Genomic DNA, 283,877 nt, shown 5'->3' with positions numbered 1-283,877 from the left:
CTCTGTAAGTCTGCTTCTTTTTTGTTATATTCACCAGTTTGTTGAATTTTTTAGATTCCACATGTAAGTGATAACATACAGTATTTGTCTTTCTGTGTCTGATTTATTTCACTTAGCATAATGCCCCCCAAGTGTATCCATGTTGCTCCAAATGGCAAATTTTCATCCTTTTTATGGCTGAGTAGTATTCCGTCTTCTTTATCCACTCATCTGTCCATGGACATTTAGGTTGCTTCCATATCTTGGCAATTATAAATAATGCTATGAACGTCAAGGTTCATGTACTTTTTGAATTAGTGTTTTGGGGTTTTTTTTTTTTTTTTTCAGATATATACCCAGGGGTGGAATTGCTGGGTCATATGATAGTTCTATTTTCAGTTTTTTTGAGAAACCTCCATACTGTTTTCCAGTTGGCCTCTTTCTTGACTCTACAAGCAGCATTGGACACTGGATCACTCCCACCTTCTAGAACGCTTCTGTTTACCTCTCTCCTGGCCTATATGATGCCTTTGTGTGGATTTTAAAAAGCCACTGCTCAGGGCAGATGCAACTCCATGGGCATCCAGCCCATCAGCAGAGTGAAGGTGGCCCCCTTCACCTGGAGCCTTTATGCAGTACACAGACTGTACAACTGTACAGGGCAGTTCTGCAGGACTACAGGCTGAGGATGGGCCATCTGAGAGTAAGATGTCAGAGGCACAGAACAGGGCACTCGAGCAGATGCCAGAAAAGGTAGGTGGGGGTAGGACAAGGTTTCTGGAAGAAAGGCAGGATGGAGAAGGAGAGGGCATGTCTTCCAGTGGGATAAGAGCTTCCCAGCGAACTCTCACTGAGAATCTGACCCGGTGCTTACATGAGGGCATATTCTGACTATTCTGGAGTAAGGCTCGTGATGCATGTAACTTACTCTCACATGACTTGGCTCCATATCTGTGTATGTATGTAAAGGGGGAGAGCAAAGGCTCAAGCAAACAGGGTCAAAGGTAGATGGACATTCTTTGTACTCTTCCCATACTTGCAATTTTCTGTAAATTTCAAGTGATTTCCAGCTAAAGTGCTCTTTTAAAAAGAGATCAGAGGGCTTCCCTAGTGACGCAGTGGTTGAGAGTCCGCCTGCCGATGCAGGGGACACGGGTTCGTGCCCCGGTCCGGGAGGATCCCACATGCCGCGGAGCGGCTGGGCCCGTGAGCCATGGCCGCTGAGCCTGCGCGTCGGGAACCTGTGCTCCACAATGGGAGAGGCCACAGCAGTGAGAGGCCGGTGTACCGCAAAAAAAGAAAAAGAAGAAAGAGATCAGAAGTTGCCAGGGGCTGGGGAGGAGAGAGGGATGAGCAGCGGGAGCTCAGAGGATGTGCAGGGTGGTGAAACTACTCAGTACGACTCTGTGAGAGCAGATACGTGTCATCCCACACGTGTCCTCCCCCATAGAATGTACAATGCTGAGGGACCCCTAACGTAAACCATGGACTTCGGATGATAATGATGTGTCAATACAGGCTCATCAGTGGTGACAAATGTACTATCTGGTGGAGGGTGGCAGTAATGGAGGAGGCAGTGCCTGTGTGGGGAAAGAGGGTATATGGGAAATCTCTCAATATCGCTGTGAGCTTAAAACCATTCCAGAAAAATCTCTTAATTAATTATTTATTTATTTATTTTTGGCCATGCCACGTGGCTCGTGGGACCTCAGTTCCCTAACCAGGGATTGAACCCGAGCCCTCATCAATGAAAGCACGGAGCCCTAACCACTGGGTCACCAGGGAATTCCCCAAATGTCTTAAAAAAATTTTTTTTAAAGTAGCAGCGGCTGAACCCGTAGGACACCCAGTTGACAACTGGAGAGCCCACCTTCATGCAACCCCGGATGGACCGTGGCCTAGGACCGTGTGCTCTCAAGGACCTGCAGCAGCAGATCAGCTTCTCAGAGGCCCAGGTCTCCCCTACAAACTCTCCATCTCAGGCCTCCCCCAGCATGGGGCCCTCGGGGCGAGGCCGTGGGCTATGGAGGGGCTGTGTGCACAGGAACCCGGGAACGCCCACAGAGGCGGGAACTGTGCACAAGGAACAGTGGCCAGATGCCACGTATCACTGTATCTGCATCCAGGAAAGGCGCCACTGGCTTGGGTCCCCACGTGCAGGCGTCTGGAGAAAGCTGGTCCAGAGGCCACAGCTGAGGTCTGGAGGCCGGGCTGAGACCTGCCACTTCTGCCCAGACTCGGCTTGCTCAAGCCCTCAGAGAGAAGGGGACGACCAGCCCCAGGACAGCATCTCCTGACCTGACCCAGGAGGACAGACTGGCTGCACCTCCCAAGGAAAAATCCCAAAGGTGGCAGGAGCGGGGTCTGGGCCAGTACAGGGGGGCAGGCCCACAACCTGAGCTTCACCAAGAACAGGCCCGAGGCTCCCAGGCTGACCTTCAGGGCCCGCTGCTTGGCCCGCTCGTAAGCCGTGCTGGGGAACCAAGGGATGGGCAGCTCTTCCCGTGTGCGGCCAGCCTGGGGCAGACAGAAGCGAGTGGACAAGGGCTGGGCGGAGGAAGGCAGAGCCCCGCCCATCACAATCACCACCATCTCGCTTTCCCTATTCTCAGGTTCAGGGTTGAACGTGGACTCCCAACAGATGCAGTTTTCCAGCTCATGTTTCCCTTCAAGGTATATAAACATTATAGCATTGGTTTTGACTCTTCGGTTCAAAAATATTCGCCCAAATGAGTGATCTCACCATTCACATTTCTGTGTATAGAAATGTCCAAAGAGCACAAGTCTCCCGAAGCAATGTTTGCCAAAAATATCCATTCCTAACATCCTTGTTTATGGAAAAATTAAGTGTCTGTGCTGAAGGTTCAGCAAAGAGTCGGAGGAAGAATCATTGCATGACAGACGCCAGCACAGTCCCAGAAAACCTTCCTACGTCTTATGTTTAAACAGATCAGGGGGCTCATGCCCCAAACCTAAAACCCAGAAACGAAAAGAGCTAGGAGGGATTGCTCTGAAACTCTGTCTTCCTCTGGGCTTCTCAGGGGAGTATAGTCCAGGGCAAGAAAGTTTTCCCTCCTGCCCTTCTAGGTTCTTTGGCTGGTCTGATCATTAAATCCATATAAGAGAGATTCACAGGGGAAACAAACAAAGAAAATGACTTACGTATGGGAGCCCCAGAAAGATATGAAGACTCAAAAGGCAGCCAGGTAACTGAAGCTTGTATAACATCTTGAGCTAAGGAAAGGGGTGGGGTCTGGGGACACCAAGGGGAAGAGGGCCCTTCACAGGAAGGCAGAGGAGATGTTTGGAAAACAAAGGCTGCCCTGTTATGCAGGTAAGTTTCTCAGGTAAAAAGGCATCCCTGGTGAGAGCTCTCTTCCTGGTACATTCCCCCTCTGCAATGTAAGCAGGCAGAGGGGGAGGTATAGAAATTTTCCTGAATCTGCTGGGGGTTTGATTGCATTTAGCCCAAAATAACCACGAGAAAGTGGCATATTTTGGGGTGGCAAAACCTGCCCCCCCTCAACGGCACGATTTCAAAAGATTCCAGGACCCTGTGAACTTGAGTCTTCACACTTTTTGAAGGAGAGCTTGTTTTGCATTCTTTATGTTTTTCTCTTTAAGATGGATTTATCGAGGTAAAATGTACATATGATAAAATTTACTCATTTAGTGATATATACCTATATCAAATCATTATGTGGTACACCTGAAACTAATACGATGTTATATATCAATTATATGTCAATAAAAGCGTTCATCATTTTCAGGTGTACAGCTCTTATCCGTCAAGATATAGAGATTTCCCATCACCCCAAGAAGTTCCCTCCTGTCCCGTCCCTGTCAATCACCTCCCCGCCTCAGCACTCCTGATTTACGTTCCTATGTTTTTGCCTTTTCCAGAATGTCACATAAATAGAACCATACAGTACGTAGCTTTTAGTGTCTGGCTTCTTTCATGTAGCATAATGTTTTTGAGGTCGTCGTGTTCCTGTCTTGGTAACTGTTTACTGCTGAGGAGTGTTCCATTGTATGGATGTGACACTACTTCTTTATCCAAGTGCCAGCTGATGGCCATGTGGGTTGTTTCCAGTTTGGGTGATAAAGCTGCTAGATGTTTTCTCCTCTAGTGGGTAAACACCTGGGAGTGACACTGATGACTCACTGAGGACAGCATATGTTTAACTGCAGAAGAAACTGCCAAACTGTCTTCCAAAGGGGCTGTAACATTGCACATTCCCACCCTCTGTGTGGGAGTCCCAGTCCCCCCACAGCCTTGCTGACACCTGATATTGTCATCCTTTAAAATGTTATCCATTCCCTTTTAATTGAAATATTGCTATTTTAAAGTTCTCTCTTATTCTTCTCTTCTCCATGCTCTCCAGCTCCAACTTCTTTCATCTTTCCTATTTTCATTCTGAAATCAGATTTTTTTTAACTTTATTGGAGTATAATTGCTTTACAATGGTGTGTTAGTTTCTGCTTTATAACAAAGTGAATCAGTTATACGTATACATCTGTTCCCACATCCCTTCCCTCATGCATCTCCCTCCCTCCCACCTTCCCTATCCCACCCCTCCAGGCGGTCACAAAGCACCGAGCTGATCTCCCTGTGCTATGCGGCTGCTTCCCACTAGCTATCTACCTTACGTTTGGTAGTGTATATATGTTCATGCCACTCTCTCGCTTTGTCACAGCTTACCCTTTCCCCTCCCCATATCCTCAAGTCCATTCTCAAGTAGGTCTGTGTCTTTATTCCTGTTTTACCCCTAGGTTCTTCATGACATTTTTTTTTCTTAAATTCCATATATATGTGTTAGCATATGGTATTTGTCTTTCTCTTTCTGACTTACTTCACTCTGTATGACAGACTCTAGGTCTATCCACCTCATTACAAATAGCTCAATTTTGTTCCTTTTTATGGCTGAGTAATAAAAGTAGTACATATTTATTTTAGAAAACAGGTATTATCAAAAAGAAGAAAATCTAAAATATGCACAATCCCACTATTCTCACACAACAAACAAGTTTGTACCAGTTGATTATCCTACTGTAAATACAGGTTTGAGCATACTGGGCATTTTCATTTTAAAAAATATTTGCCAATTTTACATCTGAAATGGCCTCTCATTGCTGTTTTGATTTAAATTGCTTCTTTGAATAATAAATTACTTCTTTCTCATTAAAAAAAATATTACCCATTCCAATAGGTGTGTAGGGTGTCTCATTATGATGTTAATGTTCGTTTCCCTAATGCCTAATGATGTTGAGCACCTCTTCACGTGTTTATTTGGGGTCTGTATCTCTTGACTGGAGTCTGCTCAGCCCATTTTTAGAAATGGAAGCTGCATTTTCTTATTCTGGCTGCTAATGAGTGGTGGGGTGGGAGGCATCTCAACCTGTCAGTTCTAATCATTTTCCTTCAGGTCACCTTTAGGATGCCCTGAGCATCCTTGAGGTTCTGTAGGACACATGCAACCACTCTGGGAAGGCTCCTCGGGGTAAAGATCCCAGTGCCTGGGCACGTGGATCACTTGTGAGTACATGAAGTCCTCTCATGGATGCTGTAGGGATGGTTCAGTAAAGTGTCTCTCTAATTCTGTGTTCACATGCTCTCCTGAGTGGGAAAGAAAGTGTGGACCATGCAGCTGTTGCATTTAGAATCCCCTGAACCTGAAGCCTGCCTGGTGCTGGGCCCTCAGGGGTGGCCAATTTCAGCTGGTCTGAACCAAGTTCTTCTGGCAGTGAAGGCCACAGGAGCCCTGTAGCAAGGCCACCTTAAGGCTCTAGCGGGAAGGGCATGGCTGGACCCAGAATGGACTGCCCCAGACCTCTGGAACCGCATACACATATGCTAAGAAGGGGTTAGTCATCTGTTGATGGTGCTTTTGAAACCCATTCTGGAGGCACGAGCCCTGCCATGGTCTGGGTGGGCAGCTTCCCAGAGAACACAGAAGTCCAGGAGATGCACTTTGAACGCACGAATCAGCAACTCATGGGAAATGTGACTTTTTAAAATGGAGAGCGACTGCATGAAGTCGTGTGCATGCTGGGAAATCAAGGTAGATTTCCTCACGTGGTAGATACAGGCCTTCACCTGACAATGTCAGTGGATGCACCCACTTGCGTTTGAGGAAAGATGCAGTCGGAGAACCAGAGAACCAAGCCAGGGCCTGCAAAAGGGGTGCAGCAGAGTGGGCTGGCAACCAGGCAGATGGATTTAGGGCCCTGGGGATAAGCAGGCAGGAGTCAGGCTCTAGCACCCTGGGATTGGGAGCTGGTTCCTCCAGGGATGGAGAAGTCCCTCCAGGGTCATCAGCCATCGCAGGGAAGGGGCTCCAGGGATAGGGCAGGGTGAAGCCTCCACACCAGCATCACACACAGGACGGCTTACGATGACAAAGTGCAGCCACCCTGGAGGTGGTCGGAGGAAAGTTATGTCACAGTAGGTACCACCAGGTCTGGCTGGGTTGGGGAAGGGCGGGGTGTGGTTGCCAGGCAACGGGTCTCTGTGTCCTCTGCCTCCCCATCCCCAAGCTGGGTCCCACGCATTGACACATGCCCAGCACTGCATGAAAGTGTCAAGCCCTGGAGCTCCTGGGCTCCTGCCCAGGTCATTGTCCTCCGTGTGCACAGTCTGTGGGGCCTCTTAGCTTCAGCCTGCAGTGACCCACCTCCCAGGCTTCTCCCACCCCACCCCCACAGCCTGGCTCCTGCTGCCCACGCCTGATGCTCTGGGGCCCCTTCCAGCTGGAGGACATTGGGCAAATTCTGGAGATGCTTTCGGTTGTCAAAACTAAGAGGGTTGCTACTGACATCTCATGGGTGCGGGGCCAGGGATGCTGCTCAACCTTTCACAATTCACAGGATGCCTCCCGCGCCCAGGAATGATTCAACGGCCCCCAGCACTTCCTGATTCACATCCGTCAGGCATCCATCCAGCCTGTGACAGATGTGTCCAGTGTGCCGGCCCGTCATTGACACTTGTGGTACTCTAGGCCATTGCGATGCTTATGAATTGCCATGTTATCCTTAACTATCATTAATTCCATTGTGTTTTCAGCCTCATCAGGGAAAAAAGCAATAACGGAAAACGCAAAGGTAAGTGAAGAGGGCATGAGTGGCATATATGCCTGATCATTTGTACATAGGAGGGAATGAAGCCGGAGTGTCTGTTGATGACGCACAGTTACGGCCGCGCATCCGTCCTGCACAGACATCGCGTCCAAGGTCTGAGAAACCCATGTGTCATTCTCTTCAATGGTGAGGCTTCTCTATTCTCATTCTTGCATTGTTCATTTTAACTGGGATGTTTACAAAAACTTAACTCATTTTCAAAAATAAAACTAAATTAAAAACTAGATTAGTCATATGTGATGGTTAATATTATGTGTCAACTTGGCTAGGCTGCAGTCCCCAGATTTTGGTCAAACATGATTTTAGATGTTTCTGTGAAGGAAACTTTTTAGGTGAGATTAATATTGAATCAGTAGACTTTGACTAAAACAGGTTGCCCTCTGTATTGGGGGGGTGGTCCCATCCAATCAGCTGAAGACAAAACAGACCGACGTCCCCCAAAGAAGAAGGAATTCTGCCAAAAATGGACTTTGGGCTCAAACTGCAACTCTTCCCTGAGTCCCCAGTCTGCCCGCCCTACAGATTTTGGATTTACCAGCCCCCATAATTCCTTAAAATAAATATTTCCCTCTCTCTCAATATACAATAGATATATAGATACACAGACACACACACACATCCTGTTACCCTACTGATTATTGGTTATGCTTCTGTGGAGAACCCTAACACACTACATTTATTATTTTTCTTGTAAAACGGCACTTGTTTGAGATTTTTAAATGGCTGACACTTCATTATTCACATGACGTTGGCTATTCTTCCCTTCACAAAGATTTTTTTTTCTTTTTTTCTGGATATTGAATATATTTCCCTGTGCTATACAGTAGGTCCTTGTTGTTTATCTGTTTTTTATATAGTAGTTTGGGTCTGCTAATCCCAAACTCCTAATTTATCCCTCCTCCTACCCTTCCCCTTTGGCAACCATAACTTTGTTTTCTATGTCTGTCTGTTTCTGTTTCATAGGTAAGTTCACTTGTGTCATATTTTAGATTCCACGTATAAGTGGTATCATATGATATTTGTCTCTCTCTGACTTACTTGTATGATAATCTTTATGTCCATCCATGTTGCTGCAAATGGCATTATTTCATTCTTTTTTATGGCTAATATTTCAGTGTGTGTGTGTGTGTGTGTGTGTGTGTGTGTGTATACACACACACACACATATATATATACCACACCTTCTTTATCCATTCATCTGTTGATGGACATTTAGGTTGCTTCCATGTCTTGGCTAATGTGAATAGTGCTGCTGTGAACACTGGGGTGCATGTATCTTTTCAAATTAGAGATTTCTGTGGATATATGCCCAGCAGTGAGATTGCTGGATCATATGGTAACTCTATTTTTAGTTTTTTAAGGAACCTCCATACTGTTTTCCACAGTGACTGCACCAATTTACATTCCCACCAATGGTACACAAGGGTTCCCTTTTCTCCACGCCCTCTCTGGCATTTATTACTTGTAGACTTTTTGATGATGGCCTTTCTGACCGGTGTGAGGTGATACCTCATTGTAGTTTTGATTTGCATTTCTCTGACAATTAGTGATGCTGAGCATCTTTTCATGTGCCTCGTGGCCATCTGTATGACTCCTTTGGAGAAAGGTCTATTTAGGTCTTCTGCCCATTTTTCGATTGGGTTTTTTTTTTTTTTTAAATTATTGAGTTGTAAGAGCTGTTTGTATATTTTGGAAATTAAGCCCTTGATGGTCGCATCGTTCGCAAATATTTTCTCCCAGTCTGTAGGTTGTCATTTCATTTTGTTTACGGTTTCCTTTGCTGTGCAAAACTTCTAAGTTTCCCTTCACGAAGATTCTGAATTCCACCAATACCTGGGTCACCGTGCGCATGTGTAGCTTGTATAATCACAGTGGTGAGTACATCTGAAGAACAATGTTGAAAGTGGCTGTCCTGTCCACCCACAGCAGGGATCCATAGGCACAGAGTCTCTGTCAGATCCAGCTGCAAACAAGACACAAACAGAAGCTCAGATCACGTGTGTCTCCCTCCTGGGTACAGGGAGAAGGGTGTGGGAAACCAGCTCGATTCGGAATGGAAAATGGGACGTTTAGAGGAGGAGAAGGAAGCTCAGGACAAGTTGAAGCCGGAAAAAGCTGGACCAGAGTTAGAGGAACTGTGCAGTGAGACACAGGGGAAAGGGCTCCCCACTGCTTGAAGCTGACCGGCAATTCCCAGGAGATGGTGGTGGTGAGGACCAGGGCCTCATATCCCGTTTTACCTTTCATAGACGCTAGAATGCAAAGGAATGCAATAAATATTCATTGAATGAACAAATGAATGAGTAAATCCCGTAAAGTCAAAATATAAGAAGTTTCTGTGCACACACAGGTGGGTTAATTCCTGTACTCTCCCCAACTGTTAATGAAACCTCACACAGGAGCAGCCAGCGCCTGCTCTAACACATACTTCAGTGGTTACCCAACGCTCGTTTGTGAAATCCATTTTAAAAATCTGCCATTTCAAGTGTCTGGCGTGAAAATAGTGTCCCCACCATTTTTAGAAGTTTTCACAAGAGGCAGTGTGGTGGGGTGAATCGTGTCCCCCAGAAGATGTGCTGAAGTCCTGACCCCAATACCCGTGTCTGTGACCTTCTTTGGAAACAGGGTCTTTGCAGATGTCATCAAGTTAAAATGTGGTCACTGTGGATGAGCTGGTCTGTAATCTAATGACTGGGGTCATAAGGAGAGAGAGAGAAAGACACAGAGGGCACACAGGGAGGCCGTGCGACAACGGGGCAGAGATTGGAGTGCTGTGTCTACAAGCCAAGGAGGGCCACGGAGTGAGGCACCCACAGAAGCTGGGAGAGGCGGGAAGGACCCTCCCGTAGAGTCCGCAGAGGAAGCATGGCCCTGCCAACTCCTTGATTTGGGACTTGTGGCCCCCAGAACTGTGAGAGCACAAAGTTCTCTTGTTTAAGCCCCCCGGTCTGTGGTGTATAGAATGAGTACACGTAAAATGGCACAGAACAAGGCTATGCCCTGAGAGCCAGTACTAGCAGTGAGCTGAACAGGAAACAAATTCTGAAACAAGTAACTCATACTCTCAGACGTTGACATCATGCTGGGCACCTGTCCACTGTCTAACACTTGAGACTCGCTAACTCGACCCTTCAACAGCCTAGGGGGAGACCAAGGCACAGAGAGGTTAAGTGACTCACCCAAGGTCACACAGCTCATCCCTGGCAGGGTGGGGATGTGACTCAGCTTGGACCCAGAGCCTCCTTCTTCAGCACTAAGTGGTCCAGCCTGTATCCTTGCCCTGGGGCTGATGTCACAAAGTATCCCAAGCTTGGTGGCTTAAAACAACAGGAATTTATTTTCTCACAGTTCAAGAGGCCAGAAGTCCAAGGTCCAGGTGTCGTCAGGACTGTGCTCTCTCTCTGAAGACTCTGGGGAAGAATCCCTCCGTCCCTCTGCCAGCTTCTGGGGGCTGCCAGCAATCCTCTGCTTTCCTTGGCTTGTGGCTGCCTTACTCTAATCTCTGCCTGGGTCTTCACACGGGCTTCTCCCTGGGCACCTGTGTGTTGCCACATCGCTCTCTCCTGGTAAGGACACCAGTCCTGGGATTCAGGGCGCACCCACTCCAGGATGACCTCGTCTTAACTCGATTACACCTGCAAAGGCCCCATTTCCCAGTGAGCTCACGGTCACAAGTTCGGGGCTGAGGAAGTGGACATATTTGGGCACACGGCTCCACCCACTACCTGCTCAAACCTGCCCCGGGGATGCAGTGTTCCCAGGGATGCTAAGACCGCATGGAGGAGGAGGGAAGCAGGCCAGGGCCCCAGGGCTCCCCCAGGGCCAAGCCTCCTGCTCTCCGGGGACCTGAGGAAACTTCCTGAATGCACATGCGATCGCAGGTCTCGGGGAACAGGGCACTCGCCTCTGCGCTGCCCTGGACGGGCCTCTTCTGTCGCCGCAGCTGAGCCTCTGGATCTGGAAGCACCCTCTCTGCAGTACCGTGGTCTCCGTACGAAGCTCCAGGGTTATTCCCAATGAGACACTGCGGACAGCACAACGCCTAGACTTGAAAGTGAGTCGGCCGTGTCAGGAGAGACGTGAGTGCCTTCACTGGACAACTATTCAGTGAACAGCTACTATGTGCCGTCACCACCAGAACCATCAAAAACTCTGGGTCAGACCTGACCGCACACATTCAGCCCTTCCCCTCCGCCTCGCGCCCCAGCCCCACCTCTCCCAGCCCCTCCCTCCCACCTTCAACTCCGCCTCCACCCCACAGCTTCCTACTCCGTCCCATCCCTGCTCCAGGCCTCCCGCTCTCAGCTGCCTTGTGCGTGTGACCAGGCCCCACCCCTACATCTCTGACGGCGCGACCCGGCCCGACCTGGCCCTGCCCACCGCCATCAGAGCTTATGACTACCTCCCAGGTCTGCTCCGCCCACGTCAATCCAATTGTGCCGCCCCCACCCCCTGGCCCCATCTTCCTTTCCACCCTCATCCCCCACTACTCCTCCTTGATCTTCTTCATGCCTCATCTGGTCTCCAAGAGCATGAAGCTCCTCTACGTGCCAGGCAGGATGCTAAACCCTGGGGCTGCAAGCTGGAAGAAAAGGTGCGGGGACAGGTGAGAAGATACCTGCGAATGCCTCCAAGTGATACGTGCTGGGCCCCGAATGCACCTGGATCCCAATGGAACAGCGAGGAAAAACTCCTTAGCTCTGTGCAGAGGTCAAGGAGGGCTCCCCAGAGGAGGTGACACCAGGCTGAGGCTGGGAGGATGGCAAGGATCTGGCTAAGCATGAGGTGGGAGAAGGATATTCCAGGGAGGAGGAGGGTGCAGAGAGGAGCTGTGTGAGCTCCCTGAGCTGAAGTTAGCTCTATCTGATGGCATCTTGGCCCGCCTGCAGGCTTCAAAGGGCTGGAGAGACAGGCTGAGCTGCATCAGCCCAGCCTCGTGTGCCTTGCTAAGGTCCAGAGATGGTAGGACATCCCTAACTGCCACTGTTGAGTTCCCCCCCGCTTTAGGTTCTATTCATACATAGGCTTCCTTGTTCCTGGTTCTCTTTCCAGATGCTTCCTCACCTCCTCTGGACCCAGAGAGCCAAATAGCTTGGGGCCGCTCTGCTGGGGGCAGCCTCTCAAAGTCCTTGTGGGGTCACTGCAAGTGGGACTGTGCTCTTAGGCCCGCTGTGGCAGTCCCATGCAGTGCTGGGCATGTGTCAATGCGTGGGACCCAGCTTGGGGATGGGGAGGCAGAGGACACAGAGACCCGTTGCCTGGCAACAACACCCCTCCCTTCCCCAACCCAGCCACACCTGGTGGTACCTACTGTGACATAACTTTCCTCCGACCACCTGCAGGGCGGCCGCACTGTGTAGGCTTCACCCTGCCCTGTCCCTGGAGCCCCTTCCCCGCAGTGGCTGATGACCCTGGAGGGACTTCTCCATCCCTGGAGGAACCAGCTCCCAATCCCAGGGTGCTAGAGCCTGACTCCTGTCTGCTTATCCCCAGGGCCCTAAATCCATCTGCCTGGTTGCCAGCCCGCTCTGCTGCACCCCTTTTGCAGGCCCTGGCTTGGTTCTCTGGTTCTCCGACTGCATCTTTTCTCAAACCCAAGTGGGTGCATCCACTGACATTGTCAGGTGAGGGCCTGTATCTACCATGCGAGGAAATCTACCTTGATTTCCCAGCATGCACACGACCTCATGTAGTCGCTCTCCATTTTAAAAAGTCACATTTCCCATGAGTTGCTGATTCGTGCGTTCAAAGTGCATCTCCTGGACTTCTGCATGCTCTGGGAAGCTGCCCACCCAGACCATGGCAGGGCTCGTGCCTCCAGAATGGGTTTCAAAAGCACCATCAACAGATGACTAACCTCTTCTTAGCATATGTGTAATACAGTTGAATCCCTTCCCATCCGAGACAAAAGCTACTTACTGGATACACTCTGCCATGTTTGGGAGTGTTAGTTAATTAATCCAGGATTGATTAATGCAGCCAGAGCAAAGATTCAACAGGCAGGGGTGGCGGGCTGTGGGGCAGTGGCCAGAGTAGAGCTCATAGCATGCACGAGGGCATGAGAAGGAAGTGGCAAAGGGGGAGCAGCGGTCGCGGACTGGGCCCTAGGGAGCACCTCCCTCCCTCTCCGCCCGGCAAACCCAGGGAGTCACAGTGCCCTAGCGTCTCCCCGCTGGATGTCTGCATCAGTGACCATGCTTGCTGTCTCCTTCCAGGCCCTTTCCATGTCCCATCGCAAACATCGCAGAAGACCCGCAGCTCCCAGGCTCCTCCCTCTCCTCCCCTCCAGCCCTCTGCAGCACAGCCAGGCTCACCAGCTGGACATGTCTCTCCCGATGGTAAAATCTCTCACTCTCTCCTTGTCACCCAAGGGAAGGCAGGGGCTCCCAGAGCCCGCACCTGTCCACGCTCAGCCCTCAGCCCCGTGGGCACCAGCTGGGCCCACATTAGTGCAGTGTGGACTCCGTGAGGGCAGGAGCTTTGCTTTACCTATTGGTCTGTCCTAAGGGCTAGAAGAGTGCCCAGCACGAAGTAGGTGCAGAAGAAAGAGAGAGAGAGAGAAAGAAAGACAGAAAGAAAGAAAGAAAGAAAGAAAGAAAGAAAGAAAGAAAGGAAGGAAGGAAGGAAGGAAGGAAGGAAAGGGAGGGAAGGAGGGAAAGGGAGGGAAGGAGGGAAAGAGGGAAGGAAGGAAAGAGAAAGGGAGAGAGAGAGAAAGAAAGAAAGGAAAGAAAGGAAGGAAGAAAGGAAGGAAGGAAGGAAGAGAGAGAAAGAAAGACAGAAAGAAAGAAAGGAAGAAAGGAAGGAAGGAAGGAAGAGAGAGAGAAAGAAAGGAAAGAAAGGAAGGAAGGAAGGAAGAGAGAGAGAGAAAGAAAGACAGAAAGAAAGAAAGAAAAGAAGAAAGGAAGGAAGGAAGAGAGAAAGAAAGAAAGAAAAGGAAGAAGGAAAGAAGGAAAGGGAGGGAGGGAAAGAGGGAAGGAAGGAAGGAAAGAAAAAGAAAGAAAGGGAGAGAGAGAGAGGGAGGGAGGGAGGGAGGGAGGAAGAAAGAAGACAAATAAGTGACCATTGGGTTTGGTCCCACGGAGGTTACCGGTGACCTTGGCAAGTGATGGAGACTCAGGAAGACTGGAGTGAACTGAGAAGCACCCGGGGGGGAGGAGTGTGAACAGAAATGGGGACACCGACACCTTCCACGTGTCCTGATCAAGCTGTATTTCATGTTGATGGCGTCATGTATGCCACTGGCCAGTTGAGCTCCTTCAAGACGGGGCCTGAGCCTTGTGCATCTCTGCACCCCGCCAGCAGCACAAGCACCCCCGCCCCTTGGCCCACGCTCAGTAAACTTACTCACTGAACACCTGGATAAAGCTGTTGGTGAGGGCTTCCCTGGTGGTGGCACAGTGGTTCAGAATCCGCCTGCCAATGCAGGGGACACGGGTTCGAGCCCTGGTCCGGGAAGATCCCACGTGCCGCGGAGCAACTAAGCCCGTGCGCCACAACTCCTGAGCCTGCGCTCTAGAGCCCGCGAGCCACAACTCCTGAGCCCGTGCGCCACAACTACTGACGCCCGCGTACCTAGAGCCTGTGCTTGGCAACAAGAGAAGCCACCGCAATGAGAAGCCTGCGCACCGCAAAGAAGAGTAGCCCCCACTCACTGCGACTAAAAAGAAAGCCCGCGCGCAGCAATGAAGACCCAACGCAGCGAAAAATAAATAAATAAAAGCTGTTGGTGAGAAACGTCCCTTTTGCTCATAACCCATCAGCCATAACTGATGCCCCCTAATGGCAGGGGGCAGGACATGTAATTATCATGAATGCCCTGGGGTGGTCGGAAGGAGACCCCCCTATGGCAGGGGGCAGGACATGTAATTATCATGAGTGCCCTGGGGTGGTCGGAAGGAGACCCCCCTATGGCAGGGGGCAGGACATGTAATTATCATGAGTGCCCTGGGGTGGTCGGAAGGAGACTCAGAGAGAAGCCCAGAAAGTCTCTGCTGCTCCGTAAAAGGGAACCCCATTCCATCCACTGTCAATGGAGCCCCGCTGGGGCCGGCGCCCACCTGCCCCGCGTCTTCACACTGAGAAACAAGCGTGCTGGGGAAGACGTGGGCTCTGCCCTTGCAGAGCTCAGAACCTCAGCCTGGTGACAGGCATGTAAACCCACATTTCTTCACGAGAGGAGTGTCCCAGGCCCCCAGGTGTTGGGAGGGTCAGAGAAGCAACACCCAGAGGTGGCCTTTGAGAGATGGACAGGAGTTTGCCCGCTCGCTTTCTCTGGAGTGAGGCAACGCAGCACTCACACACCGTGTGCCCCAGACCAAGGGCGACGGAAGGTCTGTCGCAGGCACTGTCAGCTCCTTCCCAGAGTTCCAGTTACTCTGCGCGAAACCATGTGGGTCATTAGTGTACCGCAGAACCCTGAAAGTTAATTTAGAATTTCCTGATTGTCAACGAATGTCTATTCCCCCTGTCATTACAGCTCCGTGGTCAAGTTTATAATTACTATAATTCAGTAACGAATGTCACTACCAAAAATAATTTTGAGCTGGCTCGGTGAGCGTGCAGCAGGGTTCCCTTGGTAAAGCATCAGAGGAGCGAAGCATCCCAGGGTCACGGATCAGACCCGCCCCGCCTGCCATGGGTCGCTTCACACTCCAAGCCGTACCGCAGGGGCCAGGCACTGCTGCGGTGGTGACCTCCTCTTCAGATCCTGCCCCCGGCGTCCCTAACAGGGCTTCGCTCAGAGCACATCCGGGAACTTCCCATCTCGCCCAAACTTAATACTTCTTTACTTAGCAACATCTCCTAAGGTCCTACTTTTAAAATATTATAGATTTGTATGGAATTTCCCCGCATTTTTCTGTACGTACCAATTTATAGGTTCCCCTGGCTTTTGTATTGCCATTATTATTTTCAGATGGGAATACGTGCGATTTTGAGCACCTTACTTCTATCAATTTATTATGACATCGGTCGTATCACATGAGGGATTCTGTCTTTATTTCATGACCTTTTTGTTAATCTGCATCATTGTTTTCTTTTTTTAATCTATTTTTTATGGAAGTATAGTTGATTTATAATGTGTAAGTTTCTGGCAAAGTGATTCAGTTATACATACATATATATATTCTTTTTCATATTCTTTTCCATTATGGTTTGTCACAGGATATTGAATATAGTTCCCTGTGCTCTACAGTGGGACCTTGTTGTTTATCCATTCTGTGTATAATAATTTGCATCTGCTAATCCCAAATTCCCACTCCATCCCTCCCCCACCCCACCCCACCCCACCCCACCCTCCTCCACCCCACCCCACCCCACCCTCCTCCACCCCACCCCACCCTCCTCCTTGTCTGTTCTCTATGTCTCTGTTTCGTAGATAAGTTCATTTGTGTCGTATTTTAGATTCCACATTCAAGTGATATCATTGCATCATTTCTTTTTTAATAAATTTATTTATTTATTTATATTTTTATTTTTGGCTCCGTTGGGTCTTCGTTGCTGCGTGCGGGCTTTCTCTAGTTGCCGCGAGCGGGGGCTACTCTTCATTGCAGTGCGCGGGCTTCTCATTGCGGTGGCTTCTCTTGTTGCGGAGCACGGGTTCTAGCCACATGGGCTTCAGTAGTTGCGGCACACGGGGCTTAGTTGCTCCGTGACATGTGGGATATTCCCGGACCAGGGATCGAACCCGTGTCCCCTGCATAGGCAGGCGGCCTCTTCACCACTGCACCACCAGGGAAGTCCCTGTGCATCATTGTTTTTTAATCTCATATTCAGGTTCATCCCAGGCTGATCTGTTTCACCCTATGCATCTTGCTAGTCATTCTCACCATCTCCTCCAGGAACAGGTTTATCTGCACTTATTCTAGATCTAGCTATTTTTCCCTGGAATAGCTTTAAGTAGCTCTTTAAGGAAGGAGTAGAAATTGCAACAGTAATACCTAATTCTTGTCGAATGCTTACTATATGCTAGGCAGTGCTAAGGAGGACCTTTATCATCTCATTTAATCCCCATACATGACCTGCGGAGGTGTTGATTATCAGTGCTCCTGTTTGAAGGATGAGGAGACTGCAGGTTGCAGGGGTTACGTATTAATAACTTGCCCAGGGCCATGCAATTATTCAGTTGAAGAGCTGGCACTTGAACCCAGGACTGATCAATCCCACCACCACACTCTCAGCACCGCCTATTCTGCCTCTTGGTGCCCTCCTTAATAAAAAGAAAAAAAAATCAACACCCTGCATTTCTTGTGGTTGCGTCTGAGCCAGACCAGCCATGCCTATTAAAATCACTGCAGCTCAAGTTTTCTCTCACTGTGATCAGTGACACTAGGTTCATCTTCCTAATTGCAGAATTAAACCCTAGTTTCTCAGCTGAGGGAAGCTTCTTCACTTATTGTGCAGTTGATACCAAGTTGCAGACTTGCAGGCCTGTCAGTTTCAGTAACATCTCCACAACAGCTCAGCTATGCTTGGTGACATTTTGTTTTTATAATATGTCTGGTGAGGCATCACTGGTATAATTTTTGCTTATTATCTCTTTACCTTTTTATACAGATTTGACCCCGCTAAAGACATTATCTGAGCAATGCTCTCCTGAAAGTTAGCTTAGATCTGCTAAAACAACTGATGGCTTATAGTAAACTATAGTATGATTATCTTGGTGGCCACTTAGATTTTTTGGTACCTGAGCCCAAGATAGGCCACTGACTCTAGCAGGCACTAAAAGACAATGAAAACAGTGGGGTCCCCTTTCTTGCAGCACTGGGAGGGGAGTTTAGTTTTAATTCAGAATTCTGATGAGCTAACTTCAAGCCCAGGAGAAAGATCACAGCACTTAATTTTAGAATAATTATTATACTGCTGATGATACAGTGGTGAGAGTATCTCAGTAAGCATGCCATCATGACGAAATCAATCACTCCAGCCCATTGAGTGCAAGGGGGAGACTAAATCTGAAACGGAAATCAGATTTCAGAGGGATGCCCAAACTTTTTGCACGCTTACCTCCCTATCACATACTCTGAATACTTTATTTTTTAATTTAGTCAATTTTTATAAGTCAAAACTTCTTGGGAATGTTTCCAAGCATCCTTTGAGAACCCTAGACTTATCATAGCCAGTGATACATCAAGTGAATTAAATACGCAGGCTTGGTAAAACCTCAGATGACATCATTGTGGTTCTCGGTCATGGGTCAGCCTCACCTATCAACTTTCGAAGTGTGAAAACATTGGCAATGATTTGCCTACCTTGTTAAGAAAGCAAGCAAGCATAAAAGGGGCAGGGTATCTATTTTCAGGAGTAGTCATTTCACAGATATCAGGGAACCAGACAGGGTACCAAATCAATAGAGTCACATACTGAGGGGGGGATTCTCTCTAACAGAGAAAGCAGATGAAATCATTTGACCCAGTTTTTACGAGTGCTTCGTAAGCAAACTCCAAGTTCTATAATGTTTTATCAAGTCTAGTTCTATAGTTGCTATCTTAATATTAATTGGGGGGGACCTATTAAAGACGCTTAAATGTGTCAAATGTATAGCATAAAACATGACAAATATCAAAAGGCATCTTGGAGGTGATTAAGTACAGTAAGTACTTTAAAAATCAAATTTAAATGAACGTTCATATTTCTTTTTTCAATAGGGTGACTCATGTTCTGGACCAGGGTCAACGACGCTGACTCTTACTAAAAGAAAAGGGGCAAAGCTTTAAAGTCTCCAAGATTTTTTTTAAGAAGGAAAAAAGAAAGAAACAAAAAGCAGGAGCATCTCGGATCTTTTAAAAATGGCTTCAGGGTCAGATCAATTTAGTCAGCGTTTTTACCCCTCTGTTCACTCTGTGCACGGAAACACACAAAGCTTGAGGTCCAAATGGGACAAAGTCAGCCATTTGGAATGTCCTGGTGAGAGACACCCCCATTCCGCTCATAGATACCCAGAACAAACTGCTGTTTGGGAAGGGCCGCCCCACCAATACCCTTTGCTGAGTTCGTTTTTCTCCCACAATCTGGTGTCTTGATCTAGAGATCCAGAACGCCTGTCAGCTCCCTCGTGCCTGTCCTGGACCCAGCACAGCCTGTGTCAGGGATGAAGCTGGAACGCCTTGTTTCGTGGCCATTTACGGGAAGCGGGTGGCTGATTGATTCCAGAGTTCTCACTGTGGCACAGAGAGGACAAATGCTGGCAGGGCCACCTCCTGCCTCAGGCCCACCCTGCATCTGGGTCCCCGGGAGAGGCGGAACTGCCTGCCTCGGGCTCCACAGCTCTGAGCACACACGGCTCTCACAGCGTTTACACCTGGACGGACAGTTCACATCTATTTCCCCAGAGAGGATGCCAGTTCCTTGAGAGCAGGGACCACCTGGTATTCTTCTTTGCAGTCCAAGAGCCTGGGGCACGGCAGGCACGTAAATCACAATGCTGCAGGCAGGGAGGGCAAAAAGGAGAGACGGCCGAGGGGTGGATCCAATCCGCATCCCCACAGGGCTCACTCTTCACAGACAAAGTAGCTCATCAAGCACAGGCCGTGGGCTGCAGGTCCCTCAGCTTCCTGCTTCCTTCTGGGTCTCCCGACTGCACACACATTTCTCCCTGCCCCGACCACCTAACCTCAGCTCTGGGCCCTGGGTTACCCCTCCCCATTAGAAGAGAAAGAAGATAAGGGCTGACCAGTTACCAATGCCTCCACAGATCTGAAATATTTCCAGAGCAGCTTATCTGCAGGTCTCAGCCTCTGCTGTCTGTCCCGGTTCTGACCTCTATTGCTCCACGGCCTGGCCTTTACGAGCCTCACTTTCCTGGGGTGTAGACGGCAGTGGTCATTCTAAAGGGCAGGGGAGCCGTGTGTGTCTGATCACGATTGAGGGAAGACACTTGTTCAGCAGGGGCTGCCATTTGTCACCCCGTTCCACGGCCTGGGGACATGGATCCACCTTCCTTTACCAAAGGAATCCCACGGTGCAGCTCTTAAAAGAATTGCAGGGATTCCCTGGGGGCGCAGTGGTTGAGAATCTGCCTGCCAATGCAGTGGACACGGGTTTGAGCCCTGGTCTGGGAAGATCCCACATGCCGCGGAGCAACTGGGCCTGTGAGCCACAACTACTGAGCCTGCGCGTCTGGAGCCTGTGCTCCGCAACAAGAGAGGACGTGACAGTGAGAGGCCCGCGCACCGCAATGAAGAGTGGACCCCGCTTGCCACAACTAGAGAAAGCCCCCGCACAGAAGCGAAGACCCAACACAGCCAAAAATAAGTAAATAAAAAAAAAAAAAGAATTACATTCCTCCCCATCTTTCATGAGAGCAGCTTATGGAAGGGCACACAAGAAAACCCGTCTAAATCCATGTTCTTATTGCACGGTTCATAATCAAGTACCCAGAATTACAACTGCTATTGAAAACACACACACACACACACACACACACACACACACAGTCCTCTCCCAATCTTGCTGAAGGCAAAAGGGCTGCTAGGAACTGGCGTTGAGGTGCTGATGCGATTCAGTTACTATCAGTGGCAACTGTCAGCCGAATTGGAGGACCTGGAGGTGTCTAGGTCTTTAAGGACCAGGGTGGTGGGAAGCGAGAGGAGGGGTGAGCAGGTCCTGCCTCGAAAGAAAAGAGCACGGCGGGCTGAAGCCTCTACCCGGGGGGTTCTTCAGTTTGGTACCCTTCCTTTTCTTACCAGGATGTGCAAAGACCAGGCTTCTCAACAGTGAGGACACAGTGGAATTGACACTCAACCCAGCCCAGTTTCAACCATGCTCAAGAGAGAGCTGGGGCCCACCCATTTCTGAGGCTCACGGGGCATCTCATAGGGCATACACCATGAGGGTGGTTGTCATAACCCATTCACACAGAGTCTAACATTTCACCACTTCTCATTTCCTCTTTTTTTCTACATCATCATGTGCTTTTCAAAGACCTTCCCCCATGGCTGGCATGGAAACAGGAACACTGTCTTCACGTGTAGTAGGTTAAATAGTAGCCTCCAAAAACATCTGGTCCTAATCTCTGGAACCTGTGATATGACCTTATTATGGAAAAGGGGTCTTTGCAGATGTGATTAAGTTAAAGGTCTTGAGATTGGAAGATGATCCCTGATTAGTTGGGTGAGGCCTAAATGCCATCCCAAGTGTCCTTATAAGAGAAAGGCCACAAGCCAAGGAATGCCAGCAGCCACCAAAAGCTCAGAGGCCACCAAGAGGTTCTCCCCTGTTTCCTCCAGAGGGAGCACGTTCCCGCTGGCACCTTGATTTCAGCCCAGTGATGCTGATTTCAGATTTCTGGCCTCCAGAACCATGAAAGAATAAATTTCTGCTGGTTTAAGTCACCAAGATGGGGGTAATTTGTTAAAGAAACCACGGAAAATGAACCCACCTCTCTCTACCTTAACGTGACTGTTTAAAGGGACAACCCCTCAACTTACAGGTTGGGCAAATTTGGACGTCTAGACACAAGTTCAAAATGAAACAGAGAATCACAGCCAGTTAAAACTTCCCACTTCCAGGGAATTCCCTGGCGGTCCAGTGGTTAGGACTCTGCGTTTCCACTGCCGAGGGTGCAGGTTCAATCCCTGGTCAGGGGTCTAGATTCCGTAAGCCACATGGCCCAAAATAATAATAATAATAAATAAAAACTTCCCACTTCCAAATATGTAGAGGCTTATGTTTTTAAACTCCAATTTACAAAAGAGCTGTTTGGTACAAGAAATACAAACAGGTCGAGTTATGGTATTACTGACACAGACTCAGACATCACTGTGACACAATCTCTGAGGGAAAACTGGCCATTGAGGGCAGATGGCCCAGGACACAGTGCTAGCGACAGGCCCAAAGCTCTGGGACACACAGGTTCACAGGCACAGTCTCTGCCCCAAGAGCCCACAAGTGAAGCAGCTGACCTGCTAGCAGCCGGTAACCGATGAAGAGATGTCACAGCAAAGCAACCGCCACACAGGGGCAGGAGGCCTGGGGCTGAAGCTTGGAGGAGAAATGGGATCTGCCAGCAGGCTGAATAGGAAAAGGGCATCTGGGCAGTGCCGGTCCCAGCCATGCGTGGCTGGAGCAGTTGGTGCAGGGGGGACGCCCAGAGCCATCTCCACTCCACTTTGTAGGTCGTGCCAGCACTGAGGCTACAGGCAACATCCAATTTGCACGTAGAGAGATAAATCGGACTAAAAACGTTCTGAGTTGGGACGGGAAGGCGCAAACCTGAAGCAGGAACGTGGATGAGTGGCTACAATGACTGGCCAGGGGCCCTGGAGCCAGGCAGCAGAAGCCGGAGGGCAGGTGAGGACAGATCAGGGGTGTTTAGAGGTAGATTGATAAGACTGAGTGACGGCTGAATGCAGACACTGAGAGAGAAGAGGCTAAAATTACCATCAGGCTTCTGGCTGGGGTGACAGGGCAGCCCCACTAAGTAGGACAGGGATAGGGGAGGAAGGACAGGTTCAAGGGACGACAGAAAGAACATAGGATGTTGAGCTATGTGAGCGCAGAGCTGTAGGTTATCCAAACGGTGAGATCTAACAAGAAGCTGGCCAGATAAATGACGTGAACTGTGTCTAAATAAATATACATGTATATGGAGCTAGAAATCCTGCCGGGATGCATCCGTGTATGGATGACACACAATAAAAATATGGACTCAAGGTCAGGCACCAGGCTGGGCACCGGGCAGGCAGAGGGGGACAGGAAGCCCACTGAGGGGGAGAGGTTGCTGGCAGGCAAATCCAATAGCAAGTGCACAAGTGTATAACAAGCTACACAAGCTGCTATGGGAGCACAGAGGTGGGGGGGCCCAAATGCATAATGAGGCTGAGTGATAACAGGGGAGGGGGCTGGGGGAGTCCTGGAGGGAGGAACGTGAACCAGCAAGATAAAATTATCAAGGGGAGACTGAGTGTGCACAGGGCAGGGGGAGGAAGAGCTCAGGGGAGAAGACAACACACAAGGACACTCAGAGGTGAGAGGCAGAGTGTGACTTGTTCAGAGAGTACGTGTGTCCATGTGGGTGCCGGGGGACACGGGATTAGAGGCGGGCTGTCACCAGTCTGGTCAGTCACATTACGAAATTTGAATGTCATCCTAAAGCAATAGAGAGCCATCAGCAACTTAAGCAAGGGAGTGGCATGACACCTTTGGCTTTTTAAGAGGATCACTTGAACTGCAGCACGAGGGTGGATTGAAGAGGAACATCCTGGAGGCTGGGGAGCAGTTAGGAAGTTGGGGACTGGCCCGTGGTTGCATTATCAGAGGTACAGCCAGGAGGTGGATGGCCCCGACTTGGTGACAGGCCGAATACTGGTGATGAGGGAGGGGCTCTGGCTCAGGCAGCTGGGCTCACGTCCCAGGGATGGACGGGACTGGATGGGGTGACTGAAACAGGAGGGCCACGGTCAGAACGTCAGGAGACCCAAAGTGTGAGGACGGTCTGGGCAGAGGAGCTGACACAGGAGGATGAGAACCAGAGGTCAGATAACGGGTAGAAGATCCAGGGGAGGGAATTCCCTGGAAGTCCAGTGGTTAGGACTCTGCGCTCTCACTGTCGAGGGTGCAGGTTCAATCCCTGGTCGGGGAACTAAGGTCCCGCAAGCCGTGTGCTGTGAGGCCAAAAAAGAAAAAAGAAAAAGAAAAGAAAATCCAGGGGAATGAAGCATCACTGAAACAAGTAGGTTTGAAGGAGGAACTGGTAGGGTCACAAACCCAAGAGCCAACTGAACAAACTGCTGGATTTAGCAGTCAGGTCTCTTTTAGTGAAATCGCCTGATCACATGCCTTAAAGAGGAGACACCAACGTGTATCTTCCCGAGGCAGCTGGAAGGGATGCAGGCAGAAGGCGATTGCTTTTGGCATACGGTACAGTACACTGAAAACTAGAAAACCCAGCTTCTAGCTCTGGCTACGCAGCTGGTGCACGTTTTCTCACCCGTAACGTGGGGACAACTATGTGGGCTCGCCCAGCCTAACCACGGGGGACCCTAAAACTCAAGGCCCTTTGAAAGACTTATAATCACTGTTCTTTTAGTTCAAAGCCACTTTGTGCTCCACCACCATTCAGTTCAAAATACAAAGACACATTTTCAAGTTTTTAAAGAGTTGCAGGAGAAAACTTTTAGGTGCAAGATTCTTCCTTTGAGACTGAGTCCTCTTAAAATCAGTGGAACGAAAACAATTGACAATAGAGCTGTTCATTTTGCAACACGTTTTTAATTTTAATCAACCTAATGCAAGATTATTTCTTGCACACGTTCCTCAGATGTTTCATAATTTTTTTTTTTTTTACCTAGGGTCGTATGTATAAACTCAACTTTAAAAAATTAAATTTATCTGAAAACTGACATTTGGAAAATATTAAACAACGTGGATTTAAAAGCCAGGAATTTAAGCATTGGTCCTAAAAATTATCACTTTAAAAGGCAGTCTCGGGAATTCCCTAGCGGTCCAGTGGTTAGGACTCAGCGCTTCCACTGCAGGGGGCACCGGTTCCATCCCTGGTCAGGGGACTAAGATCCTGCATGCACTCCGGCCAAAAAACAAAAAAACACGCAACCTCCTCTCCATTCCAATCTGATTTGTTTTGTTTACCTTGCCTAACAGAACCTTTCTGTAGAGTTAGTGTTTACAGTTTGGCATTTCTGTTACACTAATTTTCTGGTTTTGAATGAGAGGGAAGTGAGTTCTAAATAATGGGTTTGTAATACTCATGCAAGAAAATGACAGTCTAGGAGACAGCAATTGAGAATTGATATTAGAGAAAAATAAGTTAGTTGCCCAGCGATCGCTTAAGCCAATGCCTATTAAAAGTGGAGGTTTCTGTCTGTGAACACGCAGCTGACAAGCGGATGTCACGCGAGGCTGAAGAGCAGAGCTGCCACCCCCATCTGCTCAGGCGGGGTGAACCTGGAGGCCCGTCCACCCCAAGTCAGCACCGAGCGGTCCCCAGCGATAGGACCGCCCAGCTGGGAGGAAGCGTTAGCGCCCAGGTCGGTTCTCGGCAGGTCGGACGCCGCACGCTGCGCGCCTCCACGCCCGCCGAGAGGCGTCCGCGCCGCCGAGATGCACCTGGGCCCGGGCACCAAGGGGCTGCCGTCGGAAAACAGTCCTCCGAGGGCCGAGCGGAGGCGCCGCCGCAGTGCGCCGGGCCGGGAAGGGGCACCACCCGTAGAGCCCACCGGCGCGTGTCCCCGCCGCGCCAAGCCCACCGGGACCGCCGGGCAGAGCGCGGTCCGCGCCTCCGCGATACGCGCCCCTCCAGCCGCCGCCGCCTCCCCTCAGGGCGGCCCACGGGGGACGCGCGCCCCGCCTCGGGCCGGGGGAGGACGCGGGCGCGTGCGGCTCAGGAGGAGGAACACCGGGCGGAAGGCGCGCGCGGGAGGACGCGGCGCCGGTGGCGGCAAGTCGCCCGCCATCGGGCCCGCCCTCGCCCGGCCCCCCGCGCCGCGCACCACCCTCGCCCCGCCCCCAGGCGCCTGGCGGCCAATCACAGAGCCGCGCACGTGACGAGCGCTGCCTGCGATGACCTCATCCCTGGTGTGGGATGACGTCAAATTCAAGATGGATGGAATCACAGCGGCAGCGGTGGCTGCGGCGCGCGCGAGCCGAGTGTGAGCGGGAAGGGGCCTGGCGTCTGCCTCGGGGCTGAAGACCGGTGAGTAACTGTCAGGCCCCTGGCCCTAGGAGAACTGCGGAGCCCGTGGGAGGCCACAGCCTCCCCGCAAAACGCGGCCTTTCCTGACGTAACTCTGAGGTGATTTCTCTCCTCCTTTTTCTCTCCGCCGGCGGGTTGCGGGCTCGGAGCGCTTCTGCGCGTGCGCCGGGCCCGGCTCTCACCGAGCATGCCCCGGGCTCCCACGTAGCCCGCTGTGCCTTCACACTGCGCATGCTCCTTGCCCGCACTTGGCCTCGCCCTCGCTACTGCGCACGCTCCGTCCCTCACTGGGCTTCCCTCGCCGGGCCCGGCTCCCCTGCGCCGGGCGGTTGGAGCGCCTTCCGGCCGCGGGCGCGTGCTCCATCCCGGGCAGGCGTGGAGGCCGGCCGGTGTCTGCTGGGGCGCGCGGGCGTACGCGGAAGCTGCGGGGCTGGGGGACCCCCGCACCTGCCGCGGCCCGCGCCCCCGTCCCACCGACCCTTGAGCCCCGCCTGGCGGCCGCCGGCGCATCCAACCGTTGACCCGAGTGGACTGCTTGCCCCGCCTTGCCTCGCCTCCTGGCCGGCCCCCCGCAGACCCCCGGGAGGACCGGTCTCCCCGACTCACCAGCGCTGGCCCCGAGCGCCTCTCCTGTAATGCGGAGGGCCTCGCCCGCCGCTCGGGAAAGCCCCCGTCCGAAACCTGCGGCCGGAGGCGTAGGTTGCCGACCGGCCGCGCTGGAGACCCCCGCCCAGAGACCTCCGCTGGCCGGACTCCCCGAGATCTTTTCTCGCCCAGACCGCTTACCTGGCGCGCGTTCACTGGCCCCCGTACGGGAGAGCATGGCTGTGACCGCGGGAGCGCCCCTCGGTCCTGGCCCTCCACCCCGGTTGCTGCGCGCTCCGACCGCAGCGCCGCGCGGTTCTGGAGGACGCCGCTTCGGCAGCACGGTTTAGAGGGGTGACCGTAGAGACAGGTTCTCCAGCGGGGCGGCCTGGCAGTGGGGGGTGGGGGAAGGGGTGACCGGAGCCCGCGCAGTGCACAGCGCTCTGGGGGTCTTAGGGCGGGAGTCACCAGCCCCGCTCACGCCCGGCATCTGAGGGCGCCAGGTATTGCGCAGCGGCCAGGACTGTTGACAGCGGTGACCCTGCGTCATCCATGGGGATCCTGCGTTGTGGTCTGATTCCTTGTTCGGAAGAAAGAGGGTTAATCCGTGTCAGAAAGGCTTCTCGTAGACTTACTTTTGAAAACTTTTACCCGCTGGTGCTTGGAGTAAATCCTTCATCCACCTTAATGACTAATAGTCATGACGTTTAAATATGAGTACCAGTAAATATCGATGGTGAAAAGAAAGTAGACATGGGGGACATTGGTTCACTTAAAAATAACGTTGCATCTAATGTATTCTTCCTTTTCACACTGTTCGGTGTAGAGTGTGCTTCATTCTCTGGAAATAAAAGTTGGAAAGGATATGACCCCCGCCCTTGAGGAACCTGACCGTGTTCATGGCAGGGCGTTAGGTGTGTAACAGGAGAGGGGCCAGGGTATTGAGAGGGTCTCTGGGTGAGGGGAGATGGCCAGAGGGACCAAAGCCAGCGGGGGTGAGGGGAGCAGACGCCAGAGCTGATCACGAGCAAGGCTTGATGGGATGGGGGTGGGGGTCACTGGCTAGAAAGGAAAGAGAAGAGGTTTCCAGTTGGGGAGACCTGCTGGCTGGCAGCACACCGAACTAAACAGGAAATACGTGGGGACCGGCAGATGTGGCAGGGTAGGGGCCTAGGTACCATCCTGGACAAAAGGGCTGTCCTGTGATGGACGAGTCCCGAGAAGCCTCAGCAGGGATACAGACTTGGGAGTCATAGGCCGGTGGGAATTAAGGCCACAGTCACTCACACACAAAGCGAAGGCCACTGCCACGCGCTCCTGTCTGTGCCGGATGCTGGAGCAGCAGAGATGAGCCAGCCCAGGCCTCGAGCCTTAGTGATGGTTTCTCTCTTTGGCCAGTAGGCGCCTGCTGGGCCTGCACTAAGCATTAGGAATACACAGCTGCAACAAGCGTTCTTCCTTTTTTTTTTTTTTTTTTTTTTTTTTTGCGGTACGCGGGCCTCTCACTGTTGTGGCCTCTCCCGTTGCGGAGCACAGGCTCCGGACGCACAGGCTCAGCGGCCATGGCTCACGGGCCCAGCCGCTCCCTGGCATGTGGGATCTTCCCGGACCGGGGCACGAACCCGCGTCCCCTGCATCGGCAGGCGGACTCTCAACCACTGCGCCACCAGGGAAGCCCGGGTTCTTCCTTTTAAGGACTCTCATGAGAGGGTAGATATAAAGGCAGATCATTCAAAATAGTTGTGTTATTGCAGAGGGGACGAAGTACTGTGGTAGCTTAGATGGCTGAGCTACTGGCCAGGAGCACATCACTAGAGCTTTGTAGAGATGGTGACGTTTGAGCTGGATCTTTCTGTAGAGGTTAGCCAAGTGAAGGAAAGGTAAGAAAGATAGTCGGTGGAAATTGGGTGTGCAAGTTTGTAGGGTAGATGCTCACCCTCATGCTGTCCAGTAAGGGTGGAGAGGTGAATTGTGATCAGAATATGAAGACTCTTGGCGTGCCAGTCTGTAGAGTTTGCATTTTATCTAGGGAGGAATAGAAAAATCAATATAGTATTCTAAAGGGCACTGGTGGGACCAGCTCTGCTTTAGGAAAACAAATAAGAGGCACGGTTTCCACTCCTGCATCTAATTAGAGTGTCAGAGTACAGAAAAATCAACAGATATTTATTGTTGTATGAGATACCACGTTGGGCGTTGTGAAGAGTGTCAAAAGACATTAAATAGATCCCTAGTCCTTAAATAGCTGACATTTCTGCTGGGGAGACAGACAACTTACAGTATACGGCACTGAATAAACACTGCGTAAATGGTGTCCCTCCGTAATACTGCCGTTGAAAGGCGTTTGCTCGTTATAAACTGCAGTGGTCAAGGAAGGTGTGTATATTAGTTAGCTAGGGCTGCCCTAACAGAGCGCCACAGATGGGAGGCCCTGAACGCCAGAAATGTATTTCCCACAATTCTGGAGCCTAGAAGTCCGAGATGAAGGCTCTGGCAGGCTTGCTTTCTCCCGAGCCCTCAGCTTTTGGACGGTTGTCTTCTCTGTCTTCACATGGTTTCTCTCTGTGTCTGTGTCCTTATCTCCACCTCTTACAGGAACACCAGTCACGTTGGATTAGGGCCCACCCTTAAGGCCTCATTACAACCTACGGTCTCTTAGAAGACCCTGTCTCCACATACGCTTACATTCTGAGGTGCTGGGGGTTAGGACTTCGACCTAGGAATCGCAGGGGACAGTCCAGCCCATGACTGAAGGCTTAATGGAGGAAATGGCCTTGAGCTGAGCTTTGAAGGGTGAGTAACGTTCAGCTGAGTGGTGTCGGGGGCGGGGTTGGGGGCGTCTGGGACATTGCAGATCTGGTGACAGAAGAAGCAAGACCTGCGGGTGGTGTCTCAGAGACAAAGTATCTGAAGTAGGAAGTTATCGCGAGGCGATAACTAAAGGAAAGAAAATTTAAAAAGTAGTTTGAAACCAGATTTCCAGAGCCTTGAAGTCCATGTTTTTAAAGTTTTGCATTTTAACCTAATGGAGAACCATCGTTTTTATCATTTTATTTCTTTTTACTCAGGTCTTAGGTCTCAGCTAAACTGTCACATCGAGGCATTTCCCGACCATCCCCTCCAAACTCTGGTTACCTCCCCCCGTCATAGCTCCCTATTGATTTCCATTGTAGCTCTTAGCACAGTCAACAGTTATCTTTGTTTACTTGTTTCCCTGTTCATCGTCTGATTTACCCCACTGGAAAGTGGGGGCCTTGTCTGTTCTGTGCGACCCTGTATTTCACGTGTGTCTAATTATGCCTTGCCCGTAATAGGAGCTCAGTAAAGAAGGTGAATTCATAATAGTAATACTTCACGTGTGCGTCTAGTGAATGATCAACATTTTGTTTTCGGAAGCTCAGTCAAGATGGATTTGGAGGGCATGACAGGAAGGACGAATACCACTTGGAAACCGATCAGTCAGGGTCCTTGAATGACAAGGGCAGAAACTGCCGGGCCAGCTTGAATAGAAAAAGGAATTTAAAGGTAGAGAGAGGGCTGCTCTTGACATTGAAGGAAAGACAAAGAATTGGGCCGGGAAGGACAGAAACCAAGGTAACTGCAGGAGCCTCTGTCGCGGGCACTGCAGGCTGCACTTTCAGGCCAGGGCTGAGATAAATCAGCTCCGCTAGCTGCTGCCTTTGCTCTTCTCAGCCCATATTCCAAAGGAGCAAGTTTCTAATGGGTTGGGCATTGGTTGTGTGCCCAGTCCTGAGCGAGGGGAGCACAGCGCCTCAGACTCCTTGGGACGGGGGTGCTCCAGCGGGAGGGGCACGACAGGAGGCTGCTCTGTTAACCGGGGTGCGTTCTGCTGGGTGAGGCGGCGCGCACCCCCTAAGACCAAATCAGCCCTCCTCGGGGGACACGAAACCTGTGGTGAGATGGGGTCCAAGGGGGTGACATCGCTGCTCTTGAAGGGTCAGATCAGCGAGGCTGGCTTTGAAATCCCAGGCGCTCTCGAGGATGTCTGGACATCTGCATTGTCTCCAAGTGAGCCACGATGAGATATAAGATGTAAGATGAGATGCAGAGCTGACTGCCTGCCACCATCTCATAGTAAAATCAAATGGAGAGAGTCAGGTTAGACCCAGAGGTGAGGGTTTGGGGGTGAGCGGGGTGTGTGTTTATATTCCGAAGCCAAATGTAGATGCTTTGTTTTTCTAACTACATGTTTGCTTTGTGTTATACGCATTCCTTCCTTCTCCCAGTGTCATGGTTAGGGCTATATAAGCAATCTCCAGCATTCCAAAGGATTGTGTGCCCAGAGTTCAGTTTCACATTAATGTTTTGGATTAAAGAGAGATTCTCCTATAGAACTGGAGGTAAGGGTTTTGTGGGCTGGTCTTGGAGCAAGTTTGATTTACAGTGTACCTTAGCTCTGATACCAGCCTGAGTGTTCATCTCCAAGACTCGAAAGCTGCTGTGAGGTTATTTGGTCCCTTCTCATCTCCCTTTCTGCGCCCACTGTTCACCTCCTGATGTCCTTTTATCCGAGTGTCTAGCTCTGCTTTGCTTCTGTTTATATCCCTGGAATGTTCTATAGTCCAGAATTGCCTACCTTTCCTCCATCTCCTTAAAAATCTTAACTTCCTACAGTTGGTGTAAAGAGGGAATTATTTGCATTGAATTACGTTATATTAAGATAGGAATTCGCTGCCCCTCTTAGCACTCGGTACCTGAGGACTTTGAGGTGGTGGTATGAAATAGTTTTCTGGAATCCAGTTATGAAGTGCTTCGTAGCCATTCTAGGGAATTGGAACTTCATTCAGGCCAGGCGCTTCTGGAGTTTTTAAGCCCTGGCACTATTAGATGCATGTTTCTGGAAAGTATCTACAGTAGAATGGTGAAGAGTGGAACCTGTAGTGTTGATACCATTATAATTGTCCGGTAAGCAATGAGTCCCCCATCTTCCCTCAGGTCCCCACTGTTCACTCATCGACCCTCCCACCCCTCGGCCAGATTAACTGCTTCCTGTAAACAGCATTCTCAGCACTTTTTGTGTGCTTCGTTATATTTAGTCTTACACGTCTGTCCTACCATGGGAACGTTCAGGAAAGGAAGAAAAGGAAGTAAAGTGCCTGCACGCAGACGGGAAACACTATATGTACCAGGAGCTTGCACACGTACGGCATCTTTTGTTCTTCGTAAGAATCCTATGTGGTGGGCAGTGTTAGCCCCATTGAACAGGCTGAGGAAACGTGTACTCAGCTTGAGTGATCTTTACAAGGTTACCTACCTAATAGGTGGCAAAGCCAGGATTTGAGACAAGTAGACTAATTTGAAAGTCCTTCCCATGGAGCTATAGTGATGGCCATGAATTGTTAACTGTAAAGATTCTCTCATTTTGAAATAGCAGGAAACAACATGAAATAGAAACAATTTAGGCAGAGTTTGGGAAGATACTTGTGTGCAGGGATCCAAGTGGTAAGCAAGCCCGCCCCGCTTCAGGAGCTGGTTTTCCTGGGGGATTTCCTCCCAGCCTTTTCTATGGTAGAGGGACCTTTTCTTCCCATGTTTCACCCACTTTTCTTGTAAGAGCACCAAGGTTTCCACCGTGACTGAAGTGGTGGCGGGAGCTCAGGCGCTGGAGACCCATGCAGATGAGCAGTGGGCAGGAGGGGCCAGGGACGCAGCGACAGCGCACATGTCCACGTCAGAGCCTTCAGACCTGGGATGCGCCGTCCTCTGTGAGTCAGAGGTCCTGAGTGTCCACGAGAGATTGGAGTTTGATGACCCAGCAGATTTCTGGAGGAGAAGCTACCTCCAGCACCAAAGCTGGCCTCACCTGAGGCTGCAGAGCAGAAAAGCACGCGGCTTTGAGCGTTCAGTCTGCACGTGCACCAGCTGCAAAGGGTTTCTGGATTATCTCATGACACGCAGCAGTCCTGATTCTCACCCCCGTTTTTGCCTGCGTTCTTAGTGTAGCATTTTATATTTTTAATGAAGTTGTGAAGCTCAATAAATATACCTACCGTGTCATTAAAACACAGAAGTCCAAAATGTTAATTGTTTGCAGCTAGACCAGGAAAGGGGCCATTGTTAAGCTTTGATGATTGAATTAAAAGGTAAAAGCAAGGGCCTCTGCGTGAAGGTGAGGAGTCTGCACTGTGTGCTCCTGTCACCCCAGACACCTAGAGCCCTTGTCCTGGGCTCCTGAAGAGGATGGGAGAGGTCACTGTCCTCCGATGACCCTTGGGGGGCCTTAAGTTTGCTCCCAGGGCCTCATGCCTCCACCCCCTCCCCAGCCTCGTGACCCGCCCTCCCCCACGTGTCTTTTGCTCCAGCCAGGCACTTGGTCTTGGCTGTGTGTACTGGACACACTGCTCCTGTCCTTGAAATGTCCTTCTCCCTTCCTTCCTGATTCCCATATTTTCTGACTCCTGCCTGTTCAGGAAACTTCTTTTGTAGAATCCCTTCCCTGACCTTCCTCTCATGGACCCAGTGCCATCACCTGTACTCCATCTGTACCCCTGCACCCTGCCGCCTGGTGCTTAGCACACCGGGGTGTGTGGTGGATTGACTTGTCCTGTTGCCACGCAAGACCGGGAGCTGTAAGGCAGGACCATGCTTGTCAGACTGCCACCCTCCCTGTCTGGCCTGACCTAACACATACTAGACCGGTGCCCAACCATGAGAAGTGTGTAACGTGATGACCAAGAATCCAGGCTCTGGGGCCCGACTCCCAGCCCCACAGTGAACTGACTGGGTGACCTTAGGCACACTACCTGACCCCTCGATGCCTCGGTTTCCTAATTCGTAAAACAGGGATGATGGCAGTGCCTAGCTCAGATGTTCACGTGGGAGTTAAAAGAGGAAAGTAGAGGTTGGTGTGTGCAGGTGAAGAGCGTGGCCTCTAGAGCCAAGTCACCTGGTGTGGATTCTGCTCCGCTCCTTACTGTCTGTGCAGACTTGAGCCTCAGGCAGGCACACAGCCTGAACCCTGTGTGCCTCAGTCTTCTCAGCTGTAAAATGGGGATAATGGTGGTACTGCCTCCTAGGGTTGGTGTAAATATTGAGTTAAAGCCTGAAAACTGTTCACAGTGCTACGTGGCAGAGTAAGCACTCAGATGTCGGCTGCTGTTCATGCCCGATCAGTGTCTAGGGAATGGTATGGACAAATCAATACCCGGAGCTTCTCTGCACTGGTTATCAGGAATTTGGACATGCTTAGCCACTTTTCAAGCAGGCGCTCTCGTTGATGACTATAAATTAAGGCTAGAGTCAAATGCATAGTTTTAAATTCCAAGTACTTTTCAGGGACAGTGACTATTCCTCTTACAACTCAACTCTCAGTGACTTATTTTTCCCTAATTTCCTGTTTCGTTCAAAAAGTATGGAAGCCTGTGGTTTAGGGATTAGAAGCAGTTACTTAGAACAAAAATAGAGGTCACGATAATTGGAAGGAAGAAAGAGAAGGAAACTTTTTCCGAACAATGAACAGTGAGAAAATGCGGGGTTTTTGGCCTGTAGGAATCGGGAGCAGATGATACGTGCATTAGCGTTGCTTCATATCCAGGGATGTAGAAAACCTCATTTGGTTTAGTCCTCACAGAGTCCCTTGGTTTCTTAGTTGGAGTTTCCCCAAAAGCAGACCCTGAGACAAGGATTTGAGTGTAGATGTTTATTTGGGAAGTGATCCCAGGAAGCATAAGAAAGGTTGCAGGGGAAGTGAAGCAGGAAAGGGTGCCCGTGAAGGGTACGTTAATGACCAGGTTCCTGCTCACATTTAGAAGATCTAAACTGAATTCCTGACAAAATTCTGAACCCGTTTTTCAAGCTTCATCTCAAGGAAGGACATCCTTCCAGTTCTGGCAGAAACCCTGGAGACACCCTTACCTCCTCATCTTCTTACCCTCTGCAGTCAGTCCATTAGAAATCCTAATGACTGTCTTTCCGCCCACCGCTGCCCTGCTGGTCCGGGCACTGTCCTGTCTCGCCTGCATCAATGCGGTGGACTCCTAGCTGACTTCCCAGCTTACACGCTCTCCCGTGGTCCATTCTTTGCAGCATAGCCAGAGGAATCTTTCTGAAACAAAATTCAGGTTGTTGTCATTCCTCTTCTCAGACTCTTCCAACAGCTGCCCTGGTAAAAAGTGCAGTCCTTCCAGTGGTCCCCCCGGCCCTGCACAGTGTCTCCCCAAGCTCCTTCAGTGTTGTCACCCACGGCTTCTTCAGCTGTGCTCCAGCCCAGCTGTTACCTTGTCTCTTCCCTCAGTGATCCTCGTGGCTCAGCCTTGCGTCCTTCACGCCTTCTGAAATGTCACTTTGTTGAGTGAGTGAATAGGTGAATGACGTGAAGTTCTGGTAAAATTTGTAATGTGTTATAGGTGCTGAATAAATGGTAGCGATTATGGTTTTCTTTCCAGATTCTCACAGTAACATTATTATCCCTACTTTACAGTGGGGAAAACTGAGGCTCAGAGAGGTTGATTAGCTTAGAGCACTGACCTTCAAACTGTCTTAACTCTGACCCACAGGTAATCTAGAGATGATTTAAAGTATATGGGAGGATGTGCATAGGTTATACGCAGATACTACACCATTTTATATAAGGGACTTGAGCATCTGTGGATTTTGGTATCCGCAGGCTTCCTGGAACCAATCCCCCGCAGATACCGAGGGACCACTGTACATCTCACCCCAGTGCCGGCTTACATGTGTGGAAATGTATGCATATAACTTGTGAAAGTTTCACAAGATCGTAGTCAGCCTTACTACATTTAAGACATTTGGACTTTTCTACTCTGCCCTGGTCATTTTTTTCAGTTGTTCACTTCAGACCACTAAATTGATTTTAAGAAACCCTCTTGAAAAGTACTCGTCCAAGCTTTTGATTCTGCATCTGCTGCTTTTCCCTGTGGCAATATCTGAACTAGCTGTCTCAAAAATTAATTGCACTAAAAATAGTGTTCACAGCACGGCTGAGTTATGAGTGTGGCATTGTAAGCTTATTTTTTTCTCTGCTGACCTCTGTAAATGATGACAGGGGTTTCTTTGCACATAAATAGATGTGTGATTACAAAGACAGTATAGTAGGATTAAGGGAGAAATTTAAATGGCTAATCAAAAAAAAGGAAGGGAAAATCTCCTTCTCAAGCACTCACCATCGAGGTGAAACAATGCCAGACAAGAATGAACCACAGCTCGGTGCAAGCTGACCATGGCAGTTGTCTGGACGGGCTCCAGGCGTCGTCTCTGGAAGCAAAGTCACGTCTCCAGGTCAGTCAAGTGGAGTCAGTACCTCAACAGGAGCCAGATCAGTGGTGAAGAAGACCGGGGATCACGCTTGGTCACTCCAGGTGGTGGCCTGGGAAACTCTTCCCTGCAGATTCTCCTGGAGAGCGCAGAGGCTGGTTGACCAGCAAAGCCTGGTCCTTTGAAGCCCGAGGAGAACCTGCAAACGTGCGGGTACCGTGTTTGGTGTATCTCTAGCTCACCCTCTAGGGAATGATAAAACTGTCCAAATAGTCTTAGTTACTCTGAATCCATTTTACATTAAAAAATAAATGTCATAACTATTTTAAAGAACAATATGGCATTATAGAACCAACCCAGAGAGACGAGACATTACCGTAGCAGCAGCCTGAGGGAAGTGTCATATTTGGAGAGTCAGGCGTCCTCTCTGTGTGAAATGGCTTCATCTTCGTCAGGGGTTAATCTGGACCCTTTTATGCTGAATTAAATATCTATTAACCCTGCAGTTTCTGAAAATTAATTGCACATTTGTCAAGTCCTTACTAGGTATGACATACAGGCTCATGTAATTTTCACAGCAGCCCTAAAGGAGGGCACAGTTGTTACCCGTCTCACGTGAGGGACCTGCTAATCTGAGACGCTAGTGGACCACAGGGAGGATCTCAGCCCCAGCCTCTCGGCACCAGCACCCCCCCACTAGGCCTTTAGATCTCACCTTTAGATTTGAAGAGAGTCTCATCGAAATCTCAAGTCAAACCCCTTAGTTTAGAATTTGTATAATTAAGTTTAGATCCAGGCTAAAGCTTCTACTGTGCTATTGTTGAAAGTGTCATTTGGTAAGAAAATAGTGTTCGGATTGCAAGGTGTTTAGCATAAGAAAGAAAACAAACTTTTTTATTCTTTAATATTTCTAACCTTTGCTAAACACTTTGATGCAATCGTAATTAGCAAATGATTTCCCTCTTTCCAAATTCTTACGTATTTTTTAAATTTATTTTATTTTATTTTTTTGCGGTACGCAGGCCTCTCACTGTTGTGGCCACTCCCATTGCGGAGCACAGGCTCCGGATGCGCAGGCTCAGCGGCCATGGCTCACGGGCCCAGTCGCTCCGCGGCATGTGGGATCTTCCCAGACCGGGGCACGAACCCGTGTCCCCTGCGTCGGCAGGCGGACTCTCAACCACTGCACCACCAGGGAAGCCCTCTTACCTATTTTTGAGACCTCTACTTTACAGCCTATTGTTAATTCACATTGTGTTTAATCATATCCAGTAATAAAACTGCTTTCCTTTCAGAATTACGGACTTTATGGGGTTCGGTACTCCATACTTACTCTCTGAGCCAATAAGGAATAGAATTAAGCCTCAAACGGATATGGGCCCTAAATATGGATAATAAACCTTGTTTTCAAATATTGCTTCTCTACGTACCTGCCAAGTTCTAGCTGCCTTTTTGCTGGTATGGAGTTGCCTGTTACAGACCTTAGTGCTTAAAATTCTTCAGTTGTAATGATTGATGACCTACTTAAGCCATGAGACTTGTTTCTGTATATTTTCCTTGTTATTTAAGATCATTCATCCAGAAACCTCTTGTTGGGCCACAGTCTGCTAAGCATTGGCACCTGTGAGAAGACAGCTGACGTTCCCGGCCCTTGAGGAGCCCTCATCTGGGGGAGCTTCTCACCACCATGTTCACGGCGATTGCACGTTTGTCTTTCAGGTAAGCCCGAGCATGGAGGGGCTGCTGCATTACATCAACCCCGCCCACGCCATCTCTCTCCTGAGCGCCCTCAACGAGGAGCGCCTCAAAGGGCAGCTGTGCGACGTGCTCCTGATCGTGGGGGACCAGAAGTTCCGCGCGCATAAGAATGTCCTGGCTGCCAGCAGTGAGTACTTCCAGAGCTTATTCACAAATCAGGAGAACGAGTCACAAACTGTGTTCCAGCTGGACTTTTGTGAGCCAGATGCTTTCGACAATGTGCTGAACTACATCTATTCTTCGTCTTTATTTGTGGAGAAAGGCAGCCTTGCTGCTGTGCAGGAATTAGGCTACAGCCTGGGCATCTCCTTTCTGACCAACATCGCTTCTAAGACGCCCCAGGCCCCCTTTCCAACGTGTCCCAACAGAAAGAAGCCCTTCGCGGAAGACGATGAGAACAGTTCTCAGAAGAGAAGCGTCATCGTTTGTCAAAGTAGAAACGAGGCCCAGGGGAAAACCGTGAGTCAGAATCCAGCCGACCTCAGCCACCCTCCCCGGCCCTCGCCCGGCATCGCCGTCCAGGCCAACGCCAGTAAGGCCCCCGGTCCCAAGCCCACGGAGCCAGCGCACCACGTGGCGGCAGCTGAGAAGAGTCGGCCGAAAGATGGCCCCGCGGGCCTCGCGAGGCCCCCCGAGCTCGCCGGGCCGTCGGAGGAGCCGAGCCGAGGCGGCCCGGCCAAGCGGGGCGCGGCGCCGCCTGCGAAGCCCCCACAGGACCGGGCGGCCGCGGACGAGAGGCCGGGCGCCAGCGCTCCGCTCCCCCGAGGCGTGGCCGTGGAGCTGGCGCTGCGGAGCCCGCGGCCGCCCGTGCTGTCTCTGCGCGGCGCCCCGGAGACGCCCTTCCTGCTGAAGGAGGCGGGCCGGGGCGGCGGGCCGGGCGAGGACAGGAACCTGCTCTACTACTCCAGGCTGGGGCTGGTGATCCCGGCTGGGGGGCCGGTGCCCGGGGGCCAGGGCGTGGACAGGAGCGGCCCGCTCGTCAAGAGCCTCCTCCGCCGCTCGCTGTCCATGGACAGCCAGGTCCCCGTCTTCGCGCCCGCCGCAGACCCGCAGCCCCCGCAGGGCTCCTGCTCGGGCTCAGGCGACGCGGCGGGGAGCTCGCTCGTCGCCTTCTCTCAGGGGCCGTCCTCCAGGGACGCGAGCGAGGCGGCGGCCCCCGACGCCCGGGCCCCGGCCCCGCAGCCGCACCGCCTCCGGTCCTTCAGCGCCTCTCAGCCGGCGGAGCGGCCGGGGGCGGCCCCCGGGCCCGAGGTGCGGGTCAAGGCCGAGCCGCGCAGCCCCCCGGAGCCCGGCGACATCATCCGCGTCACCGTGGGGGACGCCGCGGCCGCCTCGAGGGACCTGGTCCCACAGGCGGACGACGACCGGCAAGACGCGAGCCGCCTCCCGGCCAAGAGGCGGTTCCAGGCGGACAGGAGGCTGCCGGCCAAGCAGCCGAAGGCCGAGGGCCAGAGCTCGCCGGGCGCGGGAGACCCCCGTGCGGAGCGCTCGAGCCCGCCTCTCCTCGAGGCCGACTTCCCGGGTTCGGACTTGAGCAAGGACGAATTCGGCGAGCTGGAGGGAGCGAGACCAAACAAAAAATTTAAATGCAAACATTGCCTTAAGATCTTTAGATCCACGGCCGGCCTCCACCGGCACGTGAACATGTACCACAACCCCGAGAAGCCCTACGCCTGCGACATCTGTCACAAGCGCTTTCACACCAACTTCAAGGTGTGGACGCACTGCCAGACGCAGCACGGCATCGTGAAGAACCCGTCCCCGGCCGCCAGCGCGCACGCCGTTCTGGACGAGAAATTCCAGAGGAAGCTGATCGACATCGTGAGGGAGCGGGAGATTAAGAAGGCCCTGATCCTGAAGCTGCGGCGCGGCCGGCCCGGCTTCCAGGGCCCCGGCGGCTCCCCCGCGCAAGCCATCAAGAGGAGCCTGAGGTCCCGGGCCAAAGGCGCGTACGTGTGCACGGCCTGCGGGAAGGCCTACCGCTTCCTCTCCCAGCTCAAGCAGCACGTGAAGATGCACCCGGGAGAGAAGGCCCTCGGGGCCGGCAGGGCCGCCAGGCCCAGGGAGCGCGCGGCGCCCGGGGGCCCGGCGGGCGGCGGCTCGGAGCTCTACCTGTGTCGCCTCTGTAACGCCAAGCTCTCCTCTCTGCTCGAGCAGGGGAGCCACGAGCGCCTGTGCCGCACGGCCACCGTGTGCCCCTACTGCAGTCTCAGGTTCTTCTCGCCCGAGCTCAAGCGCGAGCACGAGGGCGAGTGCGAGTACCGCAAGCTGACCTGCCTGGAGTGCATGCGCACCTTCAAGTCGGCCTTCAGCATCTGGCGGCACCAGGTGGAGGTGCACAACCAGAACAGCATGGCCCCGGCCGCGGGCGCCTCCCCACCCCGGCCCGACCTCAACGGCGAGGCCAGCGGCCCGGCCCGGCCGCCGGCCCTGCCCGAACCCGGCCGGGCCGACCCCGCCGCGGCCGCCACCGCCGAAGACGACCCCGCGGGCGGCCGCGGCCCCGAGCCCGTGAACTTCGACCCGGAAGACGCACCCTGCCTCCCCGAAGACCTCAGCCTCTCCAGGCCGCTGAAGGTCCAGGTCAAAGAGGAGCCGGCGGAGGGGGCCGAGGAGGAGGCGCCCGAGCCCGGCGCGGCCCCCAAGGACCTGTGGCCGTGCGAGAAGTGCGGCAAGACCTTCCCGGCGCCCAAGCAGCTGGAGCGGCACCAGGAGCTGCTGTGCTCCGTGAAGCCCTTCATCTGCCACGTCTGCAACAAGGCTTTCCGCACCAACTTCCGGCTCTGGAGTCACTTCCAGTCCCACATGGCCCAGGCCGCCGAGGACCCGGCGCACAGGGAGCCCGAGGTGGGCCCGCGCCCCACCGGCTCCCCGTCGCCGCCCCCTCTGCCCCCGCCACTGCCCAAGATCCAGCCCCTGGAGCCGGACAGCCCCACGGGCTTGCCCGAGAACCCGGCTCCCAGCGCCGACAAGCTCTTCGCGGCCCGGGAGTCAGACACGCTGTTCTACCACGCGCCCCCCCTCTCTGCTATCACGTTTAAAAGACAGTTTATGTGCAAGCTCTGCCATAGGACATTCAAGACTGCGTTCAGTCTCTGGAGCCACGAGCAAACCCACAGCTAAAAGGCCACCCGCCTTGCTCCTAGGAGACCGGAGCCCCTCGCCGGATTCCAGCCTGTGTTGTGAACTGTGTCATAAGGAACGAAATATCTTTCCGAAAGGAGTAATAAAGATTGCGAACTGTCATGCTTGAATATAAGTTTGAGGGAGACTGATGTTAATCAGCAATGTCCTTACTCAACCTAGAAAAACTCCAAAAACCCTTGTGCTTCTGGACCTTACAGTCACAGGATGACTTGACTTCGTTACTGTTGAAATTTGTTCTTGGTTGTTTGCATGGTTCCTCATTCCATGGTATCAGTATAATCTTTTACTTGAGGTGGTTTGGGTTTTTTTGTTTTTACTGATTTGCAATTAGTGAAACACTGTTCAAGAATTTCTTCTTTTGATTCTCTTAAGACGCCTAAGTTCTGGTTAAAGCTCAGCCGTGTTTGTAAGTCCAAAACGTATCGGAACGAAGTGGAGTAGTTTGCAGTATTAAGATCTTAGAATACTTCAGCAATAAAAAATGATAAACCTCAACTTTAATAAGTTATCCTGACACTTGATAAAAATAAATACTTGGTATTTTGTGGTCATTGAGAACTTTTTTTTGTATGAAAATTGTGAGAAATATAAATCAGCAATAGTAATACTTAGATTTTTATAAAATAACAAAAACTTGCTCTTGGGTCATTTCATATAATTAGTGATGGAAGACTTGGGAAATGAAAACATTAAGATTTCTGGAAGCCCTCCACATCGGTTTCCAAAGCTTCGGTGGTGGCGGGCATGGTAATCAAAAGTGCTCTGTCACGGCTCTGAATTCAGACCAGCATCGAGGGGCTGTGCGTGTTTGCTTTCCTCTGGTTTGTGCTCTCACAAATTGAAACTCTCAGTGTATTGGGGACAGAGAACAAAGATAGCATATGGCACAGATTTTGAATTTAACAACATTGGTATAACAAGTAAGGTCAGGACATATATTTACATAGATCCCAAGCCCCCGGAGTGAGTACAGCTGCTCTAAATCCCAAATTACCGTTTACTTTCAGAGACTTGAAGCAGAGGGAGAAGCCACACTGCAGTCTCCACATGCTTTTCAAGAACAATATATACAATAATCAGTTTTCCTGCCTCTCTGTCTTGTGATTTGTTAGAATATTTTGGAGTTTATGGTGGTAAAATGTCCACAGTGAAACTATTCTGCTTTAAGTCACTGCTTAATATTCCATAAGTATGTATTAAAGTACTATCAAGGGTCCAAAATTAGTGTTTGCTACTTATTTTGGCCCATAGGGCTTGGGCTTCTTTTCTTTATTATTATTTTGTGTAAATTGTAATTCAAAGCCTTTCGGTATGTGTAATCCAAAGTTCAGTGGGGTGTTTCAAAAGGAAAAGAAGTTTATTTCATTGGCAGGAGTGGGGAAGTGAGATATATAAAAGTAGAAATATTGTTGAAATCCCTAAATTCTTTCAAGGTAATGATGGATTAAGCCTCCAAGTTTATTAATTTTTTTGCAAGCTATTCTTTCAAATAAGAAAGTCAACTACTGTGACTAAGAAGTAATCTGCTGAGTGCTCAAATTGGCGCTCTAGCAGAAGTCTACTCATCAGTCTCATAACCCGCATTCCATACCAACGGTAGGAAGGAGATTCTTATTTTTTATTGAAACACAAGCATTTTTATAAAATTCTAACTGACTTTGTACATTGTAGAAATCACATGTGAAATTTTGCCTTTTATTCTTTCATTTGGAAACTACCAAAAGTCCCCAAGTATGGTTACTTCCTATTTTTATTCTTAAATTTGATGGAGAAAGTAAAATAAAATCAAGTTGCAGTTATTGATTATTGCCATCTTTATGTTTTCTTGAAGAAATCTATGCATTTTAAAGACAAAATGAAAACATGTGATTTTATGTGGTGGATTACTGTTCTTTGAATTCACTGCCTGTATAATGCGATATTTCTTACTCTGAACGTCCTGGTAGCTCACTTCAGAAAAAGCCAGTTTCCTTCAGAGTGATCATTACTTATGGCTGTGGAAGGATGGGTTAGTAATTCCATGATACATGGGATCTTGGCATTGTAAATTCACGATCCCAGGACTTGAACCTTTATGCTACATTTTTGAAGATTTTTTAATAACGTTAATGAATAAAAAATATTTTTGATCTAAATATAGGCTCTGCATATCTGTTAGATTTTAAAAATTGCCAGTGTTTGGTCTTGTTCACATTTTTGTCTAGGCAAGGAACATAAGATTTCAAAGAAAATTTTGAACCAAAAACATTTGTAATGCAGTTCTGGTTTTTCTATTACTTTTTATACTGTACCTTAAAAGCATCAGGCTGAAAGAGTTTATTTTGGTGGTCAAAAAATAGGCTTCCACTCATTTAACTATTTTAAACGTTAAGATGTAAAATAATGAAAGACACATAAATTGCTTTATTCAGCAAAGTTTTGTTTAAGAATGTTTATCTCAGCCAGTAGGCAAATACTTGGTATAAGACAAGTTGGCCTTTTCTTGCTGAAACATGTTAGCTAGTAAAGATATTCTTGAAAATTTTTTTTTCTGATTGTAATTAATTTTTGAGAAGGTAGAAAGCTCATTATTCCTTGTAAGTATTCAGGATGCCTGCTTTTTTATGCAATTGTGGAAAGAATGTCAGATGTTTTAATATATTCTTTGTTAATCTGAAAACTTGTTATTGAATCGTTTTCTTCATTTGGGGGAGGGAGGAACACCACAGAAAGTGTGTTTTTATCCAAGTAAGCAATGGAGGTAACAAATCGTGTGCATTTTTTACAGTAAAAATGTCTAAAGAGTAATAGAATATTCACCTTTAAAACTAGTTGTGGTTAGTATGCGTTTATAATTTTGTCAAAATATACAGCTAACAGTTCGACAGTGATGTCTGCATTTGTAGGGAGATGGATGTGGTTCCTGATTTTCTGTTTGAGAACAGATCATCATGGCCTTCTCTTTAAAAACATGCCCCAGCCCTTAATCTCTGTGATAGTCTGATCGACACACAGCACCCATTGGTGCTAAGAGTAGAAACTGAGACAAGAATAAAATGTGCCCTTTGGTGGAGAAAAGAGGTGTAATCAGGCCAGCCGGACGGTCGGATGAGGGAGGGACAGGAATGGACTGATCCAAGCCGGCCTTTGTTCCTTCAAACTGTGTGTGTGTGTGTGTGTGTGTGTGTGTGTGTGTGTGTAGGGATGTGTGTGTGTACAGCCAAAATCTGGAACTTTAGGAAGTAAAGTTATTTTCATTTCCTTACTGCAAAAATAATGTCATTCATAACAGGTTTCTTTATAAATTGCACTAATTAATATTGGAATGTTACGAGTCAGTTTATCAATTTCTGATGTGTCTGATTTTTTTTGCAATAATTGTGAAAAGCATTATTGATTTAAATAATGCTAGCACATATTCTTTAATAAGTTCTTTAACACTGGCTTTTTTTTTTAAGTTTTACAAATAGGTTTTTCTCTTGTGGCTTTAGCACTTTAAGGAACTTGACGTCTGCATAGTTTTCGGTGCGCCCACTCAGCGCTTCCCGGCGTGTGCGCTAGGGCGCCCCGTTGCCACGTGACTGCGGAGAAAACTCACTGTCCGTGTTTAGGTTCTGGAAGAGAAAAAATGAGTCAATGTCAGGTTTTTAAAAAATTCCATTTAGAGACAGTCGTTTGGGAACCAAAGTATTTTACTGTAAATCTTTAAAACAGTTGAATTCAGTGCTCTTTAGTCATTTATTAGTGCTGTCCAGGTTTTCCACAAAGTTATACTTGGTTAATACTAATTCTCAAAAGGTGATAATTTCTTATCGACATTAATCCAAGGCAGTTTCAAAATTTTCATTGAATGAATGCTTATTGCTAAAAGAAAAACAGATGTGGCTGCTTTATAACTGTGTGTATTTTGTTGTCATAACGCCTCAGCAGAGAAATCATTGTTCAGTTTTATTTAGGAATAAGCTTTTTTGGACTGAAAACTCATAGTAAAATAGGACTTCTACCTAATGTTAAGCCATTGCTTATTTGTATCCAATTATCTGTTTACTTTGCTTAAATCTTGACTAAGGTTGATTGGAGTCAATAAATTTGTACTGTATTTTGTTTTGAATCATGGTCTCATTGGGATGTTTTGGACTTTAATTATATAATTAATAGAGTTTAAATTTATGAAACTTTAATTTATGAGATAAAGACCTCCTCTTTGGCTAGTATGAATAGCCACTTGAGTCGTGAGAGAGATTTAATTCCCCTACTGCTCCAGGTGGCTTGTAGAATGAAATTTGCACTGAAGCTTAAGTTACTTGGACACCACAAATACATGATAATTAAAATCCCATCGGGGACTTCCCTGGTGGTCCAGTGGTTAAGACTCTGCACTTCCCCTGCAGGGGGCGTGGCGTGGGTTCGATCCCTGGTGGGGAAACTAAGATCCCACATGCCATGTGTAGAGGCCAGAAAAAAAAAAAAAAAAAACCATAAGCGGCAGTCTTTATCCACCTTTTTTTTTTTTTTAACTGTTCAGATGAGTAGTTTTTAAGCTGATTGTGGGGTAAATGCATGAAAGGAATGTGTTTAGCCCCCTGCGTTGACATTTCAGCATAGCAATCGATAAACTAGTTTTGTTTCATATTTTAAGTGTTTCCACTCAGCAGCATCTTTTATCATTCTAATCTGGCTCTTCCAAAACACCAAGACGTGTTCACTCCTTTGCTGTTAGCTTTCCCTGTAAGTGAAGAGCTGGGGTGACCAATGCCGAGTCCGTCCATCTGGGCTTGCCCTCGCCTCTTCCCGTGGTTTTGTTTTCCCCGCCTGATATCCTAAACTAGCCTCTCCTGGGAGCCTCTGGTTAAAAGTTTCTTGAACACACTGCACCAGGAATAAGTGGTTTAATCTTTATTTTAATCTGCTTTAGCCCTGCTATTCAATTTGCCACCAAATTTTGTTTTGTTTAAAAAACTTAGCTTTGCCTTTTGTTCTTTAGTAATCACGGCTTTTTGAGGTTGGGATTGTGGCAGTCCTGTTGCATCCTCGGTCTTAGGCACACACCCAAACCGGCAAACGCTTGTGGTGACAAAACCGTGTTTCCAACATGGAATACTTCCCCAGCCAGAGGCCGGGTCTTGGCTCTGTGAACCGTGGAAGTTGAGTGGCAGGTATTCCTCCTACACGGCATTTGTCTGGGGAAAATGTTCCCCATGTTGTCACAGAAGCACTTTAAAAATAAAGCCTGGTGTAGCCCTGCTGTAGCGTGAACTTGGCTATCGTGATGGGCCATCAGCCCCTACCCTCTGCATTAGGGTCCCTGGGTCCGTTTGTTGACCTCACAGTAATGCAAACCTGCTTTTCAGCCAGCTGAATGTCTTAGATCCCACTTAACTGTGGTTGGCATCATTTCTTCCAGAAAATACTTCCTCCCCCTATCCACCCACTCCTCACTCCAGCCCAAAGTAGTCGTCCTCCTAAGTGTTCCCATAAGACCCTGACATGGTCCTGCCATTCCCCTTGCCACCTCCGTCTAACTATATATGGTTTATGCCACGAAGCTGGGAGGGGCCCGAGGGCAGGGGCTGTTATTATCCATCCTCATCTCCAGGGCCAGGCAAGGGAAGGGATCTATTAAGTATTTGATAAATAAATGCAGTAAAAAAATCTTGTCTGAGATGAACGACAACCAGACTGATGATTTTCAGCTAATATTAGGAGACTTCCTGAATACCTCTGCATATATTCCCCAGAATATTTTGATTCAGCTACTCAATAAGAGACCCAGAGTGTATTTTAATTTTTACATGGTTCTCAGTAAGCCCAAGGAGGAATGGAAATGTTCAATTAGCAGGTCTTAGGTTGACGAGCCCCTTGAACTGTGTACATGCATCACCCTTGTGCTGCTCTCGCAGTTCTGGGTGTGTGGCCCATCACTGCTAAGGTGCCCGTTAGGTCACGCCAGTGTGGCCAGTTGCCTGGTAAGTTCATCAGTAAACCTAGGAGTAGCAGTAGCTAATTGATAGCTCTTCCTAGTATTGTAGGAATAACTGATGCTGGTGCTCACTTCATGTGAAGCACGGCACACGTGTGTCTGAGAGTTTGTAAAATAGCAACAGGCTCGTTTTCCTCCCATATTATTTATAATTTTTTTTTTTTTTTTTTTTGCGGTACGCGCGCCTCTCACTGCTGCGGCCCCTCCCGCTGTGGAGCACAGGCTCCGGACACGCAGGCCCAGGGGCCACGGCCCACGGGCCCAGCCACTCTGTGGCACGTGGGATCCTCCGGGACCGGGGCACGAACGCGTGTCCCCTGCACTGGCAGTCCGACTCCCAACCACTGCGCCACCAGGGAAGCCCTCCCATATTATTTTTGACTTTCCCTTCCTGCCCCCTGCTCCCCCGCCCCCTTCTCAGATACCCCAGTACTCTCTAGTCTCCCTCACTGTGGAATATTCCTCAGTCTGTCTTTGACTGTTATGGCCTTGATCATTTTGAAGATTGTGGACCAGTCATCCTGTAGATTCCCTCAACTGGAGTTTGTCTGGTGTTTTCTCATGATGAGAACGTGTCATGCATTTTTGTACCGGAATGTCACAGAGCCGTGTTTTTCCATGTCAGCCTACGGGTGGCATGCGACGCCTGTTTGTCCTGTTACTGGTGGTATTAATTTTAATCATTCGACTGAGATCTTTTCTACCAGGTTTCTTCATTATGTTTTTGCCCTTTGTTGTTAATATTTTGCAGGGAGACGTTCTGAGACTATGTAAAATCCCATTATTCATCTCAGTTTTACCCACTAACTTTAGCATCTGTTGATGTTTCTGTGTCTTGCCTGAATTTTTTTTTTTTTTTTTTTTTTTTTTTTGTGGTACACGGGCCTCTCACTGTTGTGGCCTCTCCCGTTGTGGAGCACAGGCTCCGGACGCACAGGCTCAGTGGCCATGGCTCACGGGCCCAGCCGCTCCACGGCATATGGGATCTTCCCGGACCGGGGCACGAACCCGCATCCCCTGCATCGTCAGGCGGACTCTCAACCACTGTGCCACCAGGGAAGCCCCTGAATTATTTTTATAATTGTTTCCAAAGGGAGATTTTCTCAAACCTGCATTCTTTCTTCATTTATCTGTGGGCTTTCTACTGCAAGAAATTAATTTGTTCATTTACTTGTTTATGTGTTGTGGATTCATGGATTCCTGTTCTATTCAATGGGTTATAATCAGTTGCCACCTTTTTTTTTTTTTTCATTTTCATGCTCAGATTATCCTAGATTTATCCAGTGGGAGCGTTACACTGGCTTCTCTGACCTTTGGCATGTTCCCTTCATTCCTTGAGTATCTTCTCACTTCCTGACACATCAAGATGTTCCAGACCCTTCTCATTCGTTCTCTGCCGGAGCCTGAAGAGTCTGATTCCTTTTAGTGGAGAATGGTGTTTGAAGACCAGGGTCTGGGCATTAAGCATGCTGATTCTAACTAACGTGGGGATGCTCCCAGGCCTTTCTGTGGACAGGCTTAAAGGGGAAAAACACACACACACATCTGAATTTATCTGTGAATCCTGTAGACCTATTGACATATTCAGAAATCTATGAGTTCACATCCATAGCTTCAATTCCAATCCAATACCACATGATGTATTCTTTGGCTGCCTCTCTCCAGGTTTGTATCTCTCCTCTGTGACGGTGAGAAACTCAGCTCCCATTACCTCAGTTTCCCTGCCATGTAGCCAATCTCCAGCCCCCCTTGGGCCTGCTTTCCACACTCAGGCTGACTGCCATCCACGTGGGGATCTACCTTATGGCTTTTAACAGAGGAGAGAAGGATGGAAGGAAGGAAGGAGGGAAGGAAAGGAGGAAGGAGGGAGGGAGGGAGGGAGGACTATAATTGTTTCTTTTTCCTTTCAGTTCTATCAGTTTTTATATCATGTAGTTTAACACTATGATATTAGGTGCATAAATGTACGGGGTTGATTAATTGACCCCTTTAACATTTTTAAAATGACCTTCTTTATCTACTGTGAAACCTACTTCATTTGTATTAATATAACTACTCCAGCTTTCTTTTGACTAATTTTAGCGTGGTATTTTTTTTCCCATCCTTCTACTTGTAACCTATTTGTGTCATTATATTTAAAGTATATTTCCTGTAGGCATGTATTTGGGTACTGATTTTTTAAATCCAGTCTGACATCCTCTGTCTTTTAATCAGGGTATTTAGATCATTTACATTTAAGGTGATTACTGATATGGTTGCATTTAAATCTACCATCTTATTATTCATTTTCTAATTATTTCACCTATTCTGTGTTCCCTGTTTTCTTTTTTTGGATTAGCTGAGTTTTTATGATTTCGTTAATGATTTTTTAATTACCTTACCTTATGGGTAATGTAAGAATTGACAGTATATGCTTCTCAGTCTTTGTGCTTGGTTGTCATACATTTCATGTCTGTGTATGTCATTAGCCCCACAATACATTGTCATTATTTTGCTTTTACTAGTCAATTAAATTTTTAAAGGAATTTAATTAATAAGAAACAAAGTCTTTATATTTGCCCATATAAGTTTCCATTCCTTGAGCCCTTCATTTCACCTTCAGATCCAAGTTTCCATATGATATCATTGTCCTTCTGCTTGAAGGACATTAACATTAATATTTCTTGTAGAAAAGGTCTACTGGTACTAAGTTATTTCAGTTTGCGTATGTCTAGAAAAATCTTTATTTTGCCAATTTTGTTTATTTTTTATTGAAATATATTTGATTTACAATATTGTGTTACTTTCAGGTGTACAGCAAAGTGATTCTGTTAGACATATATATGTATGTATTCCTTTTTTAAAATTCTTTTCCATTATAAGTTTTATTTTGCCAATTTTGAAAGATAGTTTTGCTGGGTATAGAATTCTAGAATGGATAAGGTTTTTTTTCCAGTACTTTAAAGATATTGCTTCACTGTTTCTACCTTGAATTATTTCCAGTGAGAAATCTGCTCTCCTTATCTTTGTTCCCATATACATAATATACCAATTTTGCTTTTAAGTTTTTCTCTTTGTTACCAAATTTTTTGTGTGTGAGAAGAGTGGCATTTTTTTAAATTAAATTCTTTTTATGTAAATTTACATCACATTTTTAAAATTCAAACAGAAACTCACAAAAATTATAATCATCCTCATCACTTCACTCAGTCCCATGTAATTAATTTTTTTTCATCTTGATCTTTTGTTAGCAATTTTATGAATTCATCAGTTTTCCATTAAAGTTCTGAAAAGGCTTATTCATTCAGTTCAGCAGTATAGTCAGTTACCAGAAACCTGTACTTGTCAGTCTTTTCCATGAATTCTTTGAAGATGAAACCCTTTTATAGGAACATTTTTGCAAAAGCATCAGAGTACACCCAGAACTGTCTGTAAATGACAAAATACTTAAAAATGACTATGGTTAAAGATTTGAAGAAAGTTCATAATAATGCAATTGACAAGGAAATTTAGTTATTTCTGAGATATACATTTTAAAGTAATAACTAGAATTATGACTTATAATGTTATACCAGAACATATAAGATTTTTAGGAATTTTATGTAATGTCTGAAACATTTATATTAACATATTTCCATACAAATACCCCAAAGAAAGTTTAGTATTAGTTTTTTTGTTTTTTTCTAATTTTTGAATTTTATTTTATTTTTTTATACAGCAGGTTCTTATTAGTCATCAATTTTATGTATAAAACACATCATCATACACATCAGTGTATACATGTCAATCCCAATCACCCAGTTCAGCACACCACCATCCCCACCCCGCCGTGGCTTTCCCCCCTTGGAGTCCATACGTTTGTTCTCTACATCTGTGTCTCAACTTCTGCCCTGAAAACAGTTTCATCTGTACCATTTTTCTAAGTTCCACATACATGTGTTAATACACGATATTTTTCTCTTTCTGACTTACTTCACTCTGTATGACAGTCTCTAGATCCATCCACGTCTCAACAAATGAGTCAATTTCATTCCTTTTTATGGCTGAGTAATATTCCATTGTATATATGTACCACATCTTGTTTATCCATTCATCTGCCAGTGGGCATTTAGGTTGCTTCCATGACCTGGCTATTGTAAAGAGTGCTGCAATGAACATTGGGGTGCATGTGTCTTTTTGAATTATGGTTTTCTCTGGGTATATGCCCAGTAGTGGGATTGCTGGATCATATGGTAATTCTATTTTTAGTTTTTTAAGGAACCTCCATACTGCTCTCCATAGTGGCTGTATCAATTTACATTCCCACCAACAGTGCAAGAGGGTTCCCTTTTCTCCACACCCTCTCCAGCATTTGTTGTTTGTAGATTTTCTGATGATGCCCATTCTAACTGGTGTGAGATGATACCTCATTGTAGTTTTGATTTGCATTTCTCTAGTAATTAGTGATGTTGAGCAGCTTTTCATGTGCTTCTTGGCCATCTGTATGCCTTCTTTGGAGAAATGTCTATTTAGGTCTTCTGCCCATTTTTGGATTGGGTTGTTTGTTTCTTTAATATTGAGCTGCATGAACTGTTTATATATTTTAGAGATTAATCCTTTGTCCGCTGATTCGTTTGCAAATATTTTCTCCCATTCTGAGGGTTGTCTTTTCATCTTGTTTACAGTTTCCTTTGCTGTGCAAAAGCTTTGAAGTTTCATTAGGTCTCATTTGTTTATTTTTCTTTTTATTTCCATTACTCTAGGAGGTGGATCAAAAAAGATCTTGCTGTGATTTATGTGAAAGAGTGTTCTTCCTATGTTTTCCTCTAAGAGTTTTATAGTGTCCGGTCTTACATTTAGGTCTTGAATCCATTTTGAGTTTATTTTTGTGTATAGTGTTAGGGAGTGTTCTAATTTCATTCTTTTACATGTAGCTGTCCAGTTTTCCCAGAACCACTTATTGAAGAGACTGTCTTTTCTCCATTGTATATCCTTGCCTCCTTTGTCATAGATTAGTTGACCATAGGTGTGTCGGTTTATCTCTGGGCTTTCTATCTTCTTCCATTGATCTATGTTTCTGTTTTTGTGCCAGTACGATATTGTCTTGATTACTGTAGCTTTGTAGTATACTCTGAAGTCAGGGAGTCTGATTCCTCCAGCTCCGTTTTTTTCCCTCAAGACTGCTTTGGCTATTCGGGGTCTTTTTTGTCTCCATAAAAATTTTAAGATATTTTGTTCTAGTTCCGTAAAAAATGCCATGGGTAATTTGATAAGGATTGCATTGAGTCTGTAGATTGCTTTGGGTAGTATAGTCATTTTCACAATATTGATTCTTCCAATCCAAGAACATGGCATATCTCTCCATCTGTTGGTATCATCTTTAATTTCTTTCATCAGTGTCTTATAGTTTTCTGCATACAGGTCTTTTGTCTCCCTAGGTGGGTTCATTCCTAGGTATTTTATTCTTTTTGTTGCAGTGGTAAATGGGAGTATTTCTTTAATTTCTCTTTAGATCAGATTTTTCATCATTAGCATATAGGAATGCAAGAGATTTCTGTGCATTAATTTTGTATCCTGCAACTTTACCAAATTCATTGATGAGCTCTAGTAGTTTTCTGGTGGCATTTTTAGGATTCTCTATGTATAGTATCATGTCATCTGCAAACAGTGACAGTTTTACTTCTTGTTTTCCAATTTGTATTACTTTTATTTCTTTTTCTTCTCTGATTGCTGTGGCTAGGACTTCCAAAACTATGTTGAATAATAGTGGTGAAAGAGGACGTCCTTGTCTTGTTCCTGATCTTAGAGGAAATGCTTTCAGTTTTTCACCATTGAGAATGATGTTGGCTGTGGGTTTGTCGTATATGCCCTTTATTATGTTGAGGTAGGTTCCCTCTATGCCCACTTTCTGGAGAGATTTTATCATAAATGGGTGTTGAATTTTGTCAAAAGCTTTTTCTGCATCTATTGAGATGATCATAAGGATTTTATTCTTCAATTTGTTAATATGGTGTATCACATTGATTGATTTGTATATACTGAAGAATCGTTGCATCCCTGGGATAAATCCCACTTGATCATGGTGTATGATCCTTTTAATGTGTTGTTGGATTCTGTTTGCTAGTATTTTGTTGAGGATTTTTGCATCTATATTCATCAGTGATACTCGTCTGTAATTTTCTTTTTTTGTAGTATCTTTGTCTGGTTTTGGTATCAGGGTGATGGTGGCCTCATAGAAAGAGTTTGGGAGTGTTCCTCCCTCTGCAATTTTTTGGAAGAGTTTGAGAAGGATGGGTGTTAGCTCTTCTCTAAATGTTTGATAGAATTCACCCGTGAAGCCACCTGATCCTGGACTTTTGTTTGTTGGAAGATTTTTTTTTTTTTTTTTTTGGAAAGCTCACTAGATTATCATCAACTGATTTTAATTAATTTATTTATTTTTGCTGTGTTGGGTCTTCATTTCTGTGCAAGGACTTTCTCCAGTTGTGGCAAGTGGTGGCCACTCTTCATCGCGGTGCGCGGGCCTCTCACTGTCGCGGCCTCTCTTGTTGCCGAGCACAGGCTCCAGACGCGCAGGCTCAGTAACTGTGGCTCACGGGCCCAGCCGCTCCGCGGCATGTGGGATCTTCCCAGACCAGGGCTCGAACCCGTGTCCCCTGCATCAGCAGGCGGACTCGCAACCACTGCGCCACCAGGGAAGCCCTGTTGGAAGATTTTTAATCACAGTTTCAATTTCATTACTTGTGATTGGTTTGTTCATATTTTCTGTTTCTTCCTGGTTCCATCTTGGAAGGTTATACCTCCCTAAGAATTTGTCCATTTCTTCCAGGTTGTCCATTTTGTTGGCAGAGTTGCTTGTAGTAGTCTCTTAGGATGCTTTGTATTTCTGTGGTGTCTGTTGTAACTTCTCCTTTTTCATTTTTAATTTTATTGATTTGAGTCCTCTCCCTCTTTTTCTTGATTAGTCTGGCTAATGGTTTATCAATGTTGTTTATCTTCTCAAAGAACCAGCTTTTAGTTTTATTGATCTTTGCTATTGTTTTCTTTGTTTCTATTTCATTTATTTCTGCTCTGATCTTTATGATTTCTTTCCTTCTGCTAACTTTTGGTTTTGTTGGTTCTTCTTTCTCTGGTTCCTTTAGGTGTAAGGTTAGATTGTTTATTTGAGATTTTTCTTGTTTCTTGAGGTAGGCTTGTATAGCTATAAACTTCCCTCTTAGAACTGCTTTTGCTGCATCCCATAGGTTTTGGATTGTCGTGTTTTCATTGTCATTTGTCTCTAGGTATTTTTTGATTTCCTCTTTGATTTCTTCAGTGATCTCTTGGTTATTTAGTAATGTATTATTTAGCTTCCATGTGTTTGTGGGGGCTTTTCTAGGTTTTTTTCCCCTGTAATTCACTCCTAATCTCATAGCATTGTGGTCACAAAAGATGCTTGATATGAGTTCAATTTTCTTAAATTTACTGAGGCTTGATTTGTGACCGAAGATGTGATCTATCCTGGAGAATGTTCCGTGCGCACTTGAGAAGAAAGTGTAATCTGCTATTTTTGTGTGTAATGTCCTATAAATATCAATTAAATCTATCTTGTCTAGTGTGTCATTTAAAGCTTCTGTTTCCTTATTTATTTTCATTTTTGATGATCTGTCCATTGGTGTCAGTGAGGTGTTAAAGTCCCCCACTATTATTGTGTTACTGTCAATTTCCTCTTTTATAGCTGTTAGCAGTTACCTTTTGTATTGAGGTGCTCCTATGTTGGGTGCATATATATTTATAATTGTTATATCTTCTTCTTGGATTCATCCCTTGATCATTATGTAGTGTCCTTCCTTGTCTCTTGTAACATTCTTTATTTTAAAGTCTATTTTATCTGATATGAGAATTGCTACTCCAGCTTTCTTTTGATTTCCATTTGCATGGAATATCTTTTTCCATCCCCTCACTTTCAGTCTGTATGTGTCCCTAGGTCTGAAGTGGGTCTCTTGTAGACAGCATATAGATGGGTCTTGTTTTTGTATCCATTCAGCAAGCCTGTGTCTTTTGGTTAGAGCATTTAATCCATTCATGTTTAAGGTAATTATCTATATGTATGTTCCTATGACCATTTTCTTAATTGTTTTGGGTTTGTTTTTGTAGGTCCTTTTCTTCTCTTGTGTTTCCCACTTAGAGAAGTTCCTTTAGCATTTGTTGTAGAGCTGATCTGGTGGTGCTGAATTCTCTTAGCTTTTGCTTGTCTGTAAAGCTTTTGATTTCTCCATCGAATCTGAATGAGATCCTTGCTGGGCAGAGTAATCTTGGTTGTAGGTTCGTCCCTTTCATCACTTTAAGTATATCATGCCACTCCCTTCTCGCTTGTAGAGTTTCTGCTGAGAAATCAGCTGTTAACCTTATGGGAGTTCCCTTGTATGTTATTTGTCATTTTTCCATTGCTGCTTTCAATAATTTTTCTTTGTCTTTAATTTTTGCCAGTTTGATTACTATGTGTTTGTCCTTGGGTTTATCCTGTATGGGACTCGCTGCGCTTCCTGGACTTGGGTGGCTATTTCTTTTCCCATGTTAGGGAAGTTTTCGACTATAATCTCTTCAAATATTTTCTCTAGTCCTTTCTCTCTCTCTTCTCCTTCTGGGACCCCTATAATGCGAATGTTGTTGCATTTAATGTTGTCCCTGAGGTATCTTAGGCTGTCTGCATTTCTTTTCATTCTTTTTTCTTTATTCTGTTCTGTGGCAGTGAATTCCACCATTCTGTCTTCCAGGTCACGTATCCGTTCTTCTCCCTCAGTTATTCTGCTATTGATTCCTTCTAGTGTAGTTTTCATTTCAGTTATTGTATTGTTCATCTCTGTTTGTTTGTTCTTTAATTCTTCTAGATCTTTGTTAAACATTTCTTGCATCTTCTCGATATTTGCCTCCATTCTTTTTCCAAGGTCCTGGATCATCTTCACTATCATTATTCTGAATTCTTTTTCTGGAAGGTTGCCTATCTTCACGTCATTTAGTTGTTTTTCTGGGGTTTTATCTTGTTCCTTCATCTGGTACATAGCCCTCTGCCTTTTCATCTTGTCTATGTTTCTGTGAATGTGGTTTTTGTTCCACAGGCTGCAGGACTGTAGTTCTTCTTGCTTCTGCTGTCTGCCCTCTGGTGGATGAGGGTATCTAAGAGGCTTGCATAAGTTTCCTGATGGGAGGGACTGGTGGTGGGTAGAGCTGACTGTTGCTCTGTTGGGCAGAGCTCAGTAAAACTTTAATCTGCTTGACTGTTGATGGGTGGGGCTGGGTTCCCTCCCAGTTGGTTGTTTGGCCTGAGGCAACCCAACACTGGAGCCTACCTGGGCTCTTTGGTGGGGCTAATGACAGACTCTGGGAGGGCTCACGCCAAGGAGTACGTCCCAGAACTTCTGCTGCCAGTGTCCTTGTCCCCACGGTGAGCCGCAGCCACCCCCCGCCTCTACAGGAGACCCTCCAACACTAGCAGGTAGGTCTGGTTCAGTCTCCCCTGGGGTCACTGCTCCTTCCCCTGGGTCCCGATGCACACACTACTTTGTGTGTGCCCTCCAAGAGTGGAGTCTCTGTTTCCCCCAGTCCTGTCGAAGTCTTGCAATCACATCCCACTAGGCTTCAAAGTCTGATTCTCTAGGAATTCCTCCTCCCATTGCCGGACCCCCAGGTTGGGAAGCCTGACGTGGGGCTCAGAACCTTCACTCCAGTGGGTGGACTTCTGTGGTATAAGTGTTCTCCAGTCTGTGAGTGACCCACCCAGCAGTTACAGGATTTGATTTTACTGTGATTACGCCCATTCTACCGTCTCATTGTGGCTTCTCCTTTGTCTTTGGATGTAGGGTATCTTTTTTGGTGAGTTCCAGTGTCTTCCTGTCAATGATTGTCCAGCAGCTAGTTGTGATTCTGGTGTTCTCACAAGAGGGTGTGAGAGCACGTCCTTCTACTCTGCCATCTTGGTTCCTCTTCTCTTTGCTACCAATTTTATGCAATCTGATTATAACACACCATGGTGTACTTTTATCGTGTGTGTGTGTGTGTGTGTGTGTGCACCCATGCACACTTGGGCTCGTTTAATTTCTTAGGTGTTTGAGTTTACAGTTCTTATCAGATTTGGAAAGTTTTCAGCCATTATTTCTTTAAATATTTTTTCCTTTCCTGCCCTCTCTCCTCTCTCCTTCCACAACTCCAATTACACATTTATTAGACCACTTGAAATTGTTCCAGAGTTCACTGTTGCTTTATTAAAAATTTCCCTTTTGTTCTTTCTGTTTCATATTGGATGGTTTCTATTGCTGTGCTTCTAGTTTACTAATCTTTTTTTTCTGCAATGTCTAATCTGCCATTAACCATCTGGTATAGTTTTCATCTCTAGAAATTTGATTTGGCTCTTACATTTATCTTATATGTCTCTACTTAACATTTTCAATCTTTCCTCCAGCTTCTTGAACATATGGAATACAGTTATAACAACTTTTTAATGTCCTTGTATACTAATTCTATCATCTGTTCCATTTCTGGTTTGGTTTCAATTTACTTCTTTTTCTTCTCATTCTGGGTAACAGTTTTCTGCCTCTTGGCATATCTGGTAATTTTTTGTTGGATGGAAGCCTTTGTGAATTTTACCTTGTTGGGTGCTGGGTATTTTTGTATTCCTATAAATATTCTAGAACTTTGTTTGGGGGACATAATTAGCTTACTTGGAAACAGCTCTATCCATTTAGGTTTTGTTTTTAAACCATGTTAAGTGGGATCCAAGTGGCATTTAATCTAGGGCTAATTTTGCTCCACTGCTGAGGCAAATACACCCCTTCTACCCAATGTCCCATGAATTATTTAAAGCAGCATGAGTTCTGGGATTGTCCCCTCTAATATGTTTGGGTGACTCTTTTCTGACGTCAGAAGTTTCCTTATGTGTGTTGATCAGTACACGCTGAAGAGTCAAGCGGCCTCTCTGGGCAGCCTTCTCCTCTCTGGTCGTCTCCCCTTGAACCCCAGCCACCATGTCTTCCCTGGACTTGTGGCCCCAGCTCCTCAGTCAGAGAGATGCTGCTTTGCCTCATTTTTTTCTCTTCCCTCAGTGGTCACTGTTCTTCCTTGCCTGATGGTCAATGTTTGGAAAATCATTCTTTTATATGTTTTGTCTGGAATTCAGTTGTTTCAAGCAGGATGGTAAATGCAGTCCTGTTACTCCATCTTGGTCAGAAGGGGAACTGAGACTAGTTATTTTATTATTAATAGCTTAGCTAACATGTCCTAAAGTGTCTGGCACTGTGTGTCTGAAAAATTCTTCCAAATTCCAAGCAGCTCATAAATGAAATTTTCTCCAATTTGACCGAAAAATCACGTATACATCTCACTAAATTCAAACTAAACTTGTCCCCTCCTCAGCTTACCTTTCAGTCAGGTCTCAAAAAGCCTATGTTCACCTCAACACCAACCATCGCAAAAGAAATGATGGCGGAGGGGATGTCAGGATGGAAACAGACAGACCTCTCCCTTGTGATCAGTATGTGCCTGGTCGCACTTTTATACAATTTGCCACAATAGGATAATTTATGAGGTGGCCTGCACAAGTGAGGGGCCCTGGAGCCTAGCTTCATTAGCCGCACAGTAAATCTGCCTCTGTTTTATTCATTTATAGTGAAAAACCTAGGTCACAACCCGTTATGTGAATTTCCTAATCTGGTAATGGGTCACAACCCACCATTAGATGCTTTGTCCTGCCCAGGTCATTGGATAACTGGGTGGCAAGGTGTCCTCTATAGGAGGAGGCCAGGGGGCCTGGAACTTGCTGGCTGAGGGAAGGCCGTCCTTTTAATCCTCAGCGTTTTTGGTGGCAGAGATTATAAGTAATTAAAATGGCAGGCACACCAGACCTATCCTTCTCCCTCATGTGATAAACACATCAGGATGACACCTTAATTTGTTCCCCTCGAAACAGAAATTTGGTGTGTAAGGAAGCAGAGATTTGGTTCTAATGGTCTCAGTGATGAAAAGTAGGTGTTCACAGGCATTCAAGTTGGGTCTCCAAGTTCAGTTCAAAGAGCTTATCGAGAAACCATTTCTGTGTGCTCCCTGGTGGTCCAGTGGTTAAAACACATGCTTCCACTGCAGGGGGCGCAGGTTCGATCCCTGGTCAGGAAATGGAGAACTGAGATCCCACATGCCACGTGGCACGCCCACCACCCCCCTCAAAAAAAGAACCTGTTTCTGTTCACAAAATCAAAGACCAAAGATGGATTACTGAATAGTTTGTAACACTTGATGTTATTTTTGTCTGTTTTTTTGTCATGTGAAAGAACGTAAAGTACAAACTAGCCTTGACTAGCCCTCTCGTTTAAACTAAAATCCTTTTCATCAAGTGCTCTTGGGTCTCTAAGAAGAGGTGAGCTCTGTTTCTAGCCACCTACACACCCATAGAATGTTAGAAACATCCAGGGGACGTTTCCTGATTTGTTGCACTGAAGAGTTGGAAGTGGCTGTAGCCAACCACCTAGGAAGAGTTTACACAATTCAGGAGCTGAAGCTCTTTCCCTGCAAACTTACTTCGATTGGTCCAAATAGTTACAGTTGAAAGAGTTGCCAGAGCTCTGGAACAGTCTTACAATGTATACAACTTGGAAATTTTTTTTTGAAATAACCATATTTCCAGTGTCAATACTAGGAATATAGTATGTTCCCAATAAGTGATTTTCTTCATACATTGAAGACAGGGCCACATTATAACTTTTGTTGACCCTAGACACTTCGGGAGAACCTTTCTTCCATAGAAACATAAAGATTAAAATTTATATTTTATATTTAAAATATAATATCATTTTCATTAAAAAAGAAAAATACAACTGGCTGAAGTGAGTTAAAACATTTTCTTCAGTGCTAAAACCTCATTTTTTTTCCTTCTGCTTTTCAAAGAAATTAAAATATTTTTGTGGTCCCCATAAAAATACTTCTGTGCTTCTCTAAAACTACCATGGACCCTAAACCCTGTGCCTAGTGGATAAATCGACCCTGATTACAGGAAGAGCAAGGCCAGCAACCATGAAAGCTGCCAAGAGAGCCAGATTCCCCAGATAGAGAGATGGAAATTGGGCTTCCAAACTTTCTGTTAGAGAAGTTATTACTCAGTGGATGATCACCTCTCAACTTTATGTTTATTTTTTAGCCTGATACCTGAGATCAGGAATTCTTATTGGGTTTTTTTTTAATTCTTTAAAAAAATAATTATGAAACACTTTTATTTCTGATGCATGATGAATTAGATGCTCTGAGATTTCCTGCTTGGAAGCACTTGGATTCTTGATAGGACACACTATCTGATGAATTACCAGACCCATAAGAAATAGGGGGATTTTCCAAGCTCCCTCTCCAGCTCACCCGCAAGAAGCAAAAAATCTCGTGAGCTGGAGAGAGTTGGCTTGCCTGAGGGTGGGCGCCCCTGGCATCACTCTCGGGGATGCTGAGCCTTGGGCAGTGACAAGGTGGGGGAGCTGGGACTGTGGGGCGGGGCAGCCGGGCTGTGCAGAAAAGTGTGACCGCAGCCAGCCTGCCCTCCTTAGGAAATGTGCAGGGCCAGAGCGGTTCACTGTGCCTCAGCTGTTTGTACAAACAATACGGTTTATGCTGAATACCTGCTGTCCTTCGGAGAGTCTGGAATTTTGGTATGCCGGGCAGAAGGTGCCACATGACCAGCTCCCAGTAGAACAACGGGCAGCAAGCCACTAATGAGCATCCCTGGTAGGTGTGACGTGTGATGTGCCGTCACACTCAGGGCTGAAGGAACATGGCTCCACCAGGAAGCTTGCTCCTGCTTCCTCTGGGTCTCACCTCATGCACATTTCCCCTCTGCTGCATTTGCTTTGTATCCTTTCACTGCAGTGTATCATGTCCATGCGTCCTGTGAGTCCTAGCAAACCACCCAACCTGGGGGTGGTCTTGGGCCCCCAATACGCAGTTTCAAGTCCATGTCACCCAAGGCTCACAATTGAATCAGACAATAGTCCCCTCTGTTTGAAAGCACCTCAGATATAGGTGCTCATGATTCCAGCAGATCAAGCCAAGAGCTCACAGTGAACACGTGAGGAGGCAGGCCCCCTGGGTGAGCTTTGGCGGTGACAACCAGCAACAGAATCAGGCCACCAGAAACTGCCGGTGTGACACCGTCATAGGACAGGCACACAATAGATACTTATGAAACATTTTAAAATAATAAAGTGAAATAATAAAGATGACAAATAACTGGACAGTATAGGGACGGATAAGGTATATTTGAGAAAGAAACAAATGGAACGTCTAGGGAAAAAATAATAATTTGAAATAAAAAAAAAACACCTCAATGAATGGTGCTGTGGGCTGAATATTTGTGTCCCCCATGCCTTACATAAGAATGTGTAATGGTGTTTGGAGGTGGTGCCCCTAGAAGGTGACTAGGTCACGGGGGTGGAGCCCTCATGAATGGGATTAGTGCCCTTATTAAAGAGGCCCCAGAGAGCTCTCTCAACCCTTCTGCCGGGTGAGGACACAGTGAGAAGACGCCATCTGTGGACCAGGAAAAGAGCCCCCACCAGGCACCGAATCTGCTGGTGCCTTGATCTTGGACTTCCAGCCTAAATAAATTTCTGTTGTTTATAAGCCACCCGGTCTGTGGTTTTCTGTTATAGCAGATCAAATGGACAAAGGCAACTGGGTCAAAGAACAGATTTCATATGGCCAAAGAGAATTAATGAACTAGCAGATACATCAGAAGAAAACTACACAGAATCTACAGAATGGCCATCATCAAAATGTCTACAAATTATAAGTGCTGGAGGGAGTGTGGAGAAAAGGAAACCCTCCTACACTGTTGGTGGGAATGTAAATTGGTGCAGCCACTTTGGAAGACAGTATGGAAGTTCCTTAAAAACCTAAAAATGGAATTACCATATGACCCAGGAATCCCACCCCTGGGCATATATCCCCAAAAAATGAAAACTGTAATTCGAAAAAATACGTATACCCCAGTGTTCAGAGCAGCACTATTTACAATAGCCAAGATGTGGAAGCAACCTAAATGTCCGTTGACAGATGAAAGAAGATGTCATATATGTATATGTGTATATATATAATGGAATATTACTCACCCATAAAAAAGAATGAAATAACGCCATTTGCAGCAACATGGATGGGCCTAGAGATTATCATACTAAGTGAAGTAAGTCAGACAGACAAAGACAAATATCATATGGTATCACTTATGTGTGGAATCTAAAATATGACACAAATGAACTTATCTACAAAACAGAAATAGACTCACAGACATAGAGAACAAACTTATGGTTACCAAAGGGGAAAAGGGTGGGAGGATAAATTAGGAGTTTGGGATTAACAGATACACACTACTATATATTTATAAAATAGATAACCAACAAGGACCTACTGTGTAGCACAGGGAACTATATTTAATATCTTATAATAACCTAAAGTGGAAATAATCTGAAAAAGAATATATATATGTATGTATATATATGTGTGTATATATATATGTGTGTGTACGTGTTCATATAACTGAATCACTTTGCTCTACACCTGAAAAGTTGTAAATCAACTATACTTCAATTAAAAAAAAAACTAACAAAAGTTACACAGAATCAGCACAAAGAGACAAGAAGTTTGAAAATATGGAGGAAAACTTCAAAGTTATAGAGGATTTCCACTCTGGTCAAGATGGAATAATAGGGACTGGATTTGCCTCCCCACCTAAAACAACTAAAACACTGGATAAAATATAACTACAGCCCTCAAGGCATTGGATCCTCAGCAACAGACAACTCTTAACTATTTTAATGGTACTAAAACATTAAATGTTTAATGCTATTTAACATTAATATTCTATAATAATGATATTTAATGTTAATGAGAGCATTGCCATGCATAGTAATTTCTCTTGATCAAGTGACAATTTTAGATAATTTTTATATCATTAAAGTATTTGATATTTAATGTTATTTGATACATAAAATAGGGCTTCCCTGGTGGCGCAGTGGTTGAGAGTCCGCCTGCCGATGCAGGGGACATGGGTTCGTGCCCCGGTCTGGGAGGATCCCACGTGCCGCGGAGCGGCTGGGCCCGTGAGCCATGGCCGCTGAGCCTGCGCGTTCGGAGCCTGTGCTCCGCAACGGGAGAGGCCACAACAGTGAGAGGCCCGCCTACCCCCCCCACAAAAAACAAAAACATAAAATAATATTTAATATTAATTTTAAATTATTTTAGATCATCACTTGGTCTAGATAGATTGTCAGACATAGCATTTACTGAATTAAAAATGAGATAAGCAAAGAAGTAGATTTCGAAAATACTGTTGATGAGGTTTTTTTCCATTAAAACCAGGAAAGGAAACGTATAAATTCTGTTTATGGTGTTAGTAAAATACTTAAAATAATGTCATGCGTTTCAGTATACATAGTTTCCATTCTTCAATATTTTTCAATTATCTTAATATTCTGGAAAAAACCCAAGCTATTAAAAAAAAGTAAGACCTTTGATTTGCATTTCTCTAATGATTAGTGATGTTGAGCATCCTTTCATGTGTTTGTTAGCAATCTGTATATCTTCTTTGGAGAAAAGTCTGTTTAGGTCTTCTGCCCATTTTTGGATTGGGTTGTTTGTTTTCTTGATATTGAGCTGCATGAGCTCCTTGTAAATTTTGGAATAAATCCTTTGTCAATTGCTTCGTTTGCAAATATTTTCTCCTATTCTGAGGGTTGTCTTTTCATCTTGTTTATGGTTTCCTTTGCTGCGCAAAAGCTTTTGTTTCATTAGGTCCCATTTGTTTATTTTTGTTTTTATTTCCATTTCTCTAGGAGGTGGGTCAAAAAGGATCTTGCTGAAAATCTACAAACAGTAAATGCTGGAGAGGGTGTGGAGAAAAGGGAACCCTCTTGCACTGTTGGTGGGAATGTAAATTGATACAGCCACTATGGAGAACAGTATGGAGGTCCTTAAAAAACTAAAAATAGAACTACCATATGACCCAGCAATCCCACTACTGGGCATATACCCAGAGAAAACCATAATTCAAAAAGACACATGCACCCCAATGTTCATTGCAGTTCTATTTACAATAGCCAGGACATGGAAGCAGCTAAGTGTCCATTGACAGATGAATGGAGAAAGAAGATGTGGCACATATATACAATGGAATGTTACACTCAGCCATAAAAAGAAAGGAAATTGAGTTGTTTGTAGTGAGGTGGATGGACCTAGAGTCTGTCATACAGAGTGAAGTAAGTCAGAAAGAGAAAAACAAATACCATATGCTAACACATATATGTGGAATCCAAAAAAAAAAAAATGGTTCTGAAGAACCTAGGGTCAGGACAGGAATAAAGACACAGAAGTAGAGAATGGACTTGAGGACACGGGGAGGGGGAAGGGTAAGCTGGGAGGAAGTGAGAGAGTGGCATGGACTTATATATACACTACCAAAGAGATAGATAGCTAGTGGGAAGCAGCCACATAGCACAGGGAGATCAGCTCGGTGCTTTGTGACCACCTAGAGGGGTGGGATGGGGAGGGTGGGAGGGAGACACAAGAGGGAGGAGATATGAGGATATATGTATATGTATAGCTGATTCACTTTGTTATACAGCAGAAACTAACACACCATTGTAAAGCAATTATACTCCAATAAAGATGTTAAAAAAAAAAGTAAGACCATGTATAGTGCACATTTTTTTTCTTTTGCCTGTGGTCCAATATGGCTCAGGTCAGAAATGGCCTTTGTTTAAAATGTTGATATTCTATTCATCATGGACTTTTTGCATTAATTTTGAGTTTTTTCTAAATATTGTATTAAAACTGTGTTTATACTTGATTACTGAGTGTTTGGCGTCCTCTTAAATTTTGCATCCAGACAAGTGCCTTCCTCACCTTACCCTCACCCTGGCGCTGGGACCCAACCTCCATCCTGAGCCGTCCACCTGCCAGGAGCAGGGAAAGCGGGCAGAGATGGCGCTGCAGCCTTTTGCCCCGGCCAGACGCTTGAAACCTTTTGGTTGAGGGTACAAGCTCACATCGTTTTTCGTCAGAGCTCTTGACTTAAAGAAAATGAGGTTGGACTTGAAAATGTATCACAGCTCCTGCTGTCCTGCAGGAACACAGAGGCTTCTGGAAATGGCCATTTGTTATCCTTGGGCAGCTGGATGCAAGACTGGAAGAAAGGGCTGCTGCCAGCGCCACTCAGTGGGCTCCGAAGGTGGAGCGGATGGCAATGGGGTGGGGACGGCGTGCCAGGAGGGGACGAAGCATCGTGCAGGCCAGTGGCTCTGACCTAGCTCTACGTTAAAATCAGCTCGGGAACTGTTAAGAAACAGGTGCACACGCACAATAGTCCAAACGGGAAGCGACCCGTCGTCCCCCAAGGGTAGCCTGATGTGTCCCTACGATGGACTTGTGCACTGCGGTGTGGAAGGGGCAGCTCAGCCCCACTGTGTGGAAGGGGAAGCACAGCAGCTTCTAGAAGAACCAAAGCCGCCGACCCTGGACTGTCTGCCGTCATCACCTGGTTACCTCTGGAGAAGGCGACGGGGCGTGACCGAGAGGGAGTCCGTTGCGGGGCCCCAGGTGCTGTTCCTGTTTATGTTCCTGATCTGGGTTACGTGGGGGCCGCCCACTGGTGACAGCTCACGGAGCTGAACACAAGATGCGTACACCTTTTCGGGTACATTATACTGCAGCAAACGTTCACAACATAACTATAAAGTACACAAGGCTGGGCCCACCTCGGGCCGATCAGAGTTTTGGGGGCGAGCCCCACGTCTGAGGCAGCTGGCCAGCTCTCCGGGCGCCCCGATAGGTTCTGACGTGGGAACCGAGCGCAGTGCCTCTCAGACATCAGTGTGGATCAACTCGCCTGGCATCTCGTTAACTGCAGCCCCTGTCTCCCAGGCCCAGGCGGGCCCAGGACTCTGCATTCCTGACTGCGTTAGAACAAGCCCAGTGGCACCGATGCTGCTGACACAGCACCACCTGGGGGCAACCAGGCAGTGACCGTTCACTCTCCATGCCCGGGGCACCCGGGGACCTGCATTTTAAACAAGCACGTGGTTCTTAGGCAGGTTTGAAAGACACCGATCAAGTTCCCAACTGCTTCATCAGGTGGTGAGAATTTCCTTAGAATTCACTTTTTCTTCAGATGAGAAAGTTGGCTAAAGGGATTTTAGAAACTACCTTTAAATTTTTATTTATTTATTATTTTTGGCTGTGTTGGGTCTTCGTTTCTGTGTGAGGGCTTTCTCTAGTTGCGGCGAGCGGGGGCCACTCTTCATTGTGGTACACGGGCCTCTCACTATCGCGGCCTCTCTTGTTGCGGAGCACAGGCTCCAGACGCGCAGGCTCAGTAGTTGTGGCTCACGGGCCCAGTTGCTCCGCGGCACGTGGGATCTTCCCAGACCAGGGCTCGAACCCGTGTCCCCTGCATTGGCAGGCGGATTCTCAACCACTGCGCCACCAGGGAAGCCCAGAAGCTACTTTTAAAAGTGATTTTTAAAAGGAGGAGAAACCAGCCAAGGGCAGGAGGCACGTTCCAAGCGGGCAGGCAGCTTGGGGTGGGCTGTCGGCAGTGCGCAGGTGGGGAAGGAAAACAGGGACCCCAGGGACACCCCTTCATCTCAAGGGAGGTTCCACAGGGCTCCCACGATGATGGCACCCTGGCCGGCCAGCTAGAAGCAGAGCTGGGCCCTCCTGGGCGTCCCTGAGCGAGGCTGGCAGCCTGGGAGAGTGCCCGCCCCTCCACTCTAGGGGCCCCGCTCTGTTCTGATTGGCTTCTCATCCCTCACCATCGACAGCGGTCCCCAGACTAAACACATTCAGCCAGACTGGGTTGCAGCCGGAGAAGGAGACTATTCGGGTCAGGTCCTCAGGCCCAGGTGGGTCAACACAAAGATGCCGCCGAGCTGGCAGATGTGACAACAGGATCCCTGTCCTTGGAGCTGGGCGAGCAGAGACAGGTGTGTAAGGGGAGATCTCCCAACCCCGGGCCTCCTTCCTGTGAGCCCCGGCCTCCTGTGGCCCTTGGGCCGCTGCCCCGGCAAGAAGAGGGCCGGCTGCCTGCAGGAAGCAGGTGTGTCCCAGCCCTGCCTGTGCTCGGGCGCCTGGACCTACCTGATCTGGGGGCTCGGCTAAGAGACCCGGGCCAAGTGGTCCACTTGGCTCACCAGCACTAACGCTGCCAGTCTGCCCCCTTGTTTACTGGTTACTTCACTCCCAGCTTATTCAGAACCGCAGTGAGGAAGAGGGGTGCTAATGGAGGGAGGGGGCCCCGCTCAGAGATTCTAATATAAGGTGCAATGAAAGGGGAAATGGAAACGTCCCGACTGTCCACAAGGTGGCTCCCAGAGAGTTCGATCTGCCACTGACTCCTGACAGCACGTCAGACGGATCGTTACGCAGGTGGTTTGCAAGGATTTAGAAAACAGCAGAGACTCAAAGCCTCCCGGGTCACCACCATCCACTCCCACTGCACGTCTCTGGTTTCCAAGTTCTAGAGCCATCACTACAGACACCTAAGATGTAGTGTCCCCCACATGGAGCCCACCATCCTCCAACTTGCTCTCAGCCCTGCGGCTCGATGAAGGATTTCACTCCCAGCCGCAGAGGAGGCCCGGCGGTCGCCTTGTCCCTGCCTCCGCCTCCCCCTCCCCAGATTCCTCCCCAAGTGCCTCTGACCCCTCGCCCACCTCCTCATCCCTGCCCGCAGAGCCCCACGGGCCGCAGTGCCCACCCGGCCAGGAGCATCCGCTTCAAAGTGTCCTGGGACGGGACTTCTCAAATTTTAATGTGCATTGAAATTCTCCAGGCTCTTCTTAAAGTGCAGGCTTGGCTTCCACAGGGCCTGAGAGTCTGCATTTCCTACAGGCTCCGAGGTGATGCTGCAGCAGCTGGTCCCAGGCTGCACTCTGCCTAGCGAGGCTCTGGGTGACGTACCGTACAAACTTCCTTGCTCAGCCCTCGGCTAGGGGTTAATTCAGGGTGGGGGCTGGCGTGAAGTTGGGGCATTTTAGCAGGTGCATAGCTGGGTATAGCAAAGAGCATCTGGGGTGTCACAGACAAGAAAGCAGTATTCACTCAAAAGGGCGACGTTTTACAGCTGCTGAACCAGCTTGGGGAACTGCGTTGCCTCCTAACTTCCCCTGCAGCTTTGCTGCTGTTTACCGCCCAGTCTGAAAGCATCAGAGCTGGTCTCCCTGCTCTTTCTTTTTCTGTCAAATTACTTTTCTTTCTTTCAATTTTGAACAGGTCTTCAATCATGAAAAATTTTCACTATAGATTCACAAGAATTTCACCGCAGGGCAGTAGGGTACCCCATCCCTTTAGGGCTAAGAGCCGACTCTCAGCAGCGCCCCTGCCGGCCAGGCCCTGCCTGCATCTCCAGACTCCTCTCCATCGGGTCCACCAGACATGTCAAACGTCGGCTGCAGGAGCCAGAAGCCCAGCGTCTGCCCTCACTTCCTGGCCTCTGAACTCCCTGCTGGGCCCGCCCCCCTCTGTGCCTGGCCTTCCCGCCCCACTTCCTCTTCAGGCTTGTTGACTTCTGCTGCCACTCAAGACCCTGTTCAGACTTTCCTGGATGCACAGCCACCCCTAACAGTCGGGCTGTCCTTCCTCTGTGGCCCCCATGCACACTGTTCGGTAACTAATGGTTCGGGGGTAACTTTGTCCATCCCTCTGGACCGGGAGCCCTCGTGCAGCTTCGCCAGGTCTCCCCAAGGGACAAGAGCCTGCCCCCTGGCGTTTCACTTTTGGAAGCTATTCTGGGGAGCAGGTGGAGGCTGGGAAGAAGGCACCCCCTCCCCCCCGCCCAGAAGGTACGGTATCAAGCTAGTTATGCTGTAGGCCCAGGGACCCCTCCTGCTGGAACGCCTCTGAGGACAGGCAGACGGGGCCTCTGAGAAGGAAGACGCGAAGAGGGGAGTGTTTGTCCTGCATCTCCTGTCACCACCGGTCAGGGCTGGCCCGGAGCATATCGATGTTCTGTCATCTCAAGACTTATGTGTGTTCAGAACGGTTGTGCCATCCATAGGAGGTAACAGAGGGTGACTGTGCCCACCGAGAACAGTGGGCACCGGGCAAGGCTGAGGCGAGAGGGAGGAGGGTGGGAGGGTGAGGCCCAAAGCACCTGACACTGGGAGGATTGCAGCTCCCCTCGGGCGTAGCTCAGAGTGGGGACCGCTGCACCAGGCTCGGGGCCAGCTGCTGGCTGTGAGCGCGAGGATGCTGGACGGATTGGACGGATGATGGATGGACAGATGGATGAGAACAAACGGCTTCGTTTTCTTTGTGGATCCAGTTGTCAGGTTGACAACCAGGAACTGATCAAGGCCTCTCCTGAAGGGCTCGCAGGGAGGATGGAGAAGTGGGTCCGAGTGTGCAGCCCACACCCACCGCCATCCGGAGAACCAGCCTCAGGACAGAGGCTGAGGACTAGGCCATTCTTGGCGGAGTCTCCATCTTTCTCAGGCCTCAGCCCGTGCTGGCCCCCATTTCTCTGCCCAAAGACGTTGAAGTCAGACTGATGTTGATCAAATTTGCAGATAAAATAAAAGCTGGAAGAATATCAAGTAGATCAGGGGCAAGGCCAAAATGAAAAAGAAAAAACAAAAAAAACAACTTCGTGGGAGCAGGAAAAAACAAGGACTCTGCAGAACCACTTCATGCACTGGAAGAAAGAGTTGGTTCACCGAGATCCTAGCATCCATTTGACCCCAGTAGGCGTCAGGGCATCAGAAACACCTTCAAAAGTGTGTGAGAAACAACATTTTGGCAGTGCGGGGTTTGGAGCGGGCAGGTCTGGGGGACAGTTTGAACAGAATAGGAAGATAATAACGCGGAGGGTTTGCTGGTGCTCAGATGCTGATGTAAACATAGGAGAGAAAACACTGGCTTTTTAAACTGGAAATATGAACATGTGAAATGAAAAACAAATTATAATTAATAGTTGCTTCCACACGCGTTTATTTTGGAGCTCATCATCACAGCTTCCTCCTCTGACCCCTGCCGGCATCCACCTTCCTCCGTCCTCAACACCGAGCCCCCATGTGACCCCCAGAAAAGCTGGAAGGGTCCCCAGCACTGCCTGTATCAGCAAGCACCCGCTCCTACCAGAATTTTGTTTTCCATAATAATCCAAATGCGTCGGTCTAGAGGTTGGCTCCTCTTTCCGCACCTTGTAGTGTAGTTCCCTGCTTCTAAGGGACTTTAACAAAGTAAACTGAATGTAAACCAGAACAACGAAAAACCCGAGACCTGATGCAGAACGCATGGGGATCAAGTCCGTGAAAGGGGGCCGTTGTTGAATTTCCCTCTGAGCCAGGAGGCAGCTGGGGAGCCGCTCGCGGCTGCCTCTACAGTCATGTCTCATGTTCAACTGGGGGACGACCCCGGGCTGGTGGTAAATGAAGAATTTATTACTTAACTGAAGGGTCCTTGGTGAAATAACCGAGTCTTCTGTGTTTTTAAAAGACCAGAAGTGTTCTTCAAACAAATCGTCTTTAGATTAGACCCTATTAACCCCATTAACGTTAACTCAGGGAGATTCTTCTCATGGGGGGCGAGAGCGAGGTACTTTTTTTTCTCACAATTTAACTTAAAACAAGACGGAGCTTCAGAATCCCAGAGGAAAGGCTGCTCAAGGTATAGGTAAGCGCCTGATTCTCTGTGAGTCGTCTTTCCGATCCTGGATGTCGAGGTGGCCCCGGCACCCGCGGGTCTCCCTGCATCCCTGGTGACTTTCATGGACCAGGGCCTGATGGACCAAGTTCTGTGTGACATTTGCTACCAATATTTTGCTGTGACAGTTCAAGACCCTGACTTGTGTTCTCACACAGACAAAAGTCCATCTGTCCTCAAAGAGGGGGCCCGCAGGGGCGTTCTCAAGTGCATCTCTAATCTGGTCCACAATTATTTACAGCAAGTCCCCTACATACAAACCTTCAAGTTGCGAACTTTCAAAGATGTGAACGTGCGTTCGCGTGTCCAATCACCTAAGTTTGTTCACATGTCAGGCGTACATCGTCACATGCATGCATCCTCCAGTGGCTGTGCTTTTGTGCACTTTACTGTACGGTACTGTTGCCGTGCCACACGAGGAGCTTACTAATGAAGACCTGATGGAATCGGAGGCCCAGAGAAAGGACGAAGAGAGACAAGAGGGAGAAGAAGTAACTGAAGAACCGACGAGGTTCACAACGCAGGAAATTGCAAGGGGGTTTTCTTTATTTGAGGAGGCGCTGTTAGCGTTTGAGGCACAGGACCTGAACGTAGACGGTACATGAAGGTTGCAGCAGGCATTCGGAATGCAACCCAGTGCCACCGTGTCATCTATGATGAGAAAAAAAGAGCTACTACCCAGACGTCGCTGGATCGCTTTTTCAAGAAGGTAGATAGAATTGAACCCAGCGAGGAACCAGAACCTGTGCCGTCAGCGTCAGGCGTGAATGACATTGCAGTTGCCCTCCGTCTCCTGTTGCTGACGACCCTTCAGCTCTACCGTCTCCCACCTCCCCTCCCTCCTCCAGCCAGTAACTCTTCTTGCCTGTTCACGTGATGCCAGCCCCTGTGTGCCAGCTGCTGTACTGGACTACTGTACTTTTCAAGGTACTGTACTGTAAGACTGAAAATGTTTTCTTTATTTTTTGTGTTTGTTTTTACATATTATTTGTGTGAAAAGTATCATAAACCTATTACAGTGCAGTACTATATAGCTGATTGTGTTAGTTGAGTACCTAGGCTAACTTTGTTGGACTTAACGAACAAATTGGACTTACGAACGCACTCTTGGAACTGAACTCGTTCGTATGTAGGGGACGGACTGTATAGGTCTGTAATGGGGGCCCAGGCTCCTATGATGGGTGATTGACAGCTCAGACACAGACGCTGCCTGGTGTGGCTCTCCCACCACAGGAAAGACACCCGCACAAATTACAAGTGCGGAGAGGATTTCAAAGGGGACGGGCAGGTGACCGTGGAGTGAGCCCGACCAAAGGGCCAAAGGATCGACCCAGCGAGGCCGGCGTGCCAGAAGGAGGCCTCTTGAGGGACCGATTTAGAAACCATAATGTTGCCGGGAGAAGAGGGTGGGAAAGAGCATCTCAGGCCTGAGGATACCGACCCTGCGCGCACAGCAGGAAGAGAAAGCGGGAGAGGGGCGCAGAGAGCGTGGCGGGCTGCTGGCAGCACCACCCCGAGGAGACGGCCTGCTTTTCCAAAACAAATATACGAACTCTCACCTGCAAGGAGGAGCCGTGTTCCCAGGGGTCGTGGGTGAGCCGTGGGCCATGAGGGGGAGGCCGTGTGAGACGTGGGACCAGGTGTCCGGGCCTCCACAAAGGCACCTGTTGACACCCAGTGCACCTGACGTCCATGAGTGCCTAGAAGCTGAGGCGCCCAGCAGTGCCCCCGGGGAGAAAGCCAGCAAGCCGCCCAACCCCACCCTGTCTGTCTCACAGCTTCACCTGTGGAACACACCCAGCTTTCTCCCCTCGTGCCCAGCACGAAATAGAGCATAGCTTTTCTCTCCTTAAAATAAGAACATTCTCCCTGCCCCGAGGCTGCTAACAGAATGTACAGCCTTAGTTTCTGAGGGTCTCTACCACCCGGGCCAGCGTGGCTGCCTTTGTGAGGCCCTGAGCCCTGTGCAGCCCAGAGAGAGAGCAGGGGCTGCTGCCGGCCCACATGGACATTCTGTGTGTGTTAGAAAAAGATGCCCCTTCCTCCAGGCAGGATGCACGGCAGCCCCAGGCGCCTCTCCACCCGATGTCCTTGTGCAGTGAGCAGCCTGAGCAACTGAACAGGAAGTCAGGGGTAGTCATAGGAACCCACTAAGGGGTCTCAGCCTCCAAGGCTGCTGCCAGGGCCTCCTCTGTGCAATGCAAAAAGGCACAAAGGGGGTGTCCAGTGGAGCGGACCTTGTGGCCCCTGGGGTACTCAGAACCCCTGGAAGTGAGAAAGAGGGCAGCTCCTACTGAGTGTGTGTGCGTCTGCGGCAAACAAACATCCAGACACAGCAGAGAAGCCACAGGCTGGCTCCTTCACTTAAAGTTCCCAGGCTTTATGGATGTAAAATAAATGTAGCATGGAGATCTTTGATTTTTAAATCTGTTTATTGTCCATACTACATCAAGATGAATAACCTCAAACTTCCCCTGATGAGCTAGGATAACGGCACGACCCTCGATTTTGAGGCCAAAATCACACTTATTTTAAGCAGAAGCTTTCGAATCAGGGAAAGCATTCAAACATCCCAACTCAGGACTTGGGGCTGTAAACAGCTCACTAAGGCTGCCTTGCATTTGAGTCCCTGTTCAGGAAGCCCCAAGAATGCTTGTAAGGAGAGGACATGGACACGGAGTCCCCTGTAGTGACCGGAAATAACAAGTGACAACACTCGGCCTGTCATTCACCATCCACCTCTGGGGAGCAAATCCTGGGTGCCTGTGGGCACTGGTGTGTATTCAGACTCTGGGATCTTGGCTTTGGTTCTGTTTGAACGTTCCGGCACCTGCTCTTCACCTGAGGCCCTGCAGGAGACAGAGGACTCTCCTCCACCCACCCCTGTGGTGTCCTGCGCCCAGCGCACCCTCCCTGAAGGAGACACAGGCGACGTCCCTGTCCTGCACCAACAGGGTAACTTTATATTCTGGGCCAACGACCCAAATTTCCCTTGAAAGCTTGCTTGTTGATTTTTATTGCTTGCATTCATTCATTCATTCATTCATTTGTGAATGAAAACTCTTGCCTGCCATATCAGTAAATAAAGATGTTGCAGCCATCAAGCCATCACATTACAGCCACCCAGATGGGGAGCCCTGAGGGAACTCAGAATGGAAACAGGATACCCGTCATCAAATTATCAGACACTGCAGCCACTACCAGCCCCAGTCCCCAGATGGTGCACCCTGAGGAAACTCAGGATGAGAAAGCACAGGATGCTGGCCCCAGGTAGCTGAGGTGCACATCAAAGAAATGATTTCAGTGAGCCCGGACTCTTGCATCTCCCCATACATAGAAAAGCACTAAATTCCTTAACTTGAGATGTCTGGTTTTCTTTAATTAACAGTAAACTTTTGATGGTCCAACTACCTGGTCTTTGCTGTAAAAACTCCTGTATATCCCGGCTCCACCCTGACCTCTTCAGAGCGGTCCCTCAGAGCCATTTGAGATGCTGTGTCCCGGGCTTAAGTCCTCAGTTTTCCCCACAGAATAAAACATAACTCTCAACTTGTAGGTCATGCATTTTTTTCAGTCGACACATGCAATCATACAACAAACATCCATTGAGCCTGCGCCCTCTGACCTGTATCTTATTCCGTGCTGGGGTACGACACTGCAGAGGACAGGAATTCTGTGTCCTTCCTGAGGGAAGGAGACACAGAAAATGAGAGGCCCACTTTTTTTTTTTTTTTTTGCGGTACGTGGGCCTCTCACTGTTGCGGCCTCTCCTGTTGCGGAGCACAGGCTCTGGACGCGCAGGCTCAGCGGCCATGGCTCATGGACCCAGCCGCTCCGCGGCATGTGGGATCTTCCCGGACCGGGGCATGAACCCGTGTCCCCTGCATCGGCAGGCAGACTCTCAACCACTGCGCCACGAGGGAAGCCCGAGATGCCCACTTTTGCACATCACAAGAGAGGTGCTGAGAGGGCTGGACGGAGCCAACAGTGAGGCTCTGGGAGCTGGGCTGCCGCCAGCCCTGTGCTTTTACATGCGTGTGTTAGCTTGTCCAGTCCTCTTGGAGATAAGAATAATAACCCCTTTGTACAGATGAGGAAACTGAGGCACGGAGAGATGAAATTACTTGCCTAAGATCACAGGGGCCCAAATTTGAACCCAGTTGGTCTGACCTGGAGCTTGAGGTCTTAACCCCCATGTGACAGTTCCTGTTACGGGGCGACTTTGACCTGATCCTGGAAGAAGGAGAGATGGTTGCGGGCGGAGAGGGGACGGGGGGAGCTGCAGGCAGAGAACGGCCTGGGTTATGCAGACCATCGGACGGGGCTAGGGTCTGTGGAGGCCTCGCAGGAGGCTGGACATGGCTGGGGAGGGCCCAGAGTGATCATGAGAAAGGGGCAGTTTGGTATTGTTTCGAGGCTGAGGGGAGGCAGCTCTCCCTGCCCGTCGGCATCACAGAAAGACAACCCTGGCCACAGTGGGGAGGACCAAGCCCAAGAACGGGGGCAGAGCCTCTGGTCCCCGAAAGCAGACCCAGCCCAGCCCTGGAGAACTCGGCTGGAGCAGGACCTGTGCACACCTGGGTTCAGGTGCAGACGGCAGCCCTAAATCCAACTTAACTCTGGGGCTCGAGCTACAAACCTCTAATCCAAATCAAGAGATGTTTCCAGAATACCTGCAGATTCTTGCAAAGAGAATTCAGAGGACTCTGGTCTCAATCCTAAAAGAACTTGAAGTCTAGCAGGGCCACACGTGCACACACACACACAGATACATCTGTGAAGATCCCCATGACAGTCCAGCATGGTAGAGGAGGTGTGACAGTGGAGGGCATGCAGGCTCGGGTCCCAGGCAGGACACAGCACGTGGGAGAGACGCCGTGCGGGGAGCACAGGCCGAGGGCTATAACCTGGAGGAGGACCGGTCGGGGGAATGGGCAGTGGAGGTGGACTGAGCATGTGCCTGGAGGGAACAGGGTGCCCTCAGTGCCAGGAAGTAATCCTGGGGGCACTGGGCAGCCATGGACAACACCTGACTCTCTCACCTGCGCCCAGCACTGTACAGGAGCTCTACCCCTGCTGGGGTCTCCAGGCCCCCCAGTGGCCCGGTGAGCTAGGCATCCATGTGTCCGCTTTGCGAAGGGAGGTGAGCTCAAGGAAGGTCAGGAAAAGTGTCAAGGTCACCCAGCCTGGAAAGTGCATGAGGTGGGGAGCAGGTCGCCACAGCAGGTGGTCAGAAAGTAGGAGCAGGGTGGCCTGGAGGAGAACACGACACAGCTGTGGGAGGACCGGCTAGAGAGCCCTGTAGACAGGTTCCAGGAGGAGGGAAGCAAGAAGCTGCATTTAGACTGAAAAGGATGGGATTCTGGTTCTGACCCATCGGATGGGATGGGATCAGGGTTGGAGAAACGAGGCTGGTAAAGATGCTTCTGGTGTGTTTGTGGGAGAAAATGATGCCACTGGGGCACAAATCGAGAAGTCGGAGGGCGGGAATATTTCTGTTGTTGCATAAACGTTTTAAATTGTGTTTGTATGTTACCTCTCCAACCAAGTAAGTGCTCAGTAAGCATGAGTTGCCTGAATGAATGAGCGACTTTTCCCTTTGCACTTTCTTCGATCGTGTTTAACAAAGAGAACCATCACTGACCATGGGTAGGTTACTGTGTTCTCCTTTTAATTCACTATAAGTCACCATTTTACAGTGGACAATTTGGTGGCATTTAGCACCTTCACAATGTTATGCAACCATCACCCTAATTTCAGGACGTCTTGATCATTCCAAATTCCAAAACCCTAACCCTAACCCTAACCATTAGAAGTCAGCCTGCATTCCTCCCCACTCCCAGCCCCTGGCATCCACTGAGATCTGTTTTCTGTCTCTATGCATTTGCCCGTTCTGGACATTTCATATAAAGGGAGTCACGCTCTATGTGGCCTTTCGTGTCTGGCTTCCTTCACTTAGCATCACGAGTTAAGGTTCATCCATGTGGTAGCATGTGTCACTACTTCATTCCTTTTCGTGGCTGAGTGCTATTCCATGGTATGGGTAGACCCCTTTGTTGATCCATTCATCTATCAATGGACATTTGGGTCTCCCCTGTCATTTCAGCTGATTGGAGTCCTTGCCTTCTTGTGGCTGGTCCCAGAGCTACAGGATGAAGGACAGGTTCCCTCCAGGCTCACCTGGCATCATCTCTCCCACCTGCTCCCTCTTTCCTTGGTCTTCTCGGGACAGAGCTCATTCAATACAATGGATGGACCAGCCCTGTCTCTTGGCCTCGTGCACGAGGACAATTCCTCTAATGGCCTCCTTGGTTGTCCCCCTGGTCCAGGACTCTCACTTACCACATTCAGTGATGGCCAGTCTAGCTCTCCCCAGCAAAAAAGAATGTTCTTTTTGTCACCACCTCTAACCAGAATCTTTCAATCTCATAAACCCAGCGTCAGGAAGCATCTCCCATGGTGTACTCGCTACCTCGTCCTGGGAGGGAGGGGTAACTTAGGTGAGGAGACAGCGTCTGTGTCACTCTCATCCATCATTTCTGGACCTCAGAGCAGGACACAGAGCAGGATAGCTCCCCATCAGACCGCCCCTCAGAGGGGCACATTTCCACACTAAACATGCCCCTAGCAGCGACAGAACTTCGCGTAGACCACACCTCTTTCCCGTTCTTTCAATTTTGCATAACTTCTTAGATCAACTTTAAAAATAAAAAGGCAAAATAATCCCCGGTCGAGGTGGATACTGCATTTGAACAGTGATGCATAAACAACTCCGTCATCTGGAATGCGCCCGACGATGCCTGTGCACTTTTTCACTTGAGAGCACCTTTGATGATATTTTTTGAATGAATATGCGGGGGTTTATCATTGGAGCAAATAACGTCAACCAGCCCATTACGACAGCTCGGGCTAAAGACCGAGGCGTCCCAAGGGTGCATCCGGGGGAGGCTGGTGTGTAGGCGTCCCAAGGGGACATCCAGGGGAGCCGATGTGTGAGGTTCTCTGCTCCTGGTCACGTCTCTTCCCCAAGGCTGTTCTCAGTGAGCAGGGGGGAGTGTGGGAGCAGCAGGGCCCTGGACACACCCATGACTGCTCAGCTGTGTCCGTAGTAAACGCAGGGCCCTCTGGACTGGAGGCCCCTACCCCAAAATGCGGGTAATCGTGCACCTCATAGCATTGTGAGGGCTAAAATCAAAACGCGTCTTCTTCCTTCTTCATGGTCTCAATTCCCTTTAAACAGTCTCCGGTCATTTTTACCCTGGGTTAGTCTATGCTCAATCGTATTGGCTAAGATTCTGGGTGGTTTCAGCTGACAACTTTCTCAAAGATTCTGTTCACTTGGAATCTATGTTCCATGAAGAAGTCCAGCCTAGGGTCTTTGGCGTAATCATGAATGACACCACCGTGTGACTGCCCTGGGCGTCACAGGTGACAACCTTTTATAGAAATGTTTGCGTGGATTTGTGAGATCATGCACTTAACATAAATGTAGACTAGCTTCCTTGTCATCATCCTTTACCCCCAGAACATTCTTTTTCTGGTTCTCCTTCACAGGGGAGAGGGGCCTCATTTCCACCTGCTCCCCTGTGGCCTTAAACCCCCAGCTCCTTGGTGACAAAGACCTCAGAGCCTGCCCTGCCCTGTCCTGGTGCCTGCATGGAAAATCACCCTGGGCTTCTTCCTATTCCTCTGGGGAAGGCTTGGACTCTGGCTGTTTTCCAGTCAAGCTGAGCCGTGCATTTGAAAGGCAGCAGGTGTCACTCCCCACAGCATTCTTCCATGTGTGGAGGCAGGATGGTTCTCGGTGTATTTTTCCCCCCATCTTACTGGACACAGAAGCATGGAGTTAAAACAATATATGTATGAAGGTGGCCAACAGGCACATGAAAAGATGCTCAACATTGCTAATTATTAGAGAAATGCAAATCAAAACTACAATAAGGTGTCACCTCACACCAGTCAGAATGGCCATCATCAAAAGTCTACAAACAATAAACACTGGAAGAGGTGTGGAGAAAAGGGAACCCTCTTGCACTGTTGGTGGGAATGTAGATTGATACAGCCACTATGGAGAACAGTATGGAGGTTCCTCAAAAAACTAGAAACAGAACTACCGTACGATCCAGCAATCCCACTACTGGGCATATACCCTGAGAAAACCATAATTCAAAAAGACACATGCACCCCAGTGTTCACTGCAGCACTATTTACAATAGCCAGGACATGGAATCAACCTATATGCCCATCGACAGATGAATGGATAAAGAAGATGTGAGATATATACATATATATATATGTAAAATGGAATATTAGCCATAAAAAAGAATGAAATAATGCCATATGCAGCAACATGGATGGACCTAGAGATTATCATACTAAGCGAAATAAGTCAGAGAAAGACAAATATCATGTATCACTTATATGTGGAATCTAAAAAAAGGATACAAATGAACTCATTTGCAAAACAGATACAGACTCAGAGACATAGAAAACAAACTTATGGTTACCAAAGGGGAAAGCGGGGAGGGATACAGTAGGAGTTTGGGATTAACAGATACACACTACAGTACTATATATAAAATAGATAAACAACAAGGACCTACTGTATAGCACAGGGAACTATAGTCAATATCTTGTAATAATCTGTAATGAAAAAGAACATGAAAAAGAATATATATATATACATATATATAACTGAATCACTTGCTGTACACCTGAAACACTGTAAATCAACAATACTTCAATAAAGAAGAAATAATAAAAAAACAGTATATGTATGAATAATCAGGAATTGCAGTGCCGCAAACACCCTCGAGGCAGGATTATTGTGTGTTTGCACAAACAGAAAGGGTGGGGCTGAGGCGGGACTGTTTCTCCTGCTGGGACCCATCTTCCTGTCACCTGGGGAAGAGCCTGAAGGGTAAGGGCTCAGTTGCTTCCCTCCGTAGAGTTCTTGCTTCATCCTTGTGACCACCCCCCCCCACTCCCCCACCCCGCCTTAACTCAAGGAGAGTCAAGCCGATTGGAGTGGACGTGGAGGGAAGCTGGAATCGCAGGGTTGTCTCCCTCCCCACCCCAGCTCTGCTGGCTCCCCGGTCCCTGGGCTTAGCGGGGCCCCCGGAGAGGTAGCTGGCAGAGCTTCTGGAAGGTGACTCTGCAGGAAATGATGCAACAAGAGATGCGTGTGATGATCGCAGGTGTTCACAGGTACAGTTACACCTCCCACCCCGAGTGGCAAGGGAAGATGACGACTCCATCAGAATCGGTGAAAAATGAGACATTGCAATAAATCTGTGTGAAGGATCGCTCTTTAATTGCACAGGGACGGCCCACAGGTGTAGCAGGAAGGACCACACAGAGAACACCTGGATTCCAGGTCTAGCTTTGCTCAAGCCAAGCGGTCCTGCCTGAGTTACTTGTTAGAGGAATCATCGCAGAGAGCTAGGCAAACAGAAGGCATTTGTGTTTTCCTCTTTTAATCCCTAGATCAATTGTTTCCAGGCTTCAGTATTTTCCAGACCAGCAAAATCGTTCACTTTATCTTACTGGACTGCTCGGTGAGCCGCTGGAATAGATAATAATCATCTGTAATTAGAACATCAATTCTTTGTAGGTAAGTAGGTGTCTTTGGGTTGTTTTAAAAGCCCTTTAGTAGCAGTTTCCTTTAACTCCCAAAGAGACTAAATATTCCTCCTGTTATTTTCTTGCCTCTGTCCTTGTGCCAGTAAGGCTTTTTCAAAAAAAATACATAGCACAAAGGAAAACTTGGGGCCAGAATGAAGGCAAAATATTAATTATATGGCACGTGCCTTGATGGGGGACGGGAGAAGCTTTCCCAGGTCTCACATGGGCTGGCTGAGCCATGGCCCTCCCTCCAGCTTGCTGGGCTTGGGAGCAGCCATGAGAGCGCCCGTGCGTGGCTGCACCATCCCGTACATCAAGTCCGCGTTTTTCTGAAGTCAGCACCAGGAATGCCAGGTCAGGGGGACCCAGAGGCAGATCCGAAGGGTTCTGAGAAGGATGGAGCAGTGCCCCTTGGTGCCCAGGAGCCTGTACCCAGCAAGAAGACCGCACGGCGCCCACCCCCAGGTGGAGTCTCAGATGCAGCCCCAGCAGAGTCCCAACGAGGTTGGGGGAGGGGTCGATGTCTGTCTTCAGTGACTTCATCTCTCTCTTCCTTGGCACATCCTCCGGCCAGGCCGCCCCCCCAACCCCCCATGAACTTGACCTCTATACTGTGGACACATCTGACTCTCCGACAGCGTGACTTCAGACTTCAGTGGACGGGTGTAGGGCAGCATTCTTTCGAGTCACGGAAAACATACCCTGTAGGTGACTGCCTCCTCAGAAGGACTTTTTCAGTGTATAAAAAAACACGAGGTCAAATATTTTCATTCATAATGTAGGTCCTCGCCTTGGGTGCAAGCAAACTTGCCAAATCCGCTTGCTGTTGGGCAGTCACACTGAGCCACCTGGCTGCGATGGAGCTGCCATCTGGATCACATTCCTCCATCCACCCCGTGTGGACAGAGAGTCACAGGGGCTGCGTCATCAGGGTGGCCCAGGGCAGGCTCTAGGCTGCCAGGCCATGCCTCTGCCCCAACCACGCCGCCCCCCCGAACCACCAGTGACTCAGGCTCCTCGGTGGCCATCATCACCAGGGGGCATGAGGGCACATCCTGTTGACTGCTCACTCTCCGGGTGAGAGGTGGACAGCCTGGAAGGCCCTGCGGGGCTGGGGGCCGGGGGGTCGGGCCCTCCTCGGTGGGCACCGCGGGGTGGCTGGCTGACTTCCCTGCCATCTTCCCCAGAAAGGGCTTGGGACACAGCAGAAGCGCCATACAACTCCCTCTTGTATGCATGACCCCTGAATGAACTTCCTTCCCCTCTGAGTTTGAAAGAATCCGTGTCTCCTGGACTTCAGAACACAAAAGGCAATTCATCTTCTTTAGACAGATCTTTGCCGGAGCACATGAGAAATGGGACGCCTTCATTTCCAGCTTTTAACATGTTTCTGTTTTTAGCAGAATTTGCTTTATAATAGTTGATGGAAGGAACACGGGCTTTGGGGTCGACACCACCTGGGGGCCGCCTCTGGCGCTGCCATGTTCTCGCTGTGTGGCCTTGAGCAAGTGACTCAGCCTCTCTGAACTCAGCTTCCTCACCTTTAACACGGGATGATGCCGTCCTTCACGTTGCCATGAAAATTAAGTGAGCCCCTCGAGTGGACGGCTCCCCAGTGTGAGTGCCTGCAGCCACCCAGCCACACCAGGTGCGTGTATGGGGACCCACCCCCGGGTGCAGTTATGACCTCGCGGATGGGGCACGCAGGACAGACCACATCTCCATCTCACGCAGCTGGGGCGACTTGCATGTGGTCTGATCTTCAGACTCAGAAACTTTCTCACAGCCCTCCTGATGCTGTGATTTGGGGTTAAGACAGTTATGCAGAGGTGCTGCCTTTCTCCCAGGGAAGGCATCACAAAACCTTGAAAATTACCAGCAGGAGGATCCAAGGCCTCTAATGCCTGGAGCAGGCTCCCTGCATTGCCCCCACCCCTGCCCCGTCCACCCACCCCCCTCGACCCCCAGGCACAACAGGAAATGTCTCCCAGCCCCCGAGCCTCGGACTGTGGAAATGACTAAGTCCTGCCAATGCAGCCTAGGAGATTGGGTCAAATGTCCCAAGGGACCCCACTGCTGAGGGCGTGGGAGCACAGCCAAATCTTAAAAGCGTTTTGCTAAGAAGGAATTCGCGGAATGTCTTCCATCAACCGCTGCCAGGGGAAGCTGCACGTTTGTCTTCCCAGGTCGCCCATCACAGCCCCGCTGGGGCCCAGGCTCCAGTCCATCAGTCCATTGCGGCAGTGCGGGCACAAGTTGATAGTTCAAGCAATCCTCCTCCTCACCATCATGCAAATGGCTGCAGCGTGAGGGAGAAGCATCCCCACCAAGTCAGAGACAAACTAGATCCGCCCTTTTCCTCTTCTAGAAATGTAAGATTGGAACTGGAAACTCAATGACACTTGTGGTAAGTATTTAAGTATCTATCCCAATTTTTTGTTAAGTATTTTTAAAAGCCCCTAAGAATATCTGGTTCAATGATAATGGATATTTTCTAGTATTGACAAGTATAACTTTGTTTGTAGTTATGAAACATATATGACACTAGACATATTTGTTAATTTTAAAAAATGTAACATCATCATAGAGCCTCCTGGGCTTGGTAGAGGGAAACATTAAAATACTTCCACAGAATATTACTCAGCCATAAAAAGGAAAGAAATTGTGCCATTGGCAGAGACGTAGATAGACCTAGAGCCTGTCATACAGAGTGAAGTGAGTCAGAAAGAGAAAAACAAATAACGTATATTAAATGCCTATATGTGGAATCTAGAAAAACGGTACAGATGAGCCTGTCTGCAAAGCAGAAATAGAGACACAGATGTAGAGAACAAACGAATGGATACCAAGGGGGAAGGGGGTGGGTGGGAGGAACTGGGAGATGGGGATTGATACTATGTATAAAATAGATAACTAATGAGAACCTACTGTAGAGCACAGGGAACTCTACTCAGTGCTCTGTGGTGACCTAAATGGGAAGGAAATCCAAAAAAGAGGGGATATATGTGTACGTATAGATGATTCACTTTGCTGTACAGGAGAAACTAACACAACATTGTAAAGCAACTGTACTCCAATAATAATAATAATAATAATAAAAAAGAAGAAGGTTAAAAAAAAAAACTTCCACGGAAGACGCAGAGATGAGCCACCAAGGGAACAAGGAGCCTTTGCTCCTGTTTCCTGTGTGCCAGGCTCACAACCAGTTACTGTGGAACATTCCAAAGAGGAATTTGGAAACATAGTTTCTGTTGTCTCCTCATGCAGTAATGGGACCCACCTGGTCCCAGGTTCAGAGTCACGCCTTCCAGAGAATTCCAGGCAGGTGGCTGCCTCTGGGGGATCCAGTAGGTTGATGTGAAGACGTTTCCCTTGGGCCACAGTATGAGTGACTGGCTTGGGAACAATGGCCAGCACCCATGGGCCCCTCCCCTGCATGCAGACCCCTAGACCCCAGCCCCACCTGCTCACAGAAGCTCAGTGCGAGTGCTTGGAGGATTCAAAGCATGGTAGTCTCCTTTGAGGAGTGGTTAAAAGCAGCAAACCGCTGGTGTAGAGTGTGATGGACCCCGATCCATTGGAAGGTCTGGTGGGTGACAACGAGTGTCCTTCCTGGGCAGAGCTGCAGTCTGGCTCCTTGGGTTGAAGGGACACGGGGTGGAGGAGAGGGCAACATACTAGGAGCAGAGACTGTCACCATGTGTGACAGTGGTGAAATGCTACTCTTTCTGGAGACTGAGCTGTCCAGTATCCACTCCAGGCAGTGGATGAATGGGATCGGGCACCGGAGCAGAAGTAAAGGGAATCTGTTCTTTTCTGTAGGTTTACAAGGTGTTTTAGCTCCTTCCTATTGCACATTTTGGCCAACTGCATTTTCCTGTAAGCCCATGATGTTCCTCATTTCCCCTCACTTTGTTTCTACACAGAAGTAGTTCAATATTTATATGTTTACCTTCCCTTTGGAAAAACTTACAGCAGTGTGACAAATTCTAAACCCGGGGTGGTTGTTAGTTTACAGTGTGTGACAAAGCCCCTAAATGTGCCAGTGGGGTGAGACACAGCCGCAGAGGAATGAGACTGGTTCCACCAGTCACACGGGATGGGGAAGGCTGTCTCCTACCTGCCACACAGCCGGGGCACATGCGCACACCTGTACTCACCGAACACGGAGACGCGGAGCCCTGGGTATCCAGTTATCCAGGTTGTTCTGGCAACGGGGCCGGCATGACTTGGATCATTCAACTGCATAGATCTGGCTACAGGTCAGAAAATAGTAAGATGTTTCTTCCAAATAAGAAGAGATTTCTGAGAAAAGCAGAGCAACTCCTCCCAAATCCTTTACAGCCTGGGGGCTGAAGGGCGACTTACAGTTTAAAAGGATAGATAACTCGCAGGAAGTTGATAGGATCATTCTATTTCCACTTTCTAATATCAGACCTGCCTCGTAAGGGCCGGTTCTCCCCGGCTGCAGCTCACCTGGGCAACCTGATGAATTCCCCTCCCTGCCAGCTTCTGGTCCTGCTCCCCACTAGGGCTCTCAGCCCACCTACCTCCCAATTCCTGCCTCCTTCTCAAAGAAAATTGGGCCCTCGGGTGTAAACTCCTTCACCCTCCCACTGCTGTAGACTCACCCACCCTATAAACAACAAGGTCCTGCTGTAGAGCACAGGGAACTATATTCAATCTCCTGGGATAAACCGTAATGGGAAAGAATGTAAAAAAGAATGTATATAACAGAATCACCCTGTTGTACAGCAGAAATTAACAGAACATTGTAAATCAACTATGCTTCAATAAAATAAATTAAAAAAACAAACAAACCCTCACCCACCTTCATCTCCTGGCCTCCAGTCTCTAAGCCAGAAATACCCTCTCCTGTGAGGGCCCACACTCTAGGGCTTAGGGTACTGAGCTACATGCAGGCCTCAGGGCCTTTGCACACACACACTTCTTCAAATGCCATTACATCCAACCTCCACCTTTCCAGCCTGGCACCTCACCCTCCTCTTTAATACTTGGTATCCAGGGCAGATTCGTCACAGCATCTGTGGTTTCCTTTGTTCTACTGCTCCCAGGGTTTTCACAAAATAGGTGTCAATAAATGCCATTAGTCTCTGAACCAGATCCAGATCCTAACCTCCATCAGCTAAACTGGTCTGTCTTCTTAGCAATCTCCCCTCTGAGCCAGGTTGGAAGGCTTCTCTTTACCCAGTGCCGTGGCAGGGAGGGGCTGGGGAGGAGCCAGTGAGGACCCTCTGCTGCAGTGTCGGGGCCACAAGTGTCATGGGCACAAATGTCGGGGCCAGAATCCTCACTGATGTTACCAACCAGACAGGCAGACCCTGGCTAGGTAAGAGAAGGCTAAGTGCTCAGGTCTAACCAACCCAATTCAAGGTCAAATTCCCTTCATACAGCCGCAGAACTACAAGCAAATCACTATTTTGTGATTCAGGCTTTGCATTAGGCCTTGGAGAATCTCAGGCTAGTATCTGAGGCATTGCCTAATGATGGGGGCTGACTGCAAGGTGAGGGGCACAGGGAGCGCGCCACACACATGCGCACACACAAACTTCTTAATGGGCATTTTCCTGAGACCCTCCCGGGAGTCATCATGGCAGCTCTTTAAGCGAGGTTCCAGTCTTTAGGGTGCGAGTGGTGGATTTCTAGGGGCTTTCCAAGTATGTTAAAACCAGACAACTGTCTTTTGCTGGTGGGCATTTGGCGATCCTAGAAATCACCCTTTCACACGCACAGGCGCGCGCACACACGTGCACACACACGCGTGCACACACGCGCACACAGGCTCACGGAAGCCCCGCCAGCCCGCCCCACTGTAGCCCTGGGGTTGGGCTGACTAATTGGAAAGTCCCGCGCTTTCGCGTCTCCACGCCGGAGACAGGTCGGCGCAGGAGGATGCAGCTCCGGGCGCACACGCGGCCACCGCGCAGCCATGGCCCGGGCGAAGGCGCCGGAGGGGGCTGGCGGCGCGCGCACACGGCCGGCGGGGGCCGCCGCAGCGGGGGCGGGGTCGGCAGGCGAGCTGGGCGCCGGGCCTTTCAAGGGGCGGGAGGGGCGGGCCGCGGGGAGCGGGGAGCGGCGGGGACGACCCTGGCGCAGGGAAGGCCCAGGCCCCGCCCCGGCCCCGCCCCTCAGGCCGCGCCCCTTCCCCCGCCCCGCGGCCCAGCCCCTTCTCCGGCCGCCGCTGGGCCGCGGGCGGGACGCCTGGGGCGGCGCGCTGGAGGAAGGGCTCCCGGCCACAGCCCCGGGAACTACCAGACGCCCGAGTCGGGAACGCGGGACACCGCGTCCGCATTTGCCAGGGGTGCGGGGTGAGAGGCGCAGTCCCGGGCCGTGGCCGTCGTGAGCCGGCCGGGCTTTTCCTCCCGCTCACCCCGCCCGCCGGCCTCTCGGCGCCCGGGGCCCGCGCCGCCAGCCGCCCGGATCCGCCCGCCGCGCCCCCTCCCCGCCCCCCGCGAGCCCCGGCCGGCCGCGAGCCGATGTCCTGAGCTCGCCGCCCGCGGGCTGTGCGCCCGGCCAGGGGCTGCCTGGGAAGTTGGGGCGAGGCGCGCCGGGTATGCGCCATCACCATGTCCCGCCTGGACTCGTGGCTCGGTGAGGTCCAGTGGCTGGGCTTGGTGGCGCTCTTCGTCGTGGCCTTGGGCACTGTGGGCCTGTACCTGGCGCAGTGGGCGCTGGCCAGGGCGCGACCCCGCTCCCCGAGGCGGGCGGCGGAGCCCGGCGAGGGCCAGCGCCCCGAGCCGGATGCGCTGCTCGCCTGGACCCTGACGCTGAGCATCTGGAGGAAGCAGTGGCAGGCCGCCTGGGTGGCCGCCCTGAACGATGAGGCCAAACGGAGAGCGGTGAGTTTCCGCGAGGGCCGGTCGTGCTGCGGGGTCGGGCGCGGCGACCTCGGGGCGCGGGTTCAGAGCAGAGCTCTTCTTCCCCGGAGCCTCGCCACAGCCCTTGACTGATTCAGGGGCAGAGCATCCTTGAAAGTTTGGAGAAAGACCCTGAAGACTGGAGGACCCTTGATGGGGAATCAAGACAAAACGATTCGACTTTATTAACCAGACATGAGGTGTGCCAGGCCCTAGGCTCCACTGGAGGGACAGACTGGCTGTTGGAGAGACTTTTCGGGGTTCCCCTTCCCCTTCAGGCTCATACGTGCCCTTCCTGGCGTCCCAGGTGGATTCCCGTATTCAGGCGGACACTGAACTGCTTTTGCACCTGAATAACTGTGAACCAAATATGCTTCCACGTACAGAGCCGAATTTTGCCCAGCATATTATTTCCAAAAGGTTTGCATTCCTTGGCATTTAGAATTAGTGATCGTTGAGGGCTAGCCACTCGCCAGACATGTACTGGGGGCTTCAGGTACGTCTGTCATCTCTGAATCCTCACAACTCCTGCGACAAAGGCGTTGTCAACATTTTACAGGTGGGGAAACTGAGGCCTGGAAAGGTTAAGTAATCCGCCCAGGGTCACACAGCCTGTGGGTGGCAGAACTGGGATTTGAACCCACGTATCTCCTACCTCACAGCTCAGGGGCTGATGACTGAGCTCGGCTGCCCCATGCTCCTGTGGTTATGTTCCTTGTCTGGTTAATGACTGGGTGACTTATTTTTGCTGCTAAGACATCTTGGCTTAATGACAAGCTCCTGGCGCCTGCTATTTCTAGGTGTTCCATAGGAGGAACGGGGGCCTGGGGGGGTTGGGGTACCTCCCAGTCTTCGCCTGTCCTGATGGCTCCCAGGTGTACCCCATTCCGCCACCTGCTTGGGAGCTCAGTGGAGAAGCCTGTGGCACTTTGCTTTGGAAATAGTGAATGCTGTGTGTCTGGACCATCAACCTGCAAAATATTCCACGGTGGGCCTCTGTCTGGTCTTTGCGCATGGCCTTGACTGACTCACATAGCCACGGATTTAAAAAACAAAATAGCTTTGAGTGTGAATGAGCATAAATCCAACAAAAGGCCGTGTTCTGAACTCTGGGGAAAAAAATAAATAAATAACCGTAACCTTTGGATGAAAAAAGCCTTCAAGGTCATTTGACTGCAATCTGCCTCGGTGCCTGGAGTCCGTGTCGCGGCCACCAGAACCGGACAGCTCTTCAGGGGGGCCACCCCACCTCTTGTGGGAGCCCCTAAAGCCATGTGACCTCACCTATGTGAGCAAACACAGATTTGTTTCCCCATGCAGCTGCTGTCATTGACCCCTGGTTGACCTGGTGTCCAGGGCCTGGGTTCTGGGGCTGAGTACACTGCAGGCTGGAGTTGTGAGCGGGTGAAAGTCTTGTCCCAGCTGGATGAGACAGGGGGCGTGACGTGGGCCACTGATTCTGCTTCTCAGCCTTTCGTGAGCTGTAACATGCATCTTGGTGTTGGGTGAATGATCTGTAGGCTCCTGGTCATCCCCCTGGGACTCCTGAGAGGGTCAGGCAGAGGCACGAGCCTCCCTCCTGTAAGTCTGGGACAGTCCTGCTTAAAGCATTCTGCCGTGTTCCCTGACATTTCCTGATTGGCTTAGAAACTATGATTCCCTTCGATATAATGCTTCCAGATTACCCTCGTGCCTGGAGCACTCAGAGAGAAAGGAGGATATCCCTGCTCTGGAATTTGTCTGCAGCCGGTCGGGTAAGGCTGAGAACTGAAGCAAATACCTGAAGGTTTCGGAAGCAAACCTTTCTCCCTACTCACTTGAATCTCTGTGTGGGAGGAGAGAGGGCCCTTGGCGCAGGGGGCGGGGAGGGATCTGGCTCCTTTGCACCTTCTCCGTTCTCTGCTATTCGCCGTGCACTGCAGAGTCTTAGACACCAGTTTTTCCAGAACTCCTGCCTGGAAGGGGCAATAATGTACTGGGTTTAAGCTCAAGGCAGCCCTGAGTCTTGTCTGACTGTAGATTGGGTCTGACCGTGGTGTCAGGTGTGTGTGTGTGTGTGTGTGTGTGTGTGTGTTTGTGTGTTATGGGGGGAGGGAATTGGTGGCGTCACTTTGCTCTCCCTGGTGCCTGGAAATGTTGCTTGATTTGAATTCAGATGGAACGTTCTGCAGGCTGATAGGATCTGGGTAACTCCTGCCCTGGCCTTGGCATACCTCTCCCCTGTCCTGGGCCATCCCGACTGCGACGCTCATGACAGCGTGGGTGAGCAGGCCCTGGTGTTCCGTTAGCGTTAGCGGCTGTCCTGACCTGGCAGCCAGCCCTGCGGAGTCTCCCTCTGCCCTACCTCCAACACGATTTCCACTAATCCCCGATTAGGGTTGACACTCCAAGCCCGCACTCAGCCCAGCGAGCCTCAGCTTAGCGTCCCCCATCTGGCCCCACCCCGTCCTGTTATCTGTCTGCCCTGGCCGGGGAGGAGACCACGTCTCTGCCTGTCTCTGCCTGTCGCTGGGGGGTTGGCAGGAACTCAGGCATCCCAGCGTCTTCCGTGCGAGGTGGGATTCTCTCCTGAATGGAGCGACTCCTCCCACTCTGTTTTACCCCAGCTTGTGTTTTAGGGCTGCAAGGAACCCTGAACCCTTCTCGCAGCGCTTCTTGCTTCTCCAAAAGGCGAGACTGAGGCCCATGGGCTAGAGAGACTTGCCAGGGTTGACCTAGACCCTGGGCTGGGGGGTCTTCATGGTCCATCCACATCTGCAGTCACGGTCCCCTGTGGGCAGCAAACTTGACTTTGAGACCCAAATGTTTCCTTTAGTTGAGGTCCAGCAAGAAAGGATAAAAGGGTGCGATTGTTTAATGCATCACCCCTAACAAAGGGGCTCCTGTCTCGTAGGAGCTGAGGGTGGGTCAGTAGCTTGTGGGGTCTCCTTTGGCCCCGGATGACCAGTGACTGTGGTACTGCAGGTTCCCTGTGTCAGAGGGCCCCTGGGATCGCGACCCTCGCTCTGAATAATTAGGATGGTGAATTGGAGAGACAGGTGAGGAAACCGTGGCTGCTCTGCCAGCTGGTCGGGCTGGTGCCAGGTGTTTGGGGAACGCTGGCGAATTGCCTAGAGAGCTTTGAAAAAATGCACGTGCCGGCTCCCTCCCCCACTTCAGATTTAGGAAATTGTCGGGGGCGCAGGGAGCTTACTATATTTTTCACAAGTTCCCCGAGCTAGCCCCTCACTAGTGAGATGCTGCTGGATACACACAGTGTCCGAAAGCCAGCCACCAGTCAGTCACTCAGGTCCCCCTCACCCCACAACGTCTCTCCACTCTGGCATTGCAAACACCTAATTCCAGCTGATCTGATGGCAGTTCGGTCCCAGAGAACAGAAAGATCCCAGAACTGGCTCAGTCACCAGACTGGGAGCAAATGCTGTATGATTTAAAGGCAACAGCTGAGGTTTTCCCTTTGGTTCCCCTGCATTTACTTGAACATTTACAAAGTGGTTTGGGGTGACAGTCACCCCAGCAGTGGTCCACACCTTCGACACCCACCTGGTGGCTCCAGGGTTGCCGTTTCCACAGCAGGTCACCAGCTATGGAAGCCAGTGTCTCCGTGGTCCCGTGCCCCCTACCGGTGGGCTGGACAGCACCTTGCTCCCAAGGCGAATGCTGTTGGGACCACGTGCGGGAAGCAGCGGTCTGAGAGCGAGGGCCACGTTCTGGACTTGTCCAGAAATGGGCCAGGCCACTCCAGCAGGCCCAGGCCCCGGCTGCGGAGGGTTAACAGAGCTGTTTGTCTCTTCAGTCTTTTGCCCCAGGATTTTTTTCAGAGGAATGTTCTAAATGCAAATGACCGAGACTGTAGGACAATTTGTGGTCTTTGTGGGGAAAAAAAAAAAAAAAGATGTCCTGTGAACTTAGAACATGTTATTAATAGCTCTGACTTGTACAGGAGGTGTGGCAATTTGAAAAGTAAACAAAGTGACAAGACTTGGGAGTTTCCTTATTCTATAATGAGCTTCTTGTGAGTGCTGCTCACAAAAATTCAAGCTCCTTGACCACCCATGGTGGCCACAGTAGAAGTCAGCTGGTAAGAACGGGAAGGCCCTCTCTACCTGACCCCCAAACCGGTCTCCCTTCCATTGCTCAAACACTCAGTGCTCTTTCCGGTCTGGGATCTTCCCGCAAGGCATTTCTTGCGTCTCCAACATTATTTAACCTTTCTCCTTATATAACTCCTGTCAGTATTTCAGGTCTCAGCACAGGGGTCCCTGACCTCCTCATTTTTTGGAGGATGCTGCCCCACCCTCTCCCCAGCAGGACCCTGTGGTCACTGGTACCCTCATCAGCTCCTGGGATTTGTGAGGAAGGCAGAGCCCTGTCCGTGCAGGCACAGCGCGCCCGGTGCCCAGCGCACGGCTGGCTTGGGCCAGGTGGCGATTGGAGCCTGAATACCAGGCCCTGTTAGAAACTTGTCCCTGGAGGGGGACAAACGGTGGAGATGCGCATCACCCCGTCTGGACACAGGCCTCCCCTGCTTGGGAGCTGGCCAAGCCTGGGCCCAACAAGCTGTTTAATGTGCTTTGTTTTTCACTTCTAAAGAATCAACGTTAAAGGAGGCTGACGGATGACTTTGCAAACTGTCAATAGAAACGAGGAGTAGATGCCAGTTCAGGCTGTTCTTTGCATTCACCCATGCTCTCAGCAAGACGGGAATCCAGGGGAAGGAAGAGTGGGTGTAGTGTTAGTGTCAACTAAAACGCAGCCAAAGCTAACATCCACTCCTGTCAGCCCCTCGTGGGTGGCTGAGGAGGGAAGGGACCCCTTGAGCCACTCGGAAGAGCTGTGTGGCCACTGCTTAGGCTGGAAGGCAGCTCTGGGGCTGTGTGACCTTGGGCAAAGCCCTGACCTCTCTGTGCTTCATCTGGGGAAGAGGATAAGTTTGGGTTCAGTCTGGAAAACAGCCTCCACTCCGGATGCGATGAGATCTGTGCGAGGCCTTTAGTCAATAGAGTCAATAAAGACGGGCTGCTTTCTTGTAACATCTTCCTTAAAAAAAAAAAAGCTTTAAATGTTTTACTGCTTTTAGATTTAGAATGAAGTTTCAAAAATAATTCAGTTTCCACACTTTCCTCAGCCAGCCTTACGTAACCAGAGCACAAGAGCAGAACCGAGAAATTAACATTGGTACAATGTCACTACAATGTAGTATAACGATACTAAGCATTGTAAAAGTATGAGAAATTAACATTGGTATAATGTTACTATATTTCATAGTACAATCATGTTATTGTAACCTATAAGAAGTTAATATTGGCACAATGTTACTATATTTTATAATAAAATGATATTAACATTGTAACAGTATGAGAAATTAACAAGAGTTTTTAACTAAACTGAAGACCCTACTTTTTTTTCTTTTTTAACATCTTTGTTGGACTATAATTGCTTTACAATGTTGTGTTAGTTTCTGCTGTATAACAGAGTGAATCAGCTATATGTACACATATATCCCCATGTCCCCTCCCTCTTGCGTCTCTCTCCCACCCGCTCTATTCCACCCCTCTAAGTGGTCACAAAGCACCAAGCTGATCTCCGTGTGCCATGCGGCTGCTTCCCACTAGCCATCTATTTTACATTTGGTAGTGTATATATAAGTCCATGCCACTCTCTCACTTCATCGCAGATTCCCCTTCCCCATCCCCATGTCCTCAAGGCCATTCTCTACGTCTGTGTCTTTATTCCTGTCCTGCCCCTAGGTTCATCAGAACCATTTTTTCTTTTTTTTTTTTTTTTTTAGACTCCATATATATGTGTTCGCATACGGTATTTGTTTTTCTCTTTCTGACTTACTTCACTCTGTTTGACACACTCTAGGTCCATCCACCTCACTACAAACAACTCAATTTCCTTTCTTTTTATGGCTGAGTAATATTGCATTGTATATATGTACCACATCTTCTTTCTCCATTCATCTGTCGATGGACACTTAGGTTGCTTCCATGTCCTGGCCATTGTAAATAGTGCTGCAGTGAACATTTTGGTACATGACTCTTTTTGAATTATGGTTTTCTCAGGGTATATGCGCAGTAGTGGGATTGCTGGGTCATATGGTAGTTCTATTTTTAGTTTTTTAAGGACCTTCATACTGTTCTCCATAGTGGCTGTATCAATTTACATTCCCACCAACGGTGCAAGAGGGTTCCCTTTTCTCCACACCCTCTCCAGCATTTAATGTTTGTAGATTTTTTGATGATGGCCATTCTGAATGGTGTGAGGTGATACCTCACTGTAGTTTTGATTTGCATTTCTCTAATGATTAGTGATGTTTCATGTGTTTGTTGGCAGTCTGTATATCTTCTTTGGAGAAATGTCTGTTCAGGTCTTCTGCTCATTTGATTGGGTTGTTTGTTTTCTTGATATTGAGCTGCATGAGCTGCTTGTATATTTTGGAGATTAATCCTTTGTCAGTTGTTTGGTTGCAAATATTTTCTCCCATTTGAGGGTCATCTTTTCGTCTTGTTTATGGTTTCCTTTGCTGTGCAAAAGCTTTTAAGTTTCATTAGGTCCCATTTGTTTATTTTTGTTTTTATTTCCATTTCTCTAGGTGCTGGGTCAAAAAGGATCTTGCTATGATTTATCTCAAAGAGTGTTCTTCCTGTGTTTTCCTCTAAGAGTTGTATAGTGTCTGGCCTTACATTTAGGTCTTTAGTCCATTTTGAGTTTATTTTTGTGTATGATGTTAGGGAGTGTTCTAATTTCATTCCTTTACATGTAGCTGTCCAGTTTTCCCAGCACCACTTATTGATGAGGCTGTCTTTTCCCCATTGTATATTCTTGCCTCCTTTATCAAAAATAAGGTGACCGTATGTGTGTGGGTTTATCTCTGGGCTTTCTATCCTGTTCCATTGATCTGTATTTCTGTTTTTGTGCTAGTACCATACTGTCTTGATTACTGTAGCTTTGTAGTATAGTCTGAAGTCAGGGAGCCTGATTCCTCTAGCTCCGTTTTTCTTTCTCAAGATTGCTTTGGCAATTCAGGGTCTTTTGTGTTTCCATTACAAATTGTGAAAGTTCTTGCTCTAATTCTGTGAAAAATGCCATTGGTAGTTTGATAGGGATTGCATTGATACTACCCAAAGATTGCTTTGGGTAGTATAGTCATTTTCACAATGTTGATTCTTCCAATCCAAGGACATGATATATCTCTCTGTCTGTTTGTATCATTTTTAATTTCTTTCATCAGTGTCTTATAGTTTTCTTCATACAGGTCTTTTGTCTCTTTAGGTAGGTTTATTCCCAGGTATTTTATTCTTTTTGTTGCAGTGGTAAGTGGGAGTGTTTCCTTAATTTCTCTTTCAGATTTTTCATCATTAGTGTATAGGTATGCAAGAGATTTCTGTGCATTAATTTTGTATCCTGCTACTTTACCAAATTCATTGATTAGCTCTAGTAGTTTTCTGGTAGCATCTTTAGGATTCCCTATGTATAGTATCATGTCATCTGCAAACAGTGACAGCTTTACTTCTTCTTTTCCAATTTGGATTCCTTTTATTTCTCTTTCTTCTCTGATTGCTGTGGCTAAAACTTCTAAAATGGTGTTGAATAGTAGTGGTGAGAGTGGGCATCCTTTTCTTGTTCCCGATTTTAGAGGAAATGGTTTCTGTTTTTTACCATTGAGAATGATGTTGGCTGTGGGTTTGTCATATATGGCCTATATTATGTTGAGGTAAGTTCCCTCTATGCCTACTTTCTGGAGAGTTTTTATCATAAATGGGTGTTGAATTTTGTCAAAAGCTTTTTCTGCATCTATTGAGATGATCGTATGGTTTTTCTCCTTCAGTTTGTTAACATGGTTTATCACATTGATTGATTTGCGTATATTGAAGAATCCTTGCATTCCTGGAATAACCCCCACTTGATCACGGTGTATGATCCTTTTAATGTGCTGTTGGATTCTGTTTGCTAGTATTTTGTTGAGGATTTTTACATCTATGTTCATCAGTGATATTGGTCTGTAGTTTTCTTTTTTTGTGACATCTTTGTCTGGTTTTGGTATCAGGGTGATGGTGGTCTCATAGAATGAGTTTGGGAATGTTCCTCCCTCTGCTATATTTTGGAAGAGTTTGAGAAGGATAGGTGTTAGCTCTTCTCTAAAGATTTGATAGAATTCACCTGTGAAGCCATCTGGTCCTGGGCTTTTGTTGGAAGATTTTTTTTTTTTTTTTTTTTTTGTGGTACGTGGGCCTCTCACTGTTGTGGCCTCTCCCATTGTGGAGCCCAGGCTCTGGACGCACAGGCTCAGCAGCCATGGCTCATGGGCCCAGCTGCTCCACAGCATGTGGGATCTTTCCAGACTGGGGCATGAACCCGTGTCCCCTGCATTGGCAGGCAGACTCTCAACTACTGTGCCACCAGGGAAGCCCTGTTGGAAGATTTTTAATCACAGTTTCAGTGTCAGTGCTTGTGATTGGTCTGTTCATATTTTCTATTTCTTCCTGGTTCAGTCTTGGAAGACTGTGCTTTTCTAAGAATTTATCCATTTCTTCCAGGCTGTCCATTTTATTGGTATATAGCTGCTTGTAGTAATCTCTCATGATCCTTTGTATTTCTGCAGTGTCAGTTGTTACTTCTCCTTTTTCATTTCTAATTCTACTGATTTGAGTCTTCTCCGTTTTTTTCTTGATGAGTCTGGCTAATGGTTTATCAATTTTGTTTATCTTCTCAAAGAACCAGCTTTCAGCTTTACTGATCTTTGCTATTGTTTCCTTCATTTCTTTTTTATTTATTTCTGATCTGATCTTTATGATTTCTTTCCTTCTGCTAACTTTGGGGTTTTTTTGTCCTTCTTTCTCTAATTGCTTTAAGTGTAAGGTTAGGTTGCTTATTTGAGGTGTTTCTTGCTTCTTGAGGTAGGATTTTATTGCTATAAACTTCCCTCTTAGAACTGCTTTTGCTGCATCCCATAGGTTTTGGGTCATTGTGTTTTCATTGTCATTTGTTTCTAGGTATTTTTTGATTTCCTCTTTGGTTTCTCCAGCGATCTCTTGGTTATTTAGTAACATATTGTTTATCCTCCACGTGTTTGTATTTTTTACACTTTTTTTTCCTGTAATTGATATCTAGTCTCATAGCATTGTCGTCAGAAAAGATACTTGATAGAATTTCAATTTTCTTAAATTTACCAAGGCTTGATTTGTGACCCAAGATATGCTCTATCCTGGAGAATGTTCCATGAGCACTTGAGAAGAAAATGTTTTCTGTTGTTTTTGGATGGAATGTCCTATAAATATCAGTTAAGTCCATCTTGTCTAATGGGTCATTTAAAGCTTGAATTTCCTTATTTATTTTCTGTTTGGATGATCTGTCCATTGGTGAAAGTGAGGTGTTAAAGTCCCCTACTATTATTGTGTTACTGTCGATTTCAGCTTTTATGGCTGTTAGCATTTGCCTTATGTATTGAGGTGCTCCTATGTTGGGTGCATAAATATTTACAATTGTTATATCTTCTTCTTGGATTGATCCCTTGATCATTATGTAGTGTCCTTCTTTGTCTCTTGTAATAGTCTTTATTTTAAAGTCTATTTTATCTGATATGCAAATTGCTACTCCAGCTTTCTTTTGATTTCCATTTACATTGAATATCTTTTTCCATCCCCTCACTTTCAGTCTGTATGTGTCCCTAGGTCTGAAGACAGTCTCTTGTAGACAGCATATATACGGGTCTTATTTTTGTATCCATTCAGCCAGTCTGTGTCTTTTGGTTGTAGCATTTAGTCCATTTACATTTAAGGTAGTCATCGATATGTATGCTCCTATTACCATTTTCTCAGTTGTTTTGGGTTCGTTATTGTAGATCTTTTCCTTCTCCTGTGTTTCCTGCCTAGAGAAGTTACTTTAGCATTTGTTGTAAAGCTGGTTTGGTGGTGCTGAATTCTCTTAACTTTTGCTTGTCTGTAAAGATTTTAATTTCTCTGTCGAATCTGAAAGAGATTCTTGCTGGGTAGAGAAATCTTGGTTGTAGGTTTTTCCCTTTCATCACTTTAAATATGTCCTGCCACTCCCTTCTGGCTTTCAGAGTTTCTGCTGAAAAATCAGCTGTTAACCTGATGGGGATTCCCTTGTAGGTTATTTGTTGCTTTTCCCCTGCTGCTTTTAATATTTTTTCTTTGTATTTAATTTTTGAGAGTTTCTTTAGTATGTGTCTTGGTGTGTTTCTCATTGGATTTATACTGTATGGGACTCCCTGCACTTCCTGGACTGGATTGACTATTTCCTTTTCCATGTTAAGGAAGTTTTCAACTATAACCTCTTCAAATATTTTCTCAGACACTTTCTTTTTGTCTTCTTCTTCTGGGACACCTGTAATTCAAATGTTGCTGTGATTAATATTGTCCCAGAGGTCTCTGAGACTGTCCTCAATTCTTTTTTTTTTTTTTGCAATACGCGGGCCTCTCACTGTTGTGGTCTCTCCCATTGCGGAGCACAGGCTCCAGACGCGCAGGCTCAACGGCCATGGCTCATGGGCCCAGCCGCTCCGCGGCATGTGGGATATTCCTGGAATGGGGCACGAACCTGTGTCCCCTGCATTGGCAGGCAGACTCCCAACCACTGCGCCACCAGGGAAGCCCTGTCCTCAATTCTTTTCATTCTTTTTTCTTTATTCTGCTCTGGGTTAGTTATTTCCACTATTTTATCTTCCAGGTCACTTATCCATTCTTCTGCATCAGTTGTTCTGCTATTGATTCATCTTCCAGAGAATTTTTAATTTCATTTATTGTGCTGTTCATTATTATTTGTTTGCTCTTTAGTTCTTCGAGGTTCTTGTTAAACGTTTCTTGTATTTTCTCCAATGTGTTTCCAAGATTTTAGATTATCTTTACTGTCATTACTCTGAATTGTTTTTCAGGTAGACTGCCTATTTCCTCTTCATTTGTTTGGTCTTGTGGAGTTTTACCTTGCTACTTCATCTGCTGTGTATTTCTCTGTCTTCTTATTTTGCTTAATTTATTGTGTTTGGGGTCTCCTTTTCGCAGGCTGCATGTTCGTAGTTCCCGTTGTTTATTGGTGGGTAAGGTTGGTTCAGTGGCTTGTGTAGGCTTCCTGGTGGAGGGGACTGGTGCCTGTGTCCTGGTGGATGAAGCTGGATCTTGTCTTTCTGGTGGGCAGGGCTGTGGCCGGTGGTGTGTTTTGGGGTGTCTGTGAGCTTAGTATGATATTAGGCAGCCTCTCTGCTATTGGGTGGTGTTGTATTCCTGTCTTGCTAGTTGTTTGGCATGGGGCATCCAGCACTGGGGCTTGCTGATCACTGGGCAGAGCTGTGTCTTAGTGTTGAGATAGGGATCTCTGGGAGATCTCTCGCCGATTGATATTACATGGGGCCCAGAGGTCTCTGGTGGTCCAATGTCGTGAACCCGGCTCTCCCACCTCAGAGGCTCAGGCCTGACACCAGACTGGAGCACCAGACCCTGTCAGCCACATGGCTCAGAAGAAAAGGGAGAAGAAAAGAAAGAAAAATAATAATAAAATAGAATAAAATAATTAAAATAAAAAAATTATTAAAATAAAAAAATTAAAAAGTAATTTAAAAAAAAGAAGACAGCAACGAAACCAATAAACAAATCTACCAATGATAACAAGAGCTAAAAACTATACTAAGATAAACAAAAATCAGAAACAAGTCAGTCGCAGACAGCAAACCCCAAGTCTACAGTTGCTCTCAAAGTCCACTGCCTCAGTTTTGGGTTGATTCGTTGTCTATTCAGGTATTCCACAGATGCAGGTACCTCAAATCGCTTGTGGGGATTTAATCCGCTGCTCCTGAGGCTGCACAGAGATTTCCCTTTCTCTTCTTTGTTCGCACAGCTCCCGGGGTTCAGCTTTGGATTCGGCCCCGCCTCTGCGTGTAGGTTGCCCTCAGGCATCTGTTCCCGCCCAGAGAGGACAGGGTTAAAGCAGTGGCTGATTAGGGGACTCTGGCTCACTCAGGCCGGGGGTGGGGGGAGGGAGGGGTACGGTAGTTACAATTGGAATGCGGGGCAAGCCTGCAACAGCAGAGGCCGTGGTGACTTTGCAACAGCCTGAATTTCACCGGCTTTCCGCCAGTATTCTTTTATTGTTCCAGGGTCCCGTTCAGGTCCTACATGGATTGAGTTGTTGCTTTGCGTTTGTCTCCTGCAGGCTGTAACAGTTTCCCAGTCTTCCCTTGTTTCTTTGTGACCTTGACAACTCTGAGGACTGTTGCTTGTTATTTGGCCAAATACCCCTCAGTTTGGTGTTTTCACACAATTGGACTGCAGTTATACAAACCACGGAAGTGCTGCGCCCCTTTCAGCGTACTGCGTCACGGGGTGCGTGATGTCAGTGTGGCGTACTGCTGGGGAGAAGCAGTGGCCTTCATTCCTTGGTTAAGGTGATTTCCGCCTGTTTCTCTTCTTACATCTTAGGTCTCCTCTTATCCTTTCCTGCTCTAGTCACCACATAACTTGGGGAGATACTTTGAGGTTGTACAAATCCTGTCACCCCTCATACTTTCACTCACTGATTTTGGCATCCATCTGTGTATCTAGTCTGCAGCCATTGACTTCTGTGGAGTTTGCCTAATGATGATTTTCTGTTTCCCTCTCTCCTACATTTATTCATTGGAGTTCTACTGCAAGAAAGAGCTGCCACTTCTCCTGCATCTGTATATGTAATTGATTATTTACATCAGTGTGGACTCATGGGTATTTATTTTATTCCATGGGTTATAATTCAGTACCATCACTATTTATTTTGTTGCTTAAACTGTTCTTGTTTTGGCCATTAGAAGCTCTGTCGTGTTCTTCCATCGATATATATACACACACATAGTTTTTTTCTTTTCTTAGCATTTCCTTGCTTGATGGTTCCACGAGATGTTTGCTCTGAGCTCGTCTTGTATTTTCCTCTTCTCTGACCCTGGATTCAGCCAGTTTTCTAAGCAGCTCTGATTCCTTTTCCTGGAGAAGTGTTTAGAAAACAAGATCTGGGCATCAGGTGTGCTCATTACTGCTGGGGTCTCATTGCTTCTAGACCCTCTTAGTGGACAGACCTAGGCAGTGTATATATGGATGTGAACACATTCATGTGCACACATCCCTCTGTCTGCATCTTCCAAACCATGACTATACCTATATCCTGGATTCCAGGTCAACGGCACAGAGTTCATTCTCATCTTCCCCTTTCCTTCTCTCTAACTTCTTCCTCCAAAAGTGAGGTATCTGGGACGTACTCTCTGTAACATATTTATTTGGTCAGTTCTAGTTTACACGTAACTTACTTTCTGAATTGCTGACCTGTACCCCCATGAGAAACACATTTACTGACTAGATTCTAGCATTTATGTGCAGCCAGGACACTGTTTTCTTCCGTTTCTCAGGTTAGATCTGTTTCCCTCCCCTTCACATGGTTGTGTTCTTTACTCGTAGTGCATTGAGGTTTACATTCTGTCTGGGTTTCCTCCCATATCCAGATTTTTCAAAGATCCATCTTTCGCCAGTGATTTGGGATGCCACCTTTGTCACGTACTGTTTCCACATGTGTTGGGGTCTATCCTGGACATCCTGTTCCGGCCCTACTAGTCGTCTGTGTGTTCACACTTTGAATTGCAGAGGTTCTAGAGTGCGTCTTAACGTCAAGGAGAGCTAGTCTCTTGTTTTTCTTTCTCAGTGTTTTCCTGGCACCTCCTGCCTGCTGCTTTTCCTGTGGACGTAAAATCTTGCTCTAGTCTGAGTGGGGTTGAGTCCGGAACGGGGCTGCGTTCCCAAGGACGGGTGCAGAGATGTGGGAGTTTGTGGTTATGCTGCACGCACGCCGGGCTTCCTGAAACTCAAGGATCAAGCAGAAAGGGAAGGGGAACCTCTGGGTCCTTACTTTAACTTCCTAATGTATTTCCTTTGTGAGACTGCCCCTTGACATGAACTTCCCTAGCAAAATATTTCCAGGGTTTTCATTCAGAAGCTGTCATACATAAGAGGGCATAGATGGCACCTCCTGACGGGCAGGGGCAGGAGGTGGCATCGGGGCTGCTTAAGGCAACGTGGTGTCTTCAGGCTGGTGCAGAAGGTGCGTTGTTTCACACACAGCCCCGGCGGCTGTAACGACTCCCGCAAGGGGTCAGCTCCCTGCCTGGTGCTGGGCTCTGTGCTGGGTGCTACTGTTTCAGCCATGCAGCTTGGCACACAGGGCGATGTCATCCCCAAGCCCCTGGTCAGCAGGTCACCCCCAAACAAGCTCTAGCCGTGGAGAATGTCAGCAGAGCAGCCCCCAAAGCATGACTTCATCACGCTTGAGAAGTAGATTTAATTCTTCCCTGATGATTTTTAGGGGGTGAGATCAATGTTGCTAAGACAGGGTGAGGTTAGAAGCATGTCAGTGACAATGTCCTGTGCCTTGTAGGTTTACTCTGGATCACTGGGAATTCTTAAGAAACAGCCCCGTGATGACTTCATTCTTGTTCCTCTGCACTGCACCTGCCAGGAGAGCTTTGGTGCCTCTTTGTACCATTTTAATTCCCTACCCTTGATCTGGCCTTGTAGTTGGAACCAGCACATCACAGCTGAGAGTCTCAGAAATAGGTGAGATACAGAGGGAAGTTGTGGGTCTGAATCTCTTTTTTGACCAGTCAATCGGAGCTCGCTTGACGATGATGTACTTTCTGGAGCATGTCAGGAAAAGAGTTTAAGAAGAGTTTCGTTCCGGGGTCGTATTGTAGGCATAAGTGTTCAGCTTCTCAAGAGAACTTATTTTTATAAGGCCAAGACTTGGTTGGCAATCCAAGCCTGATGTGTTCTTTTATAAAACATCAATCTTGTTGCCTTGCGTTCATATTCATTACTTGCACGTCTTGCACTTGGAGATTTTAATTGCAAGAACCAAAATGGACATAGAGCGACAAGCCACAGACGACTTTTCTGGAAGCTTATGGGGATGCACAGAGCTGAGGGCGGGGTTGAACCAGGAGACCCTGGAGGGCAGGAGCCTGGCAGCTCTGGAGGAACCTGATCCTTGGGCATGGCCACCGGCCCAAGTTCATTTCCAGCCAAGAATCCCAAATTCCAGGGAGAAGCAGCCACAGCCTCCCACTGCCCCCCCCACCCCGGGTTCCCCCTCATACGCCGTCTGGGCAGTGGGAGAGGAGAAGGGGGCCACCCTAAGTAGAGTGCCAGCACCCACGTGGAGCAGGGAGAGGTGATTTATGAAACCGGAGAGAGTGCTTTCCCAGAAGAAGGGCAGCACAGCCTTTGAACCTGCTATGCTTGGCCAGGTGCTGTGCTTGATCTCCAGACCCACGGTCCATCCCAGGAGCCTGGGCTTCTCCCCTTACACCGTAAACACGAACTCTCAAAATATCCTTTGCCGACTTTATTGCAACATCTTTGGTTTTGTCCCTGCATTCCTTACTGATATTTGCCCGTTGCTGCTATTTAGAGGCATGGATTGAACCAAAAGAAGTCAGACCACATTTTCTGAGGTCTGCCGAGCTTTGCGGCAATTACATCATTGCCTTGAGAAAGTAGCCACCCTGCCTGGCACTGCACCCATCTCCTCACTGTGCTTTTCCGTTCCAGGGCCCGCCACGCTTCTGCTTCCAGGAGGACCCGCTGCAGCAGCCCCTGGAGCTGGCCATGGGACAAGTGTCCAGCGTGGCCCAGTCAGCCCAGGAGAAGGTGAGCCGGGCACCGTCACCTGCCTTGGGCCTTTCTTCACTGAGGAAGCGAATTTAAAGCGGAGTTGGATAACTGAGTCACGTTGCTGTGCAGCAGAGATTGACACAGCCTTGTAAATCAGCTAGACTACAACTTAAAAAAGAGAAAAAGCTGGGGTGGGGGAATTTATTCTGTCTTAGAATTATTGAAAATGCCAGACACCTTACATCAAAAAAATAAAATAAAATCTGATCCATCAACTTGATGACTAGATAAATAAAATATGGCATGTCCCCACGATGGAGTATTATTTGGCCTCCTAAAGGAATGCAGTTCTGACACGTGTTCCCACGTGGATGAGCCTCGAAGACACTCCACTAAGTGAGAGAAGCCACACATGAAAGGACACATAAGATTCCATTTATATGAACTATTCAGAATAGATAAATCAGTAGAGACAGAAAGTAGATTACTGGTGTCCAGGGGCTAGGGCCGGGTAATGCTTGAGGGGACGTGACCAGTGACTGCTCAGGTGAACAGGGACAGGGTTTTGGGGGGGGACAATAATGTTCTAAACTGGTGATACTTGTACAATGCTGTGAAATATATTTAAAAACCATTTAATTGTATAGTTTAAATGGGTGAATTATATCTGTATATATAGTTATATAAATAATATGTGAATAATTTCTGTAACACGATATATAGATTTGAGTCATTTAGATATTACATAGAGTTTATTTTATAGTTGCTAACAGCTCACATGCTGAAGTTACTTATTAGACTGGTCAAATACCATAAATAATTGTAAGTTCTTTTTTTTTTTTTTTAACAAACAGTATCTGTAGAAGTGCTGAGAAACTCTCAGGTACAAGGCTTACCCTTGTATCTCTGTATATTTTATGATCAAATTAAATGCCTATCATTTAGCAGACAGCAAGGAGGGGACACCTGGGTGGCCCCCGGGCCCAGAAGGAGCTCACATCCAGCCCCCTGGAACCCCACCTCTTGTGTATCTCCTTCCTGGCTCAGCTAGAGCATAGTTTGTGCATTTCAAACGTTTCTTGTTCTGTGTGCACAATTTCACAAGAAGCTTTCTCCTTATAGAACATGCCAGTTTGGAGGTTCAGCCAGGTTGATTTGTGTCGCTCTAGTTCATTAGCTGGAGCTACAGTTCAGGATTCTGGGTGGACCAGGGCTGCTTTTTCCACCTTCCACTGATGGATAATTAGGTAGTTTTTCTTGTGCCTCAGGCACAAGAGCGGGAGTGTCTCCAGGGCACGAGTGACATTCCTAGGTTGTAGGTACGCATGCTTCAGCTCCACCACGGATTCCAGAATTGGTCGCCCAGGGGCTGGCCCAGCTTCCTCTGCCCGGGCAGCTCAGGGAAGCTCTCTTTTCCCACCCTTGGCGGATACGGGAGTCACAGAGCTCCATAACCCCTGCAACAAGCGTGGAGAAGTCTCTGGAAGATATTGGGAGGAAACTGGTGGCCACAAGGCAGGATGCTGACACCAACACAGCCCATGAGAGCTGGAAGGGGCCTTGTGAGCAGATGCTCCAGTGCCTAAGTTTCAAAGGCTGGGGGACTGAGGGACAGATTGCTGCTGGCCTCACCTACCCAAGGCCCCTGCTTGGGAAGTGCCCCTGTGCAGTGAGTGCCCTATCATTACAAATAGACCCCAGGTCCCTTTGTGGTGGACAGTTTCTGTTTGCTGATTTCTGACACTGTCAGCGTTAAAAGAGGGACACATCTCAGGGGCTGGCCAGGAGGTGCCGGGAGGGAGCAGAGATTGGAAATGGCGATAGACTATTTTTAATTTTTTTTTTTTTTTTTTTTTTTTGGTACACGGGCCTCTCACTGCTGTGGCCTCTCCCGTTGCGGAGCACAGGCTCTGGACGCGCAGGCTCAGTGGCCATGGCCCACGGGCCCAGCCGCTCCGTGGCATGTGGCATCCTCCCGGACCGGGGCATGAACCCGTGTCCCCTGCATCAGCAGGCGGACTCCCAACCACTGCGCCACCAGGGAAGCCCCTAGACTGTTTTTAAAGGTCTGGATATGTAGTGCCAGAAAAGCATCCTTTGGAAAGTGGACAGTTAAACTGTGTTTGTTTTAATACCATTACAGAAATTGTGCATACCCGTCAAAAAGTTAAAAACAATATATAGACGTGCATAAGCTTTTTTTTTAAGTCTGCCCTCTTCCTCTCTGCTCTCAGCCTTCCTTCCTCTGCCGCCCCCGGATAGGACCATGGACGGCTGTCCACGTGATCTTCTAGGAAGCTTCTTACCTAGTAAACTACTGGTTAAGTGCACACGATCTTGTTTTCTTTCACAAGTTTCTTCATAGTTCCTGACTCCTGTGTTTTCCTGACCAGGGACCGATTTTGTGGAAGACACCTTTTCCACGGATGGGGGGTGGGAAGCAGTGGAGGGGAGATGGTTCAGGCAGTAATGTGGGCGATGGGGAGGGGCAGGTGAAGCTTCGCTTACACGCCCACCCCTCATCTCCTGCTGTGGGTTCCTGTTAGGCCACAGACCAGCCCTGGGGTTGGGGACCCCTGCGTCAAGCGGAGGACAGGCGGCGTCCCAGGAGCTCGTGCTCTAGGACTGCCTGTCGGGCAGGACACTGATGACGGTGTCTTCCTGCTTTTAGGATCTAAACACCCGCCATGGGTTCCAAACTTAGGTTGAATCCCGTGCCAGCAACGTCATGTGTTCTCTCTGCTCTGTGTAACTCTTGAGAAGGGAAGAACCGTAGCAGAGTCTGAGGACTCAGAAGGTGTCCAAGGAATGCAGACAGGAGATTCAGTGACATCCCCCTCCCCTTCCCATGCTCCCTCCAAAGTGTCAGGGTCTGTGTTTCTCATCCCTCGAACTCAGTCCTGACAAGGGACATGTGGATGACATTTGAGGTAACGAAAGGGATGACTCTGGGGTCTGGTGTCTCGTCATGTCTTCGATCGAGTAGATGAGAATGGGGCCCTGGTCTCCCTTTGTGAGCATCTTCCCAGCTGGGGTTTGGTCTTGAGTCTCCCGGCACGAGCCTCGCAGAACACAACCGGGTCTCCCCTGCCTTCCAGTTGCCATGTGCTCGGACTTTTTCCTGCAGCCCCCGAAGACCCCCATGTGCCAGAGCAACTACCTTTGCAAGTACCTGGCTCATCAGCGAGCCCCCCACCCCCCGTCCTGCACAGAGAGCGGGGTCTTGCATAGCTTAGAGCATCTGAGTCACCTTGCAGGACCCGTGGTAGATGCACAGTCCACACCCTGCAGCCGTGGCTGAATTGGGGGCTTCTGAGCCGTTGACTCATGACTCTTCTGGCACCAAATGTGTGCGACTTCTCTTGCACCCAGCAAGCAGTCCTCCAGTTCTCTGGACACCAACAGGGTGTCCTACAATTCAACTCGATTCTGGCACTAACTCCCCACACAGCACAGACCCTACAGGTTAAGGGCTCAGCCCAAGACTTCCCCTCACTTTATAGACGCCAACCCCAAGTCTGGGCCACCTGGACCCACCGACTGGCTGTAAAGCGGCTTGATGGTTTGCTAGAACAGCTCACAGAACTCAGGAAAGCACTTTAGTTACTATTATCAGTGTCTAGTAAAGGACACAGCTCAGGAACGGCCAAATGGCAGATGCCTGGGACAGGGAAGGGAGAAGGGGTGGGCAGCTTCCACACTTTGCACGTGCACCGCCCTCCCAGGACCAGAAGCTCTCCGAACACCATTGTTCAGGGGTTTTCTGGAGGTTCCATTACAGAGGCACGGCTGATTAAATTACAGGCATGGGTGAGTGTTCCCTCTCTAGTTCCCCTCCCCTCCCCTGAAGTCCAGGTGGCAAAGCTGCTACCCTCTAACCACGCCTTGGTCTTCTTTCTGGCCCCCAGTCCCCATCCTGATGTTATCTAGCCACCCCCCTCCACCCCCCAACCGCCCAGTCATCTCCTTAGCATACAAAAGACATTCTTATCACTTGGGAGATTCCTAGGGCTTTAGGAGCCAGTGTGCCCGGGACTGAGGACAAAGACCAGATATTTATCCCAAGAGGCAAAGCTGTGCTGGGGCGGGGGCAGTTTTCTAAAGGAGTTCTCCCTGGGCAGGGCAGGATGCCTGTGCTCCTGTGGACGAGCAGCTGTTCAGGGGGCGACTGGAAGCACCCCTGGGTCTCCAGGGCTCGTGGTCTGCAGACACACGCTCAGCGTAGCCGGGTGGCAGCCCCAGTGAGGGCTCGTACCGAGAGGCATTCTCGGTGGGGCACTTCTTGTGGAGGAGAGCATTGCCCTTCAGCTTCCCTCCAGGGCTCTCTGTGTTCTCCCTTCTGGTCTCAACACACCCCCAGTACACTTCTCTCTCCCAGACCGTAATTGCCCTCTTACACAAGAGCAGCGAGTTTCAGCTAGGTTCTCTTTCCTCATGTCCTAGGAGAGGTTTGCTCCAGAATGTTTGACCCAGAAGGAGCAAACTTAACTTTTCAAGTGGCCTGAGAGCAGCTCTTCCTTCTTGGGGTGCAGCCGTAACCCCTCCAGGGCAAATGCTTGGGTTCGGAAGCTTTGTGAAGGCGTGAGGTCTACAAGGGCAGTGCGGGAGCTCTCCAAACGTGAATCAGGGTTAAGAGGGCTGTGCTGGGACAGGCACGCGCTGCAAAGGCCACACATTTACTTAGCAAGCGTGGCGAGTGTCCCTGTGAACAGGATGTATAGGTGGAAGGCTTGCCAGGCAAAGCAAGGGTCACTTGCTGCTGGGGGAGTGCAGTGACGCTGGCCTTCTCGGTGTGAGGCCCTCACTGAGCCACGGGCTTTGTGTCTGTAAAGGATGATTCCCTCCCTGGCCCTGGCCTGTGCAACACCTACAGGGCCCCTGCCACGTGGTAGCTCTGATGCCGCCGGGCAATAAGGGCCGTGTCTGTCCTCATGAGTGCCCACAGCCCTTCTCTGCCCAAGGAAGCATTGTGCCCATTGTACGGAGGAGGAAACTGAGGCCAAGAGAGGCTGGGGCACTCGGGCAAGGGAACTAAGAGCTGCTGAATAACAGAGGCTGGAACTGAACCCGAGTCGGCCTCCAGAAACGGGCTCCAACCGCAATACATCATCAACAGCAGTTACTATTATTCTTTACCTTTTTATTAGTATCATTTCACTTAAGCTCCCACCCACCCCCACCAGGAAAGAGATGGTGAAAATGGGAAAAAAGGAACTGAAAGGCACTCACCAACCCTTGCTTCTGTAAAACCATGGCAACAAACAGACTTCAGGCAGTTGCATGGAATTTCCCCCGGAATCTTATTCCACAGTGTATGTCGGGGAACCCCACAGCCGTCACTGGGATGAACTGTATATTGTGAGCACATGGGTTTTTTCTACCTAAGGCTGTTATACATTCATATACTAAAATATACCCTGGGAGCTTCTGGGCACTGCTGGGCTCTTTCCAGACCTTGGTGGACCCCTTCACAAGGGTAGAGCACGCAAAGTTGTGGTTGCAAATAGGAAATTTGGTTGACTCTTTTTTGACTTTGCATGACTTGAAATTCCAGGTACCCCATTAGCCTGGTATTTATGCTAAAATACCAACAGGTTGTGAAATTGTTTTGAAGCCAGGTCTTTCCAAGGGCAGGTGCAAAATTCCTCATTGGAGGCCTCGCCCTTTGAGATGTGAATGGGAGCAGTGTCTCTGGGAGGGCCACCTGTTTGTTTGGATAAAGGCATGTGGAATTCTGGGCTGAGTCAGCCCTCAGGTACTTCGCCTGGTGAAGACCAGGTAAAAGGACCCTCGGGTAAGCTGGGGTTTTGTTTGTGAGTTGGAACACACCGGCATTAGGTGGAAGTGTGACCAAGTGCTTTCATTTTAAAGGAAGTGTCCTGTATGTGTCTTTTAATGCATAGAGTCCATGGAGGAGACCAGCACATTCTTGGATTTTTAAGCCAAGGAATGCTCACATTAAACCACATGATGTAGTAACAATACCTTCTGGTCGTGTACTCTTACTGAAAAGCCTCGTTGTTCTTTTTAAAGTATCCCAACAAGAGAAGGGATGGAGAGTGTAGTTGGGGGTGGGGTATCGGAGCCCGTGTGGTCCAAGGCACACCCCTCGAGGGGATGAAATAGAACATCTACCCAGCATTCCTTGGGGTTGGCTGCCATCTTGTTTCCAGCATTTTTCAGCTCGGTCCACTGGGAGAGTCCTTATAGAAATACACCTTCAGCCAGGTATTGTGAACAAGCGGGCAAGTAGGGTTAACTTTATAGATGTTCTGAGACTAGTCAGCTCTGACGCAGTTTACTTTTTTTTTATTATTAATTAATTTATTTATTTATTTTTGGCTGTGTTGGGTCTTCCTTTCTGTGCGAGGGCTTTCTCCAGTTGTGGCGAGCGGGGGCCGCTCTTCATCGCGGTGCACGGGCTTCTCACTGTCGTGGCCTCTCCTGTTGCGGAGCACAGGCTCTAGACGCGCAGGCTCAGTAGTTGTGACACACAGGCCTAGTTGCTCCGCGGCATATGGGATCTTCCCGGACCGGGGCTCGAACCCGCGTCCCCTGCATCGGCAGGTGGACTCTCAACCACTGTGCCACCAGGGAAGCCCCGCAGTTGACTTTTTAAATTGAGTCTGTTCCAGAGTAGAAGTAATATTTTCTATGAGGCTCGTGCCATCTTAAAGAATACTTACAGGGCCAAGACTGGGTTGCAGAGTTGGGGAAGAAATCTGGCTGGGAACTCTGAAGGGTTAGCGAAGGGTCTTGACTTCCGTTTTTATTTTGGAGTTCTTTCCCGCACTATGTCGTATAGCGTGATTGAAGTGAAATGTATTGGGTGGCATAAACCTTTTAGATCCTTCTTCTCAGCTGTATTCCTAATTCTTTTGGAGACAAAAGTAATTAAATTATTTCCGGTTCTCTAGAGAGTTCTCAGAGAAGGAGGAGCTGAGGCCATCATACAAGAGGCTTAATTGAAAAGCAAAGTGGAAAAGGGTGGTGAGATTGACAGGTATCTGAGGACTTGCTTGTTGGCAAAGCAATAGCAAAACCTGGGACTACCTAGGCCTGGAATTCTTTGGGCCCCTGTCTAAACAAAGGAATATAGTTTGAAGATAAGACCTATTTGCATAGGTATGTGACTGAGTTTAAGATCTGGAGGCTAGAGAGAAAAAAAAAACCTTGACTGATGGCCTCCCTGCTGTTATAAAGAAAATGTGCCCACTTTCACGTCCTAAAGATGCTTCCCTCAGCTGCCTCCCCTCTTGACCCTTGGGGGTGGACCAGGGACCCTGACCCTTCACCTGTCAGCGCAGCTGCTCCTTGGGCTAGAGACTTGCACCTTTGAAACCCTCCCCATGTGGAGCCCACCCCCCATGAAAGGCTCTCGTATGTAGAGAGGAGGGAGGAAGGGGATTTATCTGAATACACGGTTCAGCCTTCTGTTGTGTGATTTTTTTTTGTTTTGTTTTTTGCGGTACGCGGGCCTCTCACTGCTGTGGCCTCTCCCGTTGCGGAGCACAGGCTCCGGACGCGCAGGCTCAGCGGCCATGGCTCACGGGCCCAGCCGCTCCGCGGCATGTGGGATCTTCCCGGACCGGGGCACGAACCCGTGTCCCCTGCATCGGCAGGCGGACTCTCAACCACTGCGCCACCAGGGAAGCCCCTGTTGTGCGATTTTTGAAATGGTTTGTGTAATCGAGGATTTCTTTGCTTGCTTTGGGAAAAAGAAAATCTCAAGAATAAAGCAGGTGGATTTGCGGCTGGCTGCTTTCCAGGGAGCTCGCTTCTGTGCATCCAGATCTTGGCTTTGTAGAGTCCTGCTCCAGGGCTTCCACCACAGAAGCTAGATATTGCTTCAGTTTAACTTTAAAAATCCAGTACCGACATCAGACTGCTTCGGGGGGAGGACCACACATGAAAGGTTTGACAGCCATATTTAAACAGCCCTGTATAATTGGGATGCTTCAAAGAGCTGACTTGTATTTTTTTTTTTTTTTTGGTGGTACGTGGGCCTCTCACTGTTGCGGCCTCTCCCATTGCGGAGCACAGGCTCCGGACGCGCGGGCTCAGCGGCCATGGCTCACGGGCCCAGCCGCTCCAGGGCATGTGGGATCTTCCTGGACCGGGGCACGAACCCGTGTCCCCTGCATCGGCAGGCGGACTCTCAATCACTGTGCCACCAGGAGCTGACTTGTAAACTTCAGAAGGGAGCCTCATGAACACGACTGTGTTTGGGGCGGGGATACTCTAGGGTCAAGATCAGGGTCTCTACCCGCTCGCCCATATGTAGGTAGAAGCCAGCCCTGGACGCTCTGGCGCTAGCTGGAAGGGTCTGCTTGACCTTGCATCAGGTGATGCTGGCTTCTGCTGTTCCAAGAGGGTACCCCTTGGGGGTGCGGACGGCCCTGCCGCTGTTTGCCTGGGTGAGAGAACTTAATCCCCGTTGTGGATGACACCTTAATGCACTAAGAGAAGATTACTTCTTTTTAAAGCCTCCTTTCCGTTTTGTTCTCATCCATTTGGCAAATGGGACATGATTGCTCTTAGAGAGGCGGGGCAGAGCCTGGCCCTGGACACGGATTTGGCCTAATGGTCATCCCTCCAGCTGGACCCGTAGGAACAGTGGTGGCATTTTGTTTGGCCATATCAAAACTGATCAGATTGTTGATTTAATTAGTTTTTCCAGCTGAATACACTAAAGAGAGGCCAAGAAATGGTTGGTCTATATGACAGGTGTTATTTAGAGGGTGAGAAAGCCATAGGGCCAGGGAAGACCCTCCAGGGGGGTCTCTGTGAAAGGGCATTCAGACCTTTAGATGTCCCATTTTTAGTGATTGCACTTACTTTCCTGATGTGACTTGAATGGTAATTGTGACCTCTGGAGGCTTGCATTCTAGAAGTTTTAAAGTCTTTTAAAATCTTTGTTGGATTATTTGTTTATTTGCTTTTAACCGGGTGCTTGGGCTATATCTGTGTATCAGGAATGGAGCAGTGGGGTAGCTTTTTGTAGAACTGCGTACAAACGGAAACCAAACTCTTTCTTGAGTCAGGGCGCTAATGAAGCTGTCAGTGTTCTCGGTAACATTCTAATTAGCTTAGTATAGAAGTTTCCAAAGAAGAAGTCAACCAGTCACTGTCTGGTTTTTAATTTTAAGCAGTAAAACAGCCTCGGCTATTGACTCAAAGAACAGAGAATTTTCTCCGTGTCACGTCACTTGTGTGTATAACTCATCTGGCATCAAAATACATTCCTTCTGGGACTTCCCTGGTGGTCCAGTGGTTAAGACTCCACGCTCCCAATGCAGGGGGCCCAGGTTCTATCTCTGGTCAGGGAACTAAGATCCCGCATGCCATGTGGCTTGGCCAAAAACAAAAACAAATTCCTTCTAAAAGGATTGTTTATAGAGCATTTATTTTTAAAATGAATAGATGACATTTCTTATACAAACATTTTTGGGGGCCACCCTTTGATGAGCTCTGGAGATGCAATAACATGATGAAGATATAGAACTAATCCACATAAATCAGTCCTCTGAGAGGGACTTTACAAGAACGGATGAAAATAAGGGTTGTGCAATTTTCCGCCAGTATTTGGAAAAGGCAAGCTTTTCTTTTTCTAACCCCGCACTGTCAAGAGCATTTATAGTGGACACTGGAAATGGGCCCCTTGCTGGGGGGGCTGGTATAGTACAGGTCAGGTTCTTGTTGGAGGGGCAGGTGGGCCCCAAGTGGAGAGGGTTAGCCAGGGATCAGCAGGGGGACATGTTTTTAGTCTGAACTTTGTGAAATAGCAGTTACCCTGACAAAGTAACTGTTTTGACAGTCTTGCTACTTGGTATTTTAGGTTCTAAATCCACCAGAGAATTGAAAGAATTTTTCCTTCCTTCCCAAGTGACACCGTCCAATATGGAGTCAGCAGTTCCCCCGGGAATGTGGGATCCATCCCGCCGTACCCTCAGCCTCTGCCGAGCCGGCTTTGGCCAGACGCACTGGCCGCCTGCTGGCCCCCCTCCATCCTCTCCCACTGCCCTTCCTCCCTGCCTTTGCACACCTGGCACCTGGCCTTGTGGTCATGCCACACTGGGCTTGCTTGGCATCTTGCCAGGAGGGTGACCGACCCCTCATTCTGGAAGGTCTGCTCCAGTAGGGGGATTCGGTGACGGAAACGCAATACTTCTCTGTGAGGTAACAGCGTTCACGCTCATCCTTCTAAAATGCTTTGCAATTTATGTCAGGAATATGGTCAGCTTTATTCCCGACATAATTATTTTGTCTCATAGGTCTTTAAATGAGCTCATTTTATAATTCTGTGTTTGTTAAGGCTGTATCATTTTGTAACCGTTTAATATTTCATTTGTTCTTTGAATTATCCCTGCATCTTTGCAAACCACGATAGGTTAAAATTTATTTAAATAGAAACAATTTCTTGTGTTCTGGGTACGTTTTTTATTTTTTCCCTGTAACATCCATAAGAAGTTTTCTTTTTAAGGCCCATTTTTAGTGAGAGACGGTGGCTAATGGCGTTCACTCCATGTGAATGTGGAACTGTCTGGGCAATTTAAAATCAGCTGCATGGAGAAATAGAACAAAGCCATGTTTAAAGAAAAAGATGTTTATGAGTGGAAAGATCCTCACTAGATTTGGGCAAGCCAGCGTTAGCTCCCAGGAATCCATCAGGAAGAAAAGATGTGAAATATTGTTTCTAGTTTTCAAATTACTGCATAGTAGAAAAGGTGTGAATCTGGATATTCATCCATATTTGAAACTCTGAATTCTTGTCCTTGCTGATTTATAGAGTCCAGATGATTTTGTTCAGTGAAATGAAGATGGGTAAGGTGCAAGCTCTCCTCTCTCTTGTGTAAAGTTCCGTTGTTTTATGGCCCCTTCTGTAGGTGGTGTTTTGTCATGTGGTGGGTGAGACCATCCAGTTCCTGGTCAGCGTGGGGCTCCCCTCGTCCGAGGACACAGGGCGCCCGCTCTACAGTGTGCGGCTCTCCCCGCTTCATCTACAGGTAAAATTGGGGAGACTGAGCGAGTCCTAGGAGAACAGTTCTCATAAACCTGCAGGGTGAGAGGGGCACAATCACAGACATGGATGCTCCTGTTTTCATTAATTACTGTTCATTTCATAAGTTTCGAACTGTCACCTTCCATATTATATTGTCTCTGTAGGAAATAAAGTGTGTGTGAAATAGGTGTATGTATATACACACACACATATATACACACATAGGTATATACACAGACATATATATACACACACACATATGTACACGTATATATAATGAATTCAGAGTTTCCCATCCATCAAATACAGGAGATACGGTATTTTTCAAGGCACTGGAGCATATCAAGGGTGTTGTCGACTGTTAGATTAAGGAAAATGGCATGTGAGAGAAGGCGAGTGGTTCTATTTCAGGATCAAGTACTAGACCTCAGAAGACTCCTGCAGCTTGGAAAACAGCTTAGGGGCTGGACTTGGCATTCCTCCTTTTAGTGTTTGAAAAAGTCAGCTTTAAAAGACCCCTTATTATATGTTAAAGGATGAGTACTACCATTATTTTTTGGATAATAGACATTATTATAATACTTATCTTAGACTTACATAATTATAACTTTTATGATTGATATATTTATATATTGTGTATATAACATTAATAATTATACATAAAGCAATTATAGATACATATGTAATAATTATAATAGACTTATTAGTGAAACTTCTGGATGCCTAAACCATCAGATAGCTGTGCATGTCACACACACAGAAGCAGAAGTTCACTGCAGCTCTTGTCTAGCCAGTGTGTAAAAATTGTGAATTTCTGGGTCTGTTTCAGGGGTCACTGCTGATTCAAGCTGTTCCCTCTCCTCTGTCCTTGTACTTGACTGCTAATTTGGGGGACGAGCGCAAATCATTCAGGGTTCTCAACCACAAGGGAAGATTATATTCCATTGGCTTTGCTTAAAAGACATGGTTTTAAACAACCAGAGCAAACAGAAATTTCTGGCTCCCTAAATGGCTTTTCTCTGAAACCCAGCCTCCCCACCCCTACCCTGGTAACATTCCCTTTCCGAGAGTCGAAGAGGTTAAGTTGGCCTCGTGGACTTGTCAGATGTTAAAGCCCTGCTGTGCCCCCCTTAGTTTTTTAGACAACGTGATTAGATTATTTTAAAGTCTGGGACACACGTACCCAACATGACACACGTTTCAGGATGGGGTGAGTCGAGCAAGGACCACAAACATTCACCGAGGAAACAGTTTCTGAGATGCTGTTTATGTGCCATTTTCGGCAGCTCAGATACAGGTAACACAATTGTATCTTTGATCTCTTACCATAGTTTAAAAGCAGCCCGTGGATTACCTCTCAAAGCAGAGGCAGCTGCTAGAGGTTGGTGAATTATTAATGCTCATGGCAGGAGGCATCCCCTCCTCTGCTGTTCTTCAGATAAAAGATGCATAGAGGCGAGCGGCTAACCCCTCTCCCTGACCTGGTGGGAGCGACACGGGGACTGGGGCAATGAAATTAAAGTGCACTTTTGCGAGAGTCAGCCAGAATGATAGGGCAAGGGAAGCATGATTTCTCTTACCTCATGCTAGTTGCTAGCGTGAGGGAGAGTACTGAGAACTGAGAAAACAAGTCTAAAGCCATTCTCTCCTTCCCTTTCCCTGGGTGGTGGGGCGGAGGCGTGGAGGTGGGAAGGGTCAAGATTTTGGCTTTAGAATGCGTCTCCAGCTGAAGAAGGAAGGATGACGTATTAGTTTGCTATAGCTGCTGAAACAAATCACCATAATCTTAGCTGAAAACAGCACACATTTATCATGTCACCATTCTGGAGGTCTGATGTCCAACACAGGCTAAAATCCTGGGGTCGTGGGCTGCCTTCCTTTCTGGAAGCTCTGGGGGGAGAATCTGTTTCCTTGCTCACCCGTCATCAGCAGGATTCAGCTGCTTATTATGGTTGCAGGACTGAGGGTCGAATTCCTTGCTGGCTGTCAGCTAAGGGCAAGGTCCCAGGTTCGAGAGGCAACCTCATTCCTGGGTGCCTGGCATCCTTTTCTGTCTTCCAGTCACATCTCCCTGGCACGCTCGTCTGTCTTCCTCTTCCATTTTTAAGGGCTCCTATGCTTCCCCAGGGATCACTGGGTTAATGCAGGGTTGTCACCACACCCCAAGGTCCTTTACCCTAATCACACCTGTAGAGTCCCTTTTGCCACGTGAAGTAATATATCCAGAGGTTCCAAGGATTGGGGTGTGGACATCTTTGGGGGGGCAGGTGTTATTCTGCCACAACAGATGGGTAGGGCCGGAAGGGGCATCGGGAGAGATCAGAATCCAAGTGGAGGTTGTGAAGTGGCCCCGGCAAGAGAGGATAAGAATGCTGACGGCTCTGTACTCAACCCTCGGGGGCTGTGTCAGCATGTGGGGCTGGACAAGGCGTCCGGCTCCCTTCTCTTTGTCCCTCCGGCTCCATTATGCCTTGGTGATGCTCTCAGAAGACAGCTGCAAGGCAGAGGGTTGGTCCTCAAGAGGCTGCAGGTTTTCATGGCACCTGGCCTTTAGCCCCGACCCTGATGTTCCTCTCCAAGTGACAGGCTGAGGCAGAGGAAGGCGCCCGGGAGGGCGTGGTGGGCTACACAACGGGGGAAGGGAGGTCAGGGGATTTGGGACCCTCTTTTCCATTTTGAAAGCACACAGTATGCCAAGGAGGCGATAAATAACGGTCTAAGAAAACAAATGAACACACAGACATATTTTTGTTTGTTTGTTTGGGTTTGGTTTTTTTTTGCGGTCCACGGGCCTCTCCCTGCTGTGGCCTCTCCCGTTGCGGAGCACAGGCTCCAGACGCGCAGGCTCAGCGGCCATGGCTCACGGGCCCAGCCGCTCCGCGGCATGTGTCCCGGACCGGGGCACGAACCCGTGTCCCCTGCATCGGCAGGCGGACTCTCAACCACTGCGCCACCAGGGAAGCCCCACAGACACATTTTGAGGCTCCAGGGAAGAGAGCAGTCCTCCAATAATCTTTTTTTTTTTCTCTTTAATAGCTGGAGCTGCACATGAAGGAGAAGAGAGAAGACATTCAGATCAAGTGGTCCTTCATCAGCACGCCAGAGATGGCCATTACGATCCAGCCCAAAGCACTGGGGGAGGTCAGTCCGTGAGTTTTTGTGATTCCTCCCTTGTGTACGTGCAAACATGGCACATTATGACCACCTGCTCTGGGAGACGGGGCCTCTGATTAATGCGTGTCTGATGTGTGATCCCGGGGAATGCACAGGGCGGTGATGGGGAAGGGTTGGTGGGCGGGGTGGGGGGTAGGGGAGGTGGGGAGGGCCTTCCGTGGATTTAATGCCAACTCTCACCTGGGCTGCACCTGCAATCACCTGGCAGCTTTTAAAAATCCTGAAGCCTGCCCTGTCCCCCAGGCAGGTTTAATTGGACCAGGGATTTTTTAAAGCACTTGTGTGCAATGGTTGAAAACCATGGCAGTGATGGAACCTAGGTTCTCCTCACTGTTCTATCACGCCTGACCTCAGATGCTTTCCTTCACTGTGAGGGCGCTCGACTCACCTACAGCTCAGCCTGAGTCCAAAGCCTGGCTTCCAAGGCCACCACCTCCTTTCTCCCCACAGCTTTTGCAAAGCTGCGTCTCAAGTCTGAAGGTGATCTCCCCGCTTCCTGTGGTCCTGGGGGTGTGAGGACGTGAACTTGGGAGAAGGGGGGGCCCGCCGAGTCACACGGGTGCTATCACTTTCAGTTGCTGGAAAGATCGTGCAAAATTTAATAATTTGTCCATAAATAGTGTAACTGTTTGTGCCTTGATATAGGTGTAGGCAGTTTGTTTTTAAGACTAAGAAGTTTGAATTGTAATTCTTTTCCCTTGCATACGTCAGAAGTGGAATTGTTGCCTGGCCGTTTAGTTGTACAAAGTACGCGTGTTAAGTGTTTCCCTAGTCACTGCTTTATTTTCTTTTTCTCCTTCCCGCCCACGTTTGCATCTGCTTTCCCCCACATGGCACTGCTTTTTCAGGCCTACAGTACACACAGAACGGTTCTGTAAACGGCTCCCCTGCCACCTCTGACATCAAACTTCCGAAGTTCAAGATTGCTCTGCTGGTCTTCATAGCAGAGTGTATCCCGCCGAGGGGGTACTGAGTTCTGTGTTCAAAAACTACTCAAATTAAGGGTTTCCCTCTGTGTGGTTACGTTACCAACTTGATGTGAGTTAATGTAAGCGGATATCAGCATTCGCTTCTGTTAGTACAGTTTCAGGTTTTGTCCCCCATCTTTGTTGATTTACATATTTTTTGGACGTGCAGAATACTAACATAGTTCAAAAGTCAAAATTACATGAACTATCGTGTGCGGAAGTCCCGTCTCCATTCCTCTCCTCTCCACCCCATCCATCCCCTGCTCTCTGCTCGCTTGTGTCTTTCGTTTTCGTTTACCCATCCTAGGTTTCTTTTTGCAAAATGGACCTTATTCCCCCATTCTTACCCACTCAGTGGCATGCCGTATGCACTCTTCACACCTTGCTCCCCACAAGGCCCTGTACATTTCTCTGCCAACCATGGGCTCCCCATATTAATGAGACGCATGACTTTCCCAATGAAGTAATCCTGTGGGATTAAACCAGCCCCTTGGAGCTGGGTCCTGTGGGCTTAGTAACCCCTTGGGCCCCTGGCGGTTGAGATGGCATGGGGGCAGGGGGACAGCTATAAAGGAAGGTCCCCAAGTCAGCTGCTCTGTGGATCTAAAATGTGATGGACTCTGAGCACCCCAGAACCCACCTTTCCCCCTTGGTTTCCTCCTCTGTAAAGTGAGGAGAAATGTGCGGGTTAAAAAAAGATAGAAATAGATAAACCAAGTGCAGTACATCCATACAATGGACTATTATTCAGTCATAAAAAGATTGAAGTACTAATATGTGCTAGATTATGAATGAACCTTGAAAACATTGTGCTCAGTAAAAGAAGCCAGACATAAATGACCGTGTCATATGATCCCATTTCTATGAAATACCCAGCATACACAAATCCATGAAGATGCAAAGCAGATTAGTGGCTGTCAGGGGCTGTTGGGGGGAGGGTTGGGGAGTGAGTGCTAATGAGTAAGGGCTTTACTTTGGAGGTGATGGAAATCTTTTGGAACAAATAGAGGTGATAGTTTTACAACACCGTGTATGTATGTACTAAACACCACTGAGATGCGTACCTTAAAATGGTTACATTTATGTTACGTGAATTCACCTCAGTTTAAAAATAAGGGTATCAAGAACCTATTGCATTAAGAGAAAGACGATGGTGGAGCGGTTCTCAGTGCAGACCCTGGAGCCTTAGCGCCTGGGCTTAACTCTCAGCTCTGCCACTTAGGAGCTGCGAGACCCCACACATGTTGATTAATTTCTCTGTGCCTCAGTTTCCTCATCTGTAAAATGGGGATGATGATTTTCAACGTGGTTGTGGGGATTAAACTAGTTAATATGTATAAGTGCGTAGCATCGAGCCTGACACATCCGAAGAGTGACCTAAGTGTGAGCCATTTTGATTATTATTCGTTTAGAGTTCCTGGCAGAGAGTAGATTTTCAATAAATGGCAGATTTGGCCTGAGTTTGCTGTAACAAGGCCTGGCCAGCTGGTTGTCCTTGGGACACCACAGACCAATTTCTGAAATCACTTCCAACCCCGCAAGTTGGAAGATTTTTCAATAGGTCTGTGGTCCTGGTGGAAATCAAGTCCTGCCAGTGTCCATCCCCCTGCGCAGGGCGGGCTGGAGCCCCACAGTGGGGACATTTATACCAGAAGTGACGAGGGACACAGAGGGCCCTGGAGCCGTCAATGGCAGAGCCAGAATCATAGCCAGGGTGGCCGAGCATCGGCACTCACCGCACTGCAGCCGCTCTCCTGAAACCACGGAATGATGGCGTGGATGCCAGCAGAGCTGGCAGAGTTTGATATTTTCTTTTAGCAAGTGTCCAGCCAGATCCAGCTTTTAAGAGTCCAAAACAAAAGCTATTATATTTAAACAAGGCTTTTCACTGAGATTTTAAAAAATAGATCCTCCTTGCTTAAAAAATGAGAGAGAAGATATGCAGAAAAGTGCACATCTTGTAAGCACGCAGCTCATTGAAGCTTTCACACACTGACCATTCATGAGTACCCAGCACCCAGCTCAACAAACGGAGCAGGGTCAGCTCCCCAGAAAACCCCCTCTACCCGCTTCCACTCACTACCTGCAGCCCCTACAAAGGGTAACCATGCTCCTGACTTCTAACATGTATGAGTTATCTATGCTTGCAACTAATAATTACCTCAAACCCAGCAGCATGAAACAACACACATGTACCTCATAGTATCTGTCAGTCAGTCCAGGCTAAACTGGGTCCCCTGCTCGGGGTCTCATGGGCTGTCATCATGGTCTGGGCTCACTGCCCTTCCTAGAGCTCGGGATCCTCTTCCAGTCTCCTATGGTTGTTGGCAAAACTCCGTTCCTTGTGGTTGTAGGACTGAGGTCCTCAGTTCCTTGATGGCTGTGGGCTGGGGCTGCTCTCAGCTCCTTGAAGCCCTGCAGTTCTGTGCCATGTGGCCCCCTCACACGTGGAAGCTGACTTCTTCAAGGTTAGGAGGAGAATCTCTTGCTCTGGTTTGCTAAGAGGGAGTTGTATATAACATAACCTTTGGCCATCACATCACTTTGCCGTATTCCGTTGGCTGGAAGCAAGTCACGGGCGCCACCTGCCCTCAAGGCGAGGGGATGATGCAGAACATGACTCTTTGAGGGTCATCTTAGAATTCTGCCCACAGACAGCATTAGCTTCGTTTTGCTTGCTTTGGTACTTTAAATAAAGGAATCGTGCGGTACTATGTATGTGTTTTTCTGTGTTTGGTTTCTTTCACTTAACATTATGTCTGTGAGATTCATCTGTGTCATTGTGGGTGCTCGTGCCTTGTTTGTGCTCATTGCCCTGTGGTAGTCCGTTGTGTGACGGCACCATACCTTGTGTGTCTGTTCAGGTATTGATGGATACTTGGGTAGTTTCCAGTTTGGGGTCATTATGAATAGTGGTGCTGTGAACATTCTAGAACACATGAGTGCGTTTCTGTTGGATGTTAATTATTGTAGCCTTATAGAGGTTGACATCTGGTGATGCAAGTCATCCTGGTGTGTTATTCTTCTACAAGCTTGTCTTCATTTTTATTGAGCCTTTCCATTTACTTGAATACCATTTATTTTTTTTGATGTGGACCATTTTTTAAGTCTTTATTGAATTTGTTACATTATTGCTTTTGGTGGTTTTTTTTTTTTTTTTTTTTTTTGGCTGCAAAGCCTGTGGGATCTTAGCTCCCCAACCAGGGATTGAACCCGCAACCCCTGCATTGGAAGGTGATGTTGTAACCACTGGACCACCAGGGAGGTCCCTTGACTACCTTTTAATTAAAAAAAAAAAATCAAACATCAGGCAAGAAAGAAAAAACATGTGCCTGTATGTTTACAGGAAAGGACTGAAAAGATACACACAGAAATGTTAACACATGTCTATGTTGCACATGTCTTATCCTTAACTTTTAAAAACAAGGAGGATGAATGACTTCTGAGATCGGCAAAGATAAGAGTGAGTGAGCGGCTCACTGTCCTAGTCTGATCTCCTGGAGCCCTGGGGACCCCAAGTCTGTTTTGTCCCAGGGACATCTGGAGAGCCATGCATTTGCTTGCCCACTTGTGCACGTGCCTGGTTACGAGATGGTTTGGTGACTCCCTCCTCTTCCAGCAGGACCAGACGGTTGGGGCGGACACCGTCTCTGAAAGTCTCAAGGATATTTTGAAGCACCTGGTTACCTCTGCCTCCCCATCAGTGGTTCTGAGCACAAAGCCTACGGATGTGAGGGAAGTTCAGGTAAACCAGTTCACCAGGTGTGGGTGCTTCATGACCCCCTGAAGGACCGCGGTCCACCCGCTTGGAGAAGTTGTGTGCATTTCCCATGCTCGCCCCCCACCCCTGCACCTTGCCTCTGCGCCCCCCCCACCCCCACCCCCGTTGGTAGAGCGAGATTGCACAGTCGCTTGCTGGTGGGTGATGACCATGGTCTGGGGCAAAGCTCTGAGTTCAGGGCACAGGGTTCCGAAGCTCCACGGGAGGAAAGGAAGAGGTGTCTGGCCCACTCAGCAGAGTCCAAGCCGAAGTAGCCCAGATCCTCTCCTTTTAGGAGCCAGGACTTGACTTTTCGCCGTGCCCCCAGAGCCTGTTGTCTGGGATCGCACCCTTCCAGAACTGAGGTACCTGGGATCTGTCCCGAGGCAGGCAGAGTGAGCGCACTGGACCCACAGACTTTTAGCCCAGGACGGGGACAGCCTCCGTCCACACTGCCTCTTGGGGGTCTGTCGCCCTCAGGCAGTGCGGACACATGAGGCCATCTCCTCTGTGGGGTCCTTCCCATGCTGACGACCCCCCTCCCCATTCTGGGGCCCTCCCCACTGCCCGATTAGGTGCTAATTCTCTGGCTAAATTCACGTCCAGGCATTTGCCCAGGACAGCCTCCCTGGGCTTGGCCCCGCACATCTCTTTTGGCGACACATCTAAAAACCTTGGCTTGAGGTCAATTAATTCTCCCAATCATGAGCAGATCTTTTCGTGATGACTATGCAAAACATACATTTAAAGTCCCTAAAGTTATTTTTCCTGTGTCTTTCCAGCATTTTTATGTGGCATGGTAGAATATCCACTGTTATTATATAGTGGGTGGTGAAGTCAGTGTGAAAGTATAACTTCTTTTTTTAAGTCTTTATTGAATTTGTTACAATGTAGCTTCTGTTTTTTATGTTTTGGTTTTTTGCCCACGAGCCATGTAGGATCTTAGCTCCCTGACCAGGGATCGAACCCTCACTCTCTGCCTTGGAAAGCGAAGTCTTAACCACTGGACAGCGAGGGAAGTCCCTAAAGTATAACTTTTCATATGATTTTTTGATGCAGGCTCTTGGTCTCTGGTTCCTGTTAGGGCATCACCACTGTGAACGTGTAGAGCCTGGAGACACAATCTCTTTGATTCCCTGCACAGATATCAGGGGATCACGGTGCTCTGTGGTTCGCTCTGGGTGTTGAAGGTTATCAGAACATAAGAAACCTGATGCAGCAGAGCTGAGTAAGCAGACGAGCAGAGGGAGGGGTTTGTGGCCGTGTGCGCAGGGTTCCCAGGGCTGTGCTACCAGGTGGGGCTCGGCCCAGAGACGGGGGGGGTCAGGCCAGGCTTCCCAGAGGTGAGAGCAGAGGCTTGGCTTTCTCTCTCTCAGTAATTCTATCCTGGTGGCTTAGTGCAAATCAGAGCTGCCTGTTTTGAATATGACTATACATTTTTAATGTCAAAATTTGAGAAACTTCACAAAATAGTACTGCATTTTTAGAATACATGGATTCAGAAAATAAAGGGACCAAGACTACCATAAATTCAATAATGCTTTTCAATAAATTTGTAGAGTGTATGTATCAAAATAACATGCATATTATATTAGGGTTCTCTAGAGAAACAGAACCAATGAATGAATGTGTGTGTGTGTGTGTGTGTGTGTGTGTGTGTGTATAAAATAGCCTCCATAACTGCATGAGCCAATTATATATTTATGTATAAAATATATATATTTATATATATAAGGAGACTTATTCTGGGGAGTTGGCTCATGCCAGAGGCTGACAAGCCCCAAGACTTACAGGAGAAACCAGCAGGCTGGGACCCAGGAGAGCTGCTGTTTCCACTCAAGTCCAAAGACAGGGAAAAATGGATATCCCAGCTCTAAGGCAGTCAGGCATGAGGAATTCCCTCTTATTTGAGGGAGAGTCAGCCCTTTGTTCTATTCAGGCCTTCACCTGATTGGACGAGGCCCACCACAGTAGGGAAGGCAATCTGCTTTACACGGTCTGTTGATCTAAATGTAAATCTCAGGCAGCAACCTCCTTGCAGACATACCCAGAATCACATCTGACCACATGCCTGGGCACCCCATGGTCCAGTCAAGTCAACACATAAGATTAGCCATCACGCATACACAATTGAGAAAACAGTGCATCTCCACCCCAGACGTGTGGGCTGCTCTGTCCCCAGTGCTCAGGGACCTGGATCTTGAGGACTTCTGTGATTACTTCTTGGCCTCCCAGCACCTGCAGCTCACAGTGGGCAAGGCCCTGCCCTGGCTCAGAATAATGTTTTCTAGGTGGTGACCTAAAGAACACTACAGTCGCTTGAGATGTTAGTAAGCATCCCCCGCAAAAGCACTCTGAGGTCAAATCAGCTCTTAGCATCCCTCCCTGGAAGGCTCTTGCTGTGCAGAGGCCTGTGATGTCTCTGAGAAGCTTTTCCAGGATTCCCAAATGTTTGTACCTAAGGAGCCCCTTGTAAATAACACTTGTAGCCATGAGTGGGAGGTGGAAGCTAGCTTGAGCAAGGCTGGTCTGAAGATGAGGTCCCACAAGCTTGGGGAGGCTCTCTGTCGGAAACACCTTGATGCCCATTTGAGGATATGGTAATGAAGCAGGCTCAGGGGGTACCTGCCTCTGCTTTGTCCCTAGCGTGATACCTGGATGACACTTAGATCCTCCCCACGTGGATGGCAGGTCTGCCAGGAGGTGGGAAGTAGCCAGTGTCCTGGCTGGTGTCACACTTAGTGCTAATGGGCAGTGGGCCCCTGCATCCCAGGGAGGGCGCCTCACTCTGTCTCAAGCTCCTGCCCTGGGTCCCGCGTGGCCCCATCTCCACCCACAGTGAGATTCAGGGGAGTCCTCTCTGGGTGAATGCTTAACTCCCTCGCTTGCTTTCTGTGGGATGTACAAGGCTCCCAAGGAGGGGAAGCAGCTGTGCGTGACTGGTACCCTCCCTCCCCAGTTGTTACAGAGCAGGCCTGGGGACCAGGCTCCCTCTGAAGGTTTTCTAGAAGATTCCTTCCCTGTAACAGGTGTCCAGCGGCCACTGCCTCTTTCCCACGGCTCACTGTTCTTTGTCTTCCTTTCTGCAGCATCTGCAGCGCACTTCATCTACTCAGGAATCCTGCCCTCCCAAACCTCCAAGGGCTCATGAGCTCAAACTATTGGTGAAGAATATCCGAGCCTCGCTGCTGAGCCATCCTGGTGCTTCAGGTGGGTGATGGCGCGGCGGGGGCACGCAGGGGAGGGCAGGGCACCCGGCTGGCTGTGGATGTGACCGTCTGCAGTGTGAGCAGAGGGGAGGAGGTGCTCGTGGGTTGTACGCGGCCTTTGCTTCCTCCTGTGGAAGGGGGGTGCCACATGGGGGGATTATGGGTGTCCAGAAGGCTTTGGGCCCACCGGGAACCCTGTGTTGCCCAGAGAGGCTGCTATGGAGACAAGACAGAAACATCGCAGAATGGGTGACTCCTTTTCGGTGATTCTGAGTCAGTGCTGAGACCCCGGATGCCGAGTAGCCTGGGACCGGACACATCTTTCCACTGTGGTGTGGTTTTTGCCAAGAGTAGCGATAAGTTCTTTGTATTGTCTGAGAACATCGGGGTTACTTATGTTTATCTGTGGCGAGTTTCCTCCCGTTCCAGAAGTACAGGTAGAACACACTGAACTACCTAGAAACTCTGTGAATGAAGCTGGGTATGGGTGGTGTTTTGGTAACTCACACCTCGCCCCCTGAGGCCACGCCGCTTAGCAGCCGGGAGGGGCTCCTGGGACCCAGTCGGCCAGGGTTGGGTCCCAATTTCTAACTTCTGCCAGCAGGTCCCCATCTGGGTCAGAATCTCTCCTTGAAAGTGACTGTGGTGATTAGTAAGATGTGTGTAGAACACCGAACACCACCTGGTAGACGGTAAAGGGCCAACATATTCCAGTCCTTTACCGTTTATTGTTTTTTTTTGTTTTTTTTTTTTGCGTTACGCAGGCCTCTCACTGTTGTGGCCTCTCCCATTGCGGAGCACAGGCTCCGGACGTGCAGGCTCAGCGGCCATGGCTCATGGGCCCAGCCGCTCCGCGGCATGTGGGATCTTCCCGGACCGGGGCACGAACCCGTGTCCCCTGCATCGGCAGGCAGACTCCCAACCACTGCGCCACCAGGGAAGCCCTACCGTTGATTATTGACACAGTATATTCCCGGCTTTCTGCCATGGGGCAAGCATTGCCTTGAAGCAGACACAGCTGTTCACTAGTGAAATGTCCTGTTATCTGGATCAAATACCTCAAAAAGTTTTGACTGAGCTGAGTTAGGTATAAAAACCTACATCTTTGTAAGAGGGAAATGGGTTCTCTGGGAGGTATCCCCAAATTTAGCAGTTGCCCCAGATGCCCTTCCTTTTCCAAGCTGTTAGTCTTGTCCAAAGTGAGGCCCACATCTCTGCTGGAGTAATGTTGCCCCCAGGGAGGGCCCTCACCAGAGAGCTGTGCCCGCAGTCAGAACCGAGGGGGGAGCAGGGGCGCTTGGGGCAGCCCGGGGCTGTGGACATCCAGTGAGTAACCCCAGATGCGGTGCTCTGAGAGTTTGTAAATGGCAAATGAAAGGAACACTGGACCCTCTGAGCCAAGGGTCCAGTGAGCCAAGACCAGACATTTAATTCAGCCTTTCTTTTATCTGCAAAATGTCTTAATGCAACTAGAAAACAAAAATAAAAGCCAATACGGTGCCCCTCTGTTTGATTACAGGCAACATTAACCCAGTATGTGTAGTTCAGCTGAATGATCCCATCCAGAAGTTCTCCAGCACCCTCTCGAAAAACACTACCACCCTCACTTGGGAAGAAGAATTCACCTTGTGCGTAAGGGGCCCGGGTTTCCATGGCCACACCTACTCAAGACTGCCAAATTCTAAAACCATTCTGCAGCACTGTTCATACAAAAGAAGGGAGGGAGGGAGGGAGGGAGAAAAAAAGAAAATATAAAAAATTAAAAAGAAGTATATTAAGCATCTGAGGAAGCTGTAAGTCAGACATGGATTTCTTTTTGAAGGCAGCTCTTAGTATTGATTCACTCCTCACCTACATACCCACGCCCTGCTGTGACGAGAGATCTGTTGTTGGGCCTTCCACTTGCTTTAGAAACACCCACCATCCAGAGCAGAATGGAAGGAAACTTCTGATTGATACCAAAATCTGACAAAGAGAATGGAAAACAGGAAAATTATAGACCACTTACAAATTGTGATGTAGGAATTCTGACTAGTGTATTGTCAAATAGAATCCAGTAGTACATTAAAAATAATACACCAAGACCAACTGAGTTCATACCAAAAATGCAAGGATGGTTTAATGTGAGGAAATCTATTAATGAAATCCACTGTGTCACTAGATCAAGGGAGAAAACGAACTTATTATTTCTCTATATGCCCAAAAGATATTCAGTGACATTTAATAACCATTTCTAATTTTTAAAACTTAATTAGAACAAGATTTATGGTCACTTTTTTCATAGTATTAAAAAAAATCACTGTAAGTGATAAGTAGTAGGAACAGTCCCACTAAAGTCAAGAGAAGGATACCAAATGTTTTGTTCTAGAAGTACTAGTTAATGCAATTAGATAAGAAAAAGAAATAGTACACAAGTAGGGGAAAGGAAGAGGCAAAACTAATCATTACTTGGAGATAATATTATTGCATATTTAGGCTACTCCAGAAAATCAATTGAAACTGTTAGAAATAATGAATATAGGGTAGAAATAATAATATTATAAAAACTAATATAAATAATATTTCAGTAAAGTAGCTGAGTACAAAAATACAGAAATCAGTCACTTTCTGGTGCGTAAACAATAAATAATTAGAAAAAATAATGGAAGAAGGTGTCCCATGTATAATATAAAGAGCCTTTATAAATTATTAATGAAAATATGAGCACTCTTTTAGAAAACTGGGCAAAATTTCTGTACTAGAAAAGCAAAAGTAAGAGCTGTAGATAGCTAGAAGCATCTGAAAAGATGTTCAATCTCAGTAATAGCTAAAGTAATGCAAACTTAAACAAAAGAGATTGTCTTTTGCCTTATAGGTTGGTAAAAAGTGAGAAAAGCCAGTGGAAATACTGTATATATTAGAATAATCATTCTGGAGGTCATCAATATGTATAAAAAAAGAAACTCTCTTATATGCATGTACCTTTTGATTGGCAATTGCTCTTTTCCTAAGGAAATAATCACACAGTGTGTGCAAAGATATATGTATGAAGATATTTATCTCAGCTTGTTAATAATTACAAAATATTGGAAACAACCCATTATTAAGGGTTGGTTATTAAGGAACTGGCTGAATAAAATCTCTTAAGCCCAGATAGTGGAATACTAGACACCTATTAAAAAAGATGTTCCTCTGTAGTTATTGACATAGAAAGATGTCCATGATACCTTAAGTGAAAAAAATAGGTTACAAAGGAGGAGAGAGGTATGTTATGTTCTATATTTGTTTTCAGACAATTATATGGCTCTATCTTTCAATACAGTACTTACTAGCCACATGTAGCTCTTTAAATTTCAATTAATTAAAAGTAAACAAAATTAAACCCAGTCCCTCAGTTTGCACTGGCCTCATTTCAAGTTCTGAATAGCTGTATGTGGCTAGTGGCCACCGAATTTGATAGCAGCTCTACAGAACATTTCCACCATCATTCAGAAAGTCCCATTGGATTACCCTGGGAGACTAGTCACCAAATATTAACAGTAACTATTTCTGGATGGTGAAGTTGCAGATAATCTTTGTATTTTGGTTATATATCTCTGTAGTTTCTTAAATATTGATGTTGATTTGCATTCCTTTCTATCATCAGGAAAACAATACTATTTCAAGAAAATAGTAAAGCATTTTTAAGGATTCATGGCCCCTCTTCCTTTCCACAGTGAGTTGAATGCCAAGTCGAGGGAGTTGCACCTGCAGATTTCAGAGGATGGGCAATCCTCAGAAGGTGGGTGGTCAGCACGCAGACGGAGACCCTGCTCTCTGGGAGGGTCATCCAGCAGCCCTGACCAGGGCCTTGGGGTGGAGAGGGCGGGAGACCCAGCAGAGCCTCGGCCCCTCCCCCTAAGCCACTCCAGGTCTTCCCAAGGGAATGTTTGGTTGGAAGTCCATTCTGTTATTAGCAAGGCCAAACATTTTGGGAAAGAGGATATTCAACTGGTTCTTTTCTTTTTCTTTTTCTTTTTTTTTTTAAACAAATATCAAACATCTTTTATTCAACAGTTCTTGGCTTAGAGCAGTTCTCAACCCTCTTAGCCTTAATAGACCTTTTACTTTTTTTTTTCTTCAGTTTTTAATTGTGTTGATACATATAACTTAAAAGTTACCATCTTAGCAACTTTTGAGTGTAGAATTCAGTGGTATTAAGTGCATTCACATGGTTGTGCAACCATCACCGCCATGCATCTCCAGAATTCATCTTACAAAACCTAAACTCTGTCCCCATTAGACACTCACTCCCCAGGCCCCTCCCCCAGCCCCTGGCCCCCCACCCTTCTGCTCTCTGTCTCCATGAATTACAGCTGACTTTTCCTTGTAGAATAAGCCGTAGCAGCTTAACTTGGACACATGCTTTAGATACAAGTCAGCGACAAATAGAGGTAAAAATCACTAAAGTGAACATGGACCTGGTGTGTATGTGTGTAAATCAGTAGTTTCAGTATTTATTAGGTTTTTTAAAATCCCTATGAACATACCAAAATTGGGAGAGGTGACCCTTCCCTGGGTTATTCAGCTGTGACACCAAGCCATCTGGTTATCTCCTAAAGTTACAAAGGCATAGGAAAAAACAATTCAAGCTCCTAGGTATTAGCAAGGATTTTTGAGGCAGTTTCCCTGGTTCTGTAGTCTAGAGATAACTCAGATGCTCCTGAGATAAGAACTGACATTCCAAGAGAGGGCGTGTGGTCTGAACACAGGGTGGAACCACTGTTTGCCTAATCCATTCCTGGGGCACCACCCCTGTTGGCTCCATTGGAAATTCATTCCAGGCCAGCCTGATGGGATCTATGAAATTTCAAACTTAAAAAAAAAAAAACAAAAAAACGAGAACAAACAACAACCATATAACCTTTCCTCAGGCTCATATATTTTTAATATTTTGCCCCATTTCCTTTATTATTTGTGCTCACAGTTGCTGGTTGCTCTCACTTTGCTCCCTCTGTCTGTCTACACACACACACACACACACACCCCGAGGGTAAATGTGTGAACTATGTGAGTGTAAATTTCGGGCATCCTGGCCCTTTACCCTAAATTCTTTAGTGCGTATTTCCTAAGAGTGGGGATATTACTTGTCCACAGCACAGTTATCAGCTTCCTGAGTTACGTTGGTCCACCTCTTTACTGCCCAGATTCCAGTTTCCAAGAGCCAAGCCCCTGAGGTCCTTCCTGGCAGTATTTCCCAGTCCTGTGTAGGATCAGATACTACCTCTTGATTGTCACATCTGTAGCCTCCCTTGATCTGGAAGAGTTCCACAGCCTTCCTTTGTCCTTTATGACCTTGACTTTTCTAAAACATTCTGAAACGGGAGCATGTCCCAGTGAGCGGGGCGTGTGTCCAGAGTTGGTTCTGGTTGCAGCCGCTTGCGGGCATCCTGTCCCTGTGGAACCCCATGGAGACACCCCCAATGTTCCCTGTTTGTCCTCTGTCTCTTTAGCTCTGTTGGCGATGACGACTGTCCCCTTGGACTTGTTCAAGAAGCAGCCTTCTGGGCCACAGAGCTTTACGCTGACCAGCGGGTCCTCCTCGGGCAGCTCAGCGTTGGGTTCGGTCACTGCAGAGGTATGACGTCATTCTCTACAATGCCAAGGCCCAGCTCGACCCACTTGAGAAAAGGGACATCTTGATTTATGTCTGTCAGAGTCTTGTTCTCGCTTCAATGTAAAGCAAGAAGCTTGTCCAAGACCTGATGTTTCCTCCCAGGCATTTCTAGACATGAATGGGAGGCTTCCTGCCCCGGGTTGCATTGCATTGTCTACCTCTGACATAACTTTCCGTGATGCCCTTTCACGCAGGCCTAACCCAGAAAGGGCTCTTTTATTTCGTTTGGTTCTCCAGCTTTTGTTCCCATCATTATGTGCCGAGTGGCTGGGTTTGAGCCTGGGTCTCATCATCCTGTGTCAGTTCTGGGGAAATCGGTTAATTGTAAGTTACTTATGATACTAAGCGACAGCTAGAGAAATCAGAGGTTATTGCAAAGGCAGGCAGCGTGCCATGGCGGGGTGTCCGTCTGCGCTGACTACAAAGCATGTAACCAGCCCTCTCTGCAGTTTTCTTACATCGAACCCGGTGAAGCGAGATCCTGGCAAATGCCTCCACCTGTTCCTGCTGCAAAGATAGAAAAAGACCGCACAGTGATGCCGTGCGGGACCGTGGTCACTACTGTCACTGCCGTGAAAACCAAGCCTCGCTTCGATGCAGGGAGGGCGTCCCCGCTGAGCTCCGGTGAGTTTCCTCCCCGCAGAAACTCTGAAGTCACGCCTCCCCTGTAAATGTCTTGCCTCTATAAACTGCAGACCGCTGTAGGCTGTAGGATTATCTGTAAGAAAATGTCCTGTTACGGGAAGAATGGTAATTGGCAAGGCTTCTGCATAGCTTTTTTTTCAGACAATTATCTTTCTATCTTGTCAGACAGACACATGACAAGCCAAAGCAAGGTTCAAACCTGTAGTGAATTCTGAAGCTAAAATCTAGATCCTAGATGAAATATCTCATTACATTAAGTAGTCCATGACGTTTACGTGGGGACAGCACACACTATCTTGAAACCTTAGATGTGAGAGGCCAGCATAGAGTTTCTTATGTTAAAAATCATTCATTCGAAGGCTTGATGTGCATTTTAGATCTAGCCGAATTCTGTACCTGTCCCCATAGCCACCACCCTGGAGACAACTTCTGTATAAGTGTATGATTTATTATTTTTTAAAAATTTATAATGTGTTCCTGCCTGTACAAAAGTATTATCACCCCAGAATAAATCACTTGGCACTGTTCTTGAATGCAAAACAGAAAGTGAAATTCCGGCTTAATTAAAAGGTCTCTGAAATTTTATTTAAACCTGGGCTTCCAATGCCCCTTTTGGGCATTCCTCCCCTCCCCCAAAAAAGAATCAGAGAGGTTGTTAAAAATATCTTAAGGTTTGCCTCTTACCTTTTCCAACTGCATGAAGTAGAGTTGAAGTGAGGTGTGATTTCACTTTCCGGTAACTGTAAGAGTCAGACAGCTTTCGGAGGGCTGTTGTAATCAGGATTTCTCTTGGGCAGAATCTCCCCTGAGAACACCTGTCAGGGTGAAGGTCATCGAGAAGGACATCTCCATCCAGGCCATCTCCTGCCACGGCGCCCCCGTCAGCAAGATGTTCTCTTCCTCGGATACAGGTAACGCAAGGCCACTCCAGATGGTCCCCGCTCAGCTCCTTCAGGCTCTGCCCTCGAGCCCCGCATCTGGTGAGAAGGATGCTTTTCCTTTTTAGAGTTTGGGGAGAGGTGTTTTAATATAGTAAGTGAGGAACTAACTAGAAAGAGAGAAGGGAAATGGAAGTCGACGGAAGACCAGGTGTGGCGTTGGCATCCCTGCCTTAAGTTTCAGGGAACACTTGAACAAAATAAGCACAAAAAGCCAGCTTATGCCTCACTGTGTAAAATTTCTGAATGTTATTTTTTCTCTTGTTCAACGCACTAGTTCCACAGATGTCATAAAATAAGCAGGACTCGGGGGACATAATCATAAAGGCAACTTTATTTTGTCCCCCACTGTCCCCTGAAACCTGTTTAATAGGATTAGTTTTCCCTGGAACTCTGGATGCAGATTTCCAAGTTTTATGGTCGCTTGTGTCACTGTCTCTTGGAATCAGAGCATCATCTAAATTTGGGGGTTAAATTTTCTCTCTTCGCTCACATGTGACCTGCAGTCTAAGAAGGGCTAGGTGGGCAGCTTCTCCCCACCGCAGTCCACTGAGTCCTATTTCTGACCCTGCCAATGTCAAGGACAGGACAGGGAGGGATAGGCAGTGGGCAGGCAGCTCTCATGTGATGGCCACTGTCTTGGGATGGCCGTGTGTTCTCTGAACCTGGCGGAAGTGGAAAACTGCCTCTTTCCCTGTGGGGGCTTCCCTGGTTGTTTGGAAGCTGCAGGGTCCCCCCAGCTGCAAAATCCTAGACAGAAGCAATGCCCCTCATTGGCCACTCCTGGGGGCCCTGTCTCAGCTCTGCTTTGTACCATGGGGGCACCTTCACCCCGGGCTGACATCCCTGCTGTGGTTCCCTCTTTTGTCTGTGGGTGCTGGCACCAGCCCGCACCATGCAGCCAGGAGCCCTGCAAGTTTCCTCAGGCACAGCTGGCACCTGGACGGGCTCGCTGAGGATGGACAGAAGCTCTGGGCTCAGCACCCCCCCGACTGGTGTCCCAAGGCCGGGGACTCACAGCGCAGCCCTCTCCCCAGGTGTCCTCACCACGTCCTGCTCTTCCCCGCCGGGTCGGCAGCCACAGAGTTCTCAGCCACTTGGTCCCTCACCGCTGCCTTGGGAAATGTAGCATCTGTGTTTTTAGAGAGATTTTAATAGTATCTTACATCCAGTGATTCCTAAAGGATTTCTTCCGTTTTATCACTTCCAACAGGCCTGGTTTCTTGAAACCAAATCCACCTCTACTTCCGAGAAAGATGCTGGGCTGGCCTTCTCTTAAAGGTCTTTCCAAACCCTCCTGGCATTGACCTAGACGTTTTCTAGGAAGTTTTCAGATGAGAAAATTTTTTCTATAAAAGAATTCTCAGGAAGTAAAATTCCTTTACTACTTTGAGTTGATATCATAAATTTTTTTGTTGTTTAACTGAAAGTTATCATAAAGTTTTATGTGTGTATGTTTACCAAAAAAAGTTGATCTTCCTTTTGTGGGATATCAATGTACGTTTTAAGTCGTTAAAATATATATACACACAGACACACACACAGATGTAGCATCTGTTGTCAGTGGGTCGAGGCCAAACTGAGAAAAAGTTCCTGATAACATCCTGACCCTTCATCCCATTGTCCTTTTCATCTTCCTGCAGCAGCAGACACCTTAGTGTGAGTTCCAGCATCAGCTCTGAGTGGGAGAGACCTGGCTGGGCATCTCAGCTCCGCCGCCCACCTGGCTGTCTCCTACCTGCCCCATTTCTCAAATGGAAACTGAAAGGCACCTCCCTCAGAGGGCTTGGGGTTAATTACCTGAAATAATGTGCACGGAGCTCTTTGCAGGGCACAGGTCCGTGTTAAGCCCTCCCTGGATGTTGGCCCGGGTGTGGAATTAACCCTGGGAAGAAGCAGCTTCTGTGCACCAGCCCTCGGTCACCCTGAACGCTAGTTTTTGTGTTCCACCGCTCCTGGGAGGGCCAGGGAGTAGCTGCGTTGCCTTTCGAAGTCTCCCCAAAGCTCAGAGGTTTCCGTTTTTCACCTCGATCGAGGCATATTTACATTCATTAAAGTGCATGATTTGAAGCGTACACCTCAGTGAGTGTGTGTAACCACAGAGCATCAGCTCCAGACCCAGGGGCGTCACCTGTCCTGCTCATAAAGTTTCCCCAGAACCCAGCCGTGGACACTTTTACATCCGGTCTCTAGCTTCCAAGTCAGCGTGGAATACTTGCGACAGGCCGGCTGCCCACGAAGTCACTGTCTGGCCCTTTACAGAAAATATTTGCCACCCCTGCTAAAAGACCAAATCTGTCACGCCAGGAGTTCCCGTCAAAGCTTCAGATTTTGTTAACGTGCTTCACGCCCGCTTTTCCTCCGGCAGAGCTACTGGTGCTGAGCGGTGCCGACCCGGTGGCCGAAGTCGCCATCCGACAGCTCAGCGAGTCCTCGAAGCTGAAGCTCAAATCCCCGCGGAAGAAGAGCACGATCATCATATCTGGGGTCTCCAAGGTGAGCCTGCAGCTCATCCTGCGTCAGCCCGGCCCCAGCCCTTGATCAGCTCCAGCGAGTTCCCCCCCAGATGTCCGCTTACATTCCCTCACCAACGAGGGGCTATTCGTGATGCAGCTTATCCTGCTGAGGAAGGAAACTTGAAGGTTTCTGACCGGCGATGCTTTGGTTGTTGAGAGGTTGGTGGATCATGTGAAGAAAAATTATTGAAAGAGAAAGACCAGCGTGATGTCAACTCCCCTTTGGGACAGAACCTCCACCCTCATGGCCGCCCCATCTCGGGGAGCTTTCACTTCACACATTACACATTTCCAAACCGTTTCCATTTTGCAGTGAATGTTTATGCCTTTCGCGATCAGAGAAACGAAGCGTGTTTTAAAACTTATCCTGACCCCCGTTCCTTCCTTCTCCTGCTCTGTGACCTTTGTCCAGAGCAGCTGGCGGGTGCGAGGCGTCCCTGGCGGACGCCGGGCAGGCAAGGGCCCACATTACAGTCCCTTACTCTTTTTAACATTTCAGAACAAGCAAGGAGAATGTGAGCAGTGGAGGGGCGGGTGGGACATTGGGTAGCTGGGAGGGGATGAGGAAGATGAATTTTTGGACACGGAGGGTGGGTTGATACTTTGAGGGCATGAGAGGGTGGGGCGGGAGGGCATGATGACAGTTGACCCCTTGGCTACTGGGAGAGGGGCCGGAACAGGTCCTGGGAGGTGCCAGAGGTGAGTCACCAATGTGGCCTTAGTGTCCAGGGGCCGGGTGAGTCTCTGGGCTTACCTGGGTGTGCTTCCAGAGGCAGCCAGCAGGGGGCGATGGCGTCTCTGGAAGCGCCTGGCCCACTGTCTGATTTTTCTTTAGGATGAATAAATAAATGAGTGAAATAAGGCCAAGACTTGTGACCGTCTCCTCCTCTGTGCCTTCTCTAAGATTTTATTCTAGATCATTTAGTCCATCCAACTGACTGCAGTTAATATCTTTGCTGCTGATAAAATTGTCCCAAACTGAGTCAGTGGGCGTTTCTGACTTGGCTCAGAAAAGGGCACTTGTCACCTGTCACTTAGCAGACTCTCCTGTACAACTGCCACGCAGATCAGGAACAGCAGACTGGCCCCCAGGTACCCCCCCCACCATGTCCCTGCAGTCACTTTCCTGCCCTCCAGCGAACCACTTTCCCACCCCCAAGCACCTACATCTCTTTTACATATAAATATAACCCTTAGGATACAAAGTGCATAGCGGTCAGTTCCTCCTTGCAGGAAACACAAAAATGCTGTAGGAACAAAGGTTAAAGATAATCGCATCTGGCACTCCAGAGCTCACATCCTCTGTCACCCTGTCTGCCGTCCCGTGCGTAGGAAGGATGCTCTTCCCCCAGACCCCTCCAGCCTGAGACCTCGGGCCGACCCTCTGCCACAGGAGACCTTTGTCCACTGCGTTTCAGCCCTTGCTTCCTTTAGCTGCCTCCTTGGAGGGCCGGGGCGCCTTCTGATGCTGGAACCGCCAGCCAGGGTGTTTGGACAGGGCTGCTGAGGCTTTTCCTCGCCCGCTGCTTCTTCCAAGTATCCTCGGCATCTTCCTTACCCTGACTTTGTCTCTCGCCCCCCCGTGTAGACCTCGCTATCTCAGGACAACGACGCCTCCCTGATGCTGGACTACGCAGCCTCCATGGACAGCACCTGCCAGAAGAAGGATGCCCCGGGCCAGCCAGGGGCGGCCGTGGCCTCTGCCCCACCCGAACAGGAGGAGAAGGAGACCCCAGCAGGGGCCCGGCTGGCCCTGGAGCCCCAGGAGACTGAGCTGGATTCCTGGGACTTGGAGGAGGAGCCACCGGCTGGGGCGTGGGGTGGCCAGGCCCCGCGGGACCCCACTGGGGATGAGCTGTCGGAGCGCTCCCTGAATGTGTCTGAGCTGGAGCCGGGCACTTCCCAGAAGCGTAAAGGTACCAGCCCCTCCTGTCCCCGCCCTGCCCACCCCCCCTCACTCCCCACCACTCCCCCCCGCCCCACGGCTTTGCTCCTACTAGTTCCAAGCTAAGCAAGTTCTCACCCTCTGCTTTCCTTGCCTTCTCCTCTACAAGGGCACCCCACCCTCAGCGCCCCTACACCTGCAGAAACACCTGCGCTGAATACCCGAGCCCATTTAGAGCCCATGGGCAGGGGTAGGGGGTGCGGGCTGTATTCACAGTCCTTCCCAGTGTGAGCGGCTGGGTCAGCTCTCTTCATCTGTGGAGGCAATTCGTGTTCATGGCTAAAAGCGCCCCTTCCTCTGTCTGGGCACTGCTCCCCGCAGGAGTAGAAGTATCCAGAGCATTGCGAGGGGTCACCAAGAGCCATGTACCACGATGGAGCCAAAGAGACCAGCCGGGTAGAGACTGGGGTTCCCTCAGCTGCGGAGATGGGCACCCCTCCCCTTGTGTGCCTCTCAGACTCCCCCCTCCAACGGAAAGCAAACCAGACTTCCCCACTCGACCCTAACAGGGTCCACGGGGAGACGTGCTCCCTAGAAAATTAGCCCATTAACTTAATATGTGTGCAGTGGTGAGGGAATCACTGCATTGGAATAAGCGACTATTTCCCATTAGCGCTAAATCAGTGCTCTAAATCTGTAAATGTCTTCAACGCATGCAGTTTTTCCCAGACGGTGCTTTGGCACGATGGTGACCTGAAGATACTTGTCGAGGGAATATAGTCCAGAGGCTCGGGCCAGTTCTAGATGTGACGCTTCAAGACTCACTGAGTCTCAGCTCCCTCCTCTGTAAACGGGGATGTGCCCACCACGTGCGCCCACCTCCCCGAGAACCCCACCGGCCAGGCGGTGATAGGAGAGCCCAGTGCAGAGGACAGGCTGGGAGAGCCCAGGCAGGGGCCGGAGCCAAACCAGCAGTCCTGGGTGCAACTCTGCACCAAGTCCCGGCTCCCCCGCGAGTGTAGACATAGGAGTCTCAGCCACTCGGGTCGGGAACCTTGGGGAGCTGCTCTGTTCTTGGAGCCACGGACCAGTGGTTCCTAGGTGGGGCGATCGTGCCCGCTCCCCGGGGGACACCGGCCATGGCTGGAGACCGTTTCAGTTGGCACAGCTGGGGGCAGAGGGCGCTGGGGGCTTCATGTGGGTGGAGGCCAGGGGTGGCGCTCAACACCCCACTGCAGCATCCCGTGGCCCCAGCGTCCACGGGGCCGAGCCGAGAGCCCCGCCAGGGGAGGTCGGCATCCTGCCTTGCCCTCCTCTTTCCCATTCGCTTCCTGGGCTTCCCCATGACCCACCCCCTCGTGGGGGTGGAGGCAAAAGAAGAGGAGGAGAGAGAGGAAGGAGCAGTGTTCCTGGCTGTGATTTTCAGACCCTGCGATGGAGATTGGGCTCCGTCTGCCCGCTGCCCGGGCTTGGCGCCTTATCCCGAGGACCCCGTCGGGGGGCCGGGAGCAGCGTGGGAATGCGCACCGCCCTCTGTGGTGGCTCCCTGGCTTCTGTTATGGAAAAGGTGGCCCAGTTGCTGGTCCACAGCCCGGCAGGCGCCCCCAGCCTGGGCTTTGTCTTGGGGCCAGAGCAGCCCAAGGGGGCTCACCTGGACCTGAGGAAGGCAGGTGGGCGCTGGGCAGGGTGGGGTGCAGGTGGGGTGCCGCGTCCGTGACCTGATGGGCCAGCAGCCCACCTCCTCTTCTCACAGCGCCCGCCCCTCCCTCCCGCCGTCCGTTCATTGTGGACGGCCGAGCCTCCCCACCCCAGGTCTGTTCCGAGCCCGCTGTTCCTTCCTCCCGTCCCTCCTGCCTCCCTCCCGCCCTCTGCTGTCCCTTCCGGGGAGCTCTTTCCCTTGGGTTTCCGTCCTTGCTGCGTCCTGGCCACCCCGCTCCTGTCCCGTCACTGGCCAGGTGGATGACACCCTCGCTCTTGGGGACCTGGTGCCGGCAGGTGTGCCTGGTGCTCCACCCTGAGGCCTGGCAGCTGGGGCCGGGCATGGACGCTAAACCAGCAGTCATGCACCTCACTCTTAGCCCTGCACAGACCCGGGAGTTTGTTTTTGTTTTTTTTTTTTTTTTTTAATAATATCAGCTGTTATTCTTTTTTTTTTTTTTTTTTTAAGATGTTGGGAGTAGGGGGTTTGTTTGTTTGTTTATTTATTTATTTATTTATTTATTTGCTCTGTTAGGTCTTCGTTTCTGTGTGAGGGCTTTCTCTAGTTGTGGCAAGCGGGGACCACTCTTCATCGCGGTGCGTGGGCTTCTCACTATCGCGGCCTCTCTTGTTGCGGAGCACAGGCTCCAGACACGCAGACTCAGTAGTTATGGTTCACGGGCCTAGTTGCTCTGCGGCATGTGGGATCTTCCCAGACCAGGGCTCGAACCCGTGTCCCCTGCATTGGCAGGCAGATTCTCAACCACTGCGCTACCAGGGAAGCCCCGACCCAGGAGTTTTTAAAGGGACACATTGGGCAGCGTTTTAAAAATTGCTTTTCATTCCATTGTTTCCTGAGAGATTTGCACTCGGCATCTCTATGAGATACTGTCAGAACCTTAGATGATTCCGCTTTATGGGTACCAAATAGTTTTTCTTTTCCACCAGAATTTTTTCCAAACTGGTGATCTAGGGGGCAGCTCTGTGGAGTTTTCTCTCCTTTGTAAACTGAAGCCTATTTTTCAGTTCAAGGACCACCTGCATCCCCTGTCACAGGAAGGAGTTGGCTCAAGCTTTCCAAGACTGCCTATTTAGAATTCCCCTGGAACCCTGCCGATTGGAAATGTACATATGGTTATGATGCAGCCAAGACAGGAAATGCACTCCTCAAATTTGGTTTCATTTTTAGCTTAACAAAGCTAGTACAAATATGTGAATGTACTTAATACAACCGAACTCTATACTTAGAACTGGCTACGATGGTGCATTTTATGTTATGTGTATTTTACCACAAGTAAGAACAAAAGCATTGGTGGAGACTCTGAAAAATATTAAAAAGGAAAACAAAGCACCCTGCACAGTAACGTCCCATGTTGTATATAACGCAAATGCTTCAGACTCTTAGCGTCTCTCGTTCTAATTTTGCTGTTGCAAACTTTTCTTTTCACCTCTTCCTTCTCTCCATCTCCTGCTCACCCCTTTAACTTAAGAGGATCGCTATGCCAACCAGAATTAATTGCCTACACAGTAAGTTATTTTTGTTTTATATATATATATTTTTAAATTAAGTATAGCCTTGCTATGAGAAAAGCACCTATCATAACTGAGCCGGAAGTTAGCCCCTCCCCCCTTCCTTTTCCCTCCCATCGCTTTCCACTTTGACCGTCCCCGGATGCCAGTTTTCCCATCTTCCTCCTTCAAAGTGCCCTGGTCTGGTAGTAGAGGACCATCATCTCAGGAGAAGGCATCCCTGTGTTAGCTGACGTGACAATACAACCTCGCCCAGAAATTCAGACAGACCGACTCCCTTAATTGTCCTTGGTTCTAAAAAGTCATCACTTCTGTAATTGGACCTTCCGTGGTTCCCCTTGTAAACTAAAGCTGTTCTTTGGGTGGCAAACTATAATTTATAAGGTTGCTTTTGGTCACTTTTCCTACCTATAAGATGTTAAGATGCATTCTTCAATGAGCAATTTACGTCTGTTAAACTGAGACGAGTGGGAATAAATTTGGGAATATTTGCAACATTAAAGCTCTAATTTAGAATAATTATTTTTAATTCCTTCCTATATTTGTTTATACCTTAGCCTTATGATTGTTTTTTTATTAACCTTTAGTCTTATGATTGTTTTTAGAACCCATCTAAGATTTTGGTTATTTGCCTTAAATTTCACATAACCTGTTTCCAAATCTTACCTTCACGCACCTTTAAGATTGGGACCGAGGTCTGAGTCTTGCTTCTTGCCTGTTGGGTGGTTGAGGTAGCCCAGAGTGAGGGAGGTGGGCTTATTAAATCCAAACGGCCCCAGCTGCCTTGCCCCATTGATGTGAATTTCCCTATCAGCAAAGGGTGACATTCTGTGGGCCCAGCATCAACGGTGACATACCAAACTAGCGTTCTTCTCTCGGCCAGGGTTCTCCAGGGAAGCAGAACCAATAGGTTCTATATTTCAAGGAACCGGTTCGTGTTGATGAGTCTGAAATCTGCAGGGCAGGCAGGAGTTGGCACCGCAGTCTTGGGGCAGAATCTCCGCCCTGGGAACCTTCCTTTTTGTTCTCAGGCATTCAGCGATTGGATGAAGCCCACCCACCTCACTCCGGGTTATCTCCTAGAGCTCAGGCACTGAGGGAGATCTGGACCACGTCGACCAGGAGCCTTCCCCGCAGCGCTCAGCTCAGTACTGAGATGGAGTCACTGGGCGTTCTGGGACAAACTGGCACAGAAAACCGAGCTCCGATGTCCATTAGTCACGGCGGCCCCTTACGGCGCCGCCTGCCAGCAGCCGAGGGGGCCCTCGCCCGTCCGAGCTACAACTTCACGCCCACCTGTGGTGCAGCCCCATCAGCGTCCACTGAGCCCCCCTGTGGCCACGTCCTTCCGGCGTTACTTACCCCAAAGGTCGTTGTGTTTTATTGGCCAAGTTTAAACGGACGATAACGTTTTTATTGAGTCATGAAAATGGAATAACCTCTGTTTGTGCTGGTTATTCTTTTTTTTTTTTTTTTTTTTTCTTTGCGGTATGCGGGCCTCTCACTGCTGTGGCCGCTCCCGTTGCAGAGCACAGGCTCCAGACACACAGGCTCAGCGGCCATGGCTCACGGGCCCAGCCGCTCCGCGGCATGTGGGATCTTCCCAGACCGGGGCACGAACCCGTGTCCCCCGCATCGGCAGGCGGACTCTCAACCACTGCGCCACCAGGGAAGCCCCTGTGCGGGTTATTCTTCATGTTTGGTGAGTTAGTCTGTGGACCCTGGAGATGGGCTCACATTGCTAGAATGTTCTGTCCTACCCAGGCCGCCAGCATGCCTCTCGGGAGACTTGCATCATTCTGGAAAGCCTGTCAGAGAGCAGGGCTCCGCTCTGCGATCCCTCTGAGAGCCGCATCCATCTTGCCCTCCAGAGGCTTCGCCAGCGGCCACCCGCAGACCGGCGCCCCAGACGCCTACTGGCCACTTCCAGCTCAGATGCCATCCTTAGCAGCACAGAAGAGCCAGGCTCGAGAGCACGGCTTTGTAGGGCAGAGCACGTCACCCCTCCGAGTCTCTGCTTCCCAATTTGTAGGCAAGAGATAAGAGCACCCTCAGAGGTGGCTGGGAGACATAACCGGGGCCCCAGCCTGTAGATTTGCAAACCTCTGTGTCTCCCCTCACATGACTGTGCTCTGTCCAAGAAGCCGACGTCCCCACAGAAGCCATGACAAGTGGTGTCAAGTTAGGGGAAACGCAGACCTGGTGAGCCGTGCACGTGACCTCAGGACCATGCACACCAGGGTACACATGACAGCATCCGGTTCAGGCGGTGACGCTGAACAGGCAAAGTTAACGACAGAGCACACCTGCTCCAGAGGGTGGGCGTGAGGACCAAGAACAGAAACACCGCGTGGCAGGCCTGTCGGGGCAGCACAGGTCCACAGCCGACATGGGGCTGGCTGGGGCGGGGATGCTGTTGAACAAAGCACAGCCAGCAGGGCCGTTTAAACAGTTACGGCCAACACATCTCCTCTACCAGCTCCGCTCCCAGGACGCAAGTCCTTGCTGTTTTATGTTAATGGGACGAGAATTTGGAGTTCAGGCGTTTCAGGTGCAATGTCATTTAAACGAGAGAAAGCGACCGCTCAGACGTGTGCAGACTCCCTTTCTGAGGAGTTTTGAGCACAGCTGCCCCTTGCCTGTTCCTGTGTTCTGGTTTCTCAGTCCAGGGTGCAAAGCCAGACCCTCAGAACCGGGTGCTGTGCCCTGCAGGCTAGGCTGCCATGTCCCCGTCCCCGGTCCTGCACGGCCCTGAGATAGTAAAACGTGAAGAGGCATCAGGAAACTGTAAAAGAAGGTGAACGCACTGCTTTCTGGTCTGGTCCCCGGTGCTGACGTCTGTGTCCTTAGCAGTTTTCCACGTACCAAGTACTGATGGCGGTTTGACCAGACCTTGGTGGGTGGTTCCAGCCCCAGCTGCATGTTAGAAAGACCTGGGATTTTTAAAAAGATGCTGATGTCCAGATGTCTCCCCAGAACCCCTCACATCAGATTCCCCAGGGCTGGGACCTGGACGTCTGGAGTTTTTCCAGGTTGCTGCCCGACTCCAGCGTGTCTTGGGGCTGAGAAGACTGCTCTAGCATCTGCCCTCTGCCCTGATCTTCCACGGGGCAGGGTCCAGGGTCCGGGGATAAACGGGGACGTGGCCGGTGCTTCAGGACCCTCATCTTAAGTCAGATCCTCCCCTGCCCTTCTTGTCTGTGTTAGATTCCTGGGGCTGCTGTAACAAAGTACCACAGATGGGGTGGTTTAAACAACAGAGATTTCTTCTTTCTGAGTTCTGGAGGCTGGAAGTCCACGGTAAAGGTGTGGGCAGGGCTGGTTCCTCCTGAGGCTACGAGGGAGAATCTGTCCCAGGCTCTCCCCCAGCTTCTGGGGGTTTGTTAACAATCTTTGTCACTCCTAGGCTTGTAGAGCATCACCTTGAGCTCTGCCTTCATCTTCACATGGCGTCTCCCTGCGTGTCTCTGTCCAAATTTCCCATTTTTATAAGGACAGTAGTCATGCTGGATTAGCACCTGTCCTAATGACCTCACTATAACTTAATTGCCTCTTCAGTGACTGTATCTCTAAACAAGGTCACGTTCTGAGGTGCTGGGGTTAGGACCCCAACATAAGAATTTTGGAGGGGCACGATCCAACCCGTGACACCGCCCCTGCTCACACCTCAGACCTTGGCTCCAGACCCCGGACTGAATTTCAGCACAGGGACACGTATGAAGTGGGTTTTGCAGATGGAGCCTTCCAGGGGAGATCCTCTTTGCTGGGCTTCCACATCCCTAGATCTTCAGCTGGCCTGGGGGATGGACTGATCTGTTCCCCTCTTCACACTTCCATCCGCTGCCCCCTGCCCTGGGGAGATGGGGGTGGGGGGTGGCCTTAGGGTCCAGGTTAACGGAGTAGATCAATCAGACCTTCCTTCCTCTGTTCCAATGTGACAGCCCCCCATTCACGTGCTATTTGGGGGCTCCAAGCTTAACCCAAAGCAGGTACCTAGAGATCAGAAATACCTCCTAGGTCCCAATCTGAGGTAACCTGGTCAGGCTGGGGGGCCCCGGGACTTGCGATATGCTGGGTAACTGACCGGTGGGCATCACTGCATCTGCCCCTGGGACTGGCTAGAGTCCAGAGTCAAGCCCTGTCGGTGGTGGTGACCCCTGCCGTAACACACCCTACCCGGTGGTTTTTTGAGATACGCTGCATCCTGCAGGGATTTGAACGGCTCCCGGGACAGACCTTTCTGGCCCGAGGAGAAGCCCATTGAGCCTAAAGCCACTGACACTTTTATCCTCACCCTTCCGCTTCATCCCTTTGCAGCCTTCCTCAGCCCCCCTGCACACCGCCTCCCAGCTTTAGGTAATGGTAGAAAATGTCCGAATGAGTCTTCGCAATAGGTTGATTGTATCCTAAGAGCCAATGAAAAGCAAATCTTTTGGACCAGCTTTGACCGAATTAAATTCGGCCCATTCCTTGGAGCTTCGAGCTTCTGCGTTCTGTTGCTTAACCCAGGCGGGGCAAGTAGGACATGCATCCTTTTTTTTTTTTTTTCTTCATTGTTAATTGGAAAATTTCTTTTTTTAAAAAATTTTTATGGGAGTACAGTTGCTTTGCAATGTTGTGTTAGTTTCTACTGTGCAGCAAAGTGAACCAGCTCTACATATACATACATACATACATACATACATACATACATACATATATATATATATATATATATATATATATATCCCCTCGGACATGCATCCTTAAGTTCAGGTCCAGTAAATGGCCTCTTAAAGTCACGGGCGTGCTGTTTTTCCCGAAGTAAGTGCTGATTATGCAAAGGTCTGTGGACAAGGCTGAGTCAGGTTCCACAACGGTCCATACATTTCATGTAGAAAAGCAAAGTGACGCCTTCCAGCCTCCTGTTTGGATAAACCAGGATGGTTTCTGCGTATATCGTAGGTGTTGAAGTATTCTTTGGATCTGTTGTGAAAAGAATGAATTGGCAAATTAGCTCTAAAGCTCCTTATTGAGATGGGCAGGCCATTCTTCTTTCAAAGTCATTAACACCTACATGCACGTGGTCATGGGTTTCACAGCCTGGCTGGAAGGGCCCCCTGAGCCCCCTGGGCCTTGTTCATAGGATGTGAAACTAGTTTGTGAAAATGGAAGCAGGTTAGTGGGCTCTGGCCATTGATAGCTTAGCTGGCATTTAACCTTTAAGGAACCATTGCCGTGGAAATCATTGCTGCTGCTAATTTTTTTCCTATTTCATATTGCACCACTTGATGTCATATACAGATAGGTCAAAGCAAACAAAACTGAGGGTTTTAGGTCTAAAGTGACCAAGTAACAGACATTTCATGTGACTTAGCCTGATATACACGTGCTGGATCTGAAGTTGTAAAAGATCTTCCTCCCCAAAAGAATAAATGTTATTTAAATTTCTTAACAAAGTGAATACCATTGTTCTCAGAGTCCTTAATTTGGTTTTAATAGCATGAGCGTCCTTTCTGGGGCACAAAGCACTGCTCTGCCGTTTATACCCCTCCTCGTGATGGGGAGTGGGTAAGGCCAGGGGAGTCTCTCAAAGTCGGGGATCTAGACGCCTGCCTGGGAGTGGATTCCAAGTGACAGCCCTGCTCACTGCGCCTTGGAAGCACCTGTGCTGTGCTCAGGCCAGACCCAGCTGCCTTTCTTGTGCCAACGGGGAGGCGCGCTGCAGTCACGGGCTGCCTTGTATTAGAGTCGCTGGAGGGAGCCGCCTGCCTTCCTTTCCTCCTGGACGCGTCGCCCACCCGGCTTTTCACCCGCAGCCCCCCTGACCCCGTGCCTTGCTCTTGCAGGAGGGATTTTAAGGAAGGGCGCGAAGCTGTTCTTCCGCCGGCGGCACCAGCAGAAAGACCCCGGCCTGAGCCAGTCCCACAACGACCTCGTGTTCCTGCAGCAGCCGGCAGGGCCGCGGAGGAAGGGGGCGACGCTTGCACGGATCCTGAACACGAAGCTGCTCTCCAGACACCGGGGCCAGAGCACGGCAAACGGCGCCCCCCTGGACCCCTGCCGGTAAGCCGGCCGCGCGCCTCCTTCCCCACGATGCTGCAGACGTGGACCCTCCGTAGCCACCCGCCAGGACACAGCCAGAGGGCCCGTGAGTTGTGGACGGCCTCCCTGTCCCCAGTCTAGCTGGGGTTTTTCCAACAATTTCATCTTTTAAAGGGGAAAAAACAAAAAACAACACCAATCTGAGTCTCCAGCCAGGAGGTTTCCCCCGGAGAGAACCTACAAAGCCCAATTTGCCACCGGAAGCCACGAGACCCGACGGCTCCACAGCGTGGGTGGTGCTCACATCTAAGAGTTGAAGTTAAATGGGAGAAGGATATTTACCACTGTGTGAACAATGGAACTTACCATAAGGGGCGGTGGACGGGCAGGTGAGGGGGACAAGCTTTGCCCTCCATGCTCTAACTTTGGTCCGTGCCTGGACCACATCACAAAGAGGAGGGCCCCTCTGTGCTCTCACTGGGAACGGAATGGATGGGTCACCTCTCCTAATTGGCTGCTCAGAATAAAAAGTGCAGGCGGCCCTGAGTACTGAGAGGTGGGACACAGGCAAACAGAGAAATTGCCATGGGAATGGAAACACTGACAAACGTAGGAAGACATCTGCCTTTGATATTAGCCATATAACTTGAAAAGTTATGCAAATACTAAATATATCCTCTGCATATCATGCTGAACACTTTTCTAAGTTTGCTTTGAGCCTATTTACGAGTGGGAGATATATAAATCCTTATGTGGTTTCTATATTTTTCTCTATAGCATCAGAGCTGTAATAATACCAACAGAGCAGCCAACACGTGGAATGTTTCTCTCCCGTCCAGCCTCCTTGTTCACAGAAGAGCCAAAAGATGAAGTTAGCAATAAGCCACAGCTAGAGGGACATGGGCACCACACATATATGGTTTTTCTTCGGTCCAAGGTTGGTTTGCCAAATATTGCCCACAGCCAGAACAAAGTCCTTTTAGGGCAAAAGAGGAAATTATTTTACGTCTCAGGTGTGAGTCTGAGGAATGGAAGTTTAATAACAAATGAGCCAAACGTGCATCTCATTTCTTCTGTGAGCTCTTCAGAATTCCGCTGTGTTTAGCAGCTCTTGGGATGCCCTCGTTTTGATTTCCAGTGGAAAAAACAGTCAGTTTGGCACACGATGTTAATATCCCTACGTGTCTTCCAAACCACTTTCCTCATCTGTACGCCGTTACCCTGGGTTCACAATTTTCACATTGTCCACTCCTTCTCAATGAAACACTTTTAGGAGACATGCTTATTAAAAAGCACTTGTTATCAGGGTGAAAGGTTTTGAGTAAGTTTCATTTGCCTCCAATAAGATTTAAAGGCTACAATGAACACTTGGCTTCTGTCACAGATGTGAAATTGGGTGAGTTCCTTCCTATAGCTGCTTTTGTGAATCCTTAAACATATATTTCAGGAGTAAGAGAGCCATGGATGAGCAAAAACCTTTATAAAAATCAAAATTATAGAATTTTTTTCCTCCCCTTTTTTTTGAGGGAGAGATTAGAAAACTATATTAAGAATTTTATTATAAAATGCACATTTAAAATTCTTAGGTATCCCAAGAATTATCAAGTAACTGAATGACTTTTTCAGCATAGTTTGCTTTTAAAGATTATACTCCAATTGTAATCACTGTAAATTAGCATCTGGTATTCCAAAATATAGTATGTTCACAGCAAGTTAGTCCCAGTAGGCTAGTAATCGCTACTAGTCTTTTTGGAACCGATGGTCTCATTAATGTTCTCTTCTACTTGAAGGATTACTGTTCTCTCTCATGTGGTCGACAGAAACTGTGACATTCCAAAATTAATTCTAAGAGGATATTGTGTGTCGAATTTCAGGCACTGATCAGAAGTACAACTTGGTTTTGATTTGGAAATTCAGATGGACTCGATATATTCAAGCGTGAAGGTGTCATGAGTTTTAGATTCAACTTTCTCTCTCTAAAAAAAGTCTTAGCTATTCCCATTCCTGAATGACCCCATGAGCATTCTGTTCACTGCTTCATACCTTTATCCGGGGCTCTGCTTTCTCAGCTTCCTCGTGACTTGAAACCTCTTCAGGGTCCTGGGAACGTGTCAGGTGGGCTGCGTCCACCCTGTGTGTGAGAAGTGCGTGGATTAACATGAGGGGGACAGTGTTGCTGGGAGATGCATGTTTCTTGGTGTCTATTGGATGTACATCAAGAACCCTGTACATCTGAGTCAACCCCAGAGCTTACCCTCCAGACACACACACAGTCACCATCAAATGGCTTTTTCTGAAGTTACGGAGGACACTAACGTAGCAGGGAATAGGATGGGAAAAAAGAAGCGTAGGGTCAGGGTCGCACCATGAGAACAGGGTCTGTATCGATGCTGTGAATGTTTCCTTTCCAAGCTGTTTATCCAGATCTGTTTTTTAATGGTGAAGGATATTTATGTCAAAGTAAATGTCATTAAGGCCAAACATCAATCTAGATTATACACCAAATGCAAAACCTACTCATTTGTAAGTCACCTTATTCCCTTACCTTTTCCACATGCTGGAGTGTTTTGAGGGCTTTTGTTTTTGTCTTTGTTTTGCCTTGATGAAATCTTTGCAGAGCGGTGTTTTGAAAGCAGTTTCTCGCGAGCACTAATGTCCATGTGCGTCTGTATGTCTGGAACCAGCTGGTCACGTTGGTTTTAATGAGCTGTCAGCAATTCCCTTGGAGTTGTTTAAGGACGAGCCTGTGTTCTTTGCGGAGGAATGAAATGGACCTGTGGGTGTGCGTGTATGTTTTCATGTAGCATCAACAGAAGTATCCACCTCATCGTTCCAGTTGAAAACCTGCTGCGAGGAAGAAGGTTTAGACCGAGCACTTTATTTAGATCCGGTCTCAAGTTGAGGTTCACAAGCGGCCCTGGATCCCTAGAGAGGGCCACCTGGCCTGCCGCTGCCAACCAGTCACAAGCTGGGTGCCTGTCCAGATGTTAGATTGTTTCACTGGCCACACCTCTAGAAGAATATTGCAGATTTTCTTCTTGAACAGAAAGGGAAAGATTACGCTGCTCCCACTCAATTCGAATGTTTTCTGAGTAACCATCTCGGCTCTCTTGAAACCTGACAGTGTAAGTTGGCGGATGTTCGAAGTCAGAACATTTAACTCCATCAGATGAAAAACAGGTCTCAGCGCCGGCCTAGACCCTGGCGCCAGGGCCTGCCTCTGCTGCCCCAAACCTGCGAAGGCGTGATGACCAAAGCAAGCAGCACAGGGACGCCAGCCCTGCTCATCCTGCGAAGCAAACTCAGGTTACACCCCTCTGGTTCCTTTTTTGGGGAGGGGCATTCCTACCTTCTGGATGAGGAGGCATTTGAAATACAACAAACTGCCCCATTCACCCAGCTGCCAACTGGTCAGTGATGTGCCGTTTATAATTGAGGCTTGTAGTTTTTTTTTCCCCCTCAATATCGTATCAAAGCTACAATTTTTTTTTTTTTAAGAAGAAAAGAAGAGGTTTTCCAGGTATGTGGAGAGGTTTGGCTTGAGGACCAAGTGTGGTGATGACTTTACCCGACAATGATTGTATCCCTGGGAAGCACTTTAAAAACAGACTGCAGTCCTGCGCCAGCCCTGTGCAGTTGGGTTCATGCGGGGAAGGTGTGGCGGGAACACGAACGGTCTTTGAAGGAAATAAACGTGCCCGTGCGACACGAAACATTGAGTCATTTTTGCTGAGTCCTGCGCTGTCCCCAAAGTCCAGCGGCTTCTCTGAGGCGCCAGAATCCTGGTCTTTCTTTAGTCAGGCGCCACCTGGTCAGCTGGCTAAACCAGGAGCTGTCCTCCTAACATTCTTCTTAGGTGATTTGTAAGTCACTTAGCACCTGCTTTAGGCCTGGAGCGAAAATCATTGAGTAGACCGTCCACCTCTCCCGTGAACTTTTGGGTTCTGGTGAATTGTAGGTGCAGCCAGTCAGGGTCTGCTTGGCCTGGGTCCCCCAGTTGCCACATGACCCTGTGTGATCCCCAGGGACCTTATGAGGAGTGCTGTCCCCTTGGGGCGTGAAGCCTTTATCCATCCATCGCCCCTGTTGTCATCGCCCCATCCCAGCAGTTGCCCGAGGGTGGGTGCACAGTGGACACCTGCACGGGGTCAGAGGGGCATATGCCAGGTGGGGGTCTGTGGTGGCTGGCATCCAGGCTGGCGTGGGCTCCTCCACGGTTACTGGGTGGGGACGGGGCAGGGGCCGGGAGGGGTGCACAGACAGCGTCCTGCACCAGCCCTGCAGGCCTCACGTCTCCTGGTCATCAGCTTCCCTGTTTCCGTCAGTTTCATCCCACTGCTCTGCCCAAGCACCCGGCACTTAGAAAACTGGTACCCACCCCAGCCCCTCACCCATCCCCCCACCCTTCCTCTCAGCTGTCCTGACCCTGCCTGTCCTTTCGGTTGTGGAGTGGTCACTTGAGGGCCGAGACTGACGCACAGCTCTGCATTTCAGAGGAAGAGTCTGCCCACGCAAAGCCCCAGTGTTAGCGGGGCTCAGACCCTGGATTCTCTGCTCTGGACGTGGCAGGTGGCGATGGTGCTGTGACTGGTTTGAGATTAAGGTATCCTGGGGCCTGGGACTGAACTGCTGCTTCCTGTGTGACCGGTGGTCCACTCTGCACTGACACTCTAGGAATCTGGGTGGACTTGCTGGATGGCCGATTTATTTTTAAAAATTCCAAACCTACAGAATAACCTACATACCCTTCACCTAGATTCCCCAGTTTTGCTGCATTTGCTCTATCCAGCATCTGTCGGTCAGTCGATCAATTATTGTTTGAGGACATCATGTTTCACCCTAAATTCTTCAGAAGGCTTTTTCTAAGAACACAGGCATCTTCATGTCGTAATTCAATGCAATGATCATGTCTGGGAAGTTTAACATTAATGTTTAAAAATTTCAATCTAACATCAATGCAATACTATTCTCTAGTATCACAGTCTATATTCACATTTCCCCGACTGCCTCCATGACATCCTTTATAGGTGGTTTTCCTTTTTTTCTGCCTGGAATTCAGTGAAGGCCTGTTGCATTAATTGTTAACAATGAGAATTTGACACTTTCAGCAACAAACCTTTTTTTTTTTTAAACTTTAGAATTTTGGCCACAAATCTGCCTTAAAAGGAATTATTTCCAGCCCTCACAGACAGAATATAATGAACAGGCTGAGATTTCTTTTGAAGATGCAATGACCTTGGGGAATGTGGACCCAGCTCTGGGCTGCATGCATTGCTATGAGAAATGGCTTTAGCGGGGTTGAGGTCTTGTCTGCTTTTCCACTCTTGCTCTGACCTGACCCTTTTTTCTATAAACGACCTGCTTTTGTGCCTATATGCCAGTAGATACTTAGTGTGCAAAGACCAGAGAATCAGCCATCTGGGATGAGAATTGTGAGTGATGTCACCAGAGGGGTGGGTGTGTAGGTGCGGGGAGCACATTAGCTGTCGTGGTCAGTTTGGGGCTCTTGGGAGTTGGGACACATTTGGGCAAAGACCTGAATGACGGGGAGATGGTGGTGGAGAACCTGGGAACGTGTTCCAAGATAGTGGGAATGAGTGCAGATCATGGGAATGTGTTGGAGGAACAGAAGCCTGGCAGGGGGCTGGGATTTCACCGCTGGAGGAGGGGAGGGGCACTAGCAGGGTGGAGGTGAGGGGACACAGGTGAGGTGATCTAGGTGTAGGAGGCTGTGGTGCAGACCTACCGTGAGTGCCACTGGGAAGCCACAGCAGAACATCAAGCATGGGGGGGTGGCGAAATGAGCCCCGGCAGCACTCCACACTCCGCAGGCTCCCTCCCCACTCCCTGAGGATGTGCCCTGCTGCTGGGTACTTAAAATCAACCTCGGGACTTCCCTGGCGGTCCAGTGGTTAGGACCCTGCGCTTTCACTGCCGAGGGAGCAGGTTCAATCCCTGGTCAGGGAACTGAGGACCCACAAGCCAAAAAGATCAACCTTAAACACATACCAATTCATACAGGTGAGTCTGGCTGAAGGATAAATTCCTGCAGGTGGGACTGCTGGGCTAAAGGCTGTGTGCATCTAGAATTTCTGTGGATATTAACAAATGGCCTGGATGGAGGTTGTACCCGTTAAATCTCCCACCCGGAAAGGATGAGAACATTTGTTTTTCCACAGTCTCTCCAAAATCATGCTATTCAACTTTGAAAATTCTTTGCTAATGTAATTGATCAAAATGATCTCACTGTGATTTTGCTTACATACATGGTTGCAACAATATAGTTGACTTGCACCTCCTATGCTTAGGAGCCATTGCATTTTCTGTGCACTGTCCATAGACTGTTCATTTTTCTGTTGGGTTCTTTATCGTTTTCTTAATGGTTCTTAAGAGCTTTACATATATGAGGGGAACGAGCCCTTTCTAATATCAATTTCAAATCATTTCCCTCAGTTCGTCCCCTCTCTTTGACTTTGTCAACGAAGGTTTTTGCCAGGCAGAAATGAACAAGACAGCTTACATCTCTGAATATGAGAGGCCAGGACTAGATAAGCCATCCCTCTGGTCCCTTCTATTTCTAATACTTTGTGACTGGTGGGGGTCAGGAGGCCACACCAGCCCCCAAGCTTGGGGTGGAGGGAGGGGCAGAAACACTCAGTGCCAGGGAGCCGTCTGGCCTCAATTTCGCAGCCTGGGTCCGTGTGCAAACTTCGCACAGAGCAGTGTGGGGTAGTGGTTACAGCGGGGACTTCGGGGACTCACTGCGCCTGGTTTGAAATGCCCCGCTCTCCGCTCACCAGCGAGCTGCTCTGATTCATGGGGGGCAGCGCAAGGGCTTCCAAGCGTTCACCGAGTGGACAGGAAGATGACCAAGAATGGCAGCAAGTCCATGGGCTAGATTCAGAAATCATTATGCTTGGGCAGCAAATCTTAGAACTGTTCTAAAGAAAAGTTCGACCCCGCTCTCACCTAACCCTCCCAGCCCCCTCCAGGGAATTCAGGCTCGACGGAGCCATCAGAAGAAAGGTACTGGGTGTGGGTAGGGGGCCTGCGCGAGCTGCCAGCGCAAAGCTGCCGGGGGTGGCGGGACCCGGCTGCGCCACCGGGTAAGGGGCCGCGCGTGGCCGTCTGACGCTCCCTCCAGTCTCGGGGAGAGGGCAGCCGGAACCCGCCCCGCTTCTCCCCGCCGATCCGGATCCACGCCACTCGCTCACCGCGCGCCCCGTCCACGCCTCGCCGCTGCCCCGTGCACGCCGCCCAAGCCCTGCCACAGTCCTGTCTACACCGCTCCGGCTCCCCCTCGTCCACGCGGTCCACAACCCCGCTGCCGCGTCCACCGCAGCCGCTCCCGCTCCACTGGTCTGTGCCACCTTCTCCTCCGTCCACACGACCCGCGCCCTGCTGCTCGCTGGTCCATGCCGCCCGCTCCACCGTCCCCCGTCCACACTGCCCGCCTCCGCGCCCAGGCCGTCCGCTCCGCGTTCACGCCGCCTGCTTCCCGTCCTCACCGCCCGCTCCTCCGCCTCCCCGTCCACGCCGCCCGCTCCGTGTCCACGCCGCCCACTCCCAGGCTCTCCCGTCCACGCTGCCCGCTCGCCTGCTCCCCAAGACAGGCCGCCCGCTCCGCGGCCACACCGCCCATCCCCAGCTCTCCCGTCCAGGCCGTCCGTTCCCACACTCTCGCGTCCACGCCGCCCGCGCCCCGGGAGAACTACAACTCCCACAATACCCCGCCACCGCCCCCCGGCTTCCGGTGCTGCGTAGTTTCCGGAGCGGATCGCAACCCGGAGTCCGGATCCGATCCCGCTCTGCACATTCCACAGGCAGGTAAAGCCCGGGCCCCGCGCCCGCCGCCCGCCCCCGCACGCGCCGCCCCGGCCCTGCCCGGCCCGCCGCCCCCGCGCGCCCCCGCCCGGCCCGCCGCCCCCGGCCCCGCCCGGCCCTCCGCCCGCCCCGGTCCAGCCGCCATGCCGCCTGTTCTTTGTTACATTCGCCGGCTGCGGGCACCGTGGGCGATCGGAGTCAAAACCCGGCTGGATTTCCCGGAGCCGCTCCGGGATCGCCCTGCGCGCCGCCAGCCCGCCCGCCGCCGGCCCCGCCGCGGGCCCCGCCGCCCGCTCCCCCCGGCCCGCCCGCTCGGGGCGCGGGGCCGGGGCCGCGCTCGCCCGTTGGCGCGGCGCTGGGGGTCCTCCGCCCCCGGCCCCCGGCCCGCGGTCCCGCCCCCGGGCGCCCTCGTCGCCGACGGTGCCTCGTGATGTCACTCTCTCCCGTCCTGGGCCCAGCCCGCGGGGGCGAATAGGGAGGGTCCCTGGACCCCCAGCTCCTGCGGTTAGCAAGGCAGACCCCAGGATTCGGGCGACGGGTCGGCCCAGCCTCCCCCCGCCGCCGCCCCGCCCCGAGCACCCTGCATCCTGTTTGTTTAAACCCTTGGGTGGCACAGGAAAGGTAGTGAAATCCGTGGACAGGTGACATGTGCCCGCCCTCGGGGTGGGTGGCTGTGCTGGAAAACGGCGCGCTGGCCCCGCCCTGGCGCGGACAGGTGGACCAGCCGGCCATGTGGCCTCTGGCGAGGGGACGGGTATTCCCGATGAAGGTCAGCTTTGAGAAGACAAGTGAAAACGCATTATGGAAATATCCACCGTGCTGATAGCTATAGTTGTTATGTGTTAATCTCTATTCAGCTCTTAAGGTAGTAGATGAGATTTCTTTTTTTTTTCCACAAAAGCTCAGAAATTGCCCCCCTGCCCCACCAAGGGTAGACTAAAATGGTAGAAACAAGTGTGTGATCAGAGACACGTGGACCCGTGGACATATTTAAGCGGCCAACCCACAAAAACCATGTTTGCTTAAGCCACTCTCATAGAATCTGGACTCACCAGATAAATTTGGAGAAACCCAGCTTGTTCCTGGACGTATTTTTAAGGACGAAAAGTAAATGAGCAAGTGGTTTTGTGACAGATATTCAAAGGCAACAGTGAGAACTCTCCCTGGAGAGTGTAATGATGTAGACACTTTGTTTTTGTAAGTTAGCCTCCCCCTCCCAGTACACACAAAACACCACCGTATTTTGTTTCAAACCTGGACATTTTCACGTTTTCCGCATTTTCATGGCTCCACTCTGCTTCTCTGGATTTCCTTGACATCACTGCCTTATGGTGAATGGTTAAGAAATAGGACTATAGTTTGAATTTTGAAAGGGAAAGATAGTAAGATTTATCCTGTATGAAGTTTTTTTCTCCTATATCTTTGATTCATATTTTTGCAAAAAAGCTGCCAACAGAGAATACAATATGTTCGATTTTGCAAGCAGAAGGAATGGTTATTTTTTCCAGAAGACCAATAAATAAATTTAAAAATCACCCCCAATTACAAGGCTAATAGCTTTTCTGGGAACAATTATATTTGAGAAAGAACTCCGTTAGCTTGGGATATACCTCTCATATATCATTCTTTTGATAGCGTCTGTGTAGAAGGCCAGGGGAAAAACACTTCTCCCATTTTGCAGATTTAAGGGAGATTGAAGGCAGCTGCTTCTTGCACATGTGATTTGAGAGGCTGAGATTGTGGGCAAGGACTCAAATGCTTTCTCAGCCTCCTTTCCCCAGTTGTGATGTATGACAATACCTGTCTTTCATCTCACGTGGTTCACGCGTGCGCGTGTTCATTGGCCGTCCACCCAGCAGCTGTCATGTGCCGGGCGCTGCAGAGGGCGAGAGAGAAGGCCCTGCTCTGGAGGGAGGGAGGTGGACAGTGGTTAGAGCATGTAGAAGAAGGCAGGAAGGGTGACAGGTGGAGGCGGGGGATGGGCAGGGGTAGGCACACTTGGGCAGTGGGGACCAGGAAGGTCTGTCTGAGAAGGTGACATTCCAATGGAAACCAGTGCTGCGAGGCCCTCAGTGGAGATCTGGGGTGAGGGTGTCACAGCCAGACGTGGCAAGTGCAAAGGCCCTGGGGTGGCAGCAAGCTTTGTGTGGCCGAGTTGGGGCAGCACAGGAGGGTGGCACAGGCTGTACTCTACTCAGAGTTTACCCTGAGAGCCAAGTGGACACCACTGGGGTTTGGGGCAGGGGTCCAAAGGATCTGTGTCTTTTTAGAGAGGACCCCGTGGCTGCCCAACAAGGTTCCCCTAGAAACAGGGTGGGGGCAGAGGGGAAATGAGGTGACAGGACAAAGGGTATTTCTAGAGCGAAGCAGGCCTCGCTGCTGGTGTGAGTGGGGAATGTACAGGGGGTGGCAGGAGGTGCCATTCACTGAGGTGCAGGTGACAGGTGTGCAGGTTGAGGGGTGGTCAGGGAATCGGGACCTGGTAGACCAGCAGCATCTTCAAACTGCCCCTCGGGTGGCAGAAAGCCTTGCCCAGGGCCCATGGTCCTGGTCATCACCTTCCTTAAGTGCACCCTTCCTAAGGAAGGGTCCCTCCCACTGTCCAGAAAATGGCGACCCCCAGCCCCAGTCTTGGTGTGGGCCGTGGTCAGCTCACAAATATGTGGCTCTCACGGTGCATGGGAGACCTCGGCAGGTGGTCGTTGCTAAGTGGCGACTATAACAAAGCTCTTCCGTCCCAACTACTTGTCTGTGGGAGCAGGGTTTCCTGCACTCACATCTGTAAAAACGAAGGGTAGGAACAGAATTGAATCGAATTCCATGATACGTGACTGCATTGGCGGAAAAGTCCTATTTATCTCATTAAACCCAGCTTCTGTGCTAGGTGACTGTTTACCAGTGTGGGCAGTATTTCCATTTTGATCAGTGGTGTCCCAGTTATTGGAACGATAGCATAGTCCGGGAGAAATTAGCACAAACTCATGGTCATAGGAAATCAAGACTAATTTGATCTATATGCATAAAAGGTGATCAATAGTCATTTCAAGCACAAACATAACACATTGGGTTTAACATCTGTGGTGATGGAAACAGACGATGGTAAAGACAGAAGTGCCGTGAGCCTCCTGACAGATGAAGAGGAGCTTGTCCACACGCCTTGTGACCGGATGGCAGTGGGTATCACGCTGTGGTGTTTTGATTCCAATAGATGTGTTTAGAAGAGCCACATCGCAGTTTTATTTCAAGAAGTTAATATTCATAATATGCTGGAGATTACGTCCCTTGCAGCTGTTTAAAGTAAGGCTGAGCAGCGTACACTGTCAGCTGAAGGGCAGGAAATAGCATTTTGTAAAACACTTTTGTGGGACTGTTGGCAAAGAGGTCGCTCATGGAACCATGTGTCAGGTGGGCTCAGGGGCCTGGGTGGACTCGGGCATGGGAGGTGATGGCGGGTAAATGCTGGGTCCGGGTGGAGAAAGGACTCAAGAGCCAGCCTGGGCTGCCCCAGGCTGCCCCACTGTGGTGGCTCGAGATGGGAGCACAGAGGGGCCTCGGGAGGAGCAGCGGTTGGGATGGAAAGACCAGGAGACCTCGCAGGAAAGGGTTTCCAGGGGGAGGGCTTGAATGCTGCCTAGGGGATGAAGGGGATGCAGTCCACAGTGGAGGGCTTTGGGGGAGCCGTGAGGGCGGTTCTTCCCATTCAAGAGAGAAGCCGCCGGAGTCCTTCCCAGGATTTTTGCAATGAAAGGAGACAGAAGTGCGGCATTAGAGCCACAGTTAAAACTTTTTTGTTTTCACGAGTGAGCTCTGTTGAAGGCTGGTGTGAATAATCCAGGGTGTAACTCTGCAGCAGAGACAGGTGTGTAATAAGGGAGGTGCAGGTGGGGTGGGGCCTCCCAGGGAGACGTGGCTGCCGTGTGCCTGTGTGGTGAGTGACAGGTGTGGCCAAGAGGGCTTTGGAGAGGAGGGGCCATTTGGATTAGGTTTTAAAGGTTAGGTAGGAGTTTGGCAGGTGGAGGGAGTTTCTGGAGGAGGAAACAAGAGGAGGAGGTCGGGGAAGCTGGGAGGCTGGTCATGGATGGTTTGGGGTGGTGAGGAACCTTTCGCTGTCACGGGGCAGGGGACAGCTCAGGGTCACAGTGGGGGCCCAGTTGAAGCCTCTCATCCTAATAGCATCTGAGGAAGCCCAACTCTGGATGCTCCACTGGAGTCTCCCAGAGCCTGTGGGGTCATGTTTCTGCAAACTTACAGAAAATTGAAGCATGGGCTTCCCAGAGATGACGGCTTTCTTTACCTGAGAGGTGCTGGATGTTAGGGCTCTGTTTGACTTGTTTTCAATGTTGAGCACCATCTCCTTCTCCAGCTTAAGCGCTGAAATATCGCAGGTACCATCAGAAAACCCTCAGTAAATGGCCCTCCACCATGATGAGGCCAGAGGCAAATGTTATAATTCGAGTGTCCCTAGATCATGATTCGTGTGTAGGGCCTGCAGGGGATGATGTGCCAGAACTGTCACTCGCTACTCGCTGCTCGCTGTCGGGGGGAGGGGACCCTACCTGCTGGACAGAGAGTCTGTCTTGGGGAAGGAGGGTTCCCAGTGTTTTGTAACTCAAGGCCTTTGGCTTTTTGTAAGCTTAAGAATATATATGCTAATTAGTTATAGTAAGTTTGCCTTTTATTGTGACCAAAAACAGAAGTGCAATTTGGTGCCATATTAGTCAAGAGGTTTACAAAATCTGTTCTGACCAAGCCGCTTCAATTCTGTTCATTGATCCATTGCTTCCATGCCACCCGCCCCCTCCGCTCCATCCCTCTGGGCCCCTTGGTCCCACACGTCTGACTTCTCTGGACTTTGTTCTCTCTGGTTTCTCTTTCCACTGTGCTCTCGCCCTTATGCTGAGAACGTGTGAGGATCTTTTCACCACCAAAGCTCCCAGGGTGCCTAGTTTTAAAATATCTTGTCTGTCTCACAAGGCCTATTAAGTAAGAATCAGGCCTCACATTCCCCTCTCTCTCTTTTTTTTTTTTTTTGTTAAGCAAAAGATGATTGCCCGTTAGAGCTCTCATCAGCCTGAGAAGGCCAATGCTAGCTCAGTTTCCATTTCTGAGACGGCAGAATGCAAACCTCTCTTGCCGCCTTTGCTCAGAAATCCCTCCTAAAGAACCAGATGTGAAAATCAGAAAAACAGATGTCATCTTGGATGAAACTAAAAGGTTCAGAAAGAGGAAACAGAAGAAATTATAAAAGAAATAACACGAGAAAATCTGAGGACTGCAGACAGGAGAGCCAGGCTGAAAGGGCCAGCCCGAGCTCAGCACCAAGGCAGACCGTGAGACTTCAGGGCCCTGGAGCTAAAACAGACTAAGAGATCTGGGGGGAGGGAGTCCCATACAGAGGGTTTGCCTGCTGGAAAGTCATCAGACTCCTCAGCTGGAGCATTGGAAGCTGAGGACGATGGAGTCTCACTTTCAACCTTCCGCAGGAAAACCACTGTGGACCAGGCAAAGCAGCTGGCCCGTGAGATTGGAGTAAAGACATTAGCAGACAGGCAAGTCCTCTCACGAGATTTACCTCCCGGGCACCATTCTAAGGAAACTACTGGAAAATGTGCTCCCCAGATCAAAGGAATAAACCAAGAAAACGGAAGCAACGAGGGCTCAGGAAACAAGAGCTCCACACCCAAGAGGACAAACGAATCCCAGGTGACAGTGGGAGGAAGGCCCACGCAGCCAGTGTCAGACCTGAAGGGCAGTGGGACAGGAAGGGGCCAACTGGAAAATGAGCAAAAGACACGAAGAGACATTTACCGAAGAGGATTTACAAATGGCACATAAGCACAGGAAAAGGTGCGCAATGTCATTTGCCATGAGGGAAATGCAAATTAAAACCACAACGAGATACCACTGCACACGTGTGAGAATGGCTAAAATAAAACACAGTGACACCAAATGCTGCCAAGGACGCCAAGAAACTGGATCTTTCAGACGTTGGCAGTGGGGCAGTTTCTTTAAAAACTAAACATCCACCTAACACAGGACCCAGTAATTACATTCTTGGGCATTTATCCCAGAGAAATGTCAATTTATGTCCAAAAATACCTGTGCACAATTGTTCATAGCAACTTTATTTGTTATAGCAAAAAATGGGGACAAAACCAAGGCTCCTTCAGTAAGTGAGTGGTTAAACTCACATCATGGAGTGAGAAGCAGTAAAAGGGATGAACTACTGATACATGTAACAACCCAGGGACATTATGCTGAGTGAAGAAAACAAGCCAATCTCAAAAGGCCACATACTGTGTGGTTCCATTTATATGACACTCTTGAAATGATAAAATTTGTAGAATTAGAGAACAGATTAGTGGTTGCTAGGGGCTAGGGATGATCAGGGGACAGGGTGTGGCTATAAAGGGACACATGAGTGAGGTCTTTTCAGTGATAGAACATTCCTGAATCTGGATTGTGGAGGTGGTCCCATGAGCCTACACCTGTGATGAGAAGACATAGAATTACGTGCACACGCACAGTGCCAAGGTCAATATCCTGGTTTTGAGAGTGTGCTGCAGTTACGCTCTCAAACTATGTATGTGATATGCATAGTTACGTAAGATATAACCCTTGGAGAAAACTGAAGGGTTCAGGGGACCTCCCTGTGCTATTTTTGAAACTTCCTGTAATTATTTCAAAACTAAAGACCTAGAAAGTATTCCATGTGTGGCTTACCTTATATTTCTGTTGAGACCACTGCTTTGGTCACTGACAAGGAGGGACTGCTAAGTCATCTGGGCCAATAGCAAACTTGCAGGACCTCAACCTTCCTCACCTCTGTCCTTTATCCGTCCCCCTCCATCACATAGGCAGGCCAGGGACGGCCTGGGAAGGCCCAGCCAGATTAACAAACAAGCGATAACCTTCGTTTCATACTTATATCAACAACCTTCTTGAAAACGCCTTTTTCTTTGAGTTATTTTAAGCTACGTGTCTTTTAAAATTGTGAAGTTTTCATTTTCCAGTGTTTCAAAACTGATTGTTTTTTCTAAACCCCAGCTTCTGCAGATCACATTTAAAAATAATCCTTATCGGGACTTCCCTGGTGGTCCAGTGGTTAAGACTCTTTGCTTCCACTGCAGGGGGCACTGCAGGGTTCAATCACTGGTTGGGGAACTAAGATCCCACGTGCCACGCGGCGAGGCGAAAAAAAAAAATTCCTTTTCACCTTGCATGCACTAGGACAGCTACTGTCAAAAAACCCAGAAAATAATAAGCGTTGGCGAGGGTGTGGAGGGAATGGAAGATGGTGCAGCTGCCATGGAAAGCAGTATGGTGGTTCCTCAAAAATTAAATGTAGAATTACTGTATGATCCAGTAAGTCCACTTCTGTGTATAGACCCAAAAGAGTCGAAGGCAGAGACCCGAAGAGGTATTTGCCCCTTGTTCGTAGCGGCTTCATTCCCAGTAGTTACAACGTGGAACGACCCAAGTGTCTATCGACAGGTGAATAACGATGGGGTATTATTTAGCCTTTAATAGGAGGGCCATTCCGACACACAGGCCAATGTAGATGACCCTTGAGGACGTGATGCTGAGTGAAACAAGCCTGTCTCGGAAGGAGGAACACTGTCCGACCACCTACAGGAGGCACTTTGAGGACCTGGAATCTGAGCGATCGTTGTTGTGAAGACTGTTCTGTCCTAAGTTTGGTGTATGGTTCCCCTTCCAGGACCTGTTTCCCGGGGAATCTGGATCGAGCTGGTCTGTGCTGGGACGCGAGGGAGGCTCGTCTTACCCTCTCTTTCCTCTCCAGGTGGTGTTTGACCAGTGGCAGGTGATCTGTAGAACTGCACTGTGTTTTTATAGAAAATCTGTGTGAAACTGACAATAGTCCCATGAGGTTTCTGGGCCGTCTGAGCTGAGGGTGGCAGCGGGGTGTCTGCCTGCATCCAAGTTCTGGGTGATGAACGTTCGCAGCCGTAGGAGGGGACCTGGTCCCTGACCACCTGCCTGAGAGCCAGACTCGGCCTCCCGTGGCCCTCGGAGCACCAGGCAGGGAACCAGGAGTGGCCCGGAGTTTGTTTTTGGTGTGTTGAGCTGCTGCTGGCTTCCAGGCGGAGGTGCGGCCGGGGAGCTGGGTGTACGTATGGGACCCTGAGTAGAGTCACCAGCATCCACGTGGTATTAGCAGCAGCCACAGAAGCAGGTGTGACTGCCTGGGAAGAGGGTCCAGCACGAGGAGGGATGAGAAGGGGCCGGTGGTGCTGAGCCCACGGGAGCCAAGACAACGATCCGGTGGCGGGGGAGGATTCCCCAGGGGGGCGGAGCACCAGGAGAGAGCAGCTCAGTGCCGCTGGTTGGGGGAGGAGTGGCTGTGGAGGAGGGGAGGGCAGTCGGCCACATCCGGCGTGACCCAGAGGTCACGTGAGGTGAAGAAAAAGTTGTTGAGTGGACTTGGCATGCGTTCAAGGCCAGCTTTGGGGCAGGACTCAGAGTCAGTGGAAGAGGAGGACCTGGGAAGAGGGTGTCGTCATCATTGACAAATAGCTTTAGTATGAACACACAAAACAGTGGACAGGCAGGCAACAGCCGACCGCACCTGCCCATCACCAGCTCAGCTGCCGTCGCCCAGGTCTGACTGCCCCCTCCACCCCGTCCAGGACTCCCCACCGGTAGGACCTCGAGGCAAACCCTGGTCACATCACTGCGTTTGTAAATATTTCAGTCTGTGTCTCTACAGGAGAAGGGCTCTAAAAATAACCACAATACTGTTACCCACCTAAAACATTTAATACTGGTTCCTTGATATGGTCAAAATCTGGTCAGATATCCAGTTGGTATTCAGATATCCAGTGGTCCGATAAAAGTCATATGTGCGGGGCTTCCCTGGTGGCGCAGTGGTTGAGAGTCCGCCTGCCGATGCAGGGGACACGGGTTCATGCCCTGGTCCGGGAGGATCCCACATGCCGTGGAGCGGCTGGGCCTGTGAGCCACGGCCGCTGAGCCTGTGCGTCCGGAGCCTGTGCTCCGCAACGGGAGAGGCCACAACTGTGAGAGGCCCACGTACCGTGAAAAAAAAAAAAAAATGTCCTATGTGCTGTATCTCCACCAGGATCCAGACCATTCCCACGCATTGTGCTGGAAGTTGCTTTTGAACTACAGTGATTTGATTTCACTGATGTTGATGAGATTACTGTAGGTTCCCGGGTGGTTATAAGAAGGAACACAGAGAGATCCGTGTATCCTTCATCCAGTTTCCCCCAGTGGTACCATCTTGCACAACTCCAGTACCGGGGGGCAGCAGGGATGGTCACCTTGATGCAGTCCAGATACAGAATGTTCCAGCCCCGCAGGGGGCGCTCTGGGGCCCCCTTACAGCCTCCCCCTCTTTCCTCCCACCCCTCTCCCTCCTTTACCCCCACCAACCGGTGCTCTAGTCCCCTTCTCAATAAGTTTGTCATTTCAAGAGTGTTATGTGAATGGGATCATATGGCATGTAACCTTTGAGGATTGGCGTTTTTCACCCAGCAGCATTCTGGAGATTCATCAAGATCGGTTGTGTGTGTGTCAGTAGTTTCATGTTTTTAGTTGCTGATTAGTATTCCAGGCTGTGGATGGACCACAGATTAGGTTGTTTAACCAGTCACCCCGTGAGGGACTCTGGGTTGTTTCCAGTTTGGGCTGTTAGGAATAAAGCTACCCTCAGTAGTCGTGTACAGGTTTTTTGTGGATGTAAGTTTCCATTTCTCTGGGATAACCGCCCACCAATGCCATTGCTGGGTCATAGGCCATGTTGGTTTTATCAGAAACTGTCAAATGGATTTCCACTCCTACCAGCGAACACAGATGTCCCAGTCTCCTCATCCCCACCGGCATCCTGCCATTCTGAAAGGTGTGTAGTGGTGTCCTTGTGGTTTCTACTTGCGTTTCCATGGCAGCTAATGATGTTGCACATCTTTTCATGTGCTTATTTGCCATTCCAGTGATTTTGTTGATGAAATGTCTATTCATGTCTTTTGCCCATTTTCTAATTGGCTTGTTTGCATTTTTACTGTTGGGTTTTGAGAGTTCTTTGCATATTCTGCATATGGTTACGTAGTTTGCAAAAATGTCTCCGGTCTTTACATTGTCTGTTCATCCTCTTAACAGCATCTTCTGTAGAGCAAAAATGTTAAATTTTGGTAAAGTCCCATTTATCAATTTTCCTTTAATAAAGTATGCTTTTGGTGACAAGTCTAAAAACTGGCTAGTTGTAGATCTCAAAGATTTTCTCCTGTTTTTCTAAAAAAAAATTTACTGTTTTATGTTTTAAGTCTCTGATCCATTATGAATTAATCTTTGTGTGAGATGTGAGGTCACAGTTCTTTTTTTTTTTTTTTCTGCCTCTGCATGTCCAGTTGCCCCAGCACCGTTTGTTGAAAAGACCATCCTTCCTCCACTGAGCTGCTTTTCCCCTTTGTCCAGAATCAGTTGAGCATATTTCTGTGAGTCTGTTCTCCATTTCCATTGATCTGTGTGTCTATCCCTCTACCAATACCAAAGTCCTTATTACTGTCCTTTATAATTAAGCTTGAACCAGGTAAACTGATGTCTCTCACTTCAGTCTTCTTTTTCAGAATTGTTTTTAACAGTTGTAATCATGGGGGCTGCCGAGTAAACCTCAGGTGTCACAGAGAACATCTGCCCCAGATCTCCCCTTGCTCCCCATTTCCCACCCAGTTACACACAGATACTCCTGGTCTAAGCCTAACTGACCCTCATGACAAATCTGGTTTCCTGACATGATGACTGTGGTCCCCCAGTGATCACTGTTGTGGTTAGTTTGTTTGCTTTTTGCAGTAGTAATCATGTAAGTGTTAAAAAGATTGAGGGTTAAGCAGCAGTTCTCAGCCTTGAGCTGCATCAGAATAACCTGGAGGTTTGCAAATATGCAGGGTGCAGGGCCCCAGCCCAGCAGGTCTGGGGAGGGGCCCAAGAATTCACATTTCTGAGAAATTCCCAGGTGCCGCTGGTGCTACTGTTTGATGGTCCAGGGACCACACTGAGAACCACGGGTATAAGTAAGTTTCCTCGGGATCGGTGGTTAAAATGGCTGAATCTCACACTTTGAATATTTTTCTGTCATTTTCCCTACAACAGTACGATTTACAGTCCCTTGGTCTGAGATTTCTTACATGCTGGAGAAGTCTGGAAGCTGGACTTCCCTTCTGCAAAGGAGCATTCTGCACACCAGAGGGATTTTGCCAGCACAACGCAGACTTCAAGAGGCTCCTTTATAAAAGTTATTTATGACAAACCCATAACCAACATAATACTCAACAGTGAAAAGCTGAAAGACTTCCTGCTAAAATCTGGAACAAGACAAGGGTGCCCACTCTCACCACTTCTGTTCAACGTAGTATTGGAAGTCCTAGCCATAGCACTCAGACAAGAAAAAGAAATAAAAGATATCCAGACTGGAAGGGAAGAGGTAAAATTGTCATTATATGCAAATGACATGATACTATATAGAAGACCCTAAAGGTGCCACACAAAAACTACTAGAACTGATAAACGAATTCATCAAAGTAGCAGGATACAAGATTAACAAACAGAAATCTGTTGCATTTCTTCACACTAACAGTGAAATATTAGAAAGGGAAAGTAAAAAATGAACAATCTCTTTTAAAATCGCATTCACCCCACCCAAAAAAATATGTAGGAATAAACCTGATCAGGGAGGTGAAAGACATATGCTGAGAACTATAAAACATTGATAAAGGAAATTAAAGATTATTTAAAGAAATGGAAAGATACCTCACGCTCTTGGATTAGAAGAATTAATATTGTTAAAATGGCCATACTACCCAAAGCAATCTACAGATTAATTATCCCTATCAAATTGTCTGTGACATTTTTCACAGAGCTAGAACAAATAATCGTAAAATTTATATGGAACCATAAAAGATGCAGAATTACCAAAGCAATCCAGGGGAAAAAGAACAAAGCTGGAGGCATAACTCTCAGACTTCAGACAATACTACAAAGCTACAGTAATCAAAACATCATGGTATTGGCACAAAAACAGACGTATGGATCAATGGAACAGAATAGAGAGCCCAGAAATAAACCTATACACCTATAGTCAATTAATCTCAACAAAAGAGGCAAGAATATACAATGGAGAAAAGACAGTGTCTTCAGCCGGTGATGTTGGGAAAGCTGGGCAGCCACATGTAAATCAATGAAGTTAGAACATACCCTCACATCATTCACAAAAATAAACTCAGAATGGCTTAAAGACTTAAATATAAGACATGACACCATAAGACTCCTAGAAGAGAACATAGGCAAAACATTCTCTGACAGAAACCATAGCAATGTTTTCTTAGTCTCCCAAGGCAGTAGAAATAAAAGCAAAAATAAAAAGATGGGACCCAATCAAACTCATAAGCTTTTGCACAGCAAAGGAAACCATAAACAAAACGAAAAGACAACCAATGAAATGGGAGAAAATATTTGCAAACAATGTGACTTGATTTCCGAAATACACAAACAGCTCATACAAGTCAATAACAAAAAAACAAACAACCCAATCCAAAAGTGGGCAGAAGACTTAAATAGACATTTCTCCAAAGAAGACATACAGATGGCCAACAGGCACATGAAAGGATGCTCAACATCGCTAATCATTAGAGAAATGCAAATCAAAACTACAGTGAGGTATCATCTCACACCAGTCCAATGGCCACCATCAAAAAATCTAGAAACAATAAATGCTGGGGAGGGTGTGGAGAAAAGGGAACCCTCTTGCACTGTTGGTGGGGATGTGAATTGATACAGTCACTATGGAGAGCAGTATGGAGGTTCCTTTAAAAACTAAAAATAGAACTACCATACGACCCAACAATCCCGCCCCTGGACATATATCCGGAGAAAACTCTAATTTGAAAAGACACATGCACCCCAGTGTTCACAGCAGCGCTATTTACAGTAGCCAAGACATGGAAGCCTTGAGAGGCCAGACCAGAGGCAGGCACAGGGGAGGCGGCCACACTGGGCCACGAGGAAGGCTGGAACGGTCCTCTTTGTCCGCACCCTCCAATGCTGCCAGCTTTGTAGGCAGTCTGAGGGCTCCCTTAAGAGCCCACTGTTCTTGCAGAACTTCCTTGACCGTGAGCTGGTGTTGCTGGGTAGAGTGGGTTCCTGCTGATGGGTGGATGGTTCTCAAGCTCCTGGGGGCACCTCAGCAGCTCATGAAAGCGGGTTTTCATGTGTTTCCTCTGCCTCTTTGTCCCTCTTCTCCTTTCGCTCCATGACCAGCCGTTGCCCCTGTTCCAGACTGGCCCCTGACCCCACCCGTGGAGCCCATCCACCAGGAAACACCAAGTTAAACGTGCTGAGGCCACGTGCGGCATCTTGTAATGGAAAGGGGTGTCCCCAGGAACAGAAAAAACTGTGCTGTGTTTGGAGAAAAAATATACCCTGGATGTTGATCCCGGGCATTTTAGGGGCAAATTGGAAACACCATCTCTCTGCCTTGTTTCCTTATAACTCATTCACTCTTCTGTGGTGGACCTTTCAACTAATCATGTGTTCAGCAAATCCGTTTTCCTTTGGACTTTGCATTTGTCTGCTATTCATTCTTCAAAAGCTCCCGGGATGGAAATGGGGCAGAGGGCGTGTGGAATCGGCATTCGTGGAGCGCCGGCCTGTGTACTTCCCCGGAAGGGTACCTCGTGATACACTCGGGCTTGGCCAGGAGCGGGATGCAGGAAGGATGTGTTGAGTTAGCTTAATTGGGGATGGAGGGGTGGGAGGGAAGAGGAACGATTATTGAGTGGCACATACGGGGTGTATCTCACTTTATGCTCCCCCCAGAACTACATGAGGCGGGCATTTTAAGTTCCGTTTTATAGATCAGGAACCTGAGGCCCCATCTGAACACATCCAGATCGCCCACGAATATACAGGGGGCCTGAGCGCAGCTGCCCGCTTTGGAGGTGAACCTCAAGGTTGACTAGGAGGTAGAAGTGACCAGTTGTGATAAAGGTTTTGTGGAGGGCAGGCGGGCTCTCCTCCATGATGTCAGGCGGTGCTTAGTCCCCCCTCGAGAGAAATTTGGTGTCACACACAGGTTAGCAGGTGGAAAAAAATGGAGGTCGCGTGTGATGTGATTGCCCCGGAGGAAGTCACAGTCCCGTGAGGGAGGAAAAAATAGAAGTGGCAGTGTGAAAACTGGCTTTTTAAAAATAGTGGTATATTTATTTTACAACTGGAAATGGATGGCTGATATGAAAGATGAAAGCCTGAGTTCACGAAGACATCCTAATTCAGAGCCATTCACATCAATGGTTTATTATAAAGCAGCATCATTCTAGGTTAGAAAACATTTCAAGGCCCCCACCCGAACCCACGATAAAGGGGACCCTGCTGCCTGTTGCCTTTAAAGCGCAAAGTCAGGGACTTCCCTGGCGGTCCAGCAATTAGGACTCCACGCTTCCACTGCCAGGGGCCCGGGTTCAATCTCTGGTCGGGGAACTAAGATCCCGCAAGCCACGTGGCAGGACCAATAAAATAAAATAAAAAATTTCTTTAAAAGCACAAAGTCAGTCCCTACACAGGCTCGAGAGGGCCGTTAGCAGGGACTGTCTTTAAAAACGCCAATGGAGGGCCTCCCTGGTGGCGCGGTGGTTGAGAGTCCGCCTGCCGATGCGGGGGACGTGGGTTCGTGCCCCGGTCTGGGAGGATCCCGCATGCCATGGAGCGGCTGGGCCCGTGAGCCATGGCCGCTGGGCCTGCGCATCCGGAGCCTGTGCTCCGCAACGGGAGAGGCCACAACAGTGAGAGGCACGGGTACCACACACACACACACACACACACAAAAAAAAAACGCCAATGGAAAAGAATCTGAAAAAGAATGAAACTGAATCACTTTGCTGTACGGCAGAAATTAACACAACACTGTAAATCAACTATACTTCAATTTAAAAAACGCCTTTGCCCAAAAGCCAATCACTAACGCAGCGCTCTGTCCTGACAGGTGGTGGCGATGGCTGAAGATGGGAACGAGGAGATCATGTTCATCTGTAAGTGGCCCGTGGCCCATCCTCACCACGGAAGGCAAAGCCACGTCCACGCTTGGTTTTTATAGTAGAGAAGAGCTCTCTGCTTTAGACGTGGTCTTACTTGTTTTAAGAACCACGACTTATTGGGCTTCCCTGGTGGCGCAGTGGTTGAGAGTCCGCCTGCCGATGCAGGGGACGCGGGTTCGTGCCCCAGCCCGGGAAGATCCCACATGCCGCGGAGCGGCTGGGCCCGTGAGCCACGGCCGCTGAGCCTGCGCGTCCGGAGCCTGTGCTCCGCAACGGGAGAGGCCACAACAGTTAGAGGCCCACGTACCGCAAAAAAAAAAAAAAAAAAAAAAAAGAACCACAATTTATTACACAAGAAAAAATATGTTGCCCGGTACAGTTTTAAAAGGATCATCTTTCTGAGAACTCCTGGCAAAGGGCAGTCAGCAGGGGTGGCAGTTGACTCAGATAAGTAACCCCAGGTTTTAGAAAGAGGTTTACAACATGTTAGATTTATGATAAACAGGTTAAGTTGGTGAATTTTCATTTACACTCATTCCCTGGGGACACTCCTGTCCTCCGTCCCCATAGAGGTGACTTGGCCTACTTTGCAGCGTGCCGTGGAGCAGGGTTTTCTCCTGGGGGCGCACGTCCTGCGTTGTACTCTTTTTGCATTTATGGGGAGCACTGTCGCTACTCCCAGGCCATGCGATGCTCTGTGGGCGTCTCCCTCCCCGCTCAAGGCCCCCTCTGACGCCGAGATGTTTGTTTGCAGGGTGTGAAGACTGCAGCCAGTACCACGACTCTGAATGTCCCGAGCTGGGCCCGGTGGTCATGGTCAAAGACTCCTTTGTGTTAAGCAGGGCAAGGTGAGTGACCACCTTGAGCTGCTTTTATCATCCTGCCTGTCAGACAGGGTTTTCGGCGTGTCACCTGCTGCAAGAGCCTGGTGGCCTGGGTGTCTCCGGAAAGGCGGGGGGGCAGCAAAAGATGAAGTGGGAGAGGCTTCGGTGAGAAGGGCTGTCCTCACGTCTGAGGCCGTCCGAAATCTCCGTCCCACCGTGAGCTGAGCCTTCTGCCGCCAGGATGAGCCGAGGCTTGTTGCAGACACTTCAGGGTCAATGTCTTTTATCTAGTTCCTGGTTCAGCTGATGGGCTGGGTCCGTTTATGCGTTGAGCGGCCACGGCCGAGCTTGTTCAGTCTCCCCTGTGGTCCGAGCCCAGGCCTGCTGTCTAACAAGCGCCCACCGTGGGCAAGGGGCGGGGATGCGGGCAGCCAGGCAAAGCTGTGGCAGCTTCTGGACAAGCACCTAGATCCGGCCGGGGGCTCCGTAGCTCTTCCAGTCCACGTTTCCCTGGGGGGGAGGGGCACAGCCCCACCTACCGTGTAGTAGCTGTTTGAACCCGGACGAGACGTGCTCCTGTCTGCACCTCAGTTGCCTCATCTGTAAAGTGGAGAGAATAACCACCCCTTGGAAAGTTGCTGTGATCCTTACACCTGATTTAGGGCCTGGCATGTAGTGGCACTAAAATTGTCATCTAATCAATGCTGTTCCTAGAAGCCGCCCAACTGGTTTTCCCAGCCTCTTTATTTCCTTGTCTTACTGGGACTTCCCTGCACAAAGCAGAGAGATGACTAATTTCGCCTGAAGTACAGATCTGATGAGCTCTCTTCCAAAAACCTTCAGTGGTTGCCTGTTGCCCACAAAGTTCCCGTGGGAGCCATCGGTCCCTCTGTGACAGTTTCCTCGTCTCAGCCCCCCTGCTCGCTCCTGTGAGGGGTGTGTGCTCCAGGCGCCCTGGGGGTCCGCCCCACTCCCGACGTGGGCCAGGCTGGCCCTGGCCTTGGCTCACGCAGGGTCCCAGCCCACATGCCTTCCCGCAGGCACGCGTGCCCCATCCTTGATGTTCTCCGAGTTTACTTAGAAAGGCCACATCCCCGATGAAACCAGCCCAGTGCAGCCTGGCTGGAAATGCTTTTCTGGTCTTTGGAATGCGGTGGCACTTCTTGTCTTCCCCGTGGTGCTTTACACGTGGCCCCTCTTTGTGGTCTCTCTGTGGTCCTCCTCTCTCTGTTGGCCGATTGAAGCCCACACTTAGGATGTGTGTGTGTGTGTGTGTGTGTGCACGCACACACACGCATCAACTCTGTCTCCTGGGTGGGGATTTTAAACGCATCCTCGAGTCAACGCCCGTCTGTCGCCTACTCTGGGGGCCAGTGAGAGCGACCTTTTCCGTCATCCTAACCCTCTCGTCCCCTGGTGTGGGTGGCATCTCGGTCAGTGGATGCCCGGGGCCGAGAGTCTCTTGCTTTGTTCTATTTCTAGGTCGTCCCTTCCCTCCAACCTGGAGATCAGACGCCTGGAAGATGGAGCCGAGGGGGTGTTTGCTGTGACCCAGCTCGTCAAGCGCACGCAGTTTGGCCCCTTTGAGTCGAGGAGAGTCGCCAAATGGGAGAAGGAGTCTGCGTTTCCATTGAAGGTAAAAGCTGGGGTCAGTGGGGGAGGCAGAACCCCTGCTTTGTGACCCTCCTCGTGCAGACGGGGCGACGCCCGCTGAGCACCAGTGATTCATAAATGTCTTGGAAACAGCTCTAGGTATTATAGTTCTGGTGAATTTCCAAGACAGTGTTCAGATTTTTTTTTAGTTTGTTTTTATATCACAGGAGCATCAGAGTTAAGTTAGTATTTTGCAAGACATTAAAGAGATTCTATTTAAAACATATGCAAGAGTAGACCCCCAGCGCAGGCTTTAGGAGGGGGGCTTTCTGTGGTTTTTTGCAGGGGTGCGTTAGTATTTTCACACCGGTGCAGAGCGTAGGATACTTTGCAAGCCTCTTTCGAAAGGAAGGTGTCTTGTCGGGGCCTTGATGAGAGGCCAGTGCAAAATTTGGCAGCTCTGAAAAGCACATCAGGCTGGATAATGACAGCTTTAATATGACACTGAGAAAAACAAAATGGAAGGAAATCGGTGGGAGGGCTTGGATCACTTAAAGCGAGACCCACGGAGGCGCCGTGAGGCGAGGGACGTGGGTGTCAGCCACGGCTCTGTCCCCGCACCCAGTACGCACCCAGCCTCAGCCCGCCTTCAAAAACACCTGTGAAATAAACAGAGAGGAACGGGTGCTGGTCGGGCGGTGGCTACCCCGAGAGGTGAGCTTTCCTGGAGACCCTCAGCAGAGACCCACGTGTTTCAGGGCAGAGATGATCTAGGTGACCACGGAGTTTCGCCAGTCCTTGGAGAACTGAGTTTACAAGGCAGATTTCAGCACAGCAGAGCGAAAGGAAAGACACTTGATTTGTTTACAAAGAAAGAAAAGAAAGAAGCGTTATTTTACGGGAAGGAGTGAGGTACAGAGGCCTGGGGCTGACGCACGTGATCGCTGTGGGCCCGGGGTCGGCCGAGGCCCCTTTGAAAAAGTCCTTTGTGCCTGTTTTGGTTTCTTTCAGCGACTTGGATTCTGAAGGTCTGTGTCTCGTATTGAGTTGTTTCCAGCACAGGCTCAGCGTTGGTTACCTGGGTGCTGGGGGCAGCTTTACGCCCATGGAGGGAGGGCAAGGGCGCAGTTCCCACACCGGCTCAGGGTCGTTAGGCCCCTGGTGGACCCCTCTGCCCTCTCCCCTTGCTTCCGAGGGCTCCGTCCTCAAAGAGGGCCTCTAGCTCTTAGCAGCGGGGAGCCCCTACAGGAAAAGCCCAGGAGAGGGGGGCGATTTCTTCCTACAACGAGGAAGCAATGATTGCATCAGAAAATGGCGGACAGGAACCCCCTATTCCATGTGGTTACTTTGAACTTCAAAATATTCAGGCTTCTCCCCCTGGTCCCTGCCTGGTGCTGCTTTGCAGATGAGGGCGCAGCTTATAAAGATCGAGGAACTTTGCTAAAGTCACTGACCGTACTTGCAACAGAGCCAGGATAAGATCTTGGGTGTCCTGATGCCCACCTGGGCCATGTGTAGAACTCAGACGTCCCGATGACGTCTGGGCCAGGTATAGAGTTCAGGTGTCCCGATGACGTCTGGAACTGGAGTAGAACTCAGGTGTCCTGATTCCCACCTGTGCCATGCCTAGAACTGAGGTGTCCTGATGACACCTGGGCCGGGAGTAGAACTCAAGAAGCACCTTCATGCCCACTTGAACACTGATTAGAACTTGAGTGTCCAGGTTCTACACCTGGACCACAAGTAGACCTCAGATGTCCCAGTTCCCAGCCGGGCCACGCATAGAACTCAGGTCTCCTGATAACTCCTGGCCTAGGAGCAGGACTCAGGTTTCCCCGTGCAGCAGAATGTACGTGTCCGGGTGCCCACCTGGACCACAGGTGGAAATTAGGCGTGGCAGTTCCCACCTGAGCCATGCAGAGGACTAGGGTCTTCCAGGGACACCTGACCTTTTGCTGTGTCTCCTGCTTCCCTTTTGCTTGTGATCAGGGGTCTACCTCTGCCCCCCGACCACTGTAAATGCCTAAATAGGTCTGTATGGAGCACGGTTTGGCCTCTGATGTGGTGCCGTCCAGACTGGTCACTCAGCAACCCCCCTTCTCACACACACACACACACACACACACACACACACACGTGCTGACCGCACGTGTGTGGATAACCACACACGGTGGATAACCAGCCCCCGCCCCGGCCCCTCGGCGGGCCGCGCTCACCCCCAGGTATTCCAGAAGGACGGGCACCCCGTGTGCTTCGACACCTCCAACGAGGACGACTGCAACTGGATGATGCTGGTGCGGCCGGCGGCGGAGCCCGGGCACCAGAACCTGACGGCCTTCCAGCACGGCAGCGACGTGTACTTCACCACCTCGCGTGACATCCCCCCGGGCACCGAGCTGCGCGTGTGGTACGCGGCCTTCTACGCCAAGAGGATGGACAAGCCCATGCTGAGGCAGGCCTGCCCTGGGCTCCACGGTACGTGGGGGCCCCTGTCCCCAGCGCGTCCGCCCTCCTGCCGCCCCGTGGGGACCCACGGCCCCTTGGCCGCATGCAGCAGCCCGGTGTTAGTGAGAAGAGTCGGGCTGGGAGGGCCGGCGGGCATGGGGAGCACCAAGGGCTCGGTCCTGACACCACGGGGTGGGTCTGTAGGTCTGCTTGTTGAATATCCGGGCTGAGAAGCCATTAGAAGAGCTCGCCCCAAGCCAGGCGCTTGCTGGCGGGCAGCCCTGCCCCCAGCTCTGCGGCTTCACGCGCATCACTCACCCACTTAGTCCCTGGGGGTCAGGTTGTGGCCCCTGGGCTTGGGCAGAGGGAACGGAGCACAGAGAGGTGAAGGAACCTTCCCTGGATCACAGTGCAGAGAGGGAAGGAATCAGGGTTTGAGCCCGGATTCTGGCTCCAGTGCTGGTGCTATAGCCACCTTCCAGCAGCCTCTTCCCGGAGGTCGGGGCGTGCGTGTGCATGCGTGTGCATACGCATGTGTGTGCCTGTGTAGCACGTGTCGTCAAAGAAAGACCCAGTGGAGTCACGTGTGATTCACCCACATCCTTTTGGAAAAGCAAATCAGAATGCATGTCCTGCTGACCTGGGGTCGGGGGTATCACCTCGTGAAGGGGGCCGATGAACTTCAATCTTTTCTACCCACGCCGTGGGTCCTTGGGGTGTTCATCCTCTCCACCTGACCTTGAGGGACCACGTGAAGTGGCTCACACGTGGCACTGTGACCTGGCAGAGCAGGGCTTTCATACGGCTCCACCTGGCACTGCCCGGGGCAGACATGCTTGTTGCTGCCACGAAGATTACTTCCTGTGGGGGAGAAGCTGACCCTGGCTTTCCTTCTGACCCCCGAACAGCAGGGTTCTGACAAGGAGACGATCTCTCTTATTATGAGCACCTGGGGTACAGACAGCTCTGTACAGGTTTGGAAGGTTCTGGTCTGTCCCACGTGTGCATCGTGGTGGAGGTTTGGGAGCTGCTTCCGGTGGGCTCACGTGGCTGTGAGAGGGGGAGGGAGGGATCCGTGAGGCATCCCAGACAAAGCACCACACACCGGGGCTAAAACAAAAGAAGTGTGTTGTCTCACAGTCTGGAAGCCTGAAGTCCAGGATCCGTATTTCCCAGCTCTGGTGTTGCCGACAGCCCTTGGCGATCCTGGATTGTAGCTGCATCGCCCCATCCCTGCCTGGGTCTCTCCCTGTGTCTCTGGGTTCTCTCCTTATGAGGACACCAGTCACTGGATTTAGGACCACCCTCAACCAGTCTGGCCCATCTTATCTTGGTTACCTCTGCAAAGACCCTACCCAAAGGCTCCAGGCAGACGTGAACTTCCAGGACCCCTCTTCAGTCCCTGCAGGCTGGCTGGGTGATGGTGGCCCGTGGAGCCTCTGGGGGGTGCTCCGGGAGTGACAGATGGCTGCACGCGGGGTCTGGTGGCAGTAGAGGGTTTGCATCTTCACAGGGATATTTGCAGAGGGAGACTGGGCTTGATGGGCCTTTCTTTATTTTGATAGTAAAGGGGGCAGAAGGAATTTGGAGAGACCCTAGGTTTTTCACCAGACTGCTCTAGCCCCTAGGCTTTGCTAAAACCGGGTACCTGGCCCTGCCCCTGCCCCTGGGAGACACCTGCAGTAGCACTCCACTGGGTCAGGAGTCATTTTCAAGCACCGAGGTGAGGCCAACTCCCCGGGTGCCGTCCAGGGTCACCAGGATCTTCCTGACCTGGTTTTCTCGTGTCGTGGATTCCTTACCCCGTGCGTGTCCCGGGACCAGCCCAGACTGCACGTCAGGGTTTGGCTTGTAGAGTCTGACCTTGTCAGTTGTGTCCTGGAGGTGACATGCATGCCCCTCATGGCTCTCAAGGTCAAAGTCAACACAGAGGTCACCTCCCCTTATCAGAGTTCCAGTGTTGTTGGCTTTTTGCCTCCAGAGGGCTCTTTAATCTGGGGCTGCGTTTGAGAGCATAGATCTTCATGAAATTAGCCCAGGACCGTGTTGTCCAATACCTGCCTCCTGATTCCGTTCTAACTGTTCTCAAGCAGGACACTAGGGTAGCTGTGGCCCCTCCTTTGGGCTTCTGAGAATGTAGGGTGCTGTTAATAACCAGGCAAGCAGCGTGGTCACCCTAAACTAGCTTCTGAATTGGGGAAATAAATAAGCAAGTTAGGTCCTCTAAACTTTTAGAAATAACTTTCATGATTTTTTTCACTTTTTGTTTTGGGACAAACGACAAGCACATATTTCTTGGCAATGTGATGAAGGTTACTGACTGCTGTTACCTAGCTGGTTAGTTGGGTTCCTTGTTTCTTTTCTTCCTGGGAGGAGCCCCTGCCGAGTGGCCGCTTGGCCCTGGCGGTGCTGGCGGGCGCCAGTACTGTTGCTGCACCTAGGGACGTGGCAGCCACCCTAGGACCCCTGCGTTGTCTCCTACCACCCTGGCCTCCTGCCCAGCCCCTTCCCCAAGCCCCTCCCCCCTCCCCTGACGTCCCCTCCTGGCACACAGAAGCTTCTGGAACCCTGCTCCAGCCCCATCCATGCAGGTGCCCAGGGCCCAGGGCGGTCTCAGGTGTGTGTTGTGAACGCCTCACCCATCGGAAGCCGTGCGTTGGGAGTACTGGGTTACTGAGTGCCCCCTTCTCAGTAACGGGAGCAGATAAGACCTGGGCACCTGGGAGGGAGGCCTAGAGACCCGTGGAAAGCTGGTTTTCTGCGTGATTCTGATTATCCAGATCTGACAGGTAGGGAGATGGCTTCACCTCTGCCCCTCATGAGATGAGGCCGCCCCCCATCCCGCCTCTGGTCTGGACGCACCCGTGAGATCACACGGGGCCTTTGTGGCCAGCACTGCACCTTTAGCCCAATGGGGGTGGGTCAGAGCAAGGTGAAGGGGCCTTAGGAACCACCAGTTTGTTCCAGAAGAGTCATGAGGGGGCCCCTGGGCAAGGAGCAGTCTGCGTCTATATTATTTATAGACTTTCTAGGTGAACATCAGACCTGCTAAGACTCAGTGCTCTCTCTGTTTTGAATTTTCTTCAAACATCTTTGTCATAGATGTTTGTCATAGAAATCAGCCAATTTGTAGACTGACAGAGTAGACTTTTAAATACAGAGGGAAGTGGGTTTCCTTCTACTTGGCACACTCCTTTCAAAAATTAATCTGTATTTTTTTTTTCTGGTAGTGGATTTACTTTTCTGATCACATATTCTCCTTGAGCTCACATTAAGGCTGATTTTTCTTCTTTATACACACCTGGGCCCGTTGGCAGATGAAGGAGGAGGCCCGGGAAGCCCAGTGGTCTCAGCGGGCGGGTGCGTGGGGTTCAGAGTCGGCTGTCAGCATCAGAGTTTCAAATTCACCTTTCTAGTGAAAAAAAAATGAAATATAAGTACATCTCATAACATTTGGGGAACTTTTAAATCACATATAACATCACCATCTTTATGACTCTTAGCTTTTTTTTTTTTTTTTTTTTTGCGGTACTCGAACCTCTCACCGCTGCGGCCTCTCCCGTTGCGGAGCGCAGGCTCCGGACGCGCAGGCTCAGTGGCCATGGCTCACAGGCCCAGCCGCTCCGCAGCATGTGGGATCTTCCCAGACTGGGGCACGACCCCGTGTCCCCTGCATCGGCAGGCGGACTCTCAACCACTGCGCCACCAGGGAAGCCCTCTTAGCATTTTTGATTAGCATTTTCTAATAGTTTTAAAAAACCAGCACTGTGGGCGTGTAGTTAACAAACAATAAAATAGCGATTTTAGGTGGACAGTTCAGAGTTTGGACAAATGTCTGCAGTCGTGTGAGCTCCCCCACAATCAAGATGTAGGACGTTCTCAGCACCCCAGACGATTCCCTTGTACAGCTCTGTACTCCATCCCCTGGCGACCAGCATCTACCCTCTGTCCCTGTAGTTCTACCATTTCTTTTCCGTCGTTTAAAAAGCCGTGCACTTCTGCGTGGTTGAGGTCTTGCTGTACATGCTGATGTACCACGTGTTGATCTTCATTACACGTTTTGCTGACTGTCCTGCTGTGGGCCTTCTCCCTGTCTCTCCACTGCCAGCTACTGTTTCGTTTTGCGTAGACACTTCTCTTTTGTTGGATGTGTGAGTGATTGGGATGAGGAATTGCCTTCTGATTGCTAGCTAATTTTGTCTTAAAAAGTTTTTTTTTTAAGTTTTATCTTTTAAAGATAATTTTTGGAAAATAGAGTACTGCCCTCGGTGGGAGGACAGCAGTCATGACTGGTTCTTCTAGTTAGTCCCGTTGACCTAGCGTTCAGGACGCCAGGCTGAAGAGATGGGTTTCCTGCCGAAGGTCAGGCCTATGTGAATTCCATTCCTGGGCAGGGACCTCCATTCCAGGGCAGGGACCTCGTGGTGGAGAGATAGCAGCTCACTCACATGAAAAGAAATTGCCTTTATTCTCGGGTATCCACTGCCAGCTAACCCCTTCTCAGCCTCCCTCTCTGAAACTCACCTGTGCAAGAGTGCTTTGCCCTCTTTAGAACCGTGTGTGTTTGGGAAGGTGAGTGAGATACAGGAATTTGGCCCTTTATTCCGTTTGGCCCTGATCTCCTCCTGATGCTCCTCAGTGGATTCCCAGAGGTGGGCGCAGAGGAGAGCGGAGGCTGGGCCGCAGGGCACACCCCACAACAGCGCCCTGCTTCTGGGCTGCCCACTCTCCACTCTTTCTGCTCTGGTTTTGGTATAACTCAAAATTTCATACTGCAGCTACATTTCTCTCTTCTTGTTATCTTACGGAGACTCAGAAAATGCCTGCAAACGGTTGTGGCAGTGGTCTCCGTCTGTTTCTTCCGTCCTTTGCAACCTTATCGCTGTTTTTTGACACAGACAGAGGTGTGCTTTTTCCTGGTTCTGAACGCATGTGCAGTCACTCTTCTGGATGGTTTTGCTTCGTGAGCGGCCCGGGAGGGTTGCGATGGGTCGTGCGTGTGGACAGAAGCTGCACAGAGGCGGGAGCGGAGGTGGTGGTGAGGGCTGGTGGCCCCCGTCCAGCCCTGACAGGCTGCCACGTGGGGTTTAGCGAATCAGTTTCCTGGGCCAGGGAATCACAAACATACATTCACTTAGAATGTCCCCGTTACCAAGTCAGCTTGTACTGCTCACCGCACAAGCAGCTAGTAAATCGAGAGACCAGTTGGGGCAAGAAAGAGCGACTTCATTTGGAAAGCCAGCAGACCGAGGAGATGGTGGACTCATGTCCCAAAGAACCAGCTGAGTTAGAATTCAGGCTGCTTTTATACTAAAAGGGGAGGGAATAAAATCAGGCATTTCCTGGTTCTGGTCAGGGGATGTGTTAATTTCTTCCTTCCTGCAGCCATTCACAGGTGAGCCTGGTCAAGATGTTTCCTATGAGCTAAACAAAGGTATTTTAGTTTGACCGTCTTTACCTGGGAGGCAGGGTTCCCAGTTCAGGGCCGTTAGGTATAATTTAAGCTTATAGGCAACATCCCTTTAGTGATTAACTTGTAATAGAATACAAAGGTTCTTCTCCATTACATCCCCAACTTTGAGGTCTCACAAGAGCATCAGTAGCTTTTTTTGAAAAGGACCCTGAGCAACCAGGGTCTCCCTCTGTGTTCCATGGACCCTGGTCATCCCCCTCCCACCCCCAGACTCCCACGGGGGTGCCGGGAGGGCTGGGGCACTGCCTCTGCAGTAAGCACCTGCCCCAGGCGGCTGTTTCAATGTAAATTCAATAAAAGTGAAAGTCCAGTTCCTCAGGGGCACTCGGCGCACATGGCTGCCCCCCTGGCCGGCAGTTACAGAACATTTCTGTCATTGCAGAAAGCTGTGCTGGGCAGGAGCCGTGGCCACACCAGGGCACATGGCCTGGGTGTTTGGGGTTCCGCCCTTTCTTGTCACATGAGCCAGTGAGAGGTTGGGGAATTCGATGTGGGCTGTAGCATGCATTTTTTCTTTTCTTGAAGTTGTATGGGGGTTCGGTGTCTGGTCCCACCAGACTGGCTTCTGGGAGGAGGCCACCTTTCCATGACTGGTGACAGCCCTTTGTCAGGCTCTGGTTCCAGTGCTCTGTGCCCGGCTTCCTCCTCTGTGAAATGGGGACATTCACAGACACGAACGAGTCTGTGTAGGTAAAACTCCGAGGACGGTGCCTGGAGCATTGGACCTGCTCCCAAGTGGTGGCAGTTGTTACCGCTGTCATTGTCACCTCCTACGAGGGCACGTGTGCCCTGCACCGGGCTGGGCTGCACAGGGAGAGCAGCTGCTGAACCACCGCCCCCGCTTGTCTTTTGAAGCTGCAGGCACCCCAGAGAGCAGCACACCGGTGGAGGCGGAACCCAGCCCGTGGGTGTGCAAGGTGTGTTCGGCCGCCTTCCTTGAGCTGCAGCTGCTGAATGGTAAGGGGCAGGCGCCTGCTCAGCCAGACGCCAGCGAGTCCCGTGCTGCCCTCGCCCTGATGTGCTCTGTCACTTCCACGCCGTCCCTCCGGGATGGTGGCAGGACGCACGGGAGTTCCCTGGCTTTGCGGGAGCCGCTCAGCTCCCAGCCTGTGTCTGCCAGGCCTCCTCCCGGGATCTGTGCTTTAGCTTGAAGTTCTCTGCGTGCCTGGCAGTGAGGGATCTTGTTTTCTTTCTCTGAAGCTCAGCAGAGCATTAGTTTGGTGTGGGGGGCAGTCTCTAGTTTTGTAGCCTTCCCAAGCATTTGCAGCCGGGAGGCCTCATCGTTAGCTTGTTCTGCTGTGTGGCCAAACTTCCGAACCCTTCCCTTGACACGCAGCATGTAATGTTGTTTGCCTTAAAACTTTCCTTCCCTCATCCCTCACCCGTTTCCTTCCCTGGCCCCTCGAGGGCACTCGCCCTGCACAGTGGCCCTGAGCGTGGAACAAATGGGGAGACAGCCACCACTTCACACCGAGGCCTGTGTGAGCCAGTCGAGGTTGTGGATGGGAAGAATCAGTCCTTGGCCGAATGTGCAGGCGGGCGCCAGTGGTCCCTTGAGGGCGCTGGTCCCCACCTGTCTCATGGGTCACTCCTCCGCCCTCTTACTGGTGCCCTCCCCTCCGGCCAGCCTGAGCCCAGCTCACCTTCACTCAGGGAGCATGGCCATCTCTGTGTGTGGCCCAGTTATCTTTCCTTGGGAGGTCTCTGAGGTTTCTTCCATTGAAAATAAAGGCTTTTGGCCTTCATGCAGTGTTTTGAAAGACAATTTTGTTCATTATGAATTGAATATGTATCAATATTCCTCTTCAAAGGCTACATTTTAAAATAATTGTATTTATATTCATCATAGAAAAATTAGAAAGCTTAAATAAGCTTTGAGAAGAGTATAAAAGTTGCCTGTAAGGTCACCATAGAGAGACCCACATTACCTTTTTGCTGTGTTCTTCCACAGCTTCTCTTTGCTCATACACGTGTACCCATGCTTTTAGTTTTTACACAAAACTGTATGTGATTTTACAAAACTTCCCTGCTTCTATTGCCTGACTGACTTTTTAAAATGGTGGTTGTGTTTGGTGCAGTGGAAATGCTGTCGTTTTCAAAGCAGAAGAAATAAAGTTTATTTGCCTACGCAGAGGGCACACCATGAGCAAATAAAATTAAAAACAAACCAAGTGGAGGTTGGGAGTGGACGCCCTGCCTTACGCTTGTGCTTCCCTGTCCTGCAGAGCACCTGTTGGGCCATTTGGAACAATCCAGAAGCGTCCCCCCAGCCGGCCAGCAGGATTCGCCTGCAGAGAAGGAAGCAGACGTGCCCCGGGGGGAGCTTCCTGCAGTTCCCAAGACTGTCAGCGCCGCCAAAGAGCAGAAGAAAAAGCCTCGAAGGGGGAGAAAACCCAAAGCATCCAAACCAGAGCAGCCTCTAGTTATTGTTGAAGGCAAGGAGCCCTCAGGTGAGGCTGGTCCCCGGGGAGAGGCCCGCAGGCGGTGCTGGTCCTGGGGTAGCGGTGAGGGGAATGGGGAGGGACCTGAGGCCATGTTGCCTCCATGCCAGGTAGCAAAACTCGGCACAGAGCCCACACGGAGGCGAACGCTAAGCCCTTCTCTTTCGCTGGAGCAGCTCTTCGCGTACGGCGACTCGCAGCGCGGTTGGCAGGGTGTGCCGGCTGTGACCTTCGACAAGCGGGTCCACCTGTGTAGCCGGCTATCAGGACAGAGAGCATGTCCATTCCCCCCAGCCGCTTCCCTGCTTGTCTCCGCGTGGACGGGCGTTCCCGTCCTGCGCGCTCTCTCTGTGCCCGGCATCTCCCACACGGCGTGTCGGGGAGGCTCATCCACGTCCGGGTCCCCGCTGCCCCTTCTCCTCTGCTGCTGAGCCATGTTGGTCTGTCATGTGGATGCCCCACCGTCTGCTCACATGTCCCCCATGGACGGTCGTGCAGCTGGCTTCCAGGCCGTGGCTAAAGCCGTTCTCCGACTGTACAGTAGCCTCAGTTGAGCTTGGAGGGACCTTGGGCCCTCATTCTTGGGTGTGGGATTCCCAAAATGCCATGTCCCCTCGGCCCTCACATGGCCTCTGCCAGAAGTGCCTGGTGCCAGAGGATTCCTGGCGGGTCTCGCACGTAAGGACCAGACATGATGCTCAGGTGCTAGCGAGTCCCCTCACTACCTTCCTCACTGATCACTGGGCAGTTTTTCTTTTTGCTGTAGCCCAGGATTTCTTTTGCGAGAGTGAGGAGAAATTTTTATCCTTTCTTGGAATTAAAGAGAATTCAGAGGAGCAGCCCTCACATCATGTTCTCAGGAGAAGTGGCTTAAACTTCCCCTGGACAGTTTCCCTACTTCTCTATAAACAAGTAGAGAAAAGGAGAAGGAGGTGAAAAGCTTATTAAATGATTATTTCACTAATTCTAAGTGGCATTCGGAAGACATCATAGTAGGTGAAGTGGCTAAATCTTTTCGTGTAACCTTCCCGTATTTCATTTGTCCAGAGGTTCAGGCCTGGGTCTAACCTATTACTGTGGTTATTTGATATTTGAATCTTGTACAAAATGATGATCTGCTTTTGAACATACTCAAGATGGCTTGTGTAATTATAAAAATTAATATTTCCAAATCTCTGTCAGGACACATTTAGCTAGGTTATAAGGTCCCGCTGTACATCAAAGTGTTTCGGTTTTAGGTGGTACGAAAAAGGATTGAGATAGTGTCATGACTTAATCACAGATTATAACTCCAGTTTTTTTTTTTTAGAAGATGTTGCAGGTAGGAGTTTATTAATCTATTTATTTTTGCTCTGTTGGGTCTTCGTTTCTGTGCGAGGGCTTTCTCCAGTTGCGGCAAGCGGGGCCACTCTTCATCGCGGTGCGTGGGCCTCTCACTATCGCGGCCTCTCTTGTTGCGGAGCATAGGCTCCAGATGTGCAGGCTCAGTAGTTGTGGCTCACGGGCCCAGTTGCTCCGCGGCATGTGGGATCTTCCCAGACCAGGGCTCGAACCCATGTCCCCTGTATTGGCAGGCAGATTCTCAACCACTGCGCCACCAGGGAAGCCCATAACTCCAGTTTTGAGTTAAGAATAACATTTTGCTTTTCTAAATCTGCAGGTAAATGTGTGGATTCTAAACTATTGCTAGTTTTTCTTTTCCCCCCGTGTCAATCTTGTGATCTGTGTCTGCAACATTGGCCTGGCTGTGGCCCCTCGGGCCTGTCATCTTGGTTCAGTTGTGTTCCATCCCCGGCCCTGGTGATGACACATCTTGTCCTGTCCCCTCCACACAGAGCACGTGGCAGAGATCATGAGCGAGGTCGAGCCTGTGGCTGCGTCGCCGGACGAACGGATCATGGAGCTGGTTCTGGGGAAGCTGGCCGCCACCCCCAGTGACGCAAGCTCAGTGCCAAAGTATGTCCCAGAGCAGCGCGTGGGCCCGGCTTCACAGGCAAAGGCGCCGTGGTGGCTAATCCATTCCAGAGGGAAGGCCGGATGAGAGGGGACGGTTTACTTCTTGTAGGAAACGTATGTGCTTGGGAAGCAGCAGGAACTCTGGAGCCCAGGGGGTTAATAGTGCATCCACTGTGAAAATAGCTTAAAATTTTAAAAACTATTTTTTACCGTAGTAAAATACACATAGTACAAAATTTACCATCTTAATCGTTTTTAAGTGTACGATTCGGTGGTTTTAAATACATTCACATTGCAGTGCAGCCTTCCATCCATCTGTGGAACTTTTTCATCTTCCCCAAACTGAAACTCCATACTTACTAAAAACACTGGCTTCCCATCACCCCCTCCCCAGCCCCTGGCACCCACCATTCTACCTTCTGTCTCTGTGAAGACCTCAGAGGAGGTACCTGTGTCTCTAGGGACCTCATGTAAGTGTTCTCACACGGTGTTTGTCTTTTTGTGACTGTCTTATGTCACTTAGCGTAACGCCCTCGAGGGTCATCCATGTTGTAGCAGGTGTCGGAATGTCCTCCCATTTTAAGGCAGAACAAGATTCCATCGTGTGGATGGACCACAGTTTGTTTATCCATTCTTCCATCAAGGACACTTGTGTTGCTTCTGCCTTTTGGCTGCTGTGAACAAATGCTGCTATGATAGAACAGTTTGTATTTATATTTCTGTAAATTTAACACCTTGCTCTGTGTGTTTCTTCTTTTTATGAACGAGGAAAATGTTTGTATTTTAGTTATTATCCTTAGGCAGTTTTTTGCCCTGAAGTTGAATAAGCTGGTGGCAGTGTTTTTTTCCAGCCCTTTTCCCATGGGGTCAAAATGCACCTGGTCCTGTAGGGTTCGGGAAGCTGTGGAAAAACTGAAAACAGAGCAGGGCAATGTCAGAAATGGTGAACCTGACCTACTTATTTATACTCCATCTCATTGCCCAGAGGGTTTCGGTAACTTACCGTCAGAAACACCTGTCATAGGGAGAAGAAGTTTGAAAAATCAGGTTCAGGGAAAATATGAAACAGGGTAGAGGCAAGTGAAGAAAAAAAGAACAGTTATGGTTACTCTGGTCGGCGCACACACTGAGCTCCAGGCTTCCTGGTGGCCGGAGTTAATGCCCAGGGAGCTGAGTGGCCAGTACAGGAAAAGGTAGCTGGTGCCACTGTACGTTCAGGGTGTCTGTCCCTTACAGATGCCCCAAGGCTACAGGGGTGTGCTGACCGCGGCCCCCCCACTCTCGTGTCGGGCTAGGGAGGTTTGACAGGGGCTCTCTCCACGGTGACTGAGACCTTGAACTTTTTCCTCCGACCACCCCGTCTCCCAGCGGTCTCGCCAGCTTGTGTGTCTAACCCGGCAGGTTCCCCCACCATCAGAGCAGCAGCCTCGCCCTCAAGAGGAGCCTGATTCTCTCGAGCCGCCACGGCATCCGGCGGAAGCTGGTCCGGCAGCTGGGGGAGCACAGGCGGGCCTACCAATGCAGCATCTGCAGCAAGATCTTCCAGAACAGCAGCAACCTGAGCAGGCACGTGCGCTCCCACGGTGAGTCCCCGCGGACGTCGGTGCAGGGCGGCCCAGTCCGCTCCGGGAGCCGGGCGGCGTGTCCCAGGCGGGCACGTGGTCTCAGGGCACCTGGGGCAGTGGCGCGCGCGGCTTGTCACTGCTCGTCCCTTAGGCGACAAGCTGTTTAAATGCGAGGAATGTACCAAGCTGTTCAGCCGCAAGGAGAGCCTGAAGCAGCACGTCTCGTACAAGCACAGCAGGAACGAGGTGGGTGAAGGACCACTGCTGTCTAGTGACGGAGGCAAGCAGACCCTTGGCGTGGATGAAGGAGTCCCGGGGGTGGGGGTGGGGAGCGGGAGCCGGAGCGGCCGAGGTGGGGCCGGGCCTGGCCGGGCGCCGCCAGGGCTCAGGCCAAGCGGGAGGCCCGCGTGGGCAGCGAGCTCACCCGGACGCGGGGCTCCCTTTCAGGGCGGGGGACGGCCAGACAGGGTTCACGCTCTACGCTGGGCAGGAGGGGGGCGGGGCAAGGGCCCGTTGCTGGAGCAGCTCCCTGAGGGGGCGCGTCCCAGCTGCCCCACCTTCCCGCCCCGCTCCCGCCAGGTCGACAGCGAGTACAGGTACCGGTGCGGCACCTGCGAGAAGACCTTCCGCATCCAGAGCGCGCTGGAGTTTCACAACTGCCGGACAGGTGAGCGGCCCCGCCCGGCGCTGAGGCACGGGTACCTGGCGGGGTGGGGACCAGGTGTTCCGGCAGAGGGTGAAGGTGGATTTAACAGGTATCCTCACCTGTAACACTCCCCTCCGTTCGGGGTGCTTCAAGCAGCTGTTACTTACTCTCAAGAGACTGAAACTTTCCCTCTAAAAGGGGATTTATTTCACATCCTATTATTCCTCCAAAGCAGCCACATATGGCCCACAGTTGGGCCCGTAGTGAAGCAGGGGGGTTTCATCGTCGCCGAGGATGGTGAGCGGTAGGGTTGCTCTGGGACCCCGTGAGAAGTCCTTGAAGAGGTGGGGTCGCGGCTGGAGGGTGGGCTTCCGCCTCGCTCTCGGCAGGGGCTTCCTCAGCCGTCCTCCCTCCTCCCTCCGAGGACCCCGCCCGGGTCCAGGTGAGGGCCATGCCGCTCCCTTGCGCACACCGGCCTCCGCTGAGCCTGCCGCTGTCCCCAGTCCCCTCTCGTGACACGGACCCTCGTCTGCTTGCGTGCAGCTGAAACCGGCGTGCTTGGGGCAGCCGGTGGCCGGGACGGGTCTCTGGGCCTGGCCGAGGGTCTCAGGCCCCGTGTCTGGCCAAGCGCGCAGCTGGCGAGTGTACGCGATGTGTAAATCCCCGTGGACGGCCAGGGGACGGCTGCGCAGGAGCCCAGCCGGCAGGGGAGGCCCGTGTCCTGTCCCCGCGGCTCTTTGCCCTGTGCCCCGTGGGGGAAGGCGGGAGGCTGCGTTCCCACCCAGGGAGGATGGGGGTGGCGGAGGGTCGCTGTTGTCTCTTCGGTCCCCTCTTCTAGGCATCGTCGCACACCTGGGGGGTGGGTACCAGCGGCAGTCGGCTTAGAGACCTACCAGGTTAATCTTTGATTCCGAACTCCCTTCCTGTCGAGCCCTCTGTGTGTGTCACCGGTCACTCTATCTCCTTGCTGGTTCTCGTTCGGGTGCCGGCTGGCCCGCATCTCAGGGCACCCTTACCCCGTCACCCAAATCGCCGCCGCCCCTCCCTGCCGGTCGCCGGCACCCGCTCCTGCGGCCTCTGCAGGGTCCCTTCGTTTGGTTCATTTGCTTGTTCCACTTTGAGGGCTCCCGTTGGAAACTGCGCTGGTTTCCTCCGTCCACGGTGCCTCGCTCCCAGGGCGGGGCTTTTCTGAGTGGCAGGTGAGTCTTGTCTCACCTGAGCTCCGGCTGCCCTGAGCGTCAGTCACGGCATGAAGTGGCCTTGGAAGCTTCCAGGTGCACTTCCAGGTGCTACACCACCTGCATTCCGCAGCCCAGGTGTTCCCAGAACCTGGGGGAAATCCACCAATCTTTTGATGCTGTATCAGTCAGAGGACCCTCGAGCTGTGCTTATCGCCGGGCAGGATGGCGCTCCGTGAGGCCACGCTCGGTTCTGCACGAGCTCGGTGGGTGGGCATCAGAGCGGAGGGCGATGCCCCTGTCCCGGCCCGGGTGTTTGCTGAGGCCCGCTGGAGGCTGAGGCAGAGAAGTTCTCTTCTTTTTAATCTTTATTTCTCTGGACACAAATGAAACAGAAGGTACTAAGTCAAAGCAGCAGTTGCTACACGTCAGCAAAAAGTTCTGTTAGACCAGACGTTTGTCTGTCTTTTTTATATAGAAGTTAACAGAGCAGCAATGAATTGAAATGCAGTTTCTCTCAATTTCAAAGGTCAGAAGTTTTGGATGGAAGACAAAGGATAAACCTGGGAGCTGAGGTCATTTGTGTAATAGATCATTTGCAGGCTGTTGTACTTTCTTATAGTGTTCACGTTAGGAGAACGTGTCTTCCGTAGACCATTAAGTCGGGGATTTGCGTGAGCTTTGAAATGATGGGTCTGCTCGGCTTTTTCTCAAGCTTTCACTCAGCAGGGCCTGTCCTGGGTGTGAGGTGGCCCTCGTCCACCCTCGACCTTCCTCAGGGAGCTGGAGAAGAGCAGAGGCTCATGTCCGGGCCCTCAGGGTCTCCCTGGAAATCCCCTGTCCCGCCTCCGAGTGACCCTGTGCCCCCTCCTTCACCGGAGCCCACGTGTTGGGCCGCACCCCCAGGCCTGCAAGCCTTGGAGCGGCCCAACCTCGAGACCAAAGAAAGAGCCCGGAGACAGCGACAGAGACATCAACGGTTTATTGGACGGGGGAACCTTACACGTCCGAAACAAAGGTCCTGAAGCCACACCCCGCTACGTGCAGAGGGCAGGCAGCACACGTCAGGCAGAGATCTTCCCGCCTCGGGAGAAGGAGGCTGCCGTTTATAGGGGAAATTGACGTCAGGTTGGCTCATCAGTTACCAGGGAAACCAGTGGCTGGGGCACGCCCCTCCCAGCTCCTCAGGAGGGCGGGTGTCTCCCTTTAATGAACTAGCAGAAAGGCAGAGGCTTTCTGGCCTGAGGATTAGAGCAGTCACCAGCTGGGGCAGGGGGCGAGCAGTTCAGGGGAGCGTGTGGAGGTGAGGCGGGCACTGGCCGGGCAGGGGGCGGGGACAGCCATGCTGAGAGGCCTGACCGTCCACCACGTAACAGGTGTTTGTTCTCAGTTGCTGCATTTTGTTAAAACATGAGAGTAGACCTTGAGGGCAGCAGGGATTACGGGGGGCGGGGGGGAAGGTTGTCGTCGAGCACCTGCCTGGATTCCTGAACTGGTGACATGTGGACGCCGTGGCAGGAAAAGCCACCGTGGTGACAGCCTGGCCCGGACAGCTGCTCCAGCTCTGCTGTTACCCGGCGAAGGCCACACCGGAGCTGTTGGGGATGGTTAGAGGTGGGTCCTCTCCATACGCTGGGAGGGACTCGACCCGTTAGAGAGAAGAAGCTAAAGTCCAAGGGCCGCGCTGCACCTTCCACGGCTGTCAGGTTCCTGGGCTTGTGGGCCACCTGCCCAGGAGGGAGGCTTACCTGTGTGGTTTAGCAGGCCCAGAGTGGGCGGGGCCTCGGGTGATCCGATGGAACAGCCCTGTAAGGCGCGGCCCTTGTCTCTGGTGGTCTCATTCCTAAGGATCCATGCTGAGGAAATCTAGTAGGAAAAGGATCGTTAAGTTACCTACAGTATTAAAAATGATGAAGTAGGACTTCCCTGGTGGCGCAGTGGTTGAGAGTCCGCCTGCCGATGCAGGGGACGCGGGTTCGTGCCCCGGTCCAGGAAGATCCCACGTGCCACGGGAGCGGCTGGGCCCTGAGCCATGGCCGCTGGGCCTGCGCTCTGCAACGGGAGAGGCCACAACAGTGAGAGACCCGCGTACCGCAAAAAAAAAAAAAAAAAAAAAAGATGAAGTAAATTGCGATGTATGAACTTGGCGGAATATTATGTAACCACTAAAATAAGCAGGGAAATGTCCGCATGATAAGCACAGGTACTGCACACACAAAGACGCGTGTACAGGGGATTGTGTGGATACCCCGGGGCCTCAACCTGGCTGTGCATCGGGGTCCGCCTGGCAGAAGTTGAACTGCTGAGGCCTGAGTCCCCGGGGACGCTGGGCAGAGTCTGGAACCGGTTCGGTTGGAACAGCTGCCTGGGGGACGCTGCTCAACGCACAGGGCATGGGACAGCCTCGCGCAGTGATCCGGCCGGAATGTCAGCAGCGCCCAGGCTGTGATCCCCGGACGCGGGAGTCCACTGTGCAGCAGAGTGAGGACCACAATCAGAACCACTGTAGACAACGAAACTTGGCCTCCGGCCTCCGGGATTTACGCATTCAGCAAACGTTTACTGACTACGGGAAGTGGTCAGTGGGCTGTAGCCAAAGGCCCAGAAATGAGGGTGACTCGGTGTGACCTCAGGCCCTCGCTCTGGAGGGGGACACACACTGTCATGCCCACCCGCTCAGGTGACACGGGACGGTGTTCCCGGCGCTGCAGGAGGGCCGTGGGCAGTGAGGGCTGCCTTTCGGGGCTGGTTTAGGTGACGGACCCGTGGGCAGTTGACGTGTCCTGGCAGGAGCAGGGTGGGCGTGGTGGGGTTGAGGGCAGACGACACGTCTGAGAGGAGAGTGCTAGCCGAGACCCCCTAAACCAGGGGTGGAGGCCGGGTGGCTGGGGCCAAGGCAGGCAGCTGAAGAGGTGCCAGGGCGGGGCAGGTGCCCTGATGGCCCCTGTGCTTGTGCTCATGGGGGGTAGACCCCCCGGGCCGGGGGGAGGGGACAGGACACCCCAGGGTCTGCCTTGGGCACCTGGAGGGAGAGAGCAGGGTGGGGACTGTCAGAGGCCCTGGTGGGGCAGTCTGGCCACCTTTGGGGAGGGACACCGGGCTGTGGGTATCTCTGAAGGCTTCACTGTGGGGAGGGGGTGTTTGCCCGGGGTGGGTGCACGTCTCCCAAAGGGGACCTAGGGACCAGACGGTTTTGTTTACAGGTGGGAGACATTGGGGATGTCTTTGTGCGATGGAGGAGGAGCCTGTGGAGGGTGCGTGGGAGGGGAGGGGCTGGTGATGGGTGGGTTTCGGAGGAGCGGCGGGGCGGGGCAGGGGGCCGCTCATCTGCCACTGCGGGAAGCAGGGGCCGGCGCTGCGGTCAGGCTGGCTGAGGGGGTGAGGGCCCAAGGACAGCTGTGGTCCAGCCGCTTTCCTTGCCACGGATCCCCAGATGCTGTGGGAGCCTTGTGGCGCCAGGGAGGAAGGAGGTGAGCTCCCCGTTTGCTCTGCACGCTGCTCAGGCCTGGCTTGACAGTGGGGCTTCGTCAGCTCCGCCCTCCTTCCGTGCCTCGTTGCCGGTCCCACGGCCGTGATGTTGAGCCTGTACTCAGTGTCACGGACCTAAAAGTTGCTGTGTGTCTCCCTGCTTCCTCGACAGATGATAAGACGTTCCAATGTGAGATGTGTTTCAGATTCTTCTCCACCAACAGCAACCTCTCCAAGCACAAGAAGAAGCACGGGGACAAGAAGTTCGCCTGTGAAGTCTGCAACAAAATGTTCTACCGCAAGGACGTCATGCTGGACCACCAGAGGAGGCACCTGGAAGGTGAATGCACCTGCCGGGGAGGGGGCGGGGCTCACGCTGGCCCCGTCTCTGTGGGTGCCAGTTGGTGAGGCACCACCTGATGGGAATCGGCTCAGGCATCAAGAGGTCCTGATGGGGAATTAGAGCATCACGTGCGAGTGGGGACGCTTGGAAATGTCCCAGACGTTCCACAGCGGGGAAAGTTAGGAAAACCAGACTCTTTGTAGGACTGAATTTTATCAGTCACCAAAACCTTTTTGTTTTCAGAGAGCTTAATATTGTGAGAAAGTGCTTTCCATACGAAAGCAGGAGAAAAGCAGTGTCTGAAATTTCACATGGGGTGTGGTGCGCTTTCAGCCGTGTGCGTGGGACGGAACGGTTCAGGCGGAGGCTGTTTGGGGCCGTGAGTGATTTTGCCTTTGCTCCTGTTTCCCCGGGGACCCCTGATGACCCTCGCCATTTGCGGTGGGCTTGGGGTGCCTGGGGGCTGCCTGTCGTGTGGTGGGTTTACGAGAGGCCAGCGCAGGAGAAAGATGGACTTCAGTGGGGTCGCTAATGGGGGGGGAAGGCGGGAGGCGGCATGATGAGGGGTGAGGTGGGGTTGCGGGCAACCCCACAGGGCAGACCCTGAGCTGTGCAAGGGAAGGCAGGGGCCCCGAGGGAAGAGAGAGACCGGGGACCTTGGGCCACAGGTGTGTCCTAAGCACCTACCCTACCTGGGAGGCTTTCTCAAAGAGCCTGCTCAGACAGACCCTCTTTCAAAATAGCATTTTAGTTTTAGTGATCTTGACATTTTAGTTTTTTACCCTAAAACCCACTGCCTGTTTGCTGACCAGCCTCTGTAAGAAGCACTCACTGACCAGCTCACCTTGTTATAAAAGTTTGAAAAAAATAATTTTACAAAGAATTGTAAATGAAGTATATGCTTGTCGAGGGAAAAAGGTCAGAAAACGAAGTTGTATGCGAAGTCTGACCATCGCACACAGCTGTGCATGTACACGTGTCTTCATGGCTTTTAAAACGAGCCTGGAGTCAGGTCACGTCCTGCGTCACCTTTGCACTCTGCCTTTTTACCTGGCCCTTCCTCACGTGGGTTCATAAGCTCCACCCCCTTCCATCTGTGATCCGATGCTGCACTTAGCGCCTGGTGTCCACTTAGTGACTGGGTGGCCTTGGTCATGCTGCTGGGCCTCGGTTTCCTCACCTGTGTCGTGGGGATGTCCGATGTGCCGACCTGCTGGGCTGGTTGAACCGGACCCTGATGATAAAGCCCCAGGCGGGCCCATAAGTGCCACCATTACTGCCGGAAGTCAGGTGTTTCCTGATTGACAGATATGTGGGTTGCGTTTTACAACTTTATCTTACAACATTTTACAGCTGACACACTCAGATCATTTTCCTCGGGAATGAGCGAGTGCTGTGTGGCCGTTCCATGGTTTTTCCCTCTATACTGGAGCGTAATCCACGCCCAGTTCAGACCTGTGTGCTTGACGCCGCTGGGAGCTTTTCGGGGAGTCACGTACTTGTCTCCAGGCCAGCGTGCTGGCTGTTCTTGAGCCCAGCTGTGCAGGAATGTCCCAGAAGGACGGGTCAGTGGTGTAGAGAGAGACCATGAGAAGGAACTTCTCTCTTTCTTTTATTCAGAGATTCCCTGTTTCCTGAGAACTTCTAAGTCTGTTTCGATCCCAATTATGAACATTTATGCCTTAAAACGATAGAAACTTTATTATTTTCTGACTTTTTACCTTATTCCTCATTGGGCTGATTTAACTTGAAGGATGAATATTAGTATCTTTTTAATAAAAATGCCCTCCTACTTACAGACGCCTCTGAGACCCCCACCTTTCCCTTGAGCCTTTAGATTGAGCACAGATGCCTCCCTTATCAGTAGCTCATTCTGACTCCTCTGCGTGGAAAGCTCAAGACACTTGCTGCCCTTGGATTTCCAAGTTTCAGGTGCGGCCCGGGTTCCGGAGTCGGCGGTGCGGGCCGTCTGCCCTCCCTCCCGGGTCGCGTGTCGGAGCGCCGGTGCGTCATGGACGAGTGACCCCACTCGCTCCTTTGTCCCACCCGTGGGCAGCCCTGTCCTCCGTCAGCTGGAGGTGACCCTGGCTGATGTGGGAAGGTCTCGTGTGTATACTGACTCTCTCGGGCGGGGGGCGGGGGGTTTCAGGAGTGCGGCGGGTGAAGAGGGAAGACGTGGAGGCCGGCGGTGGCGAGAACCTGGTGCGCTACAGGAAGGAGCCGTCGGGATGCCCGGTGTGCGGCAAGGTAATGCAGGCTGGGGCCGGGGCCCGGACACGGCTCACCTTTTCTTACGGGAAGACTCAGAGCTCTATGCACTGCGTGTGGCGGGGGCGGGGGAATGTTAAGATCGAGTGGGTACTTGGTGTCCCGAGCCACAGCGTCCCCTCACTTGGTGCCCTGGTCATCTGCTCTCTTGCGGTGGAGGAAGGAGCTCAGCCTTGCCTCCCTTCGGCCACGATTTTCCACTAGTGCCACCCCGGCACGAACACTCCATCTCCAGCACCCCGAGCCACGTGCCTCTGGCGGAGACGGGATGTCCAGGTTTATCTTCCTGGTCAGCGCTGGTCCCCCCTGCAGCATTTCCCAGTGAGAGACTGACCGAGCCACAGCCGTGTGCTCCGTGCCCGGTCCACGGATGCCGGCGCCCCGAGCGAGCAGATCTGTCCGGGGCGTCCGGCTGGCCGTCAGAGGGGGTTGACTCCTCAGCAGCCCTAAACATCTGGAGTACACTCCCCATCTGAGCAGCCCCGGGCCACGTCAGCCCTGCACAGGGAACCCTGTCCGGGCGCTGCCATCCAGGCCACGTCAGCTGACCACGTGAGATGGCGGTGGTCTTTGCGCACAAACGCCTGGTCTCGGCTGGAGGTGCGGTTGCTCGTTCCTTCGGCTCACCTCCCGTGACTCGGCTCGCCCAGGTTCTCAGCCACGCGCAGCCCACGTGAGCCACGTGGCCCTGGAGCAACAGCAGCTGCCGGGAGTGAAGGCCCAGGCGGACAGCCAGCTGTGACTCGGCCCAGCCAGCTGGCACGTGGCAGCATTGCCAGATCTTTTGACCTTTTCAAGAGAAAACAGAAACCCGTGTTTGTGTGGGAAATTTCCTGATTTTTTTTCAAACCACAAAGCAACAGGTCCGCAGGGTAGCGTGGTCTGTGGGCTCTACACTGGGGCTCTGACTTAGTGTGGGTTTGGGGGCTGGGGGCGGTGGAGCTGGGGTAACGGAAAACATGCCTGAGCCCGGGTGGCCAGGCCGGACCACTCACGGGCAGGGGTGGGTGGAGGCTGCCCCGTGTTCACGTGTGCCGCTCATTCTGCCCACTGACCACCGGCTCTGAGGAGTGGTGGCACCGTGTCCCTTCCATGTCCTTGGGAGATGGTGTACCTGAAACCAGCCAGCTGTGTGACTGACATTCAGACACCTTTTATTCTGTGAAATGTTCACCGAACCCTCACGGAGGGGCCAGGCAGGCGGTGAAAGAGCCTGAATGTCTCTAGAACTGAATTCTTCGTTGCTTCCAAGTATCCCCCGTCTCCATCCCCGTCTGCCTGGAGAACACAAGTGCCGGGGGACACCTGCAGCCTCCGTCCCTCCTTGGAGGCCCATCTTCCTGTCTTGCTGACTCCTCTTCCCGCCCAGCCTCCCTGGGCTGTGGTCTCAGGGCTGTTGGCCCCAAGTCACCTGCAGGTCTTGAAAAGCAGTGTCCCGTGAAGGCGGTAGCCTCTGTTCCCCGTGAACCGTTTCCCTTTCGTTCATGGCATGTTCTCTTCCTGAGACCATGCGTGGTCGGGGTGAGCTCTAAGGAGGCCTGCTCTCCAGGTTACTCGGCCACTGGGGCGAAGGCTGTGTGGACAAAGACTCTCAGATCAGTGTGGGCCCTGGGGGTCATCTCTGCTGCCGGTTTTGTCCACTGAGCTCTGCTGGTGGATGCGGGGCTGCACCTGGCCTGTGGGCAGCAGAGGGGACACCCAATGGATGAGTACTGGGTGAATGGCCGAGTCTCCGCACTCATTACTTTAGACAGGAAGCACTGAGACATGGGGAGGCGGTGTGAATTGTGCGTGAAATTCGGAACACCCACTGAGTACATAACTCTTTTTTGATATCCGCTTTCAGAAAACTGCAGCTGTTCCTGTGACTTAGTCTTCTTGGTAGGCCCCATCCTAGTGAAATATTTAAGTGAGCTGAATAAAATTGAGCAGAATACCGTTTATGGTGAAGACTAGACGATGGTTAATTCTGTATTACAATGTAAGCACCAACTTAAACGGTTCAAGGGTCATGATTGTAGCACCACGTGATTATTTGTGTCTCAAACACTGAGGAGTGGCTGCAGCTCAAACCCTGGGGAGAAACTGCATTTTTGGGCCCGGTTACGGCCTCCCAGCGGGCCGGGCGTGCACGGTAACGGGCTTCTCCGACCCGGCTCTCCCCCCACAGGTGTTCTCCTGCAGGAGCAACATGAACAAGCACCTGCTGACCCACGGCGACAAGAAGTACACCTGTGAGATCTGCGGGCGCAAGTTCTTCCGCGTGGACGTGCTCCGGGATCACATCCACGTCCACTTTAAGGTGAGCTGGCGTCCCCGTTCCGGGCCGCACGGGGGGCGGGGCCGGCCCTCGTGGTCAGCGTGGCCGCCTTGCCGCTCTTCCCGTAAGCCCTCTAGGGTCTTCTCGCTGTGTCTCCTGCAGCCCACCCGCAGGGCTCGCGTTAAAACCCCTCCACGCTGGGCACCTCCCGGGAGGAGAACGAGGGCCGAGGGTCGGGACGGGGGGGGCATTTGCTTCCTTCCCTGCCTTTGAGGAACGTGAGACGGGAGCTTGTGGGTGTGGTGGGGAGAGCAGTGAGGATTCGGGGTCATGGCTCCGGGGGTTGGTGGGGGGAAGAAGTGCCGATCCAGGGAAAAGGAGGGAGCGGTTGGTGGTGACGAGGCCCACGTGAGGACGGAGAACACGCCCTCCAGACGCGGCCCGGCTCGGTGACTGTTCCCAGCAGCTCCAGCCCTGGCCTTCACGGTCACCTGAACGCGGGCAAGGCCTGATGGCATTGCCGTCAGGAGGTGGGGTGTCCCAGGTGACCCGAGGGCACGGTTTCTGCATCCGGTCGACAAATCACCAGTTAAAGCTTGCGCCAAGCATGTCAGAAATTGGACACGGTGGCTGTTTTCCAGGACATCGCGCTGATGGACGACCACCAGAGGGAGGAGTTCATCGGCAAGATTGGCATCTCCTCAGAGGAAAATGATGACAATTCCGACGAGAGTGCAGACTCGGAGCCTCACAAGTACAGCTGCAAAAGGTGTCAGGTAACTGGACCTCCAGCCTTCGAGCCCTGGGCTGCAGGGCTGCCGGCCCGCAGAGGCTCTGGCCTGGGGGCGGGGGCGCCTCACAGATGTCCTGGAAGGCGCCCCGGGTCTCGTTGCGTCTCAGGGATGGTGGATACGGGTCTCGCCGCCGTCAAGGGACCACTGTCTCAGAATCAGTGTGGTCCACACGTGCCCGTGTGGCTGACCGGTGGGGATCCGTGTCCGCCAAGGTGGGCGCAGGCCAGGGCTCCTCTCTCCTCTGCCTGCCTCCCACACGGCAGGGACCCTTGCTTAGAGGCTGGGGGCTCGGTGAGTTTTCAGCAGTTTGCTGTAGGCCATGGTCTCTGCAGCTTCGCTGCTCAGGGAGCTGTGGTTCACCACTGCCAAGCAGGTCCCTGCGTTCTCCCTGGGCGTTCGCACCCGTGGGCTCGGCACAGCACCTGGCCGTGCACCTGTCAGGGCCTTCAGGCTTGGGGGAGAGATGGGGTCAGGTGGGTGGAGAGGAGGGGGGTTCTGGAAGCCGGCTGGGGGCAGTGTGGGACCTGCCGGCAGGTCCAGGAGGACTGGAATCTGCTTCTTATGCTCACCCCGCTTCGTGATCTTGCCCACCGCTGGCCCTGCTCTCAGGAGACCCCCCTCTCCTGCTGGGAAGCGGGCTCTCCCCGGCGTCCAGGGTGCCTGGGTGGCGGTGGTGCATCGTCAGCCGCGGAGATCCGGGCCGCGTGCGCACGTGAGCAGTGTGCGTGTCCGCAGCTCACCTTCGGCCGTGGAAAGGAGTACCTGAAGCACATCATGGAAGTGCACAAGGAGAAGGGCTACGGCTGCAGCACCTGCCACCGGCGCTTCGCCCTGAAGGCCACCTACCACGCCCACATGGTCATCCACCGCGAGAACCTGCCTGACCCCAACGTGCAGAAGTGAGGCCCCCCGGGCAGGGGCTCCCTGGCCTAGGGTGGTGCGGAGGGAGGGCGGGCTTCCTTGCAGAGAGGCAGGTGCCCAAATCAGCCGTCCAGAGCGTAGAGCAAGTTCTCTCTCCTCCGGGAGCCCCGGGCCGGTCTGGGGGAAGCACTGGCCTTGCTCCTTCGTGGGTCATCAGGCCTCTCCCAGCCTGCACGCCTTCCCGGACCCCCAGCACAGTGGGCCGCATTGCAGGCCCTGCCTACATACGACCAGAGCCCCTTTGCCCCACAGTAATTAGGTTTCATGAATGTCAGTCCCACATCTGGCTACAGCCCGTAATCAGCGCTGTGTGTCCAAGCAAGTCAGGCAACAGCCTGTTTAGAGCTGAGTAGTCTGCTCGGGCTGCCGACTGGGCAGCTTGAAAAGCAGAATTGTATTATCTCAGTGCTGAAGGCCGGACGTTCTAGATGCAGCACATCTTCTGCTTCCTCCTGTGACCGTGAGGGAGCATCTGTCCCAGGCTCTCTCCTTGGCGTGTGGATGCCATCTTCTCCCTGTGTCCTCGTGGCCTTCCCTCTGTGCGTGTCTCTGTGTCCCTGTTCCTAAGGGCACCAGTCATACTGGATTAGGGCCTGTCGTGAGGACCTCAGTTTTAACTTAGCCACCTCTGTGAAGACCCCCATCTCCAAGCACCGTCGCATTCTGCAGTGCTGGGAATCAGGCCACCAATGTGTGAATTTTGAGGGGGACAATTCAGCCCAGATGGAGGCTGAAGTCTCTGGGTCCCTTGTCCACCCCCAGCACCTTTTATGCCCCACCTGCTGATAGAGGCGCTCAGGCAGGTGCACTCGGCCGCTGACGGCCCCATGAGGCTGTGCGGGTCGTGCTGAGCCTGTGCCTGGTTTCAGGTACATCCACCCATGCGAGATCTGCGGGCGGATCTTCAACAGCATCGGGAACTTGGAGCGGCACAAACTTATCCACACAGGTAGCCGTGCCTGGGAGGACGCAGGGGCCCGAGCTGCTTCCTGCCCAGCAGTCATTCTCGCCTCCCTGCCGGTGCTTCTCTGTCCGTCTTTGCCACCACTCCCCCCACCCAGCTCGGCCCCTCCCCGCTCTGGGTCCTCGCGGAGACCGGGGAAGGAGGGCTCAGCAGGCACTGCTCCAGCTGCAGGCGGGGGGCCGAACTTCTCCCATCACTGCTGTCCCACGGTGACTGTGGGTGTGGATCTCCTGCTGTGTATGTCTGACCTGTTTGTTTGTAGGTGTGAAAAGCCACGCCTGTGAGCAGTGTGGGAAGTCCTTTGCCAGGAAGGACATGCTGAAGGAACACATGCGCGTGCATGACAACATCCGCGAGTACCTGTGCGCCGAGTGTGGGAAAGGTGAGGGCAGGTCGGGGGACGGGGCTGTGTGCTCAGTGTAGGGGGGGGAGGGGCGAAGGCGAGAGTGGGTGCACGGAGGTGGGGGGGCCCGGGCTCTGTGCTCAGTGTGTGGGGGGAAGGGGCGAAGGCGAGAGCGGGCACACGGAGGTGGGGGGTGACCCGGCCGTCAGGCAGGAGAGGCGGCCAGGCCACACGGGGGGTCGCCCAGACCCGAGTCATTTACTCGAGAAAGATAAGACCCGAAGAGGATCAGCAAGAAAAATAAAGCCGTCCAAAGGCAGGGAGATGGGGTAAAATCAAAGCACAAGTAAATCGTTTTAAAAGTAGGGAAACAGTGCAACACATAATTCTTTGAAGTACAGAATAATCTGAGAATCCTCATATAGCCTGAGCATCGGTGCAAAGTCCTCGACTGCCGACTGGAACTACTGACCAGGCCCAGCTGTGCATTAAGACAGTGATGCACTGTGATCAGTGATGACTGTGACCTTTATTTGAGTCAGGTGAAATGAGTTCAGTGATAATAAATCTATTAATAAGATATCTCACATCCGTAAGTGGAATTAGGAAAAGAAAGGTAATCGCAGTACATGGTAAAGGTTTAACTCATTTCTGTTTGAAGACAAACCAGAACTGTCAGGAAGACTTGGGGCAGCGGATCTTTGGTGCTTTCACGTGGCCGCCTGTGTTGTGTGTGGTGGAGTGCGGCAGTGCCACCCTCCTTCCGATACGGGACTGATCACGTTCATCTGCCTTGCTGTGAGGGTCTTTTAAAAAATTTAATGTTCCATAAAGTGTTTACTTTTTTCCTTTATGTGATTTTTAAGAAAGTACAAAGAACACACAAATGCCCCGTAGTTCCACTCACTGGATCAACTCCTGTTAGACTCATAAAATAAGACTACATGCAGAAGGCTAAAAGAACTGCAGAGAAAAGCAGAAAGTGCACAGTCCCCCACCCCTGGCCCCCAGTCCCTCTCTGCACGGGTGACAGTTTCTTGTCTGTTCTCCAAAGTAACTGTGTGCAGTGTGTAGATTGTTTTATTGAAAAAGTAACCCAGGCACCTAACCAAAAAAAATTTTTTTTTACACAAATGGATATGCAAAGTAAAGTTATTCCCACCTCGGACCTCAGTTACACTCTTCAAAAGCAGCACTTGATTGTTGTGCACCGACATTTCTAGAAGTTTCTTCGCATGTCTTAGCACTGGCCATGCTGGCTGGAGCTCCGGCTGCAGCCCCGTCTTTGCCACAGCGATTCCAGCCCCTTTCCCACAGAGCTAGAGCCAGGTAGAGGTGGGAAGGGTTGTAGGTAGACAGGTGTGGTGGGCCATCCCCCCAGCTGGGCAAGGGGCAACCACACCTGAGACCTGAGTGCTGCTCAGAGGGCCCTGGCAGGTCAGGGAGGGGTGCCCAGGGTGGGCGCTGAGGTCAGTGTCACATCTTGTGTTATATGCATTTTTATATCTGAAGTGTATTTAATGTTCAGGTTCATGATTTCTTTCATGACTTCTGAATACTTTAAATACAATGCAGGTGTTAATACTTGGGTTACCATATTTATTTTCCATAATCCTAAACTGTCAGTGGTCATTTTACTTTCACATTATGATCACTGGCACATACGAGCAGATGCTTGTGCCTACCTGTTCTTTCCATACCTTCCTTTTTATTTACTTCCATATCCATCTTGGTGATCTTTTCATATCAGGCAAATAAGGCCCTGATTTTCCTCTCAGAACCTTGATAGGATTCCATCCTGTGGATTCCTAGAACCAGACCCTTTAATTTATATCTTCGGGGGGTTTTGGTGTGTAGTTTTTTTGTCATTCCAAGTGATGTTGCAGGACATGCCCTTGCTTATTATTATCAATACTTTACATTTCCCCCCCCCCAAATTCTGGACCTGACCAGGTCTTATCCAAATGGGAGGCTGTGGAAGTAATGACAGTCCGTCACCTGGCAGCAGAGACCCGTGTGCCACGCCTGGTGGGTTTCCATGTATAGCACTAGTAGCCAAGGATACACAGGAAGATTTGTTCAAAACACTTCGTGCACCATGAGATGCTAAGGCTGCCCCCCGGGCGCCCTTTGCCCACAGACCCTGCAGCCCTCCCTTCCTGTCCAGCACTGCTCACCCGGTGGGGTCTCCTGGCCTGAGACCCTCCACTACTGATTCAAACCCTAAACCAGGGTCTTTCCTTCTTCAGCGCCTGAGTTAGGGAGGTTTTAGCACATTTCACTCCTTTCCGCAAATGTTGACTTTGTTACATTAACCTGAAGGTAGATGGAAAGTCTGTGTTTGGACCTTAAAGTATCTAATCTCAATTAACACTTACATGGCCAAGATCAACAGCGGACTTCGGGAGACTTGGAGCCGCCTACCAGATGATTCCGTTGGGTCACAGTGGTCAGATTTGCACAGCTACCCGCAGCTCCTGTTGTTGGGAACGCTGACCGTGCAGGCCGGGCGGGCGCCTGCCGGGACGGGCTGTCCGGAAGTGGCCTCCGAGGACACGGCCCGCCTCGCCGCTGGGGGAGGGGGTCGTGTCGGAGACGAGCCCCCGCTCCCCATCCCTCCTCTCCGCTCTCACGCAGACCTGTGTCTGCCGGGCAGAGGGGGCGGGGTGTGTGCACCGCCGGGGACCGTGGCAGGGCTGGGGCGGGCATTGTGGGGGCGGGGGTCCCCCGCAGACCCGCTCCGCTCCGTCCCGCAGGCATGAAGACCAAGCACGCGCTACGCCACCACATGAAGCTGCACAAGGGCATCAAGGAGTACGAGTGCAGGGACTGCCACCGCAAGTTCGCGCAGAAGGTCAACATGCTCAAGCACTATAAGCGGCACACGGGTGAGGCAGCCCCCGGCCGCGGCGCGCGCGCGCGCGGTGGGGCGGGGAAACCAGGCTAGCGGCACAGGCGCCGAGGGGGCCCGGGGCGTGTGCACGCGCTGGTCATCCTGTCGTCTGGACGGGAGACTGGGCCATCTTAAGTGCCCATCAGTAGGGCAGTGGCTAAATTATGGTGTGTTCACCATGAGGGACAGTGCACCCCTGCAAGTGATGGAATCGTATGTTAAGTTACGCAGACATTCACGATCCAGTGGGAGGGAAACCAGCCTCTACAACACATGAGTTCATTGTTTTATAAAACATTTGTGTATGGATGAACGTGTGTGTATAAGAGGATTAAGATCGACAGCCGAGTGAGAGACGGTTATCCCTGGGTGATGGAGTTGTGTCTGAAGTTTCTGGCTGGTTCCGTGTTCTTCCTAAAACGGACTTAAGCCCTGCCACTGCCTGGCCCAGCTTACCTGTGCGCCCACCTCTCTCACTGCCCCCAGGGCTGTCCAGGCCACCACCCAGGTCTGCTTTGGGTCCCCAGCCCCCAGGGCACTGGGCTTTCACAAAAGTGTGCTGCCCTCCTCTTCCTGGGGAAGCTCATCCGTTTCGCTCCCCCTTTTCTGGGAAGCGTTCACCCCCTGGGACTGGGTCCTGGACCACCTCTCGGGTCTCACAACACTGCAACTGCCGGGCTGTAGTGGTCTCTGGCCTCCGAAAGCCACAGTGAGCATACGAGGGGTTCGCCAAACACAGGGCCAGGATAAGTCCAAGATGAGTGGACCTTGAAAATCACTTACCTAGTTTTCCATTTGCGGGGAAACCTTTATTTAAAAGGCCTTCTAAGGATCCACTTTCTTGTCAGTTTGGGGAGAGAAACAGTCTGATGCCTTGATGCTTCCTTGCCAGGTTGCAGGCAGGCAGGGTGGTCACCCCAGACCGAGTGACTGATCTGAACACTCAGGGCTGGAATGAAGTGGGTGGAAGCCTTAAACGTGTCATGAACGTGGCCCTGCCTTCCCTGGTCGCGAGCTGTGCAGAGTAAGCTCATTGAATCGGATTCTGCTGAGACTCTGTGGCAGTCTGTGGGCCTCGGACTGAAACTGTCCTTGTCACCCCTTCTGCGGAAGGAGCTCGCCTGGGTACCAGCCATAGGGTAGCTTTCAAGCCACAGTGTGCCGGTCGCGTGTGGGAATGAACACTTACTGTCTGCTCTCTCCTGGTAATTTACCTCCCGTGCAGCTTCTGCAAATACAGAAATGTGTCAAGGACGAGACAGCTTCTGTATGTAGTTAAAACACTCACGAAACGTGAAATTAAGTGTGCCTTTTTCTGCAGGGATTAAAGATTTCATGTGCGAACTGTGCGGAAAAACTTTCAGTGAGAGGAACACGATGGAGACGCACAAGCTCATCCACACGGGTAAGCGGGGCACCTGGGGACCAGCCGGCTGCCCACCGCAGTCTCCGCTGAGGCCATCGGAGCGTGCGCGGTGGGGATGGCACGGCTGTGATGCTGTTGATAGGCTTTTTCACGTGTTTTGGTGCTGTTCTGCCTTAACGATGGCCCCTTGCCCACAAAAACAGCCCATCAAAATTTTCGGACACTGAAAATTTTGAATTTTCAAAATTTTTCCGAAACTTGAATTTTTGGACATTGGAGTAGTGACTGGGCTCCAGGAGGGGAGGAGGCAGGCCGCGCTGCCTGTCCCGCGGCCTGACCACCGGGTGGGTGACCCGGCCGGCGACCCTGGCCACACGTGCAGAGGCTGAGCCCGCTCACGACCCATGCTTTCTCTTCTGCCCTGTGCGTGTGGGAAGTGGGCAAGCAGTGGACATGCTCCGTGTGCGACAAGAAGTACGTCACCGAGTACATGCTGCAGAAGCACGTGCAGCTCACCCACGACAAGGTGGAGGCCCAGAGCTGTCAGCTGTGCGGGACCAAGGTGTCCACCCGGGCTTCCATGAGCAGACACATGCGGCGCAAGCACCCCGAGGTGAGCCTGGGCGGGCGACCCTCTGCCTGCCTCCCCCCGCCCCCCCACGCAGGCCCGGCCCCTCTGCCCTCTGCCCGGTGGCGGCTCCTGCTCAGAGACCCCGCCGCGCGGGCTCACCATCCCTGCCCCTCGCGGGCCCGTGGTTCCTCCAGGCCGGGCCTGGGCCTGGCCACTCCCCTCCGCCTGTGCGCCGACGGCGCTGAACGAGTGAGTGAACAGAAGAGCCTGGTACGTGTTTTTTGCTGAGGTTATAAATTACATTCTCGCTGGAATTACAGCGAGACGGGAGTACGACCCCTCCCCCTCCCCCTTTCCTCCCTTTGGGCAACTAAAAAAGATTCAGGACGGGAGCCTCCGTGTGGTGTTAGGGGCTGATTAGAAGGTGGCCCTGGGGACCTAGGGGGAGAAGCTGTATTGACGCAGATAGACGCTGGCTCACCCGGGGGCTGGTTCTAAGGGCAGGTCCAGGGCGCTGAAGAATTTATTGCTTTTTAAAAAGAAGTAAACTGAAAAACAAAGCTAGAAGAAAGTACGGGAAGACAGCTGTATCACTGAAAGGTGGAAACTTTCTAAGCGCAAAAGTGGTGAAAGGAGTCTCGAACAAACGATTTGATCAAGCAGCCTAACATTTAGAACTTCTGTAGGTCAAAGGGAAAACGGAAGACGTGTTAAGATATTACTACCGTTAACAGATAGAAACTGTAAATATTGAAGGTAATATGCATTCCACGAGAAGAACATGAAGAACCCAGTGTGTCCGCGGAGATTCATGAAAGGAAACACCTGTGGTTAAGACACAAGAGAAAGCCTTTAACGGTAGAGGTGCCATCCTCCCTCCGTTGAATTAGAGGAGGTTCTTAGATTCAAAATGCTTGTGCGGCAGGCGTGAGCCGGGTGCCCGGCCGTGGCGTGTCCTGCTGGGGGTAGCGTGACCATCCCCCCAGTGTTTTATAAATGACTACTTGGACCCCTCAATGTCCAGCAAGATGAATGTCATTAAGTTAGTGGTAGTTTAGTGATGTGCCTGAATGTCACGTGTTTGCAGAGAACTCTGAGTGAAAGTGTGCGTGTTCGCTGTAAGAAAGCCGTACACACCGTGCGTGTACTGCGTGTGTATACACAGCATGTCGTTCACGTTGTGTGTGTTTGTGGGAGACTCACCTATGTAATATAAATGGGGTGGGCGAAACGAGAAAGGACGAAAACATTACACAGTGTTCGTCTTCTCCTGGCGTTGAAGTTTTGGCTATTTCTTCTCTTGTTCTCCACTTTAAATAATGTCCTCTAGCGAACATGGGTTACTTTCGCAATTATAAATGCACGCTTTGCCTCATTTGGATGGTAAGTGCGTCTTTTTCTGCGTTACCTTGACCCTGAGCTCGGGGGTCCCCGAGGAGCTGGGGCTCCACCAGCTTCGCTCTCCTCACTCCCGGCCTTTTCCACCTAGCGGCCAGCTAGCGTTTCCACCTAGAAAAACAAAGTTGGGAGAGCAGGCGCCCGAAGTGTCAGCATCTACCCGCTGCCCGGTGCCGGCAGACAGCGCCCTCCAGGTCTTGGGGCCCAGGGCTGGCGCTGCAGGCTCCCCCGGGGGCTCGTGACGTGTGGGAGTGATTTCTTGGTGACGTGTGGGTGTTTGTAGGCACACGTGCTAACAGCGTGCACGGCAGTTTTTGCAGACGGGTTGTGTGATGCACGTTGCCGGGTGCGGGAGGCCTTGCGGGCGCGGAGCAGCTCGGCAGACGCTTCCGTCCGGTTGGCAGTCACTTCCTAGCCTGCCCCTCTGTGCGGCCACCTCCTCTCACGCCCACCATGCTGGCGGCACAGCGCTCGGGAGGGGACTCCAGCAGACGGAGGGCTCCCCGTCGGGCTCTGGTCTCAGTCCCTTGTGTCTCTGACGCCTTCAGCCGCTTCCCCCGTTGATCCTCTGAGGTTTCTCTGTCATTTCCTTCTGTGTTGCTCAAACAGATACAGTTAAGTGCCTGCGGGGATGAGCGCTGGTGACCGGCCGGACAGGGTGCGCCCCGTCCTCCTGGACCGACGTCTAGGGTGGGAGACAGAGGGGAGGGGTAGGACGCAGACAAGTCAGACAGAGAGGAATAGATGGAGTGAGGCCGAGGGAGGGCTCGGCTGCCGTGTGGGTGCCACCCTGGGGCCCGGCTGTGCAGGGGTGCGGGGCAGGGGGCCCCGCAGTGCTGGGCACAGACTCGGGGGCAGGGGTCCCGTGGAGGCCGGCTAAGGTGTTAAGCGTAAACTGCTTTCACATATTGGAGACCTTTCAGAATTGATACGATTTTATTACTTCAAGGTATGGTCTTTCCCTCTGCCTTGAGTGAATGGTACATTCAAAAACAATTCAAACCCACAAAGTACTTTGCATGCGTGGTCTTCTCTCCGGATAAGAGCAAAGCCAGCAGATGCTTCTGTGGTTGTTCTTCGTGGCATCAGCTTCCAGACCGTGTGACTAGGACACTGGTGATGTCGTCGTCGATGATGATGGAGGTGGTGGTGACAGTGACAGTGGTGGAGGTGATGGTGGTGGTGACAGTGATGGGGTACTGACAGTGGTGGAGGTGGTGGTGACTGACAGTAGTGACAGCGATGGAGTTGGTGACGGTGAGGGTGGGAGAGGACAGTTGGTGGCATCCGGCTGCTGTGACTCAGCTTTGCAGCATCACAGTCACGCTTGGGTCCTCAGCGCCACGTCAGCATTTATGTTGAAACACACATGACCACGACCACCTTGCTGGCCGTCCTTTCAGAGAAGGCCCAGCCCTGGTCTTGGAACCTAAGTCCGGAAATGCAGCTCCCCGTCATTCTTCTTAAATGAGCCACACCCGCTATGTATAGCCTACAATTTTGTTCTTCATTTTTTCTGAGCAAAAATGTAAAGATGCTCGCAGAGCCATTTGGCTGAAGAGCCCATGCAGGTAGACTTTCCTGGTTTCCCTGGTCTCATGTAGTCTTTGCACAGCACTTCCCTTCCTCAGCAACTCCCTGTCACCACACCTCCCTCCCAGGGATTCCGTTCTCTCTGCGCTCAGGGTCCGTCGCCCCACCTGTGGTTTGTTCACTTAAGTGATCGCAGTCACGGTGCAGCCGGCGTCAGCAGGTGTGTGGATCAGGTTCAGGGAAGACCGGGTGGACCACGGGCGTGTGTCGTGGCGTAAGGGTCTGCGTGCTGGGGACCGGCCAGTGCGGCTCACAGGTGCACTTCATCAGAAATGATCAATGAAACTACCCGGACTTCTCTACTTTTCAGGTAGAAAAGTCAGGTGTTTACAGTGTAAACGTTTCATTTTTGGTGGTTCCTTGTAGGACAGGTTTCCTGTATCTTATCCCGCTCTGCTCTCGGTTTGAAAGAACAAGATTGAGTGAGAATACACTATGCATTATGCACTGTGCACGTTAGTGTTTTCACTAAACTAAAAGGGAAGGAATAGCCTCCACCCTCGAGCGGTGGACAGTGCGGTGACACGTGGACAGAGGCGAGGTAACACCCCCGTGTGTGAGAGCACAGCAGAAACTTGAAGAGAGGGGGCCTGGGAGGAGGGAAGGAGAGCCCAGACGGGGCTGTGGAATCCAGGTTTTCAAGTCCTGAGCAGGGCCCGTGAGGGCGTGGGCACCTTGGAGGGTGGCGGCCTGTCAGCACGTGTCTGGGTCCCGCCTGACCTGAGCCTGGGCCTTCGGGCGTGGTGTCCCGGGCTCACCGCCCTGTGGTCACTCCTAGGTCCTGGCCGTGAGGATCGATGACCTGGACCACCTCCCTGAGACCACCACCATCGACGCCTCCTCCATCGGTATCGTCCAGGTGAGCCCTGCGCACGCGGGGCCCGGGACGTCTCACCCGAGGGGCCCCGGCAGGTGTCCTGAGCAGCCTTTGGGGAAAAAACCCGCGTTTCACGCTCGTTTGCCTCTGTTTTATTGGTTGGTTGTCACCCTAGGAGCCTTTTAGTTTCTGTAAAAGTTTCTAGAATTTCAGTTTTCTGAATCCTGACATATCTCCTTTTAGAGAATAGATGGTTTCTTAAGTCACAGTTCCCCAGAGAAAACAGTCAATAGAGAGCCTGTGTACACATGTGTACGTGTGTGTACAGAGAGAATTAGATTTATTTTAAGGAATTGGCGCCCACGAGTGTGGAACTGGCAAGTCCAGAACTTTCAGGATGGGCCGGAGGCTGGAGACCCAGGAGGAGTTGATGCTGTGCCCGGTCCATCTGGAGACAGGGTTCCCTCTTCCTCTGGGAGCTTCAGGCTTTTCTCTCGAGGCCTTCGCCCCATGGGACGAGGCCCACCCGCATTGCAGAGGATGCTCTGCATGACTCAGTACCCACCGATTTCAGTGGTAGTCACATCTGAAAAATACCTTCACGGCAGCCTCTAGACTGGTGTTCAGCCACCCAGCCGGGTGCCCGAGCCCAGCCACGTTGACACTTAACCATCACAGGTGGTTTCCAGAAAAGCTTATTAGCATGATTAGATTATTAGAAGCAAAATAACTTTCAACGTATTAGGTGAACTTACTTTTAAAAGGAATTTTTAGTCAATACCTTTATATAAAGAGCTTCTCTTATTTTAAAGGAAACGTGTCATGCTCTCGGTTATTTCAAAATCACGTTTCTACGTCTGTGTTTTGCAACGGAGCTTTGGACGCGGTGCTCAGCGGCCGGGTTGTACTGAGCTGCCGTGCCCCATGCCTCAGCAGCCCCGGAGGACCAGGACCACGCCCACCCCTGGCCAGGGCAACCCCTCAGTGGCCGTGTCCTGGCAGGCCTCCTCAGGGTCTGCCTGCCACTGGGTGGGAGCAAGTCTCATGGATGGCGCCGAGGACCAGGAGGGGTGGTGGGTGACCAGGGTGGAGAGCCTTGTTGGCCACCTTGGCTCAGCGGCCTCCGTGATGCTGGGCCAGCCCAGCTGTAGGTCGGAAAACAGGCCACACTTAGCAGCTCAAGAAGATGTGTGCAGGGCACCCGTCTGGGGTCGCCATTACCATTGGGCCCTATTTGCTGTCCCCAGAAAAGGTGACCGTACAGTTCTTGCAGTCAGCCTCATTTTGATCCAAGACTGTGTCTGCAGTGAATTTGTTTCAGCCAGGGGATGAGAGTCCTGATGTGAAAGCATTTTTCAGTCTCAGACTGAGCTCAACAGGGCTGAAACAGTGGCTCAAAAAATCTGTTTTTAGAGATGTTTCTATTTCGGCACAAAATGTGGCTTTTAAAAATATGACTTGTATCTAAGATACAGTCCTTCACCTGAAAGAAAAGCAACTGAAACCAACAGGAACTTGCCCCCGTCCTTAGAAGTGCAAGTTAGCAGACAAGCCTGGTCACCTGGTGTCTGGGAACAGGGTCAGGATGCGCTGGCCGCTTCGGGGACACGGCCTATTGACCCGCCGTTGTCGCGCCTTCTGTTCCTGCAGCCTGAACTGAGTCTGGGGCAGGAGGATCTGGCGGAAGGGAAACACGTGAAAGCCGCCAGGAGGACTCACAAGAGGAAGCAGAAGCCAGAGGAGGAGACCGGGGCCACGGGGCCCGAGGAGACCGCCTTCAGCGAGTTCTCAGAGAAGGAGGCCACGTTCTCGGGCGGCGTCGGGGACGAGACCAACTCTGCCGTGCAGAGCATCCAGCAGGTCGCCGCTCCTTATGCAGAGCTGGGGCCCCGGGTGTGGGGGGCTTGGGCTCTGGCCGTGGTCAGCACGTGCCCCGTTTCCCCGTGAGCGTTTCCCAGCTTAGACGCAGAAGTCACAGCCATCCTCCCTGGTTGGGAACGGGGCTGTGTCTAGTTTGGGGAGGCTCTCAATGGCCTGAGCGTGCCGGCCAGTCAGGGAGGGCCCGACCCTGCACGCCAGGGCGTGTGGCCGGCCAGTCTGCTGCTTTTAACCAAAGCTTCCCTGCTGGGGTTTCGAGGCCCCCAGCTCCCGGTCGGCATGTGTCGGACGCCACACCCCTCCCTTGACTGGCCCTGGTCATCCTGGTTGCAGACGTTCCTGCGTTTCATCCCTGTCTGTGGGGAAGAGCTTTGCTTGCTTCTTCATTTATTAGCTCTTGCGCTGCACATTGGTTCACTGCCCTTCTGACCTTTACGGTTGGGATTTCCATTTACCATCATCACTTCACAGAAGTTAAGAGACAGTGAAGAATGTGCTCTGTTTTTCTCATTACTTTTCTGTTTTTTTTCCTAGCTACTGAAATCCTTTGTTTTTCAGTTCCAGCTGATTGTGTCTGTATCTTGTTTCTCTTTTTCACTAGAATTCCTTTTCCAGGAAAAATGAACTTGGTTTAATCTCTCACCAGCAAGTGTTTTAACTCCTTCCTTTGGGCCAGGAGTGTGATGATTCCAGCGTCACGAGATGGCCTCCGTGACAAAGTACAGCACAGGAGGCTGCTCTTGTTCTCGATTCTGCAGGAACTAATGGTCCCGTGTTGTGCGTGACTCTTCCAGGTGGTGGTGACGCTGGGTGACCCCAATGTGACCACCCCGTCGAGCTCCGTCGGCCTGACCAACATCACCGTGACCCCCATCACCACCGCGGCCGGGACTCAGTTTACCAACCTCCAGCCGGTGGCCGTCGGGCACCTGACCACCCCGGAGCGCCAGCTGCAGCTGGACAACTCCATCCTGACCGTGACCTTTGACACCGTCAGCGGCTCTGCCATGCTGCACAACCGCCAGAACGACCTCCAGATCCACCCGCAGCCGGAAGCCTCGAATCCGCAGTCGGTGGCCCACTTCATCAACCTGACCACCCTGGTCAACTCCATCACGCCCCTGGGGAGCCAGCTTGGCGAGCAGCACCCGCTCACCTGGCGGGCGGTGCCCCAGACAGACGTGCTGCCGGCCCCGGCCCCCGCCCCGCAGGCCGCCCAGCCCCCGGTGCCGGCCGAGCAGCAGCCGCAGATGTACAGCTACTGAGTCACCTTGCGGGGACCTGGGGGAGAGAACCACAGACAGGTGGTCTGTTTTCGTTTTTATTTGAGATTTGTTTGCTGGATACCAAACAAAAAACAAAACACCGTACGTTGCAGTATCAGTAAGGTTGACTTAGCTTCTGCAGCATTATCTCCAAATTCCCCAACAACCATCACAGTCTATCAGCTGAACTCAGAAGTGACCCCGAGCAGGTCCCCCTCAGGCCCCATATGCTCTGCCCGGCAAGGCCAGGCCCCCAGGCTTCCCTCTCAGAACGCGGGTGGGCGCAGGGTTTGGGAAAAGGAAACCCAGAGGGGAGCAGCAGGGTTAGACCCGTATGTCATTAGGGATGTAAGTAGCTTGTTTCATTTTTCCCCTTAGGGCTCCGCTACTGTGTGAAAATGTAGCCCGTTTTCTCCTGGCTCCTGCACTGAATGAGCAGATAGGAGTTCAAGTAACATTTACTCTCTTTGAAATCTGAGTTGAGTCGAATTCGTTCTGCACCTTTGGGCTGAAACCATGTGGGAAGATGCCCTGTGGGAGCGGACGCCCCTCCTCTGGCCTTCGCGAGTTCCTCTCGGGCAAGGGGTCATGTGAGGTCGCTGACCAAGGCATCTCAGTGATAGAATTCGTGAATCGATTTTCAGTATGGCTTTTTCCTTTTTTTTTTTTGAAACTTTATCTCGAGCATACCTTGTGTGATCGAGACTGCGGAGGCCACGTCGTTCTCTATTTTCCTTTAACACACAGAAGTCGTTTGCACTGTGGGACTGTGGGTCCACGTCCAGCTCTACGCGGCTGCCCCGATGCAGGGGCCGTGAGCCTCATGCCCCTCTGGAGGCTCCTTGGGGTTGTCTCAGGATTCTCTGCCATCCAAATGTATTTATTATGGCTGAGGCGCAGCCAGAATCCCCTGCACTAGAGAACAAGGGAGAAATTCATGTCTTTTTTCTGTTTAATTCCAAAGGTTGGTGTGTTTCAAGACCAGTTTTCTATAAAAATGTTGAATGAGCTTGGCTCTTTACCCAAGAAAGGTATAGGTTTTTCTGAAATATGAAGACAGTGCTATTTCCTGCCACATAGTATGAAAGCAGAAAGGCTGTTAGCTGACCCGTAGAAGCGTCAGTGCCCCTAATGAATGAGTGAATAAATGTGCTGAGCGACAGGAGCCCTGCCCCTCCGGGGAACGCGCTTTCACACGTGTGCGCCCGTTTCAGAAGTGGCAGGTGAGGCTCTGGACCACCAAGGTGGCAGCCAGCAGCCAGCCCTCCCACTGCGCAGCCAGGGAAACAAAGAGGCGGGCAAAGAAGCTTGATTTTCACCCTCCTGAAGCTTTAACGCTGTCCAGAATGAAATGACACATTTGCCTTACTTTGTCCTGCTCAGTATTTGTCCCCGATCCTGCGTTGGTTGGGAGACCATCGGTAGTGGATAAATGAGGCAGAATAACCTTATGCTGCTAGTGAGACTACAGACAACCTGTTATGCAAAATGCAACGTTCTCAGCACTTCGCTTCATTCCAAATCGCAAGATTTTGAGGAGGGGGGCTAGGCTTTGGTTTGTGCAATACATGCTTTCGTGAACTAAGTTCATCACCCACGCAGCATGTGAAAGGGGCTTCAGGATTCACCCTCCACACCCAGCTCACCGGTAACTCCCGGCTCGCACCTCTGAATTAGTAGCGGGGGATTGTTGGACTTTTAATTTATGATAATTATTTTTATGTTATTTATGTATATAATTAACTGCTCTATACATAATAGTTTCATCAAATGAACTTGGGCTGGGGGTGATATACTTTCTAAGTATTGTCTCTGTTCTCCAAATGTAAGTGGTCCAGGTATCCGTGGACTCATCAAAAGCGCCAAGGTTCCTAAGGTATTTTCTTAAAAATCGCTGACCATTTCCTTTTGCATTTGCGGAATGTAAGGGATGAATGACCAAGTAAAAAATCCAAACATGATTGAACACCCGCTAGCATTTATCTTTTATTCCTCTCCCCTATGAAACAAAGGCCTTTTAAATCACAGTTTTATTTTTTTAAGAGAAGTTGTTTTTATGCTTAGAGTAAGAACGCATCAAATGTCTTTAAAGAACCTGATTTAGGTTGTGTGGCCCCAGTGTACTTCCTGCCATTTATTTAACTACACAGATGCTTAATCATACTTCCTGTTAAAATAAGTGAGAACTCTAAATAAAAATCAAATTGACTCCTGAGTTTTCTCTAGAAATATTTGGTCTAATAGGGTCACTGTCTGAGGCAAAATAGGTTTGTGTTGTCTTAAAACAGTTGCTATGAATTTGCATATAAGAAACTGGGAAGCAAAAAATAAAAAATAAAAAGTACTACTCGGCCAAAAGAGTTACCAGCTATAGACTGTTCTGCACCTCTACCACTGTTTCCTGATGGAAAATATTTACTTTTTTTTTTAACTGATCCCAGTGCACAGCTGTATCCATAGGAGGAAATTAGATGGAACCGTTGTGACCACTGAGCTCTGTGAATCCCTCGGGATTATTCTAAATTAATAAACAGAAGATTCTTGGTTTTGGCCGGTGAATTTGTGAAGTTGTGTCGTTCTGTGCCACCCGACGGTGTGAGCCTTGCAGAGCAGGCCCCCGGGATTGCGTGTCCCTGAGGCGAGGAGGGGACGGGGGCCCCGAGTGGGATGTGTTCCTCGTGCTGGGTCCCGCTCCACTGTGACCGACAGGGACCCGCCTTGGAGGATTCGGGGCCCGGGAGGCAGATGCACGGACTTCACAGTCACAGCGGCCAGAGCTCGAGGCTCCCAGCTCAGGGCCGTGTCAGTGACTTTCCCGTTGGATTTTGAAAGGCATCAAGGCTGAGAGGTCACGTGTATTTCGTGTCTCGTTAGTTTCTATAACGACAAATAAAAGTTGCCATGAGCGGTGTTTTTCCATTGCTGGCCCTCTGCTCAGATTGTCCGTTCCAAGTAGTGGACACACTTGGTATATTTTGAGAACAGTTGTAATTCCCGTGTAGTTCAGACCCTGTGAAATGTTTGGATTATTTTAAATGACCCAAACATTGAAAATAAACAAGATACTGAGATATCAGAAGCTTTCACAAGGGTTTGTTTGTTTGTTTAAAAGCAACAAAGCAAGTGGTTGTAGCATTTTTTGTAAAGCTTAGATGGAGAGAATGGACACAAGAAAAGATGAACAGCCAGAGAGAGGGGAGAACTTAGTAAGCAAGGCGTTTCTTAGGGCACATGGTCTGGAACAATCCCTTATTTTATGGATCAAATAATGATATGCTCCGATTTGTTAGGAAGAGTCATCTTAACGTTATGAAACACCTGGAGTGTCATCCGATCTTCTAAGGATTTGAATTACGAGAACCTTGTTTTAGGTACTTCAGTTGTATCTTAGAGAACAGCTGGTAGCAGCTAATTCTTCTGCCAGTGAATAGGATTCACCCCCACAACGTCCAACAAATTGTGAGCATGTTCTTGTATGTGCAACAAATTCCAATAGAAAGGGGGGAGACCGCTGGGCCACTGGCTGCTTCCTCTTGTGGGTGTTTGCATCTGGCTTGAGCGCCTCCACATCAGGAGGTCCTAGTCCTGGAATGACAGCCAATGATCTGACCTGCATGTGCTGCAGGCAGCAGAATTACCTGGGTGACCCGCACAACGAGCTGGCTGGGACCACCCCTCCCCCCCCGAGCCCTGGTACCCATGGACCTGAGGCTTCTCCTCCCTGAGCCGAGACCTGTGGCTCCCCAGGGCCCTACAGTCCCAGGTGCAGGCCGCTGGCATCCGGACGACACTTGAGGGCAGGCGCCCCACATCCTGACTGCCTTGGCACCAAGCCTCCAGCTCTTCCTTGTCGTCCGGTCTGTCTGCCCACATTTGCTCCATAAGGAGGGAGACGGAGCCCCCTCTCCATGGGAAGGAGTCCCTTCAATGGGACACAGACCCACCCTGAGTCTTTGCAGAGAGCCCGGCCCAGCATACTTCCCGGGAAGAGTGACCCGGGTGCAGGATCCGGGGCTTGGTGCCGCTGTTTACTGCCTGTTCCACTTAGGCCCTTCACCTCCTCCCGGGTGCACTGCATCACCCCCTCGCGTGACCATCTGCAGCTTGCCCTCAACCCCAGGAATTCTCTCTTCCTAGTTTTAGCCACAAAACAGGGTAGCAAGGTCACAAAGGAAAGAGAAGACACGGCCGCAGTGTTGGGGGAAATGCTCTAGAAATCCACAAGCTGCCCTGTCGGAGTCTCCAGAATGATCCGGGGCTGGGGGTGAGGGTGCTGGGTCAGGAGCGGCCGCCGTTTCGTTTGTGCGTTGCCATCCTCTGTTCTGGGAACGCACACGGACTCATCACCTGGATGTCGCCAAGGACCATTAAGCTCGCACGTCTGACTCCGAAGTTCATGACACCCGGCCCCAAACCTGGCGCTCCCCGACTGTCCCCACTCACAGCCCATAGCCCTGCCCTCCACCTACTGGCACGGGTGGGAGCCCAGAGCCATCCCACGCTTACACCCCCTGTGCCTTTGGGAATGTCTGGGTGTCACCATCCCCATGACCACCTTCCCAGCTGACAGCCCCTAAGGGTCCACCTGGGCCCCTCTCGTCCCCAGGAGTCTGTCCTCCACACGGTGGCCTCGTTGGTGTCATTCTATGTGTCACCCACGCACCAAGGTCAAGTGCTCCCTGGACACACTGATCCTTTCTGCGGCCTCGAGCCTGCGGGGGCTGCCCCGCCTCCCTCCCCATCCTCTCCCAGGGCCTCCGCTCGCCCAGCACCCTGAGCCCCCGCTTGGTTAATGCTGCTTGGCCCTCAGATCGCGGCTCAAACGTCCCTTCCTCAGAGAAGCCTCCTGGAATCCCCCGGAAGCCCTCATTTCCCGCCCTCTGATAGCAAGCAAGCACAGTGCGCCCAGTGGGCAATTACACTGGCTGTTTACTCATTGTATGCATTTGTTCCTATATGTGCCTCCCTGCTGTTCAGTAAGTTCCAGAAGGGCGGGGACTGTGCTTCTTCTCATCATTTCATCATTTCCCCTGAGCCCCCCCACCCCCGACAGTAAGCCTGACCCACAGAGATTAATAGGCAAGTGTTTTTCCCAAGGGTGGCCACCAAAGCTTTGAAGCACTCCCCCACAAAAACCTAACTAACTTTGTTATATCCGGTTGGAATTATCACTTGAAATTTCTGTCTTCATGAGACTCTTGGAAATCCTAATCTCCAATGACTCGATTTTATGGATAAGATTATTAATTACTTCTTCAACTTTGTTTATTAAGTTATGATTTTTGCCCCTTGTTAGCAAATAGTAAAACATAATCAAGCCTTTTGATTCTTCATACTTCATGATTAATGGCAGGTGACCATTTAGCAGAAAATGGTTCTTTCTTTACAACAAGTGCCCTTCGTCATGTTAAATGATCACATAATGGAAATGGCAGTAAAGAAGACAGTCGGGCTTCCCTGGTGGCGCAGTGGTTGAGAGTCCACCTGCCGATGCAGGGGACACGGGTTCGTGCCCCGGTCCGGGAAGATCCCACATGCCGCGGAGCGGCTGGGCCCGTGAGCCATGGCCGCTGAGCCTGCGCGTCCGGAGCCTGTGCTCCGCAACGGGAGAGGCCACGACAGTGAGAGGCCCGTGTACCACAAAAAAAAAAAAAAAAAAAAAAAAAAGAAGAAGACACTCATTCGACACAATCATATAGATTTCATGTCCAACATTGTAGTACATTTCTGCAGACCCTGAAGTACATGTCAGCAAGCACCCTATGGTTTTCAAAAATCGTATTCCCTGGACTGCCCCCATGCGTGCCAGTCATCCCTACATCACTTTCTAGCATCCTCGGTGTAACAGTCTATTGGAGACACATGATGAGTGGAATAGAACAATGGAAGTTTTTTTTTTTTTGGAGTATGATCACTTTACAATGTTGTGTTAGTTTCTGCTGTACGACAAAGTGAATCAGCTATATGTACATATATCCCCTCCCTCTTGGACCTCCCTCCCCTCCCCTGCCATCCTGCTGGAAATTTCTAATAAATGCTATAGTGAAAAACAAAATACCCATGCCTCGTGTTCTTAGTATCTCAGTATCTTTTCACTGCGGTTGGTTATCTTTTTGGTAGGTTGGACACTGATTTTTCGAGTTCTTTAGAAACGGAGCTGAAGTGCATGTCCCTAGATTTTCAGTTTGGATACATCTCGTAAGCATCAGCAAAAACATAACTGAAAGGAGTTGTATTTATTTATTTATTTTCTGTACGTGGGCCTCTCACTGTTGTGGCCTCTCCTGTTGCGGAGCACAGGCTCCAGACGTGCAGGCTCAGCGGCCATGGCTCACGGGCCCAGCCGCTCCGCAGCACGTGGGATCTTCCCGGACCGGGGCACGAACCCGTGTCCCCTGCATCGGCAGGTGGACTCTCAACCGCTGTGCCACCAGGGAAGCCCAAAAGGAGTTGTATTTAAACACCCTGCATGTCAATTTCAGATAAGAAGAGTGACAGCCCCAACTCCTGCTTTCTCGGGGCTCCACCACCATCAGCTCAGCCAGTCCCTCCAATGGCCCCGAGATGGCTGTCGTCTCATAGTGACATGACGCAGGGTTTCTCAAGCAAAGGGTACACTTCACTGCCAGTGGAATATCGTTAGAAAACGTTGTCTTAATGGATCTGTAATGTCATGTGTGTGGAATTGGGTTTCTTTGCTTATATTTAGAACCATGTCCGTACTTTTGGAGACATTGTGAATTTTTGCCTGAATGACCAAACAGTTCCTCTTAAGAAAAGAAGATGCCAGTGTAGCTGGCCCACACCAAGCCAACATTCTTAGGCTTCAGACTAAGAGCATCCCACAGGGATTCATCAGAATGTTCCCAAAATAACCAGCATCTGAATGTGGCACCAAATAGTACAGAGACTTTTTTTTTTAAACAGAGGCCTATTTTTTTCCTTTTTATTTTTTACAAAATTGTATTGAAGTAGAGTTGATTTACAAAGCTGTGTTTAATTTCTGCTGCACAGCAAAGTGACTCAGTTATACCTATATATATTCTTTTTCATATTCTTTTCCATTATGGTTTCTCACAGGATATAGTTCCCTGTGCTCTACAGTAGGACCTTGTTGCTTATCCATTCTATATATAATAGTTGGCATCTGCTGACCCCAAACTCCCGATCCTTCCCTCCTCCAACCCTCCTCTCCCTTGGCCACCACAGTCTGTTCTCTATGTCTGTGAATCTGTTGCTGTTTCGTAGATATGTTCACTTGTGTCATATTATAGATTCCACATATAAGTGATATCATAGGGTATTTGTCTTTCTCTGTCTGAGTTACTTCACTTAGTACGATCATCTCTAGCTGCATCCATGTTGCTGCAAATGGCATTATTTCATTCCTTTTTATGGCTGAGTCGTATTCCATTGCATATATGTACCACATCTTCTTTATCCATTCATCTGTCCGTGGACACTCAGGCTGTTTCCATGTCTTGGCTGTTGTGAATAGCGCTGCTATGAACATTGGGGTGCATGCATCTTTTCAAATTAGAGTTTTGTCCAGATGTGTGCCCAGGAGCGGGATTGCTGGATCATATGGCAACTCTACTTTTAGCTTCTTGAGGAACCTCCATACTGTTTTTTTCCTCTTTTTAATTGCAAATGCAACAAAACATTATGACTTCACTGGCTCCCATCCGACTGTTTGTCAGCCGTGGCTCAGCTTTCCCGCTCTGGCTGTAATTACCCTCACCCCCCCCCCCCGATCTGCCTTCAAGGGGGTCAAAGCCTAAACAGTCTAACCGGCTAGTCACCAGGCGCAGTCAGACTTCTGACTCTCCAGGGCTTACCGTCGCCTCTAGCTTGCTGTGCAAATCTACTGCCACTACTACCCTCAAAACTCCTACTGGGAACCAGCTCATCCCGGGCTCATCCCTGGCTCCGGTGACTCACAGCCCAGAAGAGCGTCTATTCCTCAACTTGGGAACAACGCAAGCTTTACAGCCCTGAGCTGCCATTCGGCAACTGATTTCAAACCAAGAACAGCAACATGGCTAAACTCCCCCAGACATGATTTGTTTTATTGTTAATGAGGCAAGTGGAAGAGGTTTGTAATTAATGTAATTGTTTCTGTCCAAAAACATCCTCATGTCGGATAATTGAGGGTACTCCTTCCTGTTCTGTTTGTGATAAATATCAACGAGAGGTGATTATAGCCTTTTGTCTAATAGCCTTTCACTTCTCAAACCCACGAACCAACTTCCTAACCTGCACTAGTCCTGCAGCCTTTTCTCTTCATCTTTTCTCCTCTCGGACTTCCCCCTGAACCTTCAAGGGTTTCAATTTTCGTTTTTTATTGAAGTATAGTTTATTTACAATGTTGTACAGCAAAATGACTCAGTTATACATATATACACATTCTTTTTTTTTTGGCTGCGTTGGGTCTTCGTTGCTGCGCGCGGGCTTTCTCTAGTTGTGGTGAGCAGGGGCTACTCTCCATTGCAGTGTGCGGGCTTCTCATTGCGGTGGCTTCTCTTGTTGCGGAGCACGGGCTCTAGAGCATGGGCTCAGGAGATGTGGCGCACGGGCTTAGTTGCTCCATGGCATGTGGGATCTTCCCGGACCAGGGATCGAACCCGTGTTCCCTGCATTAGCTGACGGATTCTTAACCACTGCGCCATCAGGGAAAACCTAGAATAGGTTTCTACTCTTCATATTCATTGAGCGTGTTTTTGCAAATGAGTGTTTATCAGTACATCAGAGTGTAGGTAGAAATGTCTTCTGAAATACTTACATTTGCTGATCCATTATCACAATTTATATTTAAAATGTTGTAATTGCAATTTTATTTTGTTTTGATTATTTCTATCTGTGTTCAACTCTGCTTTCTGTGTGGGCCTCACTGGTATTTACTTTTACCTCATGTAGATTTTCAGGAAAAATATGAGTTATATGTTTAAAGAATCTTTTATTAAACCATACTTTACTAACAAGTTTATGTTTCAGTTTTTGGTGCGTTTGTGTTTAATTTTAGAGCATGTATTTATCAGTATTGTAGCAAATACTTTGCCAGTAAGAGAATTCTGTGGAGCCAGATTAGAATTCCTGGTGAGCTAGAATGCTTTGTACTTTTCCGATAATGCACAGATCACTTTATGGAAATTTTTTAACTTACATTCAAAAAGATATGTCACTTTATAACTATGTACTAGTCTATTCTGAAAAGGGTAAAGAATAAGTCAAGTTTCTGAATTTGATTAATTAGAGTCTACCAAAGCTGAGGAAGGAAAGACCGAGGTGAATCCCTAGAGAAAATGACAAATTCATCTTAAAAAAAAAAAAAAAAAGGACTCTTTATATTCTGAATTTCCTGGTAATGAGGTTTTTTTTAATGGTGGTTTTCATTTTTTTGGCACCTGGCCCATGATTTGATGCTGAATAGTTTAGCATAGAAAAATGTTTGGTTTCCATAGCAACTATGATTTCTTTCTCTCAGTTCCTACCTCTGACCAAGGCAATCTGCGGTTGCTTGCAGTGTTGGGGGCGCTTCATTCTCCCTGCAGCTTTGAGTGGCCACGGGGAGCCCCTGGCAGTTAGTAGGGACCATCCAGTCCGACCTTCCCTTGTCAATGCACCGAAGGGAATAGGAAGCCAGCACGGGGGTGGGGGGTTGAGGAGGAAGGGGGCCCGCGGAGCCCACCCCCGATCATCGTTGAAGTAGAGACCATCCTGGAAGTGTGGGACCACTGGGGCTGTAGGTTAAAATATTTTAAACCGCTGCTTTAACACATGCCACAGCACCCTACAAATAGCTGGGGCTTGTTGGAAACAGAATGTATATTTATTCAAGACAGTTGACATTCCTTTAAACATCTTTGCTACTAAATTACCTTTTAATAGTAATGCAAATATTACGGCGGTGGCTTGCAAAGGCTTTTGTTTGGTTTTGCACATTGAAGAGGTAAAATCTTGCCTCAGATAAACCGGATTGTTTTCGCGTTTCCACCGATTTCCTTTTCAGTAGCTACGCAAGCCGTCTGTTGTGCCCTGCGGTTTGTGTAAATGTCTCCTCTCTGAGACAGACGTCTCTGGAATTGTGGTTGCTGTGACAACTGGACAAAATCAGGAAGACAGCTGGACGAAAGTAACGGAGGTTGGTTGTCCTCAGGGATCACTGGTAGCAAGCCAGGAACCGTACACCTGGGAGGTGTCATATGCTTAACTATAACACGAAGCTTCTTACCAGCTTGAAGAAAAGTCAATGGGATAGTTGGTTTTTTTAATTAAGTAAGACTTTATTGAATGAATGAAAGAATGATCTTCAGCACTTCAAGTTTCAGATATGATGGAGAGGTTGAAAAGCATTTCTGATTTATGTTATGCGATCTTAAAATAAGAAAATGATCATATGAATTTGAGTTAATAAAATATCAAATTTTTGCTTAACATCTTACACCAATATGGAACAAAGCCAACAGAAAAGAGAAAGACAAAAGGCTATATAATTTAATATTTTCTCCATTAAATTCATAATGGTGATTTATTTTAAATGCCATACCTTTCTTAAATTTAATTTTTATTTTATATTGGAGTATAGTTGATTTACAATGTTGTGTTAGTTTCAGGTGTCCAGCTAAGTGATTCAGTTATACATATACATATATCCATTCTTTTCCAGATTCTTTCCCCATATAGGTTATTATAAAATATTGAGTAGAGTTCCCTGTGCTCTACAGTAGGTCCTTGTTGATTATCTATTTGATAGATAGTAGTATGTATATGTTAATCCCAGAGTCCTAAAAAAAATGGGTAGTTTTTTTTGTTTGTTTTGGGTTTTTTTGCGGTACGTGGGCCTCTCACTGTTGTGGCCTCTCCCGTTGCGGAGCACAGGCTCCGGACGCGCGGGCTCAGCGGCCATGGCTCACGGGCCCGCGTACCAAAAAAAAAAATTGACTTTTCTCTCTGCAAATTAAAAAGGAGCATTTAAAAATGCACCGTTTGTTTAAGCTTTAAATTACAAATGAAATGTGTAGCCATAAAGCAGAGGTGTGTTTGAGAATAATCGAAGGATGACATTGATGGAAGTCACCTTCATCTGAGTTCTCTCCAGCTTTACAACTGCCAGTGCCTCTCTAGGTGAACTCGTGGGAACCTCACGTGACCAGTCTCTCAGGATCAGCAGGTGGGATTTCACTCCAATCACCTTCCAGCATTTCGGATCAGGAGTCCGAACAGGAGTCGATTACTGAAAGTATGAAAACCCTGATTTCTGCAGAATGATTTTATTCGTTGCATGTATAACTTGGACCTACTGTTGTCTGATAACTCTCAAACGCGATGTTATTCCAGAAAGTGAATATGTTTTGTTGACCTTTAGAATTAATAGTGAAAAATAAAAAATTTTGATAATCTCATCAGTGATCATGAATGGAAGTCATTGATCAGGCGGGGAGGGCTTTGGCATTTTAAGAGACTGTAAGTAAACTTTGAATAATCTATCTCACCTTTGATTCTCAGGATGGCCTAAAGGTTCACTGCAATAAATACAATGCCTCTCATTTTGGTAGAAATGGGAATTCTGTGTCTATATAAAAATAGTTGAAGGTGCAGTGGAGGAGAGACCTTTGCTGTTTCAAGGAACAACCCCCCCCTCATATATGCACTTAGATTGTGATGGATAACCAGCCCAATTTACAGCATGTTTACAGTATCTAATTTTATCAGTTCTGCTGACGACTCTGAGCTAATATTCCCTTTAAGTTCAGAGCTCCTTAACTTCCACTCTCTCAAAAGGAAAAAACTCCACAACACAGGTAATAACAGACTCTGAATATCTCATTTGCTTTATTCCTCAACATACACCAGTCCCAGAATAATAATACCCACAGCATGATTGTTGGGAAAGGTCTAAGATTTTTCTCTCTTTCTCATTGTTCTTTTTGTCCTCGGGTATTTTCCCCAGGAGTGACTTTGAAATTTCCATGTTTCCAAGTCACCTGAGATAGCTCCCCTCTGGTCAGTTAGGCCTCCAAAAGGATATACACATGGTTTGTCCTATTTTATTTTTGACCTTTAGGGATTGCTTTTTAAGAGTTAATTTGGGGCCTCCCTGGTGGCGCAGTGGTTGAGAGTCCGCCTGCCGATGCAGGGGATACGGGTTCGTGCCCCGGTCTGGGAGGATCCTATATGCCGCGGAGCGGCTGGGCCCGTGAGCCATGGCCGCTGAGCCTGCGCATCGGGAGCCTGTGCTCCGCAACGGGAGAGGCCACAACAGTGAGAGGCCCGCGTACCGCAAAAAAAAAAAAAAAAAAAAAAAAAGTTAATTTGTTTTGTAAGTAAGTGAAATATTTGCATGGTTCCAAAGTGAAAACTTTAAAACAAGGCACGTCCAAAGATGGTGGGTTTCCACCCCAGGTCTTCCTGTTCTCCACCCACCCCCCCACATAGGTATCCTTCAATGATACTTATGGATTATTCTCCTATTGCTTATTTTTAAAATATAGGTAGATAGAAGATAGATAGATGATAGATAGTTGACAGTTGATAGATTATGATAGTTAGATGATAAATAGTTGAATGATTGCTGATTGATAGATGGATTATGCTAGATAGGTACATAGATAGTTGATAAATAGTTGATAGATTATGATAGATAGCTGATAGGTTATGATGGGTAGATGACAGATAGATAATTGAACAGCAGTTGATTGATAGATGGGTTATGATAGATGGGTAGCTGGCTGCCTTCCTATCCCCCACCTGTCCTGGACAAGCTGTAATGCACGCTTCGCGCTTCGCTCCCCGTTGCTCCGTCCACAGAGATCTCTGTGATCGCCCAGCGCCACCCCTAGGGATTGACTTCCTGCCTCTTCCTGACTGCCAGCTACTCCTCCATGTGGATGAGTGACAATAATTCACCCAGGGCCCCATCACTGGGGATTTGAGTTGCTTCCACTGTTTTGCTTTTACAAATTGTATAATATTTTAACAGAAACGTATTTTCAATGGGAAAGTACACCAGATGGAATTAACAGCAAAAGTTTTCAGTGCATCACTGAAAGCCCATGAAAACAGCCCAGATAGGAAGAAAAAACACAATCGTGCTGACGCTGGCACAGGCCATGCAGACACGGTCCTGGGGACACGTTTGTCTGTTTAATTCCCACAATCCTGAGAAGTCAGGACCCTCAGTTCCACCTTCTTCCTTCTACAGAGGGAGAAACTGAGCAAAGAGAGCTCATTCACCCGCTGGGAGGTGGCGAGGCAGGACTGGACACCACGGGCAGCCCGAGCACCACCATGCTGCCCCTGTAGCCCAGTCTGATGGACCCTGGGGGCCAGAGCCAGGCCACGGCCACCCTTGCCTACACGGTGCCCGACACAAAGCTGCGCACCACGAGGATCTGCCGAGCGACCGGCAGACCGTTTGGCTGGAAGCCTGATTCCCCAGCGGCCGCCGTTGCAATTCCCACGCTCGGCCCGCAGGTGGCAGAAGTCCACCTTGCCGAGACGCTCCCTTGAGAACTTGGTAAGGCCACCTGGGTGTGTGTGAGAAGTACCCAAGGACAATTCCTTTCCAAATAGACGTCTTGGAGAGGAAGGTCTTGGCTGGTGAGGGCTGATCTGGAGCAGCGATAGGAGAGACCCTGCAGGCGACGTGCATGCAGGACCCGGGCCCTGGGGTGGGCGTGGCTCAGGTGTGGGGGGCGGGGCGGGGGGGGTTAGCCTCCTCCTGGCTGTGTGAACATCTGTGTACAAGTTTTGTTCGAATTCCTCCTTTCAGTTCTTTGGGGGGATATTCCTAGGAGGGAAATTGTAGATTTTATGATGATTCTTTGCTTAACTCTTTGAGGACCTTCCAGACCGTTTTCCCATAAATACTTTTCAAGTTGTTTGATTCTAACTTAACAAACAAAACTTCCGGGCACTTCTTTGGGCCTAGGCACGCTGAGATACTAAACGTACGTGTGGGGAGGAAGTCTGGGGACTTCCTGACCTAGGGAGCCCGTGCTGTACCACCCAGGCCCTGGGGGCTCTGGAGGCCAGCCAAGCAGGACTCATCCTGAGTCACCGAACTCACCAAGAGTGGGTGTCAGCAGAGAGATGACAAAGCCCCCAGCCTCCCGCGTGACTCCGAGGGGCTGCCGTCCGGGTAGAGTGGGTCAGTGCTGTTGTAGACAGGAAGGGGAGGTGGTGACACTGAACAGACAGAGATGAAGGCAGGTGAGGCCCACCGAGGATTAGGGCCAGAGCGTCCCAGGACCAGGAGCCACACATGCAGAGGGGCCGGGGAAAAAAGGCCAGTGGCTGGGACAGACAGGGGGTGGTGATCAGTGATGAGCCAGGACAGGTGGGCGGGGCAGCGTCAGACATGGGCCTCTGCCGGGGAAGGGAGAGAGGCTTCCCTGTCCCCACGGGGCCCAGAGTGGAGGAACCAGGTATTAATCAGCAGCCCCCCGGTAAACATGATGATACACCCAGCCACATGCCCCATGAGCTTGTAACAAAAGTATGTGACTGGGAAAACAGAGAGATGCACTGAGTGGGACTAAACTAGGCTTCAGCTGAGCTTCCCAGACAGACAGGACAGCTTGTGCAAAGGCCCTGGGGAGCCTGAGTCGGAGGACCTGGGAGAAGCAGGGTGGGTGAGGGCCGCCCAAGGACAAGAGCAGCGGAGACCAGAAGATGAAGCTAGAAAGGCAGGTCCATTTCCAAACTCAAACAGTGAGGTGGGTTTTGTGTTTTCAGAACATCAGCTGCAGTGTGAAGACTGGAGGGGGGCTGTAATGACCCCGCTGGGAAATGACTAAATGGCCCAGGGGCTGGCATGGGTAAAGAAGTTCCCCCAGGAGGTTGTCAGTAGGGTAGAGCTAGTGTCTTGGTGATCAGACCGTGCAGACATTTCTCCCGGGAATGGGTACAGACTGAAATCTACATGCTAATTGTCAAAATTGGTGAAAATTATAAATCAAGCTATAACAAAATGTTAAATAAAATGTATTCTGTCCTTCCGCTTTGACAAACACACCTTCACAACACCTTGGAGGGCCAGAGTCCAGCTGGGAAATCTCAGACCCCAGCCCCTCCTTCTCTCCACCTCCAGCTTTGTGGCCTGCAGAGAGAGGCCTCCCAGGCCCACCCCCAGGTCCACCCTCATCCCCCGCAGATAGCTTCCTCTGGCCATGCCTTAGGCCTGGGGCGCTCACACCAGCAGTGGGGTCATCCTCTGGAGGATAGATCCATGCAGGGGGTGAAGAGTGGGCTTCGGGACATTTGGGCTAGGAATTCCGGGGTCACAGGTGCCCAGAGCTTGATGTTGGAGGGTGAGCACCTCCTGGCTCTGTGTAGATGGGCAGGCCCAATAAGGGCCAGACAGGGGCCCTTTGGAGCAGCTCCGTTGTCCAGTGCGGCAGCAGAGGGCCTGGGTGGGGCTTTAAGGAGCCCAGCATGCAGAGCGGTATGACAGGTGTCAATCAACAAGCATCTGCTTAGTGCTGAGCTCTTGCACCTGAGCGCCTCTGGATGCTCTGGTCCCAGGGCACTGACCCAGTGAATGACCTCACAGGGAGAGCCCCAGGAAGGACAGGTATGGGACCACTAGCGTCAGAGAAGGGGTCTCTGAAACGGGAGGTTTGGGTAAAAAGAACATGTTTGCTTGAGAAAAGCTAGAAATTGGGAGTCAGGCCCCCCTCCTTCCTTTCCTTCCCGGCCCCTGGGGCGGCTGTGAGAATGCCCGCCAGGAACCCTGCTCCTGGTGCCCTCTTCTCCCAAATCACTTTTTCAGAATTAATGGAGGCAGAATGGCAGCAATGAACAAGTTATGTTCTTTCAGCAAACAGCGTTCAAATCATGCGGAGAATTCTCAAGAGCAGCCATGCAGGCTGCGGCAGGAGTTGCAGCTCCAGGAAAGCAAGGCCACCTTCCTAGGGAGGAGCCTGCCAGGCAGAAAGGGGGGAGGGCTGGGAGGAGCCGCCGGGAGGATGGGGGAGGGGAGAGGGGCCAGGAGGGGGAGGGGAGAGGGCGGGGAGAAGGAGGGAAGGGGGAGGAGAAAGAGGGGCAGGGCGGGGAGGGGGTGGGGAGGGAGGGGAGGGGCGGGGGAGGGGGTGGGGAGGGAGGGGAGGGGCGGGGGAGGGGCGGGGCCGGGAGGATGACGCCGATTGGCCTGGGCTCGGCTGCCCCCTCCCTGTGGGCCGCTCCAGCGGGAGGACATTAAAGGCGCTGGCTTCGTTCTGGACCCCGGGAACACGGTCAGCTTGGCTCCAGGACCTAAGTGAGTCGTTCGCCTACGAAGGCTGTGTCTGGGGGCGCGCTGCTCCGGGGACACTCAAGGAGGACAAAGATAGGTTTAAACCCACGGAGCAGACACACGTCCCAGAAGTAATAAACCACCCACACTGTTTATCCATCGCCTGGTGCCTGCCAAGCGCAGTCCTTGGAGCCCGACGCCATCCTGAGGCAGGGACCTCCCCCCCCTCCCCCCGCCCAGGGACCGGCAAACTCATTCACAGTCAAGGCGCCGGGACCCTGCCCCATGAGAGTCCTCGCCCCTGCCTGTCCTTGGCCTGCAGGGTCGTCCTGACCACACGGTGGGACAGAGAGGCAGTTCCCGGCCCCTTGCCGGCTCGCAGGGTCAGCGCGCCGTGCTAAATGGCCACGTGGAGGGGGGACATCCCCTCGCAGCCGGGCACAGCCGGAGGGACCGCCTATGAGATTCGCAGACCCGAGGGAGGAGGAAGCCGACCTAGGAATTCTTAGGGAAAAGGACCAGCAGCATCCCTGAGGTCTCGCTCCTCTCTGTCCCTCCCCTGCTCACCAGCGCTCCCGTGCGCCACAACTACTGAGCCGGGGCTCTAGAGCCCCGCGAACCACAACTGCTGAAGCCCGTGCGCCTAGAGCCCGTGCTCCGCAACAAGAGAAGCCGTCGCAATGAGAGAAGCCCGCGCACCGCAACGGAGAGTAGCCCCCGCTCGCCGCAACTAGAGAAAGCCCACGCGGAGCAACGAGGACCCAACGCAGCCAAAAATAAATAAATAAAATAAATTTTAAAAAAGAAGTTTTCAGTGATATAAAAATTATTGACACTGGAGTGGGTTCAATCACTTCAGCGAATATGAATGTTTACAAAATTATAGATAAAGTTTCTCTGTTTACTAAGAAACTTGCTACAGCTCATTAAGATGCAAAATTCAATCCAGTATTCATTTTCTTATGTAATATTCTAATAAGATTTATTGTATTTGAAAGCTAACGTTAAAAGTTTTGAATTTCAATTGTATATGCTTGATCTCATATATAAAACGGTATGTTAGGAATTTTTTTTAAAGCTTACAAGTGCTAAAACATCTACAGTTTAAAAATAATGGATCTTTATATTTTGTGCCTTTTAAATGATTTGCTGTGTTCATTTAAAATCTTTTCACCTAGTTCATCGCTGTTACTTGCCATGTATTTAGGTTAGATATTTGCACAAGAAAATAAGACTATAAAAAATTTCCTTTAGACTCTTTAGTCTCATATCTTATATCTTCTATATGTAAACCATCTTTGGAGTTTCTTAGATGGCCATGGAGTAACCATGAAGGTTTATCTCCTCACACAGTAAAATAAACAATGCTAAAATAACCATTAAAATATTGAAACTATAACTTTTTAAATCAGTGATTTATTTTATCTTATTGAAGTATAGTTGATGTAACTTACAGGTGTACAGTATAGTGATTCACAATTTTTAAAGGTTATACTCTATTTATAGTTATTATAAAATATTGGCTGTATTCCGTGTTGTACAATATATCCTTGTAGCTTGTTTTATACATTACAGTTTGTACCTCTTAACCACCTACCCCTATATTGCCCGTCTCCCTACTGGTAACTACTAGTTTGTTCTCTATATTTATGAGTCTCTTTCTCATTGGAAGTTACTTTTATACTTGGAAATGTCAACCTTACCTGCCAACGACCAACGACCATTAACATAAATAACGATTACTCTCCTATAACCCCACAGGGTCTGGAACCCACCTGTCTTCACGATTCCTGCAAGGGACTTTGTTTTCCTTGTACAGATTAAACACCTGACCCTCAGAGTGGGTTGAGTGGCCGGTATGAGGACGCTAGTGAAGTTAGAGGAGCAGCCAGGCCAGTCCACCCCACTTTGGGCCCACCCATCCTCCTGCAGCTGGGGGCTGGCCCAGGAGCCCAATGCTGAGCCTGCTGCAGACAGTCTGTAAATATGTGTCAAGTGGAGCAAGCAGGTGATTAAAGAAGTGAAATCGGTGTGTCTTACTACTAGACTGGTGTGAACTGTTAGTCACCGATGCTGCTGAACTTCCTGTAGATGAGACTCTGGATGTGATAGGAAGTCTAGAGAAAGGTGCCACAAGCAGCACCGACGACTCATTTTCTACTCAGTTTGGTTTTTTTCCCCACCAAAATCATGACCATGTTTATATATTTCAAGGTATCTTTATATATTTTAAATCCGATTATTTTTAAAATGTTAGTTTAAATGTTAGTTACATTTGCCACAAACAAGCTTGAGATAACCATTTGCCACTCCAGTCTCAAGGAGACCAATTGTGATTTCAACATCGTATGGAAAAGGATGTGGCTGTCTGATCTTCCCGAGGCCCTGGAACAAGCACTGTCCTGTTCCAATGTGTGAACACCCCCCGCGGAAGAGAAGCCCCGGGAGAGAATGGGTTCAGTTACTGGCTGTAAAATTAGATTATGTGCCCAGGGGAAGGTAAGGTCTGTAGAAGCTGAGTCTGAGGCTTCTATGTGCTGGCTAAGATCAACCTCTCCTTTTGCGTGACTGACATAAAAATACAGTTGATGTCATTAAAATGCTCCCTCTCATCTCCCCCATCCTGCCCCCATTATTCATGTCATTTGGCCAAAAATAAATCTTCCTTCACTGCACAGTCTACACCGATGAGTGTTTTTTTAGGCGTAGAAATTCGCAATTACACTTCCCGACCTCTGACCCAGTTATCTTTGCAAGAGCAGGTTGCATTCAGGCTGGAAAATTTTTTTTTCCTCCCAAAGGTGGAAAAACATCTTCTCAAGTGGTCTGTTCTACAAGTAAAAAGAAGCCCTACCCTAGGAAAGAACGGGAACCCCTGCTGTCTTTGGAATGCACTTTAGATTTGCTGTCGGGGTAACTGGAAAAAAAAGAAAAGTGGAAACTTCGGTGTAAAAAAGCGAAAGGTGGATCTCCAGGAAATTACGCTGAGTGCAAAATGCCGATTCCAAAATCTCCCACGCTATGCGATTTCTGTGCGCAAACATAATGTATTTTGAAATAACACAATTTTAGAAATAGAAGAAAGATTAGTGGCGGACGGGGCTTGGGAGTTCAGTTATAAAAGGGCCACGGGCGGGGTTCTCACGTGATGTAATGTCCCATAAACTGACTGTAGTGACAGATACACGAACCTACACAGGTGATCGCATTGTATAGAACTTCTTACTCACTGACAAAGACAAATAACATTGGGGAAATCTGAATAAGACCGGTGGATTGTATCAAAGTATCTACTTTTTTCTTTTTTTGCAAAGTTTTGCAAAGTGATAGCACTGGGGAAACATGTGGCAGAGTGAATTATTTTTTACGACTGCGTATGACTATACAATCATCTAAACACACACACGCGCACACGCAGGTCAACAGCCGCCCGCGGCGCCCGGGCCTTCTCGCGCAGAGCACACGGGGAGGCAGCGCTGGGTCCTCACCGGTCCTTGGGTCGTTTTGCCGCGACCCGGCCCGGGGGGCGGGGCGCGTTGCGGACGTGACGTCACTGGGCGGGGCGTGCACCTGGGCACCTGGGCTGCCGCGGCGGCGCGGAGCGGCGGCTAGACGCGCGCCATGGAGGGCGAGACCCGGAGCCCATGGGCCCTGGGGCTGCTGCGCACGTTCGACGCGGGCGAGTTCGCGGGCTGGGAGAAGGTCGGCTCGGGCGGCTTCGGGCAGGTGTACAAGGTGCGCCACGTCCACTGGAAGACGTGGCTCGCCATCAAGTGCTCGCCGAGCCTTCACGTCGACGACAGGTCAGCGGCCCGGGTGGGGGCGGCGGCGCTGGGGCGGGCGGCGGGGCCCGGCCTCACAGCGGCGCGCGGCGGCCGGCCGGGGCCGGGGTGCTTGGATTCCGGGCGTTCCCGTTCTCTCCACCTGAGTCGCCTCGGGAGCAGCCTCGGAAGGAAGCGCCGGGCGAGACCGTGAGCCCCCGGCGGGGTCCGCGCCTTTTGCTCGGCCGGAGGGACGTTGGGGTGGTTTGGCGAGCACCGGGTCTAACTGCTCACGCCGGTGCCCCGGGCTGCGGCTCCTACGGGGAGCCTCGGGAAGCCGCGTTTGCCTGAGACGGTGTTCAGCGCCCGGCATTGTTACCTGGCTTCCGGTGAGCCCCGGATTTTCAGGGTCGCGGGCTCACCTTGCGCCTTGGACCCGCGCCCCTCGGAGGCGCGTCCGGCCCGCCCAGGACCCACTCGGGCGCTGCGGTTTGCGCCCGGCTTAGAAAAAGTGCCGTGTGGGGATCTGGGCTTTGTGAGTGAGTTAGACTCCGTTCGACTTACTTAGTAATTTACTTTGGAGCACAAATTGGTGTAAGGCGGTAATTATTTCGGTCGGAAGCCCTGGCTTGGCTTGGCCAGGCTTCCTCGGCGCCCGGGCACTTGAGCGTCGGCCTTACCGGACTTGGGCCTGGCCGTGGGGTCCGGCAGGCGGCCCGGGGGGCCAGGTTCCAACATTCAGCGCTCTCTGGCCGTAGCCTCTCGTTTTAGCTGACTTAATTTCGAGGCCGAGCCTCTGCGGAGCGGCCTTGCACTTATGGCTGGACCATAGTTCCCTCCTGGACCCCAGTTTCCCCATCCCAAAACTGGGAGGCCACCTGCCTGTCCCTCGCTAACAGAGGTGCTCAAGTTGAAGAAGACAGTTGGAAAGGACCGCAGCTGCCCCAGTTGAATTCGGTCGGTGGATTGTGGTCTGTGTATATAATTTTAGGGGTGGGGTGGGAGGAGGGTCTTGAGAAGTAGCTCTTTTTGGGTGAGGGGTGTTCACTATTTACGGTTGCGTTTTAATAATTTATAAGCTTCGGTTGCGCGCATTTAAATTACCTATCCTTTGGTGAAGTTTGCGTTCTACGTGGAAGGTGTGTGGTGTTTGTGTTCTGGTGGAGAGCCCCCTGTACAGTCAGCCCCGAACACACACAGACTCAGAAAAGCAGCTCCTTTCCTGTCTCAGAGACCTGGTTTCTAATCCTCGGCTTCCTGAGTGCTGGGGCCTCCACAAACTCCAGCTTTTCACCCCCAGAATGGTGGTGATGCTCATCTCTGGGGTGGCTGTGTGCGTGTCCCTGGACTAAGGTGCACAGAGGATTGCAGCGTGTGCCCCCTCAGGTCCCGGAGAGGAGGAAGCCCCCGCGCACTTAGTGGCTTTGTGTTTTCCTCCTGGCCTGGGAGGTTATACAGCAGAACTATTGGTGGCTTTTTGCTCTAAGCCTCAAGCACAGTGTCTCTTGGAAACTTCAGCAGAGTGGTGACGAGTGTCACGCAAATACCACCAACGCAAAGGGGAACCGCTTGTGAAGCTGTGCCTCCCTCGGATCCCAGGAACTTCTCAGGCCGGGAGGGGCGCCGTGGCTATTTTGATGAAATCCAAACCTCTTTGAATGCCAGTCACTAGTTAGAGCCTGAAAGGCACGACTCTTGCCGGTGTGTGGATATTTTCACGCTCTCCGGGACGTTTATTTGCCTGCTGGAGTCTGGCCGAGTTTTCTTCATCAGCCGCAGGTTTTAGCACCAGCGTCTTGTATTGGAAGAGCCTAGTAAACAAGCACGTCCCCAGGCTGACTCAGCAGCCTGCACCCTCAGGATCTGTTATTTCCAGCGACCAGGCCCTTGTTTCTTGGGTGGCCCAGTTGGAGGTGGGGTTTCTCCACGTGAGGCGGGCCACTTAGGATCTTGCATTGCCTGGTTGCAAAGTTTTTTGTCCTTTACCTGGAAGGCTTTCCTGCCCTGCCCCAAATAGGCAGGTGGTGGCATGTACTGGACAGCTGGGTAGAGGTCAGCATTGCCCAACAGGAAGAGATTCACCTCTTGCACTTTGCCAGGCTGGGTGGGGCAGGCTGGCCTTCTGCGTTAGCGGCAGGAGCTGGGCTCTCTGAGACGGTGGTCAAACCCCCGCTCCTTGTAAAGAAGAGTCTTCTGGGTTCATTATTGACTCTCTCTGGCTTGAGATTCCCATTAGGCGCTTGTGTCACGTCCGCTGTGGTGCAGGAGCAGCTGCTTGCGTGGCGGGGTTGCCTCTAGACCTGGAAATGGCCGCTGTGCTCCCCGTCCTGCCAGCTTTTGGCAGGTTGGCCTCGGTGCTCTTCTGATGAGCTGCCTCCCATCTTGACCCTTCTATCTGCAAGGTGTTCCCTGGAGTGGGGAATAAGATTTTACTGGGGTTCCTTGGTGCAGCCCTCAACTCCGTACCCCTCCCGGCTAAGCCTTGTCTCACCTGTTTGAAGGGTGGCGCCTCTCACCCCTGCCATGAGGGCCTGACCTTTTCTTTCCCGGGGCCTCCTGCACTGGTTACATAGGGACCCACCGCCTGTACAGGTGTGGGTCCTTTTCATCGCCTGCTTCTCCCTCCAGGCAGGCTGGGGGCTCCTGGCCCCAGTCTTCATGCCACCCCTTGACCACAGCAGGGCCTGATCCCCAGCATGCACCCCGGGCCCTTGGAGCAGCAGGCTGCCCCAGGCCATGTGAGCAGGTACTTCTGGGTGGGGAAGGTCAGGGGCTGCCCGGTCCCAGACACCCCTTCAAGTTCCCAGAGAGCAGAGAGACACCTGCCAAGGGGCTTCCAAGGGGCACCCCCGGGGAGTTCCCAAGTGATACCCCATTGATCTGCACTCCCTCTCCTTACAGGCACATCTGGGAGCTTTGGGGAGACGTGTAGCCACCCTGGTTGACCCTGATAAGGGGATCATGAGGGCTCGGCCGGAGTCTAGTTGTGGGGGGACATTCCCATTTAGGTGAGAACTAAGCCTTGGAGGCCCGTTCCTCCGGCCCCCAGCCCCTGGCTAAGAGGAAGCCCAGGATAACTGAGCGCCGGCAGCTGCTGGAGATCGGCCGCGGCTCGTCAGGGCGAGCCCGAGCAAACCCCGGGTTTGTAAGCACAGAGCTGACAATTGGACAAGCCCGGTTCTTGTCAGTTTTAAAAATAGCAGTGTGGGAACCCCTCGCAGGCTCCCTGGGAACATAAATGGATTGGTGTGCAGTGAGAAGGCCTGGCTGGGAGGCATCAGTAACAAATGATTAAACCATTTTTCCTGCCGCCTTTTCCCACAAGCGGGTCCCAGGTTTCTCCCTCTGAGGAGCACTTTGTTACCGGGTGCCCTTCCCTATACCCCGACCCTTTTCCCTCTTCCCGTAGTTTCCTGCTACTCCTCTTTCAGCAGGCCCGTCCCAGGGCCCGTTTTCTCCCCCTTCCAAGGTACATGCCTCCAGAAAGCTTCCCTCACCCACCGGATGTCTTTGGAATTTGTGACTGAGCCTGGAGGAGAACCCCACCGCTTCTCCAGAAAGTGTCCTTTAGAAATAATCAGTCTGATGAGATTTCTCATATCTCTCCCTACCCCGATGCCCTCCCTGGGTTGGGGGAACTATGCTTTGGCCAGCCTCAATTGGGAAGAAAAATTGAATGGATGTAAGTGCTGTTGAGAAAGTATCTTTAACAAATTTTGCCCCGACTTGGTCCTGTTAATGCCTAGATTTTCCATCTCGGACCAAGAGGGGTGGGGCAGGGGTGATCTCCCCATTCCTGCTGGGAAACGGAATTAGCAACCCTTCCCCAAATGGGGGAAAGGAGCTGTGATGGGAATGATTTCAGAGGAGAAATAGGACGCCAGCCCTACTGAATTGTGCCTAATTGTAGACACACTTTTAGCATGTCACCGTTCTTAGGTTGTATGGATGAAGACTGATGTCCGTGGACTCGGGTGGCCTGGAACGTTGCTCGCTCGTCACTGGGTGGAGTGGGATTTGATGCTGATGGTGTGGCCGTGAGGAGGCTGGGCTCCTGAAGGCCCCCGGCCCCACTCCTGCACCTGGGCTCTGAGACTGGCTTGAAAATCTCTCAGGTGCTAAAGTGATAACAGTTATCACGGTAATCCATCTCCAGTTCCTTTGTGCTGTCGTCGGCATAAACTGGAAACACTGCTTCGAGGAAAATATATTTAAAAAAATAATTGACACAGTGGTGGCTTCATTCTGGGTGAGAAGCACTTTCCCGCCTCCTCCAGCAGTGCCCGGAGAGGGCCCAGCCCAGGCTTATGGATTGCAGATGCTGCCAGCTGTGGAGTTGGGGGGAGTGGGTACTGGGGGGTATCCTGGGGGCAGCTGAAGAAAGACCTAGAGGATGGGGTGGCTTGGATTTCGGCTCAGTGGTTACTAGAATGTAAACGGGATGAACGTTTTTTGTGCCGACCCTTCTGAACGCGACCAAAGAGGGCGGTTAGGGGGCCCGGCCAACCCACTCCCCAGGCCTGAGTGAGGGGCTCCCTGGGGGGGGTCCCCTGGAACCCCCTGCTGGGTGATCCTGGGACCTCCTTCCTCGCCCCAGGGGTGCAGCCACGGCGGGGTCCTCGGCCCTTAGGCATTTCTGATTGAGCCGTCACGGAGAAGGTGATTTGTCCTGGAAACAAGGCCTTATCTTCCAGGAGAGCTGGCCTTCCTCCACGAGCTGTCCTGGGATGTGTGGTCTGCGGGACCGAGCTGCCTGGTGTTGCTTCCGGAAAGGGTGCGGGCTGTCTGAGCGCATTCCGGCTGTGGCCAGCTTTCTGGAGCAGACAGCTGCAGTGGCTCACCCCCCTTTTTTTAAACTAAGGTAAATGGGCTCTCAGTGCGGTGGGGAGGGCCCGGGGCAAGGGAGAGAGCCGCAAACCTGCTGACCTGGGTGCACTGGGGCGGGGCTCTCCCGCCAGCCGCTCTTCTGAGTCTAGTGAGCTCAGCCGGCAGAAGTCACCTGGCTCTGACGTATGTACGTATGTAGCTCTTTGGGCGAATGGAGCCTCACTTAACGAGACCTGCAGCTTCAGTGTCATCGACATCCTCCTCAGCTGTCGGTCTGGCTGCATCTCAGAATGTCTGCTGAAAGCGGAAAAAAGCCATCCTTATGAGTGGCCAGCCTGTAACTCTGGAACCCCTAGTGCCTGGAAGCCTGCGGGCCTGGAGGGATCCTCCCGTGGTCTCCCGGCGGAAGCGGGTCTCTGTCCATCCTGCGGCCGGACCCGTGCCAGGGCCACGTGAGCGCAGTGTGCTGGACTCACGCTGGTGGGGAGCGGTGGCACAGTGGCCACTTTGAAAGAGAATAAAGGCAGTGGGACCAGACAGGTTGCAAAACTGATTCTTAAAATAGGAAACAGAGCGGCAGCGGTACTGATCCCCACCGCGACCGCGCGGGAGAGAGTGTTAGGATTGTAGTTGAACTGGTTAGTGTAGGTGACAGTGAGGTCTTCCCCGGGGAGGAGGAAGGAGATGGGCCCGAGGGTGCCGTTTTCTCTCCTTAAATGACTGCCCTTATTTGAAATGTTGCTTGATGCAGCCCTTTCCTCTTTCAGATGTCCCTCGGGACTGGGCACAGCGCGGGGGTCTGCCTGCATGTCACCCTGGCACCCAGCAAGCACTGTGGCTGCACCGGCGCTGGCCGGCCTGGGCCAGGCACCTGCACCCCCTCTTCAGCCCGGCCCGGGGACCCCCACGGGGGCTCTTGTGGGCCTCATGTTTTCCATTCGTTGGCTCTTTGACCAGAGTGCTAAGAGAGCACGTCACGCTAAGCTCAGTGTTGTTCTACAGTCATGTCATGATTCACTCCTGATACCTGTCGCACTCCTTCCTGAGGCCAGGGGGGTTCTTTTGCTCCTTGAGCCTGTTCAGAACCAAAGTCTTGACCCCCTTGCCCCCTGCCTGCTCCGCTCCTGCGGATTCCGTAACTGGGGAGCCGCCCAGTGATTCCCAGTGACATCTAGGGTCATCCTTGCTACCTCCCTCTTCTCCACGTCCAGTCAGTCACCAGGCCTTAATGATTCTCCCTCGAAAGTGGGCCCTGCGTCCACCAGCTTCCTCCCTCTGCACTTCTGGCGGCCGGGGCCCCGGTGACCACCTGAGTGCCTCGTGGCCACTCTGCCCCTCTGCTTCCAGCCTGGGGCTCCGGTGCAGGAATGGGGCTGGGACCTTACGAGCCCACACTGCTGCCCTCTGCCCACCTGGGTTAGGGACCCCCTTTATTAAACATCCCCCGGTCCCTGTACTTCCCCTTCAAAGAACTTGGATCTTCAACTATACTTCTTTTTTTAGGGGTGATTTTCCACCTTCTCCCCTAGAAGGTAAATACCCTGAAGGCGCAGGGAAGGGGTCTCTTTTGTCCTCAGTTCTAACAGGTAGAGGATGCTCAGTAAATACTTGTTAATAAATGAATTTTAATTGGATGCAGATTCAAATTAAAGTAACTGCTGGGAGTACTTAGGTGGGTGATTCCAGACTGTAGTGGTTTATTTAAAAAAATTTTTTTTGGCCGCACGGCATGGGCATGAGGGATCCTAGCTCCTCAAAGCAGGAATCAAACCGGCACCCCCTGCAGTGGAAGTGCGGAGTCTTAACCACTGGACCGCCAGGGAAATCCCTTTAGTGGTTTATTTTAAATTTGGCTGAAAATGCGTGAGCTCTGTTCCAGTGGTGGTTAGGCTTCATTCTTGGCCTTTGGGGCTGGGTAAGTCTTTGCCCGGGGGGCCGTCCTGTGCGCTGCAAGGTGCAGGGTGGCGCTCCTGGCCCCTATCCGCTGGATGCCAGCAGCGGTGCCCGATGTCCCCCGGAGGCAATAGTCGCCCCCAGGGGAGAACCACTGGTCTGCGCCCAGGGATCCTCTCCCTGAGACACCCGCCTTGGCCAGTGCTCACCTGGGGGAGGGCGGTGGGAGGGGGGAACTCCTCTCCCATATGCAGGGGCTGGACGGGCGGGCAGGGGCGCTGTGTTCCTGTCCAGCTGAGCCCACCGCAGGCAGAGCTGGGTGCCGCAGACCTTGGTAAACAGTGCGGCGTGGTTTCTCCTGCAGATGGCCTCCTCCCTGGGAAGTGTTTTTGTACCTGTAAAGGAGGCCTGGGAGTGAGCTGCGGTCTCAGAGAGGAGGTCAGATCAGTAAGAAACAGCCTCATTTCCGTGGTAGTTTCTGACTCTCCAGCAGGCTGGGAAGCAGGCACAGGCGCAGTGGGGCGGGCAGGTGCACCCAAGCTCCGGAAGAGCCCCCGTGGTGGGAACGGAGCCGTCCTGGGTCATGGGCCCGGGGACTTGTGTGGGAATCTGCATTCTCGGGCGGGGGGTCGGGGGTCCCTGAGGCCGCCCCGGCTGCTTCCTGCCTCAGTTCCCAGCTCCCATAGGCTGTGTGGTTCTAGACTCTTCCTTTAGGAGCTTCCTAGAAAGCAGGTTCCTGGCACCCACCCAGAGCTCATTCTCCAGGAGCGTAGCCCGGGAGTCTGTGTTTCAGCCAGCTCCCCCGGTGCTTTCTATGGTGGCCGTGTTTGAGAACAGGCCAGACCCTGTCCTTGTGGGATTTGGCCTCTTCTCCTGAACGCACTCTGAGACTTTGACCCATCACACTGACACTGACCAAGGCCCTGGATGCTAGTCTGTAAAGGCTGCACCAGGAAGTGACCTTAGACCAGAGGTTGGCAGACTTTCTGTGAAGGACAGAGAGCAGACCTTTCAGGCTCCGCAGGCCACGGGGTCTGCGTTGCAGCTACGCATCTCTGCCGCGAGTGCGGAGACAGCCTCCGCCCCGCCGGACGTGGATGGGTGAGACTGCCATCCAGTCAGTTTCTTTACAAAACAGGGGCTGGCTGTGGACAGCAGTTTGGCAGTTGCTCAAAAGGTTAAACACTGAAGTACCACGTGACCAGGCAACTCTCCGCCTCGGCACGTATCCAAAAGAGTTGAAAGCAGGGACTTGAACACCTGTGTGTATCGATGTACAACATTAGTTACAGGAACCGGAAGGTGAAAACGACCCAAGTGTCTTGTCCATCCACAGAGGAGCGGATAAGCACAGTGCAGTACGTTCATACAATGGAATAATGTTCCGCCATAAGAGGAGTGACGTTCTGGTTTGTGCTACAGCGTGGATGGACCTGGACAACATGTGATGAGTGAAATAAGCCAGTTACTAAAGGACGGATGTTACATGATTCCACGTATGTGAGATCCCTAGAGCAGGCAAATTGATAGACGGAAAGTGGAGGAGAGGTTGGGAGCGGGGCCTGGAAGGAGGCATTCCTGTGGAGGGGGTACAGAGATTTTGTTGGGACGACGGCGAAGTTTTGGGTGGAGTGCTTGGTGTTGGTTGCACAACGTCGTGAATGGATATGATGCCCGTGAATTGCACACTTGTGAATGGTTACGGCGATAGATAGTACGTTACGTACATTTTACTACAGCTTAAATAATGGTTTTAAAAAGAAGGTGGCTCTTGGGCAGCGGTCCGCAGACCCTGCTTTAGACCAGTGCTCCGTTAATTTCAGCGTGGGGTTGGGGTTCAGTAATGATGGGGCCAGCTAGAGCGATGGGCTCCGCAAAGAAGGGGGCCGGGCTCTTTGGACGGATGATTCGTTAAAGCTTCTGGTCAAACCTAAACGTCCCTTCCGTCACCCCAAGAGAAGGGATTGTCAGTGTCGGCCTCCCCATCTGAAGCTCAGAGCCTGCACTGGCTCAGTGCTCCCTGAGGGTTTTCAGATGATGACTGCAGTCTCTCTCCTTCCCACTTACAACAACCCCACGACGCGTAGATGCGTTTGAATAACCATGGACTGAAGACATGGGAAGGCCTAGAATTTAATTATGGGACATTAAAGTGAGCTCTGTGTGTGTGTGTGTGTGCGCGCGCGCTCACGCACACACGTGCACTTGTGCACATGTGTACGTGCATTTTAGTAATTTTCTCAGCCGTGTGGAGCTGCTTATCTCCTGGCCACAGTGCCTGTGCCTGTGGCCAGGTGACCGCTGTGCACACATTCCTCACGTCTTTGAACTTTTCCAGGGAGCGCATGGAACTTTTGGAAGAAGCCAAGAAGATGGAGATGGCCAAGTTCCGTTACATCCTGCCCGTGTACGGCATCTGCCAGGAGCCCGTGGGCCTGGTCATGGAGTACATGGAGACGGGCTCCCTGGAGAAGCTGCTGGCCTCCGAGCCGCTGCCCTGGGACCTGCGCTTCCGCATCATCCACGAGACGGCTGTGGGCATGAACTTCCTGCACTGCATGGCCCCGCCTCTCCTCCACCTGGACCTCAAGCCCGCCAACATCCTGCTGGACGCCCACTACCACGTCAAGGTAAGGACTTGAGGGGACCAGGTGGCCGGAGTGATGGATGCCCTGGGTGGGGGGCCACGGGGCTGGAACCTCAGGGCCAGCGAGAGGGCCGAAGAGGAGGTGGTTCGCTTGCGGGAAAGAGCTCAAAGCAGAGGCCTCTCTCAGCGTCAGGATCCCCAGTCTTGCCATGTGTGGCTGGTGTAAATGCCACAGATGTGTAACTGGAAAATGGATTCTTGTGAACGAGGGTCACTCCCCCAAATCCTGGATCAGGCCTCTAGGTTCTGGGCACCCTGGAAAAAGAGACTGTGGATTTGTGGATTCCGGTCTTATTGGCCATCTTACAAGATCAGATTGGAAAGCGGACGTTGGCTCGGCCGTCTCCGTGTGGGGCTGGGTCAGCCTGTTTCCCCTTGGTGGTTCCCGGACTCAGGGTGATGGGAGTCTCGGGGTGCTCGGAAATGGGGACTGCGGCGTGTTGTGGAGAGGGGCCCTGGAGGGACTCATTCTGTTCTCTTCCTTTAAGGCCTGTGTGTTCTGATATATATATATATATATATATATATATATATATATTTTTTTTTTTTTTTTTTTTTTTTTTTTTTTTTGCGGTACATGGGCCTCTCACTGCTGTGGCCTCTCCCGCTGCGGAGCACAGGCTCCGGATGCGCAGGCTCAGCGGCCATGGCTCACGGGCCCGGCCACTCTGCGGCATGTGGGATCTTCCCAGACCGGGGCACGAACCCACATCCCCTGCATCGGCAGGCGGACTCTCAACCACTGCGCCACCAGGGAAGCCCTGATCTTTTTTTTTTTTGATAAGTTTATAAAGCAGAAAAGCACGAGGGATAATATAACTAAAATCAGGTGCCGTCCCCTTGGAATTGGCCCTTGTTAGTGTGGTAGGTTTGTGTTTCTTTGAAGACGTCTCTCCCTTGGAGGGCCATCGTGTCGACCATGGGGGGCACTAGCCGTGGCTTTCCCACTCAGTGACATGGGTTCTAGGCTTGCCCACCTGCCGAGGTCACCCTGTCCCTCAGGAGAGCGGGTCAGGAAGGGCCCCACGCCATGGCCGGGGTTGCCTCTGGCTCCTCGGCGCCGTGGAAGGAGGGCTGGGCCCGGGGGTAGGCACACAGCCACCCCACTGCACCCCGACTCTGCGGCAGGCACAGCACTCCGGCTGAGCCAGCCTGTGGCCAGTGGGGGAATCAGTTTCCACGTCGGACACTTAACGACAAGGTGTCCTTAAGGCGGTGTCCTTCGAGAACAAGATTTTATCAGAAGCTGGAAGTACCCTCCCGCTAAAGTGAAGCGGGGAGTTGTGGGAACAGACAACAAGTGGGTGGTTCCCAGCCTCCCTGAGTTCTAGCATCCCTGCGGTCCTGTTTCCTTCTGGTTGGTGTGCTGGCTTCACACATGGACTCTGCCCCCGACCAGCATCGCAGAGTTGTGACGAGGGGAGTGGGGTCCATGGGCTCCAAGTCCGAGCGAAACCTTTGATCTCAAACTTGAATGAGCACAAGCAAGGGGAGGTGAGGATGGGTCCCCACTGTGTGCAGAGGCCCTGTCTCTGGGAGCTGCCCCGTCTGCCAGGGGAGGTTCCGAGTGGACGGTGGCTCCTGCTAAGCCGAGGCTCAGAGGGGTTAGATCGAGGGTCCGTGTTGTCCAGCTGTATGTGGTTGAGCAGTGGTTAGAACCAGGCTCTGCGGCCCTGGAGCCCTTGGTCTCCCACCCGACCCACTGCCGTACATGAGATGCGCATAGACATCACAGGTGGCACGCAGTGGCGCACGAGGGCAGAGGGGGTAGCGGGCGGCAGGTGTCCAGACGGCTCCTGGGGGTGCAGTGGGAGAGGAGTCACTGGAACTCCAGCTCGGGTGAGGGTGTCACTGGATGGGACTGGTCTTCGGAGAGGACCAGTCAGGAGTGGGAGCACCTGCAGAAGGACCTTTAGGAGGAGGAAGCAACCCAAGGAAAGTCACGGCAAGTTCTGGGTTTTTAGGTGCAGGAGAAGCAGGAGGCATAGTTGGATTAGGGGACAGGGTGTGGGAGGGCCTTCCACTCGTCTTTAAGGATGCTGAGATGCCATTGTAATAGCACGTGCCTTTCTTAAGGAGACCCCGCTGATTGCACCCCACCCCTTGGAGCGGTCTTTTCAGAGTCACGGAGTGCAGCTGGCCCAACTGGACCTGTATCTCAGCTCACTCCCTTCCCACCGTCCGGGCCGCTCTCCTGACAGCCATGTGGGATGTTTGGGGGCAGGAGGCCCGCCCTTTGAGGACGACGGTGACGTCCTCCTTGGCAGCACGGCCCTCGCATGCTCTGTCCCCGGCAGGTGGGGTGGTGGCCCTGCTGCTGGGGGGCTCCTCGCCTGGCCTGTGGGCTGGTGCTCTGGGTGCTGGGAGTGGCCAGTACATAGTCTCCTCCTGTCCTGTCCACGCCGGGATGTTGACCTTCATCCCGGGATGGTCCCCGGTGCTGGGTACACAGTAGGACCTAACGCCCGCCCAGTAGGGCACTGACTGCCGCTCGCCGGCACCCGGGGCTGATGTCCTTGTGGTCGTTTCTGCGTTGGCTCCTGGGGCTCCTTGCTTTGAGCGCTTTCTTCCTCCTCTGCTTGTCAACCCCTGGCTTGGCAGGCCTGGCACTTCGTGGCAGTTTTAGGAAGTGGGTGAACATTTCTTAAAGGACCAAGTGGCTTGTTGATAAGGACCTGGGGTGGCTGGGAGCAGTCTCCACTGACAGGAAGCGAGGGGACAGTGCAGCTCCGAGGAGGTGGCCAGGCCACCGGCCCCTCTTTCCCAAAGGTCGGGAATGCACTTCTGTGACTCCTTTTTTTTTTTTTTAAATAAATATATTGATTGATTGATTTATGGCTGCATTGGGTCTTCGTTGCTCCTGCACGCGGGCTTCCTCTAGTTGCGGCGAGCGGGTGCTACTCTTCGTTGCGGTGCGTGGGCTTCTCATTGCGGTGGCTTCTCTTGATGCAGAGCATGGGCTCTAGGTGCGCTGGCATCAGTAGTTGCGGCACGTGGGCTCTAGAGCGCAGGCTCAGTGGCTGTGGCGCACGGGCTTAGCAGCTCCGCGGCATGTGGGATCTTCCTGGACCAGGGCTCGAACCCATGTCCCCTGCGTTGCCAGGCAGATTCCCAACCACTGCGCCACCAGGGAAGCCCTGTGACTCCTTACCCAGGTGGACAGTCACCGTGCACAGCCCCAAACAAGCAGAAAATATATTCACAGGATGCGTTTCTTTCATCCTCAGGAACAGCTCAGCGGGAGCCTCATCTGAGGTTCTAAGTCGGCCGCTGGATTTCTGGGCAGTTTTTAGTTGATGGTTATTTTTAGCAATACAACTTTAATCTGGAATCTTGAAATACGATCCTAAGTTGTCACTCCACCCCCTTCCCTTGGTCCCTGGAGGCTACATTGTTTGTCCATACGTAGGATGATTGGAACTGAAAATTTCACAGCAACCACCTGTTTTTGGAAAGTGTATTCAAGACATTTTAATATTAAATTAATATGTGAGGCTAATATTAAGTATGCTAAATATCACTCCTAAAATATTAATTTTAGTGTCAGTAGTAAACCCATTTCAAGTTGATAATGGAATAACTCGATTAAAAATCTCAAGCTAGGGCTTCCCTGGTGGCGCAGTGGTTGAGGGTCCGCCTGCCGATGGAGGGGACGTGGGTTCGTGACCCCGTCCGGGAAGATCCCACGTGCCGCGGAGTGGCTGGGCCCGTGAGCCATGGCCACTGGGCCTGCGCGTCTGGAGCCTGTGCTCCGCAACGGGAGAGGCCACAACAGTGAGAGACCCGCGTACCGCAAAAAAAAAAAAAAAAAAAAAAAAAAAAAAAAAAAAAAAAATCTCAAGCTATACTTGGGGCCCACTTTGCCCAGACCAGGCTATATTCAGAGGGATGCCCAGGGTCCTGTTCTCTGTGGTCCAGAATGGCCTCTCACTCCAAGGTGGCACAGCCCTGACCCGGCCCTTTGTTAGTCTCTGTTAGCTGGGCCCGGCAGGGGCAGGGCCATGTCTTGGGGGCCCCTGTGAGCACTGGCTCCGGGCAGTACCGAGGCGGACGCTAAGTGCGGGCTCGTTTGTAAATTATAGGGCGCTTGCTGTTCTCAGGGATTGCCACACTGTCCCACTGTCTGGGAACCCGGGGGCAGACAAGGCAGGCCCTCCCTGGGCAGGACAGGTGAGAAAAGGCAGGTGGAGAAATCCTGTGGGCCGGAGGGTCGGTGGCCATCAGAGAATTCTCGTTTCTGAGTTTGCCTTTTGATGCCGGAGCTTTTACGTAGAATTTAGGCTTATTTTCTTTTCTTCAAGTGTGTATCTTGAAGCAGCTGGCTGTACCTGAAAACAGCAGAAATAAGAAGAAAAGGCTGCCAACGTGGGGGTGGGGCACCAGGTGCCAGGATCCCTACATCCCCGTCCGTCCTCAGTCCTGAATCGGACACGTCCACGCTGCTGGGAGTTTGGTACTGAAACTTTCCCGCTCGTCCACCTGTTACCTTGCATTGCTCTGTCCTCGGTCCCGAGCTGCAGGGTCGGGGTGATGGGTTTGTTCTGGGGAGCTGGCACTTCCCTTTCCCAAGTGGAAAGTTTCTTGGAGGTCAGAGCACGGACCGCTGCTGGGGACCCCGAAATGGCCAGGCCGGCCTCACTCGCGTGGACCCACGCCCCGCCCCGGGCAGAGCCTGACTGCAGAAGTGGGGGCCAGGTCCAGTGTCGCAGGCTTTCTTCCCATCCCCCCCCCCCCGCAGTTGTGGTCAGAGACCCCTTGAAGGAGCGAGTCCCCAGTCCTAACCTCGCCCTGCTCAGCGATGATGACGCCAGGCCCCTGGCTCACCTTGTGGGCAGGTGAGCCCAGAACTAAAGGCCTGGCTCAGCCGCAGTTCCCATCACTCCAGAGGTGTGTTTGAGGGGAGCCCGGAGTTAATTAGAAGGCTTAGAAAAACCCACGCGCCTCGGAGGAGAATTTATGAAGGGGCCGTTTTCCATGTGGATCCTGATTCCCTTAATGCCAGAGTGTGGCCTAATCCCACACAGCGTTTCACCGCCTCTGAGGGCTCTGATTCACACCCCGGGTTGCGGGGGGGAGGGCGGGCGCCCCGCAGTGACTTCCCCCTGGTGGGTTCCCCTGAGCCTTCAGGACGCCTTGGCCTAAGGAGACGCGGAGGTAGAGGTGTATGGGGCCCGAGCTGCCAGGTCCAGGTGCCCCTTGGGCCGGTGGGCCCTGCAGCAGAGGGGATGTATGTCACACCTGTCGTTTGGGTGCTGTGTCTGGAGCCAGCAGGTGTCTGTTCCTAGAACGTCCCAGGTGGAGGACAGAGGCCCCGCCGAGGTTGGCAGGGGGTGTTTTGCCCGCTTTAAAGGGCTTCTGAAGGCGCATTTCCCTTTGAAGAAGCAGCTGCGGCTTGCCCGCAGGGCCAGCTGTGCGATTGCATAACTGCTTTGCCTCTGAGGGTGCCCCCTCCCTTGCCTTCCTCCTCCCAGTGAATTCCTTCCTTCAAGTGTAATCTTTTCTCCTGTCCATCAAGCTCCTAATGGTTTCAGGCTTGGTTCTGCCCAGGCTGGCTGGGCCTTCCCGCCTGCGCCGGGGAGCGCAGGTGATGTGAGAGCCGTGGTGCTGATTCCTGAACGCGGCTGCTCAGCCAGGGTGGGGCACCGCGCTGTCCCCTGCGCTGTCCCCCGACGTTGCCAGGGTCCTGGGGGAGGGCATGCTGATAAAACGTCCCAGAGCAGCAACCCCGGCTGCCTCACTCAGCAAGCTGCCAGCCAAGCTTGACGAGCTCCTTCCCGCCCCTGCGTTGCAGATCTCCGACTTCGGGCTGGCCAAGTGCAACGGGCTGTCCCACTCGCACGACCTCAGCATGGACGGCCTTTTCGGCACCATCGCCTACCTTCCTCCTGAGCGCATCCGGGAGAAGAGCCGGCTCTTCGACACCAAGCACGACGTGTACAGGTGTGTGTCAGGCGCGCAGCCCCAGGCCGCCAGGGGCTCTGCACCTGGATTCCTCGTGCTCCGAAGGGGGGCTTTGCCGGGGGCTCCTCGGTGCCACCAGATAAGAGGTTCAGTCCAAAGGAAAGGGATTTTAGGCAGAGGGTACGGGCTCCCCCAGGACTTGCTTACAAGAGGGAGTCCTCTGCTGTGAGCACTGCTGGCCCAGGATGGAGAACGTTAGTGGTTGGTGTCAGTTAGAGCCTGTTATGCAACCGGATGGGCAGCTCCCACACCATGAAAGCTTTGGTGTTTGTAGGATGTAGGAAACACGGGCTCTATAGCTTGTCTGCTGAGAGAACCTGCTGCTTCAAGTGGTCTGTGTGTCTGTCTGCGTGTGGATTCAGGCTCCAGAATCCAGTCCCCTGTGGCCCGGAAGTCACACTTCCTAACGTGACTTACGCGTGACAGGAGCACAGACACCCTAGAGGCTGTTCCCAAACTGGCACCGGGGATTTCTGTGCTAGAGAACAATCATGAATCATTTGGCGCCTTCCTTTTCCATATGGTAAAGGTCTTAATCACTCAGACTTCTGGGAGAAGGAAGGCGAGAGGGCGGGTGCCAGCGGGCACTTAAGCCCCTCCTTGTGGTTCTTGGCTCACATGGGGTGACTGTCACCCTGAGCCCCACCTCTGGGTCACGGCCACCGCCTGGAGTCCTGGCCGACTGGTTTGACCGTAGCCGCCCGTGCATGTGCTTTGCTGGGCTTTGAGCTGGACGTCTGTCGGGGAGTGGCGTACAGGGTGCTGGGCACCCGCCTGTAGGGTTTGGGGAGAATCAGATTCTCTGTTTATTTCGGAGTTGAGAGTTTCAACTTTTTAACTTGTAGATTTCAGTGAATTTTCAACGGGGACTTGCTGCGACTCAGTAAACGGCGTAGCTCAGTGCTCGGACTTATGGTTCTGTTTTTTTTTTTTAATTTTACCAGATTGAGCTCTTTTGGGGTATATCCAGAGTAATCATATATATATAACTAATATATAAATTATATAAAGGTAACACACACATTACACACAAGTATATATCATTTCTAACAACCACAAAGGGCTCTGGGAGGTTCAGCTGGTGCCCCCTCGTCTTTTCCACGCACTCAGATGACGTCAGCGGGCTCGAGACGCCCAGAGCTGTAGTCGGTATTTTGAGGCCCAGTGTTTGCAGGATGATGGTGTGGAAGAAGCAGACTCTGCCGTTCTCCCCACGAGCTGACGGTCCAGGGACAGGGTGGCGGTCCTTTCCGGAACCCCTCCTGCTGTTTGGTCTGATAGTTCAGTTGATGGAGCTTTGTCTGCTGTCTGACATTTGAGCTTTCCACGTGCCTTGTTCCACAATAAGAGTATTTGCCCATTTAAACAAATGCATGAAAGATACCTTGGTGTCCCCTCTCTCTCTCTGAGTCTCTCAGAGACTCTGGGGTGGTCTTCCTCAAGCTTGTTGCTGTGTTTGGGGCCTCTGGCTTTACTTGAGGCTCTGGCACGCAGACACTGATGTGCCTGTTCCCTTCCAGCTTTGCCATCGTGATCTGGGGCGTGCTCACACAGAAGAAACCGTTTGCAGGTGAGTGGACATGTCTAGGGGTGATGCGGCTGCCTCTCCCCGAGCAGTGGAGGGCGTGCTCTGTGGTCCTTTCTCTGTGTCAGAAGTGCCTGCGAATCACAGTCGGGGCCGCTCTGGGCCGCGGTGCTGATGGGCCGTCTGGTGGGGAGCGGGGCTGCCTTGTCCTGCCCAGCAGGTCCGCACAGAGACCCACGGCCCACCTCATTGCAGGCTTTCATATGTGCCGACAAGGCGCTCTGCCGTGCAGCTCACATACAGGGAAAGGCACGGATCTGATGGGGTCTGTTCAGTGACTCTTGTTAGGTACCAGCTCATTTGTGTGTGTGTGTGATAGAGTACACGTAACATAAAATTTATCATTTTAACTATTTAACCTGTACATTGTGGCATTAAGTGCGTTCACAGTGCTGTACAAGCGTCACCACCATCTGGTTCTAGAACATTCCATCACCCCAAAAGGAAACCCCGGACTGGTTAGGCAGTCACTCCCTTCCCCCAACCCCAGCCCCTGATGACCACTAATCTACTTTCTGTCTCTGTAGGTTTGTCCGTTGTAGTGATTTACAGATACATATTTTCTTAATTTTCTAATTTTTGATTGTAAAACACACATCACATAAAAATGACCATCTGAACCATTTTGAAGTGTACAGTTCGGTCATGTGAAGTGTATTCCCATTGTGGGGCAACCAGCCTCCAGAATCGTTGGGTGGATGCTCCCCGGGTCAGCACACCCGGCCCGAGAGCTGTGGGTTTCTTCCCCCTGCCAGGCACCCACCCTGCTGATTTCTGGCCCCTAGGTTTCAGTACCTTGACTTGCTTTATTGGAAAAGTCAAGTACCTGGGCTACTCACTGTTTTCTGGTCTGACCAAAAAGATCTAAGAATGCAGATCAGAGTCAGCATGTGGCCCCCAGGTCTTTTGCAGGGTTTTGTCTGGTACGTTGTTACCCTGTCTCCCTGCCATCTTCTCCTCAGTGGAGGTCCGTGGTCTGGATTCTTTTCAGCATGGCCAGGTGGCACTGTCGCTCGGGCCGGCTCATTGCCTGGCCCACCGGGGGCCTGCGCTTTGGGGTAGAAATTCAGGAGGACTTTTTCGTCACTGCAGGGCAATCTGGGCCACTTGGGGCTGGGCGATGTGACTCCATGATTTATCAATGTTCTTCCCTTTGGTGGGCATGGGCCCCTTTGGAACCTATCTTGTTCGCTATTTTTCTCCTTTGAACTTGGTTTTCCTTTGAGTTTGATGCCCAGAAAGATCTCCTCTGTGATACAAGGCAGTGATTCCATTTAGATCACAGATAGTTTCTAAAACCTGGAAAACAGAGGACAGATGTGCCCTGCAAGGTTAAGGATTAAAGAACGCTCAGTGCTTTGAGAAGGAAATACCGTGTCACCTGGGCAGGTGGTGGTGACGTGCCCCAAACTTTCCCACGGTTGTCACTCCTCCCAAAGATAAGAAATCCTGCCCTGACTTGTGCACCTTCCCTTTGCAGATGAGAAAAACATCCTGCACATCATGGTGAAAGTGGTGAAGGGCCACCGCCCCGAGCTGCCGCCTGTCTGCAGACCCAGGCCTCGTGCCTGCGAGAGCCTCCTGCGCCTCATGCAGAGGTGCTGGCACGGGGACCCCCGGGAGCGGCCCAGCTTCCAAGGTGAGTGCCCCCAGAGGGTTCCCGGAGTGTTGCTGCTTGAGGGTCATGCCGCTGTCCCAGGTGACAGAGTCGACGGCCAGGACAGGGGAGGCCGTCCAGGGACAGGAGCACCAGGGCGAGCCCAGCACCCGCAGGCTGTGCCCGCCTGTGGCCCCTGCCTGTGACTGGGGCGGGGAGGCTGGAGCCACGTGGTCAGCTCCAGCTGTCCACCCCCGGCTGGGACCTGCTGCCCTCAGGGGCCTGCTCTCGGTGTTGTAGGTTCAGATGCAGCAATGCATCTTTTAGGGATGATGCGACCGCTGGCCTGCGGCTTTCTTTGCATTTCTCATGGGGCCTTGTCCCTGGGAAATGACTGTGTCCTTTGGTTAGGAGAGTGATCTTGACGCGGTTGAAATTAATCTTGACGTTTAAAACGTATGGGGAGGGCTTCCCTGGTGGCACAGTGGTTGAGAGTTCACCTGCCGATGCAGGGGACATGGGTTCGTGCCCCGGTCTGGGAAGATCCCACATGCCGTGGAGCAGCTGGGCCCGTGAGCCATGGCCGCTGAGCCTGCGCGTCCGGAGCCTGTGCACCGCAACAGGAGAGGCCACAACAGTGAGAGGCCCGCATATCGCAAAAAAAAAAAAGTATGGGGAAACCAGCGTGAATGAGGTGGGAGCCTCTCGCCAGGAGCTGGCAGCCAGGCCGTCGGGGTACGCGCTCTGGCGGGTCTGGCTTCTTGGGGAAACGGGGCCTCGGTGGCTCCTGCTTGGAGTCTGGCCAGACCCTGCATGTGGTTGCTGATGGGGGCCCCTGCGGGGTTGCCGTGAGCTTGGCCGGGGGCCAGCAGCCTGGGAGGCCGCAGTGCTGACCGGTCAAGAGACTGGATGCCGCAGGTGCTTCCTCTCCTGTTCCAGCCTGAGGTCACACATTTAAGTAGAGCATTTGTGTAAGTCAGTGTTGAGGCGATATACCCCTTTGTGTTTTCTCCCCAAAAGAAATCACTTCTGAAACCGAGGACCTGTGTGAAAAACCTGATGATGAGGTGAAAGAGACGACTCGAGACCCAGATGTGAGAAACCCACCTGAGGCCGAGGCCGAGGTAATGGGGACCTTCCCGGGGGCCTGGTTTCCCCTAACTTGGCTTCGGGGGTTGAGTCTCTCTTTTCTGCAAATGCCCTGCCAGCCTGGACCACTCGCCCCCTGTTCTGAGGCTTGGGCCGTCCCCCTGCCCCTGTCCCTAGCTGGTCGGCCTCGAGCTTGCTGCCTTGGTGAGCTGGCCTCGGAAGCCTGCAGGGGGCAGGTCCATGGCGCGCTGGCCTCAGATTGATTTCCTGGCTGACAGTGACCCGTCCCCATCGCCTGTCTGTGGTTAGGAAAGGGCAGAGTGGGCCCACGCTTGACATTAAATAGCCGCCGGCTGGATGCTCTTTGAACCAGGGGAGCTGAAGGCCCCTGCTAGGCCAGATTGTGGAGGGGGTCTGGGCTCTGGGGGTCTGGGGGTCTTTTTGCACCTCGAGGTTGGGGATCTGTCCACTTTCTAACTGCCTATAAACGTTTTGTTTTATGAGTGCCACACAGGTTAGGTAAGATGTGATAAATTCTAACTATGCTAACTAAATAAATACCTTTCAGGTAATAAGACTTGTAAAGTGGAGCCTGCTAAACTAACTTTATTGGGTGTTATCTGGTGTTACCATCCCAGGCTGTGCTTTAAGGCCGGGAGCTAAGTAAGCACTTACGGTGTGTCTGCTGTCTGAGCAGGAAGGGGCGTGTGCATGAGGTCAGAGGGCAAAGGGGCAGGGAAGGTGACCTGGTCCCCACCGCCCCCATAAGGGGAAGAAAGGCCCAGCGTGTGGGTGTGACTCAGTGCACCAGGCCACCAGTTCCCGAGGAGAGGGAGGATTTGGGGACAAGTGGGCGGGAACCGGGAAGAATCACGAGTCGCCTTCAGGTCCTAACCCCTCACCACACTCTGCCTTTCTCGCGGCCGGGCAGGAGAGTGCCCTCGGAAGGGCCCGTTAGGATGAGTTGTCGTGGAATGCCGTGCTGTCCCTGGAGCTCGGCCCCTGCCCCCACCCTTGTACACCTGCGGCCCCCCAGCTAGACTCGCACAGCTCCGGGGAGGGTGGCAGGTTGTTAGGACCCCAGCCCATCTCCTTCCTCCGTTTCGTATCAGCGCTGACCTGTCCTGGGTGGACGCGGCCAGCACACAGGCTTCACCTCCTGCAGCTCATTCACATCTTGTCCAGATAACTCAGGGCCACGTCACTGCACAGATGGGGCCCAAAATGGTGACGGGTGTTCCGTCCCCGTCGTCGTCTTTTCCTACCGTGACCTCCCGCCGGGTGCACCCAGCGCAGGGTCTCTGGGCCCCCTAGAACCATGGTAACGGGAGTTAAATTCCCTGCATGGCTCACGGGGGACCCACGTGTTCCCCACCTCCTCCGCCCGCCCCGTCAGGTCACGGACGGAGCCTCATCCCCTCCGTGTGCTGTCTCTGCAGGCGCCTGTGGCCACCCCGCTCAAGCGAGCCTCTGCCCCGACCTTTGACAACGACTACAGCCTCTCCGAGCTGCTGTCCCAGCTGGACTCAGGCATCTCCCAGGCCCTCGAGGGCCCGGAAGAGCTCGGCCGCAGCTCCTCCACGTGCAAACTTCCGTCGGCGGGCAGCGGCAAGAGGCTCTCAGGGGTGTCCTCGGTGGATTCTGCCTTCTCCTCCAGAGGGTCGTTGTCCTTGTCCTTCGAGCGGGAGCCTTCAGCGGGCGGTGAGTGGAGGGCCCAGCCCTGGGAGATGAGGAGCTTAACTGGGGGCCCGGGGGGCCGCGCAGAGTGTGAGCGACTGACAGGGACCAGGCGTCCGGCTTCCCGAGCTCACGGTAGCTCTCCTGTGTTTTCTGCAGCCCTTTACTGATTGGGTTTGGGTGTCAGTGCAAATGCAGAGACGCACGTGGGCCGAGCAGGTGTCACTTAGATGTAAGGGGGGTGAGTCACAGCCCTGGCTGTGCGGGTGGGTGTCACCCGTGCCAACACGGCCTGCAGGGGCTGACCTCCGGTTTGCAGGTTGAACTCGGGTTGCATCAGGGAGCCCAGTGGATGTAGGGAACCCCTCTCCCTGGAGACCTCTCTCTCTTGTAACGTCAGCCCTGTACCCCCTTTCCCAGACGGTGCTGGGAAAACACCCCCATTCTTTCTTATTCGTGGGCTCCCAATTTACCATAGCCGTGCCTGTTGATGGGCGAGCTGTCCTTGGAGGCTGTAACTCCCTGGTCCTGTTTCTATACCTTGGGTTTTCTGTCTAGAAGGTGCTTTCCCCTGGCCCTGCCCTGTCCCGGGTGCTGGCCCTCGGGTGGGCGGCTGGTGCTCACTACAGCCCCCTCGTTGCTGCCTGTGAGGATGATGTGTGAGGTTTCCTTTCCTTTCCTTTCCGTGCATGCTCATGCTCGGGGCTACAGCGCAGGGGTGGCCAGAGGGGTGTGGGAAGGGTACAGACCCCAGGAGGAAAGGGGGCTTGTTTTTCCTGGGGAATCGGGGAGTTCCTCCCGGAATGAGGACCTTTCCTAGATGCCGTGGACCTCCTGGAATTTTTAGGGTAGAATATTTGGGATGAGAGGGGGCACTTAGGATGGAGGAAGCTCCTTACAGAGGCGCAGAGGTGGGGAAGGCCTGGCTGGACCGGAGGTTAGCAGCCAGCGATGAGGCTGAAAAGAAAGAAGCGCCCGTCTCCCACGGAGAAAGACGTAGAACTTTCTCTCGGGGCCTGATACCCTCAAGCGACGTCTTCATGCTTGGAGAGCATCAATCACTGGCCCGTCTCAGAAGCCGGCGTTCAAACACCAAGTCCCCACTGGGCTAATTCCGTGTTCTTGATACACCCCACGTCCCCTCCTCCTACGCAGGGCCCCTTGAAAATGTGTCACGTGAAGGCGTCTTGTTTCATTTAAATCGGAACCCGACAATGTAATAGGATTTTTATGTTAAATCTAACCTTCACATCATGAATAACAGTCCTTCTAAAATGGGAGACTCGGTCCTTTAAGGATTATTCTGGAAAGCGTCCTTCGTGATATTGCTGAGACGAGAGGTATCCTTTGGAGGTTGGGCTGGGAGCAGGTGGTGGGCCCTGGAGGCGTGGCCTGGGGCAGGAGCTGCCAGCTCTCTGGTGGGTTGGGGGCTGCTGCCTGGTCTGTGCTGCCATTTCTGAGCACCAGCAGGGGCCTGAGTTTTACATCCCTTATCTAATCACGACCCTACCGGACGGGTAGAATGATTTTTACTTTGTACGTTGACAGAAGAGCACTTTGGAGCCATGCGTTGCCCTGCCCGAGGTCTCCCCACTCGATCTTAAATTAAACCCGCATGGACAGCACAGCACTTAGGCGATTTCAGATAAAAAGCGGCCTGGAGGCCACGGGGAGCTGGGGGCCGCGTAGAAAACACTGGCCGGGCCTGGGGAGGCAGCCCCACGTGACCCCTGCACCTGCTCTCCCCGCAGATCTCGGCGCCAGCGACATCCAGAAGAAGAAGCTCGTGGATGCCATCGTGAACGGGGACACCAGCAGGTTGATGAAGATCCTGCAGCCCCAGGACGTCGACCTGGTCCTGGACGGTGGCGCCAGCCTGCTGCACCTGGCCGTGCAGGCTGGGCAGGAGGACTGCGTCAAGTGGCTGCTGCTTAACAACGCCAACCCCAATTTCACCAACAGGAAGGGCTCCACCCCCCTCCACGTGGCCGTGGAGAAGAGGGTGCGGGGCGTCGTGGAGCTCCTGCTGGCGCGGAAGATCAGCGTCAACGCGGCGGACGAGGACCAGTGGACGGCCCTGCACTTCGCGGCCCAGAACGGGGACGAGGGCAGCACGCGGCTGCTGCTGGAGAAGAACGCCTCCGTGCACGAGGCGGACTGCGAGGGCCGGACGCCCATGCACGTGGCCTGCCAGCACGGCCAGGAGAGCATCGTGCGTATCCTGCTGCGCCGTGGCGTGGACGCGGGCCTGCCGGGGAAGGACGCCTGGGTGCCACTGCACTATGCCGCCTGGCAGGGCCACCTGCCCATCGTCAAGCTGCTGGCCAAGCAGCCGGGGGTGAGCGTGGACGCCCAGACGCTGGACGGGAGGACGCCCCTGCACCTGGCCGCCCAGCGCGGGCACTACCGCGTGGCCCGCGTCCTCATCGACCTGCACTCCGACGTCAACGTCTGCGGCCTGCTGGCGCAGACGCCCCTGCACGTGGCCGCGGAGACGGGGCACACGAGCACCGCCAGGCTGCTTCTGCACCGGGGCGCCCGCAGGGAGGCCGTGACGGCCGAGGGCTGCACCGCGCTGCACCTGGCCGCCCGCGGCGGGCACCTGGCGACCGTCAGGCTGCTGGTGGAGGAGCGGGCCGACGTGCTGGCCCGGGGGCCCCGCCACCAGACGGCGCTGCACCTGGCCGCCGCGGGCGGGCACGCGGAGGTGGTGGCGGAGCTAGTCAGCGCCGACGTGCGTGACCTGTCTGACGAGCAGGGCCTCAGCGCGCTGCACCTGGCCGCCCAGGGCAGGCACGCCAAGACGGTGGAGACGCTGCTCAGACACGGGGCCCACGTCAACCTGCAGAGCCTCAAGTTCCAGGGCGGCCCCGGCCCCTCTGCCACGCTCCTCCGGCGAAGCAAGACTTAGCCTGCCGCCCCCAGAGACGGGGCCCCTGCGGGGTTCCTGTCCTTGCGCCGTGCTCTGCTCGCCCCGTCTGCGGCCTGCGGGGTGCCGTCGAGAGGCGGGTGGCCGCTGACTCGGGATTCGCGCCGGTGTCTGCTTGGGCATCACCTGCCCACCCTCCCGATGAGGTTGATCAGAGCGTGCGCGACCACTGCCCACGGGTGCGCCCAGTGTCGGAGGGACAGTGGGTCGGAGGCGTTTGGTCGTACCCCTCGCTCCTGCCGTCGGGCCCTCGGTGACAGGGCCGTGAGGCCCCCGCCCCCGTCGTGAGCGGAGCCATCTGCGGCTGGGAAGGCGGGTGGGCAGGAGGAGCTGCGTCTTTTCTCTCCGTTTGCAGCGGCAGGCAAAGACGCCTGTTCCAGAAGGCTTTCGTGGAATTCTCGTTCTACGGAAGAATATCTTTAATAGATGAACAGTTCAGCTGTCGCTTTAGGTCTGTTAAAAACTTTCATCTCATTGGATAGTCTGCTTTCTGCGCAACGAGTGTGAACTGGCGGGTTGGTCTTTAAAGCAAAAACAGTCACCTCACCGGCCCTTTCATACCCAGATTGTCCGTCACTCGGTCCTCGTGGGTGGCCACACACCTGTGCCATGAGTGCTCCCTGCCGTAGTTCACTTCTTGTTGCAGGAAATGTTTGAACTTGAGAGTCAAGTGTCTAAAAGGAAAAATTAACTGACAGCCCCGGTTTCGGACTCAGAACCGTGTTACTTGGTTAGATGAACCGCCTTCCTCACCGTTTTCTTTTCAGCCATCGGTCTAGGCGGGGTGGCGGTTTGTGCCGAGTGATGCTGTTTTAGGGTCTCCAAGGGGCTTTCTGACCCGCTTTACAAGCGGCTACTCTGTGCAGGGGCCTCAGCTTTTAGGGTGTGACCCCCGAGTCGGCTCCAGGAGACAGCCTCACGGTCTTGGATGGAAAAACCCCGTTCTTCCGTCGTCACCTGTGTCCCACGTGCGCCCGCCCCCCCACACTATTATTAGAGTCAGTTTGCTGCGGGACCCGACCCTGGATGCAAACATGCCCTTTGGACTGGTGTGTGAAACAGAGATTGATGTTAACGTACCATGTATGTTAATGTGACTCTGGGGGCAGGGTGCTTCTTTTCTGTGACAGGAAGTATCCGGACTGCGTAGAACTGGCTATGTTTTAATACGCCTTGTGCTTTGAATATGTTTTACTGCTGTTGTATGTAGAACACGTGGGAGAAAAAACTTCTGTTTGATGTCAATAAAGCTAAGTTCTCTGCCGACCTTTTGGAAGCCGCTGAGACTACATTGTCATATACGTGAGCTCGAATAATCTGATTTCTGAAAATCAGATTTTGAGGCAGTCACGTGTGGTGTGGAGATGCCCTTTGGAAGGGCACTCTGTGTGCCCTGAATTGACCCATGATCTGGGGGGGGGGGAGGGGGAGGGGGAAGGGCGGACCTGGGCCTCCTGCCTCCTTAGCCGGGGACCTTCCTCCTGCATGTGTGAGCCGTTAGGGAAGAAGCTCCCAGCACCAAAGTTTTTATTTCTTTGTAAGTGGTTTTTTTTTGGCCATGCCACGTGGCATGCAGGGTCTTAGTTCCCTGACCAGGAATTGAACCCATGCTTCCTGCGGTGGAAGCATGGCATCCTAACCACTGGACCGCCAGGGAATTCCCCTTAACTTTACATTTTTAAAGAATTTTAAAATACAGAGAAGTTGTAAGAATAGTACATGGAACCCTGGTGTCCCCTTCGTTCGTAGATCTTCCATTTGTTTACATTTAACTCTTTTGCCTCGTCGTTCCCTTTTCTTTCAGATCTACCCACCCGTCCATCCCCCAACCTCCTCATCCATTCATCTCTTCGTCCCCCATGCACTTTTCCATCCATCCATTCCCCCCATCCATCTCCCCATCCACCTGTCCATCTGTCCATCCATCCATCTGTCTGAGTAGGTTGCAGAAAGTATGCCTCATGACCCCTAAGTACTTCAGTGTGTATTTCCTAAAACAAGGACTGTAGCCACTATGTAGCCACAGTGTATCTATCAAAATCAAGAAATGAACATTGATACAGTGCTATCATCTAATCTACAAATCCTTTTCAAGGGTTTACTGATTGTCCCCAGAGTGTCCTTTATAGGAAGAAACCCAGCCAACCACAGTATCAGCGCTCCATTCCATCCTGGCCCAGGATCTCGCTGTGTGGAGTTGTTAAGACCCTTCAGGCTTCAGCCCTCGTCTCTCAGTCTCGTCTTTCATGACCTTGCCTTCAGGGAGGTACAGCCACTAATTTCGTGGACTGCCCTCAGCTTAGGTTTGTCTTAGTTCTCTTCTGGGTTTGACCTGGGCTAAGCATTTTTTTTTTTTTAAACGTCCTTATTGGAGTATAATTGCTTTACAATGGTGGCTAAGCACTTTTGGCAGAAATCCCACAGACGTGACACTGTGTATGAAGTATAGCTTACCTTTTAATTTTTTTATTTGTATCGTGCTCACGCATTCCTATTTGAACGATTATTATCATTTATTTTGATGTTGGAATTATCCCTGGTTTGGCCAGTTCACACTGGCTCTTGTGTCCCTTTGATGCATCCCCATCAGTCTTTGAGCACTTCCTGCTTCCTGACCCAATGAGGTGGTCCAGGCACATCTTGTACTTCCTTCATCCCCGCCTCAGAAGCAGCCATTTCTCCAAGGAAACCAGTTTCCTTCCGTGAAGAGCGGTATTTAGAAGCCGAGATCTGGGCATTAGATGTGCTTATTGTTCCTGGACTGCCATTGCCTCTTGTCCCTCAGGAGATAGATCTGGGAAAAGCGTGTGTGTGTCACTTGCATGTATGTACACATACATGTCCCCATGTCTTCTTTCTCTCTCTCTTTTTTTTTTTTTTTTTTTTTTTTTGCGGTACGCGGGCCTCTCAGCGTTGTGGCCTCTCCCGTTGCGGAGCACAGGCTCTGGACACGCAGGCTCAGCGGCCATGGCTCACGGGCCCAGCCGCTCCGCGGCATATGGGATCTTCCCGGACCGGGGCACGAACCCGCGTCCCCTGCACCGGCAGGTGGACTCTCAACCCCTGCGCCACCAGGGAAGCCCCCCATGTCTTTTTGAGAACCATGCTTTCACATCGATGCCTTCAATTACAGCCCAACACCCCAGGGTATATTCCAGCAGAAGTCTCCGTACTTGTATCTGCTTCCTCTGACAGGGAGGAGGTTGGTCTCCATCGTCCTCCGTATATTGTGCCCATTCGCCCCGTCCCCATGTGTGTGACAAATCTCCCTGCTGTGCTGGCTGGTCCCTCAGCCTCTCTCCCTTCTCGCCGCCTGAGCCAGCAGGTCCCTCCCTCCCTTCCAGTGCACCAGCTGGGAGCTCCCTGGTCCGTGGAACGAGGATTCTTTTAAAAATCCTTTTGTGCCAGGAGTCAAGACGCAGGAACTTTCACTTACTAAGCCTCTGCCATTTGGCTTAAGTTTCCTTTCCTTCCAGTGTGTACCGTCTTCACTTCCCTTCCTGTCTTGAGATAGTTTAACAACATTACATTTTTCCTTCTTTGCTTCCCATAAAAGTTGGGCCTTTCCCCCATTTTTCTCTGATCCCCTATTCCATGCTTTTTCATTGAGGAGCATCTTCTGGTTTGAGGACTGCATGGATTTTTCTTAGATTTTCTGCTTTAGAAAAAAAAAAGCCTCTTTGTTCTTGGGAGGAAACAAGAGTGAGTCTTAAACTTCAGATGCTTTGCTGTTGCTCTGGGGCTGAGGGTCCCTTGGGACACCCCCCCCCCCCGATAGTGCCCCCTGGGGCCTGGCCCGGGGCAATATCAGAAAGGCATGCCAGCCTTTTCTTCAGCAGCTCTGAGACGTGGAGATGGTAGGTTCTGGAAGAGAAGAGGCTGTTATGAAAGGGCTAAATCTTCATCTTCCACAGTCAGAAATGAAGACCTAAAAGCAAACAGAAAAAGCAGACAAGCAGCAGTAAACGTGTGTGATGGGGTGAACACTAAAGATTTGAACTTCAAGATTTGAACATGGCTGCCCCTCTGTGTGAGAGCTGGATCCGGGTGGTGGGCAACCACTAGGGCAGGGGACGGCTGTTTTCTGTTTCCTTGTCTTGAGCTTTTTACTTTTTACACTGTGTATTTTAAGAGGGGCCCCTGGGGCTTGGGAAAGGGCAAAAGGCAGGGTGTCACGGCAGAGCCCCATCTCTCTGAAGGATCCCAAATTGCAGAAATCTAGGGGCTTTTAGGGCAGCCTCCTTGACTTTCAACATCAATTCAACAAGCGTTCTTCAGTACTTCCCAAGTGCCAGTGCCTGAATTAGGAGCTGAGAACCTCCCGGCTTTCACGAGGGAGAATGGAAGATGCACATGCGTGATGCCCACCCAGTCGACCTCAAAGACTTGCTCCGTTGATTTAGATCTGACACACTGACTTTGTAATTAATCCACACAGATTTTCCTTTCTATGCAAACCCACCCTCAAAGGCTCATGGTGGCTTCTTGGGAAGGTGGCATTACCAGGAAGCTTTCCCTCTCGTCCCTTTAGCCCGAGTGGGAATAAGCAGTGTTTGCTTGGCGCTGAGTCACTGGGTCAGGCTTCGTTCCTGAACCTGTCCCTCCCGTTCCCCTCCCTTCCTCCACCCAGACTCAGGATTTCCCTCTGTCTGTGGGAGGCTGAACCTCGATCGCTCTCTGAGGCCCTAACCAGGTTTCCTCTAACTGCCCCAGCATGTGGACCAACCTGGTTAGTTCATGTGGCTTGGGTGGGTGGTGGCAGCCACGTGGGCCCCACCGCTGAGAACACCACCTGCGGCCTGGCCTGGCGGGTGTTGCCGAATATGCTAAGGCGAGTGGACACACCTTCCCTTCCCTTCCTTTACCATCATGGCGGCCTCATCTCTGCTGGGAGAGAGCCAGAAACCTGGGTCCCAGGCCTGGCCTGCTGCTCCTGCCTGCGTGCTCTTGGTCAAGCAGTGATGCCTGAAAACTGAGGGTCCAAAGGTCCATGAACTCTGAAGAACTATTGGTGGTATATATCCAAAGAGTTGCAGACAGGGACTCAGAGAAGTGCAAGTACACCCATGCTCAGAGCAGCACGTTCACAACCAGCAAAGGGGGAAACAGCCCAAGTATCCAGCAACGGATGCCTGGATCGACCCAATGTAGCCTCTCGACACAATGGAATGTGTGGAGCCACATCCAGCCATAACAAGGAAGGAAGGGTGGATGTCTGCTACCACATGGATGAACCTCTAAGTCGCTACACTTGGTGAAAGATGACAGACACCATGGGTTACATATTGCATGATTCCATTGATAGGAAATGTCCCAGATGTGGTGGTCAGGCCTGGGGGGAGGGGCTGGGGAAAAACTGCTTAGTGGTCCAGGGTCTTCCTTTGGAGGACGGGAAAAGCTGGGGTAGCACACAACACTGCGGATGTACTGGATGCTTCCAATCGATGACTGTAAAATGGCTAATTTTATGTTGTGTGTGTTCACCTCAATAAATTTTTTTAAAAAAAGGTCCCTCAACAGAAGCAAGTCCATGGCTGCCAGGACCCCAAGTGATGCCAGCAAAGGGCTGCTTGTGCAGGTTCCTCTTCGAGTCCCGCTAACGAGGTGGGTGGTGCCCGGTGCGCCCATATTTTACCCTTATTTCCGTCTTGTTTTATGATTTGCTGTGCCGCTTTTGTAGGTATCATGAAGCTGTGCAGCGTGAAGATGTTGGACTAAAGCATCCGCTCAGTCCATCTTTCACGCCTTCATTTCCTACCTCGTTTGCACAGACCACATTCCCACCAAGCAGCCTGGGCCATCCCTTGTCCTCTGGGTCCCAAAGGGCAGTACCACCAAGCCCACAGGCCCAGAGGTCCCCAGCCTGAGGAGTCAGCCCTCAGGTGGCCGCTGGCTGACGGTACTGGGAGGTCAGGGAGACCAGGAAGCCCTCTGCGGGTGCAGACAACGAGCTGGGGTGTGTCATGGGCTGGGATGCTGGGAGGTACTTGGATACTGGCCGGAAACAGGGGCTGCGGGAAGCAGCCCGTGTTGCCCTCAGAGTGAATTCTGGCCCCTTTTTGGAGTCAGCTGAGCAGTGGCTCAGAACACTGTCCCCTCCTGTGGCCCCAGCATGGGAATGAGGAGGGAGCATCCTGGCCTGGCCTGGCCTGGGCTCTTCCCAACAGATAGGATGAACTATTAGGACCAGGTCTCGTGGGCTGGCGAGATGGGCTTCAGGCCAGGGTGACTGTCCAGGTGTCCCCGCCTCCCACCCTGTCCTCCACCGTTTCCTTCGTGAGTGTCCGGGCTCGCTCCCCGAGGAAATCTTCATGACACGACCCCCTGCGTGACTGGAGTCTCCACTCACAGGACACGTCTTCCTGGGGAGGGGGCAGCTCAGACCTGGGCCCCCAGAGCCACACCTTCTGTAGGACCACTTCTAAAATGGCAAAACAAAGATACTCCCAAGAAGTCGGAGGAGGCCTGGCCTGGGTGGTCTGGAGCACTGTGTGGGTGCAAGGGTGGGTGGAGTTTCCCGGTGATTACCTCCACGCCCTGTGGCCGAGGCGGTGTCGAGGACAGGGGGTGGGGCTGGCACATGCAGGAGGGGCTGGGGGAGTTCTGGGGGCTCTGCTGGGTTACTTGGCCCAAATCTGGCCCCCTCCAAAAGGCTTCTCCCAGCCCTGGCCGAGCGTGGGGAGCTGCGTGTCTGATGCTTGTCTGCTCCTCCGGGTCTTGGGGGAGCGAGCAGGCCTGATGCGCCCTGTGTTCGTCAGGTCTGTCCAGAGAAACAGAACAAGAGTATGTGGAGATATATAAATTAAGAAATTTACCGCAAGGAATTGGCTCATGCAGTTATGGAGGCTGGGAAGTCCCAATCCTGTGGGGTGGGCCAGCAAGCTGGAGACCCAGCTCAAGTCTGAAGGTCATCTGCTGCAGCAGCCGTCTTCTTCAGGGAAGGACAGCCTTTTGTTCTATTAAGTTCTTCAACTGATTGGGTGAGGCCCACTCCCATGACAAAGGGCAATCTGCTTACTCCAAGTCCACCGGTTTAAATGCCCATCTCATCCGAAAACACCCTCGTGGGAATTCCCTGGCCATCCAGTGGTTAGGATCCGTGCCTCCGCTGCAGGGGGCACAGGTTTGATCCCTGGTCAGATCTCGCAAGCCGCACAGTGAGGCAAAAAAAAAAATTAAAAATAAATAAATAAAAATGTAAAAATACGAAAACACCCTCGCAGTAACATCAAGAATAACGTTGGTTGTGAAGCAATTATACTCCAATAAAGTTGTTAAAAAAAAAAAAGAATAATGTTGGACCAAATGTCTGGGCACCGTGGTGCAGCCAAGCTGATGCATAAAATTAAACATCACATTCCCCCCACCCTTACCAGCAGCTCTGGGTGCTGAGGGCTGCACAGAGTCACCAGGCTCCCATGGAGCCCCCTTCAGTTGGGTGAACATCAGTGTCCCCACCTGGCACCCAGGTAAACCCACAGAACCAAAGGTGCTGGCTTCCCAAGGGATGCAGGGTGGGTTGGCAGTACCACTGGGGCCTGGAGCACACTTCCTCTCTGGAGATGAAACATCAGGAGGGAGGAGCTTAATACAGACAACCACACAGCCGCTGAGGATGCCGAGTCACAGGAACCCGCTTCTGCTGATCCGGGCACATTTTTCCTTCATTCATCAAAGGCAGAGATGGCCCGTTGGGACCTGCCACAGGAAATCATCCCATCGACCTACCTGAACACGCCTTCCTGGGTGGCCTCCCCAGCGTCCTCACTCACAGCCCGGCTCTCCCTCCACCTTCAGCCGCGGGGAAGGGCTCCCTGCGTTCCCACTGCCCCTCGGAGGGAAGCTTCCTGGCCTGCCTGAGTCAGAGCATCACAGCCAGGGGCCGACTGCCCTGACCTTGTTGGTTCAAACCGAGGCCACTGTCGCCACAGCCAGGGGATGAGGAGGATCCTGACTAAATGGGGATGAGGGCGTGGGTGACGGCACTGACACCTTAGACGTGGAAAGACTGGGGCCCCAGAGAGGCAAACCTATTACCCAAGATCATTTTCTAGTGAAAGTGTATCCCAAATACTGCATGAGACATCCTTATGCTAAAAAGTTAGCCGTGACACAGTTTATTAATTTTTTATTAAAATTTACATTTCTCAATTTTACTAACATTTTATTTGAAATTTTAAAAATGATTCATAATTTTAGCATAAGTATACCCCAAATATTGCATGAGACTTACAAAAATTGATGAATAACTTATGGATATTTATAATTTATACTTGTACTTTATTATTTATGACTACTTATGATACAAAAATTGTTGTTTATCTGAAATTCACCCTTAACTGGGTGCCCTATATATTATCTGCCAACCCTATTTATATAACATCTTCCTAATAATTCTTGGTTGTTTGAAAAGTATAAAACTTAACAATTTTTAAATTTGTTTTTTGTTTTATTGAAGTAGAGTTGATTTACAATGTGTTAGTTTCAGATGTACAGCAAAGTGATTCAGCTTTATATATGTGTGTTATTTTTCAGATTCTTTTTCATTATACAAGATATTACTACAAGATATTGAATGTAGTTCTTTGTGCTATCCAGTAGGTCCTTATTATTTTATATATAGCAGTGTGTATCTGCTAATCCCAAACTCTTAATTTATCCCTCGCCCCTCCAAAAAATTACCTTTATATACTTCAGAATTTGGATTTCTCCCAAGTAAGTTTATTCCATAAGTTTTACTGCAACTCACAGAGGTCATAATTCTATTAGAAAAGGGGTTACATTTCTCGCGTTACAAAGGCAACATGCTTTGCCATTTGCAACACCAGCCATGAAATGAGGGGAACAGGATTCTCTCCAGCCTGGTGAGTTGCTTGTTTCTTGTCTTTGGCTGCCACTTCGGGGCCAAGGACACTGCGGGAGGCGTCAGGGTGACAGAATCGGAGGAGACACGGCCCCCGTCTGCAGAGGCTGCAGCCCCCAGTGGGCGCTGGGACAGGACACGGTGGCAAAGCGCCCGGGGTGGAGCTAGACTCTAGCCTTTGTCCAGCCCCACTTCCGGTCACCATCCTGGACCTCCCTCCCGGCCCCTGAGGGTCCAGCGGCCCCACTCACACATCGGTCCCCTCCCCCTGGGTCTTCCTGGCTGGGCCTGCTGCCCGCCCTCCCCCTCCTCCACCCAGTCCTGGCCGTTTTCTCCAGGAAGCCTCCGCGCCCCACATCCAGGAGTGTCGGGTCCCCGCATGGACCCCGTAGGAGGATGCCCTTTGTCGCCTGTGGTACTTTCCCGCGGGTCTGCCCTGAAGGAACTGTTGAGGGCGTCTCCCCAGACACCTCTCCCTCAAACCACCAAAGAACAGGTCACAGGTACCACTCGTAACAGGTGCCCCACCCCAAGAGAGGAGTCGTTTTCTTTCTGGCAGGTGCCAGGCCGATGGGTGTAGGGAGCGGTGAAGGGCTGGGGGTGGCGAGGAGGAGAAGGAGGGCGCGAGAAGAACACGTATTACACGATCCCATGCATATGAAGTGTCCAGAACGGGCGTGTCCGTAGACAAACAAAGTAGGCTTCTGGTTGCCAGGGGCTGGGGGGGAATTGCAGGGTGTTAGTGAAAAGGTAGAGTGTTTCTTTCGAAGTGATGGAAATGCTCTAAAGTTGAACATGGGGATGGTCGCACAACTCTGGGAAGGTACCAAAAGCCACTACGTTGAACACTTTGAAGGGGTGAATTGTATGGTGTGTGAGTTGTATCTCAGTAAAGCAGTTTAAAATAATCATGGCTGCTTGATAACCAGCCCCACTCCCATCCCCGCCGTGAAATGAGCTTAGCCGAGCTGTGGACACAGCAGCGCCCGGGACAGGTTCTGTCTGGGATGTGGGCCCCCTCCCCCTGCCCTTAGCTGCCAATTCTACAGACGGGCTGCGTGCAGCCTCGGGACTGACGTTCTCGATTCCGTCCTCATGGGGAGGGCTGGCCTCCGGCTTCTAGGCCACGGGTGAACTGCTAACTGCTGTTTTCTGAACTTGTAGAGACAGAGGACACATGTTCGTGGACTGTGGCCACAGCCAAGCCCAGCAGATATGTTCATACGCTCCCCAGGGGAGCCCTCAGAGCCTCGGTGGCAAAGAGGTTGAATGACACCACAAAGGGGCGGAGCCAGGACCCGACCCTGGTCTCTGGTGCTGTCATTCTTGACCCTCTGCCCAGAGCTTCGGGCCACAGGCCTGGCCTCAAGAGGGACACCCCTGGACCAACAGAAGACACGGATTCTCCAGTCCTGTGAGGAGGAGGCACCAAGCAGTTGCATGGGCAATGGCTGCAGGGGTGAGGTCTGAGGACAGCTGGTCGGTGCCAGGCCCCCCGTGCTACCTTCCCTGGGCCTGTTCCCACTTCTGAAACATGGCAGGTTGGGCTGGAGCATCCCTTCTCAACCTCGGTGTCCTGCCTTGAACAGCGTCCCCTCCAAAGTATGTCCAAGTCCTACACCTCGGTACCTATGGGTGTGACCTATGTGGAAATAGGGGCTTTGCAGATGTAATTCATTTAAGGATCATCCTGGATTTGGGGTGGGTCCTAAATCCACTGACTGGTGTCCTTAGAAGACCGAGGCAGAGGGGGAATAGTCACCCAGAAGAGGAACACGGAGACAGACACCCAGGAGGAAAACCACGTGACGGAGGCAGAGATGGGGTGATGCGTCTACAGGCCGGGGAGCACCAAGGCCTGTCGGCCACCAGCAGAAGCTGGACAGGGGCCTGGGACAGACCCTGCCTCAGAGCCCCCAGAGGGAACCGGCTCTGTGACACTTGACCTCAGACTTCCAGCCTCCAGAACAGTGAGAGAATAAATGCGCTTTGTTTCAGCAGCTCTGGTTAACTCATACTCTCGGGTAGCGTGAGCCAGGGTGAGAGGAAAGCTATTCCTGCAAACTACCAATGCCAGTTTAAGCTACTTTACTTATATCTCTCATAGTCATAAAAGCAAAGCAAACTTGTAAAGTCAACACAACCTACATTTTTAAAATACCATTTGGATAAAGAGCATGACTTGTCTTGATGGATTAGGTTTGGCTGAAAGGAAGCCTCTGCAATGACAAAGTTGTGCTTTTGCAGGCGGGGCCGCGGCCCCAACCCCACGCCTGTTCTCACTTTAACTAACAAACCACCTGGGCTGTGGCGGGGGTAGAGGGTAAACGCCCTAAGTCCACGTGGCCCTGTTTTCTTTTTTCTTTTTTATTCTTTTTTTTTTTAACATCTTTACTGGAGTATAATTGCTTTACAATGGTGTGTTAGTTTCTGCTTTATAACAAAGGGAATCAGCTATACATATACATACATCCCCATATCTCCTCCCTCTTGTGTCTCCCTCCCTCCCACCCTCCCTATCCCACCCCTCTAGGCGGTCACAAAGCACCGAGCTGATCTCCCTGTGCTATGCGGCTGCTTCCCACTAGCTATCTATTTTACGTTTGGTAGTGTATATATGTCCGTGCACGTGGCCCTTTTCTGTGTAGCCCACACAAGGAGGGTAACGCTGCCCGCCCCTGCCCCCACCCCCGTCCCCACCCCCATCCCCGCCCCCGTCCCCTCCCCATCCCTGCACCAGCCCCCGCCCCCACCCCCACCCCGGGGCTGTATTTCATGGAGAGACACGTCCTGCTGTGGTTTGCTGGGCTCAGAGCCAGTGAGAGGAGCAGGGTCAGGCCGTTTGTCCAGTGGGTGTGGATGGACAGGCATCAGGCCCACCAGCCCCTTGCAGAGAGCGGGTGGCATTCAGGTCCTGAAGATGTGAGTAGCCTGGTCTTTACTCCTGAGGAGCGACCAGTGGGGAAGGGGGGCTCCCCAGCGGGGAAAGGCCTCCTTTCAGGACACGAGTGGAGCCTCGTTTGTTTCCTGGGCCGGGTTTTCTTGAAGGCAGCCCTGTGTCTGTGTGCACCTGGGGAAGTGAAGGCCTTCGGGCTCTACCGAGATCCCCGTCTTGGCCTCTGGGTCCTCAGCTGTAAATCCAGTTGCAGTCGGGGCCTGTCAGGTTCCCCCTAGGCCTAAAACTGGACCATCGTGCTCAGAGGCCATATCGGGAGGGAGGGAAGAGTCTGGAAGTCGAAGGTGGCAGGAGGAAGATGTCAAGCACAGGGGGAGGGCCGGGCTGGGGGGGGCGGGGCCTGGGGACGGAGCGGGAGTGGGAAGGCGGCCGGGCTGGCTCCCCGTGGCTGCTGTAAGGTGCTAGCGCGGGCTCAGCGGCTTAAGACAGCGCGTTTATCAGCTCGCGGTGCTGCAGGCCGGAAGTCTGATGTGGGCCCGGCTGGGATAAAATCAGGTGGCGGCTGGGCCGGTTCCTTCCGTAAATCCCGGGGGAGAATTCTTTCCCTGCCTTTTCCAGCTTCTAGAAGCTGCCCATCTTCCTTGGCCTGTGGCCTCTTCCTCCATCCTCAAAGCCGGCCATCGCATCCCTCCCTCTTCGGCTCCCCCAAAGGTCTCCTCCTCTGACTGTCCTCCCCTGGCAGGATGGTGGGCCAAGCCGGATAATCCAGGATAATCTCCCAGCCTAAAGATCCTTAATTGAAGCACAGCTGCAGAATCCCTGTCACCAGATAAATTAACACTCACATGTCCCAGGACCAGGATCATCGTCCCTGGCGGGGGGAGGGGGAGTGGCCTTTATTCTACCCACCATGGGCACCTCCACCTGAGAGCAGAGACATGGCCCATGGAAGATGCTCGATACCTGTACTGAATGAAAGAACAAGGGGTTAGATGAAGCCAAGTCTATGCTTGCTTGTTAGTTAATAATCCAGAAGATGTTCCAAGACCTTCTCCTGCTCCGGGAGCAGCTGGGTGAACGATGTATTCAGGGGGTGCCTCATAAGTGCTTCTGCCCACCTGCCTGCCTGCTTCGTGGCTTGAAGGTCGGCAGGCAGGTCGGAGAGTTCTATAAATAGAACCTTTACACCTCCAGACCTGCTGCCCAGGTCCGGTCCTGCGGAGGGTGAGGTTGGGGGCAGGCTTCCCCTTGGCCCCCTCCTTGCTGTCCTAGGGGTGCTGAGCCAGTGTCCACTTCTGCCCTTGGAGCTGCCTGCTAGGCACACCTAGGAGTCAGAAAGAAAGGACCTGTGACAACACAAAAAGGGCCCTTGTCCTGGACCTTAGGGAAAGAATTAGTGACTACTGCGTGAGAATAATAACAATTAGGCCATTAAAGAGACGGGCCAGGTGAATCTGCCTTCCTACTCCCTATCCCCAGACTGAACCTTCAACCCCACTGGACAATCCGCCTCCACTGCAGGTGTCCCAGTCCCCAGGGCAACTGGGAATCATTTCACAAACAGAAGTTTATGGTCTTGTGGGAATGGAGAGTTGAGGAAATGTCAAGGGGCAAAGTTTTCATTTATAGCATCTGTGTATGTAGGTGTTAGGCCAGGTGTCAGCTACATTCTACCCAGAATGACTAAGCTGGCCTCCTGGCCATTTATTTGTCTGTCAGCAGTATGACTCTAGCGCTTTTGGCCATAAATAATAGAATCCCTAACTCTCAGAGGCAAAAGCAATACTTTCTTTAAAAAAAATTTTTTGTGTATTTTTTAAAATGAAGTATAGTTGATAACAATACTTTCAATTGCCTCATGAACTGTGGAGGGAGGGCACTGAGTTGAAGAGATTTTCTTGGCTTTCCCCACAGTGACAAGATGGCTGCAGGGGCTCCAGTCATCACATCCTCCTAGGACAACAGCCAATGCAGGGAGAGGCAGGCAGCAAAGGGCTTCTTTTCTCACAGCTCTTTTATTACCTTGTCCAGAAGCCCTTGGGGACTTCACCTTCCTGACCACTGACCAGACAGAGTCCCACTGCCACTGCCGGACTCAAGCACTTTAAAGAAAAGGGAACAGGGAGCAGGGAGCTTCCTGAAGTGTCCGGTCTCTGCAGTGGACAGCCTGTGTCCCCTTCCACCCCCATGTGCACACACACACACATACACACACACAGACGCACATGCACACACTCACTTTTGGTCCAAGCAGTTCCCAAGGGGCGAGGCTAACCCCTTCTCAGGAGTGGACACCCCAGCAAGACCTGAATCCGTCAGGGCTTCCCCCACCAGGCCCTGAGGAATGAGTGAGGGGTGGTCTCTGTGATCCTGCCCAGCACTTTTCCTGGCACAGTCTGGAAGGAGGTGCCCACTGGAGTTAGCCAGTGGCCAGGACCTAGCTGGAGCTTCAGGGCCACCTGCTCTTTTTTTTTTTTTTTTAAGGTTTTTTTATTGAATTAAAGCAACAGCATACAATTTTTTTTTTGCAATTATAAGGTTAATATAGAAATAAGTGAAAAATTAATCCTATGACATCTGGATCAACTACCTGAATTTTCGAAGTGAATAACAAATATGCAATTTTCATTTTATCAACTGACTTTGGCCAACAAGTGAAAAACACATCAATCCTTGTGATGATTTCTGTGGGATGCCTGTCAAGCATTGCAAGTAATAGAGAATGTATCAGACTACAGAGCAATAAAGAGATTTATAGCGGAAACACTGATTAAAATGATGAATGTCCCAAACTGTGGAAGGAGCATTTTGCTAGAAGATGCAGATGGATGGGTTTTGTGTGAAGGCAGCGCCCTAGAAGGCCCCCTCACCCCCCCGCCCCAGCCCCATGGCTCGGGTGCGGGGCTGCTGAGCTCCTCATTTCCCGCAGCCAGTCTGTGAGCCACCCAGAAAGGACAAGTCCACATTTTGTTTATAGCCTTGCAGACTCTTTTCTAAGCAGATGAATGCGTACCCTTTTCCTTTAAAAAAATAAAAATGAGGTCGTAATCCACAACCCATCTTGTGATCTCCGTTTTTCTTTTGGGAAGATGGGGACACTTTGTCAGGGAATATTCTTCTGCAGCCGATGTTAGTCACGTCCCTGCCGCACACATGCGCCTGGGCTGGTGCAGCTCAGCCCACTTCACCCCTCAACACCCTGAGTCTTCCTCGTTTCCTGGTGGGCAGCAGCCTCTGCTTGAGTGACGGGGGCACCTGGCAGGGCTGCCACCTGCACAGTCCCCTCATCCAAAAGTGCCGAATTTGGGAACTGCACCCAAACTACTTTTTCCAATCACTGTTCTCATCACAGTTCCATCTCTGTGGGTGCTCAGACCGTCATCAGACCCCTGAGATTCCCTCTTGAGGGTTAATTATTCATGTGGTCCGGGACCCACAGCTGCCAAAGTCCACTCCATTCCCTCCCCCATGCCTGCAGAAGCTGCCCTTTTGGACTCAGGTGCCAAGGAGGAGAGAGCAATTGTTGCTGGAGTCATTAAAATAGTTTCTGGGAAATAGACAGGGGTTGAAAAAAATTAGAAGATACAGAGAAGTATAAACAAGAAAATAAAAACCGCCTGTAAGCCCACTAACCAGAGATAACGGCTGTTAATAATTTAGTGTATTTCTATCCAGGTGTTTTTCCTGAGTATAACTCAGTCAGCATCCCACTAGGTATGCAGAAACCTCTGTAAATGTTTAAAACATGGTATGTTTAATGTGGAGAATTGATTGCGTGAGGATAGAAGAGCTGACAGCCCATGGGGACGGGTGGTAAGGTGCAGAACGCCCAGTTAAATGTGAATTCTAGCTAAACAACCAATAAGTTGGGGGTACAAGTATATCCTATGCAATATTTGTTTATCTGACGTTCAAGTTCAAGTTTAACTGGGCATCCTGCTTTTGTTTTTCTCCCCTAAATCTGGCAAGCCTGGATGGAGAGACAGCCCAGAAACCAGCATCTCAGGGAGCAGTGTCCCCACCGCACCCCCGCCACCCCACCCCGCCGAAAAGCTAGAACAGAGGCCTGTTGGGCGGGGCTGGAGCTGAGCCCAGGGAGTGTGCCGTAGAGTGAATGCTTCTCCCTTCCTCCGCCCTCCAGCTGCAACCAGTGCCTGTCCTTGTCTGAGCCCAGACAGCTGATCAGGCAGCCTGGGAGGTGTGGCATGTGGGACTCAGCCCCGAGATGAGAGGCCAGCGGCTCCAGGGCAGATGCAGCGTGAGCCCGCGCAGCAGAAGGCCAGGGTCCTATGCGTTGCTCCCCATGCTTTCTCTGGGTGTGTAACTTTCAGAAGTTGTACTATCCCAGAGTACAGAGTTCTGTAGTGTACTTGACTCTTCCAGAATTGTGCACTTAGGGTCCGTGATTTCCCACTGAAACTCTGTGGGGCAGAGGACTGCAGAGAAGCTTCCAGACCCGCGCTTGGGGAGGATTTCAGTGGCCCTATGGCTGGGCTCCCTCCTGTTTTCCTAACCCGGGGCTGCCACCAGTTTGCTAAGGTCTGGGTAGAGGCTGCCCCACATACCCAGGTGTTGGGAGGCATCAGACACACCAGGGACATGAGGCTCGGGCCGCGCCGTGAACATTCTTATTCACGGACAAGAACTTGAACTTTGGGTCATGGTCACACCCACACATGGCTGGCTGTGAGATCTTCGTGCCTGTGGAGGTTTGAATGAGAACCAAAGCACAGCAGGTGGTTCTGAGAATATGCAGTGTTTCCTCGCCCCACTACATGTGTGCGTGCGCACACACACACATACACACGCACACACACACCGTGTAAGAACTTGTCTTGTGAAAGAAAGAGTCCCTTTTGTAGACCAAGTTTATAGACTTATTTTATCCATATCGTCAGTGGTTTGGTTTTCTCAGAAATAAGAAAAGTATGGATATAAATGTCATGGCATTTGAAAAAAAGTATGAGATTAGCGTCTCTCTCAGGTCTTAGCTGCCACCATGGTCCTGCCTTTGGAAAGCGTTTGGTTGGAGCCATGGTATGAGTTCTAGGGGCTGCCGTCCAGTTTGGAAAGCTTCCCTTTGTCTATGGAAGGCTGCACAGGGAAGATGCAGGAAGTCACAGTGATCTCCATTGTCACCCTGTGCTGATGCCTGGTGTGGAAAATGTGATTCTGGCTTGATTCTGTCACACTTGATTCTGGCTGCAGGTTGGGACTAATTTTAGCAGTTGGACTGGCCTGCAGGAGGCCCAGGGGCAGCCTCCGCATGGGGCAGGGCAGGGGCAGGGCCTCCCCGGCAGCCGTCCAGTGAAGCCAGAGAAGGAAAAGTGCCCATGCGCTCTGGCACTTTCCCTTGCAGCCTGCATCTGTGTGAGCATCCCCTGCGTGGGCTGAGTCACCTCCCTAACTGTGCTTGGGAAACACCTGGAAGGCTGTTGAATTGGGAAGTGGACAGGGGGTTTGGACCCTGCCCTGCTCTGATCCCACACGATGGGTGGCCCAAACCTTGGGAAGGACGGTCCTGGCCTGTCTGGTACTGGGCTCTGACCCCCTTAGAGGCCTGACGGCAAGGGTGAGGGTCTAAAGGAAACGTGCTGAGTCCTGGCTTTGCAGCCCCGCACTGCACACGGAGACCACGCACACCTCCTTCAAGGGGTCTTGTGAAATGGACACAGTCTGAGCCCACGAGTAAGTGGCTTACTAGCGTTCACCTTCGTGATGGTGGTCATGGTCCCTGGCTGGCATCAGACTCCGAGGGTGGGGCGGCAATGTACCCAGGCAGGGACTCAGCGTCCCTCCCCAGTGGGAGCTGCCCTTTCCCCGAGGGTGTGGACCCACATGTATCCTGCCCTCCTTCCTCATTTCCTGGGCTGGAGAAGACCTGAGTCAGCCCGTGAAGGTGGTAGAGGAGACCGCCTTCTGCAAAGAAACATAAATGCCAAACTGGGTGACCGCTGCCTGGAGCCGCCTCCAGAGAGGGTGTGGCCCAAACCTCCTGAAGATCACAGACTGTCTGTGCCAGGGGTTTGAGATCATCTATCTTGACGTTTGTCAAGCATGTCACTTGGAAAAAGGTTTGGAGGCCGAATCCTCTTGGTTAAATGCCCTGCAGGACTGCTCAAGGCCTTGACTGCTCACGTGCTCAGGGGCTCAATAAACAGGGGTATGGGTGCAGCATTTCACCAGGTGTATTTGACTTCAACGTATTATTTTTTTTTTTTTGCCGTACGCGGGGCTCTCACCGTTGTGGCCTCTCCCGTTGCGGAGCACAGGCTCCGGACGCGCAGGCTCAGCAGCCATGGCTCACGGGCCCAGCCGCTCCGCAGCATGTGGGATCTTCCCAGACCGGGGCACGCACCCGTGTCCCCTGCATCGGCAGGCGGACTCTCAACCACTGCGCCACCAGGGAAGCCCTCAACTTATTTTTAAAAGTCAGGTGTATTGGGATACGGCTGGCATAGAGTAAAACTCAGTTCTATGCGTTTGACTAATCACACCATTGTGTCACCACCACTACAATCCAGCATAGAACATAGCCACCACCCCAAAGTGCCCCCTGCCCCTTTACAGTCAATCCCCTGCTTCTGCCCTAGCCCCTGGCAACCAGTGATTGGTTCCAATCTCTGCTGAATGAATGCCCAGAATGTCATCTCAGTGGAATCTTCCAGAAGGTGGCTGCTCTGTGTGGCTCTTTCATGCAGCATAATATATTCGCACTGCATCCATGTTGTTGCATGCATATATGTCTGTAGATTCTTCCTTGTCATTGCTGAATAATATCCACTCTTGGTGTTACCCTAATTTGTTTATCTATCTACCAGCTGATGGACCTTTGGGTGGTCTCCAGTTTGGGGTGATTGTGAAGAAAGCTGCCATAAACATGTGTATACAAGTTTTGGTGTAAACGTTAGTTTTTATTTCTTGGGGATCTAGAATTAGCATTGCTGGGTCATGTGGTGAGTCTAGGTTGAACTTCATAAGAACTTGCCAACCTGTTTTCCAAAGTGGCTATTCTAGTAGGCATTCTTATCAGTGATGTGTGCAAACTTCGTTTGCTCCGCAACCCCACCAGCACTTGGTATTGTGTATTATTATTGTTATTGTCATTATGCCCATTCTAGTGGACTGTAGTAGTGTCTCCTTGTGGTTTAGTTTGCATTCTTCGAATGACCGAGCATCTTTATGTGGGCCTCTGGGATTCCTCAGTATCCATTCATCTTTTTTGGCAATACCTTTTTTTTTTTTTTTTTTTTCCCTGCTGGAGTATTTGATGGGAAATGCTCTTCTGACCCAATCTCTTCATTTTAAAGATGAAGAAGAAAGTCATCACCAGAGAGGTTATGTGACCTGCCTGACGTTGCTCAGCAGCAGCACTGCTGGGATGAGAACTCACACTCAGCTCTGCAGGCAGCTCTCTTCCTTGTCATGTACAGAGAAGAAGAACAAACCCCAAAGCAACTGAGAAAGATTTCTCTTTCTCCTCAACTCAAAATATAAAGTACCCCCTTTTATAAAGAAAAAAGTTAGCTCAATGGCCCTTGATCTTTTCTGGGAGCTCTTCAAGGGACTTCAGGTTTAACATGGTAGATTGAAGATATACATTTATCAGGTCCTTTAAAAAATCCTCCAGAACACCAGCACGGCAACAGTAAGAAGTCACCTCACAAGAACAAAGAGAGTCGAAGAGGAAGAACCAGCAGGCAGAGATGTCCATGAAAATTTCGATGCAGACAATCTTTTCTCCCTTTTTTTGCTGACAGAACCCTCGTTTTGGCTGGGGCCATCATGCTCCCAATTGCCTTGTGTCCCAGAGCTCCTGTCCCTAAGGGTGTCCATGTGGTCTTGTGTAAGTGGAAGTCTGCTGGAGATCCTGGGAACATAGCATTCCTACATCGGAGCCACTCCTTCTCCACCATCTTTTCTTTTTTTTTCCCTCCTTCTCTCTCCTTGGAATGTGGACCTGAGGCTGGAGTGGAGTGGCTATCTTGTGACCATGAGGATGAAAGCCACAGGATGAGGATGGCAGAGCAGAAACACAGAAGGAAACGGGGACAGTGATAACATCACAGGCTGCTGTCCTAGCCCTGGATGTTTGGGTAAGAACATTAAAATGCTGTTCGGTTGAGCCGTTGAATGGGGTTCTGCTACATGCAGCCAAATGTAATCTGTAAGTGGCACTGCAGACCAGTGAAAAGTGAAGCAAGACTACCTGCCAAAATGATCACAAACCTACACAAGCAACTGACGTGCAAAACTCCAGAATGGCTGAAGAATTGGAGGCACCAAGGTTGGAGTGAGGGGCTAGCTGAACACTGTAGAACGGAAACACAGAATGTATGTCATAAGAAACACGTAGACCCTAAGGTTTCCTCCCCCATCCCACAGAGACAGACAACTGTTCCACCTCCATTGAAGAGAACTTAGGATGTATACACTGCCGAGAAATTAAACCAGACAGGCTCTGGGCTTGGTGACTCAAGGAAGAGCAGAAAGAAGAAAACGTTACCAAAGAAACGATACAAAAAAATTTGCTGGAACTGCAGGACATAACTTTCCTGATTGAAAGAGTGAACCAAGTTTCCCAACAAAACATGAAACAACTTCATCTTGAAATTTCAAAACACTGGGGATTTTAAAAATCCTTAATATTTATAGAGGAAAAACAATGGGATAAATTCAAAGTATCAGAATTTCTCAATAATAATATTAGAAAGCAGAAAATAACGAAGCAATGCCTTCAAAGCTCTAAAAAAAAGTTTTATCTGGAATTCTTTATCTATACAAATTGTCAATCAAAGGGTGGAATAAAGATGTTTAAAAATATGTAAGATTTTTAAGATTTAAAAATTGTACCTCACATTCATTCTTTCTCAGGAAGCTACTGGAGGATGTGCTTCACTTGAGCAAGAAAGTAAACCCAGAAAGAGAAAGACATGGGACACAGGACACGCTGTATGTAGCACAGAAAATTACAAAGAGATTCTCACTGAAGTTGAAGGGAACTCTCGGGAGGAGAGCTGTGCCACAAGCCAAGAGTTCAACTGTCCAGATACAAACGGGAAGACGAGAGCTCCAGAAAGGATGTCTCCACTGGAAAAACAAACAACAACAAAACAAAACAAGACGTGAATGATTACCTGACGTGTGTGATTTTGTTGAGAGGAGTTTTTCAGGTTTGTCAGGTAAAGTTGGGGAATAAGTGGTCCGTAGTATATAAAAAAATTGAGGCAATAGTTAACTCCAGGAAAAACAAAATGTCGCACAAGAAAAAGTAATCTTAGTGCCATAAGTGGCTGAGTTATTATGGAGTCATAACAATGCCAATCCTAAACATTGGTTTGGCCAAAGATTATGATATAAGTAAATTATGAAGATGGTGGGTAGGATGGAAGAGGCTGAGAACATGTGGTGGGTGGTTGTGTAAGTGCACTAAAATGGAAAAAAACAGGAAATAATACGGTAGTCATGTTAGTTAAAAATGTGGAGGTATAGATTAAAAAATAAAACAGTTAAGAGACTTGAATGTAAGTAACTCAAGGGGAAGGGAATGGGAGGTGGGAAGGGGTATGGTGACAAACACAAACCTTGCAACACTGACTTTTAAAACAATGTTATAGGGGCTTCCCTGGTGGCGCAGTGGTTGAGAGTCCGCCTGCCAATGCAGGGCACACGGGTTCGAGCCCCGGTCTGGGAAGATCCCACATGCCGCGGAACAACTGGGCCCGTGAGCCACAGCTACTGAGCCTGCGCATCTGGAGCCTGTGCTCCAGCAACAAAAGAGGCCTCGACAGTGAGAGGCCCGCGCACCGCGATGAAGAGTGACCCCCCGCTTGCCACAACTAGAGAAAGCCCTCGCACAGAAGTGAAGAACCAACATAGCCAAAAATAAATAAATAAACAAATGTGGGTTTAAAAAAAAAAAAACTGGAAATAATAACAGTCCTTTATAAAAAAAAAAAAAACAACAATGTTATAAAAATTAATTAAAAAGGAAGAAACAATAATCTTAATAAAAATTACAAACTCTCCTGTCAGGAGAAGATCTGGACACTCCCTCTGAGCTGGTTTTAGAAACCCAAACCCAGTTGTGTGGACCTCAGGGCAGGCATGCTAGGTTGCCTGAGACTCTCCTTTATGCTGTGGTCCAGTGGCTCCAGTGGACCTTGCCGCAGAGCCAGCTAAAGTCTGAGCACAGGCTTAACGTGACTAAAAATCATCTTCCTTTGGCAGATTTATGGGTTGGTACAGGTGGATTTATTGCTGTGCAGGCAGCCACCTAGTAACAAATGAGGGGTTCCAACATGTTGGACTGGCAACAGAGACAGTGGGGAAAATGGAAACTGTCCCCCCAGTGCTATTGTATTGTCCTTTTCCCTGCTGTCTTCTTCAGAGTCTTTTTGCTTTCTTTCCCAGTGGAACCCAAATGCTGGTGTTTAAGCATTAAAGGAGCCTGGGAGCTTCTCCTGCCAGACAGTGGTTTCCTGTCCTGTCCTGACAGTCTGACATGCCGCATACTTTGGTGATAGATGGGAGATTCTCCTGCAGCCAGCTCCGCTCCCCCCACCCCCAGGGATTCCTGAGGTTCCTGGTGCCCCAGGGGAGAGCGTGGAAGGGAGGGGTAGCCTGCTCTCATCCCTCTGCTCACATCACAAGGTCACATGTGATTTTGTGTCCAATTCCGAGAAATTGGAGTCGATCTGTTTAACTTGTGTATTAGTTTTCCTGTGGCTGTCATAACAAATTATACAAATTGGGTGGTTTAAACAACAGAAATTTATTTTCCCACAGTTCTGGAGGCCAGGAGTCCAAGATTAAGGTGTCGGCGGGCTGGTTTCATCTGAAGTCTCCAGGGGCAGACCCTTCCAAGCCTGTCTCCTAACTTCTGGCGGCTGCTGGCAGTCCTTGGCGCTCCTTGGCTTGTAGATGGTTCACTGCAGTCTCTGCCTCCATCTTCACATGGCTTTCGTCTCTTGATGTCTCATCACATTGTCCTCCCTCTGTTTGTGTCTGTGTCCAAATTTCTTTTTCCTTATAAGGACACCAGTCATATTGGGTTTAGGGCCCATCCCAACCTAGTATGACCTCATCTTAACTTGATTACATCTGCAAAGACCCTACTTCTAAATAAGGTCATATTCACGGGTACTGGGCAGTAGGGGATGGACATATCTGTTAGGGGGACACAATTCAACACCCTCCTGGCTGGCTTCACCCTCAACGGCTGCTCAAGACTTCTCCACCCTGGAAAACCCTTTCTTCCACATGCTGACCCTAGAAGCTACATTCCTGTTGCTGTCCCTCTTCCCTTGTCACCAAACTTCTTGAAAACGTCCTTCTGGTTCCCCATGAGCACCATCCACCCAGCCCATGCCTGCTTCCTGCTTATGCTCCAGCATCCGTGCCCAGCTACCCTCAACTCTGAACAACTTTTGTCTCCTTCCAAAGTCCACTGCACCCTCAAAGGTCAGAGGTCAAGCCAGTGTGCTGGAGACTGAGAGGGGCCCACAGAGTGGGCTTCCCAACTGACCGACTGATGCTGGGCAGGGGCCCCTGACCTTTCGAAACCTCAGCTTCCTCATCCGGAAAGTGGGGATGGTGGTGCTTTCCTCCTTGGATGACTGTGGGAATTAAACGAAATACACAAGCCACATACTCAGGCTTAGTGCATGGCATCTAATAGGAGCTCAGTAAACAGTGACTATAATTATCAATTAAATGTAGTTTTCCGGTAAGTGGTGGCCTCCCAGGGTGCCGCTGTGTGCATTCAGGGTCAGTTCGTGAGTTGCCGGGCACACCTGCAATGACTCACCTCCTGCAGGGGCTATTCTGGGGCCAACCGCTCCTCCCTGGGCTGTGACAACGGTGCTTCCCTGGGACAATGAAGACAAACAGGTTGGCACCGTCAGCCAGGCTCAGCCAGGTCCTCCCGGGAAGCCCAGGTGGGAGCAGGCAGTTGGCAGGACGTGGGCCCCGCCCGCCACAGCTTCCCCTTGTGAGGGGTGGTGGCCATGGGGTCGGGTCGTTGGAAAGAGCTTAGAGCTCAGAACTGGGGGCCTGGGCTGGGCCTTGGAGGTGGCCAGGTCACTCCGTGGGCCTGAGCTGCCCGCGTCCGCCTCCCACGCCCGGCGCTGGGGCATCCGCTGCTGGGAGAGAACCGCGGTGAGTCTTCATCTCCATCACCTGCCTCCCACGTGGATCTCTGTCTCCGGGTCTCTCCGCTCCCTGAGACAAGTTGGTGACACGTGGATGGACCTTCACCTGCCGGGGAGGGAGACGTCAGGGTTTGGTGAACTGTTCCTCCCGTGGATGCTTTGTTTGTTTAACTGTGGTAAAATACACAAAACATAAATGTACCATTTCAACCATTTTTAAGCATACAGGTGAGTAACATTAAATCTGTTCACAGTGTTCTACAGCCATCACCACCGTCTGTCTCCAGAACTCTTTTATCTTTCCAGCCTGAAACTCTGCCCGCATGAAACACTCACTCCCATCTCCCCCCAGCCCCTGGCCCCCATCATCCTACTTTCTGTCTCTATGAATTGGACTCCTCTAGGGCCTCACGTAAGCGGAATCATACAGTGTTTGATCTTTCATGACTGGCTTCTTTCACTAAGCATCATGTCCTCAGGGTTTATCCACTTTGTAGCAGGTGTCGGAATGTCCTTCCTCTTTAAGACGGGACACTATTGCATTGTGTGGATGGACCACATTCTGCTTGTCCATTCATCCATCCATGGACACTCGAGGGGCCTCCATTCTTGGCTATTGTGGGTAATGCTGCTATGAACGTAGGGTGTGTAAATACCTGTTTGAATCCCTGCTTTCAATTCTTTTGAGTATATACCCAGAAGTAGAGTTGCTGGGCCATATGCTAATTCTATGTTTAATTTTTCGAGGAATCGTGAACGTTGCATTTTATTTAATTTTTTTAATTGAAGTATAGTTGATTTACAATATCATGTTAATTTCAGGTGTACAGCACAGCAATTCAGTTATACACACACGTGTCTATTCTTCTTCAGATTCTCTTCCCTTATACGTTATTACAAAATATTGAGTATAGTTCCCTGTGCTACACAGTAGGTCCTTGTTGGTTATCTATTTTATACAGAGTAGGGTGTATATGTTAATCCCAACCTTCTAATTTATCCCAATGTTGCATTTTAAAGCAGGGGTTTAAAAACGCGTTATCAAAAGTAAGACGCGGGGCTTCCCTGGTGGCGCAGTGGTTGAGAGTCCACCTGCCGATGCAGGGGACACGGGTTCATGCCCCGGTCCGGGAAGATCCCACATACCGCGGAGCGGCTGGGCCTGTGAGCCATGGCCGCTGAGCCTGCGTGTCCTGAGCCTGTGCTCTGCAGTGGGAGAGGCCACAACAGTGAGAGGCCCGCGTAACACACACACACACACAAAAAAAGTAAGACGCTTGGAGCAGAATGGAGAAAGTGCCTGGATCTTGCCAACCCAGACAGACTGGGGCTGGAATTCTGGCTCTGTAATCACAGCCAAGTTACTTCACTTTCCTGAGCCTCAATTTCCTCGTCTGTAAAATGGGAGTAATGCCACCCACCTCATGTCATGCTGGGTTTTGAGAAATTTTAACTTAATTAGGAAAGTTGGGAAGGCTAATGGCTTAGAGCAAGGATTGAAAAGCCACTCCTTGCACCTGTTTTTGTGCTGCCTGAGAGCCAGAATAGTTCCCACATTTTTTAAGGGTTGTAAAAAAATGTAGAAGAACAGGTGTCAGAGTCCGTATGTGGCCGGCAAAGCCTAAAGTATTTACTCCCGGGCCTTTTTAGGAAAAAGTTTGTGATGCTTCGTTTAGATAACGGGCTCTGAGGTCAGAGTACTTGGGTTCAAGGACAAACTGTGTGACCTTGACCAAGTCCCTCTGTCCATCTGTACCTCAGTCTCCTCATCTGTAAAGTGGGGATAACAATGCCTGTGGCTTATTGTCTAATCTGTCAAGTCTCTGCTCAACATGGCCATGCTTTGCTCCTTCTAGCACATTCTGTAATGTGTGTCTCCTGTTTTCTGTGTGGTCTGTCTCCCCAGCTAGGATGGAAGGCTCACCCGGGCAGGGAAGTTGAGATGCTTTGCTTGCTGATGGGTCTTTGAACTTTACAGAGAGGAGGCACTCAGTAGGTATTTGCTGAGAGAATTCAGACCCCAGAGGGAAATGTGAGAAGATGAGTTAGCACACGAAGGACATTGAGACGGTGGTGGGATGGGTGAGTGCCCAGCACAGAGTTAGCCCCGGGCTGGCACGAGACCCCCGGGTACCTGGGGGGGACGGTCTTCCTACAGGGCAGGTTCTCGGGGGTACGTGCTCTGGGCACCAGCTCTGCCCCAAACTTGGTAGATGAAAGAGCAGGAAACACAGTGGAAAAGACCAGCGTGCTCCCTGGAGGCTGACACACGGGGTGTGGTGCCAGCAGGGCTACAGACCAGCCCCATGATCCAAGGCAAACATGGTTAGCTCCCCGGGACCTGCCCGACTGGTCCCCACACCTGCTTGAGCAAAGGCGTCGAGATGAGATGACGGGTCCTGTTGGCTGCAGTGTCCTCAGGGTGTTGGAGCCACCCTCTTCAGCAGCCCAGCTCTACCGAGGTGACCAATGCCTCAACTCCACTCTCTCAGGTGACCCCCATAATAACCCACCAGGAGGCTTTGTCCCTATTTGACAAATGAAGGCACTGAGGCTCTCAGTGAGACCGAAATGCTCACTCAAGCTCACTGTTGCTGCATCACATTGCCAGGCCTTGACCCGGGACGGCATACCACGGGGTCTTCTACTGTGCCGAGAATGGGCGAATAGAAGATACACCTAAGAAGGCGGGCATTAGAATCACTGACCTTCTGAGGAAGAGGTGGGAAGACAGACCATCTTTTCTGGAAGAACCAGGGATGAAGTGGGTGGCTCTCCAGGCAAGGCCCATGGCTGGGGGCGTGGGATGGGGGAGATGGGGGAGGGGCTTGATTTCGTGCTGCAGAGACACAGACTCCTTCCTCTTGGATGATCTGCAGAAAACATGGAGGTGCGTGCGCTCCGACTTGTGGGAGGCTCCTCCCATGCCTCTAAAGACAGTTTCCCCAGGGACAGGAGGCTTAGCCGTCAAACCCCAAAGACAAGATCTCTATGAATCTCCATGGCCTTTCATCTTGGCCACTCGGGGGCTGACTTAACCTCACAAATGTGTTGACCTGGCTGTTTTCAAGCAGCCCGCGTTCATTTTTTTGTGGTTCTCTCCAGGGCAGGCCGTGCTCCCAGCACAAAGGCCGGGGGGAGGGGGCAGGGATGGCCAGGAAGGAGCCGTGTGGAGGAGCAGGTATGAGCTGCTTCATTGACAGCATCAGTGTCCCTCAGCAGGAAGTGCAGGTCGAGCGACATACCTGAAGTTCAAGAGCAGCTGTTAGCCAGCAATCCGCTAAGACAGTCTAACAGGACAGCCCCTGGGTTCTAAGGGCAGCGAAGGAGGGCGTCAGAGAGGCCCAGAGGGCGTTCAGAGAGATGGTCCTCGCCCCGCCCAAAAAGGCAGAAAAGGAAAGGGAAATTGCCTGCAAGAGAGCAACAGGAAGCCCTAGGCCGGGAATCCAGGCCTGCACCCCTCCTCCAGCAGCTCAGGGGAGGGGCCAGCGTACTGGGATGAGCAGCTGGAAAGGAAGGGCCGAGACCCAGGCAGTCTCCAAGTGTCTAGAGCAGCATTGACACACTTACATTGTGTTCCAGCGTGTCGTGACCTCAGACTTTCCCCTGATTAGACAAGTGGGAGGGTCATTCTGATCTTTTTGCAGGTGAGGAATTCTAAACAGGCAAGAATTCATGTGAAAAATCATGCAGCAGGTGAGCTGCAGGTAGAGAGAGGGGCTGGCTGGGTGAACTCCTAGCGTCCAACAGCCCCACCCTCAAATGCATTTCCCTTAAATTCTCCCTGCAGGACGCGACACACCTTTGCAAATTGGTAACCTGGAGAGCCGGGAAAGGAGCTCTGTTTTATTTTTTAATTTTTATTTGTTTTTAATAAATTTATTTATTTATTTATTTTTGGCTGCGTTGGGTCATCGTTGCGGTGTGCGGGCTTCTCGTTGCGGTGGCTTCTCTTGTTGCAGAGCACGGGCTCTAGGCACGCAGGCTTCAGTACGTATGGTGCATGGGCTCAGCAGTTGTGGCTCGCGGGCTCTAGAGCACAGACTCAGTAGTTGTGGCGCACGGGCTGAGTGGCTCTGCCGCATGTGGGATCTTCCCGGACCAGGGCTTGAACCCGTGTGCCCTGCCTTGGCAGGCGGATTCTTAACCACTGCACCACCAGGGAAGTCCTGAGCTCTGTTTTTAAAAAACTAGTGTTGGGAATTCCCCTGTGGTCCAGTGGTTAAGACTCTGCACTTTTATTGCTGAGTGGCCAGGTGGGATCCCTGTTCAGGGAACTAAGATCCCACAAGGCGTGCAGCGTGGCCAAAAAAATAAAAATAATAATAATAAAAAAGTAAAAACTAGTGTTTCCTGGGCCTGGGCTACTCTATTCTGTGGGTGTGTTCTCTCAATCAGCCTCCCTCGAGTCACTCCAAGCTGGGAACTTCAGTGGCTCCATGTACAGAAGAGGAAACAGAGGCCAGAGAAGAAACTTGTTCGTGCAGATGGATGAGGGTAGAGAGGGGACCTCACATCTGCTCTGTGTGACTCCAGAGTTGCTCTCCTACTGTTTAGAGAAGTCAAAGTATGGGCAGTTTCTAATTTACCTTTGGATCCTGAGACCTGGCTACTGCGGTGCTGAGAGGTGGTGTGACTGCAGCCATGGCCGTGGCATGTCGTGGAGATTTATCCTTAGCTCAGTAGCTGCTGCAAGTCTCAGAACAATGGACTCATTGCCTGAGGGGAAGGTTCGGATGTCACGGCCAGGAAGTCATACCCATCAGTGATGGACCTGGTCACGGCTGACCCCAGCTTGAGGAGCTGGTCTACTACAGGAATGCTAGGTCCCCCTGATGCCCCCTTAAGTGAAGCCCAGCCAGGGGCCTTTGTGGCTTGGGGAAAGTGGGCTAATTTGGAAGTGATGGGAAAGCCCAGGCATGACCAGGCATGCCTCTCCTCCCTCTGCAGGGGTCCATGGCCAGAGCCATGTTTTGTACGAGGAAGAGGGTGACTGAGAGAGAAGAAAGAGGAAGGGAGAGGTGTGAGGGGATTTTTTTTTAATTAAATTAAATTTATTTATTTTTTATACAGCAGGTTCTTACTAGTTATCTATTTTATACATATTGGTGTATATATGTCAAACCCAATCTCCAATTCAGCCCATCCCCACCCCCTACTTCCCCCCTTGGTGTCCATACTTTTTTCTCTACATCTGTATCTCTATTTCTGCCTTACAGACTGGTTCATCTGTACCATTTTTCAAGATTCCATATATATGCGTTAATATACAATATTTGTTTTACTCTTTCTGACTTACTTCACTCTGTTGACAGTCTCTAGGTCCATCCATGTCTCTACAAATGACCCAATTTCATTCCTTTTATGGCTGAGTAATATTCCATTGTATATATATGTACCACATCTTCTTTATCCATTCATCTGTCGATGGGCATTTAGGTTGCTTCCATGACCCGGCTATTGTAAATAGTGCTGCAATGAACATTGGGGTGCATGTGGCTTTTTGAATTATGCTTTTCTCTGGGTATATGCCCAGTAGTGGGATTGCTGGGTCATATGGTAATTCTATTTTTAGTTTTTTAAGGAATCTACATACTGTTCTCCATTGGCTGTATCAATTTACATTCCCACCAACAGTGCAAGAGGGTTCCCTTTTCTCCACACCTTCTCCAGCATTTGTTGTTTGTAGATTTTCTGATGATGCCCATTCTAACTGGTGTGAGGTGATACCTCATTGTATTTTTGATTTGCATTTCTCTAATAATTAGTGATGTTGAGCAGCTTTTCATGTGCCTCTTGACCATCTGTATGTCTTCTTTGGGGAGATGTCTATTTAGGTCTTCTGCCCATTTTTGGATTGGGTTGTTTGTTTTTTTAATATTGAGCTACATGAGCTGTTTATATATTTTGGAGATTAATCATTTGTCCCTTGATTTGTTTGCAAATATTTTCTCCCATTCTGAGGGTAGTCTTTTCGTTTTGTTTATAGTTTCCTTTGCTGTGCAAAAGCTTTTAAGTTTCATTAGGTCCAATTTGTTTATTTTTGTTTTTATTTCCATTACTCTAGGAGGTGGGTCAAAAAAGATCTTGCTGTGGTTCATGTCAAAGAGTGTTTTTCCTATGTTTTCTTCTAAGAGTTTTACAGTGTGTGGTCTTACATTTAGGTCTTTAATCCATTTTGAGTTTATTTTTGTGTATGGTGTTAGGGAGTGTTCTAATTTCATTCTTTTATATGTAGCTGTCCAGTTTTCCCAGCACCACTTATTGAAGAGACTGTCTTTTCTCCATTGTATATCCTTGCCTCCTTTGTCATAGATTAGTTGACCATAGGTGCATGGGTTTATCTCTGGGCTTTCTATCCTGTTCCATTGATCTATA

General features: G+C 50.7%; 4 protein-coding genes across 16 annotated transcripts; all 4 read left to right on the top strand.

Moving 5' to 3' along the window:
• Positions 1–25,569: 25,569 nt before the first annotated feature.
• ZBTB21 (zinc finger and BTB domain containing 21) lies at positions 25,570–44,556 on the top strand. Of its 4 annotated transcripts, XM_082625074.1 has the most exons (4): positions 26,037–26,704; positions 27,177–27,264; positions 28,946–29,143; positions 37,304–44,556. In XM_082625074.1, the coding sequence occupies exon 4, from the start codon at positions 37,316–37,318 to the stop codon at positions 40,463–40,465; it is 3,150 nt and encodes a 1,049-aa protein (XP_082481200.1). In that variant the 5' UTR covers positions 26,037–26,704; positions 27,177–27,264; positions 28,946–29,143; positions 37,304–37,315; the 3' UTR covers positions 40,466–44,556. The 4 variants fall into 4 exon arrangements, 2 of the variants coding, with proteins under 2 accessions (XP_082481199.1, XP_082481200.1); XR_014294367.1 differs by lacking the exons at positions 26,037–26,704; positions 27,177–27,264; positions 37,304–44,556 and adding exons at positions 25,570–25,765; positions 31,926–32,349; XR_014294368.1 differs by lacking the exons at positions 26,037–26,704; positions 27,177–27,264; positions 37,304–44,556 and adding exons at positions 25,570–25,765; positions 29,419–29,469.
• Positions 44,557–85,916: 41,360 nt separating this feature from the next.
• Positions 85,917–148,949, top strand: C2CD2 (C2 calcium dependent domain containing 2). Of its 7 annotated transcripts, none has more exons than XM_082624821.1 (14): positions 85,917–86,590; positions 102,190–102,288; positions 113,139–113,258; positions 116,291–116,395; positions 121,019–121,141; positions 124,246–124,366; positions 125,885–125,993; positions 128,061–128,125; positions 129,837–129,961; positions 130,450–130,624; positions 131,443–131,556; positions 133,952–134,079; positions 135,688–136,015; positions 145,041–148,949. In XM_082624821.1, the coding sequence occupies exons 1-14, from the start codon at positions 86,318–86,320 to the stop codon at positions 145,259–145,261; spliced, it is 2,106 nt and encodes a 701-aa protein (XP_082480947.1). In that variant the 5' UTR covers positions 85,917–86,317; the 3' UTR covers positions 145,262–148,949. The 7 variants fall into 7 exon arrangements, with proteins under 7 accessions (XP_082480947.1, XP_082480946.1, XP_082480945.1 ...); XM_082624820.1 differs by having other exon boundaries at positions 121,016–121,141; XM_082624819.1 differs by lacking the exon at positions 145,041–148,949 and adding an exon at positions 140,244–140,695.
• A 4,070-nt stretch (positions 148,950–153,019) lies between these two features.
• PRDM15 (PR/SET domain 15) lies at positions 153,020–212,063 on the top strand. 4 transcript variants are annotated; one of them, XM_082626114.1, is made up of 24 exons: positions 153,020–153,063; positions 168,074–168,119; positions 168,880–168,973; positions 170,432–170,585; positions 172,765–173,017; positions 179,316–179,417; positions 180,686–180,910; positions 182,737–182,857; positions 184,259–184,440; positions 184,574–184,668; positions 185,002–185,089; positions 189,887–190,054; positions 192,207–192,304; positions 194,496–194,627; positions 195,227–195,361; positions 196,115–196,278; positions 197,170–197,249; positions 197,527–197,646; positions 200,364–200,495; positions 201,822–201,905; positions 202,304–202,479; positions 206,207–206,287; positions 207,896–208,105; positions 208,918–212,063. In XM_082626114.1, exons 2-24 carry the CDS (start codon positions 168,083–168,085, stop codon positions 209,386–209,388), a joined length of 3,402 nt encoding a protein of 1,133 aa, XP_082482240.1. In that variant the 5' UTR covers positions 153,020–153,063; positions 168,074–168,082; the 3' UTR covers positions 209,389–212,063. The 4 variants fall into 4 exon arrangements, with proteins under 4 accessions (XP_082482240.1, XP_082482241.1, XP_082482243.1 ...); XM_082626115.1 differs by lacking the exon at positions 179,316–179,417; XM_082626117.1 differs by lacking the exons at positions 153,020–153,063; positions 168,074–168,119; positions 168,880–168,973; ... (5 more) ...; positions 184,259–184,440; positions 184,574–184,668 and having other exon boundaries at positions 185,003–185,089; positions 189,939–190,054; positions 208,918–212,062.
• A 17,143-nt stretch (positions 212,064–229,206) lies between these two features.
• On the top strand, positions 229,207–254,854 carry RIPK4 (receptor interacting serine/threonine kinase 4). Its single transcript, XM_082625223.1, has 8 exons — positions 229,207–229,425; positions 238,442–238,733; positions 244,542–244,690; positions 246,232–246,281; positions 247,777–247,935; positions 248,914–249,017; positions 250,422–250,683; positions 252,411–254,854. Exons 1-8 carry the CDS (start codon positions 229,244–229,246, stop codon positions 253,568–253,570), a joined length of 2,358 nt encoding a protein of 785 aa, XP_082481349.1. The 5' UTR covers positions 229,207–229,243; the 3' UTR covers positions 253,571–254,854.
• The last annotated feature ends 29,023 nt before the right edge of the window (positions 254,855–283,877 follow it).

The sequence above is a fragment of the Mesoplodon mirus genome, assembly GCF_964341445.2.
Source record: "Mesoplodon mirus genome assembly, chromosome: 6".
Classification (NCBI taxonomy): Eukaryota; Metazoa; Chordata; class Mammalia; order Artiodactyla; family Ziphiidae; genus Mesoplodon; species Mesoplodon mirus.
Note: the sequence above shows the minus strand (reverse complement) of the source record. Positions and strands in the feature narration are given on the sequence as shown.

Coding starts and splice junctions, on each gene's coding strand:
- ZBTB21 (XM_082625073.1), top strand. CDS start 37,316: ATGGAGGGGCTGCTGCATTACATCAACCCCGCCCACGCCATCTCTCTC.
- C2CD2 (XM_082624818.1), top strand. CDS start 86,318: ATGTCCCGCCTGGACTCGTGGCTCGGTGAGGTCCAGTGGCTGGGCTTG. Junction 128,126..129,836: donor GGATGGGCAATCCTCAGAAG/GTGGGTGGTCAG, acceptor CTGTCTCTTTAG/CTCTGTTGGCGATGACGACT. Junction 130,625..131,442: donor GGCGTCCCCGCTGAGCTCCG/GTGAGTTTCCTC, acceptor TCTCTTGGGCAG/AATCTCCCCTGAGAACACCT.
- RIPK4 (XM_082625223.1), top strand. CDS start 229,244: ATGGAGGGCGAGACCCGGAGCCCATGGGCCCTGGGGCTGCTGCGCACG. Junction 229,426..238,441: donor AGCCTTCACGTCGACGACAG/GTCAGCGGCCCG, acceptor GAACTTTTCCAG/GGAGCGCATGGAACTTTTGG. Junction 238,734..244,541: donor ACGCCCACTACCACGTCAAG/GTAAGGACTTGA, acceptor CCTGCGTTGCAG/ATCTCCGACTTCGGGCTGGC.
- PRDM15 (XM_082626114.1), top strand. CDS start 168,083: ATGGCTGAAGATGGGAACGAGGAGATCATGTTCATCT. Junction 168,120..168,879: donor CGAGGAGATCATGTTCATCT/GTAAGTGGCCCG, acceptor GTTTGTTTGCAG/GGTGTGAAGACTGCAGCCAG. Junction 192,305..194,495: donor GATGCCCGGTGTGCGGCAAG/GTAATGCAGGCT, acceptor CTCCCCCCACAG/GTGTTCTCCTGCAGGAGCAA.